Here is a 285,682-nt window from a genome sequence, read left to right on the forward strand (position 1 = left end):
TTTGAATTGAAGTCAGTTAAACATCATCATTTTGAAATGATCTAAATAGAGCAATTAAAGCACAAGGTTCTAATTTGAACTTGAGAATCACTGATAAAGTTTGAAAATTATCTTTCCAAAATTTTTCTAGACTAGGGCAAGTCTAGACCATGTGAACCAAAGAAGCCTCAGCAATTTTACATTTGTGACATGGAGGATTTATATCGGAATAAAAACGAGATAATTTAACTTTAGAAATGTGTACTCTATGGACCATTTTAAATTGCAACCAACAGTGTCATGCACAAAAGGAGATCGTATTAGTCAGATTACAAATAGAGTCCCACCCCTCATCCAAGAAAGAAAGATTCAAATCCTGTTCGCAATCATTCTTGACCTTAACTAACAAGGCTATTCTTAAATCAAGCAAATTATTATAATTAAGAGATATTAAACTTTTATGAGAAAGTGGTAAATCAAAAAGTGTTTGCCTCAGAGATTTGCAGAAAGTCAGGGATCTGAGATTGAACAAAATGTCTAACTTGTAAATATAAAAAAAAGTGTTTGGTAAGTTAAATTTTAACAATTGTTCAAAGGAAGCAAAATTGTTTTGAATAAAAAGGTCTTTAAAACATTTAATACCCAATCTGTGCCAATCATTAAAGACAATATCTTGCAAAGAAGGTTGTAAAAGATTAGATGTAATAGGGCTGGCAAGAGAAAAACTCTAAAATCCAAAAAACCTTCCAAATTGTGTCCATATTCTCAAACTATGTCTAATCATCAGTTAGATTATATAAAGAGAATTAAAAAAGACCCTATAATTTCCAATATAGAAGTATTTTTAGTAAAATTCAGTTCCATTTCAACCCATGAAGGGCGGTCAAATAGATTATTGAAATGTAACAAAAGAAGCAAATTATGTATATTGACCGTTCAATAATAAAATCTAAAATTAGGAAACACCAATCCACCATTCCTTTTAACTTTTGAAGATGATCTTTATTTAAACAGGGGCACTTTCCTTGGCATATGTAGGAAGATATAAGCAAATCGAGTGAGTCATAAAAGGATTTGAGAATGAAAATTGGTATAGATGGAAAAGGTACAAAAATGTAGGTAAAATGTTCATTTTAATAGAATTGATGTGACCAGTCGTGGAAATAGATAAAGGTGACCATCTCAATAGCAGTCATTTGACCTGATTAAATAAAGTAGAAAAACTTTCCTTGAAGAGATGTTTATTACTCCTAGTAATTATAATTCTGAGATAAGTAAATTGGTCCTTCACTATCTTAAAAGGAAAATTAGAATATCTTAATTAGGCAGTTAATTCCTAAACTGTTGTAGTGTTATAAGAGTTTTACAGCATGGAAACAGGCCCTTCAGGCCAACTTGACCATGCTGACCAAATTGTCTACTCAAGCTAATCCCAAATGCCTAAATTCAGTTCTATGTAGTTTCTTCCTCCCCCCTCTCTTTGTTCTCTCCAAACCTTCAGCAGCCATCTACCTGTCTAAATATCTCAAACATAATAACCGAACCCACCTCTACCCCTTCCTTTGACAATTTGTTGCATAAACGCACCACCCTCTGGTTGAAGAGGGTGCTTCGCTGGTCACTTTTCAATCTTTCCGCTCTAATCTTAAATCTATGCCCCCTTGCTTCAGACTCCTCGTTGCTTGGAAAAAAAAAACTATAACTGTTTAACATCTCTGTATAAACCTCTATAATGGCTCCTTTTTTGTATCTTGTGCTACAGGGAGAAAAATCTCAGCCTATCCAGTCTTATATGTCATACTGTGGGATGGGATGGTTCACATCACAAATTTTTTGCAAGAAACAGATTTCATACTAAATGTTAAACTTGGGCAGCAGAATCCAAGCATTCAAATCCTAAATACAAACCTCCCTCTCCTCCATGCCAGTGTCATCTCATAACCCAGCAGAAGCAGTTGCAACATTTTGAATTTAGCCCCTTCACCCAATTTTACTCTCCAGTGAAATCAATCCAGTCCCAGGCACAGAAACCACGTTCCACCCAGCTAAGACTTTTTCTCTCTCCCAATAGGTCTCGGCCCTTCTAACATACCTGGTGAGGCTTTTATATAGTGCACTCAACTCAACACACAATCTATAGTTACTATTTGAGCCATGTACAATTTAATAACCAATGCAAAACTACCTCAAACTCCATCAAATCTTCTACCTGTTCCCGAACAGAGGAAAAGCTGTTGGTTGCAAAAGAAAATGGAGAGTTTTAGTTAACGTACCTGATATGTTGTCACACTGAACACACAAAGTAAGGTTATTCTTCTCCCACCCAACCCCATCTCCTTAAATACAGCAGATAAAAGGTTGAGACGTTTCAGCTAATGTGGAGAGGTGGGGGAAGGAAAAGAGAGAGAGATGGGGTTAGGGGATGGCAAGGAGAGGGGGAGAGGAGGTGTAGAGGGATGGAGGAGGGATGATGAAAGGGGTAGAAGAATGAGGAGAGGGTGGAAGGAAGGATGAGAGAGGGCCACAATTGGCCATGATTCATCTGAATCTTGGAAGAGGTTGAAGACTTCCTGTTCCTATCTTCCCAACAATACAAACTCTTGTCACAATTTGGACAATGTACAACTTTAAAAATAAAGCACAATACCCCCATCAAATCTTTTATCTCATAGAAGCAAAACATCTCAAAATCCAGGACTTCTCATAATAAAGTTTTAGTTGCTTGTCTTTTGAGATACTTACTGGTAAAATTTTTTGAACAGATCTTCAGCATCACTTCTCTTCTTCAAGTGCAAACTTTAGAGGAAGAAAAGTTTCTTTGTTAGCTCTAACAAAAAAAAATGTATTGAGCTAGATGACTTAATTCGAATGCTCAGTTACTTCACCTCAATTATGTTTTGTAAGTTATGCAGGGTGATAGCAAAGGTGCAACCATGGACCAACATGACAAACTACTCAAACATATCAGGTGTAGTTCAATGGGTCTCACACTCACCTCTCAAGACAGAAGATTATGGGCTGAAATCCTAATCTAGAGCCATTTTTATCTCCTATGACACTCAGTTGAAACAGGTCAGAGCCTTTTGCCCTGAAGCAGGTTACCTGGGCATTATGTGAATCCTGTTTGTGGAAGTTTGCCATACAAAACCTGACCTGGATTTCCTTCAATAATAACTTGAAACATCCCAAATGAGAAAGGCAACGATGTTATTTACCATATTCAGAGTTCAACTGGTTAAAAGGGAACTGTTACTTACTTGTTGAAAAAGTTTGCATACAATTGAATCAGTCCAGCTAAACGGCCTATCTTCTGGGAGATAAAACTTTTGAACAGTTCTGGAAAACAAATCCAAGACATTCATAGCTTCAGGGCACATTCCAGTAATTAGTAAGAAAGATTTGGAAAGGTGAAATGAAGTAAATTGGAATAAAAATCAGGAACATTATATAATGCAAGACATCTTTAACCTACTTTCCAGTTCCAAGATTTCAAAATGTAAAACTGGTTGGAACAGTGAACACTATTGTTCATGATATGGGAGAACTGTCACCCCGGAGCATTCATTAATTGTGCCCTGCCCACAATTTGCTTCCAAGCTTCAGGTTTTCCTAGATATTTGTAAATCAGAACACACTAGTCCCAGGACATGGAGCAACTGAAGCAGTCGGGAGAGTCAGAGAAGGAGGGGGGGAGGGAAGAGGGAAGAGGGGAGCGGGGAAGGAAGGGGAGAGCGGGGAGGGGGGAAGGGGGAAAGGGAAGGGGGATGAAGGAGGGGAAGGGGAGCGGGGAGGGTGGGAGAGGGAAAAGGGGAGCGGGGAGGGAAAGGGGGAGGGGAGCGGGGAGGGAAAGGGGGAGGGGAGCGGGGAGGGAAAGGGGAGGGGAGCGGGGAGGGAAAGGGGGAGGGGAGCGGGGAGGGAAAGGGGGAGGGGAGCGGGGAGGGAAAGGGGGAGGGGAGCGGGGAGGGAAAGGGGGAGGGGAGCGGGGAGGGAAAGGGGGAGGGGAGCGGGGAGGGAAAGGGAGCGGGGAGGGAAAGGGGGAGCGGGGAGGGTGGGAGGCAGATGGACGAGGATGGGAGACAGGGAAGCGCAGCGAGCACATGGGCAGGATGAAGTGCACGTCAGGGAGGGACACGGCTGGGTTGGGAGCTGGGACGGATTACCGTCCCCCTCGATACGTTGATGCACCGCCGACCCCCTCCCTCCTTCCCGGGAGCCGAACCTCCGCTACTCTCCGCCCTCGCCGACGCCAGGATCTCCTGGCCGCCTTGCGACAGCTCCTCGAGAGCCCGCAGCAGCTCTTGTCCCGCTGCCGGGACCGCCTCTTCCATCGCAGCCGCCCGTCTGCACTTCCACGCCGACAGGTTGAGAGTAGGAGGGTTCCAGGGGCTGGGACGGGGACGGCCCGAAACTTGCTCCGCCTGTGCAGCTGGGGCAGAGGGAATAGGAAGGAGTAATGGAACCCTCCCCGCTTCCCTGCAATTTATTTCCCCAATCGTTATTATTCATTTCAAGATCTGGGCTTCAGTCGAGGCGTTGATGCCCATTTTCACTGACCGAAACCAGAACTGCTCACGTGTTGGCACCGAACATGATGCCCGCGTTAAAGTGAAACTACTGCTTGCACATGCTCATCCCTGCTTATTAATTCTTAAACCCTTCTCATATTATTGCTTTTGTGAGAAACAGAAGTACCTTCATAGAATTTGCTCGAGACAAAAATTGAGAACAAAGAACTTTTATTATACTATTACAACAATGCAAAGTTGGGTGCTTCCCCTTACCCTGGGGATACACACAGATACTGAGGCTGACCCAACTTTTATACATTTCATTTCAATACAGAGATACCTTCCCCCCAACATTCTTCTGCCTCCTGGATTGGTTTAGCATTAGGTAATTCTGCCCACGTGGATTCTAACTTCTTATCAGTTTATGTGTCTTCCTGCAAACTTGTTAGCCAGAGAAGTATCATGTCTTTGTTCTTCACTCATTAATCAATCCCTAAGACTTGCTAAAGCTATCTACTTGTTATCCTGTTTTGAAGATCCTTAGTTTATTTCACTTTTACAACCCTTCCTCTCATTCCAGCATCCCTTCACCCTGATTTAACCCATAATACTTAATCTCTAATGAGCACTTGCTTGACTCCTCACATTCCAGTATCCCTTCACCTTAAGTTAACCCATAATACTTTATTCTTAATTGGCACTTGCTTCCAGTATCTCTGGACTCCTAACATTCCAGTATCCCTTACACTTTCACCACCAATTCTGGTAAAAGTATCTACCTCTCCGTATGAACCAACTACTCCCCGCCTCCCAAACTCTTAAACGCGTGTCCTCTAGCATGGTGACACCCAGGGCGATAACCTCCTCCTGTACCAGACCATATAGAATCTTTAGTAATGCTTTTTGTACTAAAGTTCATCGTAAATTGTCATTCCCGAATATCTCTGAATGTTATGTAGTAAAGATAAACAACTGGCACAATTAAAATTACACCTTTAAATGACAGTATCATCTGCACAGTCTAAACTTTCACAGTTTCATGTGGGTAAAGTGAAAATTCGGTAAGAAAACAATAGAATTTGAAATAAAAACATTTAAGAACTGCATCAAAATTATGTTGATTTTAACATTAAAATTTATTACATTCTCAAAAATGTTATTGATCTAGGTTCACAAATACTAATGACCAAAACACCAGAAAAATTGACAAAAAGCAACGCGTGGTTGTAGCCGGCGCAGACGAGACCACATGATTCGAAGCTCATTGTCATTGGGGAATAACACGACAACTCTGACCAGTAGAAGGTTCAAAAAGTTAATTAGCATTGGGTTTTCGCCTCGAACATGTCAACTGGGTTTATGGAAAATGCTCTTGATGGGGGACTTCTCGTGATGCTGTCGAGTTAGGACGTGGAACTTCACCTTCCTGGGAAAACTGTCAAAACAAAAGCTAGGTTAAGAAATGTTTTAAGTGATTAAAAGCTGTTTAAAAAATATTTAAACATCTATACACTGTCAGATATGTCTCCAAAAAAACCCTGGAGCCTGTCGCAACAAGACGACAAAAGAAAACAGGCCGACTATTGGAGAGAAGCACGGAGCCAGCGATCCTCTTGAGGGCTCCTCTCGGGTCACAGACATCGGGCAGAGAAGGGGACGAAGATCCAGAAGAGGAGGAGGTGGTAAAGAGAGAAAAAAAGTATCAACTCTAACTGTAGCAACTATGAAGGCCAAGGTCATATCGCATGGTCCCAAAGAACTCTGGCGGCCGGTGCCCCTGCGGAGACTACCGCAGGCTCAGTGATACAACAGTAATAGACAGATCCCGCACATACAGGACTTTTCCACAGGACTCCAAGGTGCACAGATTTTTTCCAAAGTCTATCCAAAGGGCTACCACCAGATCCCAGAACAACGTCTGGAAGACGGCCATAATCGCTACGTTTGACCTCTGAGTTCCTGAAAATGCCATTCGGGCTGAAAAAAGGCCCAAACGTCGAAGCAAGAGACCCGGAAGGGATTTTTGTGTACCTAGACGACATCCTCATTGTCAGCCCAGACGTCTGGAACCACAAAGAACATGTAAAACACCTGTTTGCCTGGCAGCAGACTTTCGGGCTAACCATCAACCCATTCAAGTGCCAGTTCGTTTGTTCACCATCAACATCCTTGGGCACTGTATCTCCAGCAAAGGAGCAACACCTTTGCCTGATGAGGTCGAGGCCATTCGGAACTTTCCCTGGCCCAAAACCCTCAAACGTCTACAGGAATTCCTTGGGATGGAGAATTTCTATCATCACTTCCTCCCAGGAGAAGCAGCCACCAGACGGCCGTTCTTCAACCTCCTTAAGGCAGGTAACAAGGAGTCCAGCTGGTCTGTGGATTCACTCCAGGCATTCGAGGAGACCAAAACAGCACTCTCCAAAGCTACTTCCTGGCACACCTGGATCCAGACTTACCCTTGTCCTTAACGACAGATGTCTCAGACTGGGCAGTGGGCCTAGTGCTGCAACAGTGGGTGGATCACCAGTGGCGGCCACTAGCTTTCTTCTGCAAACAGCTCTGACCACCCAAGCTGAAGTACAGTGCTTTTGATTGCGAACTGTTGGCAATGTACCTGGTCATAAGCTATTTCCAGTACATCCTCAAAGGCCAAGTGTCCACAATCTACACAGACCACAAGCCACTTGTGCAGGTGTTGGGCAAAGTATCAGACCCCCTGGTCAGTGAGGCAACAATGACACCTTTCGTACATCTCTGAATATACAACAGACATCCGCCACATAGTGGGAAAGTCCAACATGGTAGCTGATGCCCTGTCCAGGGCAATGATCTCTGTGGTGATGGGTGGCATTGACACAGCTCAGCTCCCCAGGGACCAGACTGCCAACACACAGGCATTCTGCACCGCTATCACCAGCCTACAAATTGAGGAGTTCACGCCAGACACAGGAGGCCCAACTCTCCTGGTGCGATATGTCTACAGGCCAATCTTGCCCATGACCTGGAGATACTGGGTATTCATTCAAGTGCATGGACTCTCTCATCCTTCTATCCAGTCAACAATCCACCTTATTTTGGACAGGTTCGTATGGCATGGGCTTTGGTGCGAAGTTTCACTTTGGGCAAAAACCTGTGTACATTGCCAGAGAGCCAAAGTCCATCGGGACACTAAAGGTTCAACCATGTGCACTTGGACATTGTAGGGCCCATTCTCATCAGCCAGGGAATGATGTTCCTTTTTACCATAGTTGACCGCTTTACACACAGGCCAGAGGCAGCACCTATGCCCACCTGCGACGCGGAGACTTGTGTCACAGTGGATCACCCATTTTGATGTCCCTTCCCACACAACTTCGGACTGGGGAGCCCAGTTTACCTCTTCCCTCTGGGCGACCATGGCCAAATTCTGCAGCAGCCAGTTACACCACACAACCGCCTACCACCCCCAATCCAAAGGGCTGGTAGAGCGTTTTCACCGCCATCTAAAAGCAGCCCTCAAATCATGGCTGCCTGGGCCCAACTGGATGGATGAGATACCATGGATCCTGCTGGGCATTCACACAGCACCTAAAGAGGGCCTCCCCACCTCATCAATAGAAATGGTCTATGGTGCAGCACTCTCCCTCCCAGGCGACGTCCATTCTGGCTCCACGGAACCACCACTGAACACCCTGGACGTCCAACAGCAGCTAAGGAACCACACCGCCTACCCACATCCACATCTTACCACCACCCATGGGATGCCAACCAGCCACATTCCACAAGAGCTCAAAGCTGCAAACTTTGTCTTTGTAAGATGAGGAAAACCAGGTACCACCCCCCCCCTCCCCCACAATGCTCCTACAAAAGGCCTTTCAATGTAGTGAGAGGGGATTGTATATACTCTAGATATTGGAGGCAGACACAACCACCTCAAGAAAGGCCACTTGGACTGTTCAGAGCCTTTCCCTGCCCCTACACTATGGCTCCTCAGGCACCTTCCCAAAGACAATCTCCAAAACCTCATGCAAGAGACTCCAATTTGGGGGTGATGGTGTAGCGGGCCAGGTTAACCCCGCACACGGTGGGCCGAATCACCGTAGTGAACAGCCAGTGTGGCAAGTCGGGCTTTCCCCCCACCACACAGAAGTTCCAGGCTGCAGGAGCACATTGCCAGGGGAATGGCCAGACCTCTCAGCAGCATTATGACGTCACTCCTATGAGCCTGTCGCCTCCCCCTAAAAAGGAACGCGCGTGGTTTGAATAAATGGCAATTACTGGTTTACTTGCTTGGTGTGGACGGTATTTATTTCAGCAGCTCTGCCTTTGGCAGTGCTACAGGTTCAAGGCTGGTTATGAGTAGTATAAAATTAGTTTATTTGCAGACGATGGAAGAATACGGTAAGATTTCAGGTTACAAAGTAAATTGGGACAAAAGCGAAGTCATGCCACTTACAGAAGGAGATTATTCTTTTTGTTGAAGTAATACCCAATTTAAATAACCAAAGGAGGTGATTAAATATTTATGGATTCAGATAGATAATTTAAATAATTTATACAAATTGAATTATTTACCATTGCTTAAAAAGGTTGAGGAAGATTTGAAAAAATGGATGACTTTAGTAGATAGTTGCAACTTCCTAACTTTAAGAATCATCAAGTGAGGTTTCTTACTTCCTTATTTGAGGGATCAGGAAAACTGGCATTGCCCAAAATAGAGATGGATAAAATAGAGGAGAGAAATTATCAGAGGAATTTGTATACAAATGGAATTCAAAGTTAATAACTGGTGTGAAGGAGGCATCTTTGCTTAAATTTTTGATTACCATTTGGAACAAGATAAATAATGAAACAGGAACAAAAGGAAGTATATCCCCTAAAACACCTTTGATTCAAAACAATCATACCTTTTGCTAAAGGCAACCAGTTTTTTTAAATTTTGTATCATAATGGCATTAAAAATGTAGAAGATTGTTATGAACAAGGTCAATTAATGTTGCTTCAACAGTTAAGAAATAAATATGGAATTACTCGGAATATATTTTTTTGCTATCTTCAATTGAGAGGATAGTTGAAGGAAAAATGAGGTCCAACAATGTAGTACTTACCGGTTTGTAGTTAGTTGGAGTTTTTAATCAGGAGAGCTTATACTAAGAAATGTATTTCTGCAATGTACCCATGCTTCATTTTTTATGTTTAAATTCTTTTCCCACTTTTGTTTAGGTTTATGGCTTATTTCATCATTTTCCTTATCTTGCAGCTTAATGTACACGTTCATTATAAATCTTTTAATTATCATTGTGTCTGTAATCACATATTCAAAGCTACTTCCTTCTGGTAATCTCAATCTGTTTCCAAAGTTATCCTTTAAATAAGCTTTCAGTTGATGATATGCAAAATTGTACCATGAGTTATTCTATATTTGTACTTCAACTGTTCAAATGTTAATAAATTATTTCACAAAAAACAATTTTCTATTCTTTTGATTCCTTTTCTCTCTCATTCCCTAATGAAAAGGTTATTGTAAAAGGGATTAGTGGATTTTGCGTCAGTAATAATTTTGGTATTTGGTAATTCGATTTTTCTCCTTTCTAAGTGGATCTTCTTTCATATATTAAGTAAATGATGCAATACTGGTGAGCTTTTATATTGCACCAACTTTTCATCCCACTTATAAAGTATATGTTCCGGTACCTTCTCCCCTATTTTTATCTAGTTCTATCTTAGTCCAGTCTGGTTTTTCCTTTGTCTGGTAAAAATCTGATAAATACATTAATTGTGCAGCTCTATACTAATTTCTAAAGTTTAGTATCTGCAAACCACCTTGGTTATACCTCTCTGTTAATTTATCTAATGCTACTGTTGGTTTCCTCCCTTTCCACAAGAATTTCCTTATTATTCTCTTTGGTTCATTAAAGAATTTCTCTGTTAAGGGAATTGGGTCTGAGTTACAGGGAAAGGTTGTGCAGACTGGGGCTTTTTTCTCTGGAGCGTAGAAGATTGAGGGGGAACTTGATAGAGGTGTTTAAGATTTTAAAAGGGACAGACTGAGTAAATGTGGATAGGTTTTTTCAATTAAGAAAGGGGGAGATTCAAACTAGAGGACATGGTTTAAGATTGAAGGGGGAAAATTATAAGGGGAACATGAGGGGAAATTTCTTTACGCAGAGGGTGGTGGGGATGTGGAATGAGCTTCTGGCAGACGTGGTCAAGGTGGGATCATTGGTTACATTGAAGGAAAGACTGGATCGTTACATGGATAGGAAGGGACTAGAGGGGTATGGACCGGGTGCTGGTCAGTGGGACTAGGAGGTTGGGGATTTGCTACGGCAAGGACTAGTAGGGCCAAACTGGCCTGTTCTGTGCTGTAAGTGGTTATATGGTTATGGTAATATTTGAAATAAGTATTGTATCCTTGGGAACACATTCATTTTAATGCAGTTTACCCCCCCCCCCCCACCCCTATCAACATTAGCATGAATTCTTTCCAATGTTCTAAGTCTTCCTGCAATTTCTTTATTAGTGGCTGATACTTTAGTTTGTACAAGTGTCTTAAGTTATTATCTAACCTGATACCTAGGTATCAGATTGCTTGTGCTTGCCATTTAAATGGTGATTCTTTTTTAAATTTTGTTTAATCTGCATTACTCATGGGCATCACTTCACTTTTCTTTGTGTTGATTTTGTACCCCGATATTTCTTCATATTCCTTCAATTTCTTTTTTTTTTGTTTTTTTTTTAAATTTTTTATTTTTCACACCATAAACCACATTGACCATGATACATACATTTTCCTTTTCAAATATATACAGTGTCATTTTCTCCCCCCCTCCCTCCTCCCATCCCACCCTCCCTACCTCCCCCCCCATCCATTTAAAGTACAAAATCTAAGATACATTAAACCAGTCAAACAATGATGTCATTCAATAAAAATAAACAAGAAATTCCACTGAGTCAATTCTTTTCATTTCCTTCTCCTTTCGTTAATTTAGGTAGTGAATGTCCCCGGTAGGTTTTCTCTATTGTGTTTCATGTAAGGCTCCCATATTTGTTCAAATATTTCCATATTATTTCTTAAACTATATGTTATTTTTTCTAATGGAATACATTTATTCATTTCTATATACCATTGTTGTATTTTCAAATTATCTTCCAATTTCCAGGTTGACATAATAAATTTTTTTGCTACAGCTAGAGCTATCTTAACAAATCTTTTTTGTGCACCATCCAAATCAATTCCAAATTCTTTGTTTTTTATGTTACTTAGGAGGAAGATCTCTGGATTTTTTGGTATATTGTTTTCTGTAATTTTATTTAATATTTGGTTTAGATCTTCCCAAAATTTTTCTACTTTCTCACATGTCCAGATTGCATGAATTGTTGTTCCCATTTCTTTTTTACATCGAAAACATCTATCAGATACTGTTGGGTCCCATTTATTTAACTTTTGAGGTGTAATGTATAGTCTATGTATCCAGTTATATTGTATCATACGTAACCTCGTATTTATTATATTTCTCATCGTTCCAGAACATAATTTCTCCCATGTTTCCTTTTTTATCTTTATATTTAAATCTTGTTCCCATTTTTGTTTAGTTTTACCATTTGTTTCCTCATTCTCCTTTTCTTGCAGTTTAATATTCATATTTGTTATAAATCTTTTGATTATCATTGTATCTGTAATCACATATTCAAAGTTACTTCCCTCTGGTAACCTCAGACTGCTTCCTAATTTGTCCTTCAAGTAGGATCTCAATTGGTAATATGCCAGCACTGTATCTTGAGTTATATTGTATTAATCTTTCATTTGTTCAAAGGATAATAATCTATTTCCTGAAAAACAATTTTCTATTCTTTTGATCCCTTTTTTCTCCCATTCTCTAAAGGAAAGGTTATCTATTGTAAAAGGGAGTAACTTATTTTGCATCAATATTAGTTTTGGTAATTGGTAATTTGTTTTATTCCTTTCTACATGAATCTTCTTCCAAATATTGAGGAGATGATGTAATACTGGAGAACTCCTATGTTGTACCAATTTTTCGTCCCATTTATATATGTGTTCAGGTATCTTTTCCCCTATTTTATCTAATTCTAATCTAGTCCAATCTGGCTTTTCCCTTGTTTGATAAAAATCTGATAGGTATCTTAATTGTGCGGCTCTATAATAATTTTTAAAGTTTGGCAGTTGTAAGCCTCCTTGTTTATACCATTCTGTTAATTTATCTAGTGCTATCCTCGGTTTCCCCCCTTTCCATAAAAATTTCCTTATTATTTTCTTTAACTCCTTGAAGAATTTCTCTGTCAAGTGTATTGGCAATGCCTGAAATAGGTATAATATCCTTGGGAAAATGTTCATTTTAATACAGTTTATCCTTCCTATTAGTGTTAATGGTAAATCTTTCCAATGCTCTAAATCGACCTGTAATTTTTTCTTTAGTGGATAATAATTGAGTTTATATAGATGGCCGAGATTTTTATTTATTTGTATACTGTTAGGTCTGCTTTGTTCAAGAATGAGTGAGTCAGACACCAGACTGAGTCGAAATCAAGGTTCTTTATTACCGGATTGTAACACTTACAACTAACAGTGTTAGTTGGAGAAGGCGCATTCTCCTGATATCAGCAAGTGGTGTTTTTTTATACCTCAGGACACATACTTAGTAAATTATCATACCATTACACTGTCCAATGAATAAGCTGTTGCTACCCTTCACTGTTAGTCTGCTGCTCATCAGCTTGTTAGTGCCAAGCTTATCTTGAGTGTACAAGGTCACATCTGCATTCTGTTACTCCTTAGCACTGGGTGACTCCTTCTCCGGTCCCATCTCATGATGTTTTTACTTTACAATACCTAGGTATCTTATTGCTTGCATTTGCCATCTGAATGGTGATTCCTCTTAAATTTTGAGAAATCCGCATTATTCATTGGCATTGCTTCACTTTTATTTACGTTAATCTTGTAACCCGACACTTCTCCATATTCCTTCAATTTCTTATATAATTCTTTTATTGATAGTTCTGGTTCTGTTAAGTATACTATAACATCATCTGCAAATAAACTGATTTTATATTCCTTGTCTTTTATTTTTATCCCTTTTATATTATTTTCTGTTCTTATCAATTCTGCTAGTGGTTCTATAGCTAAAGCGAACAATAAAGGTGATAGTGGGCATCCCTGCCGTGTTGACCTGCTTAAGTTAAATTGCTTTGATATATATCCATTTACTGTCACATTTGCCAATGGCCCCTTATATAATGCTTTAATCTAATTAATATACTTCTCTGGTAAACTGAATTTTTGCAATACTTTGAATAAATAATTCCATTCTACTCTGTCAAAGGCCTTCTCTGCATCTAAAGCAACTGCTACTGTTGGTGCTTTACTCCCTTCTACTGCATGAATTAAGTTAATAAATTTACAAATATTGTCTGTTGTGCATCTTTTTTTAATAAATCCAGTTTGGTCTAGATTTACCATTTTAGGTACATAGGCGGCTAATCTGTTTGCTAATAGTTTAGCTATTATCTTATAATCTGTGTTAAGTAATAATATTGGTCTATATGATGCTGGTGCGAGTGGATCTTTCCCTTGCTTTAGTATTACTGTAATTATTGCTGTTTTACATGAATCTGGTAAGCTTTGTGTTTTATCAATCTGGTTGATTACTTCCAGGAGGGGAGGAATTAATAAATCTTTAAATGTTTTATAGAATTCTATTGGGAATCCATCCTCTCCTGGTGTTTTATTATTTGGTATTTTTTTTTATTATCTCTTGTATTTCTACTATTTCAAATGATTCTATTAATTTATTTTGTTCCTCTATTTGTAATTTTGGTAGTTCAATTTTGCTTAAAAATTAATCTATTTTCCCTTCTTTCCCTTCGTTTTCAGTTTGGTATAATTGTTCATAGAATTCTCTAAAGTTTTCCTTGATCTCCGTTGGATTATATGTGATTTGTTTGTCTTTTTTTCCTTGATGCCAATACCATTTTCTTAGCTTGTTCTGTCTTAAGCTGCCATGCTAGAATTTTGTGCGTTTTTTCCCCTAATTCATAATATTTCTGTTTTGTCTTCATTATGTTCTTCTCCACCTTATAAGTTTGTAGTGTTTCATATTTTATTGTTTTATCTGCCAATTCTCTTCTTTTAGTTGTATCTTCCTTCATTGCTAATTCTTTTTCTATATTTACTATTTCCCTTTCCAACTGCTCTGTTTCCTGATTATAGTCCTTCTTCATCTTGGTTACATAAATTATTATTTGCCCTCTAATGAACGCTTTCATTGCATCCCATAGTATAAACTTATCTTTCACTGATTCCGTATTTATTTCAAAGTACATTTTAATTTGCCTTTCAATTAATTCTCTAAAATCCTGCCTTTTAAGTAGCATGGAGTTTAATCTCCATCTATACATTCTTGGAGGGATGTCCTCTAACTCTATTGTCAATATCAAGGGTGAATGGTCCGATAATATTCTAGCTTTATATTCTTTTTTTCTTACTCTATCTTGCATACGAGCTGATAACAAAAATAGGTCTATTCTTGAGTATGTTTTATGTCTACCCGAGTAATATGAATATTCCTTTTCATTTGGGTGTTGCTTCCTCTATATATCCAAAAGTTGCATTTCTTCCATCAATTTAATTATAAATTTGGTTACTTTGTTCTTTCTGTTATTTTTTTTCCCAGTTTTGTCCATATTTGAATCCAAATTCAGGTTGAAATCCCCTCCTATTAATATGTTCCCTTGCGTATCTGCTATCTTCAAAAAAATATCTTGCATAAACTTTTGATCTTCTTCGTTAGGTGAATATACATTGAGTAGATTCCAAAACTCCGAATATATCTGACACTTTATCATTACATATCTCCCTGCTGGATCTATTATTTCCTCTTCTATTTTAATTGGCACATTTTTATTAATTAATATAGCTACTCCTCTTGCTTTTGAATTATACGACGCTGCTGTTACATGTCCTACCCAATCTCTCTTTAATTTCTTGTGCTCCAATTCAGTTAAATGTGTTTCTTGCACAAATGCTATATCAATTTTTTCTTTTTTCAGTAAATTTAGCAATTTCTTCCTTTTAATTTGGTTATGCATTCCATTAATATTTAAAGTCATATAGTTCAGCGTAGCCATTTCATATTTTGTTTATCTTCCCTTTCCGTTTCTCCATCATCACCTTTCCTATTTATCCATTTCTGCTTTCTTGTTTTGAACACTTTATAAGACAACATTTCTAAAACATCAAACATTTTCCTTATTCTCCTATTTAAAACTTATTTAACCCCATTCTCCCCTCCCCCTCCTGAGTTGCCCTTTATCCCTTGTCGGGCAACCACATCTCCCCTCTCCATTTGGATTTGCGAATTCACTTGCAAACGTCAAATGATTTTGTAGTGACCGTAACTCCTCCCCAGCCAGCACCCCCAGAAAAGATTTCAATTTTCATATGCAACAAAGGTCACTCTTTTAATTCCCTCCTTATTCCCTCTATTCCCTTTCCCTCCCTTATTAATTCTTATCTATACTTTATATATTTTCGTCTAAATACAGATACATTCATGTATACACACTATATATATATATACACACATATACCTCTTTACACACATACATATAGTTCGTGGTCATTTTTACTCTCATTACATGTCTTCATCTCTCTGCTTGTTTTGTAGTTGTTCTGCAAATTTCCTTGCTTCCTCTGGATCCGAGAATAGTCTGTTTTGTTACCCTGGAATAACTATTTTAAGTACCACTGGGTACTTTAACATAAATTTATATCCTTTTTTCCATAAGATCGTTTTTGCTGTATTGAACTCCTTCCTCATCTTCACGAGTTCAAAACTTATGTCTGGATAGAAAAAAAAATTTTGACCTTTGTATTCCAGTTGCTTTTTGTCTTCTCTTACTTTCTTTATTGCTTTCTCCAATATATTTTCTCTTGTTGTATATCTTAAGAATTTTACTAAAATGGATCTTGGTTTTTGCTGCGGTTGTGGTTTCTGGGCTAATGTTCTATGTGCCCTCTCTATTTCCATTTCTTCCTGTCATTCTGGTCTTCCTAGGACCCTGGGGATCCAATCTTTTATAAATTCTCTCATATTCTTGCCTTCTTCATCTTCCTTAAGGCCCACTATCTTTATATTATTTCTTCTATTATAGTTTTCTATTATATCTTTCTTCTGAGCTAACAGCTCATGTGCCTCTTTAACTTTTTTATTAGATTCTTCCAATTTCTCTTTTAAGTCCTCTACTTCCATTTCTACAATTATTTCTTGTTCTTCCACATTTTCCACTCTTTTTCCTATCTCTGACATGGTCATTTCCATTTTGTTCATTTTTTCTTCTGCATTCTTAATTCTTCTGTTTGTCTCATTAAATTCTTGTAATTGCCATTCTTTCACTGATTCCATATATTCTTTAAAAAAAGATACATCCACTGTCTTGCCTTTCTCCTCTTCTTCCACTTCTTTCTGTTCTTCTTCTTCTTCTTCCTCTGGGTTGACCATCTGTTGTTTCCTTGTTTTCTTTTTACCCTCTTCTTTCTTGTTGTCGTTATTGTCGGTGTTCTGCACCTGCTGCTGTGCTGCAGGTGTCTCTCTCAGCTGTGGAGATCGACTCCGCAGCTGTTCCTCCCTCCCGTCAGTGTGTTTTTTTTACTCAGCTCTGCGAGCCATTTTTGTAGTCCCGAGCCTGAGACTTCCACTGACCTGCGGGAGCGGGCTTCTCTCTCCGCGGCGGGCCTCTTCGGACAGGTAAGGCCTTCACCTTCTTCCTCCGACATTCTTTCTTCCTCTTTTCTTCCCGTTGTTTTCGACTTTTCTCTCTTCGCTGCCATTTTCTTCTCACCTTTATTTTTACTTTATTATAAATTTTAATCTTGTACCTTTGTGCTTTGTGTGTTTTTTTTAAAACTTTTCGGGAGAGGGCTGGAATTCCCTGACCGGCCACTACTCCATCACATAACTCCTCCCCCTTCAATTTCTTATGTAATTCTTTTATTGCTGTCTCTGGTTCTATTAGGTATACTATGATGTCATCTGCCAATAAGCTGATTTTATACTCCTCCTTTATTTTTATCCCTTTTATTTTATTTTCTATTCTTATCAGTTCTGCCAAAGGTTCTATTGCTAATGGACATCCCTGTTTAGTTGACCTACTTAAATTGGTTTGATACATATCCATTTACTGCTACCTTCGCCAACGGTCCATTATACAATGCTATAATCCAATTTACCTATCTCAGCTGCACCAATTAATCGGATGCAAGGATCGACAACAAAATAGACAACAGACTCGCCAAGGCAAATAGCGCCTTTGGAAGACTACACAAAAGAGTCTGGAAAAACAACCAACTGAAAAACCTCACAAAGATTAGCGTATACAGAGCCATTGTCATACCTACACTCCTGTTTGGCTCCGAATCATGGGTCCTTTACCAGCATCACCTACGGCCCCTAGAACGCTTCCACCAGTGTTGTCTCCGCTCCATCCTCAACATTCATTGGAGCGACTTCATCCCTAACATCGAAGTACTCGAGGAGGAGTCACGTGATGGAGTAGTGGCCGGACGGTGAACTCCAGCCCTCTCCAGAAAAGTCGGGAAAAACAAAGGAAAACACAAAGGCACAGAAATAAAAGTTACAGAAAAGTGAGTATAAAGGTGGAAAGAAGATGGCGACAAAAAAAGAAAAATCGAAAGCAACGGTAAGTAGAGAGGAAGAGAAGACAAAGGAGGAAAAAGGTGAAGGCCTTACCTGTCCGAAGAGGCCCGCTGCGGAGAGAGAAACCCGCTCCCTCAGGTCGGTAAATAATGGACTACAAAAATGGCTCGCAGAGCCGAGTAAAAGTGCGCAACCGCGCATGAAAAAAAACACACCGACGGGAGGGGGGACCAGCTGGGGAGTCGATCTCCACAGCCGGCAACGACAGCTGCAGAACACCTGCAGCAAGAAGAGACCACAGAAGACAATGGAAACAAGAAAGAAGAGGAGGAAAGAGCATCAAAGAAACAACAGATGGCCAACCCAGAGGAAGAAGAAGAGGAAGAGTACAGGGAAATAGAAGAAGAAAAGAAAGGCAAGGTAAAGGATATACTTGCTCTTATTAAAGGATACATGGAGTCATTTAAAGAATGGCAAACACAGGAATTTAAGGATTTAAGAAAAAGAATAAACAACACAGAAGAGAAAATAAATAAAATGGAGATGACCTTAACAGAAATGGGAAAGAAAATGGACAAGATGGAAGAGCGGGCAGTAGCAGCAGAAATGGAGGTAGAAGACTTAAAAAAGAAATTGGAGAAATCTAATAAAAAAACTAAAGAGACACAAGAACTACTAGCTCAAAAAATAGATACAATGGAAAACCATAACAGAAGAAATAACATAAAGATAGTGGGCCTTAAGGAAGATGAAGAAGGCAAGAATATGAGGGAGTTTATAAAAGAGTGGATCCCTAAGACCCTAGGATGTCCAGAACTACAGCAAGAAATGGAAATAGAAAGGGCACATAGAGTATTGGCCTCTAAACCACAACCACAACAAAAACCAAGATCTATTGTAGTAAAATTCCTAAGATATACTACAAGAGAAAAGGTACTGGAGAAGACAATGGAAAAAGTAAGAGAGGGCAACAAACCACTGGAGTATAAAGGGCAAAAAATCTTCATTTATCCAGATATAAGTTTTGAACTCCTAAAGAAGAGAAAAGAGTTCAATACAGCAAAGGCGATTTTATGGAAGAAAGGGTATAAATTTATACTAAAGCATCCAGCGGTATTGAAAATATTTATTCCAGGACAACAAAACAGACTATTCTGGGATCCAGAAGAAGCACGAAAATTTGCAGAACAATTACAAAAATAGACTGAGGGAGGAAGACGGGTAATGAGAGTTAAAATGATCACGATTGATATGTATGTGGGTAAAGACAAAAATAGACTGAGGGATGAAGACGGGTAATGAGAGTAAAAATGATCACGATTGATATGTATGCGGGTAAAGAGGTATAAGAGTGAATAGAGACAATGTGCATACGTGAATGTATCTGTACTTAGAGGAAAATATAGATAGTATAGACAAGAATTAATAAGGGAAGGTAATGGAATAGAGAGAATAAGGAGGGAATTAAAAGAGTGACCTTTGTGACATATGAAAAGTGAAATCTTTTCTGGGGGGGCGGGGTGGGGGTAAATAGCGGTCACTGCAAAATCAGTTGACGCTTGCGAGTGGATTCGCAAATCCAAATGGAGAGGGGAGATGTGGTTGTCCGACAAGGGATAAAGGACAACTCAGGAGGGGAAGGGGAGATTGGGGATAAATAAGATAGAAATAGGAGAATAAGGAAAATGTTGGATGTTGTAGGAATGTTGTCTTATAAAGAGTTGAAAATAAGAAAACAGAAATGGAAAAGGAGGAAAGGTAATGATGGAAAAATGGAAAGAGAAGATAAACAAAATATAAAAGGGCTACGCTGAACTATATGTCTTTAAATATTAATGGAATACATAACCAAATTAAAAGGAAGAAACTACTAAATTTAAATGAATAAATGTATTCCATTAGAAAAAATAACATATAGGTTAAAAAATAATATTGAAATATTCGAACAAGTATAGGAGCCTTACATTAAATACAATAGCGAAAACCTACCGGGGACAAACATTACCTAAGTTGATGGAAGGAGAAGGAAAGAAAAGAATGGACTCAGTAGAATTTCTGGTGTAATTTTGTTGAATGACAACATTGTCTGACTGGCTTAATGCAACCTAGATTGTATACCTAAAATGGATGAGAGGGGGGTGGGGGGGTGGTTTGGGAGGAAAGGGGTGGGGGAGAAAAAGTCACTGTATATGTGTGAAAAAGAAATAGTGTATATCATGGCTAATGTGATTTATGGTGTGAAAAATAAAAAAATTAATAAAAAAAAATAAAAATAAAAAAAAAAGTACTCGAGATGGCAGAGGCCGACAGCATCGAATCCACGCTGCTGAAGATCCAACTGCGCTGGGTAGGTCACGTCTCCAGAATGGAGGACCATCGCCTTCCCAAGATCGTGTTATATGGCGAGCTCTCCACTGGCCACCGTGACAGAGGTGCACCAAAGAAAAGGTACAAGGACTGCCTAAAGAAATCTCTTGGTGCCTGCCACATTGACCACCGCCAGTGGGCTGATATCGCCTCAAACCGTGCATCTTGGCGCCTCACAGTTCGGCGGGCAGCAACCTCCTTTGAAGAAGACCACAGAGCCCACCTCACTGACAAAAAACAAAGGAGGAAAAACCCAACACCCAACCCCAACCAACCAATTTTCCCCTGTAACCACTGCAACCGTGTCTGCCTGTCCCGCATCGGACTTGTCAGCCACAAACGAGCCTGCAGCCGACTTGGACATTTACCCCTCCATAAATCTTCATCTACGAAGCTAAGCCAAAGAAAAGAAGAAATCCAATTAATATATTTTTCTGGTAGATTGAACTTCTGTAATACTTAAAATAAGTAGTTCCACTCTACTCCGTCAAAGGCTTTTTCTGCATCTAAAGCAACAGCCACAGTTGGTTTCTTATTTCCTTGAAATGCATGAATTAGATTAGTAAGTTTACAGATATTATCTGCAGTTCGTCTTTTCTGAATAAATCCAGTTTCATCTTGCTTTACTATTTTTGGTACACAATCGGCCAATCTGTTTGCTAATAATTTTGCTATTATCTTATAATCTGAGTTAAATAGAGATATTGGTCAATATGATGCTTATGTTAATGGATCCTTTTCCGTCTTTGGTATTACTGTAATTATTGCTGACTTACATGAATCTGACAAGTTTTGTGTTTCTTCTACCTGGTTCATTACTTCCAGGAGAGGAGGAATTAATAACTCTTTAAATGTTTTATAGAATTCTATTGGAAATCCAACCTCTCCTGGTATTTTATTGTCTGGCAGCTTTTTTAATATATCCTGTACTTCCTCTATTTCAAATGGTTTTATTAGTTTGTTTTGTTCCTCTTCTTGCAATTTCGGCAGTTCAATTTTAACTAAAAACTCCTCTATTTTATCATCTTTCCCCTCATTCAGTTTGGTATAATTGTTCATAAGATTCTTTAAAGTTTTTATTAATCTTTGCTGAGTTATATGTAATTTGTTTGTCCTGTTTCCTTGATGCCAATACAGTTCTTTTAGCTTGTTCTGTTTTAAGTTGCCAGGGTAATATTTTGTGTTTTTTCTCCCAGTTCGTAATACTTTTGCTTTGTTTCCATTATGTTCTTCTCCACCTTGTACGTTTGTAATGTTTTGTATTTTATTTTTTTGTCCGCCAGTTCTCTCTTTCATTATATCATCCCTTTTTATTAGTTCCTTTTCTGTACTTACTATTTCCCTTTCCAACTGCTCTATTTCCTGATTGTAGTCCTTTTTCATCTTAGTTACACCTCACTGACAAAAGGCAAAGGAGGAAAAACCCAACACCCAACCCCAACCAACCAATTTTCCCTTGCAACCGCTGCAATCGTGTCTGCCTGTCCCGCATCGGACTGGTCAGCCACAAACGAGCCTGCAGCTGACGTGGACATTTTTACCCCCTCCATAAATCTTCGTCCGCGAAGCCAAGCCAAAGAAAGAAGACATAATTTATTATCTGTCCTCCAATGAAGGCTTTCATTGCGTCCCATAATTTAAATTTGTCTTTCACTGATCCTGTGTTTATTTCAAAATATGTTTTAATTTGGCATTCAATAAATTCTCTAAATTCCTGCCTTTTAAGTAGCATGGAGTTTAACCACCATCTAAATGTTCTTGGTGGGATGTCCTCCAGTTCTCTTGCTAATAATAGGGGTGAATGATCGGAGAGTAGTCTAGCTTTATACTCAGTTTTCCTAACTCTCCCTTGAATATGGGCCGACAACAAAAACATATTAATCCTCGAGTATGCTTTATGCGTACTCAAATAATATGAATATTCCTTCTCTCTTGGGTGTTGCCTTCTCCATATATCCATAAGTTTCATTTCTTGCATTGATTTAACCATAAATCTGGCTACTTTATTCTTTTTGCTTGTCTTTTGTCCAGTTTTATCCAACATTGGTTCCAAATTAAAGTTAAAATCCCCTCCTATCAATATATTTCCTTGTTAAAATCCCCTCCTAGCAATACATTTCCTTCTTCAAAACAAATCCTGCATAAACTTTTGATCCTCCTCGTTAGGTGCATATATATTCAGCAAATTCCAAAATTCTGAGTATATCTGACACTTTATCATTTCATACCTCCCTGCTGGATCTATTATTTCCTCCTCTATTTTGATTGGCACATTTTTGTTAACTAATATGGCTACAAATCTAGCTTTTGAATTATATGATTCTGTCGGTACGTGTCCTACCCAGTCTCTCTTTAATTTGTTGTGTTCCACTTCAGTTAAATATGTTTCCTGCACAAATGCTATATCTATTTTTTTCTTTCTTCAGTAAATTTAGTAGCCTCTTCCTTTTAATTTGGTTATGTATTCCATTAATGTTTATAGTCATGTAATTCAACGTGGCCATCTTATATCTTGCTTACACCTCTTTTCCACTTCCTCGCCACCTCCCCCTTCATCTTAGTTTTCCTTTTTTAAACTCAATGTATGACAACACATTTAAAACATAAAATACTCCAACAATTCCCACACCCAATAATACCTTTACCCCAAATGCTCCCCCCCTCTCTGAGTTTCCCCTTATTCCTTGCCGGGCAACCACAATTCCCCTTTCCATTTGGATTGTGATCTTGCTCGCAAACGCCAAGTGATTTTGCAGAGATTGTTATTCCCTCTTCCCCCAGAAAACTTTAAAAAAAAAAATTTTACACACATATAACAAAGCTCTTTATCCCCCTTCCTTCCTTCCACCCTTTCTCTTCTATTTTCCCTCTTTAGTTCTTTACATAAATTGTTTTTACATCTTTATATATACTTTATCTCAGTTCTTCATTCTTGTTACATCTCTTCATCTCCTTCTGACCTGCAAATGTTCTGCGAATTCTTGCGTTTTCTCTGGATCCGAGAACAGTCTGTTTTTCTCCCCGGGTATAAGTATTTTAAGCATGGCTGGATATCTTAATATGAATTTGTAACCTTTTTTCCATAAAGTTGATTTCACTGTATTAAATTCTTTCCTCCTTTTTAAGAGTTCAAAACTTCTGTCTGGGTAAAAAAAATTTTTTGACCCTTGTATTCCAATAGTTTATTATCTTCTCTTATTTTATTTTTTGCCTGTTCCAGTATATTTTCTCTTGTCGTGTATCTCAAAAATTTTACTAAGAGGGATCTTGATTTTTGATGTGTCTGTGGTTTCAGAGCTAATCCTCTGAGTGCCCTTTCAATTTCCATTTCTTCCTGCATTTCTGTCATTCCCAGGACCTTTGGGATCCATCCTTTTATAAATTCCTTCTTGTCTATGCCTTCTTCACCCTCCTTCAGGCCCACTATTTTTATGTTGTTTAGCCTACTATAATTTTCCAACATATCAATTTTCTGAGATAACAACTCTTGTGTCTCTTTAATTTTTTGTCACTTTCTTCCAATTTTTCTCTTGAAATTTACTTCCATTTCTACAGCCATTTCCCATTCTTCCACATTCTCTACTCTTTTCCCTATTTCTGTCAATGACCAGTTCTAAACTTTACATTTTATCTTCTGCTCTTTTCATTTTTCTTTTAATTGCTCTAAATTCTAATGATAACCATTCTCTTAATGATCTCATTTGCTCTTCAAAAAAGACTATCTATATTCTGTCCATCTGTTTTACCTTTTATTTCTTTGTGAAGATCTTGGTCTTCTTCTTCCTCTTTGGTATCTGTACCTGTTTGTGTCTTCTTCTTCTCTTCTTTGTGTCGGTGTATCTTGTTTTTCCTGATGAGTTGCTTATATCTTTTTGTCGGGCTTTCTCTCGCTGGGCCTCTTGCTGTTGGTCATCCCCTCCTGGGCTGCCAGTCTGTCGGGCCTCCTGCCATTGATCCTCTTGTCGGTCACCCCGCCGTCTTTCTCCCTTGTCTGTTTCCTCGCTCCCTCCCCTGCTGCCATCCTCATACTCCAGCTGAGTGCCCTGGTGTCGGGCGTCCCTCGGCTGGTCGCGCTATGGCTGCCCGCTCTTCTGATGAGCCCCCTCCTGTCGGTGTTCTTTTTTTTCCTTTCATTGCGCGTTGCACATTTTTGTTTGGCTCCGAGAGCCATTTTTGAAGTCCACCGGTCGAGAGGTCGTGACTTCGCAGGGCAGGCACCAACCTTGGGGACTGGACACTCCTCGCCACCACAGCTCCCTGATCCTTCGTGCAGGTAAGGCCACCTTCTTTCTTCTCCGGTGACTTATTTTCTTTACGGTTGTTTTTACTTTTCCTTCTTGGGTGCCATCTTTTTTCTTTTCCCTGTAACTTTATCTTCTATTTCTTGTATTTTATATTTGTTGAGCTTTGTCTTTTCCTGACTTTTTTTCTGGAGAAGCTGGTTTTACCCAACCGGCCACTACTCCATCACATGACTCCTCAAGTCCCTTTGTACTTCTGAGGTTTGAATTTTCTCCCCATCCAAATTGTACCAAAATGCACAACTGTACATTTCTCAACATTATATCTCATATGCCATTTCTTTGCCCATTCTCCTAAGATGTCCAAGTCTCTCTGAAAGCTTTTGATCGTTTCTACACTTTGTACTCCACCATCTATCTTCATGTCATCTGCAAACTTTGCCACAAAACAATTTAATCCACAATCTAATATACATTGTAAAAAGGAGCAGCCCCAACACCAATCCTTGTGGAACACCACTAGTAACAGGCAACCAATCAGAACAGAATCCCTTTATTCCCACCCTTTGCTTTCTGCCTATCAATCAATGCTCCACCCAATCTATTATTTTTCCTGTAATTCCATGTGCTCTCATCTTATTAAGCATCTTATCAAAGGCCTTTTGAAAATCCAAATACACAACATCCACAACCACTCTCTTGTCCACCCTACTTGAGATTTCCTCAAAAAATTGCATTAGCTTGGTCAAGCAGGATCTTCCCTTCATGAACCCATGCTAGCCTGGACCTATGATGTCATGCACATCGAAATATTCAAAAATCTCGTCCTTGACGATCAATTCCAATATCTTTCCAACTACCAAAGTCTGACTAATAGGCCTACAATTTCCTTTTTTCTGCCTCCCTCCTTTCTTAAACAGTGGAACTACATTTGCAACCTTCCAATCTTCGGGATCCATGCCTGAATCTACTGATTTCCAGAAAATCAATTGCAATGTCTCTACAATCTCCAGAGCCACCTCCTTTAGAACTCATGGGTGCACCTGATCTGGTCCAGGAGACTTATCTACTTTTAGACCATTTAGCTTACTAAGTACTTACTCTCTTGTAATCCTGACTGTTCTTAATTCTACTCCTGGAGACCTTGAATATCAGGTATATTGCTAATGTCCTCCGGAGTGAAGACTGACGCAAAATATCCATTTAGTTCTGCCATCTCCTCGTCACCCATTATAATTTCTCCAGCTTCATTTTCAATCAGCCCTAAATCTACCCTTCTCTCTCTTTTAATATATTTGAAGAAAATATTAGTATCTTTTTGTATGTTGTTTGCAAATTTCCTTTCATAATTCATCTTTTTTTTCCTAATTACTTTCTTTGTCTCTTTCTGTAAGTTTTTAAAAATTTCCCAGTCCTCTGTTTTTCCAGTAATTTTTGCTCCCCTGTCTGCCCTCCATTTTGCTTTTGTTTTAGCTTTAACCTCTCTTGTTAGCCACATCTGTGTCATTTTACCATTCATAATTTTCCTTGGAATATATTTATATCCAGTACTTTCTTTATTTCTTGTAGAAATATCAACCAATTCTGTTTTGTCCGCCATCAAGCTTACTTTTCCAGTCAACTTGGGCTAATCCCTCTCATACCGCTGTAATTCCCTTTGTTGCACTGAAATATTGACACACCTGATATCATTTTTTCCCTTTCAAATTGGAAGCTGCACTATTTTCTAAGGGCTCCACAACTTTTAAATCCCTAATTTCCTCAGGCTTATTACATATCACCCAATCCAATACCGCTGATCCTCTGGCAGGTTGATTGACTAGCTGTTCCAAAATGCCATCCTTTAGGCATTCTATAAACTCTCTCTCCTGAGATCCTGTACCTTCCTGACATTCCCAATGTTAAAATCTCCCATAATTATCTTGACATTCTCCTTCTGACACGCTTTTTCTATTTCCAGCTGCATCTCGTAGACCACTTCCTGGTTATTGTTTGGGGGCCTGTATATTACAGCTAGTAAGGTATTTTTAGCCTTGCTATTTTCTTATTTAACCCATAAAGATTACACAAATTCTGTCCCTATGTCCCTTCTTTCAAGTGATTTAATAGCATTACCATCAGGGCTATACCACCCCCTCTACCTACCTGTCTATATTTCCTATACAAGGCATAACCTGTACATTCAATTTCCAATCACATCCCTTAATCAGTGATGGTCACAATGTCAGACCTTTGCATTTGCATCTGCACCATCAGGTCATCTACCTTATCTAGTCAAATTTATCAAAATAGCTTTAGCGTTGGCAAGGAAGTGTATTGCAGTGACTTGGTAACCAGATACTAATTTGGGTATAGGAAGATGGCATTTGGAAATTCAAAGTTGTATTCCTTTGGAGAAAATTGCATACAATTTGTGAAATATTCAAATTTCATGCAAATTTGGAGCCCGTATATGCAAAGTTTAGGGATAAATATGTAAAAATGTACTTCCAGCCTTTTAAGAGATATAGTAATCTTCTTCCTTACAGTCATTTAATATAAATAGTGTAAAATTCCAGTGTGTGAGCTAATCCCCCTGCAACTGCAGGAAATGCTAAATTTGTGCTCATGCCACCTCCCTCACCACCATTCAGAGCCCTCAACAGATCTTCCAAGTGAAGAAACCTCACTTTAGCAGTGCATGAGGCACTGTTCCTTCTAAGTCAGGGGTGTCAAACTCAAATTCACGGAGGGCCAAAATTAAAAACTTGGACTAAGTCGAGGGCCGAACTAAATATTTATTGAAAATTTTCAACAACATTTGCATGTTTTCTCTTCTTTCAACATATGTAATGTTAAACTTTAGGATATAACTTTAGGAGGATAATGTTATAGGTCAGGAGTAGGTAGCTCAAGCTCTATCTGAGGGAAACATATTTGGTCCCTGTGGAGATGTAGTCAGCATTCACAGGCTGTGTCCATTTTGGCCTGCATCAGGACTCAGCATTTCCTGCTCACTCCTCAGGCTCTAAGCCTCTATTCACCCTCGACCCACCATCCCTCTACCTGACCAGTCCTTTACCCAACCTCTACTCACCCCTCACTCCACTCGCTCTGCCTCTACCCACTCCATCCAATACACGCCCCTCGACTGCCTCTCCCCTCAACCTGTTCCTCCCTCTAATCACCCCTCCCCTTCTCGCCCTGCCCCTCCCCTTTTACCTCTTCCCTATCCACCCCTCCTTCTACTCATCCCTCCCTCTAACTGCCCCTCACATCCCCTGCCCATTACTCCTCACCTACACCCTCTGCCCACCCCTGCTTACCCACCCACTCAGGCCCAGCGCGCTGCCGATCAGCCTTTGCGGACAGCCACCATCTCTCTCTTCACGTGCAGGGCCGAACCAGCCGTCCCTGGGGTCCGCGTGGGTGCAAGCACCGAAGGCCGTGGTGACCGGGAGAAGTGCACTCGCGCTGTGGAAGGGCCATTCAGTGCCAGTCGCGCGGGGCTCGCGCTGCCCGGGGGCCGTGCTCAGCCTGCTATGCCCATCGCGCCAACAGGAAATCACAGGCGCTCGCCCATCCGCCGCACCGCTCGACAGGTGGGAGAAGTGACTGGTTGTGCGGGGAGCCTTCCAACTGGCTTGCTGGCTGATGACATCGACAGACTTCTCGTGTTACAATTTCTCGTGTTACAATGGGGAAGGATGTGCAATGAAGGTGGAGGATGGTGGGGGTGACATTACCAAAAAACAGCATCAACTCTCGCTGCAGGGCGGGCCACCTCTAATACATTTTTGAAATGATCTTGCGGGCCAAATATAATTATATCGCGGGCCAAATTTGACATGTGTGTTCTAAGTGAAGCAATACTTGTGAATCTGAAGGGGTATTCTACTACATCTCATCCTCCCGTTGTGATCTTCTCTTATATTGCAGAGACTAGATACAGACTGGGTCGTTGCTTCATTCAGCACCTTTTCTCTCTGATTTTGTAACAGGATCTTCCAGTGGTACACCATTCTAATTCCCATACTGACATGTCTGTCCATGGTCACATGCACTGCCAAACTGAGACCATCTGCAAACTGGAGGAACAATGCCTCATATTCCATCCGAGTACCCTCCAGCCAGATTGCATTAACATTGACTTAACTGGTTTCTATTATGACTTGTCTCTCTCCTTCGCCATCTCTTTTCTTCCAGCTCTGTATTCACAGAATTCCCCCTCCCCTGACCCATTCTCAGCTTACTTCTCCTGCCCTGAATCGTTGCTTATAGATCTTTGCCTCCTATGGATGCTGCAGGACCTGCTGAATTTCTCCAGCAATTTTGTGTATTATCTACAAGCATGGGGCAGTTTAGAGGACAGCCAGAGTAGGAGAATGGAATGGGTGACAGCACTGACATCTAAACCTAAGCTAACAAAGGTATGAATGAGATTTTCAGTAGATGACTTAGATTTTGAAATTAAAGGCCATTAACTCATTACAAAGGGAGATTACATTATTAAAAAGAGAACTGCATGATTAGACTACACGATTTCTTTCAAGAATAATTCGTGCAAACATGGAATGGTTGAATACCAGGATTCTAAGAAGCAGAACCACAGAGCATTCAGCCAATACCGTGCTAACCATCCAGCATCCATTAACTCCCGCAGATTCTACCATTAGATAGCTGGGGCAATTTACAGAGGCTAATTAATCTACCCATCTGAATTGCCTGTGATGTGGGAGAAACCCACAGAATCACAGGGAGAGCATCCAAATTCCACACAAGCAGCAGCCAATACGAGCTGGTGCCATTGAACTGCTCCACGTTCCGTAACCTACAATTCTAAGATCCACGGTGCATCAAACGCCAATTTTAAAAAAATGTGGATTTCCTCTATTGTAGATGCCCAATGTTATTATGACTGAAAAATTTAAAATCTTTGGATTTAATTTGAAATTTCATATCTCAAAATACGACCTATAACGTGAATAGTACTAGTACAACATAAAACTTTGCAGAGATTTAATTTGCAATGTATTTTCACCAATTCTTTTGACCATTAACCTCCTGACCTTGCAGTTTTTGAAGCACCTGAATGCAGCAGTAATTTTACCTCTCATCCCCAAAAGCAAAATAAAAAGGCCATGTCAGTTCATAAGTGAAAATAAAAACATGTTGACATATGTGATAGTCAGATTTAGTTCACATTAACAGTATAAAATCAATATAATTGGAATCTCAAGCTGACAGAAAGATCTCCAATTGGCTCAAAGAAATTTAAGATGGACTACTAGGATGAAACCAACATCAAATTCTGTGTCTATTTCATTGCTAACTTTAACTAAAACTGAGGAACAAATATTAAGACAGTGGAACAATTGTTTTGTTCAATTAATAGGGATGAAGTGTATTTCAGAGATAAAAGTGAGTGCCTGCATGATCCAGAGAATTGCTCCTTGGAGGCTGAAGACAAAATGGAGCAGAACCCTTTTTTGTACATATGTTAGGATACAAGCAAATCCAGGTAGTGTCATAAATGCATTTTACTAGTGAAATATAACCAGATGAAAACAGTAGTATCTACAAGACAGGTTTTGCAGAAACTGACAACTGTTGGTTGAAATAATATCCTTGGCATAAAGGAAACAACTTATGATTTCACCCCCCCCCCCCCTCCCCACAACAGATGTTTATGCAAGGTCAGGGTTAAATAAGAAATATACAGAAAGCAACTTTGCAAGAGATGCCAGTAATTGCTTAGATGATTTACACAAACGAATTGGTGCTCTCTGGATTGACTCGAATGATTCGGGAGCCATTCCGAAGATCCTGGAGCTGCTTGGCCGGCATCCCAACCCCTTCCTCAAATCTTCTCTCCACCACTGGAAGAACTGTCTCGTACAGGAAGGAAACATTGTCACGAATGAAGACTTTCTTCTCGGGGTCTTGCTCGCAGCGCAAGCTATAGTCAACGTGCTGCACAGCCACCAGGATGATCTCTTGCAGGCTCTCCAAAAGAACCATGTGCAGCTCTGGAAAATAAAGCTTCAGTCCCTCCTCCAGGAAGGCCATCAGCTGCTTGGTGAAGGCCACGATGGTGTAGCTGAGGTTGACCCAGCAGTCGTCACCAGTGTACTGGTCGAAATTGGTGATGCCACTGTTCTTCATTTCATCCTTTAGTTTTGCCAAGGCTTCGGGAGTCATCAAGTTCATTCTCCTCCACATCTCCTCCGAGTTGCGGTGCTTGGTGGCCTCCATGATGATGCCCTTGTAGCTGTGGAGGGCGGCCTTGATGTCCTTGATCAGCAGTGCTTGCAGGGTGAAGGTGAGGTCCAGGCCGATCTCGCTTAGCTTACTGCAGTGCTCCTTAGCCACCTCCACGCACTGGGCTGTGGTGGACAGGCTCTCCTTGCTGTCGAACACCTGCTTGCTGAAGGCGTCCACGAAGAGGCGGGTGGCCGAGCGGGACCACACCACGAAGGCCGAGTAGCAGCCGCTGTCGCCGGCGAAGTCCATCTCGAACTCCCGGGCCGTGTCCAGCAAGCCGGTGAAGAAGATGTTGCAGAGCTTGTGGATGTAGAGCAGCGTGGCCCCCTCGATGCGCAGCTGGCGGATGGCCGTGCGCACGGCCGCCGCCCGGTTCTTCAGGAACAGCTCGCACGCCTTGGTGGACTGGCCCAGGCGGATGAGCTGCGACACGGCGCGCCGGGTGGCCCGCGGGCCGCCGCGCAGCGAGCGCCCGGGCGACAGCTCGTACACCAGCACGTCGGTCAGCCGGCGCACTCGCTGCTCCACCCGGCTCCTCAGCTGCCGGGCGGCCGGCTGCCCGCCGCCAGCGCCCAGGTGCGCCCACAGCTTGTCCAGCAGATCCACGGCGCCCTCGAAGTCCCGCTGGGCGATGCAGACGTCCAGGTCCTCGGGCAGCTCCTGCACCCAATCCAGGCTCAGGTCCGGCGGCCGCGGCTCTTCGGCCCCTTCCTCCTCGAACGGGTTGACCGGCACGGGTCCCCTCCCCCGCTGCTGCTCCTCCTCCTCCACCTCCTCCTCGGCCCGCCGCAAGGCCTCGGTCTTCTCCAGCTCCCGGCGCTCGTTCAGCGCCTTGTCCTTCTTGGTGCGGTCCAGGATCTCCAGCCACTCCTTCTTCACCTTGGCGTTCTCGGCCTGGAAGACGCGGGTGTCGGGGAACATGAGCACCTTGAACATGTCGCGCAGCGGACCCGCGTCCTTGACGTTCACCACGGCGAAGCTGTCCAGCGGGTAGACGGCGTCGAGGCGGTAGCGGGGCGCGGCGCCGCGGCGGCCCGGCAGCCAGGCGGCCACCAGCAGGCAGTCGCTCATGAGGAAGGCGTGCACCCGCCGCAGCTGCGCCGCGCTCTCCGCGTCGCACTCCAGCAGGTCGCCGTTGTAGACCAGGTGGCGGCCGGGTGCCTGCAGCACCTCCTGGCCGCCCTCCACCTTCTGCAGCAGCGGCGTCAGCGTGCGCTGCTGCCGCTCCTCGGCCTCCCGCGGCAGCAGCGAGGCCTCGGCCTGCGGCGCGGCGGCCGACGAGGAGGGAGGGCCGGCCTGCGGGTGCTGCTCCTTGTCTGCTGCCAGCAGCAGCTGGGTCAGGCCGTCCATGATGCCCTTCTGCTCGGTGAGGATGTGGCTCAGCTGGTACATCTCGCCTTCCAGGTAGGAGATCTCCCGCGCCGTCTCGATGAACTGCCGGTAGTTCTTATATACGTTCTTCTTCAGGCTCTGCGCCGTCTCGTCCGCCAGGCTCTGGATGCGGAGCCGGTGCTCCTGCAGGTCGCGGTCGCCATCCGACTGCTGTGACAGCTGCTTTACGTAGAGCGCCGGCTCGAAACGCGGGCCTTCCAGCTGGCGCCGCAGCTTACCGCCGCCGTCCGCCATACTCGCTCGGAGCAGCAGCAGCAGCGTCGGCTCATTCCGACGAGCACTGATGCCCACCTCTTCTACGGCTCTGATTGGCGGCGGCTGCTTAAATCCCGCCCCTCCGACTGGTATTGACGGCCGCCTCTTTCGCGCCTTTGATTGGTGGCTGCTGCTTCAATCCCACCCCTCCTGCTTCCAATTGGACAGCAACAACCAAGCGCACGAGCATTGGTTTTCAACAGGACGTTGAATCACAGCGCTGGAGAAACTCAGCAGGTCTCTGCCAGGGGGTGGATGTTATGTTTGTTCCTTGAAGAACTATCTTGGGTGGTTTTAACGCTTAAACAACTTTATTTTCGAGCTGCTTGAACCAAGAACGCCCTTGACTTCTGTAGTAGTCTCTATTTTGTTCCTGCGCTCATTACCTACTGGGAAATGTAATTCATAATTGTACACGCATAAAAACACATCTTTCCCCTTTTAAAAAAAGACAAAACACAAGCACAATACTATGTCTACATAACAAGGGTGTCTACAATCCATGGCCAGTCTCTTTATACACTCAGCAGCTTTCAATCTCTGATGTGATTTAATAATCCTTTTTGGTCTGATATGTTTCCACCGATGTAATGCTTGCATTTGCTGCATTAGTATTTGTGACTTTTGGTGAACTCTGAACAACTTATAGGAACATAGGAAGTAGGAACAGGAGTAGGCCAAAAATGGCCCATCGAGCCTGCTCCGCCATTCAATATGATCATGTTCCTTTTCTTCATGTGCTGGCCCCTTTTGTGTACTGACAGGTGACGGGTCACGATCATGGGTTGGGGCTTGTGGCTGTAGATCCACGCGATCCCTACTCAGAGGTGTTCCGCCCTCTGTCTGGATCTGGTACATGTCCTTGCACGGACCATGTGCCAGATTGTGATCTCAGATTCGCGCTTGAGCTGGTCGGCTTTTCGCAGTCTTGTCATGATACTCTTTCTGTTTTATTTTCTCTTTTTCTAAATATTTTAATTTTTGATTTTCAAAGACATACAAATCCAAACAAACAACACAATCTCTTTCAACAATAGTATATATAATATTGAGTCTATTTTTCCCTACCCCTCTCCCCTTCCTCCTATACCCTAATACAACAAAGAAAAAGTTAAACCAATACAAAGACCCAAATATCAGTAAAGTCACAAATTCTTAGAAAACTTAATAAAAACCCAAAGAAACGAAAAATTAAAAAGTTAAGGAACAGAATACAGAATGTCATCTGCGCCACGACGCAATTCATTGATCTCAGTCATTTCACTAATGGCACAGATTGTTGCAGTTCCTTTATTCAGAAGGGGTAGAATTATATCTGTGTACCAATGTGTTGAAGATAAGATTGCCGCACCCTAATAAATGTGCCATATTTCCTCCTTAAATTGCACGATTTTTTTTCCAGGGGAAAACAACTCAGCATTTCCATATTCCATTGTGTAATATTTAGTTGGGAGCCAGACTTCCACGTGACTGTTATACACTTCCTGCCTACCGCCAAGACAACCTTCGCAAACTGAATTTGGTATCTGGACGGTCTAAAACCCATGAACATAATGTTTCCCAGAAGGTATAATCCTTGATCCAGTGGAAAATTTCAGAATGTCCCCCAGATGTTCTACTTTCTTTTCCACTTTAGCCTGTTTGACCTTGTGTGCTCCTTTAGGTGTAAACTAGGGTGGCCAGACATCTGTTTTTTGGCCAGACATCTGGTTTTTGGCCAGTCTGACTTTTGAGCCCTCTGTCCCCCATCTGCCGCCACCTTGAGCCAGATGTTAATTTGTCCTCCATTTGGTGGTGTAGGGGCAGAAAGGGCAAGAGAAGGGGCACTTACCTTGTTAAATGTGTTGTCCCGGGGTTTGTAGGCTGCACACAGCCATGTTTCTTCTTTTATGCATGCACAAGTGCCGGCTGGCACATGCACAGTGGATTGGAGTATCAGGGTGGGCCGGCGCATGCATGGTGGGTTAGTTTACTGGGGCAAGTTGTCGCTTGCGCGGTGGGCTCACAGACAGAGGAACGTTTAGCACAGGTGTGTAGTTCTGGCATGATTGGCAGCATTTCCATTAGTCTGTCGATGTCGAGTGGAGCAGTGGCAGGCTTTGAAGGAAGGTGAGTGAGGCACCATATTCATTTCTTTCAGTTCTTTATTTATACTCTGTTGCATGTGTTGTATGTGCTATGCAGAATGATACGTGATTGAATAGAACAAAGGGTTCCAGCAGATGATCATTAATTTATGTTGAAATAGCTAGGTTTTTCTGGATTTATATTGTGTTACCCACCCCCCCCCCCATCCTCACCCGCGGTTACCCTAATTCCCCCCCCCCCCTCATTAGACTTGTTCTGACATTGAGCCTGCATGTCCTCCTATTTGGAAATTTGGAAATGGCTACCCTAGCGTCAACAAATTTTCATTGTTTTCAGATTTGCACCTGTATTTTTACTTTCCTCAACCAATGTTTAACTTCAGTCAGTTTTAATGCCTTAGAAATAGCCAACAGTTCCTGTTTCATCTTGCTCTTTAGCTCTGCAGGTGATGGTTGTGACAAAAATGTATCAACATCCATTGCTGCTGTTTTTCTAGACACAAGCTTTAAATTAGCTTGGAAATAAAAAAAAACAATTGACTAATAACCCACAAAACTCATGTTCAATTGACTGGACGAGCCCTGTAAACGTAAAATGTTACGAGCCCAAAGGACCCCAAAACCCAGCAGCAATAGATATTCAACAGGACAAATAGTAATTTAAACAAAAGTTGTTTTTAATTATCTTTAAACATGAAAAGAACTTCAAACTTTAACTTATCACTATTAACTTAACTAACCCAACTTAACCCCTTTCTAATTCTAAGCAATGTGTGTGTAAATTTAAGAAAAGTTCTTTGGTTCACATTTCAATCTCACTTCTCATTTTTCCAAGTTCACTGGCTACAGGCAATTCTTATACTGTGCACAGAATTTAACATTTATGAATTTCACCAGACTTTGGTGCTTGAAAGGTAAATGGTTACCGCTCAGGAAGGTTCTTGTAGGTTTGCAGAGAGAGATGTGTAGTTCCAGGATTTCCACAACTGAGGTACCACCATTAATCACCTCAATGTCTTGCTGATGAAACTTTCCCCATCCGGGTTCTCCTGATGATAACCTCTTTCTTTCAGGTGATCACAGTGTTCCTTTCTGTTCCCCTTATTCCAAGAGAAACATCAGACAGATAGCACTTCCAGCCATCCACCACTCTTGAGCTTCTGTTTCAGTTCCAACAAGCTTCTCCTGGCTTGTTACAACTTTCTGTGACACCCACAGTCAAAGTTTCCCTTCTGTCTCCTTCTCTCTCTATCTGAGATTCAAACTGCCAGCAGCATGTCCTTCTCTCTCTCACTTGCAAAACCCCTGACCTTCTCCAGCAAACAATAGGAGTCAGCCTTCTGGTCCTTCTGTTGTTTTAGGTTGACAATAACCTCTCAATGACCTTTGCAGAGAGCTCAAAAGCCTTGCAAAAAGGTCCAAAACAGACAACCTAGCTCTGGTTGTTCTTCCAAGACAATAGTTTATTCATTTCATGATATCATTTCATTTAGCACCTACTTGTGAAATGTGCATAGCATTCTCCATAGTTTCTGTAAAGTCACTGACTACGAATTCTTCAGTATTTCAAATAAAATCTGTTTTAAAGTGTGTGTATGTAACCTACTCTAATTTTACCTGAACTCGGACACCACACAGTCCCGCCTGCCTGCCCATCCGGGCTCCCAATTCCCTGAACGACACAGGTATTTACCGTGGTCAAAAGTAGTATACGTGTAATAGTCGACCCCCTAAATTTTACCCTAAAAATTGGTCCACAAAATTCAACTATTATACAGTATGTGTACTTTTTGATCATTGAAACCAATGCAAATTAACAGTTAAAAATTACATTCATGAATAAATATTTAATATTTATATACTTTTTTGTAACAAAAGGTGCATCCAGGAGCAAAAACGCTGATACATGTTCCCTGGCTGTTCCTGGACCTGTGTCCAAGTTCGGCCACGACTGCTGGAGCGCATTGCACTCACGGATTGGTGGAGCACTCTCCATTAGCAGCCTGCCATTGGCCGTGGCCTTCCTGTTCCGGGTTTCCATTGGCTCCTTCTTTTCAAATATCGGCACGTGATTGGTTCCTTACCCCAAATTTTTCCGGATTCCCATTGGCCCGATCTACCCCCTCCCCCGTGACCCAGCAGGCAGACGCCTGGCTTCAGGGATGGAGGTTGACTGGCTGTCCGAGCTCCAGGCCCCGGAGAAGCAGAGGCCCAGGCCCGCTCTACCGCTTTCAGTGGTGGACGAATCGTGGGAGTTGACGGACCCGAACCCGGACCTGCGCGGCCTCTTCCTACAGTTCAACGACGCGTACTTCGGGGGCCGGCTGGCCGGCGTGGAGGTGCGCTGGAGCCCGCGGATGACGCTGTAAGTGTGGGTCGAGCCCGTCGTCGGCGGACACCGGTCACCCCTCCCTCCCTTCTGCCCTCCCACCCTAATCCACCTCTTGTCTGTTGGATTGTCCTCTTGCCCCTTCCCTCTTCCCCTCTCCTGCTTTCTGCTTGGATCTTGACCCAAAATGTTGGTTGGATCCCGTGGGACCTCATGGATTCTGTGTGACCTGTTGAGGTTCTCCAGCACTTGCATTGGATCGAGGTTGCAGAATCAGCCCTGATCTTGTTGAGTGATGGTGAAACACAGACTGGAAGGTCTGCTCCAGTTTCCTATGTTCTGTTCTCTGGCAACCTTTCTGAACCTTGCCCTACTTGTTATAGGGTGTCAGGCCATGCATCAAAAGCATCCAAACATTGCCTTTTAAAAATAAATGCAACTTGGTGTTGTGGGGCCTTTTGGCTGCAAACGTGTCTGTTTTTGTATGTAATTTGAAAAGTGTGATCATTGGTGTATTCAGTTTTGATGATTGACTGAACAATTTAAGGTGCTGTGTTTAAAATGTTACCACATTGCCTGGTTTGTTGCAGGTGTGCAGGTGTATGTTACTACGAAGGGAGAGGGGGACTGTGCTCAATACGTATCAGTGAACCACTCTTGAAATTGCGACCAAGACGTGACTTGGTTGAGGTACAGTATGGGCCGTATAGAACTGGTGCCATGTTTAGTTCTTCAGAATCCCTGGCAAAGGCTGTTATGTGTTCTACTTTTTCACTTTTCAATACAATATTTGGAGCTTTCTTTCCAGCGTTGTCTGTATCACGGCTTGGGGTGCAGTCCAGTTACAGTAACAGAACTCTTTAACCCTTTGTGCTGTTAGACAATTGATTTTCTGTCCTCTTAAACTCAAGCTGGCGCTGTGTGTAACTTCCATTTCAAGTTAGATTCTTAGGGCTTGTGAAAGCCCTCACAGAAATTCAAAGTTGCCTCACATTTTCCAAAAATACAAAATGCATAATTCTGAAAACCTGTATGTTCTTGTGGCCCATGGGGGAATGCCAAAGTTTCATTATTCTCATGATTTGCTAGTGTAGTGCTTTCTGCAGGCATCTCCCCACTTTCTACTGCAACTAATTTTCACATTTACACCTTCGATAAACTATGAAATCAGACTCCTCAACACCAAACTCAATCACGAACTCATTTAAGGACTCTTGTGCACTTTATTGATTTATTTTGTTCTCTGTAGTGCACAGTCAGTTTGTTGACATTCATTATCTGTTTACAGTTCTTTGTTTACGTGTGCACAGTGTTTTTGCACTACCAATAAGTGGTAATTCATCCTTGACTGAAGGAAAAAGAAATCTCAGGGTTGTATGTGATGTCATGTGTGTACTCTGAACATAAATCTGAAACATTGGTTGCAGTTTAGAACATTAAAAGATTGGGCAGTGGGTCTCAAATCTGGATTCTTTTTCTTGCTTTATGAATGTTTCCATATTACAGTAAACCTTCCACATCCCTCTCATTCCCACGCTCTTTCACTTTCTCCTTCCTCACTTTTTCCAAAAAGCATTATTTGAAATATCTGTCTCATGAGAGCCCAGGTATAAACATGGTTCTTGTATTTCATTCAAACAGGTTTTGGTAATGTAGTAATGTTTTTTTTTCAGATCGCAGTGGTGAGGAGAATCTGTAGTGATAAATCCCTGTAGCCAGTACATAGAGTGACAAGTCTGCAAATTCTCCACCCTGTAGTTGTGTTTTTAATTATTACATAAAAGATGTATTGCTTTGTAACAGAGGGTGCAACTCCATGGCAATGGTTGTCCCTTTTCAAATTCCACCATTGTTCATGGTGTGACCAATGTTAGTAATGTGTTTATAGTTATTTTTGGCTGCTCTCTCTAATGCATAAACATTGTCAGCCACACTAAAAGGGATCTGTGCCAGATAACACTGGACAACCATTTTTTTCTAAAGGTTTGCTTCCTGAATAAAAAAAATTGGGGATTCTGATGGACAACTTCATGATAAACACGAAGGTAGTTTTGGATTTGCTATATCATGTAGGAAGTTTGAATTGAGCCTGTTTAATCGCACAACGACGCTGACACATGACATTAGTTCAACTGACCTAAAAATGTTTTGCTGCTGATTTTCATTTGTACTCGGCATCTGATGCCTCTCGTAGTGTCCAACAATAGTCAGCCAGAATTGATAGATTCCATTTGCCCTGATTTTCACTTTTCCATAGTCGCAATGTCTACGTGAAACCTTTCACTATGTTTGTCACTGATTGCACCAAGATCAACTGGGAAGAAGTCCCAAGTGCAAATGCAGAAAATGAATTTTCTGTGACATGTTTCATTTTGTGGTTTTGTAAGTTTGAAGCATGTTGTCAAACAGCTGGGTATAGTTTGGTGCTCTGTAGTTCCAAGGAAATTGTCAACAACATCTTTCGATGGCTTTCGAGTATGCCCAGGTCTAAGACATGGCTCCTTCACTGAGTGCATACCCAGGCATGCTTGGACTGACCAAAACTGCTCACTTTTTGGGCAATATACGAGGAGACAAAAAAATGACAGGAAATCACAAAAATCAATTATACCTAAAAACCAGTACATAATAGGACAATTTTAAGGTGATTTTTGTGATCAGCCACCCAAAATCCATAGAATACACCCAAAAATGTTCAGGAAGAAAAATATTCATTATCCAGTGTAATTTGAATCAAAACTGTACCTGGCCAGATTGAGTGTAAATTTGTATTTTAAATTTAGACATACCGCAAGGTTACAGGCCATTTAGGTTCATGAGTCCATGCTGCCAAACTTACACCCAATTAACCTACACCCCCGGTATGTTTTGAAGGGTGGGAGGAAACTGGAGTTCCCAGAGAAAACCTATAGTCGTGGGGAGAGCGTTTAAACTCCTTACAGCTTGGGATTCAAACTGCTTGCATTAACAGTTGCATTAAATGCACTGCCGTTCATGCTGCCCCAAAAGTTGAAATGTTGACTATGCAAAAATAAAAATCACGTAGCCTAAAACTGGCATGTTCTAAATATATTAAGCAGTAAGCCATAGTTGTACTGCACAGAAACAGGTCTGAAGTTACCCATCCATGCTATTCCCATTTGTCAGCTTTTGTAGCCTTTCAGACCGTAGCAACTCAAGTGTTTCACTAGATGCTGCCAGATATAAGGGACAGGCTGAATATTGATGATTGCATGTCTGGTCATTCTGCTTTAAACATTGGTCATGATTTATAATTCCACGAGAAAGCAAGAGGAATTAAATCCAGTCTCTCCAGATTGTCCATCGAGGTGTCATTAAACAATCCTGATCCTTTTGTGATGTAAATATTTATCCATGCTCTAATCTTGGGAGAGGCAGGAACACCTTGTTGATAATGAGTGGAAGAGGAGGATGTCAAAAATCCAAGTCAACAGCTTATTTAGCTAAGGAGTGCTGCTTTGATTATATAGTGCTCTGTTTATGGACCCCTTTAACATGGAATTTCACTGACTTTATTGTCCAACTTTTGAGTAATGACAGTTTGTGTGAAGTAGAATTTGTTTCTTCATAGCTACACAGATGCAAATCTGTAAGAAGAGTCAGATTTATGTGATTCGATTAAAAAAAATAGTTTGGTGGAAATGCATGGTGAACTGATCACAATAAAGGAACACATACTTTGTCTTTGCTTTCTGAATAGACACTGTTGCATGAAATGATCCACGCCTTGTTGTTTGTCACAAATAATGACCGAGATCATGAGTCTCACGGACCTGAATTCTGCAAGCACATGAGGAGGATCAACGGGATGTCTGGCGCCAAGATCACTGTAAGTACTGAGGCAATCTCCAGTTGCCAGCCAGCCTCTAAATTCTGTCCAAAACATATATCGATCTTCACTTCTTAACAGCTTGGGCAGTGATGAACAAAGAGCTTGGTTCACTGATTTAAGGCTGGGGATGGAAGAGGTGATTATGGTTGTGTATGGTTAGCCAGGATGGGGTAAAGAGCAGTTTGTTTTAGAGATTGAGTTCTGACCACTTGCGTCTGCAGCTTTAAGTATCTGGTGGTTAGGTTTGGAGAGTCACTGAAAGTGAACACGCATGCACAGCCAACAGGTAGAAAGGCAAATACATGTTGGTCTATATTGCAAGAGGATTTTAGCAGAGAATGAAAGAACATCTTACAATTTTGATGAAGCCACAGCTGGAGTTTTTTTGTAGTTTTGATTTTGCATACAAAACATTTCAGTGCCAAAGATTCACTAGACTTCCAGGGATGATGGGTTTGCCATATGGAGAGAGATTTGGTGGGTTAGTTATGTATTCTCTAGAGCAGCCATTCCCATCGGGGGCCACGGCCTATTTAAAGGGAGTGGGGGGCACGGACTGAAATCGGTAAATATCTTTGTTTTTACGTAGCTGTTAGGATAACAGCAAGATAAACATGTCTGCTTCACAGGGAACGGGGGCCAAAAACTTTAAGCAGAGTCCTAAGGGCCCATAGCCAAAAAAAAGTTGAGAATGGCTGCTCTGTAATGGATATGGGGTAGTTCAATACAGCCATTAATGATGGAGCAGACTTGAAGGGCTAAGTGATGAGCTCCTGTATCTCGTGTTGTTGAATGCAATCCAATGAAATGCTGGTGACTTCATGCACCAGCTGCAGTGCAGTGTAGCCTGGGGCAAATTAAAAATCAAATATTGGTCGTAGCTCTTGGCGAAAGCAGAGATTATCATAATTCCTTGAATGAGCTGTGATCAGCATCTATGGTTTCACATGAATTGGAGTTTGCTTCCTGAAATAATTTACTATCACATCAGAAGTATTCTCAAGGCCATTTCATAAACATAAATGCTGCATCACGTCCTGTAACGCATATCCTGTGTCCTTCCACATCACAACCCTCCAGTCACCCGAGTCCTTGGATGTACTCCAGTTCTAGTTTCTCAAGGAAGCTGAACGTTTGCTGCAGTGTTGAAGTCTCACCTTAAATGTCTTTACCCATCTTTTTATAATGACGGATTCATTTTGTATGAAATGGCATGGAACATTACTACGTCAAATGTGTATGTAGGTATAACAAGTTCAAATAGGTGATTTTTGAGAAAATAATGTCTTGAGCTGTAATGCTGATGTATCTAGGTATTGTTTAGTAGCCTTGGGAAACATGCATGTGCATGGATGCAGACTCCATTTTAATGAGAGCATTGAAGGGAACAGATTGTGGCCTTGGGATTTGTTTGTACAAGATTGAAATATCTACTTTAAACAGAAGATAACTGTGGATAAAGTTTTAGTGAAACTGTCCAGATCTCGTGTTCCCCACACTTTGATGAAAGGCTCCAGCCCAAAATGTTGGTGATGTATCTTCACCTTTGCTACATAAAGGCACTGTTTAACCTGCTGAGTTTCTCCAGCATTTGTGTGTCTTTCATTTAACCATTGGTGTCAACAGAATCCTGTGTTTTACCATATGATGTTACATGTATGTTTTGAAATGGCTGGCAGGAAAGAGTGAATTGTACATGTTGGAAGGTACTCTGTGGCAATCTTTCCAACTCCAGATTGGTTTCTTGTTTTGGCATTTGGAAGGTTTGTTACTAAACTGTCCCTTTTTCAGATTTATCATGATTTCCATGATGAGGTGGATGTATACCGGCAACACTGGTGGCGATGTGATGGGCCCTGCCAAAAGAGGCGGCCCTATTATGGGTATGTTAAACGGGCAATGAACAGGGCACCGTCGGCTCAAGACCCTTGGTGGGCTGAGCACCAGTTGACATGTGGTGGGACGTACACCAAAGTCAAAGAACCTGAGAATTACAAGGGAAAGAAAGGAAAGCCAGAAAAGTTCTCAAAACCCATGAAGAATAAAGGTACTGAGTGTTTCTGGGTGGGTGAGATCAATAATTTTTTTTGGATTATGGAAGTAATAAGTTGTATGATTACACTTTGCAGGTATTTATTTTTTTGTTGTTGAGTTTGAATGGAAGATTAAATGTCAGCTTTTCCAAAAACATGATTTGTCAGACCTGTAGACTTTGTGTTCTCTCACTGAAATTCTTGACGATTTTGATCTGAAGTGACCCTTTACCTTTACGGGCTGGTTATAGGCAATGAATTTAGTCTGTCATCTCATCTGCAGCAAATTAACAGACTCATGAACTTCTCTGCACCTGATTTGTGGAACAAGATTTATTTAATTCAGGCAGTGAAATCAAAGGATTTTGCCTGATAATCTCTAGACCAGTGGTTTTCAACCTTTTTTCCTTTCCACTTACATACCACCTTAAGTTATCGCTGTGCCATAGGTGCTCTGTGATTTGTAAGGGATTACTTGAAGTGGGATGTGAGTGGGAAGGTTGAGAATCACAGCTCTAGTCCCCGAAATATTTTGTTACTTGTTACTGAAATATTTTGCTTGAAAAAAATTGTCATTGGTCCATTTCCTTGGGAGTTATGAAACCGTGCACATAACGAGTCAATGAGGTGTGATTAAAATAGTGGTTTTCAAACTTGTTCTTTCCACCCACATCCCACCTGAAGTAATCCCCTACTAATCTCAGCACCGATGACATAGGGATTGCTTAAGGTGATGAGTAAAAAGAAAAAGTTGAGAACCACTGGACTAGACTGCTTTGTAAGTTGCCAAAGGTAACATCACTGTTAAGGCACATTTTAAACTGGAACACCATTTCCCACTTGATGAGTTAGCTTGTTTTCTCAGTGACCAGGCCATGAGAGTGAGCATTAAAGATCCAAATGTATTGACGTAGCATTGGGTTTGATCTCGTGTCCAATAAGCACTTTAATTTGGGAATAGTCCACTGCAATTCAAAGAGGTCCATCAAATGCAGGGGGTTAGTCATGGGCAATTAATACTATCCCCAAGAAATAGTGGCTATCTTGCTTATTGTCCTAAAGCACATTATGAAGTGTAATGTATACATGCTCAGTGATGTGAATTATCTTCAGTAATGCCTTTGGTTTATTTATTGAAGAATACCAGCACTCCTCAGGTTAAAATCACTCTATTTACGAACAACTCATTCTTACGGCCCAACAAGCTGGCCGGAAGTAGAAAGCTGTCAATTTCTGGTTCGATCCTGGTTGAGTCAGCATCGCAAGAGAGTATGCTGAACAATTCTCTTTTTGACCCGCAGTTTTAAATTTGCAATGTTAAAGTTTAATTGTTGTTGCTATTTAAAGCACTTCATAATACTTTGCAAGACTCTAGTTTAAAATATTTGAAATACAGACACTGAGCTGTGGAATAGAGAGAATTAAGTGGCAGCGTTGGAAATCATTGCTGTCCCTGCTGCGATTGGGTTCCCTGCATTGTCCAAACCACTGAACAACGCATTAAGACGTTGGGCTCACAGCAGGAGTGGGGACATTGGGCTCTACAATTCTTTTGACCCCAAAAGTTCAATCAATTCACCCCCCCCCCCCCGCCCCCAGCATTTTTCAACCCCTTGTAGAGTCCCATCGATCACTTTGGAGACCCCTAACCTACATCATCCAATTATGTACTGTATTAGTATGTTTAAGATGTTGTAGTGTATTTGGAAGTGTTTTTTAAGTACATAGAAAGGTAAAATATATACTATATATACTACATACTAAGATAAGTATTTGACTGACTGACGCTAAATAAGGACCATAAGTTCTTGTTCCAACTTGAATACAAATTTGAGTTAAAGACAGACCTAGGTAATGGAATTTGTTTTAACCTGGGGATTGTCTGTACTCTGCTTTAAACATAATTAGTAAATTCCTTGTCCTGCTCTCTTCTATAGATAAATCTGTGGGCATTGATATACGCACTTTCATTCCATTCAGTGGAAAAGGTAATGTCCTCGGAGGCAGTAGCCCAGCTCTTCCACATGCATCCTTGGAGAGGATTCCTGAGCGATTCTTCACCCCAAACTTGCATCATTTTCCCAGGGATTCAGAACTTGCTTTGAGATCCCGGACTACTGAATCTAAAGGGCAAGAAACTGGTCCACAAGCCTCAAGTATATCTAACTCTCAGTCAGATTCTGGATCGCCCTCTGTCCCCTCACAGTGGTCACTAACACCTCCTGGAGACCATCCAAGCTTGAAGCCTTCTAAAAGGTCTGTCTCCAATGGCAGTGCTTTTGTCAGCATTGATGGATCACCTGTTAGAATCAGTAGCACAGGGCTAATGAACTCTGTGATGAATGTGCCAAAACGTTGTATGAAACGGGTTATTTCTCAATTGGATGAATTGCCTCTCCAAAAGGAAGGGAAGAAGATGCGGCCTGAGGCGTCCTATCCCAGAGGGACCATTTTGCATGCGTTTAGCAAATCAACAGTAGACAGACGGGGGGATCGATCTACTGGAGCAAGCACTTCCAGAGAGGTGGACTCTGAGAATGCGCACAGCCAGAAAAATGTGGTCACCTTGCCTCTGCAGGCAGCTGCTCCAGCTGTTGGTGTGCCTGTCAACTGCCCTGTCTGTCATTCTGCTGTCTTGGCTTCTGAAATTAACCAACACTTAGATTTGTGCCTTCAATGGGACGGGCTGATTATGAAAATATAAGTAATTTTGCTTCAGAATTGTCAAGATCAGGATGAATCTCCAGGAGAGTGCATGGAGTTAATTTGGGGTTTATTGTCCTCAAATATTCTGTAGTTTAACTCGATCCCTGCTGTTTTTGTGAGACATGCATAAAGAAAAAAATTTGGAACTTCTCAAAAGATAGTTATGTTTTCAATTTCTATCTCTGAATTTAATTGTATATATTGTTAACAGATGCTTAACTTTTAACAATTAAAATACTGAATTTTCAGAACAATTTTTTTGCAAACTTGCTTTTGAATCTCAAGAATCATTCAAATAATCTATTTTTATAATAAAGTTGACAGTGATCTTTTTCCATTCTGCTATATTGTGTTCTGTGGTTTAGAGGATTAAATAGGATTAGTAGATGAATGGTACATTTCCTCAAACCAGCCACAAATTTGCTTTATTTCACACTTAGCAGTGATCTATTCTCTGCTGCCAAGGCCTTTGGTTCCAGAATTCCCTTCTCTGCCTTGGCCTTTTCTTTCACGTGCTCATTAAAATCTATTTCTGATCCAGCGTCTGATTTTTGACTTGGCATCAGCTGTTGTTTGCTCATGTTCCTATAAAGTGCCTTGCTACGTTCTGTGCTGTTCAACTGCTCAATGCGTTTGAGCCAGATGTTTGGATTTTATTCATTTTTTGGGAATTGGGAGGTTAATGCCAAAGCTCACATGTTTCTGGTGAAGGTACTCCCCCTGTATTGTTGGGAAGGGAATTTCAGGATATAGACCCAGCGATGCATCTCCAAGATGCCTTACAACCGGGAGGGGAATGTCAAAGCTTGCTGCCCTCAGGGTGGTTGAGATCCCTGGGAGAAGCCAATAGTCATCTGGATGAGTAACTGGGGTACAGACACTGCATTCTGCAGCCACTGTGTACTAGTGTTGCAAGGAATGTGTATGTTGTATGTCAATCAATCAACCAGGCTGTTTTGTCACACCACTGCCAACCTTTTTACTCATTCCATTTGACCACACAAGCCCATAGCCAGGCAGTTGACTAGGCAAGACGGGTTATATGTCTCTTCAACTCTGATTGTATCAGTGCATTCTAAATATCAGCCAATGTTTACAAAAACCTTGTGCTGGTTACATTCATAACCATCAATGGATTGCCACATTTGAACTGTAACTTGGTGCTGTCCCAGGTAAAGCCACATTTGGTGATGTATACAGAAGTGCTCCTGCCAGAGTACATTGTTGGCCTTTGCTTCACTCTCCAGTTGTTGTTCATCGTGGAACCGTACTTCATCAGCTAAGATCCACAGAATGTCAGTAAGCCAATCTGGCTATTGAGCCGTGTTTCTATAATAGTTAATGCAGAACTACTGTACATGTTGGCATATAAAGATGGTTTTTGAATCTTAAAAATGTCTTGTATGCCAAATATAGTGAAGTCTTGTTTCCCTGCGAGGTTCATTCACCCAGTCCAACTGTCATCAGCTCTGCAGGCTTTAAACTTATTTTAAAATAAGCTAATAAAATTTCAACCTTTACTGGGTAATTTGCTTTTAAAATATTGTGATAGCATCACTCCATTGGTTAAAATAAGTGCCAGACTTGGAGTAGCCTTGTACAGGGAATATAGCTCTCAACCTACATTTTAAGTAGAAATTTTGGGGTTCATCTGACATGCTGACATATAGTATATTATAGTTGTGGCTTTGGGTTAATTTTCATAATTGATTGATCGATCTTCAGTACATTTTTCTGCATAACTATTCTCGTTACCAGTGATCTGATTTTTAAAATAAATTAAATGACTGCTTACACAGCTCTCTGGGATAGAGATTGAAAGATTAACCACCCTCAGAAGTTTCTCCCACACTATAAACTTCCTTGGTCGTAGACTCTTCAATCAAACCCTCAGAATTTTCAGTTTTAATTAATTTTCTTTAATGTCAAGGCTCAGTCTACATCTCTCTCCGTCCAGTAAACCTACCATCCCAGCATTCGCTCAGCAGAATCTTCATTACGTCAAGTGTGTCCTTTTCATGGCAAAGGGCCAAATACTCAGGGCCTTGGTGTGATCACAGCTGATATAATTACAATAAATCTTCTGAACTTAAATCCTCATAACAAATACCAACATTTTTTCATTCCTAATTGCACACACGTGCAGGGAACAAAAGTGGTGGTAAAACTCAGCAGATCAAGCAGGCATCCAGAGGAAAAAAAGGCAACTGATGCTTTGGACTTGGGGCCCAAAACAAATTTTTTTTGTTGTTTACCGGTAGCCATGTATTTGCTTTCAGTAGCTTTTCCAAGGACTCCCTAGATCCACTTGAGCATCAATGTTTTCCATGACGGGAGTAGCTGGAATATACTGTGTGTGAGGTGGTACGTGTCCTTCCTGATTTCTGAGAGCCTTCTTTTAAACAGCATTCCTGTTAAATCCCATTGATTTTTTTTGGGGGGGGCAGGGAAAAGGAAAGGAAAACCCCATTTAAAAGTAAAAATTTGACACAGGAGCACACCAAAGAGATTTAGAACAAATAGCAGGAACTAGTTTTTTTTAAAGTGTAGTTTAATTTAATACAGGAATTGATAGTTAAAACATAGACAATGTCAATGTGTTTTATAATTAAGCCTTTCCTGCTTTTTGTTTGAACTCTTCTGAACTCTTGTGACTGAATATTCTGGAACATATGAAACGCACCTTCCAAAGACATTGGACCCATTTCAATCTGCCTAAAGTGGGAACAGTTTCACTGACGGTACCATGGCCTTGTCCCTCCATTCTGTCCTAACCCACCTGAAGAACGACGCCTCATATGCCAGGCTGCTGTTCATTGACCAGCTTGGCGTTAAAGACTATCATGCCCCAGAGGCTGATGTAGAAGCTGTCCTTGCTGGGACTTAACACCCCTCTCTGCAACTGGATTCTGGCCTTCCTAATGGAAGTGAAATATCAAGCACCAACACACTCAGTACTGGCACACCTCAGAGCTGTGTGCTCAGTCTGCTCCTGTTCATACAACTGCAACACCAGATCCAACTCCAATGAGTCAAGTGTGCAGATGACACAACAGGGGTAGGTCTCATCAGCAACAATGAATCAAAATACTGAGAAGAGGCAGAAAATCTTGTGGAATGGTGTGAGAATAACAACCCATGTCTCAATGTGGGCAAGACAGAGGAAATTATTGTGGACTTCAGTTAATAGCTCGGTAGTGGAGAGAGTGAAGAACATCAAGTTTCTCCGAGTCCACTTAAGGAGTGACCTATCCTGGACACAAAACATCTCACTTGTCGTGAAGGCTGCACTTCCTTAGAAGACCAGGCAAATCTACCAGCCTTTCTACAGGAAATGAGCATCTTGCCCAGCTGTATCACAACATGGTTTGGTTGGTGTAGAGCATCAGATCAGAGGTCAATCCACAGGACCATAAAAGCAGAAGAGGATCACTGGGGTTTTCCTTTCCTTTTCCCTGCCCCCCCCCAAAAAAAATCAATGGGATTTAACAGGAATGCTGTTTAAAAGAAGGCTCTCAGAAATCAGGAAGGACACACAGCATATTCCAGCTACTCCCGTCATGGAAAAAAATACAGAAGTATCGGAGCCAGGCTGAGGACTAACGTCTTCCCACAGGCAGTAAGACTGCTGAATGACTGGTAAAATAACTCTCCATTACTCTACTATTTATTATTGATTTTAATAAGTTCTGCATCTGTCTCGTCTTTCTGAATTGGAACAACTGGATGACAAATAAATGAACATAAAAAGAGTGGATGCCAGAAAATTTCTAGTTCCGATCAACCCTAACATCCAGTCCCTGTTTTTCAAATGAAGACTAAAAATAGTGTTTGGGCCAAATAGCTTGTATTGATGATTTTAAAATTTTAGACACACAGCATGTCTGTGGTTACAGACCCTTTTGGCCCATGCCACCCAATTACATCACAAACCCCCCCCCCCCCGATATGTTTCGAATGGTGGGAAAAAACTAGAGCCATGAATATGAAACAATGTGATGGATATTTAGGTCAGGCAGCATCTATGGGGAAATAGAGCAAATGATGCTGTTTTTCCCTCATTATAGCCTTTGGCTGACCTGAGTACAGGACTTTCAGTGTCCCATTTTTGTTTTAAACATGGATTCAAGATGATTAACAAATGAGATGTAACTTTTTAAATACAAATGAATGTTTTGGGATTTGTAATATGCTATCTGGAAAAAATGGTGGAAATTGATTTATTTAAAACGGCAGGAACATTGGCTAAATATTGCAGAAAAAGAGGCAAGGCTATGAAAAAAGTGCTAGATAAAGGGACTGACTGGAGTGCTTTTCGTAACAGCTGGCAATGACTCAGAACTGAATGACCTTCTGGATTATTCTGTGAATCTATCCAAACAATCTTGTTTTGATTAACTAACTTTATCAAATTATTCCTTTATCTCAATTGTTCAAACAAGACTCTTCTGTACCAAACATGCTCAAAATTCTCAAAAGAATTAGTCTTTTTGCTTACAGTTTTCAGATTTGCAGACAATTTGTGAGATGTATTTTGGAAGGACAAAACAAGGTTGGACAAGCATAGTAAATGGTTGGGCACTGAGGAGTGTGGAGGAACAAAGAGATCTGGGAATTCAGATACAAAATTCCCTAACAGTAGTGTCTCAGGTTGTGAAGAAAGTTTTTCATAAATCAAAAAAATTGAGTACAGGAGTTGGGATGATAAGGTGAGGTTGTGTAAGGCATTGGCGAGGCCAAAATTAGGCTATTGTGTGCAGTTCTGGTCACCTAACTGTAGGAAGGATATCAGAAAAATTAAGAGTGCATAGAAGATTTACTTAGATGTTGCTGGGTCTTCAGGAGTTGCGTTACAGAGGAAGATTAAACAGGTTAAGATTTTATTCCTTGGAGCATAAAGTGTATGTAGTCCCTTTGTTTAAAAAGAGAATCCTGGGAATGATAAGTCTATCATTAAGTCAGTGGGTGTGCAAACTAAGGGAGAGGATTCTTAAGGAGAGGACCTATGAGGATTTGGAGAAGAACACTCTGCTCAGGATAGTCAGCAGGGCTTTACAAAGGGAAGGTCGCGCCTCACTAATCTAATTGCTTTTTGAGGAGGTAACAAAAGAAATTGATGAAGGTGGTATATGTGGTCTACATGGATTTTAGCAAGGCATTTAACAAGGTCCCCCACGAGAGACTCATCCAGAAAGTCATGAGGCACAGGATCAGTGAAATCCTGCTGTGTGGATAAAAAATTGGCTTGTAGGAAGAAAATAGGGTAGTAGTAGTAGTGGACGGAAAGTATTTTGCCTGGAGATCAGTGATGAGTGGAGGAGTCACGTGATGGAGTAGTGGCCGGATGGTGAACTCCAGCCCTCTCCAGAAAAGTCGGGAAAAACAAGGGAAAACACAAAGGCACAGAAATAAAAGTTAAAGAAACGTGAGTATAAAGGTGGAAAGAAGATGGCGACAAAAAAAGAAAAATTAAAATCAACGGTAAGAAGAGAGGAAGAGAAGACAACGGAGGAAGAAGGAAAAGGCCTTACCTGTCCGAAGAGGCCCGCTGTGGAGAGAGAAGCCCGCTTCCTCAGGTCGGTAGAAATAGAACTACAAAAATGGAGGAATCTAATAAAAAAGCGATAGAGACACAAGAACTGTGAGCTCAAAAAATAGATATAATGGAAAATTATAACAGAAGAAATAACATAAAGATAGTGGGCCTTAAGGAAGATGAAGAAGGCAAGAATATGAGGGAGTTTATAAAAGAGTGGATCCCTAAGACCCTAGGATGTCCAGAACTACAGCAAGAAATGGAAATAGAAAGGGCACATAGAGCATTGGCCTCTAAACCACAACCACAACAAAAACCAAGATCTATTTTAGTAAAATTCCTAAGATATACTACAAGAGAAAAGGTACTGGAGAAGACAATGGAAAAAGTAAGAGAGGGCAACAAACCACTGGAGTATAAAGGGCAAAAAATTTTCATTTATCCAGATATAAGTTTTGAATTCCTAAAGAAGAGAAAGGAGTTCAATACAGCAAAGGCGATTTTATGGAAGAAAGTGTATAAATTTATACTAAAGCATCCAGCGGTATTGAAAATATTTATTCCAGGACAACAAAACAGACTATTCTCGGATCCAGAAGAAGCACGAAAATTTGCAGAACAATTACAAAAATAGACTGAGGGATGAAGACGGGTAATGAGAGTAAAAATGATCACGATTGATATGTATGTGGGTAAAGAGGTATAAGAGTGAATAGATACAATGTGCATACGTGAATGTATCTGTACTTAGAGGAAAATATAGATAGTATAGACAAGAATTAATAAGGGAAGGTAATGGAATAGAGAGAATAAGGAGGGAATTAAAAGAGTGACCTTTGTTACATATGAAAAGCGAAATCTTTTCGGGGGGGCTGGGTGGGGGGGAATAGCGGTCACTGCAAAATCAGTTGACGCTTGCGAGTGGATTCGCAAATCCAAATGGAGAGGGGAGATGTGGTTGTCCGACAAGGGATAAAGGACAACTCAGGAGGTGAAGGGGAGATTGGGGATAAATAAGATAGAAATAGGAGAATAAGGAAAATGTTAGATGTTGTAGGAATGTTGTCTTATAAAGAATTGAAAATAAGAAAACAGAAATGGAAAAGGAGGAAAGGTAATGATGGAAAAACGGAAAGAGAAGATAAACAAAGTATAAAATGGCTACACTGAACTATATGACTTTAAATATTAATGGAATACATAACCAAATTAAAAGGAAGAAACTACTAAATTTACTGAAAAAGGAAAAAATTGATATAGCATTTATCCAAGAAACACACTTAACTGAATTGGAGCACAAGAAATTAAAGAGAGATTGGGTAGGACATGTAACAGCAGCATCGTATAATTCAAAAGCAAGAGGAGTGGCTATATTAATTAGTAAAAATGTGCCATTTAAAATAGAAGAGGAAATAATAGATCCAGCAGGGAGATATGTTATGATAAAATGTCAGCTCCTAAGTAACATAAAAAACAAAGAATTTGGAATTGATTTGGAGGATGCACAAAAAAATTTGTTAAGATAGCCCTAGCCGTAGCAAAAAAATGTATTATGTCAACCTGGAAATTGGAAGATAATTTGAAAATACAACAATGGTATATAGAAATGAATAAATGTATTCCATTAGAAAAAATAACATATAGTTTAAGAAATAATATTGAAATATTCGAACAAATATGGGAGCCTTACATTAAATACAATAGCGAAAACCTACCGGGGACAAACATTACCTAAGTTGATGGAAGGAGAAGGAAAGAAAAGAATGGACTCAGTAGAATTTCTGGTGTAATTTTGTTGAATGACAACATTGTCTGACGGGTTTAATGCAACCTATATTGTATACCTAAAATGGATGAGAGGGGGGGGGTGGTGGGGTGGCTTGGGAGGAGGCGGGGGGGGGGGGAGAAAAAGTCACTGTATATGTGTGAAAAAGAAAAAGTGTATATCATGGCTAATGTGATTTATGCTGTGAAAAAAAAAATTTAAAAAAAAAAGTGATCAGTGATGAGTGGAGTGCCGCAAGGATCTGTTCCGGGACCCCTGCTCTTTGTGATTTTTATAAATGACCTGGATGAAGAGGGGGATGGATGGGTCAGTAAGTTTGTGGATGACACGAACGTTGGAGGTGTTGTGGATGGAGCTGAAGGTTGTCAAAAGTTACAAAAGGATATGTACAGCCTGCAGAGTTGGGCAGAAAAGTAGCAGATGGAGTTCAATCTGGATAGTGTGAGGTGATGCATTTTGGAAGGACTAACCAGAAGGCTGAGTACTTAAGAGTGTGATTGAACAGAGGGACCTTTGGGTCCAAATCCATACATCCCTCAAGGTTGCCGCACAGGTTGATAGGATAGTTAAGAAGGCCTATGGGGTGCTGGGCTTCAAAAATAGGATTGAATTCAGGAGTAGAGGTCATGTTACAACTCTACAGATCTCTGAGACCACCTGGAGTATTGTGTTTGGTTCTGGTCACCTCATTATAGGAAAAATGTGGAAGCTATGGAGATTTACTAGGATGCCTGGATTGGAAAAAAAGTCTTATAAGGTTAGTAGAGCTGGGACTTTTCTCTTTGGAGCATAGAAGGATGAGAGGAGACTTAATAGAGGTCTATAAGATTGAGAGGCATAGATAAGGTGGACAGCTAGCACCTGTTTCCCAAACACCAGAGGACATATGTACAAAGTTATGGGAAGGAAGTTTAGGGGAGACATCAGGGTAAGTTTTTTTAAACTGAAAGTTGGGGAGCCTGGAATACCTTGCCAGTGGAGGATGAAACATTGGGGACATTTAAGAGACTCTTAGACACACGGTTGAAAGAAAAATAGAGGGTTATGGGATAGGGAGGGTTTAGTACTTTTTTAAGTAAGGAATATATAGGTTGGCACAACATCGAGGGCCGAAGGGCCTGTACTATGCTGTATTGTTCTATTAATGAGGTGAGATTTGATAAGAGGTTTACAAAATTATGGGGTATTGAAAGAGTAAATGTGAGTGGGCTCTTTCCACTTAGATTAGATGAGATAAATACAAGAGGACATGGCTTTAGGGTGAAAGGGAGAAGGTTTAGGGGGAACATTAGGAGTGGGAGTGTGGAACGAGCTGGCATCTGATGTAAATGGGCTCACTCTTAAGTTTTAAGAATAAATAGGATAAATATATGGATGGGAGAGGTCTGGATGCATGTCAATGGGACTAGCAGTATAAATGTTTTGGCATAGACTAGAAGGGCCAAATGGCCTGTTTTCTGTGAGGTAGTGTTCTATTTTAAAAAAAATATACTATAACATTATGGCACTGGCATTTGCCAAAATAATTTTAACGTTAATTAAAAAGGTACAGAGAAATGTGTTTAAACATTTATTTCATAACCAACAAGGTGCCACAGTTTGGGAAAGAGTTTGGACAACGGGTTGCCATGGGTAAAGTTGGCAGTCTTTGCATTTAATCCACATTAACTGATCTGAAAGGGCTCAATTTATTTTTAATTTTAGAGATATAGCAATGGTAAAAGACCCACAGGCCTGTGCTGCCAAAATATACCAATCAACCCCAAACCCTGTTTTTAAAAAAAAGGTGGGAAAAAAACACATGCAAGTCATGGGGAGAAGGTAGAAGCTTAGACAGTGCTGGATTCAAACCCTGGCTGCTGGCACTAATAGCTTTGTGCTAACATTGATCCATTACTCATATTTCTAAGTTCTCAGTCGTCTAAACCGTGCTTCAAATCTAAAGGAATTTGTATCTAAAGATGCTCAACCCAAAAAAATGTTCTTGTACCCTTATTTTTGTCAATAGCAATGAGCACATTTCTTTCCCGATTCATCTGTGGCAGGAAATAGAATGGTCTACTTGTGCAATTTCCCAACATTAATTTGAGGTATACCTGTGGTAAATATGATCTTGGACTCATCAATACTTACCAGTAAAAGGTTTATTCTTGCCACATGAATTTAAATTAACTTGCAATTAGAATGCAAAATAATCTCACACAGACCACACGGCCTCAGTAAAGAAAAACTAAGTACAATATAAATTAAATCAGTCTTTTAATTGGATTCGCACTATTATTAAGAGACATTGCAAATATCCAGCCAGGTTTTAAAAAGTCATCTGAATGCTGACTGCTAAACTAATGTACCCGAGTGACCATCACCCTTATTTATTGAACCATGTGCCACTTCATCTCCATCTTTGTCTACAATGACACATGCCCCTATTTTAGGAGTGACCCAAATGTCAGATTAACCACAATGCCCAATTCAGGAATGACACAAATCTCAAATCTCTGCTGCAGGGGTGACCAAATATGGACCCATTCCAGGAGTGATCAAATTGGCAGAACGAGCGTATAATTTACATTTCTGCGGTGACCTTGTAGGACATTTCTGGAGTGATTCAACGGACAGTGTGATTATTTCAGGTGTGTGGCTGACTGTTAACATCCAGGGCCTGGTTTTTGGAGTGATCAATTATCAGACTAATTATATGATTTCTCATTTTGGAGTGTCCTCATGGTTCCATTTCTGGAGTAATTTCCTGAATCCAAATAGAGCAATGAAACATGCCATAATCATCATGTTGAAGATAATTCATAAGCACTGAGCTGTTTCCCCTTGAGTACAATATGGGGGAAACCAGCTACAAAATCTAGGCACGTGCAGTTATTTCTTTTCCTGATATTCCGACGATCACGGGAAGCACACAGCATAAACATGTGAACTGTTTTGGTCAGTTCATTAACTTCTAGGTTCAGTGAGAAGAGCTCCTGCTATTTTTGCTGCTTCTCCTACCACTGCAATTCCCATTAACTGCTGTGCCCTGGATGAGATTAAGCATTTTTAGAGTAGATGTTTCTGTACTCACAAAAAGCTGGTTTTGGGAATTTATTCAAACATCCACTTGAGCGGGCCTTTTAAGAAGACTATAACTGTCATGAAGCTCCATTATCTGTTGTTAAACATTCTACTAGCCTTGCCACTTAAAGCTCTACATGAACTGAAAACGAGTCTTAATCCACATTGGCTATTTTTAGGAAGTGGTGACGACAATAATATTCTTATTTCAGATAAGAATTCAAAGACACCCACTGAATCCCCAGATTAAACAAGTGTTCACAGGAATGTAAGACAAACAGCATTACTCTATTTAAAAACTGAACCGTAAACTTCCCCATTTAGACCCAGATGCACTTTTAACTGAATGTTATTGCCAAGAAGACATTTTTGCTCTATGGATATATTAATATGAAATGAACTCTGCACTTACACAAAACATTTTAAAACAAACACCCCACAGGTGAAAGCGATCTGAAGCATGAACTGACTGGTAGAGGGATTCCCCACTCCTGTTCTGTGCAGATTGGTTTCTGGTACCTTGGAATCTGGAGGAAGCAGTCTGCTCACTACATTCATTTCTGGAAAAATTATTTTCCAGATGGGTTTGGATCCCACTTTCAATGAAAATGACAAGTTTCATCTAATCTGGGAGCCACCATGCAGTGATGTGCTACACTCAGAGTCTGGCCACAGCAGCATTTTTCACTGGCATCCTGGGCACTGCAAAAGAACCGACAATTAACTGGTAAAGCAGACACCAAAGATGACTATTCAGCCCATCATAACCATGCTAGCCAACATTTCTACTTGAAAATATACTCCAAAATATTCATAGATCAGGAGGGGACAAATTTCCTTCAGGACCTCTTCCTGCTATTAGCTAATGGTAGATAGCTTGTGCAGAGATCAAGTGAAAGGTCAGGAAATTAATCCCAACATTTTGCTTATTAAAACTGTTAGCATGGGTTATACCATGTCGCTATGAACTTTGCAAGACAAGGGATTCTGCCAACTTGAAATTTCGCTCCTTACAATCTATATAAAAAAAGCAGATATTTGTAATGTTATGTTTCAAAATAAAACTTATCAGATCCCCTAATCTAGTCTTGCTTAAAAGTCAAAACAATCTACACGGTCATTTGCTAATATTCATGTTTAACACATTTCTATTACATACAGAGGCTTGGTGCACACAATACATAACTACAGAGTTGTAATTCACAGTATAGATTGTGCAAACTGGACTCTTAATTGGCTGCATGGGAGAAGACAGAGTGGTAATGGATGATGGCTTCTCAGACTGGAGGCCTGTGATTAGTGGTGTGCCTCAGGGATCTGCGTTGGGATCTTTGTTGTGTATATCAATGATCTGGACGATAATCCGGTAAATTGGATCGGTGTTTGCTGATGACACAAAGATAGGTGGTGTTCTGGACAGCAAGAAAGATTTTCAAAGCTTGCAGAGGGATCTGGACCAACTGAGAGAATGGGCCAAAAAATGGCAGATGGAGTTTAATGTCAGCAAGTGTGAGGTGATGATCAAGTGAAAGGTTAGGAAATTATGAGGGGAAAAGACAGAGTGAATGAGAGTAGGCTTTTTCCACTTAGTTTAGGGGAGATAAATGCAAGAGATCATTGTTGTAAGCTGAAAGGGGAAAGGTTTAGGGGAACGTTGGGGGAAAGTTCTTCATTGAAAGAGTGGTGGGAGTGTGGAATGGGTTGCCATATGATGTGGTGAATGTGGGCTCGATCTTGAGTTTTAAGAATAAATTGGATAAATACATGGATGGGACAGATCTGGAGGGGAATGGGAGCAGGTCAATGGGACTAGCAAAATAATGGTTGACACAGACTAGAAGGGCAGAATGGCCTGTTTTCTGTGCTGTAGCATTCTATGGAGTCCACGCTCTATATGGTGGAAACAAATCTATGTGGCAGGCAATAAGTTGCAAGTGTTAACATAATTATGACACAGATGGATGTTAATGTTAATGACTTACCCATCATGTCTACTACTCTACCAAGAGTCTGTTTATTCACCTTACAGATGATCCCATCAGCTCTGAAAAGCAAAAGTCAATACCATGATCAAATCCTCAAAGCAGATACAAATGCAACAATGCTACTTTTGAAAGGAACTGTTCAGATAGGTTTTATTGATACATACATCTTCAGTTTCTCCACGGCACCAAGCCGGACTAAGGATGCCAGTGCATTTTTTTGCATATCCACTGAAAGGACTTCATTATATTTTATGGCACCTGCACTCAGAAGAGAAAATGAGTCAGACTCTGAAGGGGAAAAATAAATAAAAGTGCTGCAGTGACATGATGCTGAACAAGACTATTCTGTAATAGATCACGGGTTCACACCCACTTCTGATCAATAATGGAACTCCAATGCCTATGCTCTACATTAGTCAGGGTGAGAGGAGGACGCTTGATGGTTAGTGCACTTCAAGGCACCTCTGTTAGCCAATTATGTCAGTTACAGTAGCCATGCTCATGTGAATAATGCCTTTTATCACCAATACATTTAGGACTGGGAACAAGATGTAAGCACTCCAGTGATGCCACACTCAACATCATAAAGTCCAGTTCCAAACAAGCACTAGAAAATCAGGACTTCAATTACTGCTATCTTCGTCCATGGAAAATCACAGCTTCCAAAACTTAACATACCAGGGACACATCAACCACAAATCAGTGGAAATAGATACATATTTTACCAGGTGAAGTACCTCTTAGAATGAGTTCCGCTGCATAGTTTCGGAATACATCAATAAACCTCTTCTCAGTAAAGTCATCGGTAAGTTCCTGCTGTAACAGGTATTTGCAAATAACCTACAAATTCAAAATTTATATTACTGAGAGATCTCCATATACTTATTTGAAATCAGAACTTATACTTAATTATGTACCTTTGTAGAGAAAACCACAAGGTTAAGATTTTTGCAGAAGAAGAAAAAAAAATCTAAAATTAGTACATAGGAACATAGGAAGTAGGAACAGGAGTAGGCCAAAAATGGCCCATCGAGCCTGCTCCGCCATTCAATAAGATCATGGCTGATCTAATTTATGACCTAACTCCACCTACCTGCCTTCTCCCCGTATCCCCTAATTCCTCTATCATGTAAAAATTTATCTAACCGAATTTTAAATATGTTTAATGAAGCAGCCTCAACCACTTCCCTGGTCAGAGAATTCCAAACATTCACTCCTCTCTTGAGCTACGAAGCTAAACATAATAAACTTTCAATTTTGGAATTTTTTCTGTATCTTAAGGTTTTCAAAATGTACCATTTAGAGCACAATAGATTAATTAAGACATTAAAAACATTCATTTAGAAATGGTTTTTAAATGGTTGGAAGGAAAATAGACAAGATATGTGGTAGGGAAAATAACGTGTGTTTGAAACAACACAAGATAAAACATTATCAACACAGAACTTCAGGCAAATCATTTCAGACTTGCCAGCATCAATTACACCCCCAAATTAATTTATAGTAGTATGGTGGAGTTGGGTCCCTAGGGGGCCAAAGTGATCCACAGACTAGAAGTGATTTTCCCCCACAAACCCCCCCCCCCCCCCCGGTCCAATGTAAGGTGTTTGGGGAACCCAAAACAGGCTACCCAAGTGTTGAATGAAGCCCATACTCATGCTTCTGTGGAAGCCTCTGATAGTCGCACCACCTATGGCCATCTGATCATCCGGGTGACCATTGTGAGAAGGTAATGCGTGCCTCTGAATATGGGTAGAGGCCCCACAACATCAACGTGCACGTGGCTGAAGTGACAATGTGCTGGCTCGAATGTCTGTAGTGGAGCTTTGATGTGAGTCTGGATTTTGGATGACTGGCATTGAGTATAAGTCTTGGCCCACAGGGTGACCTCTTTGTGGAGGCCGTGCCAGATATACCTGTTCACCACCAGTTTGACTGTAGTCCTGATGGCAGGGTAAGCCAAGTTGTGGACCCAGTTGAAAACCTGCGTTTTCCATGCAGCCAGAATGATAGAGCGAGGTTTACCTGTCAAGGTATTGCAGAATAGCATGCAATTGTCGGGGTCGATCTGGATGCCCTCTAGTTGTAAGCCAGTGAGCGCTGTCCGGTACGCTGAAATGTCAGGGTCTGCTTGCTGCGTGTCAGCCAGAGCCGCGTAGTCGATGCCAGGGGTAGGGTCGTGCACCGCCAAGATAGCCGGACAGGATAGGGCGTCGACCACCATGTTGGATTTTCTAGTTATGTGTTTGATGTCCATTGTAAATTCTGAAATGTAGGACAGGTGCCATTGTTGCCTGGCTGACCACGGATCTGACACCTGGAATCTCTTGTCCCTTCACTGTTGATGGCATGGGGAAAGAGTGAATAGCTTCCACCTTAGTGGGTAACAGTCTGGCTCCATATTGGTCGATACGATGGCCCAGGAAATCAATAGTCTCTTGGCCAAACTGGCATTTGGCCAGGTTAATGGTTAAGCCAAAATCGCTCAGCCTGGAGAATAATTGTTTTAATTGGGCGTCGTGCTTGGTGGGGCGTGGCTGGCGATTAAAACGTCGTCGAGGTAAATGAAGGCAAAATGCAGATCCCGGCCCACTGCATCCATCAGCCTCTGGAAAGTCTGAGCTGTGTTTTTTAACCCAAAGGGGATGGGGAGAAATTAAAACAATCAAAAGGGGGTTATGATGGCAGTTTCTGGGATGTCTTTGGGGTGTACCGGGATCTAGTGATAGCCCCTGATGAGGTCCACCTTTGAGAATATTCGTACTCCTTGCAGGTTAGCGGTAAAGTCCTGGACATGGATCATGGGATATCTGTCTGGTATGGTGATCTTGTTGAGGCAGCGGTAGTCTCCGCATGGCTTCCAACCATCTGCTGCCTTGGGGATCGTGTGGAGGGGGAGTCACAAGGACTATCAGAGCACCGCACAATGCTGAGTTCCTCCATCTTTTTGAACTCATCCCTGGTTAGGTTGAGTTTATTGGGGAGAAGACACAGCGCACTGGCGTGGAGGGGAGGGCCCTCTGTAACGATTTGGCTCCTCACCCCATGTTTGGGTTCTGCCAAATGGAAGTGAGGCGTGGCGATGGTGGGAATTCTGCTAGGACCCAAGTAAATTCACTGTCAGCAGTATTCACTGAGTGCATGTGTGGCCTGGTGAGTTCAATGCTGTTGAGCGAATGACTGAAATGTCCGGGCGTGCACCAGTCAGCAAACCTTGATATCCACGAGGAGTGAGTTGGCCCGCAGAAAATATGCACCCAGTAATGGTTGTTGCACGGCTGCCACCGTAAACCTCCAAGTGAATTGTCTGTCCCCGAAGTGTAGGGGAATGGTGTGGGTGTAAATGTTTGGATGTTGGAGCCATTTGTCGCTCTGAGCTCCCGGCTCATTTTGCCATAGCGGGCCTCCAGGCTGGTCAGGGGAATGATGCTGTATTGTGTCCCCCAAGAAACATCAGCCCCACAGGGAGTCTTGAATGTGTAGCAAGCTATGCAGTTGGCTGATCATCGCAGCCATTAATGATGGCCAGCCTGGCGATTCCCTGGAACATGCAAGGGGAGTGGCATCGACAGACCTCGGAACCCCATTGGTAGTACTGTTCACGAGTGGGGCGTGGCGTTCAGGTGGTTGGCCGGGCGCTGTTGACGCGGTGCTGTCACTTGCTTGAGCGAAGCACAAGCGTCCCTCTTCACCGCCCATAGCAGGCCTACTCAGGAAACCAATTTCCTGGGGTCATCGAAGTCGTCCTCCGTGACGAGCAGCCGGATGTCCTCGGGCAGCCTTCCCAGAAGATCTGCTGGAACAGTGGGTAGGAGGTGTGGCCATTGTTGAGAGCGAGCATGTCGCTCATGTCGATATGCAGGTTAACAGCTCTTTGATGGCCACATACCTTCCCTGTTCCAGGAGCTGCTGGAAGAAGTTGATGATGCAGACTGCGGTGTCCTGGATCAAGGGTGCTGACCACATAGTAATAGTGCATGTCATCAGCGGAGATCTGTTGAATGGCAAACTGGACCTCAGCTTGCTGGAACCACACCCATGGCTGTGATGTCCAGAAGCCGGGAAGCTTCAATGCATTGATTGCAGGTTGCCCTTCCATCTTCAGGTCCAAACCGCCGTTTGGACCAGTCAATGTCACCAATTTAGTGAGGTCGCCATGGCTAAGCTAGGTTATAGCTCTCAGTTATAGCCCTAAGGCTATAGCTTGAATCTGCAGGAGAAGAAAGACGCACACACCAGTAGAGTGTATTTTTTAAATAATTTTTTATTTAATACTTCACCATGAACCGTTAGTAACAATATATACAAATATTCAGCATTAAAATAACAGTGACATTTTCATTTTTGCCCCTCTCCCCACTCCCTATAACTTAAAGCAAGAAATGAAAGACAGAAAGAAGAAAAAATAAACAATAGAAGAACACAAATGAGAAGAAAAGATAGAAATTGTGTCATCCAAAATTACATATTTATTTTCATAATTGTAACGTTGCGTCAAGAGATGGAGGTGTGAAATTGGCGATTTCTAATAATTTGTTCAAATAAAGCATATTTGTCTTTTAGATTGTAGGTAATTTTTTTCTAATGGAAACACTTGTTCGTTTCTATGAACCATTGTTTTTTTAAGGTTGCTTCTGTTTATCATTGCGTACTTTTTGGCTGTTGCAACTGCAATCATAATAAATTGTTTTTGAGCCCGGTCTAATTTTAGACCTAATTCTTTGTCTTTTATGTTGTGTAACAGGAAGATTTTTTGGTCATTTGGTATCCTATTTTTTTGTAATTCTATTTAATATCAAGTTTAAATCCTCCCAAAACATTTTCACTTTTGTACATGTCCAAATTGTGTGTATTGTTGTTCCAATTTCTTGTTAAAACAGAAGCATCTGTCCGATATTGTTGGATTCCATTCTTTTAACTTTTGAGGTGTAACACATAGTCTATGGAACCAATTGTATTGTATCATATTAAACCGAGTATTTATTGTATTAATCATGGATGCTGTACATAATTTCTTCCATTCTTTATTCATATATTTAAATCTTTTTCCCATCCTGTTTGGGTTTATATATTTTCCTGGTATTGCAATTTGCTGTACATGTTTGTGATCATTTTTTTTACTGTCACAGTGTCTGTAATTAAGTTTTCATAGCAGCTACTCTCAGGTCATCTTCGACAAGTTTCCAACTGATAGTATGAAAATATTGTACCATGCGATATTCCGTATTTATTTTTTAACTGTTCAAATGTCAATAAATTATTTCCCAAAAATCAATCTTTTATTCTTTTAATTTCTTTTCTTGCCCATTTCTTAAAAAATAAATTGTGTATCGTAAAAGGAATTAATGGGTTTTGCGTTGGTAACATTTTTGGTGTTTGATCATTTATCATCTTTCACTCCAGATGTATTCTCTTCCATGTTTTTAGTATATGATGTAGTATTGGTAGATTATTATGTTGGACCAGTTTCTTATCCCATTTATAGAGTAAATGTTCTGGGATCTTTTCTCCTAATCTATATAATTCTATCTTGAACCAATCTGGTTTTTCTCCTGTCTGATAAAAATTTGATAAATATCTTAACTGTGCTGCCCTGTAATAGTTTTTTAAATTTGGTAGCTGCAATCCTCCTTGCTTATACATACATGTTAATTTTTCAAAAGTCACTCTTGATTTTTTACCCTTCCATAAACACTTTATTAATTTGTTTAATTTCATAAAAAATGCCCCTGTCAAGGAATCGATAGCATTTGTAACAAATATTGTAGCCGTGGAAATACATTCATCTTGGTGCAGTTTTACTCTCCCTATTAAATCTTTCCATTTCTCTAAGTCTTCCTGTATTTTATTTTATTAATAGTTGGTAATTTAATTCATATAAATGATTTAAATTTTTATCTAGCCAGATACCTAGGTAGCATATGGCCTGTGATTGCCATTTAAAAGGGGATTCCTTTTGACATTTTGTATAATCAACTTTGTTCATTGGCATCACTTCACTTTTATCAATATTAACCTTGTATCCTGATATCGCCCCATATTCATTCAATTTTGTATATAACCTTTTTATTGATTTATCTGGGTCCATTAAATATATTATAATATCATCCACAAATAAGCTCATTTTAAATTCTTCCTCTTTTACTTTTATTCCCTTTAACGTAGGTTCCCTTCTTATCAGTCTGCCAATAATTCTATAGCCAAACCAAACAGGGATGGTGATAATGGGCACCCTTGCCTTGTTGACCTACTCAATTTAATCTGGTCTGAAACATATCCATTTGTTACCACTTTTGCCAAAGGGCCATTATACAGTGCTCTAATCCAATTAATAAATTTTTTCTGTAATTTGAATTTCTGTAGTACTTTAAACATGTAATTCCATTAAAAGCTTTCTCTGCATCAAGAGCTACAGCTACAGTTGGTGTTTTATTTATTTGTGCCATATTGGTTAAATTAATAAATTTACAGACATTATCTGCCACTCTTCTATTTTTAACAAATCCTGTCTGATCTAGCATCACTAATTTCAGTACACAGTCTGTCAATCTATTCGCTAGTAATTTTGCTTTTAATTTATAATCTGTATTTAGTAGAGATATTGGTCTATATGAAGTCGGTGACAGCGGGCCTATTGCCGTTTTACATGAGTCAGGCAAATGCTTGGTCTCTTCCACCTGTTTCATTACCTCCAAGAGGGACAGAATTAATAGATTATTGAATACCTTATAAAACTCTGTAGGGAATCTATCTTCGTCTGGTGCTTTATTATTTGATAATGTCATTAGTGAATCCTGTATTTCTGTAATTGTCAGGGATTTTAGTAATTTATTTTCATCTTCCAATTGCAATTGGGGTAATTTAATGTTTGATAAAAATTCATCTATTTTGTCATTCTTCTCTGGATTTTTGGTTTGATACAATTGCTTCTAAATTTTTTAAAAATTTCCATTAATATGTAATGGGTTTATGAGATCTGTTTATCCTCCTTCCTTGTTGCTATGATAGTTCTTGTTGCTTGTTCTGTTTTTAGTTGCCAAGCCAATATTTTGTGGGTTTTTTCTCCTAATTCATAATATCTTTGCTTTGTTTTCATAATGTTTTTATCCACTTTGTATATTTGCAGTGTTTAATATTTTTTTTCTGCCAATTCTCTCTTTTTCTCTATATCTTTCCTTCTCATTAAATATTTTTCTATAGTTACTATCTCTTTTTCCAACTGTTCTATTTCCCGACCATATTTTTTAAAAATCTTGGTTGTGTCACTAATTATTTGTTCCCTAATAAAGGCCTTCATTGGATCCAATAATATAAATTTGTCTGTTACTGAATTTGTATTTGTCTCTAAATATATTTTGATTTGTTGTTCTATGTATTCCTGAAAGTCTTGCCTCTAACATTATGGGGTTTAGCCTCCATCTGTATGTTTTCAGCGGAATATCCTCTAAAGCAATTGTCAATAACAAGGGTGAGTGGTCTGATAAAGGTCTTGGCTTATATTCTGTCTTTCGAACTCTCCCATGAACCTGTGCTGACAACAAGAACATTTCAATCCTAGAACAGGTTTTATGTCTGTTTAAATAATATGACTAATCTCTTTCTTTTGGATGCGGTTTTCTCCATATATCAATTATCTTCATATCATGCATTGTGTTCAATGTAAATTTAGCAGCTTTATTTTTTATAGTTGTTTTCCCAGTCTTACTATTGATTAAAATTAAAGTCTCCCCTGAGTAAAATGTGTCCCTGTGTGTATGCTATCTTTAAAAAAAATGTCCTGCATAAATTCCTGGTCATCTTCGTTAGGTGCAAAATGTTCCAAAATTCTGAATAAATCTGGCAATCATCATTACGTATCCACCCGTTGGGTCTGTTATTACTTTCTTTATCTTAATTGGCAGATTCTTATTAACTAATATAGCAACTCCCCTGGCTTTTGAATTGTACGATGATGCCACCACGTGACCTACCCAGTTTCTCTTCAGTTTGCGGTGTTCTAATTCAGTTAAATGTGTTTCTTGTATAAATGTTATGTCTATTTTCTCCTTTTTAAGTAATGTTAATAACTTTTTTCTCTTAATTTGATTGTGAATTCCATTAATATTAATAATCATATAGTTCAATGTACTCATCTTACCCATCCATTTTCACCTCTATCCCACCTCTTCAATCCCTCCATCTCCCTTCTTCTAAAATCACTCTTTAGATTGTTCTTTATACACGACAATACAACTAGTAGGAAAATAACAAAAACCATAAGAAAACCAAAGAATAATATTAAACAAAACAATATTAAATCCCCCTTTACTGAGTTGTCCTTGCCACCTCGCAAGACAACCAAAACTCCCTTTTCTACGTGGGTTGCGATATATACTGCAAATGTCAACAAATTTCGCAGTGGGCAGATCTTTCCCCCCCCCCCACCCCTTTCCCAGAGAAATCACTATATATTATTCTTAAAAATATAACAAAGCCTTTATTTTTAAACCTCTTTTTTTCCTTAAACGTATGTACTCAAAGTATTAATATTCCAACTATTTAAATACATTATCTAAACAGTCCTTTTAGTATTTTCTTTATTCCTCTTCTTGTTCTTGTTTGGTAATTGGTCTGCAAAATGACGAGCTTCTTCTGGATCTGAAAACCGTCTATTTTGCCCACCAGGAATGAATATCTTTAACACTGCTGGATGCTGTATACCAAAGTTATAATCATTTTTCCATAGTCCAGCTTTTGATAAATTAAACTCCTTTCGCTTCTTTAAAAGTTCGAAGCTAGTATCTGGATAAAAAATATTTTTTCCCCATTGTACTCCAATGGTTGCTTGTTTTCTTTCATTCTTTTCATTGCCAGTTCCAATATTTTCTCTCATGTATCGTAGTAGTTTTATTAGTTTGGATCACGGTTTCTTCTGTGGCTGTGGCTTTGGCGCCAATGGCCTGTGGGCTCTTTCAATTTCTATTTCTTCTTGGAGTTCTTCTACTCCCAAGATCTGTGGGATCCATCTTTTTATAAATCCTTTTATATCCATCCCTTCTTCACCTTCTTTCAGGCCCACTACTTTTATATTATTACGTTTGCTGAAAGTCTCTAAAATGTCCATTTTTTGGGCCAATAAATCACGACTTCTTAATTTCTTTAACGCTATCATCCAATTTTTCTCTTAACTCATTCACTTCCATTTCCAAGCCTATCACTCTGTCTTCCACTTCACTTCATTTTCTCATGTCTGCCATAGCATTCTCCATTCTTTGTATTTTTACATCTGTCTCTTGCATTTTTTTTTAAAAATAGTTCTGGACTCAGCCATTATTGTTTCTATTAGAATCTTTATTTGACTATCAAAATATTCCTTATCTACCATCAGCTTCTGTCTTTTACCTTGTATTTATTCTTGTATGTCTTTACCTTTCACTTGATCTTCTTTCTCTTGCTCCATTTCTTGGCTCCATGTTGATCCTGCTTCTATCGGTGCCTTTTCCACAGCCTCTCCCATTACCAAGTCAGCGTCTTGCTGTCGGTGTCTGTCTTTATTGGTGTCCTCTTTAAAATGTGTACCGCGCTTGCGCACTGGCATTTCCTTTTCAGGCTCCGCAAGCCAACGGTCCAATCATCATCCAGCTGCCTGCTCATCAGCTTTGCTGCTCAGGCCATCCTCTTGGGGAGAGCTCCCTGCTCCTAGACACCAGTAAGACCTTCCTCTTTATTCTTCAGCAATTTCTTTATCTCTTCTTTCCTTGCCATTGTAGTCTTTTCCTTCTTTGGAGCCATCCTCAGGTTCTTATACTTTTTATCCTGTTTTTGTTTTTCTTCTCTGCCTTGTTTTTCTACCTTGCTTTCCAACTTTCTCTGTGGAGGGCTGGTTTTCCCTAACCAGCCACTACTCCATCACGTGAGCCCCACCAGCTCTGCCTTTTATAGTCAGCTCGGCCACATCACCACCGGGGCGTGACTTGAGCAGGCCAATTACTGATTGGTTACCTCGGATGCCCGGGCCCTGAATTGGCCCCCTGCAATCCACCGGTGGTGATGGCCCAGTTTCACCGCAGCAGCCTATTGAAACGAGTGTATCAGCCTGCATGATTCTTTGCTGGTCACCTTGTTCGACAGCCATTTCCTGTGTTGGCTGAGGCACAGGCTGCTACAGTGTGCACAAAGTTCAAATAATTGCTGAAGCCTGTCTATTTTTAGTACTGTATATTCAAGCTAAGGAGAAATCATTCCAAAAGATAGACATATGAAATGTTAGATTTTTCTCAGAGTTTCACTGACATAAAATAGAAAACAATGATGTTAGGTAACTAAATTAAAACATCCTGTGCATATTTCCTTATTGATATTTGTAATGAACCAATCAATAGAGACAATAAGTTTGTAAAAGCATGGAAAATTCTGCACTTGCATCGAACATGAATAAAATACACAACCAATGCCTAAAGCTCAAATCAGGTGTTAAATTCAAGTGTAATCTATCCAACACAATGCGGATAAAGCTTTAGAGCATTTTCATTGTGATCTCAGGTTAATATATAGAGATAGATATAGATATATATTTTCTTGAATTCAGAAGAATGAGAAGGGATCTTATGGACACATACAAAATTAAAGAATAGGTAAGATAAAGGCAGGAAAATTAATTCCACTTGTAAGCAAGATTAGAACCAGGGGACATAGCCTCAAGATTCAGAAGAGTAGATTTAAGACAGAGATGAGGGGGAACCATTCTTTCCAGAGAGTAATGAATCTGTGAATTCTCTGCCCAAGAAAGCAGTTGAGGCTGCCTCATTATAGTTGAGACACAGTTAGATAAGATTTTTGCATAGAAGGAGGGTTACAGGGAAAAAGCATCTAGGTGGACCCAAATCCACAGCTGATCAGCCTTCACCTTACTGAATGGTGCAGCAGGTTCAATGGGCCAGATGGCCTCTTCCTGCTCCTATTTCCAATCTTCCAATGTAATCGTTTGTCAAAAGTCACATGGAGATATAGAAATTCATCAGTATTACTACTAAAATGGATACAAAACTGGTTAGACTTAAGGAATGTTATATTTTATTGTGAAACAATCCAACTTGTTTTAAAAAAAAAAGTGGGATGGTGCTAATCTATAAATCAGGAATGTTTTCCAAGTTGCTGTCATCCTGATCATGTGTAAACAAGTTTTAATATGCACAATGTGATTCAATGCTTTAGATATGTATACATAATAAATATTGAGCAGGGAAAAAGATCTTGGATCTATCTAACCACGGTAGAAATAAATGTTGTTCATTTATACCAAATACTTCAATGGGCTTTCTTGGGTCACTCACTCCTTCTAATGAATAAATTCTGCCTATCTTTCTTCCTTAGTTCTAAATGCTTCATTTATAATAGAACACCATAAATGAGATAAAAGATATATCTGAAGAGCAGGTTACTTACAAATATTGCACCATTGACAAATATGAATACATTGACTTGGATAGATGCTACGCAATTGATATGTGAACTGTACAAAAACGAAGGTATTTGCTGCATCAAGCCAAAAATGCTCAGTAAAAGTTAACCATTTTAGACTGAGAAAACAATAGCTTGTTTGAACCACATACCTGATAACCTTCCAGAAAAGGTGCAAACATCACTGATAAAAAGGAAATGGTGGCATTCCCCTTGTCCGAGATGTAGAGGTCCACTTGTGATCCCTGAATGGCACCACTCTTCATCAGCAAGTACAACCCTTCATCAAAATCCTGCAGTCAGAGGAGAGAGAGAGAGAAAAGCAAGAGAGTTTACACCTGAAAAAGTAGCTTATGCTGAACTAAGCTGCAATTCATGATCTAGATCACAATCAAAGAGGTGTGGCGGTCATCACAGGCACAAGTCATGATTAATTGAGTGACCAACAAATTTTGTACTTCAGTTACTCCTTCAGGATCACAATGTAACATAATTTAAAAAAAAATCTTTACATGTAGCATTATTGGAACCAGGATGTTGCAAAATTGTTTAGTCCCCCTACAGTTTTCTGGCTTCTTTAGAATGGTATTGTTATTACAAACAATATAAATATACTAACCTGGCAGCTCTGTGGCAGCCATGGTAATGCCGGCACTATCACTGGTGTAGATTCACAGCATTTTATTTAACATCTCGAAACCATAGAAATCCATGCCCAAGATAGCTGCCCCCGTGCATGGCAGCGGAACACGGGAGTTGCGGACTCTGGGGAATTAGCAGATTGGAGCAGGGCACCAGAGCTGGAGAACACCCCCCTCCCCCACCAACCCCTTGTGAAGAAGCCTGGGAGATAACCCTACAGGGAAGAGGACTATGAGAGCAGACAAGCCAAGGGCTCAGCAACCAGATGACACATATAGGCTGAAGGCAACTGAAATACTCAAACCAGACTGCATGCCAATGGAGATTAGCTTGTGAGAACCAGGTATATGGACCAGGATTTGAAAGGGTGCTCAAGGGAAGAAGCACTCCCGTAAAGGCCTTGGGTGCACAAAGATTCCTGAATGTAACAGAGGTTCAAATCTGGGAGCTTACAGGAGACTATGAGGCTGCAGAAACACTGGATGTGAATCCATGAAGGGACTGTCTTTACTTTCTCTTATTGCTGGGGGCACCAGGCAATGCTAGTGGCACCTTATTGTGAGCCTTTACGGCTGACAGGAGTTGACAGATTTTGTGTATTAATACATGACAATAAAGGAATCTTGAATATTAACTGTTCGATGCTAATAGTTATTAGAAGATTTTAATTTAATAATAGATTTTAATTCACTGGCTTCTTGATAACAACATAACTGAATTACTTCCTACCACAGATTATGAAAGAAGAAATGGCCTATTCTAGCCTTTCCCCTTGTGTTTTATGCATAATCAAGAAATTAAATCGTCAATTCTTGGTCAAAATTTACTCTGTGTTGTATTTTTACCTTACCTTTACAAGATTCCCTGGCAAGAAAACAAACTCATCAGAGAGCACTTCACGCAGGTAGCTAAAGTAGCCAAATATATCCTCTGAAAGAAATTAGAAAAGAGAATTTGGAGCACCTTCATTTCTGATGGGAGAATCCAAAGCTAGCTGTGTTTTATATCCTTACTAGTATGCAGAGATAGAAAAACATGGTGGTGCTGCCAGAGGTGCTATAACGGCTGCACTGCTGTTGATGGGAAGTGGAGGCACAGAGCTCCACTGCAGGGTCCAAACAACGATGGCTCCATACAAGCTTTAAACAGCACCTTAAAGGAGCCGATGGAATTGTATTTCAATTCCTGCAATTATGGAGTGATTGCCCAAGACAGCGGCATCTATATTGGCAGTCGCCTCGAGGGGTTGCAGACTCCAGGGGAGTAGTGGACAGCGCAGGGCATCAGAAATGGGATGAAACAGCCCCCGTTGAGAAGGAGAATCATAGGAGATAACTCTACAACCCTGGTGGTGGACCAGCGAGGGGCTCAGCAACTGAAGGACTCACACAGTCTGCAGTCAAAGGTTCCATACTGCCTGCGGGTTGCTGGAGTCGGGCTTATGGGAACGAGCTTTCGGAACTGGGATTCCAGAGGGTGCCATGGGTAAGTAGGGATCCAGAAGGACCTCAGACACTGAAGGCTTCCTGATTGTATGGGGGGGGGGGGGGGAGGGAGAAGAGAGAGGGGGTGTTAGACCTGGAGCTTGAGTTGCCAGGTTTCTACAGGTATATTAAGAGCAAAAGGATAGTAAGGAATAAAACCGGTCCCCTTGAAAATCAGAGTGATCGGCTTTGTATCGAGCCAAAGAAATGAGGAAGATTTTAAATGTTTCTTTTTCCATCAGTATTCACTCAGAAAACAGGCACAGAGTTGTGGGAAGTTAGGAAAACAAGCAGTGAGGTCATGAAATCTATATAGATTAAAGAGGAGGAAGTGCTTCCTGTCTTAAAGCAAATAAAGGTGCATAAATCCCCAGGGCCTGATGAGATATTCCCTTGGACCTTGAGGGAGGCTAGTGTAAAAATTTCAGGGGCCCTGGCAGATATATTTAAAATGTCCTTAGCCATTGGTGTGATGCTAGAGGATTGGAGGGCAGCTCACATTTGCAGATGACACTAAGATTGGAGGTGTTGTGGACAGTGAAGGTGGTTTTCAAAGCTTGCAGAGGGATCTGGACCAGCTGGAAAAATGCCAGATGGAATTTAATGCAGACAAGTGTGAGGTGTTGCATTTTGGAAGGACAAACCAAGAAAGGACATACACGGTGAATGGTAGGGCACGGAGGTGTGCAGTAGTACAGAGGGACTTGGGAATACAAATACATAATTCCCTGAAAGTGGATAGGGTTGCAAAGAGAGCTTTTGGCATATTGGCCTTCATAAATCAAAGTACTGAGTATAGGAGTTGGGATGTTACGTTAAAGATGTATAAAACATTGGTGAGGCCAAATTTGGAGTAATGTGTGAAGTTTTGGTCACCTAACTACAGAAAAGATATCAATAAGATAGAAAGAATGCAAATAAAATTTACTAGAATGTTGCCCGGACTTCAGGAACTGAGTTACGAAGGTTAGTCCCTGGAATGTATAAATATGAGGTATTTAAAATGATGAGGGGAGAGACAGAATAAATATAGATAGTGAGATACAAACCAGAGGATGTGGGTTAGGGGTGAAAGGAGAAATGTTTAGGGAGAACATGGGGGGGGTGGGGGGACTTCTTCACACAGAGAGTGGTGGGAGCGTGGAGCAAACTGCCAGCTGAAGTGGTGAATGTGGGCTCAATTTTAACATACAAAAAGAATTTGAACAAGTACATGGATGGGAGAGGAATGGACTGGGTGCAGGTCAGTGGGGCTAGCCAGAAAAAAATGGTTCAGTACAGACCAGAAGGCTGAAGGAGTCTGTTTCTGTGCTGTAGTGTTCTATGGATTGATCAGGGGACTGTTCCTGCAGACGTTGCAAGTTCTGTTTTATGACAATATAAAAATCTAGAAAATCCAGAAAACATTTCTTTGCAGGTTTTATAAAACAAAGGTGAACTGCACCACATCACCTTATATCATCACGTTATTCATGTCTCATCCAGGTACATTTCATACAGCATATATCTTAGGAGTCATCATCAGACATTTTTCCATACCCTGATGAAAAACTCAAGCCCAAAACATTGGTTATATATCTTTATTTAAGTCTAATTTAAAAAAATTTAGACATACATCACAGTAAAGCCATTTCAGTCCACGAGTCTGTGCCACCAAATTTATATCCCATTAATCTCACCCCTGGTACGTTTCAAACGGACATCTTTGCTGCATGAAGTATACTGTTTGACTTGCTTAGTTTTTCCAGCATTGTGTTTTAACTTCAACCGCTGTGAAGAGGTACCAGAATATGTCCTACATTTCTAGGATAATGCCAACAGCAACACTTTAAATAGATCAGGAAAAGAAATTCAGCAAAGCTGGTTTGTTAAAATAAATTTAATCTCTCATTGGAAAAGTAGTGCTTTTAACTGCCTTTTAATGCTTTACAGGGAGCAACTTCAGGGATGCTGGAGTTTTCACAGATCTGAAGCCCCGGAAACAAATGTCTAAAAAGTGGTCAAATCTGTAAATAATTACTTGTTTTCATATATTAATATTTGTCACTTCAACCTTTAATTTGTTGTACTTATTAAAATGATGGACCATATGAAGGTTTTTTTGTTGAAATTAAGTTAGGTAATGATCACATTCTCTCTCGGATCTTTGTACCCACCTGAATACTGTGGCCTAACCCATCTCTTAAACTTGTAGAGTTCAATATTATTATTTCTCTGGCAACTGCCTATAACAGGAACTCCACTTATTTTTGCTTTACAAATGATCCACACAACCAGCAGAGAGAACTTTCATTGAATTTGCCTGTTATAGATTTAAATCCAAATTTCAAAGATGAAAGAAAAACTGTGTGTCTACTTGCTTTACATAAAGGACAATGGAAATTTAAAAAGTTACATATTTACCTCTCCTGCGACTTTGTGCATTTTGAAATGCAATTGCTACCAAGGCAGGGCGCACAAAGATATGCAGTATTTGATTTCTGTAGGAGGCACACATTAACGTTGTGACAGTGTGCTTGAAAATGTTTTCCATTGTGAATTTAGCTTGCGTGTCTTCTTGGCAAAGCACAATGTGGTCTTTGATTGTTTTCACTATATTGTGATATAGGGCAAGACTGGAACAAATCACTTTGTCAGGCGTTACATTATCTGCAAAAGGTTGAAGGTCATCAGTGCATTCACTTCATTGTATACACAAGGAATAGAATCAAAAAATATCTGAGAGAAACTGGACATAATCATGTGATTAAAGCATTCTAAATTGCTTTGTTGGTTTATCTTCAGCAATAACAATAAATTTTAAAAAATTATTTAAAAACATTTTTTACATTTAAATTTAATTTTTTTTTCATTTTAACAGCCCATTTCAACCCACAAGTCCATGCCACCCAATTTACACCCAGTTAACCTACATCCCCAGTACATTTTGAAGGGTGGGAGGAAACCGGAGCCCCCAGGGAGAACCCACGCAGACAAGGGGAGAACATACAAACTCCTTACAGACAGCATGGGATTCAAACCATGTTCCCAATCACTGGAGCAGCAAAGGCGTGGCGCTAACCGCTACTCCAACTGTGTCGCCTAATTTTAGTTTTGGATCAAAACGTTGTTCAAAGTATAAAGTCATCTCATCTGTCAGAGGTAGATAGTTTTGAACACAAGAATAAAGAGGATTTTTTTTGTTTTTGAATATTTTATTTTCAGAATTTTCAATCAACAGGCAGTCAAAATGAAGAATCAAAAAGAAAAAGTTCCATATCAATAATATTCAAAATAATTCAAATATTGATCCACACGTCGATATTAAAGAATGTGAAAAAAGAATCAACATGTGGTAAGAAGAAAAAAATTCCAATAATACAAAAATGCAAATTCAATGTCCATGTTAATCCAAAGGGAGAAAAAGATAATAAAGAACAAAATCACCCTCCAACCCACCCCCACCCAAGAAACAAGAAGAAAGAAAAGAAAAAGAAGAGAAAGAATAAGAAAAAATTAAAAAAATAGCTTCATCTAGGATAACCCCCACTCCCATCAAGGGACAAATAACCTGACTTATCTAGGGTCCTCGGCGCTGTGAGCACCAGGGAGAAGAGACAGGAAGGGGGGGATTGTCAAAGATTTTCCCCACTGTATGAATTCCATATTCTTGAAAATCCATCATACCTGTTTCTGAGGTTATAGGTGATCTTCTCCAGGGGAACACAATTATGTATTTCTATCTTCCAGCAGAAACTTGGTGGGAATCAGATTTCCAAGCAACTGCTATACATTTCCTGCCCACTGCTAAAGCGAGCTTAACAAATTTTAATTGATACCTTTGACAGCCTCATTTTAGGTCTTGCATCTTCTAAATTCCCCAATAAAAATAATTCAGGTACCTGAAGTACTGAATTCCGGTAATTTCTTTCCAGGAGATTACCCAAATCTTCTCAGGAAGGCCTCACTTTAGGACATGACCAGGTTGAATGCAAGAAAGTATCTATTTCTTGAGCACTTCGAAAACATTGGTCTGATATTTCTGATTTGAATTTATGTAACTTTTGTGGAGTGAGGTATAGCTGATGCATAAGTTATATTACACCAGCCAATACCTTACATTGATCGTGTTAATCATTCTGTCCTGACATAAGTCAGACCAGCAAAGCGGATCAATTTCTATATCCCAAATCTGATTCCCACCTTTGTCTTGATTTATCAAGCCCTTGTTTAGGGGTTCCCGCCTGAAGTAAGGAACACATTTTTGAAATAAATTTTTTTGTGCTTCCCTTACGAACCAGAGTCTCTATTTTGCTACCCTGTGGTAAGGTTAGTGATGGACCTAATTTGTCCCTTAAATAAGATCTTAACTGAAGATAGCAGAAAAAAGATGCATTTAAAACTCCATATTTATTCCTAATTTCCTCAAATGTCATAAATTGTCCCTGCTCATAACAATCCTCAATTCACTTGACTCTCTTTGGGACCAAGTGTCCAGGATTTTATTATCAATTGTTAATGGAATGAACATATTCTGAGCCAGGGGTGTTTTAGGTGAACGAACCCCCCCCACACCCGGTCTCCAATTTGACAATTAATTTTATTCCATATTGTAATTATATACTTTAATGGCGGGGCTTCTTTAGGGCCAGATAATAAGTTAGAATTCCATTTATATACAAGATTTTCTGCTATCCTCCTACCGACCTTATGCAAGTCCAATTTTACCCATAAAGACTTGCCTCCTCCGTCAAAGAGGGAGGTGACAAACTTCAGTTGGGTTGCCCAACGATATATTTTTTTAAATCCAGGAGCGTTAATCCTCCCAATTCATAATTCCAAGATAATTTATCAATAGAGACTCCTCATGCATTTATTAAGGTTTTGAAAGTATCTCTGAGGTGTAGCAACAGGCAAACGTTGAAAAATAATTGTACTCTAGGCAGCACATTCATTTTAATACAGTTGACCCTTCCAACCAAAGTTATTGGAAGGGTCACCCATTTATTAAGATCATTCTCAATTTTCCACCATGGAAATTCTGCATTTGTTATCTACCTTAATACCTAAATATTTAATTCCATTGAGCGGCCTCTTAAATTGAGAATTTCTCTTAATTTGTTCATAATTCTCACCCGTAAGTGGCATAACTTCACTCTTGTCCCAATTGATTTTATAACCCAATATAGTCCCAAAGCTTCCAAGTTAAAATATAATTTTTGTAATGAATTAACTGGTTCTGTCAGATACATTAGAACACAAACTGATTTTACTTTCTTCCTGATTGATCCTGAAACCCTTTACGTCTGGATCTAGACGGATGGATTCTGCTAATGGTTCAATAGCCAGAAGGAAAAGAGCTGGAGATAATGGACAACTTTGTCTACTAGATCTGGACAGTGAGAATGCTGATGAAATATGACCATTAGTTATTACTTTAGCTTTAGGCTCAGAATATAGAGCTCTAACCCAATAAATAAATGTTTGTCCTAGTCCAAATTTTTTCCAGCACTTTGAATAGAAAGTCTCACTTCAAAGGCTTTCTCTGCATCTAGAGCAATGGCAACACTTAAGTCATCTCTTTTTTGCGCCAGATATATAATACTGAGCAATTACCTCCCCTGCACAAAGCCAGTTTGATCAGCGTGCATTAATTTAGGCAAATAAGTTGCCAAGGCTTTGGCAATAATCTTATAGTCTGTATTCAAAAGTGACATGTGTCTATAAAATGACAGTTTCAATGGATCGTTATCTTTTTTGGGAATCACCGTAATAACTGCTGTCGAAAAAGACTCTGGGAGAGTGTGGTCACCACTGCCTGATCTAATATATCCCTAAACAGAAGTATTAATAAATTTTTAATTTCTTTATAAAATTCTGGTGGAAATCCATTCTCTCCCAGGGATTTATTAATTTGCAAGGAGGCCAACGCTTCCCCTATCTCAATTTGAGTAAAGGAAATGTTTAGAACATTGCTTAAAAACTTCATTTATATCCTCCAGTTTGTAAGAGATCCTGTCCGAGTCTAGCTTGAATGCAATTATTGTTCTGAAGGCTTGTTAGGTTTTCAACTGCCAGGAGAGGACCTTATCTTTCTCCTAGCTCATAGTATTTGTGTTTAGATCTGGTTATCATTTTTTCCATTTTATGTGTATATATTGTATTATACAATATTTTTTAATTAATTAACAATCTGTGTTTAACCTCAGAGCTCACTCATTGAAGGTCCTTTTCCAAAACTATATCTCCTTTTCTAATCTTTTACCTCCCTTGTATACTCTTTTTTAATCCTAGAGGCATAGCTAATTATTTGACCTCTCGATTATACTTTTAATGTGTCCCATAGAAGTTTATCCACAGTGGAATTACAGTTGGTCTCACAGAACAGAGTTATTTGGGTCCAAATAAAATTACAAAAATCTGGCCTTTTTAAACAGCAATGTATTAAGGCACCATCTAGACAGTCTCCTTCTTATCTGGCATAGCAATAGTCAATACCAAAGGTGAGTGGTCTGATAAGAGTCTCACCTTGTATTTAGTTTCCATGATCCTACCTTGTAAATGGGCTGAAACAAAAAAAATCTATCCTCAAGTCTTACATAGAAGGAATAATCCCTCTCTCTAGGGTGAAGCCTTCTCCAGATATCAATCATGTTCAGCTCCTCCATTAACCCCAAGGTAGTTTTAGCTGCATTTGTCCTGGTATATTTCCTTCCTGATCTATCCAAAACCGGATCCAGGCAGAAATGAAAGTCTCCGCCCATCAACATGTTTCAATGACCGTCAGCCAATTTTCAAAAATTACAGAATCTATAATGAATCTATAACATTGCACTTGTCCGAGTCTAATATCAAGGAGCACTAGTATATTTGAAATTGCTGGGTGGAAAGCAAAAAAAACCTCTCAGTGGCTGTAATTACACGCAATGCAAAGGAAAATGGATATGGTTAATGCAGGCAAATCATCTCTGGAGTAGCAGATCAAGATAAAGATGTTCTGAACAACAGCCTGCATCGTCATTTATATAGGGATATATTCTAGAGCAGTTAAAAGGGAGGTCAGGAAAGATGTTAACAGGAGGGATAGCAAAGTAGCCTTCTACTCTCGGCTCTTGATCACCATCAGCTGCATTACTGGAAAGGACACGTGTTATCAAAATTGATAAATTTTATAAAAGAAAACCTATTTACCTGGCCAGTCGATGAAAGCACCAAATGTTTCTGCAATTGTTTTCAGCCACAGTGTCTGCCTGGTAAGATCTGACAGAGTTAGGCTCGGCAGGTTTTGGATGATCACTGTGGCCATCAGTACCCAGGGACTAATGACCATATTTTTCTGCTGCAACGCTACAATTTTATGGCCTAAAGCATCAAGAAACCTGTACACCTCTCCAGAGGGTCTTCGTGGAATATGCCTGTTTGAAAGTTCAAAAGAATCATATGTTAAAATGATCTTTGTGTGCCATCTAATTCAGCAGGAGTTGGCAGAGGATTAACTAACAAAACAGAGGTATAATAGTCAATTTCGTCTCAAAAATAGTGTCAGGCTCAGTGCTTTTCACTTTGAAGATTATAAGCCTCCAATTAACATGCATAACATATTAAATTGGATCTTATTTCTACATGAAAGGAGCAGGTTCCACTTATTGAACCTTGGCGATTGATGAGTGCGGGAAGCTATGCTTTGTTTCAGGTGAGTATAAATAGAAGCGGAGTGAGAACCTCGTTGATTGGTTGGAGTCACTGATACAGACTGAGCAGCACATAGAACGAAAACCTCAAGCAGAGTTGCCATTGTTAAAGTGGCCAATATGCAAGAGGCTACAGTGAGCAGGGGTCGAGGTGCTGCGAAGCAGGGGTCGGGGAGCTGCGAAGCAGGGATCGGGGAGGTGCGAAGCAGGGGCCGGGGAGCTGCGAAGCAGGGGCCGGGGAGCTGCGAAGCAGGGGCCGGGGAGCTGCGAAGCAGGGGCCGGGGAGCTGCGAAGCAGGGGCCGGGGAGCTGCGAAGCAGGGGCCGGGGAGCTGCGAAGCAGGGGCCGGGGAGCTGCGAAGCAGGGGCCGGGGAGCTGCGGAGCAGGGGCCGGGGAGCTGCGGAGCAGGGGCCGGGGAGCTGCGAAGCAGGGGCCGGGGAGCTGCGGAGCAGGGGCCGGGGAGCTGCGGAGCAGGGGCCGGGGAGGAGCGGAGCAGGGGCCGGGGAGGTGCGGAGCAGGGGCCGGGGAGGTGCGGAGCAGGGGTCGGGGAGGTGCGGAGCAGGGGTCGGGGAGGTGCGGAGCAGGGGTCGGGGAGGTGCGGAGCAGGGGTCGGGGAGGTGCGGAGCAGGGGTCGGGGAGGTGCGGAGCAGGGGTCGGGGAGGTGCGGAGCAGGGGTCGGGGAGGTGCGGAGCAGGGGTCGGGGAGGTGCGGAGCAGGGGTCGGGGAGGTGCGGAGCAGGGGTCGGGGAGGTGCGGAGCAGGGGTCGGGGAGGTGCGATGCAGGGGTCGGGGAGGTGCGATGCAAGGGTCGGGGAGGTGCGATGCAGGGGCCGGGGAGCTGCGAAGCAGCCCTGTTGGAACAAAAGGACTCAGCAAGAAGGGACAGGATTTTCTAATTTTATTTCCCCTCTATTTCATAGTCAGTGGATTGACAGCCAGGACAGGGACATGCTCCTCTTACAGAATATGGAGAGTCAGGGAAGGAAACAGTATTCCTGATTACTACTTCTGTGAGAAGTGCAACCCATTTTAGCTCATACAAACCACGTTAGAGAATTGAAACTCGAGTTGGATGAACTCCACATCATTCAGGAGAGGAGTTGCGTGACTAGTGGTGGACCTGAACGATCAGTGTTGGATCCATTGCAGTTTGTCATCCATATAAATGGTCCAGATGATAATATGGAAAGTAGGATAAGCAAGTTTGCTGATGACACAAAGAGTGGAGGTATAGTGGACAGCAAGGAAGGCTTTTAAAGCTTGTAGAGAGATCTGGACCAGCTGGAAAAATGGGCTGCAAATTGGAAGATGAGATTTAATGCAGATAAGTGTGAGGTGTTGCATTTTTGAAGGACAAACCAAGAAAGGATATACACGATAAATGGTAGGGTACTGAGGAGTGCGGTAGAACAGAGGGACTTGGGAACACAGATACATAATTCCCTGAAAGTGGTGTCACAAGTAGATAGGGTTATAAAGAGAGCTTTTGGCACATTGGCTTCATAAATCAAAGTAGGAGTTATGAGTTGTAGGAGTTGAGATGTTATTGTAACATTTTACAAGACATTGGTATGACCACATTTGGAGTATTGCATGCAGTTTTACAGGAAAGATAGCAATAAAATTGAAAAAGAGCAGAGATTTACTAGGATGTTGCTTGGACTTCAGGAACTAAGTTACAGGGAAAGATTAAACAGGTTAGGACTTTATTTCCTGGATTGTAGAAAAATGAGGGGGGATTTGATAGAGGTTTACAAAATTATGATGGGCATAAGAGTAAATGGAACTTGGTTTTTTCCTCTGATGTTAGGTAAGATACGAACTAACGGTTAAAGGTTAAAGGTGAAAGGAGAGAAGTTTAGAGAAACATTAAGGGAAAATTTCTTCACTCAAAGAGTAGTGGGAGCGTGGAATGAGCTGCCAGCTGAAGTGGTGAATGCAGGCTCAATCTTAAAATTTAAGATAAATATGGACAGGTACCTGGATGGGAGGGGTATGGATAGGATGCAGTTCAGTGGAACTAGTTTGGTGCTAGTTTGAATAATAGTTTGGTATAGACTACAAGGGCCAAAGAGCCTGTTTCTGTGCTGTAATGTTCAATGGCTCTATTGTATAACACCAAAGGCACAAATACAGCTTAAACCAGGACTGGGGTAGGAAATCTCAATGATCGAGTTACAAGGATGCAGAAGTGGATTGCTTTAATATATTATCCCAGGGAATTATCTATTATTTTCATCGTGATAATTACTAATTCTATCTGTTTGCTTTTTTGATGAGAATGGACTACCTCCATTTATAACATCTTCAAGCATTTTCTCCATTCTAGTCATTGGGCCAATTGTTCCACAATTCTAGCCTGACAAGATAGCTATGAGTTGTTATTTTATTTTATTAAAGAGAACTTTAATGTATTCTTTTATTAATAAGCTATTTTACATGTTGATAACTGACCTGGGTAACAAATTATAATGAGATCTCCTCAAAATTCCTGTTGCTAGGGATCGCACTGATACAGGTTGTCCAAAGTAAACATGTATGCTTCCAAAGTTTTCACTAAGAATTTTCCTGGCCTTCAGTAAACCCTTTTAAAAGAAAAAAAATTGGTCACCCATTTTCATTTATATTTTCAGAAAACAGCTAAAACATAGAAATTACAAGAAATTTGAACACACCGAAGTTGATTCCTTTGGCTTTGGAACGCCTAAAAGTTCACGTGCATAGAGGGACTCCTCCAGGATTCGCTCATAGCTTATACTTATGGGAATTAAGTACATGTCAAAAACTTCCCCCACCAGATAGGGGTCGATTGCTATGTTTAACAGTCCTATAAGAGAGAACATTTTAAGAAAGCAAAGTGAAAAAAAAAGAGAAACATTATACAAATATTATAAAATATTACTTACAGCATGAAATATTCACAATTATATTGAAAGTGCAATTCTACAATACTACCATACTATAAAATATAATCAACTTACTTGACGGCAACTTGATACTGTAACTATCAGCCTTAAACCAGTGGCATTGACGTCTGCCTGGCTCTGAATTGCATGGAACTCCAAGCATCAGCAGCACGATGCTGGTAAGATTTTTAAGGTTGAAAAGCACTTAAGCTGGAGATTGTCTGTTTCCCACAGATCAAATATTGCTTCCTAAAAATCAAAATTACCTTCAGATTGATATCCCTATTGCAAAGAGGAAATTATATTGCATTGATTTGAAATGTAGTTGTCCCATTCTCATGCTGGAAATCACGAACTGTTTTGCCATTATTTTTGTGATCAACTTAATAATTTCCCAAATATTAGATGTATTTAAAATGTTTAAGTGAATTTTTGCATAGGTGTTAACCATGGCTCTGTGGTAGCATTCTCAAATCCTGTCCATTCTAAAGGTACAAATATTTGTTCTGCATAACAACATTTATGAGGGATTAAACTGTCAACATTTTCACATGAAGGCCATAAATCCTCTAGCACTTTGCAGAAGAGGAGTAAGGAATCAGGCTCCCTGTTAGGGCCTGAGGCTTCTGGAAGCTGGCCAACATTTTATTACTGCCATTTCTGTTTACATTTATATTACATAGAAAATCAAGATTAATGTCCATCTTTGACAGTTCCATAAGTGCAGTATTTCCAAATGTTTGTTTTCATTCATTTGCATGCCACAGAGTCACCCAAGCAATACAAAAAAAATTGCCTTTTGATCATGTCTGAATTATTTTTTTTTAAATTTGCTAATAGATTGAGAAATGCAAAAATGCTTCCACAAGCAGAGTCAAATAGCAGTCAATGAAAATCAAAAGATGGTGGACACTGGACATCTGAAATAAAAGAAAAATACTTGAAATACTCAGCAGTTCAGGCAGCATCTGTGGAAAGAGAAACAGAGTATTTCAGGTCAGAGACCCTTGGTCATAAACAGGAGAGAGGGGAAAGTTTTAAGTTGCAGGGTGAATGAAAAGGGGATAGATTGTATGCCAGAATGAGACCAGGCTAGCTCTGCACTTCTAATGAGGCCCAACGCCCACTGCTGAACATTTCCCACATCTCTGCATTTCACATTTCCTTCATTTGTGATTCCCCCATTAATCTATCAGCCAAATAGCTTCATCGATAATTTATCACCAGAGTAAACCCTGTCCTCACTTTATCAGAGTTGTTAACTTTTCCTGCATTCTTAGCAAACTTAAACTAGTTTTCTCTCCCAATTCTCCAAGTAACATCCAATAGTCACAAAAGAACAGTTTAGGACTAGTGACTGAAAATTTAATTGAAGTAAAGGAGGAAGGAAAGATAGTGATTTGGAAGAGTTTATGTTGGGAATTCAAGACCTTCATAGCCCAATAACTAAAGCTATTAACATTGAGAATGTTATGTCTAAAGCACAGTGCTTGGAGAGTTGAGGGGTGGGAGGAGGTTAGAGATAGGGATTGGAGAAACTGTTGGGACTTGACAAGAAGATTGAGAACTTTTAAAACAAGGCACTGCTCAACAAGGAGCCAACATCCAGAGATGATGGATGAATAAGATGCTCTAAGTTAGATTTAGATGTCCTTAAAAGATGAAGATGGAAGACATGCAAGCCAAGAATGCAGTAAAAACAATCAAACCTACAGTTAAAGAAGACATATAATGATTTTAGCAGGTTTTTTAAAAAACTTTATTTATAAATTTAAAACTACAAAGAATTCACATACTTAATACAAATCAAATACAAAGACACATGCCATTATATATTTTAAAATAAAATAAAGAAATTCCCCCCCCATATACCACTCTCCTCCCCTCTATCCCCTTATAAAAGGAAAAAGAAAAAAAAAAGGACAAGAGACCATCAAAAGGAGTGCCTTTATGGTTTATTTTATGGGATGCGATGAAGGCTTATTTAAGGGGAGAAATTATACCTCTAAAATTAAGAGGGACTACATGAAAGAATTGTACCAATTGAAAAAAAGAGATAACATGTTTTGATTATTATAAATAAGAAACTTCAGTATACAAACATATAGAATGAGAACTAAGCAGAGATACTATGAGTTGGGTGAAAGAGCTCATAGGTTCTTGCTTGGCAACTGAAAACAGAACAAGTTTCAAGAACTATTAATGCAATTAAAACTGAGTCAAATATAAATTAATAGATCAGAAAATTTCTTTGGAAGGGTAAGATATTGAGAATCTCTAGATAAATTGACTTGGAAATTTGAGTTAGGAGTTTTGCAACTACTGAATTTTAAAAATGACTATAAAGCAGCTCAGTGGAGATTTTTAAACTTCCTTCTTTGATGAAGAAGAAAAGCCAGTATGGATTAAAATAGAAACAGACAAAATAGGGGAAGAAACCTGCAGATTTTATATATAAATGGGAAGCAAAGTTATTATCTAGGGAGAAGTAAGAACCTTTGTTGAAGCATTTGATTAATATTTGGAATAAAGTAAATGATGAAATTGGGACAAGGAGCGCTGTCCAATCTAAAATGACTCTGATGCAAAATTGACATTCCATTTTCAATGGATAACCAATTTCTTAATATTTGGCTTTGGAAAGGAATTAGATAGGCAGAAGATTGCTATGTAGGAAGAAACTTAATGACAATCGACCAATTAAAACTAAATATGGGATACAAAATAATACCCTTTTTGTAATGATCAATTGTGGGCTTATTTAAGAGATAAACTGGGTCCAACAATGTTATGACCAAAATGTCGTGATGTAGAAATATTAATACGTAGTAGATATATTAAATTTATTTCAGCTTTGTATACTTTATTGCAGAAGGGAAATTTTAAACAGGGGATTCATAAGTCTAGACAATGTTGGGAGACAGATTTGAATGTTAATATTGATGAAACAATATGGTCAGTGTTGTGCTTGGGATAATCTGACTAATACTAAAAATGTTAGATATAGATTATATCTATATAGATTATATAGTTCAATATAATCTCCTACATCAACTATATCTTACTCCACAAAAGCTAAATAGATTGAAGTCAGGAGGTAGGTACATTTTCACATTTTACTTGGTCTTGGTCTAAAGAGACCTTTTTGGTCAAATTTGGTGGTTTATCTCGAACGGGTTAAGGGACTTAAATTTCCACAGACTCCAATGTTATTCTTATTGGGTAATATTTAAGGGACAAGACTGAAATTGAAATTATCTACATATCAAAAACAATTTTTAAAGATTGCTTTAGCAGTGGCAAGAAAATGAAGATCAGTGACATGGAAATCAGATATTCATTTGGGTTTGGAACGTCGGAATGCAGAAATCATTGTTGTGTCCCTTTGGAGAAGGTCTCTCATTATTTGAGAACTAAGTATGAAGCATTTTTGAAAATTTGGAGCCCGCATTTAAGAAGTGAGGGAATTAAATTATTGACCTTTTCCTTAATCCTCAAACTTCGTTAACCTCTTTAAAAGTATTAAAAGTTAAAAACGATTAATTCCGTGTGGTGAGGGGGAACTTCCAGAAACCAGGTTTCTATTCTAGTTTCTTATTTTTCTTTACTTTTATGTTTTCTTAGATATTTCATTTATTTCTCTCTTTCTTTATCCTTTTTTGGGGTTAGTTTAGTTGGGGGAGGGGGGTTGGGGTTTATATCATAATGTAATAGACGAAAACCAACAAGGTCGGGTCAGATACAGCAATGAGCTCTCTGAACCCTTCTCCATTAACAATGGCGTGAAGCAAGGCTGTGTTCTCGCACCAACCCTCTTTTCAATCTTCTTCAGCATGATGCTGAACCAAGCCATGAAAGACCCCAACAATGAAGACGCTGTTTACATCCGGTACCGCACGGATGGCAGTCTCTTCAATCTGAGGCGCCTGCAAGCTCACACCAAGACACAAGAGAAACTTGTCCGTGAACTACTCTTTGCAGATGATGCCGCTTTAGTTGCCCATTCAGAGCCAGCTCTTCAGCGCTTGACGTCCTGCTTTGCGGAAACTGCCAAAATGTTTGGCCTGGAAGTCAGCCTGAAGAAAACTGAGGTCCTCCATCAGCCAGCTCCCCACCATGACTACCAGCCCCCCCACATCTCCATCGGGCACACAAAACTCAAAACGGTCAACCAGTTTACCTATCTCGGCTGCACCATTTCATCAGATGCAAGGATCGACAATGAGATAGACAACAGACTCGCCAAGGCAAATAGCGCCTTTGGAAGACTACACAAAAGAGTCTGGAAAAACAACCAACTGAAAAACCTCACAAAGATAAGCGTATACAGAGCCGTTGTCATACCCACACTCCTGTTCGGCTCCGAATCATGGGTCCTCTACCGGCACCACCTACGGCTCCTAGAACGCTTCCACCAGCGTTGTCTCCGCTCCATCCTCAACATCCATTGGAGCGCTCACACCCCTAACGTCGAGGTACTCGAGATGGCAGAGGTCGACAGCATCGAGTCCACGCTGCTGAAGATCCAGCTGCGCTGGATGGGTCACGTCTCCAGAATGGAGGACCATCGCCTTCCCAAGATCGTATTATATGGCGAGCTCTCCACTGGCCACCGTGACAGAGGTGCACCAAAGAAAAGGTACAAGGACTGCCTAAAGAAATCTCTTGGTGCCTGCCACATTGACCACCGCCAGTGGGCTGATAACGCCTCAAACCGTGCATCTTGGCGCCTCACAGTTTGGCGGGCAGCAGCCTCCTTTGAAGAAGACCGCAGAGCCCACCTCACTGACAAAAGGCAAAGGAGGAAAAACCCAACACCCAACCCCAACCAACCAATTTTCCCTTGCAACCGCTGCAATCGTGTCTGCCTGTCCCGCATCGGACTGGTCAGCCACAAACGAGCCTGCAGCTGACGTGGACTTTTTTACCCCCTCCATAAATCTTCGTCCGCGAAGCCAAGCCAAAGAATAGACGAGATTAGTAATTGATTGTCATATTTTGAACTTTGATATTATTACACGCATGGAAAACTTTTAAAATAAAATTTTAAAAAAATTATTTAGCAGGAGGGCTCATATCAGAAGGATTAGTTTTATATCAGAAATGGAAATCAATGCCCTTTCATTACTAACAAGTTTTTGAGAGAATATAATTTGCAGAAAAAGTCATCATTTATTGATAATTCTGTCAATGGTTATTAAATAGAGTAGATATTTTTGTATTTTGAATAAAGTGAGATCTATAAAGATCTTTGTATAGCTTGGGTCAATTTTATATGATTTCTAAATATTAGTGTCAACCTTTCAATTTATAGTCGGTGCATAATTAGATCTAATATGGAGTAGGTCGCATGCTACTCCACTTAGTGGACTGTTGATGATTGTACATATTCAACTCCATCTAAAGACTGGTTTTGCATCTACAAAAAGTTGAGTGATTTTTATTCTGTATTATTTCTAAAAGCAGCAAATCTAGGGAATATCAAACCGATAGAACATGGGGGGGAGGGGGGGTGGAGGAAAGAGGGAGGAGTGGCATTGATCATCAGGGAAAATAACACAGCTGTGCTCAGGCAGGACAGTCCAGAGGGCTCGCTTACTGAGGCTATATGGGTTGAGCTGAGGAACAGGAAAGGTATGACCACACTCATGGGGTGGTATTTATAGACCGCTCAATAGTCAGTGAGAATTGGAGGAGTAAATCTGTAGACAGATAGCAAACAGCTGCAGGAAATTTAAGGTTCTGATAATAGGAGATTTTAAATTTGTACATATTGACTGGGATTCCCATACTGTAAAAGAGCTGGATGGCTTGGAGTTTGTCAAATATGTTCAGGAAAGTTTTCTAAATCAATCTATAGAGGTACCAACTAGAGAGAGTGCGCAATACTGGACCTCTTATTAGGAAATGAGACAGGACAGATGACAGAAATATGTGTAGGGGAACATTTTGGGCCAAGTGATCATAATGCCATTAGTTTCAAGTTAATTATGGAGAAGGATAGGACTAGGCCACAGGTTAAGATTCTAAATTGGGGAAAGGCCAATTTTGAGGAAATGAAAAATGATCTAGAATGTTTGGATTGGGATAAATTGTTTTCGGGCAAGATGTACAAGTGGAGGACCTTCAGAGGTGAAATATTGAGAATACAGAGTTTGCATGTTCCTGTCAAGATCAAAGGCAAGGTTAGAAGGCATAGGGAACCTTGGTTTTTGAGGGATATTGGGGAACTGGTTTGGAAGAAGAGAGAGATGTATAACAGGTATAGGCAACATGAAGCAAATGAGGTATTTGAGGAGTATAAAAAATGCATTAAAAACCTCAAGAAAGAAACCAGGAAGGCTGAAAGACATGAGGAAGACAATGCGAAGGAAAATCCTAAGGGTTTCTACAGGTATATTAAGAGCAAAAAAATAGTAAGGGACAAAATTGGTCCCCTTGAGGATCAGAGAGGTTGGCTTTGTATAGAGCCAATAGAGATGGGAGAGGTCCTGAATGTTTTTTTCCATCAGTAATCGCTCAGAAAAACAGTAATGGGAAGTAAGGAAAACAAGCAGTGAGGTCATGGAACCTAAAGATTAAAGAGGAAGAAGTGCTTGCTGTCTTTAAGCAAGTAAAGGTGAATAAATCTCCAGGGCGTGAAAAGATATTATTTCGGACCTTGAGGGAGGCTAGTGTAGAAATTGCAGGGGCTCTGGCAGAAATATTTAAAATGTCCTTAGCCACCGGTGTGGTGCCATTGTTGTTCCATTGTTTAAAAAAGGCTTCAAAAGTAAAATATAGGTCGATGAGCCTGACATTAGTAGTAGGTAAGTTTTTGGAGGGTGCTCCAAGAAATTGGATATTGTAAGGTAAAACATCATGAGATGGGAATGTGTAGGGAGTTACCCTGTTCAGGGCAGTAACAAGAAGGGGAGGTGTCCTTGTACTCCTGTTAGGTAAAACATCATGAGATGGGAATGTACAGGGCTGTAACAAGATGTAAATGCATCCTTGTACTTACAAGATAAGAGAGACATTGATGGATTGAGAGGCAGGAAGCTAGCAGGGAAAGGATAGCAACAGTTTTAGTCATTGGACAAGTAATGATATGATGATGTTCTAAGCATGTATCCAAGGGTATAAAAAATCACCATTTTGCTGATAACGGCAGAATGCATTCTCCGACTAACTTTGTTAGTCGCAAGTGTTACAATCCGGTAATAAAGAACAAAGAACCCTGATTTCGACTCAGCCTGGTGTTTGTCTCACTCATTCATGAACAAAGCAGACCTAACAATATACAATTAGAAAGCCAACATGGCTTTGTGTGCAATAGGTTGTGATTAACCAATCAAAGTTTTTCAAGGAGGTTACTGGGAAAGTTGATGAAGGAAAGACTGTGGATGTTGTCTACATGGACTATAGTAAGGACTTTGACAAGGTCTTGCATGGGAGGTTAGTCAGGAAGGTTCAGAGGCTATCTATTCATGGTGAGGTAGTGAAATGGATTTGATAATGGCTGGATGGGTGGTGGATGATTACTTCTCAGACTGGAGGCCTTTGACTAGTGGTGTGCCTCAGGGATCAATGCTGGGATCATTGCCGTTTGTCATCAAAATCAATGATCTGACCGATAACATGGTAAATTGGAACAGCAAGTTTGCAGATGACACTAAGATTGGAGGTGTTGTGGACAGTGAAGAATATTTTCAAAGCTTGAAAAATGCTTGACCAGCTGAAAAAATAAGCTGCAAAATGGCAGATGCACTTTAATGCAGACAAATGGGAGGTGTTGCATTTTGGAAGGACAAACCAAGGACGTACATGGTAAACGGTAAAAAGAGTGCAGTAGAACAGAGGGATCTTGGAATATAGACACATAATTCCCTGAAAGTGGCATTACAGGTGGATAGAGTTGCAAAGGGAGCCTTTGGCATACTGGCCTTCATAAATCAAAGTACTGAGTACAGGAATTGGGATGTTATGTATAAGACATTGGTGATGCCAATTCTGAAATATTGTGTGCAGTTCTAGCGCCTAACTACAGGAAGGATATCAATAAGATAGAAAGAGTGCAGAGAAGATTTACTGGAATGTTGCCCAGATATCAGGAACTGAGTTACAGGGAAAGGTTAAACAGGTTAGGACTTTATTCCCTATAGCATAGAAGAATGAGGGGAGATTTGATTTAATAGAGGCATTTGAAATTATGAGAGGGATAGACAGAGTAAATGTAAGTAGCCTTTTTCCACTGATACAAACCAGAGGATATGAGTTAAGTGAAAGGGGAAAAGTTTAGGGGGAAATTCTTCACACAGAGAATGGTGGGGGTATGGAACGAGCTTCAAGCTGAGGTGGTGAATTCAGGCTCAATTTTAACATTTAAGAGGAATTTGGACAGGTACATGGATGGGAGAGGTATGGAGGGCTATGGACTGAGTGAAGGTCAGTGGCCCTAGGAAAAAAAAAGATTCAGCACAGACTAGAAGGGTCGAAGAGGCCTGTTTCTGTGCTGTAATGTTCTGTGGTTCTAAACAAACCACAGGATGCAGTGCCATTGTGATCAAGTTTGGCTTTGTGCTCAATACAAACCCATTGTTAAAAAAACATCAACACTGTCTTCAGTTGGAAATTGATCAAATAAATCCTTACTCATCTATATGAATGAATTAGAGTTGATATAAAATATGAAATGCTGAACAGGGTTCATTCATAGGGTACGTGTTTCGAGGATATTTCCCCTTGTGGAAGAATTTTTTTTAAAGTGGCATGATTTTAGAATAAAGAATTGTCCATTTACAATGGAAACTAAAAGGACCACCTTTTCTCAGAGAAGATTAAATGATCAGAAATATCAATAATCACTAAAACAAACCTCTGTACTCACCTAATTTTGGCATCAGAGACTTTCCAGTACGACTTCTAGTCCCCTCTACAAAAAATTCAACAGGAGCATCACCATTCTGAAAAATGAGTTTTAAGTTAATGGGCAAGCTTTAACAAAATGAAAATGTGCATCAATTAATGTCAAACAAATAATTTTTATGCAGAAAAATATTATCATAATTTTCCCCTTGAAACCAAAGGGCAAAGGTTTAGAATGTAGAGTTGTACAGATCAGTACAGGCCCTTTGACCCACAGTATTGTGCCAACCTACATACACTGAATCCACCATTAATTTAACCCTTTTCTCCCTCACAATCCATAGCCTTCCATTTTCTTTACATCTATGTGCTTTTCTAAGAGCCTTTTAAATGTTCCCATTGTATCAGCCTTCACCACTACTCCCAACAAAACATTCCAGGCACCCACTACTCTGTGCAAAAGAACCCACCTCTGACATCTCTCCCAAACTTTCTTCCACTCACCTTAAAATGGATGTCCTCTGGTATTGGCCACTGCTGCCCTGGGGTGAAAGGTGGTTCTGTCCACTCTATCTAATCTCTCAAAAAACTTGTATGCCTCCATTGTTGCCTCTCATCCTCTATCATTCTGAAGAGAAAAGCCCTAGCTCGTGCAACCTTTCTCCATAAAGGTGATGGAGTTGTGGTCACTATCGTAAAAAATCTCGCTCACCGAGAGATCTGTCACCTGACCAGGTTCGTTGTCCAGTACTAGATCCAGGATGACCTCTCCTCTTATCAGCTTGTCCACATATTGTGTCAGGAATGCTTGGACACACCTAACAAATCCTGCTCCATGTAACCCTTCTGCAGTAAGGAAATGCCAATCAATACTGAAGTTGGTCACCTATGGCAACAAACCTGCTATTTTTGTACCCTTCCAAAACCAGCCTACATATCTGTGCTTCAGTAGCCTAGAGATGAATGGAAGATCGGAAGTGGGGGGGTGGAATTGCTTTAGAATACTCCCAATGGAGAGAATATAGAATGCTCCCTTCCTGTTTCTGATTCCAACCACACTGACAGTAGACTATCCCTCCAGGATTTCCTCCCTTGTTGCAGCTATGATATTGAAACATCTAAAACCCAGAATATCAAGCACCCAATCTGCCCCTGTGACAGCCAGGTATCTGTAATGGCCACAGCACTGCAATTTCGTGTACTGATTCATGCTCCACATCCATCTCCCTTATTCTTCATATTTCTCACATTAAAATAAACACATTTCAATCCTTTTAAGTGACTGCATTAATGCCCTCTCCACTGCCCATTCTCAATGCAAATTGCATCCACCTTTCTACCACATGCCTCATCATCTGACTTAACACTCTGGCTCCGGTCTTCTTGCCAATCTAGTTTAAACCCTCCCAAACGCTTTCTATCAGTTTTGAGGTGGTATTCAAGAATGTAAATTGAACTCAAACTATTTGTCCGACAGCAAGGCCTACAAAGCAGTTTATTAAATATTTAATCAGAACCATGCATTTCTCTGAACAGTGGACTACATCTTACCCAATATATAGCAAGAGTGAATTTTGAACTCAATCAAGATGGCTGCATGTAAATGCATCTGGCTTTTGTAAATTAATTTCACAGCTGTGAAATCACCTTGCAAAAATTTAGAAACTACACACTTCTGTCTTCACAATTAATGGCTTCTTTCAAGTCCTTCCCAATGAACACTTCATCTTCATATACATACATATATGATGTCTCATTTCTCTTGGTGCCAGATTCATTTTTCCACTATCTTTCCCTCATCTCTCACAGTGTCATTGATTTACATCACCCTTACTACCTGCTGATCAGTCCACTTCTCCCCTCTCAGTTATGATGACATCAATTTGTTTTTATTTTATAGCTGTCACTAAAGCCTACAACTTCTCTACCAATAGCATCCTCAAGGATAAAATGCAGGATTAAAGCTTTCTGCACTTCCTGAACTAACTTGTCCACTTCTCCCCTCTCAGTTATAATGACATCAATTTGTTTCTATTTTATAGCTGTCACTAAAGCCTACAACTTCTCTATCAATAGCATCCTCAAGGATAAAATGCAGGATTAAAGCTTTCTGCACTTCCTGAACTAACTTGAAATACTCATTGTTTTTGATACAATTACTCCAACTCCCCTGAACACTTCTATTCCACAATACTACTCTCTCCTGGGTCTCAGTGTAACATGGTAAATATTATGTGATCTCCAATGATTCTTCCTGCTGTGGCCTCTGCCTTGGGTATATATTAAAATCTATGCATTACCCTACAAATTATTTGCAAGACAGGTCTTGGTAGAATAACCGTGAAGCAAGGTATCAGGACCCTAGGTTTACTGAACTCCTCTCGAGTGACTGCCACGACAGCTGAGATTTAATTGAATTGTTTAATGTCAGAAACTTGGTGTACTGCTGGAACTCATAGTTTGTCCGCTAATCTTAGCACCCCCCGATCCACACCAACTCCTACAATTATTTACCTTTGCAATGAAACTCAAGCCTATACCTCAGCCACCTTCTCCCTCGTTTTTTTTCCTCCCAAGGCTAATTTCCATCCTACATTAAGCACAAAATGCTCCAACCGGTTTTCTCACTGCACTTGTACTTTTGACCAATGCCAGCAGCTGGGCAAGGGGAAAATTTCGAACTGAACTTTCCCGCAGGCCATTAACAACGACCACCTCCTTATGAGGAATCACTATTCTGCCATCATTACTTTACTTTCCCTTCTCCCTTTCTATTCTAATCTTGTTGCAGAAACAGATCCCTTTTCTCTCCCATTTTCTGAAGGAAAGGTTATCTATTGTAAAAGGGATTCGTTGATTTTGGGTCAATATTAATTTTGGTAGTTGGTAATTTGTTTTATTCCTTTCTACGTGAATCTTCTTCCAAATGCTAAGCAGATGGTGCAATACCGGTGAATTCCTACGATGCCCCAATTTTTAATCTCATTCATATAGTATATGTTCAGGTATCTTCTCCCCTATTTTATCTAGTTCTAATCTGGTCCAATCTGGTTTTTTTCTTTGTTTGATAAAAATCTGATAGGTATCATAATTGTGCGGCTCTATTATAATTCTTAAAATTTGGTAGTTGTAAGCCTCCTTGTTTATACCATTCTGTTAATTTATCTAGTGCTATCCTCGATTTCCCCCCTTTCCATAAGAATTTCCTTATTATTTTCTTTAGCTCCTTGAAGAATTTCTCTGTTAGGTGAATTGGTAGTGACTGAAATAGGTATTGTATCCTTGGGAAGATGTTCATTTTAATACAGTTTATCCTTCCTATCAGTGTTAGTGGTAAGTCTTTCCAATGCTCTAATAAGTCGTCTTGTAATTTTTTCATTAATGGATGATAATTTAGTTTATATAGATGACTGAGATTTTTATTTAGTTGTACACCTAGGTATCGCATTGCTTGCATTTGCCATCTAAATGGTGATTCTTTCTTAAACTTTGTGAAATCCGCATTATTCATTGGCATTGCTTCACTTTTATTTGCGTTGATCTTGTACTCCGATACTTCTCCATATTCCTTCAATTTCCTATGTAATTCCTTTATTGATATTTCTGGTTCTGTTAAGTATATTATAACGTCATCTGCAAACAGACTGATTTTATATTCCTTCTCTTTTATTTTTATCCCTCTTATTTTATTTTCTGTTCTTATCAGTTCTGCTAGTGGTTCTATAGCTAACGTGAACAGTGAGGGAGATAGTGGACATCCTTGCCTTGTTGATCTGTTTAAGTTAAATTGTTTTGATATATATCCATTTACTGTCACTTTCGCCAATGGTCCCTTATATAATGCTTTAATCCAATTAATATATTTCTCTGGAAGTCTGAATTTTTGTAGTACTTTGAATAAATAATTCCATTCTACTCTGTCAAAGGCCTTCTCTGTGTCTAAAGCAACCACCACTGTTGGAGTTTTATTTCCTTCTACTGCATAAATTAAGTTAATAAATTTACAGATATTGTCCGTTGTTCGTCTTTTTTTAATAAATCCAGTTTGGTCTAGATTTACTATTTTTGGTACATAGTCGGCCAATCTGTTTGCTAATAGTTTAGCTATTATCTTATAATCTGTGTTAAGTAGAGATATTGGTCTATATGACGCTGGTGCTAGTGGATCTTTCCCTGTCTTTGGTATTACTGTAATTATTGCTGTTTTGCATGAATCTGGTATGTTTTGTGTTTTATCAATCTGGTTGATTACTTCCAGGAGGGGAGGAATTAATAAGTCTTTAAATGTTTTATAGAATTCTATTGGGAATCCATCCTCTCCTGGTGTTTTATTGTTCGGTAGTTTTTTTCATATCTCCTGTAATTCTTCTATTTCAAATAGTTTTATTAATTTATTTTGCTCCTCTGTTTGTAATTTCGGTAGTTCAATTTTAGTTAGAAATTCATCTATTTTGTCTTCTTTCCCTTCATTTTCAGTTTGATATAGTTGTTCGTGGTATTCCCTGAAGTTTTCATTGATCTCCGTTGGATTATATGTAATTTGTTTGTCCTTTTTCCTTAATGCCAATACCATTCTTTTAGTTTGTTCTGTCTTAAGCTGCCATGCTAGAATTTTGTGCGTTTTTTCTCCTAGCTCATAATATTTCTGTTTTGTCTTCATTATGTTCTTCTCCACCTTATGTTTGTAGTGTTTCATATTTTATTTTTTTGTCTGCCAATTCTCTTCTTTTAGTTGTATCTTCCTTTATTGCTAATTCTTTTTCTGTATTTGTTATTTCCCTTTCCAACTGTTGTTTCCCGACTGTAGTCCTTCTTCATCTTAGTTACATAACTTATTATTTGCCCTCTCATGAACGCTTTCATTGCGTCCCATAGTATAAACTTATCTTTCACTGATTCCGTATTTATTTCAAAGTACATTTTAATTTTTCGTTCAATTAATTCTCTAAAATCCTGTCTTTTAAGTAGTATGGAGTTTAATCTCCATCTATACATTCTTGGTGGGATGTCCTCTAGCTCTATTGCCAATAACAGGGGTGAATGATCCGATAATAGTCTAGCTTTATATTCCGTTTTCCTAACTCTCCCTTGAATGTGGGCTATCCTTGAATAGGTCTATCCTTGAGTATGTTTTGTGTCTACCCAAATAATATGAATATTCCTTTTCCTTTGGGTGTTGTTTCCTCCATATATCCAAAAGTTGCATTTCCTGCATCGATTTAACTATAAATTTGGTTACTTTGTTTCTTTCTGTTAGTTTTTTTTCCAATTTTATCCATGTTTGAGTCCAAATTAAGGTTAAAAAGATTGAAAAGGGATCCTGTGCAAAGACATAGTCTTGCTGGACCCTTCCTCACTGGTACAGGGTCCTGATGGATAGTGACTTGCATGTCACTAAACGGCAGATGAAAAATAGTTTTCAACACAAGGAAAGGCAAATGAGAGAATATTCTCCATATTCTCTCTTGGCTATTCTAGCATAAACCCAGCACAATTAAAAATAGCTGAATTCTCCTTCTGTGAAGGAGCCTTCTTGTGCTGTAATTATTTTTTCAAATGCTAATTTGTTCACTGAAACATACGACAGCAATATTACCTTTAATGAGGATCCTGAATATTGATATTTCAATTAGGAATGGATCAAAGTGCAAAATCTCTACATTTATAAAAGATTAATTCTTCCTTGTGCATCAATAACAAACACAACACTGACCCGGAGAATTGTTCTCACATATTCCGAGAATACAGCCCAGTAAAGTTTATCTCCTCCAAATGAACGTCGAATAAAAAAAGCGCCCGACATCCGCAGCATCTCGCCAACTATTTTCATTCCCATAAAATCTGATAAGGAAGAATAATTATTGAAGTAAATATTATTAGAAAAAGTAGATCAGTTTGTTAAGTTCAGCCCTATTCCACTGTTTATATACCAAGTAACTTAATTATGCACAGCATCTATATTTAACTGCAGATAGCCATTTCCCAGGTTAAGTGGAGATTCTGGATCAGAATGGAAGCAACAAAGTATACCCAATAGCTGTGGCAGGGACTTAATAACATAACCTACTAAAAAACCAAATTCAGTGCAATAGAAGACAGCAAAGCTTCACTCACATATGAACTCCATGCCTTCTACCCTGATTTGACCACCAGAACAAGGAAAAAACCACTATGCACTTACGTCCCCTAATTATCATCTACTGTCAGTAACCGAAGATGACGTGCAGGCTTACTTCAGGAGAGTGAATCCAAGGAAAGCATCCAGTCTGGATGGAATACCCGGTCAAGTACTGAAAACCTGTGCTGACCAACTTGCTAATATATTCATGGATATCTTTCACTTCTCACTCTGATAGGGCATGGTACCCACCCATTTCAAACAGGCCTCAATCATATCAGTAACCAAAAAGAGTGTGGTAAACTGCCTAAATGACTACTGATCAGTGGCACTCACATCCACAGTGATGAAGTGTTTTGAGAGGCTGGTGTTGAAGCACATCAGCTCCTGTCTGAGCAGCAAAATGGATACTTTACAATTTGCCTACCTCAGCAGTAGGTCTGCGGCAGATGCCATCTCACTGGCTCTACACAAAACCATTGAACACCTGGATAGCAAAGATGCATACATCAGGATGCTCTTGATTGATGACAGTTCAGTATTCAACATCATCATCCCTTCAAAACTCATCACAAACTTCAAGACCTGGGCTTTAATACCCAATGTAATTGGATCCTGGTTTTCCTCACCTCCAGACCCCAATCAGTGCAGATAGGCAAGAACATCTCTTCCACAATCTCTATCAACACCAGAGCACCGCAGGGCTGTGTACTTATTGGGGGAAATCAGACGTGGAGAGGGTGAGCAAATTTAAATTCCTGGGAGTCACCATCTTGGAGGATCTTTCCTGGACCCAACACACTGTCATCATGAAGAAAGTACGACAGTGTCTCTACTTCCTCAGGAGTTTGCTGAGGTTCGGTATGACATCTGAAACCTCGGCAAACTTCTACAGATATAGAGTAGAAACTGTGCTGACCAGCTGCCTGGTATTGGGAAACCAATATCTCTAAGCTGAAAACCTTGCAAAAGGTAGCAGACACAGCCCAAAACATCACAGGCAAAATTCTCCCACCGCTGAGAACATCTACATAGAATGCTGCTGTCAGAGAGCAACAGCAATCATCAAGGATCCACACCATGCAGGACAACATGCTTGGTTCTCACTGCTGCCATCAGAAAAAAGGTATAGGTGCCACAAGTCTCATACCACCAGGTTCAGGAACAGTTACTACCCCTGCACTATCAGACTCCTAAACAATAAACTCAATCATTCAAGCCCTCGTTACATTTTTTTTTACATTTCTCTTTTTCTTGAGCTGTTTATAGTTACCAATAAGTAGAAATTCTGCAGGAAAAAGAATCTCAGGGTTGTATGTGATGTCATGCATGTCCTCTGACAATAAAGGTGAACTTTGAAAAGTGATACTTGCCCATTCCAGCAGCAATGACTGGCAAGGAGAGGTCATAGGTGTACATTATGTATGACAACATGAGAAAGTCTATGTAGCTACGATGGCTTGGCAGCAGGACAACTGGATATTCTTGAATAGCCTGATGGAGCTGAAAAGAAAACACCAACTATCTCATATCCTTATTTAATACGTGAGCCAATTTTAAAGATAAAATTGTTCATTAATATGTGAAATGTGGTGTGTTGAGCATTATTTAACATGGTAAAGGAAAGCTGATGAAACTTTAAAAATGCAATTGTTTGATATTTGAAAGGGACTATTATTGTAGTAAACAGTTGCAGGGAAGCTGAACACTACTTTAAACATAGATTGGGCACATTCACCATATCTCAGAAATTGTGACAAGATCACAATGTTGGGGAGAGACTATAAAGTTAATTACCAACAATTATATTGTGTTTTCAATGAGAAATATGTCACAGCTAATAAAAAGAAATTTTAAAAAGTACAACATCTCATTCTTCTTTACTCAAAGAGTAACGTTTTCATGTTTTATCCTTGTAATCAACCTTCACTGCATTGCCTCTAATTCAAGAATACATTTTCTTAAATATGGAGGCCAAAACTGTAATGTAATTCACAGTGTAATCTCACTAGTGCACTGAAAAAATGCATCAAAACTTCTTTATTTTAATGCTATCTTCTTTCTTTGGCTTGGCTTCGCGGACGAAGATTTATGGAGGGGGTAAAAAAGTCCACGTCAGCTGCAGGCTCGTTTGTGGCTGACCAGTCCGATGCGGGACAGGCAGACACGATTGCAGCGGTTGCAAGGGAAAATTGGTTGGTTGGGGTTGGGTGTTGGGTTTTTCCTCCTTTGCCTTTTGTCAGTGAGGTGGGCTCTGTGGTCTTCTTCAAAGGAGGCTGCTGCCCGCCAAACTGTGAGGCGCCAAGATGCACGGTTTGAGGCGTTATCAGCCCACTGGCGGTGGTCAATGTGGCAGGCACCAAGAGATTTCTTTAGGCAGTCCTTGTACCTTTTCTTTGGTGCACCTCTGTCACGGTGGCCAGTGGAGAGCTCGCCATATAATACGATCTTGGGAAGGCGATGGTCCTCCATTCTGGAGACGTGACCCATCCAGCGCAGCTGGATCTTCAGCAGCGTGGACTCGATGCTGTCGACCTCTGCCATCTCGAGTACCTCGACGTTAGGGGTGTGAGCGCTCCAATGGATGTTGAGGATGGAGCGGAGACAACGCTGGTGGAAGCGTTCTAGGAGCCGTAGGTGGTGCCGGTAGAGGACCCATGATTCGGAGCCGAACAGGAGTGTGGGTATGACAACGGCTCTGTATACGCTTATCTTTGTGAGGTTTTTCAGTTGGTTGTTTTTCCAGACTTTTTTGTGTAGTCTTCCAAAGGCGCTATTTGCCTTGGCGAGTCTGTTGTCTATCTCATTGTCGATCCTTGCATCTGATGAAATGGTGCAGCCGAGATAGGTAAACTGGTTGACCGTTTTGAGTTTTGTGTGCCTGATGGAGATGTGGGGGGGCTGGTAGTCATGGTGGGGAGCTGGCTGATGGAGGACCTCAGTTTTCTTCAGGCTGACTTCCAGGCCAAACATTTTGGCAGTTTCCTATACCCCTTGCAATACAAGACTTCTATTCACCTTAATTACTTGCTGAAAATTCATGCCATCCCTTAGTGTTTCATGCATTCCGACCCACCAAATCCCTTTGTATCACAACATATCGTAGGCTCAATCTATTTAAAATCAGTGGTTTTCAAACTGCCCCCCTAAACTCACATTCCACTTTAAGCAATCCCTAATGCCATAAGTGCTCTGTGATTAGTAAGGGATTGCTTAAAAGTGGTATGTGAGTGGAAAGAAAGTTTGAAAACAACTATTTTAATCGTACCTAATTGACTCTTCATGTGCACAGTTTCATAACTCCAGAGGAAATGGGCCTAAGACAATTTTTCCGAATCAAAATATCTCAGTAACAATTGGGTCCAGAGCAGTAGTTCTCAACCTTCCCTTCCCCCTCACATACTCTACCACCTTAAGCAATCCCTTACCAATCACAGAGTGCACTTATTGCATAGGGATTGCTTAAGGTGGAATGTGAATTTTGGGGGGGGGGGGGGGGGTGGCACAGATAGAAAACCACTGATATAAATAATAATTGGCTTTTCATCTTCCTTGCAACTTGCTTACCCATTTATTTTTGTATCATCAGCACTTGGTCCTTCAAGCAATTCAATATAGATTGCAAATTGTTCATGCCCCTAATCCCTGAGGCACCTGACTAGTTACTGAAAGTGACCAATTTATTCTTTTTGGTTTCTGTTAGATAGCAAATTCCTAATCATACCAATATGTTATTCCAACATATCTGCTCACATCTTGTATAGTAATTTTTTATATAGTACCTCATTGCATATTTTCAGGAAATCCAAATACAAATCTGCAAAATTCACTTACTACTCTGTTATTTCCTCAAAGAACTTGAGCAAATTTGACATGCACAATTTATCTTTCACAAAATATTGCTGACTCCACTTGATTAACTAAACATCCTACTACTGGCTCTTTAAGAATGAATTCCAGCATTTGGTCCATTAATAGATTTTAGGCTAATCGACCTAGAGCTTCATGCTTTCATATTCCCTCTTGAGGAAAAGGAAATCTTATATTTGCATATCTTTTAGTCCTTTGGGATCTCCCCAAAATTCAGGATATTTTGGTAGATTACATATTTCCATTATCTTTGCAGCCACTTTCTTCAAGACCCTAGATCATAGGCCTCCAGGTTCTAAGGTTGACTTTAGCTTCATTACTTTGACCAATATTTTCTCCACTGCAATAAAGTTTGTTTTAAGCTCCTTTTTCCAATCCTGTGATTGTATAACATTTTCATCACCTTCTAACATGAAGACCAATCCAAAATAATTATTTAGAATCTCTCCCATTTATCTATTTTCTATTTGTGATTCCCTAGTATCATCCTCTCTGGGACCAATACTTCCCCTAGTTACTCTCAATCTTTCTCTACACCTTCCCATCTCTTTATATTGTTTTCAAGTTTACTCCCATGGCACACTGGTACAGCAGTTAATACTGCTGCCTCACAGCTCCAGAGACCAATTCTGACCTTGGGTACTAGATGGAGTTTGCACATTCACCCTGTCACCAGATAGATTTCCCTGGAGTTCTCCACGTTCCTCCCATAAGCCAAAGGTACATTGGATGGAAGGTAACATGCTGTGGGTCTTCATCTCTTTTGTATACTGCATTAGACCTCAAATTCTACACGTTTTCTTCTTTACCTCACTTTGGATGATAGATTCATTAACCTGATAGATTCATTAACCAGAATATTACCCATAGTGTGGGAGAGAGTGGAGTTGATGGAGATGCAAGAGAGAGAATGGGATTAGTGCAGATGGGGACCTAAGTGTGGGCTAGAAGTCCTGTTTCCATGCTGGCTGACTACATTATTCTTCTTTTTAATTTTTCTGAAAAAAATAATCCTGATCGTTTGGCCTACCATTAATCCTTGTAATTTGATAACATCTGTAACGTTCTTAGTCAGTCAGGGAAAGTGCATCCTTTTCTCACTGGAATGTACCTTTACAGAGATGTCTGAAAATTGTCTTCAAATGTCTGCCGCTGATCTGTCATTTTATCCTTTGATCTATTTTTCTCATCCATTTAAATCAACACGCAAATGTCTTTATTATTGTTATCTTTATTTTATTTTGAGACAATAGTTTCAGACCAATTTCTTCCCAAAACCGAATTTGAAATTCTATGATCATTCTTTGTGCTTTTACTATCTAGCACCTTATCACAAGCAAAATTGTAATTATTCACAACCAGCATGAGGATGTGCTTCACAAAGGTAAAGATGGTTCTTTTTGATAAAAGTTGAAAACTTATTTCCTCAGAGCAACTTCATTTGTCTTAATTCTATGCAGTGTTAAATATCAAAATAATTTTTCAGTACAAATATTTGCAAAACAAATACTGAACATCAAATATTACAAAAGATTAAACTAACCTTTTGAATTCCCTCTTCATTCACATGTACTCTCTGAAATAGAGCTTTAAAGATTTTGCTCAGAGTGAATGCAAAGAATCGTACAATACTCAAGCGAAGGCTGTGGCCCATCTTCTCCAAAATGTCGGCTGCTTCATCACTAATGATATCTGGAGATTCACCAGTTTCCTTTGCTAGCTAAAGGTAAAAATATAAAATTTCAACAACATTAAGTTTTACACAGGCAATTTTGACAACCCCAAATATTTCCTTGATTGGACAACAAATCTTTTACCACAATGTTAAAAGGGTTGGCCTTCAAAGTACATACTTGAAGGAGATGATTTCAAGTGCTCTGTTTCCCCTTGGGTTATATTGAGGACAAGTAAAATGTATAGATATTCTTCAGGAAAGATTAATTATATTCAATAGTCACTTTACAGTTTTTACCAACACATTCATTACCCAGCCCTTTTTGAAAGCCATTCCTTTTCGTGCGTTCACTGAAATAATAGCTACTTTACGACTTAACTTCATAGGTCCACCTTTTCGTTATATCCATTAATATCTCTGGTCAGTAAAAATATTCAAATCCCTCATTTAAATTTAGCATTGCCTTAACTGCTATGTGTAGCAAGGTATTTTTAAATTTTACCATGGTTAACATGTGTAAGTATTTCCCAGTTTCAGAGCTGATAAAACTTCATTTTTAGACAATATCCCCTTGTTTCACACTTCACATTTAGTTGAAACGGTTTTTACTATCGAACCTGGCAACTTCTCTTAATTCCTTGAGAAGATCAATCAAATCATAACCATCCAAGTTCTAAGAGCATTGCATGTATCCATGTAACCTCTTCTTAATTTTACCCTCAGAGTTGAGGTGTCATTGAGGCAATTTTTAGCGACATGGCTCCTGAGGTTATTAATTTTTTTTCCCAAAGGTATGCTGCCCAGAACTGCTTGCAACAAACAGGTCTTTGTAGAGCTGTAGCACCAACCTTGGTCTTCACTTATACTTGTGCTTTCAATGCATGTATTAGATTTTTGTCCATTATTTTAGTGATCACTTCCAAAACTTTAGTTCAAATTCAAATTCATTGTCAGAGTACATACATGACATCACATACAGATTCACAAAACCCATTCTTTATGTCTCACCCTAGCCAATGAAAATATTCAAAGTTTTTACCCTTAAATAACCAATTATATTCTAGGCAGCACAGTTAGTGTTGTGGATATTGTGACACTATTACAGCGCCACAACCAGGGTTCGAATCCTGCACTGACTGCAAGTAGTTTGTACGTTCTCCCTGTGTCTTCATGGGTTTCCTCCATGTGCTCCGATTTCCTCCCACCATCCAAAAAAGTATGGGTTGTACGTTAATTTTGGTGTAATTGGGCTGCATAGGTTTAAATGGCCAGAATCGACTTCGACTGTACTGTAAATAAAACTTAAAATTTAAAAAATGATTTTTGTTAATGGACTTTAAACCAGAGTATATATATAATTGTACGATTTCTTTTTAACCTTCATTAAAGCACTGCAGCTAATTTCACAATAATCCATGTCTAAGCAACTGAGATGACTTTCACAATTTTAATCAATCTAAATTCTAACACATGCTCGTACCTGTTTGATGACGTATTGCACTGAATCAGATTTCAACACAACACTCCTGAGAGCACTGGGTGTACGGGGCACAAGTTCCTTGTAAACCACTGGAGTGTAACATCTCATGGCATATCTCAGATCACTACTCTGCCTGCGTTCTTCCATCAAATCTTCAAATCTCTCTCTTTTATTCAGTGTTGTATCCTTTTGCTGTGATTCAAAAAATGTAAATTTAAACTAAAGTAAAATACATTTACAAATCCACTTACTAGTTTGTTCCAAGAGATCATAAATATTCCACACTGGCTGAACAGCACTATGCTAAAAATTGATCTCTAGCACCAAGGTGCACACTATTCGGGGCTGATGCTCAACTGGACATTAAACTCAAACAAATTGCACAAGATTTCAACTGAAATATTGGCTGTGACATCAGATTATTATCTGACTGATGTAGATCCTAATCTTTCCTGTCAGCAATTTCTAAGGTTCTTTACAGGGCTTAAATCTTGCTCATAAAGAAAAACAAATTGTGCAGAGTATGGCAACCCTGACATATAGTATGTTGCCCAAACATCTTTTCAAAGAATCTGGCAGAGACTGATTGAGTCAAGTACCAGCCTCTATGTACAATTACAGACATTACAACCATCTTGCATTAATATCATACTATTAATTCAGAAAAACCATCTCAAGGTATTAGACATACATATTATCCATTAAACAGACATATGATGATGCAGGTAAAAAAAGGAATTTTCAGGAGTATCTAGTACAGGAAAGTAATAAAGAATTGGGGAGGTTCTGGGAGTTAATTACAGATGGCACCTAGACAGCTGAAAGTAGATACCAATATTCAAGAAGACCACAGCTACCCTGCATGATTCCAATATTAATACCACAGACAATGGAAAAGATAGAGCCATGGAGGGCTCTGAAAATTAGGGTGAGCTGTTGTTTCACCATGAGCTTATATAGTTCAGCAAGCACATTGATGATGGATGAGGAGAGTCAGAATTAGTTAGTCCATGGGCAATAGTTTTACATGATCTCAACTTTATGTGGAGCAAAGCAAAGTACAATATTTAGAAATGTATTTGAGGCCAGAGGTAACGATAGCACAGTAAAACATCTCAACAACAGATAACAGAAGCAGGGACAGAGCTGGGCGATGTTACAAAATTGCAAATGAATTGTTTAGACGATGGTCAAAGAGTTGCTCCCTGAATTGCACTGTGTATTTTGACCCTTTTCGAGGCACAATGGACACAATCCTTACTGTGGGTCACCATTAGAAAAACTGCAGTAAGCAACATCAACTGGTATACCTCCTCTCCTTTAATCTAAAAGTCTTTGACTCTGTCAATTTAGAGGGACTGTAGGTTATCATGTTCAACTGTGATTGTTCAAAGGAATTAATCTTCATCCAACTCAAGTAGTTTAAGAATATAAAAACAAAACCTACCCTACAATTCAATTCAATCATGGCTGATCTGCTCTGGGCCTCGCATCCTCTTCTGTGCAATCCCCTGATCATCTCAATTCCTTTATCGACTCACTCTGTAATATTTCTAATGATCTAGCCTTCACAGCACTCCAGGGTGGAGAATATCAGAGACTCATCACCAGTTTTAAATGACCACTCCCAAATCTTCTATGTCCCTTGTTTCACTAGTGCAAGGGAGGCCAAACTTTTTTTGGTTGTGGGCCACATACAGAAAAATATAAGTATCGGGCCAAACAATATTAAGCCTGACAGGTTACAATCAGTTCTTTTCTTCTTTGGCTTGGCTTCGCGGACGAAGATTTATGGAGGGGGTAAAAAGTCCACGTCAGCTGCAGGCTCGTTTATGGCTGACAAGTCCGATGCGGGACAGGCAGACACGATTGCAGCGGTTGCAAGGGAAAATTGGTTGGTTGGGGTTGGGTGTTGGGTTTTACCTCCTTTGCCTTTTGTCAGTGAGGTGGGCTCTGCGGTCTTCTTCAAAGGAGGTTGCTGCCCGCCAAACTGTGAGGCGCCAAGATGCACGGTTTGAGGCGTTATCAGCCCACTGGCGGTGGTCAATGTGGCAGGCACCAAGAGATTTCTTTAGGCAGTCCTTGTACCTTTTCTTTGGTGTACCTCTGTCACGGTGGCCAGTGGGAGAGCTCGCCATATAACACGATCTTGGGAAGGCGATGGTCCTCCATTCTGGAGACGTGACCCATCCAGCGCAGCTGGATCTTCAGCAGCGTGGACTCGATGCTGTCGACCTCTGCCATCTCGAGTACTTCGACGTTAGGGGTGTAAGCGCTCCAATGGATGTTGAGGATGGAGCGGAGACAACACTGGTGGAAGCGTTCTAGGAGCCGTAGGTGGTGCCGGTAGAGGACCCATGATTCGGAGCCGAACAGGAGTGTGGGTATGACAACGGCTCTGTATACGCTTATCTTTGTGAGGTTTTTCAGTTGGTTGTTTTTCCAGACTCTTTTGTGTAGTCTTCCAAAGGCGCTATTTTCAATCTTCTTCAGCATAATGCTGAACCAAGCCATGAAAGACCCCAACAATGAAGACGCTGTTTACATCCGGTACCGCACGGATGGCAGTCTCTTCAATCTGAGGCGCCTGCAAGCTCACATCAAGACACAAGAGAAACTTGTCCGTGAACTACTCTTTGCAGATGATGCCGCTTTAGTTGCCCATTCAGAGCCAGCTCTTCAGCGCTTGACGTCCTGCTTTGCGGAAACTGCCAAAATGTTTGGCCTGGAAGTCAGCCTGAAGAAAACTGAGGTCCTCCATCAGCCAGCTCCCCACCATGACTACCAGCCCCCCCACATCTCCATCGGGCACACAAAACTCAAAACGGTCAACCAGTTTACCTATCTCGGCTGCACCATTTCATCAGATGCAAGGATCGACAATGAGATAGACAACAGACTCGCCAAGGCAAATTACAATCAGTTACACTGCAAGAAAAATGGTGTTTTTAGCCAGAAAACTCCATGTCATCAAAAATTTATTTTCTGCCAAAATTATTATAATGTAATGTGCGCTACAGCAGAGTTTGAAAGCAAGACACTGACACGAGGTAAGTACAGTTGATACTACTTTACCGACTGTTCACCCTGCCTTATATAGGCCCTCCCAGGCCTGGTGGTTACACCGCTTCCAGCAGAAATGACATCACCGGCTTGCAGGACGCAGATAGGCCGGCGTTCCTGCCGATGCTCACTGGTTCCCGCCATGCAGCTAGCAGCTCGTGAAGAAAGTTGATTTAGTTAGTTAGCATGGCCCTTGCAGGATTGATGTGTTTAGATGCCACCATGCACGTCGGGACGCCATGGGCCGCCACACAATCCCCTCCACCCCAGAACCGGTGTTCAGGGCGCTGTCCTTAGTTTTGGGTGGCCTGCCTCTGTGCCATGGGGTTGTTGGGTTGATCAGCTGGATGGTGTCCAAATATGCTGGCTTGAGGCAGTCAATGGTAAAATCTTTCCTCCTTGCCGCCGATGTCCAGCACACACGTAGCCCCCTTATGACTGACCACCTGGAATGGCCCCTCATACAGCCATGGTAGCAGCCCCCAGTATGCCCCTCACCGCACAAAAACGTATATGCAGTTTCTCAGGTCCCCGGGAATGAATGTCTTGGGCTGGCCGTGCGGTGAAAGCTGTGTCGGGGCCAGTGTGCCCAATCGCTCTCTCAGCTTTTCGAGGGTTGCCGCTGGTATTTCATCTGTTTCCCTGGTGGTGGCCAGGAATTCCCCGGGGATGACCGGGGTGCTCCATACACTATTTCAGCTGCTGAGGTATTGAAGTTCTCCTTAGGTGTGGTGCAGATTCCCAAGAGGATCCACAGCAATTTGTTGACCCAGTCCATACCTTTGAGTCGATCCAACAGCGCTGCTTTGAGGTGCCTGTGGAACCTCTCCACCAACCAGTTTGCTTGGAGATGGTATGCCGTGGTGTGGTGTAGTGGGGTTGGGTTCCTAGGAGGCTGGCTAAGGCTACACAGAGCCCTAAGGCGAATTATGGACCCGTCTGATGTCAGGTGCTCCAGGACTCTGAATCGGGCCACACAAGTGTTTATTAGGGCTCTGGCGCAGGCCTCCGTTGAGTTTTTCCGCTAGCAGGACTGCTACCGACCACCTTGTGAAACAGTCCACCATCGTCAATGGGTATTGTGCCCTCCATTACACAGGCAGGGGTCCCACAATGTCTATGTTCACATGGCTGAATCGCCATTGTGCCAGTTCGAATGTTTGGGGGTGGAGCCTTAATGCGTATCTGTACCTTTGACGTCTGGCAGTGCATGCAAGTTCTGACACATTGGCTGACCTGCTTGCAGAGGCCGTGCCAGACGAACCTACTGGCTACCATCTTGACGGTGGTCCTTATGGACAGGTGCGCCAGGTTGTGCATTGCATCGAACAATGGTCCTCTCCATGCTGCTGGGATGATGGGGGTGCAGCTTATCGGGCGAAAAGTCGGAATGGAGGGTCTGGTTACTGGGGCTGATGAGGACGTCCTCCAGTTTGAGACTTGTCGCTGCCGAACTCAAACAAGCCGAAAGGTGTGAAGATGGCAGTTTTAGCAATATCTTCTGGTTGGACCGGGATTTGATGATAGCCCTTATGAGGTTGACCTTGGAGAATATCTGTGCCCCCTGTAAGTTCATAGTGAAGTCTTGTACGTGGAGCACTGGATATCTGTCTGGCGTGGTGGCCTCAAGGCGGAAATAATCCCCACATGGTCTCCATCCTCCTGCCACCTTTGGTACCATATACAGGAGGGATGCCCAGGGACTGTCTGACCACCACACCAGCTCTTCCATCTTCCTGAACTCATCCTTAGCAAGGTTGAGTTTCTCGGGGGGGGGGGTGGGAAGGGCAGCGTGCCCTGGTATGTAGGGGGGAGATCGTTAGTGAGGATGTGGTGCTATATCCCAGGTTTTGGTTCTGTTGAGGTAAATTGTGTACCACAATGGAGGGGAATTCCACCAGGCTAAATGCTAACTTATTATCATCAGCAGTGACAGAATGTAGGTGAGGGCAGGTAGCTTGGCCTCCTCCAGGGGGAAGGTCTGGAAAGTCCTGGCATGCACTAACCACCATCATTTTAGGTCTACCAACAATGAGCCCTGAGAAAATCTGCCCCCAGTAATGGTTGCTGCACTGGTGCCAGGGTGAACGTCCATGTGATCTGGCTGATCCCAAAGCGAAGTGGGATGATGCAGGTGCCAAAGGTTTAGATGTTGGAATCGTTTGTGACCCTGAGGGCTATGCCTGGTTTTCCATTGTGAGTGTCACAAGCTGAGGATGGCAGAATGCTGCTTTTTGCCCTCGTGTCAACTCGTAACCATCTCCCTGATAGGGAGTCTCACATATGGAGAAGGTTGTTTCTTTGGCCAGCCACCGCAGCCACTAGCGACGGTCAGCCGTGGTGTTTCCCTGAAATGCGCAGGGAGGGCAACATTGACGGTTTCTGAACCTCATCATTGGTGATAGAAACAGTGCTGCTCACCACGTAGTAGTAACGCATGTCGTCAGCGGTGATCTGTTGGAGGTGGAACTGGGTCTCGGCCTGTTCGAACCACATGTGCGGCTGCGATGCCCAGAACATTGGCAGCTTCAATGAAACCGCGTGAAGAGACACCTGGTACATCATCTTCAGGTCAACTGGCAGGGTCACCAACGCAGCATGTGCGCTACCACGAAGTATGGAAAGAATGGCACACACCCAAGAAGTCGAAGATTAGTTTATTGCACTGGAAATCTGGCTTATATTCTCTCTCTGCTGCGGATGACAGGAGTGGCGTCACATTAATGCAAACCTCGGATTGGTCGGAGTTCCCGCTGTTGCTCATTGTTTCCCGCTGTGCCAGTTGTCACCAGGAATGAAGGTTGTTGGCCACGCAGGGTCCACTCGGTTGCTGCGTTCAGTGGCCATCTTGTGTACTAGGTCAGTTAGTGGGCTGTTACACCATGTTTAATCAACTGAGGTAAATGTTTTTTTTAAAACTGATCTAAACATTTTTTTTTAAACCGAGGTAAACATTTTCATTGATGAGTAACATTTCAACAATTGGTCTAGTAGTTGTTCAAAACGGCACCGACTGAGTATTGAAAATAAGAATAATGTACATACAGTGCAATTTATTGTTAGAAACTATGTTCTAACGGGCCATATTCCATTTCATTTTTAAAATTCACCCTGGGCTACTTAAAAATGGACAACAGACCACAGTTGGCCCAGAGGCCCTTGTTTTGTCCACCCCTGAACTAGTGGGAGAATCTTGAATATCCTGACATCTGTCTGTTGTGCTTCCCAAGGATCTTGTATGTTTCTCATTCCACTCCATTTCAAGCATGTCTGCTCTCACCACTCCCCCAATTCATAGACAGAACAGCTATGGAACTCCCTTGGTCATCTTTCACCCCCTTGCTTCTACAACCAACAAATTATCCTTTGCCATTTCTGTCAGCTCCAATGTGATTGCATCATCAGTCACACTCCCTCCCCCTTTTTGCTTGTTGTGTAGCCATTCTCTTGTTAACTCCTTGGGCCCCTCATCCCTTCCCACCTCCCCCTCTTCTTCCAGCACTTTCTCCTGCAAAATGTAGAAAATGGTGCCATACCCACCAATTTATCTCCTCCATCACTATCCAGATCTAAACAAGTCCTTACAGGTGAGGAAGAGGTTCGCCCATACCTCTTCTCATCTGGTCTGCTGCAGTCGCTGCAGTCAGTGCTCACAAAGTGGCTTGCTCTATATTGAAGCACAAGAGTAAGTGATTGATTTGTAGAACTTCTGCATGCTGTGTGCAACAGCCATTTTGATCTTCTTGTTGCATGCCAATTTAGCTCTCCTTCCTATTCCCCCACTGTCATTGACCTTCTTCATAGGTATGGAGTGGCCAAATGCAAATTGGGTAGCTTAAACCAATCACAGCATACGAGTATTGAATTTCACGTGACCCTCATCCCTGGTGTTCTCCTCCCACACACTCACCCATCCACCAAGCTTTTTTGTCTTCAATTTCTGTTTGCATATGCCATTTAACTTTGAAAAGCTTTTTTAAACCTTACAGCCAACTCTAGTTTTCCCAGTAGTCTCTTTTGAACTTCCAAAAAGCCTTTTGCAACTGATAATTTTATCTGCCTTTTTCCTGAAAAAAAACTATGGTCTGTGTTCTGTTTCCCACTAGTTTGCAGGTGTCATTTTTTTTAAAAAACAGAGCCAAAATTCAAAACCCACATTTCGAAAGCTGTGTTAGAAATTGAACAGTCATGTACCAGTAACAGTCAGGAGAAAACTGGTTTTATCCAGGTAAGGATTCCTTCACATTTACGGTATCACCCCAGCAGGTCAAAATCCCCAGATTTACAACTCATCCACAGCTTTCAAAGGATTGTAAATTCAATAAAATTATGAGCCTTATAACTTTACAGGAGAACGCTCAGCCCATTTAGTTCATGCCAGTTCTTTCTTACAGCCAATCCCATTCTCCCATTTTTTTTCTCCACTTAGCAGCAAATGTTTATCCAATTACCTTTTGAAAGCTACTGGTGAATCACAGACTGTGTGTTCTTGATTACAACTAATCAGACAAAAGTTTTATGTTATACTGTAGTTGAATCTTTTTCTAATCTCTTTAGAGACAGTGTTCTTTGTTCTAATTAGGCAGATGAAGGACAAACTTCCTTTTAATTCCTCACAAAATTCCATTTAAGATATTTTACACCTTCTTCGAATCTACTCACAAAGTAGAAACTTTGAGATCCTATGCACCTGGTGCATTCCACTAAATACTAGCTAGTTAGTGGAATCATTCTCTCAAATATCAACTATTTTATTTTATTTCCAGATTTCCTTTCAAATCTTTACAATTATTGTATTTGAAATTGAAAATACATCACATATATTCCATCTCACAAGCTGAAGGTATCCCAAAACCATTTGCTGGACAAAAACATTTTTGAATCAGTCATCCTCATAATGTAGAAAACTTTTTTTTTTGCCCAGAGCAAACTAATACAAACAACAGTGTGAAAATTAGCAGAGAACACATTACATCGAAATTGGCTGAGGAACAAAGTGAATGCTATTTAAAGGTTATCTTGAGTAGAAAACCTCCAGTGAACCATTCCTAAATGATCTCTTTAATCTTATATTTGTGTACAGGGACATCGCAGAGTGTTCAAGTTCGGAGGAGAGGGTGTGGACACTGACCCTGCACTATCCAGATTGTAGCGCAAGGGGAAACTTCAAATTTGATCCATTAGCCTCTTTTAAACTGCAACACCTAGGTAGCCCTTCTGGGACCCAGGTTCCATTACTGAGGCACCTTTTAAATTGCAGAGGGATCTATCCATTGGGATCCCAGCCCCGCAATGACACATCACATACTTACTGGAAGTACCTCCGGATGTTTGGATGCTGGCTGCCCAGTGACGCACACGTGCTGAGGTCACCAGAATAAGCGGGTTGGCCATTTTCATTTTCAAATTGCCAGGTGGACATGACCAAGGTAAGTTTAACTGTTCCCCAACTACTTCCAAGGTAGGTGAGGGACCCGGTTGGATTCCAATGGGGTTGACCGGGTCAGATCTTTTCTAACTACTGCATAACTGGGGCACTAACCCAGTTAACTCCATTTTACATGGCAGTTTGAAATGGCCTATTGATTAATAGACTTTATTATTGATCCCTGTACCATTAAATTTACAAAAGTTAGATTTCTCGCCACTAACATTAGATTGGGTGGCTCACAATCCAGAAAACTTCATTAGTTGTTATAACATGAAAACACTTAGCAATTTCCAAATCTATGTCTTTTCGTTTCTTGGGATAAATGTTTTGGGGGGGGGGGTGGTGTTTGGTCTGAGGGGGACTTGTTACTCTCCCTCTTCGTAATTGTGGGCCAAATGTCGCACCTTAGAGGGTACCCATCTGCAACTACCGGCCTCACAGATCAAGAGCCCCCCCTGACAGGAGTTGAGGCGGGGCCCAGGATGCGTTTCATCAAGTCCGGCTTAAGGCAGAGACCGCGCCCGACACTCACGGAGGCCTCCGTGAACAGCACCCGGCTCACTCACCGAGTACAAGGACTCCATAGTCGGGCCCGCCATGCTGCTTCGGGCCATGTGGGACATCTACGGCTCCAAATACCTGCATCTGTCATCTGTCCCACAAACGAAGCCAGTGTCCCGCCAGGCCCATCTCCGCCCGCCAGCCACTCAACCAGCCAATCACCTTCGTCGACATAAACCCCGTCCAGCTGCCGCGTGTGTTCACCCCACCTTCCCCCGCCCGGCGTGGTGACGACAGAGGCTCCGCGCCTTCCCGACTTCTGACGCAGAGACGTTGACGCCGCTTGCGCGTGGGGTACCTGGACTCGAGCGGCGATGGACGAGTGTGATGGCGGCGAGGATGAGTGGCGGCTTCTCGACTCCATTTTCGGCCAGCTGTACCACTACGGTGAGCGAGAGGAGCTGTGGGCGCATAATTCGATCGGCTCAGAGGTGTTGGGGATGTGGCAGGTCGAGCGCGTTGCCAGGGGAGATAGGGGACGGAGGGCAGGAAGGGTTCCCGAGGGGCCTCGGGCGTGGGAGGCCTCCTCTGAGCATGCCTAGATTGAAAAGGGGCTGGGTGTGCGCGGCCGTGGAGGCGAATCCACAGACGCTCCGTGCCTCTGAAGGGACTCAACTTTCCGTAGTAGAGAGCACCAAGTTCCTGGGAGTTCACTTAACTAGTGACCTATGGTGGACACACACCACCTCCTCACTTGTCGGGAAGGTGCCAACAGTGACTGCACTTCTTGAGAAGACAAGGCTACGGCCACCAGCATGTCAATCTTCTATAGGGGCGCTGTCGAGAGTGTCCTGGCAGGCTGCATTGCAGTGTGGTACGGTTACTGCAGAGAAATGGATTGGAGTTAGATCTGCAGGACCTTAAGAGTGGCAGAGAGGATCATTGGAGTCTCTACACAACACCCCCACCATCGACATGATCTACTGGGATGTTGTCTAAAGAGGACACACAAAATCATTGAGGACCCCTTCTACCCTCCATCAGCTGCTCCTGTCAGGGAAGAAATACAGGAGTATCAGAGCCAGAACCATCAGACTGAGGAACAGCTTCTTCTCAGGATGTGATTATGGAATGAGGAGGGTGGAAGGGTCTGGGTGGCATTTAGCCTCCTTATGGCAGTGAGGATAGTGTTATTTACAGAGGAAACTTGGGACTATTTTATGCTGGAGCATGAATGCTGCAAGACTGTAAGAGCTGCATCACACTTGAGTGGTGAGCATGTTCAGTGTGACGGTGTACCAATACATGTCCAGTGACCTGATATGAGTAAAGATTTGTGCTTCTAAACTTACAAGCTTTTCTTAGTGTTTATTAAGATCTCTGATGGTACAACTGAGGACATAACATGGTGGCAACGGTGGGAAATCCACACCATATAGAAAAAAACATCCCTATAAACCAAAATAAACACAAAGAAAAGGAAACAAAGAAAAAGCACCATTACCTAATTACCAGGGCTGGAGAAGAAAATGGCCGCAACAGCAGCATTACTGTTAGTAATGGACTGTGAAGATGACAACATCGTAGAGGCTTTTAAAAAGTTCAAGCACAAGTGCAACCTGGCATTCAAAATTTTCCTCAAGGGAATCACACCCAGCGGAAAAGGTTAGTTACATCCTCCTTTGGACGAGGGAGCGAGAACTAGACCTGTTTAATAGCTGGGAGCTGGCTGAAGAGGAAGAAAATAACCCAGAAAGAATATTTGAAAAAAATTCCTATCATCTGGAACTGAATCCAACCATAGAATAAAGCGATGAGTTCCAGGGATTAAAACAAGAGCCTGATGAGTCAGTAGATAATTTCCTCACAAGGCTGAAGAACATTGCAACAAAATGCAAGTTCAAAGAAATGAGGAGAGAATAGTCGACCAACTAATCTGGGGAAGGGCAGAAAGCTCTCATAGGAAAAGACAGCTTGACACTAGCAGATGCCGTAGACACAGCTAGGGCCTTTGAGGCCACTAGGTGGCAAATGCAATCCCTCTCTCTGCAGCACAGAGATCGAAGGGTTGATGCTATAAAGCACACGCAGAGAAAGTCGCAAACATCCGAGAACTGCAGGAGGTGCAGCAGAATACACCCCTTCGATGATTGCAAGAAATGCCCCAAGTATGGTTCGAAGTGCAGGATCTGTGAGAAGGTCAGTTACTGGGAAAAGATGTGTAGGTCTGACACACAAAGAAAGAGAAACCAAGAATATAGAAGGAAAGTACACCACGTCGAGGGAAGTGACAGCAGTAACTCTGATTCACTGACGCTCGGCATCGAATCGATACTCCTTCATGAGATGTCCAAGAAAGGGAAGGGAGGAAAAAAAATGAATTGCACACCATAATTCAAGTGAAAAGAAAGATCAGAAACAAACCAACAATATTCAATTTGAAAATAAAGTTGGATACAGGATCACAAAGCAACGTCCTCCCGTTTGGACTGTACCGCCAGATGTTCCCTGAGCACATAAAGAATGGGTACCCGGGGAAGGCACATTAGAAGCCATAAATGTCACGCTCACAGCCTATGGTGGCCCCGTGAATAAACAACTAGGAAAAGTCCAAATAAAAGGCAAACATAAAGGAAAGAGCATCATATGCATATTCTTTGTGGTTGATGCCGACGGACCAGGAATCCTAGGTCTGAATAGTTGTCAGAAATTACAGCTAATCTCTATAAACAATGAGATCAGGGAGAAAAAAATGTCCAAGAGGATCAATAGCGACACCCTGCTTGAGCAATGCCCTCCAATCACAAATAAGGCTGAGCACATGGACATGTACCCTGAATGCTTTGATGACACAGTTGGGTGCTTTGGGAACTTTGATTACCACATTACTATAGACCCAAAATACAAACCAATAATCCATGCTCCATGGAAGATGCAAATAGAGCTGAAACAAAGGCTAAAGCAGGAGCTGGAAGAAATGGAAGAAAAACAATTAATAGCAAAAGTAGTAGAGCCAACTGGTTAAATTCTATAGTAGTAAAAGAAAAACTGAATGGCCACCTAAGAATATGTCTGGACCCTAAAGACTTAAACCAAGCAATCAAAAGAGGACACTATCCAATACCAATGCTGGAAGACATCACTTTTGAACTAGCGGGATCTAAAATCTTCAGTAAGCTAGATGCCAAGAATGGGTATTGGAATGTGGAGCTGGATGAAGAATCGACTCTGCTAACAACATTGAACACTCCATTCAGCTGGTACAAGTTCCTGCACCTACCTTTTGGCATAAAGGTGAGCAAAGACATCTTCCAGCAAAAGATAGATGAGACCTACAGGGGATGCAAAGCCGCTGTCTGCATCGCAGATGACACCCAGATCTTTGGCAGAGATGGGTAAACCCACAATCTCCACCTACATGAGGCCATGGAGAGAACAAGAGGGGCCGGCATCAAACTCAATGTAGACAAATGCATCATTAAGATGGAGGAGTGTCAGTTTTTTGGAACGGTGAACACACCTGAATAGGTCAGGCCAATCCCAGAGATGATAACAGCCATTGCTGAAATGGACCACCCAAAGGACATAAAGGAAATAAGAAACTTCCTCGGCCTGGTCCAATATATGAGTTCCTTCATTCCACACATGTCAGACCACACAGCCAACATCAGAGAGTTGCTGAAAGAGGATGTGGAGTTTCAGTGGTCATCATTGCATCAGCAAGATTTCGACAAGCTAATGGAAGTGGTCTGCAGAGAAGTAGAACTGAGCTACTATGACAGAAAAAAAAACTGTCACATTACAAGTAGATATTTCCACCAGAGGCCTCGGGGCAGCATTGATACAGGAAGGAGAACCGATAGCCTTTGTCTCAAAAGCCCTGAGAACAGCAGAGACCCAATATGCCAATATTGAAAGGGAGCTGTTGGCAGTCGTATATGATGTGAAAAATTCCTCAATGGGAGACAGTTTGTGGTAGAGAGTGATCATTGCCCGCTGGAACACATCCAGAAAAAGAACCTAAGCAAGGCAACAGCCATACTACAGAGGCTATTCCTCCAGCTCCAATGTTATGACTTTACCTTGAAGTATAGGCCAGGGAAGGAAATGGTGCTTGCAATGCTTTGTCACGTCTTTCCCCAAATGAAAAATACTAAATGAAAGACATGGAAATCAAGACACATCACTTCATCAGGGAAACCAATAACAAATTAAACCAGATTAAATAAGAAACCACAGAGGATGAAGAGCTGCAGTTGCTCTCACAACAGGTGATACAGGGATGGCCAGAGAGGATAAAACAGGTACAGCCTACAATACGTCAGAATTGGTCTATCAGGGATGACATATCCCTGGAGAATGGTGTACTGCTGGCAGGGTCTCGGCTGGTAATACCAGAGACAATGTAAAAAGAAATTCTCCAGAAAATACACCAAGGCCACATGGGAATGGAGAAATGCAAACTTAGAGCAAAGTTAGCAGTTTACTGGATAGGCATGTATAAGGACATTGAAAACATGGTGGCTACATGTCCGGCATGCCAGAAATACACAACAAAAGGAAGAGATGATACCTGCGGAAATACCCACCAGGTCATGGCATACAGTGGGAGCTGACCTGTTCACAGAAAACCAAGAATGGTATCTGATTGTGTCCTGCTACTACTCCAAATTCCCTTTCATCAGGAAAGCGAAGGACCTGAAAGCATCAACCATCACTGCTGCAGCATGTTTGCTCTTCACAGAACAGGGGATACCCAAACAAGTGATATGTGACAATGGGACCCAATCCACATCGCGAGAATTCAGAGAAATGGCTGCAGAATATGTGTTCACCGTCACTACATCATCACCACATTACCCCAAGAGCCATGGATTAATCGAGAGGCACGTATAGACAATTAAACGTACTCTCACAAAATGTCAAAAGACAAAGGAAGATCCCTATCTCGCCCTTTTGTCACTTGTGAGCAACACCCTTGAGGGCCGACATGAAATCCTCGGCAGAGTTTCTGAATGGCAGAAAGTACAAGACAACCCTGCCAAGCAAAATCCATCCACCAGACGACCAAGAGGAAACAAGAAGAAAGTTGACTGACATACAAGAGGAAAGTCGTCAACATTATAATGAACATGCACAAACACTATCTGAACTCTTCAGAGGGCAGCATGTTCAAGAGCTAGTGATTATATAAAAAAAACAAAAAAAAAAACTGGAGTCCAGCAAAGATTGTTAGAGAAGCTGAGACACCAAGGTCATACATACATCATTGAGACAGAAACTGGCAGGCAGCTGAGATGAAACAGGATCCACATTTGCCCAACACCAGATCTGACATGGAAAGTGCCAGAAGGACCAGCAGCTTCTAAAATTCCAACAACTTGTGAGGGAATGTGAGGAGAAACCCCAAACAACAACACCGTAACGACTGAACAGCAAGCAACAGGAGAACCGAGGAGGCAAACAACTGTACTAACACCACCAAACCAGACGCAACAAGGTCTACGAGGTGGAGAAGCAACATCCTACCACCAGTACAATTCCGCTGAAATAAATATAGGACTGCAATTGTGTAATTGGAATAATTAATTCTTAAGGGCAAGTGCAGGTAAAGAAGCAGTAACAATTTATTTTTAAGAAATTTTAAACCTTAATAAATATTATAATCTTTAATAAAAAATTTTAAGAAGGAGGGATGTTATATACAGAGGAAATTTGGGACTATTTTATGCTGGAGCATGATCACTGCAAGACTGTAAGAGCCACATGACACTTGAGTGGTGAGCATGTTCAATGTGATGGTGTACCAATACATGACCAGTAACCTGATGTGTAAAGATTTGTGCTTACAAGCTTTTCTTAGTGTTTATTAAGACCTCCGATGGTGCAACCGAGAACATAACAGATAGCTGTTGCAGGAAGGAACATTCAAGTAACTTGTAACCAGGATTTCATGATCACTGTGGACAGGGTGAAGATGCTTGGTGAACTGTTCACCTTGTCTGTGTTTGGCCTTGCTGATGTCAAAGGGGCCACATTGAGAGTTCTGAATGTAGTTGATTAAAGGTGGGGGGAGGAAGTGGTCATCGGTATGTGTCACATGGTTGCTTGTACAGTCTTCTCGATGGGATGTTAGTTTTATGCACGTCTGACAGTACACACTCCATCAATAGTCATGGAGAGATACAGCATGGAAAAAGGCCCTTGGGTGGGAGGAGTCACGTGATGGAGTAGTGGCCGGTAGGGGAATTCCAGCCCTCTCTAGAAAAGTAAAAAAAAGATAGAGAAAAAACAGTCACTAACACAAAAACCATTACAAAGTGCAAGTGTGGAGAAAATGGCAGCAAAGAAAGAAAAACCAAAAACAACGGGAAGAAGGAAGGACGTCGGAAGAGGAAGGTGAAGGCCTTACCAGTATGAGGAAGACAGCCGTGGAGAGAGAAGCCCACTCCCTGAGGTCAGTGGAAACCCCGAACTCAGGTCTACAAAGATGGCTCACGGAGCCAAACAAAAGAACGCAACTGCGCATGCGCGAATCCTCGCGCATGCGCGAAGCACAAGACAAAAATAACACTGACGGGAGGGGGGACCAGCTGAAGAGTAAAATCTCCACAGCTGAAACAGACAAGTATAACACGACAGTAAGACTCTCAACAGGAAAACAGAAAATAACGGGAACAAGAAGGAAGAGAATAAAAATAGAAAATCAAAGAAACAACAGATGACCAACCCAGAGGAATAAGACCATCACCAAGACACTTTTAATAAAAATAAGAAGAACAAAAATACCCAACAAAATAAAATAAACAACCCAACAAGAAAATCAGAAGAGACAGAGGTAAAAGACACAGATCTTGGACTCAGAAGAAGAGGAGGAAGAACGCAGAGAAATGGAAGATGAAGGGAAGGGCAAGTACATGGATATATTTTTTTTAAAGAATATATGGAAACAGTAAAAGAATGGCAGACACAAGAATTCAGTGAAATAAAAAGAAGAATAAAAAGTACAGAAGAAAAAGTGAATAGATTAGAGATGATCATGACAGAAATAGGAAAAAGAGTAGACAATGTGGAAGAACGAGAAACAGCCATAGAAATGGAGGTAGATGACTTAAATAAATTAGAAGAATCTGATAAAAAAGTTAAAGAAACACAGGAGCTGTTAGCTCAGAAGATAGATATAATGGAAAATTATAATAGCAGAAACAATATAAAGATAGTGGGCCTTAAGGAAGATGAAGAAGGCAAAAATATGAAAGAATTTATAAAAGAATGGATCCCCAGGGTCCTAGGAAGGCCAGAATTACAGGAAGAAATGGAAATAGAAAGGGCACACAGAACATTAGCCCGTAAACCACAACAAAAACCAAGATACATTCTAGTAAAATTCCTAAGATATACTACAAGAGAAAATATATTGGAGAAGGCAATGAACCACTGGAATACAAGGGTCAAAATTTTTTTTTCTATCCAGATATAAGTTTTGAACTCCTGAAGAAGAGGAAGGAGTTTAATGCAGCAAAAACGACCCTATGGAAAAAAGGTTCTAAATTTTTGTTGAAATACCCAGCGGTACTTAAAATAGTTATTCCGGGACAGCAAAGCAAACTATTCTCGGATCCGGAAAAAGTATGAAAATTTGCAGAACAACTACAAAACAGACAGAGATATGAAGCGATGTAACAAGAACAAAAATGACAACAAACTCTCTCTATAAATATATATATATATATATATATATATTTATAGTGTGAAAAATAAAAAAAAATTAAAAAAAAAAGAAAAAGGCCCTTGGGATCCCTGACCATCATCCACCAATTTACACTAATCCTATTATAATGAATGTGGTGGAAATGCCCAGCAGATCAAGTTATATTAGTGGGGAAATAAAGTTGATGTTTCATTTGCATTTCTATTCATCCCATTTTCCCTACTCAACTCCATAGATTTTATCATGTACTGGCACCATTTTACAGTGGCCTTTTACCCTACTCTCCTGCATGTAAGAGAAAATGGGAGCACCTAAAGATAACCAACTGGTCACAGGGAGACTTGCACACAGATAACTCCTGTGGATGGGATTGCTCTGGGTTTCTATAGTATATGCTCTACTGTACTGCTGTGTCATAGTGGAGTAAAACAGGAATGAACAACCTGCAGAGCTGAGAGAGGGGATATCAGTGATTTGTTACCTATCTATTGGCTCATTGTGATGGAGAGAGTGCAGTGAAAGCACATCAGATTGATTCTTGGGCTAAGGGATTTGTCCTGTTAGAAGAGATTAGACTGGACCCATGCTTTCTAGAGTTTAGTTAATGAGAGGTAATCTCATTAGACATGAAATTCTCACAGGGTTTGATAGGGTAAATGTGGACTCTATTCCCCCACTTTAAGATGTTTGGAACTAAGAGCACAATTTCAAAATACTGTTAGCCAATCAAAGCAGAGATGAGAAAAAAGTTGTTGTCCCAAAGGTATGACTTTGGAATTTTTGAGCAAATCTGTAAAGATTTTTTAGCTATTAAGGAAATTAAAGGAAATGGGTCAGAGCAGAACTGGAAAGGTTAGTGAATGTTAAAGTTTGTGAAAGGAGCTGAATGGCTTACTCTTGTTTGTCTTATGATATAGCTTGTCCATCTTGAACACAACCTCAGGAAACCTAAAATGCATTGTGACCGATGTTTAAAGTTTGGAGAGACGAGGGACTACAAGCTGGAATTTGTAGCTAAAAACAAGTTGCTGGTGGAACTCAATGATTCAGACAGAATCTGTGGAGGGTTTCGGGTTGAGACTGATTAAAGTTTGTTGTTCATCACTATGCAGCTATTTTCCTCTGTTTCCTTTATTGATTTATTTTTCTTTGACTATTACAGAGGAACCTGTGGTGGGTGGTAAAAATGAAGCGAAACCTGAAGTAGAAGAAAGAACAAGCAAACTAAAGGAAAAGGAAGAAAAATGGGTTTGCTCAGAGACTCAGCCTGTGCCTTGCACCATCACAGTGCCTACATCAAATGACTTTCAGAAAAAGAAAACCGTAATTACTTCTGGTGACACTCCAAAGTGTCTTATCAGACTGCGCACAGAGCTTCTCAGTCCAGAAGATGACCAGATAGTGTCAACAAAGGCAGAGGGAAGGAAAGAGCCAAATGATCAGATAACAACTGTCAGCCAAAAGAAACCAGTGGAAATTGTAAGCTTTACAGCTGATCGCAAGAAAAGAAAGCTCCCACCAGCAACAGGCATGCTTAGTGAAGTAGGTTTCATTTTGCATCTGTTTTCACCAAGGATGATATAGGTTATGATCAGATAAGGGGTAGGGGTCAAGCAGTATCTAGGGACTTGGTGAAATTACCGAAGGTAACAGAGAATCTGATGGATATTAAGATCCAGAAAGCAGGTGGTTGTGAGCAAATCGTTAGAATAATAAGTCCCCTGGGCCTGATGGGCTGCATCCCAGGATGCTTAGAAAGGTTGCTCTGGAAATTGTGGAAGCACTGGTTGACATTTTCCATAGTTCTTTAGATTCGGGGTAAGTGCCTGCAGACGGGAGAATGGCTGATGTAGTACCACTTTTTAAGGGGGGGGGGAGAGAGAGAATATGGGAAATTGTAGACCAGTCAGCCTGACATTCGGTGGTGGAGAAGATATTGGAATCCATCATTAAAGGAAAAATAGCAGAAGATTTAGGCAGGAATAATAATATCGGTGCTAGTCAGCATGGGTTCCTTAAAGGAAAATTTTGCTTGACGAATCTCCTGGAATTTTTTGAGGATTTTTGTGTTCAAGACTCTGACCAGTGAAGGCAAGCATACCATTCACCTTTCCTGCCCTATCTACTTTCATGGCCTTTCATGAGCCTTGGACTGAGGCCCCAATGTGGTAACATTTTTTTAAAAAGTGACAAAAATCTGAAGTCCATGTTCTTCCGGTAGGAGAAGATTCTTGAATAACATTTATTTATCCCACAGCCTTGTTGGCAACTGGTTCTATCAGGATTACTGGTATATTGAAAGTGGTTGATTTTGCGTTTCTGAAATCTATAGATATCTTCTATATACTCCCTATACTCCTTTATGTACTCCACAGACCTATTTTTCTCCTAGCTTCTTGTTTTCCTCCATATTTCTAGTAGATTACTTCTGGCAGAAGAAATTGTATCTTGATTTCAAAACCGTAGTACATGTTGAGTATCCCTTACCTGAAACGATCCAGAATCCAAAACTTTTTTTGTCCGTGGACCCATAATAGAGTTCAGAAATCCCGATTTGGAGAAAGGGACATCGCAGACGTAAGTCGTGTATTATTGAGTATAGATGCATATGTAAATATTTGTATTCGAACCATAGAAAACAGCAGCACAGAAAACAGGCTATTCGGCCCTTCTAGTCTGTGCTGAAACATCATTCATCTAGTCCATAATCCTCCAGAGCACTCCTATCTATCCAGTTTAACCTTAAAACTTAAGAGTGAGCCTGCATTTGCCACGTTAGATGGCAACTTGTTCCAAACTCCCACCACTCTCTGAAGTTCTCCCTAAACCTTTCATCCTAAAGCCAATCTAAGTGGAAAGAGCATTTTCTCTCTATATTCCTCTCATAACTTTGTAAACATCTATCAAATCTCCCCTCATTCTTCTTCGTTTTGAGGAATAATGTCCCAATCTTTCCCTGTAACTCAACGCCGAGAGCTGCGCCACCGAAGCCTCACACAATGCCGAGCCGCCGAAGCCTCACGCAATGCCGAGCCGCCGAAGCCTCACGCAATGCCGAGCCGCCGAGGGCCTCACGCAATGCCGAGCCGCCGAGGGCCTCACGCAATGCCGAGCCGCCGAGGGCCTCACGCAATGCCGAGCCGCCGAGGGCCTCACGCAATGCCGAGCCGCCGAGGGCCTCACGCAATGCCGAGCCGCCGAGGGCCTCACGCAATGCCGAGCCGCCGAGGGCCTCACGCAATGCCGAGCCGCCGAGGGCCTCACGCAATGCCGAGCCGCCGAGGGCCTCACGCAATGCCGAGCCGCCGAGGGCCTCACGCAATGCCGAGCCGCCGAGGGCCTCACGCAATGCCGAGCCGCCGAGGGCCTCACGCAATGCCGAGCCGCCGAGGGCCTCACGCAATGCCGAGCCGCCGAGGGCCTCACGCAATGCCGAGCCGCCGAGGGCCTCACGCAATGCCGAGCCGCCGAGGGCCTCACGCAATGCCGAGCCGCCGAGGGCCTCACGCAATGCCGAGCCGCCGAGGGCCTCACGCAATGCCGAGCCGCCGAGGGCCTCACGCAATGCCGAGCCGCCGAGGGCCTCACGCAATGCCGAGCCGCCGAGGGCCTCACGCAATGCCGAGCCGCCGAGGGCCTCACGCAATGCCGAGCCGCCGAGGGCCTCACGCAATGCCGAGCCGCCGAGGGCCTCACGCAATGCCGAGCCGCCGAGGGCCTCACGCAATGCCGAGCCGCCGAGGGCCTCACGCAATGCCGAGCCGCCGAGGGCCTCACGCAATGCCGAGCCGCCGAGGGCCTCACGCAATGCCGAGCCGCCGAGGGCCTCACGCAATGCCGAGCCGCCGAGGGCCTCACGCAATGCCGAGCCGCCGAGGGCCTCACGCAATGCCGAGCCGCCGAGGGCCTCACGCAATGCCGAGCCGCCGAGGGCCTCACGCAATGCCGAGCCGCCGAGGGCCTCACGCAATGCCGAGCCGCCGAGGGCCTCACGCAATGCCGAGCCGCCGAGGGCCTCACGCAATGCCGAGCCGCCGAGGGCCTCACGCAATGCCGAGCCGCCGAGGGCCTCACGCAATGCCGAGCCGCCGAGGGCCTCACGCAATGCCGAGCCGCCGAGGGCCTCACGCAATGCCGAGCCGCCGAGGGCCTCACGCAATGCCGAGCCGCCGAGGGCCTCACGCAATGCCGAGCCGCCGAGGGCCTCACGCAATGCCGAGCCGCCGAGGGCCTCACGCAATGCCGAGCCGCCGAGGGCCTCACGCAATGCCGAGCCGCCGAGGGCCTCACGCAATGCCGAGCCGCCGAGGGCCTCACGCAATGCCGAGCCGCCGAGGGCCTCACGCAATGCCGAGCCGCCGAGGGCCTCACGCAATGCCGAGCCGCCGAGGGCCTCACGCAATGCCGAGCCGCCGAGGGCCTCACGCAATGCCGAGCCGCCGAGGGCCTCACGCAATGCCGAGCCGCCGAGGGCCTCACGCAATGCCGAGCCGCCGAGGGCCTCACGCAATGCCGAGCCGCCGAGGGCCTCACGCAATGCCGAGCCGCCGAGGGCCTCACGCAATGCCGAGCCGCCGAGGGCCTCACGCAATGCCGAGCCGCCGAGGGCCTCACGCAATGCCGAGCCGCCGAGGGCCTCACGCAATGCCGAGCCGCCGAGGGCCTCACGCAATGCCGAGCCGCCGAGGGCCTCACGCAATGCCGAGCCGCCGAGGGCCTCACGCAATGCCGAGCCGCCGAGGGCCTCACGCAATGCCGAGCCGCCGAGGGCCTCACGCAATGCCGAGCCGCCGAGGGCCTCACGCAATGCCGAGCCGCCGAGGGCCTCACGCAATGCCGAGCCGCCGAGGGCCTCACGCAATGCCGAGCCGCCGAGGGCCTCACGCAATGCCGAGCCGCCGAGGGCCTCACGCAATGCCGAGCCGCCGAGGGCCTCACGCAATGCCGAGCCGCCGAGGGCCTCACGCAATGCCGAGCCGCCGAGGGCCTCACGCAATGCCGAGCCGCCGAGGGCCTCACGCAATGCCGAGCCGCCGAGGGCCTCACGCAATGCCGAGCCGCCGAGGGCCTCACCACCAATTGTAATGTGAATATATGTATCTTTAAGTTTGAGTGAATTAGTGCATTTTTAAAAATGATATTTCAAAATCCGAAACACTTCTGGTCCTGTGCAGATTGGATAAGATGTACTTGGCCTGTAATGAAAAGTTCCTTACAAATGGGTTTAAAAGTTGATGCTATCACTTAAAAAATTTTTACGTTCTTACTACTCTTCCAATTTCTTATGTTCAGGTGACAGAATCTGCTGAGCAGGACAACGATAAACAAAGTGAGTTTAACTTGGAGAGGGTAAGTCTTGTATTCATTTTGTTTTGGGATAAATACTCAATCAGTTTTCTGTGCAAAGCAGAGAAAAGCCTCCAATTTCTACAGGGTCTCATGAAGGTCAGAGAGATTGGATATGTTTGAAAGGGTGACATTTTGTAGCAGGGAGGAGGGGAGTGTAATTGTGTCGCACTATAGGTCAATATGTGTTGTATTATGGGAGAAAATGCACATCTTCCAGATGGATGGTTATTAAAGCCTGAGCCAAAACTTCCATTTTATTTTGGGTCCCGCAAACTGCTTGCTGGGCCCAACCAAGAAGGGTTGCCATAGTTGTAACCATTACTGAAATCTGGCTTGAGGAAGGACAGGATTGGATGATGCAGGTACCTTGGTATAGCTGTTTTTTATTTTTAAAAAAAAAAGGAAGGGGGGAGTGGCATTTTTACTTAAGGATAGTATCACAACTGCACAGAAGGACAGAAGGAGGACACTGAGACCACTGAGTCAGTATAGGTGGAAATCAGAAATAGGAATGCAGCAATCACTGTGCTGGGAGTAGTCTATAGGCCCCCAAATAGTTTCCCAGACATTGAGAAATAGATAAATAGATTTTAGAATGGTGTAGGAAATACAGGATTGTAGTCGTGGGTGATTTTAACTTCCCTAATATTGACTGGGATCTCCTGACTGCAAAGGGGGGAGATGGGGCTGAATTTGTTAGGTGTGTTCAAGGATTCTTGACACAATATGTAGGCAAGCTGACGAAAGGAGAGGCCATACCGGATCTGGAGCTGGGTAATTTAACCGGGTCAAGTGGAAGACCTCTTGGTGGGGGTGTACTTTGGTGAAAGTGATCACAGTTCCCTTAGCTTTAGTATAGCTATGGAAAAAGATGAACTCAGGCTAAATAGGAGAGCGATTAACTAGGGAAGAGCTAATTATGAAAGGATTAGGCAGGAACTAAGGAATATTAATTGAAAAATGTTCAGGGGGGGAGCACAGAAGTAATGTGGAGAAAGTTAAGGGACCATTTGAGCTGGGTCTATGACAGGTTTGTCCATCTAGGACAAGGAAAAAATGGTAGGAAAAGGGAACCGTGAATGACGAAACAGGTAAGGCGACTTGTAGAGAGGAAGAAGCAACCCTATGATACATATAGGGCTCATGAGAAATATATAAAAGCCAGGAAGGAGCTTTAAAAGGAAATTAAGAGAGCTCGAAGGGGGCATGAAAAGGTCTTGGCAGGTAGGATTAAGGATAACCCCAAGGCATTCTATATGTTAAAAAGAAAATGATGAAAGTGAAGATAGGGCCACTAATAGATTAAAAAAGGCAACATGCCTAGAAGCAGAGGAGGTAGGGGAGGTCCTGAATGAAGACTTTGTGTCAGTATTTACAAAAGAAAAGGACCTTGATCAGGATGAAGTTGAAACAGAGCAGGTCTATGTGCTGGACAATATGGTGATTATGGAAGAGGAACTTGTCAAGATTGATAAGTTCCTGGGGCCAAATGAGATGTACCCTAGGTTACTGTGGGAGGTAAGAGAAGAAATTTCAGGAGCATGTGCTGTGGTCTTTGAGTCCTCTTTGACTACGGGGAAGTTGCTAGAGGATTGGGGAATGGCAAAGGTAGTCCCCTTGTTTAAAAAAGGTAATAGGGAGAACCCTGGGAATTATTAGACCGATGAGCTTCATGCCAGTGGTGTGTAAACTATTGGAAAGGATTCTTAAGGATGTGATCTACCAGGATTTGGAGAGGTATAATTTACTCCAGTATAGTCAGCATGGCTTTGTAAAGGGAAAGTCGTGCCTCACAAGCCTAATTGAGTTCTTTGAGGAAGTGACAAAAGAAATTTCTGAGGCTTGGGTGGTAGATGTGGTCCATGTGGATTTCATTAAAGTGCTTGATAAGGTCCCCCACGAGAGGCTCATCCGGAAGGTTAAGAGGCATGGGATCAGTGAAACCTTGGCTGTCTGGATAAAAAAAATTGGCTTGCAGGAAGAAGACAGAGAGTAGTGGTGGAAGGGAGGTACTTTGGATGGAGGATAGTGACTAGTGGAGAGCCACAGGGATCAGTTCTCAGTCCCTTGTTCTTCGTAAGTTTCCAAATGACATGAAGATTGGAGGAATTGTAGATAGAGCTGGAGGTTGCAAGAGGGCCTGGACAGGATGCAGTGTTGGGCAGAAAAATGGCAAATGGAGTTCAATCCGGATAAGTGTGAGATGATGCATTTTGGCAGGACAAATTGAAAAGCCGGTTAATTAAGAGCGTGGATGAATAGGAGAATCTTGGGGCTCATGTCCATGCGTCCCTCGAGGTAGTTGCTCAGGTTGATAGGATAGTTAAAATAAGCCTATGGGATTCTGGGCTTCATTAATAGGGGGATTGTGTAGAGAAGTCATGTTGCAGGTTTACAAGTCTCTGGTGAGACCACATTTAGAGTATTGTGTCCAGTTTTGATCACCTCATTATAGGAAGGATGTGGAAAGGGTGCAGAGGAGATTTACCAGGATCTTGCCTGGATTGGAGGGCATGTCTTATGAGGCAAGGTTGGCAAAGCTGGCGTTTTTCTCTTTGGAGTGTAGAAGGATGAGAGGGGACTACAAAATTATGAGAGGCATAGATAGGTTGGACAGCTAATAGCTGTTTCCTAGAGGGGAAATAACAACCACTAGAGGACAAGTGAATAAGATTAAGGGAGGGAAGTATAGAGGAGACATTAGGCTAAGTTTTTTTTTACATAGAGTTGTTGAGGCCTGGAATGCCTTACCAGGAGTGGTGGTAGAGGCTGAAATACACTGAAACTTCGTTAGAACGCAATTCGTTAATCTGCGGAATCACTTATAGTGCGGGTGTTTGTGGACAACAAAAGCCACTTTCAGGTGGAATTGCCTGGAGAATGTGGCTCTGGAACTGGCTGTTGTCTACAAGGGACTTTCAGGTGGCAGAGCTGAAGGCAGTGTTCTGCACCTGAAAGATCTGCAGCGGGGAGAGATGCCGTGGAGTAAACGCCGGCTCCTGAGTCAGGGCAGGGGCAGCTGTCTGACAGTCACCCTCCCCACTGCCTGACAGACCCCAGCGCGGGACGTCAGGGCTGGGGCGGCCAGCACTCCAGCCCCTTAGTCCCCCGCCGGGGGGCTGTCAGGCAGCGGGGAGGGGGGCTGTCAGGCGCAGGGAGTAGGGCCACCAGCTGTCATCAGCCCGCCCTCTGCTAGGCACCTGAAAGCCCTTGCTGCTTTCAGGTGCCAAGGGGGAGTGCTTGGAAGCGGAGAATATACCTCCCCGAGGTTGGTTGAGTAAGTACACTTCGGGGATGGGTTTTACGCTTTCAGGTGGCCTCCAACAGCTACATTTGGGTATTTTAGGCGGCTTTACATTCGGGTATGCTGGCCATCTGAAAGTGGCTAAACTTTGCAAATTTCTATAAAATAAGTTGATTAAAATTCAGAATCCCAATATTTAAAAGAATGCACTTGCTTTCTTTCATTGAAATTGTTAGTTATAGATAGCGGATCCTTTGAAAACTGGTAATATTTGGGTTTGATTATCCATGGGCACTCTGACATATATGCCTCTGTTCCGCGACTCGGCTGTAACGCGGTATGAAATATTGGACCCCAACTTCCGCGTTCTAATGAGGTCTTACTGTATTAGGGGCCTTTAAAAGACCATTGGGTAGGCACATGGATGAAAGGAAAGTATAGAATTTTAGGGTAAGGAGGGTTAGCACTTGCATATGGTTCAGCACAACATGGATGGCCGAAGGGTCTGTACAATGCTGTTATCTTTTAATGTTTTAATGTTTAAAGGCCATGTGAGAAACGTTTTTGCACTGAATCATTCCCTCTTGCTGCATCTATAAAACATACATGTCTAGTATTTCAAGGTTGAAGGCATGGAAATCTGTAGTTTGGTGGATGTAATGGAGAATCGCTTTTTTTTCCCAACATTTTATTTACCTTTTGCATCAATACAGAACATTAATTCAATGAAATAATAGCTTGCAACAAACAATACAAAATGATGCAATTTTTTTTCTAAAAAAGAGCACCTAAATTTATATATTACTAGCATTTACTGTATTTATTAACTATTTTTCACAATTATTAACTGAGAGGAGTGGGTAAATTGGAGCATGTGGGTGGACTTTTGTTCACAAAATCCATATATGCCTCCCAAATTTTATAAAAACTCTCAACTTGATTTCTTAGACTGTAAGTAATTTTTTCTAAAGGTATACAATTGTGCATTTCAATATGCCATTTCTATTTTTTCATGATTCTGTTTTCCACGTTATTGCTACACATTTCTTTGCTGTTGCTATACTCAAATTTTTTTTGATATTTATCCAATTTCAATTTCGTATCTGCTTCATATATATTTCCAAGTAAAAATATTCTCGAGTTTTTTTTTGTATCTTTATCTTCATAATTTGTCTTAATAATACACTCAAATCCTTCCAGAATTCTGCAGTGGAGAATTGATGACCAGACATGCTCTGCAGAAGCTTGCATTGCACTGGTAGATTGTTACCCCATGAAACAGTGTAACTAGAAATGGTGTGTCTCGACATGACAGCTGTTATTAATGCCAAGTACACGTTGGTGCAATATAATTTCTTGTATCAACTGTACCTCAACAAAACAAATTACATAAATCATAAATCTCTGAAATGTGCTTTAGGTGTGGTGTGGAGATTGGAACTTTTATCCATTCAATCTGGCTGTGCATGAGATCCTTGGGGGACATTCTGGAAAAAAAATTACAAAAGTGGATTTTCCACAGGATCCAGAATTGTACCTTCTGGGTAGCATTATGGATGTATTTTAAACTGTCCGAGTACCAAATTCAGTTTATGAAGGTTGCCTTGGCTATAGTCAGGTAATGTATAGTTGTCATGTGGAAGTCTGACTCCCAACTAAATATTACACAATAGAATACGGAAATGCAGGGTTGTATTCCTGGAGAAAATCATGTACGATTTAAGGAGGAAATATCACTTAGTCGTTAAGAATGTGGCAACCTTATCTGAAACTCATAGGTACACATATAATTTCACCCCTTCGGAATAAAGGAAATGAAGTAATGCATCCCAGAAGGGAAATGATTGTGATCAAAGAAGTGGAATGTGGTCCTCTTGTTTTTTGTCCCTTACCCCCTTTTTATTTAAGTGCCTGGGGTTTTGTTTCACTTTTATTCTTTAGTTTTTCACAAGGGGTTATTGACCTTCACTGGGATTTGTTTTTGTACTTGTATGGATTTACATAACATTATTCTTGGTTATATTGGGGCATGGGGTGGGGGGGGCGGGGAAAACAGACACTGTATGTTATACATAACTGTTGAAAGAAAGTCTATTGTCTGAATTCATCTGAGTTTTTGAAAATCAAAAATAAAATACTTTTTAAAAAAAAAGAAAGGGCAGGTCTCATTCTTGATGCCTTTTGCTTTACAGGCCCGCATGGAAGTGCATAAATTTGGTATCACAGGATACAAAAAAGAAGAACAAAGAATTATGGAACAACAGAGAGCTATTGCGCTTGGTGCTAAGGTAGGCAGGTCGTATTGGATTGCTCTTTGTGTATGCATAATTGTTTGATCTACTGTAGCTTGTATTGCCTCCTTTCTACTTGAGATTGTGCAATATATTGATCTGTGTTTCTATTATATCTTTTCTAAGCTTCTGAGTGTAATATGGTTGAGTTGTCCAAACCATTACTCTGACTGTCAAGTCAAGTTTAGGAAACTCAATACCATTTCCATTTTGTTGGTTAGAAATCCTGGGGGACTTCTAGTTGACTGTGACATGAAGTAGCTGCTTCAGTCACTTGCTCCTATGTAATCCATATTCTTTTTCTCCCCTCCTTTTCTTTCACACTTTCAGAGTATGTCGATTTCATATTTATATTTTTTATCCTATGTTAAAATGGATACAAAGAGCACTAAGGTTGGAAAAAAACAAAAAGAAACAAGAAACACTGGCTTGCCCACCCTTCTGAAAACTTTTCTGAAGCACTTTTCTAGATTAAAAAGAGAATAGGACAGTAGGGAGGCAGGGAATTACAACAGGGAGAGAAATAAATAGTGAAGAGTTACTCAATAACAACAGAAAGAAAAAGCAGGTGAGCAAGCAGGAGAAAGGGCTGTACAAAAAGAATACGGAACAAACAAATTTGCTATCGGGTTTAAGGGAACGATATTTAAATGCATGTAGCAGTAGAAACAAAGTGGATGGCCTGGTTGCTCAGATTCAACTGAAAAGTATCACATTGTAGCCATTACTGAAACATAGCTCAATGAGGCATCTGATTGGGAGCTCAATATCCAAGGTTACACAGTCTATAGGAAAGATAGGCAAGTGGGTAGAGGAAGAGGAGTGGCTCTGAGGATAAAAAATGACATTAAATCAATAGAAAGTAAGAGACATAGGGTCAAAAGGGATAGAATCGTTATGGGTTGAATTAAGAAGTGTCAAGGGTAAAAAGACCATATTATCAGTTATATACAGGCTCCCAAAACAGTAGCCGGGAAGTGGATAATGAGTTACAGCAGGAAAAACAGATGGCATGCCACAAGGATAATATCAAAAGAATTATGGGGGATTTTAACATGGCAGGGGATTGGGAAAGAGAGAAGTCAGGAGAGAGAGTTTGTAGAAAACCTAAGAGATAGCTTATTTGAACAACTTGTTGAGAAGCCCACCTAGGGGGTCTGCAGTTCTGGATTGGGTCATATGCAAGAAACCTGAGGTCGTTGGGGAGTTAAAGGTCATAGAACCTCTAGGAAGCAGTGATCATAACATGGTTGAATTTAATTTAAAATTTGAAAAGGAAAAAAAAAATTTATCAGATGTATCAATTTTTCTGTGGAATAAAGGAAATTACAGTGGTATAAGAAAGGAACTGGCTCAAGTAAACTGGGAAAGCAAACTTACTGGAGGATCAGAGCAGGACTGGAAGATATTTTTGCAAGTAATAAAAGGCACGCAGGATAGATATATTCCAAGGAAAAATAATTTGTCCAAGGAAAGATGGTACCATTGTGGCTAACAAAAGTGGTGAAGGCTAAGATAAAAGCAAAGGAAAGGGCATACAAGGAAGTTAAAATCAATGGGAAATCAGAGATCTGGGATTTGTTTCGACTATTACAGAAAGAGACAAAGAAAGTCATTCGGAATGAAAATGAAAAGGTTATGGATATTAGCTAACAATATTAAAAACGATACTAAGAGCTTTTTCAAATATAAGAAAAGAGAGACACATGTTGACATAGGACTGATAGAAAATGATGCTGGGGAAATTGTAATGGGTTATAAAGAGATGGCAGAGGAACTTAATCAATATTTTGCATCTGTCTTCACTGTGGAAGACATTAGTAATATCCTGGACAGTCAGGCTTCAGGGAGTAGAGTTAAATTCAGTTAGGGTTACTAGAGAAATTGTGCTAGGCAAACTAAACAGATTAAAGATTGATAAATCTCTCAGGCCAGATGAGGTGCATCCACAGGATTTGAAAGGTGACTTTGGAGATTGTACATCCATTGGCAATGATCTTCCAGAAATCGATACTCTGGAGAGATTCCAGAAGATTGGAAGGTCACAAATGTGGTTCTGCTATTTAAGAAAGGTGGGAGACAGAAAAAATGAAACTATAGGCCAATTAGTCTGACGTCGTGGTTGGGAAGATATTAGAGTCGATCCTCAAGGTGATGAAATACCTAGAGATGGATGACAAGATAGGTCCAAGTCAGCATGGTTTTTTAAAGGGTAGATCCTGCCTGACCAACCTATTAGAGTTTTTTTTGAAGAAATCTCAAGTAGGATAGACAAAGGAGAGGGTGTGGATGTTATCTATTTAGATTTTCAAAAGGCTTTCGATAAGGTGCTGCTTAATAAGATGAGGGCCCATAGAATTACAGGGAAGTTATTAAAATGGATAGATAAGTGGCTAATAGACAGGAAGCAAAGGGTTGAAATTAAGGGTTCTCGTTTGGATGGCTGCCTGTAACTAATGGTGTTCTGCAGGGTCGGTATTGGGGCCGCTGCTGTTTACAATTTATATAAATGATTTGGATTGTGGTATAAATGGTTTTGTGGCCAAATTTGCAGATGACAGCGAGATAGGTGGTGGAGTAGGAAGTGTAGTAAAAACTGTAAAGTTGTAGAAGGATATAGACAGATTAGGAGACTGAGCAAAATTATGGCAGATGAGATTTAACATAGAGAAATGTGCGGTTGTACATTTTGGCAGTGGAAACAAACAGGCAGAATACTATTTGGATGGGGTGAAAATTCAGACCTCGGATGTGCAAAGGGACCTGGGTATCCTTGTGCAAGGAAACCTAAAAGTAAATGACTAGGTGAAATTGGTAGTGAAGAAAGCGAATGCTATGTTGGCATTCATTTCAAGAGGAATAGTGTACAAGAGTAAAGAGGTGTTGATGAGGCTCTATGGGGCACTGGTGAGACCTCATTTGGAGTACTGTGTGCCATTTTGGGCCCCCTGTCTTAGAAAGAATGTGATGTTGGAGAGGGTGCAGAGGAGATTTACTAGGAAGATTCCCAGAATGCAAGGGCTAATGTACGAGGAGCATTTGGCAGCTCTTGGGTTGTATTCATTGGAGTATAGGAGAATAGGAGGAGATCTCAGAGGCATTTCGTATATTTAAAGGTTTAGATAGGTGAATGTGGGTAAGATGTTTCCCTTGGTGGGTGAATCAAGGACAAGGGGTCATAGACTGAAAATTAGAGGTTATCCATATAAAACAGAGATTAGGAAGAACTTCTTTAGCCAGAGGGTCGTGGATCTGTGGAACTTGCTGCCGCATACAGTAGTGGAAGCCAGATCACTGGGAGTATTTAAACAAGAAATAGACAAGTATCTCATCAAGGGATATGGGGAAAAGGCTGGAAATTGGAACTAGTGTAGAGTAGCTTAGTGTAAATTTATGGAACAGACTCGATGGGCCTAGTGGCCTGTTTCTGTTCCTTGGTCTTGTGATCTTGTGAATTGAAGGCTCACAAAACTGGAAGATAAGCTTGAGCAAGTTTGCCATTCTGTTGAAAAACAAGGTGAGCCTCTACTGTAGAACCTACTTTGAATGATTTAAGTGATCAGGTTCGGCATTTGGAAGACTCTACATCAGCATTAACTAACAGTAATGAGAAGTTGATGGCAAAAGTCATGGAAAGTCGAAGTAGATGTCAAAATCTCAGTATCTTGGGCAGAAATCGCTGAGACTAGGCAACAACAAATTTTGTTCAAATCTGCTTGTAATGGTATTTGGAAAAGAGATATTTTCATCTCCACCGGAGATTGATAGAGTGCACCGCCCACTGCTGCCATAACCCAAATCTGGGCAAAAGCCACATTCGGTGATCATACACTACACCAATATCAAACAAAAGAACTTTCGATCCTTGAACCTCATCGGCAGAGAAAACTTTTGTATTGTGGCCAGTAACTTAAAATCTTTGAAGATTACTGCTCAGAAGTCATGAGTCAGCGGGCCGTCTACAGAGAAATTATGTCTGAGTTATATAATCTTGGGTTTAAGCCTCGTTATATCCAGTGCTGTTTCATATCACTCCAGTGGGCACAAGAAGAATTCAAATTCAGTAGATGAGGCTCAGGAATAGGTTTATATTGGTTTAGCACAGTGTCTGAGAATATTGACACCCTCTGATTCTATTCATGTAATAAAAAAGTTCTCTATATATAATTTACATTCTGAATTGCTAGTATTAAATAATTCACAAGTTTGTTATTTTATAGACTGATCAAAATTTTTTAAGAAGTTTTCAAATTGTTTTTTTCTGATGTGCCTAAACATGACTTCCCTATTGGTTTGAAATATTGGGGAATGTTTATAAACATTTTTAGGAGCCAGGACATCTAATCTAACAGGAAGATGTAGAAATTCTGGAGAAATTAATTAGCTCACTTTTGGTCTATTCGGCAGCCTTTGGGGGTTGGGACTAGGGAGGAGGGAGGTGGCTTAAAGGGTGTTTACTTTTGTTTTACATTGTTACGGTGTTATTGTTTAACTTCTGGATCTCTAATTTCTGTTCTAAGAGTGCCATCTGGTGGATGAATATTGTGCATTTTATACAGACTTAAACTTCATTTGTCTATTGAAATTTTTGAAATCAATTTTATTGTTATTAATCTATTAGTGAATTAACATGGCAAACTTTTAATTGTCTCAGTTGGAATGTAAAAGACTTGAACCATCCAGTTAAGTGAGAAAAGTGTCTTCACATTTAAAACAACTTAAAGCAACAGTTATATTCTTGCAGGAGATGCATATTTGTAGCAGTAATGTTTTGCGCCTGATACTGTGGTGGAAGGGGCAGCATTGTCATTCTTGCTTTCAAGCTAAAGCCAGTGGTGGGGGGGTCTCAATCCTTATTAATCAAAACATTCCCTTTACTGAATACAATGTTTCAGATATTAACAGTCATTTCAGGGAAATTACATGACAAAATGGTGGTTTTTGCTAATGTTTATTCTCCCAAAGTAGATGATGTGCTTTTTTTTGGAAAATTTATTTTCTTCTTTGCTGGATTTAACTTTATATTTGCTTGTTTTAAATGGGGATTCTAACTGATGGTTAGATCATGTTTTAGATTATTCATCCTAACCCTGCCATATTAAGTAAATCTGCCTCATGAATTCATTCTTTCTATCAGATTGTAGTATTTTGGATGTCTGGCATTTCTTTCAGCCTACTAATAGAGGGTATAATTATCAAATGTTCATCATACTTATTCACTTATTGATTACTTTCTCATTGATGATCAATTAATCCTTCTAACGCATTCTTGTGGTTATCACAGTATTGCATTATTTGATCATGCCCCTTTCACATTATCAATAACTTCATAATTTTTATTAAGTAAAAAGACACTGATGTTTCAATTCAGTTTTACTTTCAGACAATGACTTTGTTAAATTTGTGTAAGAACAGATGTTTTTTTTCTTTGATACTAATGTTTCACTGGTGGTTTCCAGTTTTGTTGTATGGGATCCCTTGAAAGCTTTTCTTGGGAAAAATCTCTTTTACTGTTAATAAAAAAAGATGACCAATAAAGATCTGTTAACTAACCAAATCAAATAAATAGATAAACAGTATGCTCAAACTAAAAAATCGGAATTATATTTAAAAAATGGACTTAAAACTACATTTGATCTTCTCAGGTTTTGAAGAATAAGAGTCAGTTTTACATTCATGGTGATAAATCTTGTAAGTTCTTGGCTAACCAATTGAGAGGATTTTGAGCTAAACGACATATTGCAAAGATTCATAAAAATAATGGTAACCTACTATCATATCATTTGGAGATAAATTACACATTTAGGAAATTTTACTCTTAACTTTATTCTTCTGAGTGTATAAATGACAGTAGTTTGAAGAGTTTTTTTAGAATGGTTAAATATTGCCATGATTCCTTTGGATAGTCAAACTAGTCTAGATAAACCTATCTCACAGAAGGAAATAATGGCCGTTACTTCTTCATTACAGTCTGGAAGTCCCTGGGATCCAGTGGGTTTCCAGTAGAATTTTTTAAAATAATTCTTTAAGTTGTTATCACCTTGCATAGGATTGGTGTTAGTGGATTCATTTTAACCAAGGTAAACTTCCGAAATCATTCATCTAAGCTTGTATATCTAATAGCGAAGAAGGGTAAAGATATAGCCAAATGTTCCTCCTATAGACCAATTTCTCTTCAATGTTGATGTTAAAATTTTAGTGAAGGTTTTGGCCAGTAGGATGGAAAATATTTTACCATTAATTATTTCTGAAGACCAGACAGGGTTTATTAAAAACTTGCATTCCTATTTTAACATGTGTCATTTATTGAATATTTATTTGCCTTCTGACAATGGATAAAGAAAAAGCATTTGATTGAATAGAATGGTTATATCTTTATGATTTTAGAAAATTCTAACTTTGGTACTGATTTTATTAAATGGATTAAATTACTGTACTCATGTTCAACTGCCTCAATTCTCACTAATTCACAACAATTGACCTTTCAATCTGCAATGTGGCATCCGTCAAGGGGGCCCCTGTAAATCCATTTCTTTTTGATTTTTCCCATTGAACGTATAGCAATTGGACTCCAAGAGTGTAAGGATGTCTCAGGCAAGATCAAAAATAATCTCCTATTTTCTTTTCGAACCTGGTTTCCTCCCTACCCCCATGATATCATTACTATCATAATTTAGTCAATTTTCAGGTTATGAATTAAATCTGTAAAAATTGAACTTTTTCCTTTAAATTCTCCTATGTTAATGCTTTTATTAGTTTTCCTTTTAAGATTGTTTAAAAACCAATTTATGTATCTTGGTATTACAATTACAAAAAAAATTATAAACATGTTTTTAAGGAAAACTATCTTGCTTTGCTAAAGCAAGTGAAGCAGTCCTTATCTCAATGGTCACCTTTGTCTATATCTTTAGTTCGCCATATTACTTCTATTAAAATGAATATTTTGCCTAAATTTTTGTATCTTTTTCGATCTGTACTAATTTTCGTTCCTAAATTGTTTTTTGATTTGGTTATATTGTCTTATAAATGGAAGGGAGGTCACCCTCATCTAAACAAGTTTTCTTACAGAAACCCAAGAGGGGTGGTAGTATGGCTCTCCCTAACTTTAGGTTTTATTACTGACCAGTCAATATACGATGTCTTACGTTTTGGTCATATTTTCATAATTATACTGACTGTCCATTATAGGTGCCTATGGAGTTGAATTCCCCTAAAAAAATTATCTAATTTAGCACATCTTAGCTTTTCATTTCCATTCTTTCAATTAAGTTGATAGATAACCCATTGTTAAGTATTCTATGAGAATTTGGACACAGTTTAGAAAACATTTTACATTTCATAATATTTCTCTCAAGTCCTTTTCTGTCTAATCGCCTTTTTCAACCTTCTTTGCATGATATTGTTTTTCTGCAATGGCACAGAGCGGGTATTCAATGTTTTAAAGACCTTTTCATTGATCCTGCATTGCATCATTTAATCAGCTTTCTGTTAAGTTTAATATCTAACTCTCATCTTTTCAGATATTTGCAAATTTGGCATTTTTTTTTTACATTTGCAAATTTATGATTTTCCTAAAGTTTCTGAAACAAATTTTGTTCAGTTTTTTTTAGTTTTCAACCCTTCATAAAGGTTTAACATCTATCATTTATGAGAAGTTTATGCATTTAAAACAGGCTTCATCAAAATTAAAAATGCTTGGGAACGGGACCTAAATTTGACTATCAGATGAAGATTGAATGTTATTTTAAAGCTGCTTAATAGCTCTTCGCTTTGTCCTTGTCATTGTTTATTGCAATTCTAAGTGGTATATAGAGCACACGTCTCACTGAATTGTCTCACTTTTATCCTGATACAAGTTCAAGTTGTGATAGGTGTGAGAGAGGAGAAGCTTCTTTAATTCATATGTTCTGGACTTGTTCTAGTCTTGAAAAGTACTGGAGAGAGATTTTCCACACCCTATCTTTAATTTTGAATGTAAAATTAGTGCTGAATTAGTTGCTCTCTTTGGTACAACAGGAAAGGATGGAGTTCCTTTATCTTCAGTTAAGAGTCCTTTGCTACTCTTAACGAGACTTGCGATTTTGCTTAAATGGAAGGATGCTGCCTCGCCCACACATGGTCAGTGGCTAGGGAACATCATGTCCTTTCTGAATATGGAAAAGATTCGGTATTCAGTTAATATTTCAGGTATAAAATTTAAGGTATGGGGGGGGGGGAGGTCATTCATGACTTACTACCCACTTTATAATTTTTCAATATCATTTGACTGTTTGACCTCTATCTTTTCTTTAATTTTTTTTCTCCCTTTGCTTTTATTTCAATATGAAGTATCTATCATATGACTGTGGTAAGGGAAAGGGCTGTGATTTTTTTTTCATTTTTGTTTGAATGTAATGTACTGTATGGACTATGATAATGGGTGTGTTTTTCAATTTATATACTAGTCTTGATGTACTGATTGTTTAATAGCCATGTATAACACTTCATAATGGATTTTCATTGTATTTTTTAATTTACATTGTTTAAAAAGAATAAAAATAATTTGAAAAGAAATCCTTTGAATTGGAGGTTTGGAACGAGCTTTGGGTTAATTGAGATGTTACTCCCAAACTCAACCTCAGAATCCACTTGGAATTTGGGTGTATGGTAACATTGCTTTGAACTCTACATGTCGATACCCAAATCACAACTGTAGGTTCTGTTGTCTCAGTGACCCGCCGAGAGCAGGTAATCTCCACTGGTCCTCTTTTGTTATTGGGTGTAGCTCACCTTTGAATCAAAAGATGGTGTTTTGATGGAATTCCTCTGGAGACCTTGTGCATTTAAAAAGGGCTGATGCTGCCCGGATGATACCGTGAAATGTTGCACTGTTGGAAACACTCACTTCTTGGCTAGATCGTACATGGCAATGTTTAAAGAGAGTAATGTCCTTCCACTTGGTTGCCTTCCTTTGTTTTGGCTAATGTTCTTATGCATAATGCATTCATGCACAGTGCCCTCCATAATGTTTGAGACAGACCTTTTTTTTTCTCCTTTACTTGCCCCTGTGCTCCACAGTTTCAAAATTATAATCAAACAATTCAGGTAATTAAAGTGCACATTACAGATTTTATTTAGGGTTATTTGTGTACATTTTGGTTTGACCATGTAAAAATTATAGCACTTTTTATACGTAGTTCCCCCATTTCAGGGCACCATAATGTTTAGGACATTTGGTGGGATGTTATGGCCTGGGCATGTATGGCTCCTACAGGTATTAATGATGTAACTGCTGATGGCAGAAGCAACATAAATTCTGGTCTGCTCAAGTTCAAGCAAATGCCTCCAAACTCTTTGGACAGAGCTTCATCTTACAGCAAGACATTGATGCCAAGTAGACTGCAACAAAGGAGTTTTTCAAAGCTGAAAACTGGAAAATTCTTGAATGGCCAAGTCACTCTTCCAATCTAACTGCAATTGAGCATGCCTTCCATATGCAGAAGAGAAAACTTTTGGGGACAAGCCCCAGAAACAAGTAGGAGCTGAAGATGGCTGCAGTGGAGGCCTGGCAGAGCATCACCAGAGAAGATACTCAGCACCTGGTGAAGTCTATAAATCACAGACTTCAAGCAGTCGTTGCGTTCAAGGGAAATGCAACAAAGTACTAAACATGACACCTTTAATATACATACCATTGCTGTGTTCCAAATGAGGGGACTATGTATTTAAAAGTTCTGTAATTTCTACATGGTCAAACAAAAATTTATACAAATAACCTTGAATAAAATCTGGAATGTGCATTAAATCACATGTGAATTGTTTGATTACAAATTTAAAACTGGAGCGCAGGGACAAATAAAGCGAAAAAATGTTTGTCCCAAATGGTATGGAGGGCACTGTAGAATTTTCATATCTTGCTCACACAGAAAATGGACATATTGTAACTGTCATAATCCTTGAATTTTATTTTTATTTCAGCCGGCAAAACGTGAATATGTAAATTACAAAATTTACCAGGAAATAATGAAGCAAAAGGTTACAGCGAAACAAATAAAAAAGGTTTGTGCTTTTTTTTTGTTGGTCATATTTCTAGAAGATTTCTAGAAGATTGATATGACCCAAATCATGGGTCCTCTACCGGCATCACCTACGGCTCCTAGAACGCTTCCACCAGCGTTGTCTCCGCTCCATCCTCAACATTCATTGGAGCGCTTTCATCCCTAACGTCGAAGTACTCGAGATGGCAGAGGTCAACAGCATCGAGTCCACGCTGCTGAAGATCCAGCTGCGCTGGGTGGGTCACGTCTCCAGAATGGAGGACCATCGCCTTCCCAAGATCGTGTTATATGGCGAGCTCTCCACTGGCCACCGTGACAGAGGTGCACCAAAGAAAAGGTACAAGGACTGCCTAAAGAAATCTCTTGGTGCCTGCCACATTGACCACCGCCAGTGGGCTGATATCGCCTCAAACCGTGCATCTTGGCGCCTCACAGTTTGGCGGGCAGCAACCTCCTTTGAAGAAGACCGCAGAGCCCACCTCACTGACAAAAGGCAAAGGAGGAAAAACCCAACACCCAACCCCAACCAACCAATTTTCCGCTGCAACCATGTCTGCCTGTCCCGCATCGGACTTGTCAGCCACAAACGAGCCTGCAGCTGACGTGGACATTTACCCCCTCCTTAAATCTTCGTCCGCGAAGCCAAGCCAAAGAAAAAGAAAGATATGATCCTGAACTTAAGACTTTAAACACAATTTGCTGAAGGAACTCAGCGGGTCAGAGGGGAAAAAAAGGATGGTCAATATTTTTGAGCTGAAACTCTTCAGGACTGAGGAGAGTTGGTACAGAAGGAAGAGTAGAGAGGATAGGGTGTGAGGAGTGAGACAGGGGCCCTACATGGGATTGGCAAAACAGGCAAGGTGAAGCATAATGGACAGATGCCAGTCAAAGGGGAAGAGAGAGAGGCATGAAAAACAGATGGAGGAAGATGAGCCAGACAGGGTGGAGAAGGGGATTAGAAGACAAAGATTGCCAGTGCTGGAATCTAATAAGAAGGTGGAATTGGCTGTATAGACCAGATAGAACCAAAGGGAGGGGATAAGAAAGCAGATGAATCTAGTGGGGGTGATTAGAGACAAAAAGGTGGGAGAAGGGGAAGATCAGAAGAAGAAAGGGGACGTTACCTGAAACTAGAACATTCTGAGTGTGTACCATTATATTGTAGACTGTCCAGGTGTAATATGAGGTGTTCTTCCTCTAGTTGTGTTGGGCCTCTCTGACAGTGAAGAAGGCCCAGGACAGACAGATCAGTGGGAGAATGGGAAGGGTGCACAGGGCGGAGGTTGTTGGGTGTATTTAAGGCAGAAATTGACAGGAACTTGATTAGTCAGGGCAGCAGGGGGTTGCGGGGAGAAAGCCGGCCACTGGGGGTTGCGGGGAGAAAGCCGGCCACTGGGGGTTGCGGGGAGAAAGCCGGCCACTGGGGGTTGCGGGGAGAAAGCCGGCCACTGGGGGTTGCGGGGAGAAAGCCGGCCACTGGGGGTTGCGGGGAGAAAGCCGGCCACTGGGGGTTGCGGGGAGAAAGCCGGCCACTGGGCTGAGTGATTAGAATGGCAGAGCAGACTCGATGGGCCAATGGGCCTACTTCTGCTCCTATATCTTGTGGCATGGACAGAGCTCTGCAAAACAGTCTCCAAGTCAGTGTTTGGTCTGTGCTTAATAGATTCCAGCATTGTCAACTTATGTCTTCGAATTTTCTACTTGCATGTGTGTGACACATCTTCCTCCACCTAACCTTGCTTATCTTGCCTCCCTTTTCATGGCATCTGTCAGTCTTCTGCCCACAATGTCTCATCTCCACTTGGAGCTCCTGTCTCACCCCTCCCACACTGTCCTCCCTTCAGAGCCTTCAGTTTTCGGTATTGATGAAAAGATTTGCTGTAAAATTTATCCCTTCGACTAATGCTTTTTGGCCCTCTGGGTTCCTCTAGCACGTTGTTTAGCTTCAGATTTCAGCATCTGCATTCTCTTCTGTGTTTTTAATAGGATGTTGCTACTTTCCATTGAATAATATCTCTCAGAACTGTAACCTGCTTATTGCCTAAGAGACATCCGAAAATGTAATCTTTGAATCATGTTGTCAATATTTCCTCTTTTTTTTAAATTTCAGAACTCAAAGTTGGCATTGCAGAAGGAAAGGAGAGAGGAAAGGTGAGGAGGACGTGATATCGATTGAGTGTGGGAGGAGATCTGTTTTTCATTAGTCATATTCACCCTCTCAAATATTTCATCCAAGATGCCCCACCTTTGTTTCTTTTGACCATCGGGAACTCCTCCCTTGTGCCATCTCCATATGCATTGTTTGTCAGTTTGTCGTGTTGCGCACCTTTGCTCTATCTGCACCACTGACCGGGACCTCTCATTGGCCAACCATTTCAGTTCTGTGTCCCACTCCCATACTCCTATGTCTGTCCATGGCCTCATGTCCTAAATCTTCAAGACCACCCGTAAATTGGAGGAACACCACCTGATTTTTTCCGTTTGGGCACTCCAACTGGATGGCATGAACATTGAGTTCTCTGGTTTCTGCTAACCTTCCCTAGCTCTCTACTCCCTTCCCTCTCTATTCACCCAACCATCTCTCTTTCCCCTTGCTTGCTGCTGTGCCCTCCCTCCTTTCTCCGCCTATTACTTCCTGCCTTTGTGACCATGCCTCCCCTCTTACCTTTTTATTTGGATGCCAGGTAACATTTTTTCATACCTTGATGAAGGCCTCAGGCCTGAAACATCAGTTATGTATCTATCTTTGCTATATAAAGTACACTGTTTGACCTGCTGAGTTTCTCCAGCTTTTTGTTTTTACTTCAACCATGGTGTCTGCAGACTTTCTTGTTTTATTTTTCCCTTTTTTATCTATCTTGTACATTGAGACAGCCAGGTTTTCCATAATTGAGCACCTGCAAATTCCTCTGCATTGCATGACTGCTCTTGTGTTTAATGGTGAATGAAAATTCTCTCCAGCTAAAAGATTTTTTTTTTTTTATTTTTTTTTTCACACCATAAATCACATTAGCCATGATATACACTATTTCTTTTTCACACATATACAGTGACTTTTTCTCCCCCCCCCCTTTCCTCCCAAACCACCCCCCCACCCCCCCCTCTCATCCATTTTAGGTGTACAATCTAGGTTGCATTAAGCCAGTCAGACAATGTTGTCATTCAACAAAATTACACCAGAAATTCTACTGAGTCCATTCTTTTCTTTCCTTCTCCTTCCATCAACTTAGGTAATGTTTGTCCCCGGTAGGTTTTCGCTATTGTATTTAATGTAAGGCTCCTATACTTGTTCGAATATTTCAATATTATTTCTTAACCAATATGTTATTTTTTCTAATGGAATACATTTATTCATTTAAATTTGGTAGTTTCTTCCTTTTAATTTGGTTATGTATTCCATTAATATTTAAAGACATATAGTTCAGCGTAGCCCTTTTATATTTTGTTTATCTTCTCTTTCCGTTTTTCCATCATTACCTTTCCTCCTTTTCCATTTCTGTTTTCTTATTTTCAACTCTTTATAAGACAACATTCCTACAACATCTAACATTTTCCTTATTCTCCTATTTCTATCTTATTTATCCCCAATCTCCCCTTCACCTCCTGAGTTGTCCTTTATCCCTTGTCGGACAACCACATCTCCCCTCTCCATTTGGATTTGCGAATCCACTCGCAAGCGTCAACTGATTTTGCAGTGACCGCTATTTCCCCCCACCCTGCCTCCCCCAGAAAAGATTTCACTTTTCATATGTCACAAAGGTCACTCTTTTAATTCCCTCCTTATTCTCTCTATTCCATTACCTTCCCTTATTAATTCTTGTCTATACTATCTATATTTTCCTCTAAGTACAGATACATTCATGTATGCTCATTGTCTCTATTCACTCTTATACCTCTTTACCCGCATACATATCAATCGTGATCATTTTTACTCTCATTACCCGTCTTCATCCCTCAGTCTATTTTTGTCTTTACCCACATACATATCAATCGTGATCATTTTAACTCTCATTACCCGTCTTCCTCCCTCAGTCTATTTTTGTAATTGTTCTGCAAATTTTCGTGCTTCTTCTGGATCCGAGAATAGTCTGTTTTGTTGTCCTGGAATAAATATTTTCAATACCGCTGGATGCTTTAGTATAAATTTATACCCTTTCTTCCATAAAATCGCCTTTGCTGTATTGAACTCTTTTCTCTTCTTTAGGAGTTCAAAACTTATATCTGGATAAATGAAGATTTTTTGCCCTTTATACTCCAGTGGTTTGTTGCCCTCTCTTACTTTTTCCATTGTCTTCTCCAGTACCTTTTCTCTTGTAGTATATCTTAGGAATTTTACTACAATAGATCTTGGTTTTTGTTGTGGTTGTGGTTTAGAGGCCAATACTCTATGTGCCCTTTCTATTTCCATTTCATGCTGTAGTTCTGGACATCCTAGGGTCTTAGGGATCCACTCTTTTATAAACTCCCTCATATTCTTGCCTTCTTCATCTTCCTTAAGGCCCACTATCTTTATGTTATTTCTTCTGTTATGGTTTTCCATTGTATCTATTTTTTGAGCTAGTAGTTCTTGTGTCTCTTTAGTTTTTTTATTAGATTTCTCCAATTTCTTTTTTAAGTCTTCTACCTCCATTTCTGCTGCTACTGCCCGCTCTTCCATCTTGTCCATTTTTTTTCCCATTTCTGTTAAGGTCATCTCCATTTTATTTATTTTCTCTTCTGTGTTGTTTATTCTTTTTCTTAAATCCTTAAATTCCTGTGTTTGCCATTCTTTAAATGACTCCATGTATCCTTTAATAAGAGCAAGTATATCCTTTACCTTGCCTATCTTTTCTTCTTCTATTTCACCATACTCTTCCTCTTCTTCTTCCTCTGGGTTGACCATCTGTTGTTTCTTTGTTGCCCTTTCCTCCTCTTCTTTCTTGTTTCTATTGTCTTCTGTGGTCTCTTCTTGCTGCAGGTGTTCTGCAGCTGTCATTGCCGGCTGTGGAGATCGACTCCCCAGCTGGTCCCCCCTCCCGTCGGTGTGTTTTTTTTCATTCGCATCGCGCATGCGCGATACTTCGCGCATGCGCGGTTGCGCACTTTTACTCGGCTCAGCGAGCCATTTTTGTAGTCCATTATTTACCGACCTGAGGGAGCGGGTTTCTCTCTCCGCAGCGGGCCTCTTCGGACAGGTAAGGCCTTCACCTTTTTCCTCCTTTGTCTTCTCTTCCTCTCTTCTTGCCGTTGCTTTCGATTTTTCTTTTTTTGTCGCCATCTTCTTTCCACCTTTATACTCACTTTTCTGTAACTTTTATTTCTGTGCCTTTGTGTTTTCTCTTGTTTTTCCCGACTTTTCTGGAGAGGGCTGGAGTTCACCGTCCGGCCTCTACTCCATCACGTGACTCCCCCCAGCTAAAAGATTTTGATGTTAAAAGATGTTGATCATTCAAGGTTTTGAGAAATATTACTGCCACCACAATTCCCTTTTAGAGAACAAATTAGACAGTTTGTAGACTTGGTAGCCATTTGACCTGTGAGCTGAGTTTTCCACTGTTATTATCATTAGCCCCTTTTACACTTGCATCCCACTAAATTGGTCGTTCAGTGTCCTGGGATAGGAATGGGGGTTTGGGTTTCACACTTGTACTGGGACACTAAATGCTTTCACACTTGCAAGGAATCATCCCTGGGGTTAGGACCATACTACCATCAACCGATGACATCATGATGCATTGAATGATGGTGGGCCTGCCCTAAATCCTGATCAGTGTATTATGATCTTGTATTTGAACAAAATTTAATCATGCCTAATTATAACATAATTGAGCTTTATGTTCAGCACAGTATGAGCCCTTCAGCCCCTGTTGTACCGACCTATATAAACCTTTATAAAGGACCGTGGGAAAGTGCTAGCAATAAATAGCAATAGCGGACAATTTTTAAACAGCATGGGAAAATTGGTAGCCCTATAAGCATACAATTTATAAAGACCATGGGGAAAAAGCTACCAACATTCCCATGCTGAATAAATTGTGTGCTATAGTGCAACCAACTTTCCTACGGTGTTTAAAAATTGTCCGCTATTGCTATTTATTTCCTCTCTCTCCCACTGCGACTTTCCCATGGCAAAGTTTATACCTTCATTTTAATCTTTTCTTTCTTCGTGTTCCTGTACTCGTGTAAAAATTTGGGTCATTTCAATCCCAGAATGCAATGACCCGTTCTACACTTGCCTGATTGCAAAGTTGGCAGATGCCTGGGATTGTACTAGTGGTCAAGGCCATCAATCCCCGTGTGAGCTGACATTGGCGTTGAGCTGATTATGTTTACACACTAGACACTAAAGGCCGATTGGCCGGCCGTTAATTCCTGAGATCACTTGCAATTGTGAAAGGGGCTATTGTTATCAGGTTCCAACTTGATTTTGATGGAATGATTCTTGACTTTTAGAAGTCTCAACTAAACTCAGAATTCAGATTGGCTGTCCAGTGGTTAACAGAAGGAGTGCCTTGGATAGCATTTCTTTTTTGAAGACTTTAAATTGAGATCCAGTCTACCCTCACTAGACCAAAAATATATCATGGAACCAATATTAGTTTTTCTCTTTTTTTTTTATTGTGGGTTAGTGTGGATGACTTCTGGCCTTTTATTACATCAAATGTCATCATTGTGTCTGCTCCCGAGACCAATCCTGCGACCCACTACCCCCTGCTTTCTGCTGAATCTGATCCAGGTGTCTGCTGGGTCTTTGGGTTTCAGAACCCCTCCTTCTAACTCTCCCTCTGAGTTAACTACTTGGATCAAACATTAGCTCTTCAACTTTGTATTTGATGTCTGTTTTAATTTGGAGATTAGCACAGTAACAAGCCCTTCTGGCCCATGTCGCCCAAATACAACCGATTAATTTTGAAATTCCCGTACCTTTTTGAAGGGTGGGATGAAACCCAAGCGCCCAGAAGAAGCCCACACAGACACTGGGAGAACGTACAAACTCCTTACAGACAACACCGGATTTGAACCCAGGTCACTGGCTCTGTAATAGCATTGCACTAACCGCGATACTATGTTTAATAACTGCACCTTAGATGCTTTTTAAAGTTATTTTGTATGTTCAATTTGTGGTTGAAAGCAGAGTTCATGGGTCAATTAAAATTGTCCATTAATTAACAAAGAACTTTTTCATTAATTTTTAACAATTAGACAAGCTAGTAATAAGTGTCATATAATAAATATAGGCTTAAACTGATTACATGTATTGGATTTGGTACCCACAGAAGGAACAAGAAACTTGACAGTGTCCTGAGTGGACAATTGGGAAGATTTAAAAATGGAGTGCTCGTCCTTGGTGAAAAAGACATCAAGAAACTCAAGATCAATTCAAAGTCTAAATGTGTATAATTTTGTACAGTATCAAAGCATTCAAACATTCTTAGTGATCAATGTTAATGCAGATATTTGATTCCATTATGATGTTTGATTTAAAAGAATTTCTGACTAATTTATTAAATATCAAGTGTTGCTTTTAAGATTTGCTTTCTTTTATTTCAGTTGTTTCCCTGGTAAATATTGTCCACCCAGGCTGTAAATTTTTTTGAGGGAAAAAAAACTTCAAAAGTTTTGGAAAAGTTTTCTGTGCAAATGAATGACACTCGAGTGGGATGGGCAAGTTATTACTGTCTCAGCCTATAAACCTCACATCCTTTAAATTGAAAGATAAATTGTAAATGTTATCCACAATGTCCATTCAGCAGATGGCTAACAGCAGCCACAGCCAAACTTGTGCTATGTTGGTGACATTTTGTGTTCTGGGATAAGATGGGTTGTTCCTTCAGAGCATTTCAAGCAAGGTGTTCAAGTTTGAATTTTATAGCCAATACAGCAGTTCCTATAAAAGACCTAACCTAGTGCACAAAGCAAGGTTGTATATACCCTCTCATTTTGGACTAATCATTGAATCCAATATAATCAGTAATGAGGGATTGGCTGATGATATGATCTTATTTTGAGTTTATTCTTGTTAATGGTGATTGCTCAGCTAGGGATCCCTTGAAAGGAATTAACCTGCTTTGTCATAATTTTCAGCTATGGCTATGTAACCCCGAACCAAGGAATGCAGTCCAAGCTCCAACCAATTGCTTGAGCATTAAAGCAAGGCTGATGTTCCCATCCTTTCAAGAGAAAATTCAGAATTATTGGAGGTGGCAGTTTTCAGATACATCTTAAACAAACAGTGAAGGTAAAAGGCAGGCAAAATAATGCAATTTGTTGGAGGTGGAAGAAGAATCTTAGGTTTTGTACATGAGGAGGAATTGTCTTGCTCCTACCTTGGCAAAGGGCTCATGCCTGTAACATTGATTATGTATCTTTATCTTTGTTATATAAGGTATGCTGTTTGACCTGCTGGGTTTCTCCAGCATTGTGTTTTACTTCAATCATGGTTTCTGCAGACTTTCGTGTTTAGCAGGTGAAGGTTTGGCTCAGTGAGTTGGGCTTTATTTTATTTTTAGACATTTCAGCCTACAAGTCTATGCCACCCAATTTATACCCAATTAACCTACACCCCAGTGCATTTTGAATGGTGGAAACTGAAGCCCCCAGGGGAAAACCCACGCAGAACATACAAACTTCACAGACAGCATGGGATTCAAACCCTGGTCCTGATCACTGGTGCTATAAAAGCGTTGCACTGACCACTATGTCAATGTGCCCCCCTGCTGGCCGGCCCAGGCTTGCCCAAAATAGGGCAGGTGATTAACAGAGCCAGTGAGGATGTGTGTGATTTTTTTTTTTGAAAAGCCCAATTGCAAGCCGAGTGCACCATGCTTTTAAAAGGCAAATGAGGAAATTGCTCAATTCAAAACAACTCAAGAAAACAGCAAACTAGTGTACTGAACTGGAGCATAGAGTTAACTAAATCACAAGATCGAGGAAGAGGAATTTTAGCACAGATTCCAGCATGTAAAGTCAACAACACAAACATTCTCTACTGCTCCGGTGCACTTATCCAGGCATTGAAGCACTGTCAAGCCTACAACTTGGACCAGTGTTCAAAATTTGGAAGGAAGGTTTAATCTTTTCTGGAAGTCTTGAACACAAAAAAACTGCAAGAGGTTAAAAAATGATGTTGGAAAGAATTCACAGGATGATTCAGGGAATGAAAAGGTTATCCTATGAGGAGCATTTGACGGCTCTTGTACTATACTTGTTGGAATTTAGGAGAATGAGATGGAATCTTATTGAAACATTTTGAATGTTGAAAGGCATGGACAGAGTAATTGTAGATGGTTGTTTCCCATGGTGGGAGAGGTCACAAATTCAGGATTGAAGGGCATCTGCTTAGAACAGAGACGTAAATATTTTTCGTTAACCAGAGGGTGGTAGATCTGTGGAATTTGTTGCCACAGGCAGTTGTGGAGGCCGGGTCATGGGATGCATTGAAGGCAAAGATTGACGGGCTGCAGAGTCCATTTCTGCTCCTATGTCGTATGGTCTAAGATTTTGTGGGAAACTGAATTAATAACTTTTGGAAAAGGCCTTTCTGATCTGGTACTTTAAAATATCCTTTCCCTTACACTGCCATCAAAGTTGGTGTATGATCTCATAAGAAATTAATAATGATGAAACTCAGAAGCTGCTATAAGTTGTAATAACCAGATTTATTTAATTAACCATCGACACCAGACATTTCTGGCACATCACAACTTATGAACATACACCAAATTACATCAAATGTTCACAATATTTATGCAATACCTGGTGTGAGAGCATTGAGTAGACAGAGTAACATAATCTTGAGTATAAAACACAAAAGTACCAAACTATCCAGTGTACATATAAAAGTTTTGTATCCATGAAATAACCACCAGTTACAACAAAAAGAATCAGCGGACCAGCCGCTTAAGTTCCTGATGACTGACTTAATGTTTGAGGTTTTTTTAAATAATACAATGGAACCTTAAGAACATAGAGCTTATTCATTTCTAGATTCAGAGTGACTCAGACCATCCTCAAGTCTATGCTGGTAAAGTACAAACAATACAGTACTAAATTGTACTTTAAATATATAAAAAACACATTGTGCTCTCAGTTTTAGTAACACACAAGGGGAGGGAAGTTCAGGAACATTCTAGCTATCTTAGACATTATTCAGGCCTCTGCTCCCAGTGAGAGCAAAGAATTCTGCAATCCCAACAATACAATGAGATTTGATTTAAAACTACAAAGACACTTATTTTTCAAAAGTGAATGACCATTTGATAAATGAAAGAAAAGCCGCACTTTCTAGAAATGTTGAAGATTTAACTTGCAAACCAATGGAGAATGTAATGGAAGTAGCAGATTGACAGTAACGTTGAGAGAAAGGTGAATTCCATTGTGGTACGTGTGACCTTGCGTTTTTGCAGTACAGGAAAAAAATATAGCTAACCTACAAAAGTAAATGTTATTCTGAGAAGTCAATGTGCACATGATTAGCAACACCAGGAAGAAAAAAAAATCAAACAATTCAGATACAAGCCAACATCCAGCTCTAGTAATTGGGACCAAGCAGATTTTGACAAATTGCAGTCAAAAAGGGCCATTTCCTATCAGATTCTACTCAAGTTACTTACATGGTGAAGCTGAGTTCTCTTCCAAGGCTTGAACCCACCTTTCACGTGACATAAATTCTGAATTTTAACAAAAGTAAATTGAGAGAATCTTCTGTGGGGATTTTCAGAATTCTAATCATTCTTTTTAAATACAAAGTGAGTAGTGTAGTTTTAGTGTTTGTTGGTGGAACATTCTCTCGAACTCGTGATCAAGGGAATCGGGTTTCTTACATTTTTATCTTACTTCAAACATGGTGTGACAAATCAGCCCACGAAAAGATGATGCAGTAGCTGGCAAACTTAAAATGTTATTTAAAAATTTTGAAGTGGCATTTTTAACAGATATAACTTTTTGTCATTTATATCGTGAAACTGCTGAATAAATATTAAATTTGTTCTCTATAAAACTTAATGCTTTACCCTAATGCAAGGTTCACGATACAATGAATCAAAATGTTATTGTAATGCAGTGATGTAAATTCTTAATTAAACAGTATTTATACTTACAAAACCTTTACTACAATGGTCAATGAGCCAAACACCCTTTTTACACTGAAAAGCTGTGTTATTGCCATTTACACAACCTGTCTCTAGAAGCAGGTTTGCTTGCTCGCACAGAAGAAATGCCAAGTCAGTGAGGCTATTTACACAGCAAGCCAGCTTCCCAAAGCAAGAGGTGGGACGTGAAGCTCAGGAGTGTCAGTGTCTAATATGATGTAAAACATAAGCAGTGACATTGCTCAGTACACAATAATGGCATATTTTGTTTTAATGAAACGTTCAAGTTACTTTGAAGCATAATAGGAGCATAGAATTTTCTACAATCTGAACATTTTGGGGTTTTCAAACTTCTATTGAACTATAAATATTCATGTTGGATGTTACTGAAAAGAGGACCAGTGATAGCCAGCTGTACGCTCACATATGAATAAACTGCCTTTGGTGAGATACTACAGCTCCCTTGTACAGTTCAATGTGTTTTTGTTAATATTGTTTTTTTGTTCTTAAGACTTTTATTCAAAAGCCATTTACACTGAAAAGAAATGTACACAGCTGAAAGCACACTGGCCTTGAATAATGAAGCATTTCACTAAAATTAATCACTGGATGGTGAGGATGGGGACGCTAAAGGGACAGTCCTTGGCATCAGTAGCTTGGATGCATGGGCGGCCAGAGCGTCAGGTGCTCGAGTCACCATCCATCCAGTCGATACTCTGTCGGACCCCGACCACCTGCTCTGGGCTCTCTCCAACCTCAGCTTCCTGCCTGGGCTTCATCGCCACATCAACTTGATCAAAGTGAGGGTAGGGAGCCTGGGGATGAAGGCAGGGTGGTGGGCAGTAGGGCGGGGAAAGAAGAGGGAGCCGAGGGAAGGGAATGGAAGTGGGAAGCGGGGGTGGGATGGAAGTGAAGCGGGGCAGGAAGATGGGTTGGATGGAAAGTGGGTTGGGAGCTGGGGATTAGTGCATCGAGTTTTTGCATTTTCTATGCCCTGGGTCTATGGATTTACGTCGCAGCAGGACGTCATCTTCCCTTTCCATTTCAACTCAACTTGCTCTTTTAGACTGGCCCTGCTTTGCCTCTAACACTACCTACCTTGGCGGATAAAAAAGCTGGGTCAGTTCGGGACCCCCCCTCCCCCAAATCTGCCTTTGATGCGTTCCCACAGGTAGGTGAAGCGCTTGAAAGTTGGATAATACCCAACTTGAATCCTCTGTGTAAAAGGGGCCATTGACACTGCCTTACTTTGACTTTTCATTCACTATTTGTATTGATTTTTGTAAGGTGGTTTGTAAGAATGTTTGCCGTGATGCTGCCGCAAAACAACAGATTTGTGACTTGTTCATGGCAATAAATCCTGATTCTGCATTATAAGATTATTAAGTCATTATTTTCCAGATAGATTTGAAGCTTGCTCTGAAATGGGTGAACGACACAGTAACGACAGCAGCAACAAAAAAGAAAACAATATTCCAGATCCATTTACTCTTGGCTCATTACATACCAGATAAAATCATTTCCATTACAATCTTTATAATTTATTTTTAACAACTCTCTTGAGCAAACACTTATGTAGATTTCTCTACAGGAGTATGTGCTGGTCACCATCATAACAGGTGGCAGTGGCTTAGCTGGCAAACAACATCCAATCTATCTTAATACTGTCTGACCTGCAGCATTATCTGCCTTATTTAATACTGATTACAAATACATTAAATGATCTACTCAGAATAGTTTATAACAATGCATTCAAAAGAGACTTTGTATAAAACAGCTTGTGACATTAAAAACTTGACCATGTTACCTGTTAGAGAACAAGACCCAAACTTACCTACCTGTTTAGAAATGAAACTGCTTTGCTTTAAGGATTTGCGTTTAGGACAAAGTTTATAGAACTCTCACTGTGAAACAGGAGGTTCAAAACCCTCATGAGCACAGTGTCATTTAATTAGTTCTATCTAAGCAGGAAGGGTTTCTACTGAGGCATAATATCAATTACCAGTCCACCTCAACCCTTATTCCACATCAACTCTTATACAACCAATACCTTGCTGCAGCCAGATTCAAACATTTTCTCTCCCTGAAAAGAGAGAATGGAGTTGAGGGAGGTGGGGGGGGGGGGGGGTGGTGGCAGGGAGAAATTGTTACTGGGATGCTTATCTGATGGATCTTACATCAAGCAATCTCTGTGGACTTCTAGAATTAATGCATTCCTTGGTGCAGATGAAGTGGTACAAACTATGTAAAGTGCAAAATCATGGACTACATCAGTTCCTTGAAGTGATCAACCATTTTGGTGACTGATAATGGTAAAGACAGAGTATCAGTGCATTAACAGTCATCATACCAGTGCCAAATGCAATCATATTATCTTGCACATTCCTCTTAAAAGCTGTGTCTATCTCTGGTTGAAAAGCTGTATCTATCTCTGGTTGAATATTGTCAATTTTAACTACCCCCTGCATTTCTCCTAATGCCTCCCTTTGTTCTGACTAGTTAACTATCAGAAATATATTTGCATTGTTTATCATAAACTTCAATTTTAAATTCCTCTCTTAGATCTGGGCTTAACTTCTTGTTCTAATGAAAAAGAATCAACTTTTTTCTCACTCCTACCCAACATCTCTCATCCCTGCTATAATCTTAATAAATCTCTACCTGTCGCTTTGGCACGTTCATTAATGTAAAGGACTTGGGCAAATTAACAGAATCCACATGAAATTTGTTCAATTCTTGCTTTTATACTTCATGATCCCATTTATGCAATTTTTTTTAAATTTAGGTCAACGTTTAGCCTTTGTGCTACATTGATAACAAATAACATGGTAATTGAAAGTAAAAAACTAGAACTGCAGATCCTGGAACCCTGAAGTATGAACAGAAAATGTTGAAGATATTCAGCAGAGAAAGGAGCCTTGATGAAGAGAGAGAGAGAAATGTTTCGGGTTGAAGACCTATCAGAACTGGAAAACTCAGAAAACAAGCAAGTTTTCAGCTTTTAAATGGGGAACAGAAGAATGTTTGGGAGAAGATGGAGACCAAGGTTACACAAGCGCCATAGGTGCCTTCAAAGTAGGGGGGTGATGAAAATTGTTAATCATTGTTAAGTTGATTGGAGAAGAACAAATGGAGGGAGATGAATGAGGTTGTAAACTGGAAAAATAAGTACACCAGAAGCTGAAAACCTGAAAGGGGCAGCACGGTTGGTGTAGAGTTAGTGTGACGCCTTTACAGCACCAGCGATCATGACTGCACCAGGGTTTGAATCCTGTGCTGTCTGTAAGGAGTTTGAACGTTCTCCCCATGTCTACATGGGTTTCCCCGGGGGCTCCAGTTTCCTCCCACCATTTGAAATATACTCGGCTGTAGGTTAATTGGGGGTAAATTAAGCAGCATGGACTCATGGGTCAAAATAGCCTGTTACCATGCTGTTTGTCTAAAATTAAAAAAAGAAAACTCTGCAGAACTGGTCAGTTCTGAGCTGCCCTTATGTTGAACGGTCACCCAGTTTGCCCTTGGTTCCTTCAGTGAAGGTAATATTGTAACCCTCATGTATCAAACTGAATTAGAATTTGATAATTGCAGGTACCCAGTCTTTCCTGCTTGTGTTAGAGCTGGCCATTATTGATGCATGGCCATCTACCTGCAACATTGACCCAGCTCTTCTCCCTCCATTGATACAATGTTCTGAGCATTCCCAGTGTCCTTGTTTCACATTTCCTGCAACTGCAATGCTTTGCAGCTCACAGATTTACCAGTCCTTGCTGCTCCCATTCACCTCCCTCCATTTATACTCATTCAATCTGATCAGTTAGGACCAGCAAACCTTCATCCTCTTGCCGATGACACCAACAACATTTTGTGGATAATCTTTGTCCCACTCTATTACAAATAGTCGCTTTGTTAATCCCACCCTTCAACCTCCCTGCAACTTGTATTCTCCCTTTTATAGTTCAGATGAAAGCTCAGCAACTCAAAACTCAGTTTCTTTGTCCCCAGATGCTGCCCAACCTGTTAAAGCTTCTAAACTTTTCTCCTTATTGCAGATGATTTGATCATTCAATTCCTGTACAAAAGTTACTTACTCACTTTCCTTCCAACAGTAACTACACAAGTTACTCTACTCACTTCAATGCAGAGCTCTAACCGTACACATGAAAAGCAATTGCATTTCCTTTTCACTTTGTCCTTGGTTTTCTGAGAAGTGAAATGCCTGTGCACATCACTTAATTGTATAGATATTGTACCTCTCTTACAGAGCAGAAATGGAGAAAAAGTCAAATGCCTGAAAAGCACAATATTATGAAATCAACCCTCACGTAATGGTACAGCACCATTCAATCTGAACATTTTGAGCATTAGATTGAGAACGCTCTTCAATTCAATGTAGACTGTACAAGGTACGTTTAAATACAATTCAATATCCACCTACTGCTGGAGGCAGATAAAATGCTGATTATTTGGGTAATCAGAAGTGATCTGACTAGCTGATGGGACAGGACTGCTAAAGCTCGTACTGTTCCTCTTTGAGATCAATGTTTCTCTTAAACAAGGATGACTTCCATTTATATCAGATTTTTGCACAATTCAAAGCACTTTGTAAATGACAAATTATTTGTCTGGTAAATTGCAGTGAAATTACACAGCAAGATTCCATACATAACAATGAACAGAATCATCAGTGATTTTGTAAAAGCTGCATGGGTTTAAATGGAGATTGTTGAACCAGCTAGCTCACAGCCTATGACCAGTGGCAGCCACGAGGGGTTGCAGACTCCAGGGAAGCAGAGGACTGGTGCAGAAAACGTGGAGACCACCCCCTCCCCACCTGTTTGAGAGGGAGAAGCAGACGAGACAATCCCTGGGACAGAGACTATGGCAGCGGACCAGCGAGGGGCTTCTGAGCCTGAAGAACACACAGACTGTGGGCTGCGGGTGACTGTGGTCAACGGACTTGCACCAGGCTGCGGGCTGCTGGAGACTGGGTCAAGACTGTCTGAAGGGGTACTAGGTATCGGAACCAGATTGAAAGAGGGTATAGAGGTCACTGAGGGCTTGCTGATCATGTCAGAGGTTTGGATTTGGTGCCTGGGTTGCCAATAGTTTGGACTGAAGACTGCGTGGCTGCAGAAGCACTGGAGGCGAATCTGTGGACTCTCAGGACTCTGGGGCGGGGGGGGGGGGGGGGGGGGGGAGAACTCCTCTCCTTTGCTTCTCTTTCTTTGACTGTAAGAGGTGCTTCAGGCAATTTCTGCTAATGGCCAATCTTTGACTGCTTTAAGGTAGACTGAAGGAAATATCGTGCAATATTTAAATTTTCTGCTTTCTTGCATAACAATAAAAGGATCTTGAATCTCCCCACACTGGATTTAACATCCAATATATGGTATCTCAGACAATGAGTGGATTTACCACCTATTGTTTTAGAAATGAAAGGAATGCACTAATATACTGACTCATCTACTCTTCATTAACATAAACAGAACAATTTTTATGCAGGGAATAAGCTTTGAACACAATATTACTTCAATAATATGATCTACAAAGTGCAGTCTTTTGGCAGTGAGAAAATTTAAGTGCAATGAAAATTCTTTTGCTCATCTCCAGAAAACTAGCTCTAAAGAAGTCAATATATTCATGTCTACACAATTCTGCAGATTAATTTCACTAGAACTAATACGGTTATCCAAAAACATGTAATTTTAATTAACCATGGAGGTGAAACATCTTCAATTATGAGCCCACAGAAAACACAAATTTAAGTTTAGGTCAGTCTCCTGGCTGCAGTGCAGAGACTTCACTTTGTCCAGGCTGCACTTGACAAAGTAAACAAAGTGCAAATGTACTGGGGGGGAGTGGGGAGGGAGGAAAGCTTTTTGTTAGGAAGCTAGCCACAATTTTGAACATTCCCAGGTTTCTTCCAACCTCCATCTTAAACTTTTGTGTTGAGGATCATTTGGCAGAGTTTCTGCTGCTGACCTCCTCCTGAAATCCAGCAGAAGATCTCCTGCTGAGATCCTACCTCTTGAACCTCACTTTATGCAGACCTGTGGTAAAAATAAGGGTTGGCAGTACCAGTTCAGTGATTGACTGGTAACTCCGATATCATTATTTCAACTTCATCAGGTTTTAAAGAGTTGAGGGGTTTTAAAATTTTATATTTGAAGTAAGTTTAAAACTTTTCTAAATTTTGCACATCACTGAATTAAGTAGCATCACCAAAGTGCATAATCAGGTAAATAGTAACTATAACATTAGCAAATTCTGTTCAACTGTCCATGCAAAGCAACATTCATCTGTAATATTCTAAACATTTCTGGTGTCTGCCACCAACACCACTTTACCTTTAAAAACCATACAAAATGACAAGCATTAGCAAACAGACATTTGCAATAACAATCACAGAACACCTCTATTATATTTATACAAACTTTTAATATATCTGTACTGTTTCCTTCCACATAGTTTCCTCAAAACTATCTTCTCATACTGTAAATTCTTTAGAGTTAATAGAGGAAACCAAATGAAAACACATGGCATGATTCTGAAATGCTTCAGCATGTATTTCTAATTATACTTCCGTCCTTTAGACCTGTCAAAGAGCGGTCGGGGGTGGGTGGGGGGGGGGGGCATCTGGAAATTCAGTTCACCAGTTGGCCACTAGATGGCACTCAGGAGCAGAAGTAGCAGATTTAGTCTTTCACATGTCCTTCCCCCTCCAGAGGATTTCAACTCATTTTGGCCTTTCGCCAAAGGAACAGAATGACAGATATCTCTCATCCACTAAGGATATAAAGAGTTAGCAACATCACAGGTGAATGCTGATGGCACCTCAACGATCAGAAAAATGAATTACTGTCACGTGGGGATGAGCTTAAGCTATTTTAGTAGCCCGTTTCACATTTGTCTCGATGAATGCTGAAATTGCAATTTCACAGTTTACAAAAGTGCAGGCTTTTTAATCAGAGATGGCAATTCTGTCAACTCAGATTTAATCTTTTTTTGTTTAAATATTTGATTCCTATTAAAGAAAATATTATCTAACATTGATAGTTAGGAAAATCAGTGGAGCATCATAAGCTGCCTGATGAAATTGGATTTTAATTGATAAAAATAACTCCCCATAATTTACATTAATAAATCTACCACATCCCCTAAATACAAAATCATCTCCATCCATGTCTGATGTTAAGGACTGATGCTTTAACAGGCCTCTCAACAATGGCATCAAGCCCTCCTCAAGGGTTAGATTTTAGGAGCAAGTATTACAGTCCCACAATGTACTTGGAGACATCACCCCTTCCAGGTCAACGGGTGCCTCATCTCCTAGACAACATTCTGTGGGACTTTTTTTCCCCATAATCCACTGTCCTATTCTAACACGACAAAATGGTTTCCTGGTATGACTGACTGGAGAATGAAGAAAGCAGCAGAAGGCAAGCTGGTCCTCACCTGCTGTGAAAACATTACCAGACCAGTATTTACTTGCTATCCAGAAATGCTAGGTTGTTCATGGCAATATCCCCAGTATTGACCAATCAGGAAAGGACAGAAGCATTGAGCATCTAACAGATGTACAGGCTGCTCAAGCAAGGTAATTAATTGGTTTCTTCATCAACACCCATCTGTGCGCCAAGGCATTGTGGTTTTATAGAATGCCAGGGTTTGCTGAAGTCAGGGGTTCTCTTCCTTTTGTTTTTATCTAAGTTAAATGCTAGTGTCATGTCCATCTACCATTTTTATACACTCTTTAATTGATTGATATTTGTCAATTGTTAAAAAAGGCCACATGGATGCTAAAGATTCTACCTTGGTATATATGAAGGAGCCCATTCAGATTATGTTTCTTGCTAACTGAAAGAAAGCTATTGCCTTTTGACAGAAGAAAAATAATCAAAATGTATTAAAATTGCTTTGACGCTCCTCATTGGAAATGAAATTTTATCATCTCATAATCTGAGATACAAAGTAACAGACTTCTGGCGCGTCTGTTTACTATGGAAGATCTCAATAGTCTATGTTTCCTCACTGAACATGTTGGTATCTGTGTAACAAAAATGTTACCAGTTAAAATTGGTCTGAATACACTATATCTGCCAGTAGTTCTCAAATTCCAATTTATACCAGTGGGGTGCCACTGAGGTTTAATGAGAACTCCAGGAGTTAGGCTTTTTCAAGGTGTTCTTGTCTTAATCTGCATTTGGTATTGGGTACGTTGAAACATTTTATACCTGAATGGACAATCATTTTGCTGGTTGCTGAAGTGTCAGTACTTGGTCTTGCTTTTGGGGCTGTAGGATGATGAGGATTTCACATGTTTGATATGATTTGGAATTTCCAGTCCTGTATGAAGAGTTACCTGTTGGCAGGAAAACACAAGTCAAAATCTCACAGCAGCATAAGCAAGTTACAATGTTCTTTAGTTTAAGCCGGGCATCAGCAGTTATAGGGAGAAGGCCAGGCAGTGGGGCTGAGTGGGAAAATGGTTTAATTCATGATAAATGGAGGAACAGACTTGATGGGCAGAATAGCCTAATTCTATCCTATGTCTTAGGATTTAAGAAGAGCAGTATTCTGTTATGAGTTGATTTGAAAACTACTGTGAAGTGTCAGATTGTGAGATCACACTGCCTAATCAGTTCAAGAATCAAAGTGAGGGAAATGCAGGTCAGAGCTGATCACTGATTTTTAAAGAATATATGAGAGTGAAAAGTAGGAAATGGGGACAGTGGGACAAGGCAATAAGGAGTAATACTTGATGAGCAAAAAAGATCAAGAACTTTAGCAAAATTGACAGTTTGAACAAGAGAGACTACTATAGGGGGTGTTCAACAGGCAAAACCGTTTTCTTGAAAAGCCTGTGCATGCCACAATTAAAGGAAGCTGTCGTCCTGTCCCTGGAGATTTTAGGATCCCCATTGCTGACAGTGAAAAATAGTGGAGCAGAGGCTTTAGCTGTAAAGCAAGAAGCAATATTTAAAAACACTGAGTGGAGAACATCTCAAACTCTGTCTCCCTAATGCAAAGCCGATATATGCTTAAGCATCCTTGCATTTTTGTGTTGTCCCATTGGAAAAGTGTTTGGATTTTCAAACTGACTGGAGAGCTGTGTGTTCCTGAAATGTTCCCTGTTAGAATGGTCCACTTATAATGGTGTCTAGTTTAATAAGATTAGAATAAATCAAAAGGTTCCCAGTCAAATATTTTTCTTTTGTTTTAAAACACAAGAATGTGTCTTGAGTGTCCTCTATTAATCACACATTTTGTTTTCTTTATCTTGTGACTGAAATAGTTCACACTCAGTGGGCAACTTTCCACCAGAAATCCCAGACAAAATCCAACATTTCCTGGTGATTTGTTGATTGGGCAGGCTTTCAAGATGAGTACTGCTTATTCAAAAATCTGAAATCCAAAATATTTTGAGTGCTGACATAACACCACAAGTGGAAAATTCCACACCTGACCTCACTTGCCTATGTAGGGACTCTGACACTCTGTTGGCACCAGTTTGTAACCAACCTTCGTCACAGCCAGATCTACATGTGTATTACTCAGTATGTTTTTTGCTTAATCTCTGCTCTGTGGTACAAAGATATTGTTGAAAGTGACTGATGGTGAAATAACCGATATGGTTCTGAATCAAGGTAAGTACAAAACATTATTTCCACGTGAAATCTGAAATTCATCTCCACCTAAAATGCCATGTTTGAGTGTAACATAACCAGCAACATTACTGCATTAAATAAAATCCTGTGTACTGTAACCCTTTGATCAAAACACAGCATCATCGGTGGAGACTGAAATTCTGCTGTTGTTTAAACAGCTGATATAAGTATCCCTGCTGATACCTACTGCACTGCTTTGTTACCTAAATATATTATTCCAAAATCCGAAAAAAATCCCAAATCTGAAACACTTCTGTTCCCTTGCATTTTGGATAAGGGGTACGCGATCTGTACTAAAATGAGTTGGAGTGAGTCAGAAATTATGCAAAGCTTCTCCGAGTATCTAATTAGACCCCCCGTGGAGATTGGCTAAAATCCTCAATCTCTAGTTCTATGGAATCATAATCAAGTGCAATTGGGTTATGTGCAGATGGAAGGAACCCCCCCCACAAGATTCACTCTCACTGAATGATCCCCCATTAGGATTTTATCTGCAAATCCAAGGAACAGCAGCAAGGTTTTAGACACACACATTGAATGCATTTTTCCCTGTTGCAAAATCCTTCTTTAGGATGTTAAAAAGGTTCAACATTACATGTTAGAATCATTAAGTATGATTACCTTATAGATTTTACATGTAGATTTTTGTTTCCAAGATGTGTATCAAAAAACTTGCATGTAACATTATTACATTGTTAGTAAACCACTGCCATTTGAAAGGAGTCAATCACTAAAACATCTCAAATGAGATCACGAAGAGAAAATGTTGCCTATCAATTTCCTGTCGTGTTCAAGGGACATAATTTTCAGAACAGTTTGCCTTGTATCCCACCATGGAGCAAAACAAGTTTGATGGGAACTGCTTGAAAGTATTCTGATGGCTTGAGATGTTCCTTGTCATAACATAATCAGCACGTTGTAATACTGATGGCAGCCGCCTGCCTTCATAGAAGCCTGATATATGACTACAACCATTGAGACTGGGCAAGGATATATGCCAAGAGTGATTAAAGAACATGTCTGATACTGACCAGGAAGCAATATGCAGGTTAATTCATTCCTCTGAGCAGGTTGCATTCTTGCTGCAGAAGCACTCTATATTTACAACCCTACAGTTGCTTAGAATCCCAGGGTTTTCCTTTATTAAAAACCTCAGTTTAAGGGATTCCTCAAGGTGCTTTCACAGTGCCTGTACACTGTACTTCTCCACCCCACCAACAATCCGGCCACAACTCCACAGACCCCTGCGGAATTGTGTCTGCTGCCGGATGTGCCACAAAATTAAAAAAAGAGCTCTGGGGTCAGTTCAGCAAGCTGTAAGCAGAAGAAATGTATAATTCACAGTGGTTCTACATCACTTTTACCTGGACATTCCTATTAATGCTAACAGCAGGAACAAAGATGCCTTCCAAATTTTCAAAAGCTACTGGGCCTTGCTGCACATTGTTGATGTAAAATGAGAGGTTGCGCTTGTTTAGATCCAGCAGAACACCTATTGTTGTCCCTTTGCAAATCCCACCTTCCGTCCTGGAATAATAAAAAAAAACAAAAATCCTAGTTAAGCTCCAATCAAAACAACCATTTAGATTCATTTATACAAATAATTGTTTAAAATTTCTATTGGAAATAATTTATAAAACTGCCAACTTAACAATAAAAGACAAATTCTGTATATGAACTTCAAATGGTGGTGTTTTGAATAACATTACTGCTGCAGTTGAGTATTTTGTTTATCTTATGTAAAACGGACATTTAGCAGGAACGACCTGGTTGATAACATTTTAGGAAAAGTTGGCAAATGTAAAATGAACAATTTACCTGTTCGTGTGGGAGTTACTATGCATAAACCAACTGCGATTGTTGTCAACGTACATGGCCCATGCCTTATCATCTTTGCCCAACATTATGTCCTTTAGTAAGTTAATCCTTGCCACTCCAAAAGCAGGGTCAGGGTGGTTATCATAACGATCCACCGATAATTCCCAGTAGTGGATTCCTTTGGAGAGTGCGACGGATCCCAGCACAACCCGATCATCGTAGCTGTTGCACGTAATGGTCAGGTTATCGTTGGACAGAAGAATGTCGGGATGAGCAGAATTGGGATCAAAGGTGAACCAAGCCACTGCAAATGGAATAAGAGTACAGTCATTTCAAATTATGAAATGTAGGTCTTGGCTTTTCTCTTTTAATGACTTAACCCTCATCATCTTCTTAAATATCTCCCACTGCTATGACACAGATTTATATTAAAGGAGCTAAATCATTTCAGGACACAAGATTGGTTTCAACCTAGTTTATAGCTTTTACTCCAGCTCTATTTTTTCTTATCTAAACTGAATCTAACTGAAATTGCAACTTCCAAGATTTATTGGGTGCATTTACCTTTGAACATAGAACATTACAGCACAGTACAGGCCCTTCAGCCCATGATGTTATGCCGACCTATAAATATACAAAAAAAAACTAAACCCTCCCTATCCCGTAACCCTCTGTTTTTCTTCCGTCCTGTCTAAGAGTCTCTTAAATGGCCCTAATTTTTCAACCTCCACCACCATCCCCGGCAAGGAATTCCATGCACCCACAACTCTGTAAAAAAAAACTTACCCCTGATGTCCCCCGCTAAACCTTCCTCCCTTCGCTTTGTACAACATCCTCTGGTGTTTGCTACCCTTGCCCTGGGAAACAGGTGTTGGCTGTCCACCCGATCTATGCCCCTCATAATCTTGTAGATCTCTATTAAGTCACCTTTCATTCTTCTTTGCTCGAAAGAGAAAAGTCATGGCTCTGGTGACCTTGCCTCAGAATTACCCTAACCCTCCATTTTTCTCACATCCATGTGCTTATCTAAGAGTCTTCTGAATGTCCCTATACTACCCGCCTCCACCACCACCCCCAGCAATGGATTCAAGGCACCCATTATTCTTGGAGTTTAAAAAAAATATCTCTGATGTCTCCCCTAAGCTTTCCTCCCCTCACCTTAAACAGATCTATTCCATTATTTGTTAATGTCGCCCCAGGAAAAAAAAAGTACTAGCTGTTCACCCTATCTAAGCCCCTCAATCTTTTAGGCCTCTAGTAAGTCACCTCTCCTCCTATGTTACTGCAAACTGAAAAGCTCTAGCTCTGCTAACCCTGCCTCATAAGACTGATTTTTCTTTTTAAAATATTTTTATTAATTTGATAGAGAGAAATATTACATGTAGTATATATTGTTTAGATATTAATTAATTATATGGCTTTTCTATAACGTAATACACAATATGAGTCACATATCAAATGATATCTTGTATAATACTCAAAAAAAGTGAAAAATCCTTGAGAATTTCTCCTCATATTCTAATACATTGTGATGATCTAAATAGACCAATCTCTTCTAGTTGCAGAAAAAAACAACAAAAGAAAAGAAAGGAAGACGTCCCCCACACCTCTGTACTAATCCAACCCCTCCCACTAAATACGGTCATCAGCAAATACTTTGTAAAGAATCGAGTTTCAGATCGTGGACATTGGACAGAGAGCCCTCAAAGCACCCATGCCTAAGTCATCAAATTATGATTATCATCCATGAATGGGGCCCATATCTTGTCAAATTCAACTTTATCTCTTTAACATTAGATCTAATGTTCTCCAAACTCAAGCAAGACATAACATCCTGTAGCCATTGCATATGAATTGGTGCGATGCTGTCTTTCCATCTTATCAAAACTGCTCATCTGGCCATCAAGATTAAACTTATTTTCCAATCCAGGCACATCCTTGTAAATCTTCTCTGCACCTTCTCCATAGTTTCTACGTCCTCCCTGTAATAAGGTGACCAGAACTGAACGCAATATTCTAAGTGTGATCTCACCAGAGATTTATAGAGCTGCAACATCACCTCATGACTCCTGAATTCAATCCACCAACTAATTAAGTTCAGCATGTCAAAGGCCATCTTAACTATCCTATCAACCTGCACGACAACCTTGAGAGATCTATGGATTTAGACCCCAAGGTCTCTCTGTTCTTCCACACTGTTAAGTATCCTTCCATTAACCATGTAGTCTGCCCTCAAGTTTGACCTTCCAAAATGCATCACCTCACACAACTCCATCTGCCACTTTTTCGCCCAATTCTGTATCCTGTGTGTATCCTGTTGCAACCTACGACATCCTTCAATACTATCCACAACATCTCCAACCGTCGTATTATCTGCAAATTCACTGACCCATCCTTATACATCTTCAATCATAAAAATGACAAAGAGAAAGGATCCCAGAACAGATCCCTGCAGAACTCCATTGGTCACTGACCTCCAGGTAGAATACTTTCCATCCACTACTACTCTCTGCTTCCTACAGGCAAGCCAATTCTGAATCCACACAGCTATGGTTCCATAGATCCTATACCTCATGGCTTTCTGAGCAAGTCTCCAATGGGGACCTTGTCTAATGCCTTACTAAAATCCATATACATACCATCTACCATGCTACCTTAATCAAAAAACTCAATTAGGCTCACGAGGTACAACCTTCCCCTCACAAAACCATGCTGACTATCCTTGAGAAGACTGTATTTCTCTAAATGCACAATAGTTTGTCCAGCACTGATGTGACTAACTGGTCTACCATTCACAGGATTCTCCCTATGACCTTTTTTAAACAAGGGGACAATGTTTGCCATTCTCCAATCCTCCGGCATCTCTACTGTAGCTGAGGAGGACACAAAAATCATTGTCAGACCCCCAGCATTCTCTTTCATCCATTCCTATAGCAACTTGGGATGTATTTCATCCTGTCCTGGGGACTTATCAATTCTAATGTTTTTGAGAAGATCCAGCACTTCCTCTTTTTTAACCTCAACATGGTCCAGTACACAAGCCTGTACTATTCTGACCTCATCTTAACCAAGGTCCCTTTCTCTGGTGAACACTGAAACAAAGTATTCATTTACAACCTCCTCTGCCATCAGGCACATGTTGCCTCCATTATCCTTAAAGTGCCCCACCTTCACTCTAGTCATTCTTCTGTTCTTTATGTATATATAGACTGCCTTAGAATTTTCCTTAATCCTTCTTGCCAAGGGCTTATAATGTCCCCTGCCTTTCTTAAGTTTCCTCCTGGCTCCCATATACCTCTCATGAGTCCGTCTTGTTTATTGCTTCCCAAATGGAATGTATGCTTCATTCTTCCTCTTAACAAGCTGCCTTGCCTGTTTTGTCAGCTATAGTTTTTCTACTATTTCTTCCGTCTCAGTGGTACAAACCTATCCAGAACCCCATGCAAGTGGTCCCTAATTGTTTTACCTTGCTTTCTTAATATTTTGCATATGGATTGTTATGTTAAACTCAATAAAAATATTTTGAAAAGAAAAGCAAGTGGTCCCTAAACGTCCTCCATAGTACTTCTGTGCTTTCTTCCAAGAACATCTGTTCCCATTTTACTCTCCCTAGTTCTTGCCTCATCCCTTTGTAATCAGCCCTTCCCCAATTAAACTACCACTTTGTCTGCTTTCATCCTTGAACATAGCTATGCTAAAGCTCAGAGAGTTGTGGTCACTCTCACTGAAATCCTCCCCCACCAAGAGGTCTGTCACCTGACCAGGTTCATTACCCAGTACTAGATCCAGTGCAGCCTCTCCTCTCGTCAGATGGTCCACATAGTATGTCAGGAATCCTTCCTGGACACAACTGTCAAGTTCAGCTACATCTTTCCCTCTTGCAGTCAGGAGGTGCCAATCAATATTAGGAAGTTGAAGATCCCATAACAACAAGCCTGTAATTTTTGCACCATTCCCAAATCTGCTTGCTTATCTGTTTCACAGTGTCCTGAGAGATATTTGGGGGCTTGCAGACTATTCCCTTCCTATTTCTGACTTTCACCCACACCGTCTCAGTTAACACACCCTCCACAGAGTCCTCCCTTTCTTTAGCAGTGATACTATCCCTGACGTATTGCTACTCATTTTCCTCTTTAACCTCCCCTCCCATTTCTTAAAAACATCTAAACCCCAATATCTGCATCAGCCAATCCTGTCCTTGCATCAACCAAATCTCTGTTACAGCCACAACATCGTAGCTCCATGTACTGATCCATGTTCAAGTTCATCTCCTTTATTCCTAATACTCCTTACATTGAAATGGACACATTCCCAACCCTGTAAGTCACTACATTTTTGCTTGCCGGTCCTTCCTCACAAGCCAACAACAAATAGCATTACTTTCCACCATCTGCCCTATTCTCTGCACTCACATTCTGGTTCCCTTCCCCCCGCCAAACTAATTTAAATTCTTCCCAACAGCTCTCGCAAACCTTTTCTGCCAGGATATTGGTCCCTCTCCAGTTCAGGTGCAGCCTGTACTTCTTGTACTGGTCAGACCTTCCCCTGAAAAGATCCCAATGATCCACAAATCTGAACCCCTGCCCCTTGCACCAACATTTCAGACAAGCATTTTTCTGCCACAACTTCCTCTTCCTGCCCTTACTGGTGCTTGACACAGGCAGCAATCCCGAGATTACCACATCTGAGATCCTGCTTTCTGGCTTCCCTCCAATTCCCTCTTCAGGACCACATCCCTACTCCTATCTGTCTCATTTGGAATTAACGTGGACATGACATCTGGCTGTTCACCCTCCCATTTGAAAATGGTGTGAACTCGATTGGAGATGCGGCCTGACCCTGGCATCTGGGAGGCCACATGCCATCCAGGAGTCTTGATCTTGTTCACAGAACCTCACATCTATACCCCAAACCTTTGAATCCACAATCACTATAGGTCTCCTCTTCTCCCCGCTTCTCTTCTTAGCCAAAGGATCAGACTCTGTGCTAGAGACATGACTGCTATGACTTGCCTCCAGTAGATCACCCCCCCCCCTCCCCTCCACCAACAGTATAGAAAAAGGTATACTTACAGTTCAGGGGAACAGCCACAGGGCTGGTCTGCACTAAGTACCTATTCCACTTCCCTCTCTTAACAGTCACCCAGTTACCTGCCTCTTGCTTTTTGGGTGTGACTGTCTCCCTTAGGCTGTGGTCTATCACTCTCTCTGCCTCCTGAATGATCTGCAGTTCCTCCAGCTCCTGTTCCTAACTGTCTGTAAGGAGCTGTAGCTGGATGCACCTCTTGCAGGTGTAGTTATCAGGGAAAATTGTGTTCTCCCACATCCTGAAATTGAAGCATTCCACTGCCCTAGTTGCCATCTCCACTACCTACTCTTTGTTTCCATGCAAAGATCTTACCTGCACATCCTCAGCCTCTGTTCATTAAGGCCTCTCGAGCCAAAACCTCTAAATCCCCAATCCGACACTTGGCCTCTCTCACACTGGCCACACCACACTGGGTGCTCCACTGGATCTTCCCTTCTTTTTATTGGCTACAACTAATTGGTCTTGGAGAGATTTAAATGAACACCTATCTCTGCTTTTAAACCACTTTAAATCACTTCTCATCTCGTTCACAGCCCTGTTCTCACATACCTGCCAATATTTAAATGAGCACCTAGCTCTCTGCTGTTTTTAAACCACTTTGAAACTGCTCTTCTTCTCACAGTCCTTACTATGTTCCTTTGGTTCTTTATTGGTTGACTACACTCTGATCATTTACTTTTTTTCCTGACTAAACCTGAAGACTGTGCATCAGAATGAAGCATGTACAAGTGTGGAATGTGTACATGAATGTTGCAAAAGATTATGTACATTTGCCACTGTATTGAGCAAAGCCATAGAAATTTATTTATTAAAAAATGGGCACTTTACAGGATGATACCAATTAAGTCAATACCAATGATCCATAGGGAATACCATGGGAGATAGAAAAAAAATGTAACTATAATGTAACCAAGCAGAGAGATATTGGGCAAAACTGTCCCCCTTCAATGTTTTTGGTTCCACTTGAGATTCATTTTTGAGAATTTCAATTTAATAGCAAATGTAGGTCTTGTTTGGATACATTTTCACCTTTTGCTTTGTTAAATTTTCTTGAATAATACTGATGTCTACTTCAAATGTACGAATTGAATAATTATCGTGAGAATCAATAGCAAAAATCAAGGTTTGGCTAACTTCAAAACCAGTAGTAGAATACTAGTGAAGATTAAAATAATTCTGAGATAATATCATTTCTGAGTGTAACTGTGAATGCAATTCTATAAGCAGAAAAAAGTATTAACTTTGTATTATTAAGTTGGAATTGTTCACTCCTCACCCTCAGATGTCTGTAACACAACTGTTTTACTGTAAGGTCCAACACCAGCTGAATTAAAGGCTTTTACTCTTGCATTGTATGCACTGTTGAATTGAAGCCCATCCACTGTACACACAGTTTCTTTGCCAACGTACACCTCCTGAAAGTCCAAGTGTACTAGAAGTTATAATTTGAACGCACGGTCACACATACAAAGCTTGTTTGTTGCATTATTCACCAAGTAGTACAAAACATCAACTGTCAGCATATGCCAGTAAATCACTTTGTAATATTGGAATCCAAAAGCTTAAAAAGTATTCAAGTAACAATCCTGCTTACAGTTGTAAAATGAGCCACAACCCATTTCTGTTCAGAACTTGATTGTTGTAAATTAAAATTACAAATTTCTGCTCTTTTTCTAATGTATTCAAATACAAGTAAATGTAATAAATGATTATATTTATTTCAATCAGAAACAAATAATTTTAATTAATTCCACAATTCCATCTGGATTTCTGTTTTGCAGTGACTCAAATTGTTCTCATGATAGGTGTAGTTTAGAAATCGGTTTGGACGTTTAGTTGTTCCCAATTTCAAGCCACAATCCTGATACCCACTTGAAATTTGATCCCCAGGTTTCATTTTAATAGTAAAACACAAAAATCTGTAGACATCAGTTCTGTATTTTACTTTTGCTATATAAAGGACACTGCTTGACCTGCTGAGTTTCTCCAGCTTTGTGCATTTTAATAGTGATGAACTGCCTGCATCAGAAACAGGGATTGAATTCTGGATTGTTGTGTACTGGCAGCAACATAGGCATATCTAGGGTACGGCAGGTGGGGCACAGAACTGAGGCACCACTTTCGGTGGGGGGGGGGGGGGGGTCACTGTCCTCACCTTGCCCACTCAATATCGGAGTTCCTAGTCCAATAATGAATCTCCATTCCAGGGATTCAGTGCTGCACTGCCAGGACTCACTTGAGTGTCCCTGAGCACCGCTCCAGGCCAGCATCTCATCAGGCTGCTTCAAGGCCGATTCAGCACCTCGCTCGATGCGGGATGATGGGATAAATGGCAGTCTTCCTTACCCATAATCCCCACACAGCTGGAACTGATCTGTGTTTCCCTAGTGCTGGCAGGTCAGTTCCAGCTGAAAGGAGGATATGGATAAAGAAGATAAAGGCAACAATTTTGCCCATTCATATCACATAGAGCAGAGCTGCGGCGAGTGGTAGTGATGCCAATGCATAGGCACTGGATGGCAGAGACGGGCACGTTCTCTGCAGCGGCCGGTTCCCCGCCACTGGAGGCATCGGTGAAGGCCCAGACGTGGCGGCAAAGAAGAAGTGAAGTCCAGGCGGCACAAGGTTTGGCTACACATTGGCTGAGAAAATCATGAAGGAAGTGGCCATGACCAAGCTAAGGAGCCATGAAGAAGATCCTCACGGCCAGCGGCTACAACCTGAAGTGTCACAACTCACGGATCAACCGTGCCGTGCACAGCTTGGTAAGCCGAGGCTTGCTGGTGCAGACATCCGGCTGCTGCACTTCAGGCTCGGTCAGGTTCAGCAGCCGCCCGGATGAGCCGGCCACCCACCAGATGGTGTGCTGGAGGCCAGGCAGCCAGCAGGGCTGTCACAACCCACCACAGCCACGTGCAGACAGCCCCAACGACATCCCTGCAGCCTGCACATTGTCGCTCAGTTTGCTTTCTCCTCTGACCAGCTATGAGGATTGTTGCAGAGGGAGCTGCTGAGAGATGGAAGCCGGCCAGCTTTGAAAACATTTTTGGGGCGCGATGGGGGTGGCTGCTGTCTATGCAGGTCAGTGGACGAGGAAGGGGGGGGTCAAGGTGACAGGTTGTTGATCAGATTGTTTGGTGGGGGGGGGAATAAATGGGCCCACCAAAGAGAATCAGTTCCAGGCAAGCAGAGTAGTTGTGAAGGCCGGCCTCTTGCCCTGTGTCCCGCTCCCCAACAAACTTCTGACAGACTTCCATCGCCGAAATGTAGGGTCCCAGTGATCAGGAAGAGGGAAGGGATAAAAATACATTGGCGTCTCGCAACCTGTATCCGCAACCTTTGTGTGTGGTGGTGGTGGTGAGGGGCACTTAAAATGGAAACTATGATGGGTAGCAGTGGCACAGTTGGTGTGGTGGTGGTTTTATGAGCAGCTTTTTTTTTAAAAAACCTTGGGGGGAGGAGTCATCGATGTCAGCGATGTCACTTTACCTAGATATGCCACTGGGCAGCACACATCCTCTGCAGAAGAAACCTTGTGATGGGGAGGGAAGAATACCCTGTCACACTGGAGGGGGCAGCTCAAGTCACTGCTCTTAGGGACAGAATAAACCAAAAGAAGTTTCCTTTCCATATGACCCCAAGTGCTGGTCAGGAAAAAGGCTCATTAGTTGGAAAGTCTTAAAACAGGAAAAACTTAATGTTTAAATATTTAAATTGATTCAGTGGTGTTTCAGATGGCCATCTAGAAGCAACAAAGATCAATAGAAGGGCATTCTTCTGTCATAGATCAACAATAAAACCTCTCACTATAAGGCTTTCTCTTATTGTGTTTACAGCACAGAAATAAAATAATACCAGTTTATTTCCCAGTACTAAAATTCAGTCCAGATCAATGAAGTATTCTCCAGAAGTCATGTGACTATTTTTTCTCTACATCAGAGAGTTCTCATTACAAAATGAAAATAGACAAATAAATACTTACATGTTAAATTAAACACAACCTCATCTTTGGAAAACTCAAATCAAAATGGACATCAATTGGATTTACTGTGAGTCAGAGTTGAAGAGCACAGAAACAGACCCTTTTGTCCAACTTGTCCATGGCAGCACAGTTGGCGAAGTGGTTAGCCCAATGCTATTACAGCCCCACCGATCAGGACCAGGATTTGAATCTGGTGCTGTCCGTAAGGAGTTTGTACATTCTTCCTGTGTCTGCATGGGTTTTCTCCGGGGGTTCTGGTTTCCTCCCACGATTTGAAATATACTGGGCGTGTAGGTTAATTGGGCAGCTAAGTTGTCCAACAGAGGTGTCGAGAAGAAGCATGCGAGACAACCCTACAGGATGATGACTGTGTCAACGGACCAGCCGGCGGTTCACCAGCTAAAGGATCCAGACAGGCTGCGGGCTGGAGAATGGCTCCTGGGAGCCAGGTATTGGAACCAAGATTCGATAGGATGCTGAGGGCAAGGTGGACTCCCAAAGGGCTTCCTGATTTTATTGGCAGTTTGCACCTGGAGCTCAGGTTGCCAACGGATAGAACAGGGCCTGTGCTGCCTCAGAGGCTGCAGGAACGCTGGAGGAGAATCCACGGACAGTTCAGTGAAACCGGATTTTAGCTTTCTCTCAAGACATACACATGGAGGACGACCATTTACGAGGAAAATTACCCAATACACTGGAGCCACAGAATTAGGCTTCAACAGGAAACCAGTTCTTTCAGGAGCAAATGGGGGAAATTGAGAAAGCAATGAACATATATTTTGCAGTTTATTATCAGTCATCTTAATAAAAGGATTACTTCGCTAACTCAAAAAATGTAACAAATTCAAAATGTAATGCAGAAATTATTTTAATCTACAAGTATATCTTGACAACATGAAGAGTGAATTTCTTACTTGAAACTGTCCACCATTTCCATCATCAAGTTCGAGGATGTAACCTTCAATTTGAGTCTGGTTGAGTGGAGGTGCCTTCCATGCAAGTGTGGCGTTATTGTTGTGGGTACAACATTTCTCCAGTTGTAGAATTGGCACAGGCGGCACTGCAGAAGGAACTAAATACATCTCAGTCTAACTCTGTCTTTGCACAAAAGGACTAACCTTCCTAGAATAAAACACAAAAGTCTGCAAACGCAGTGATTGAAGTAAAAACACAATGCTGGAGAAACTCAGCAGGTCAAGAAGTGTACTTATGTAGCAAAGATAAAGATACATAACCATAATTTTGGCTTGGCCTTTCATCAAGGAATACCTTTACTATTTAAAACAAGCCATTTAGGCAAAATATGATTTGAAATGATATTTAGTGTTCAAAAGAAGTTGTGTTTGGCTTAACTCATCAATTAAGCAAGTCAATGTTCTTTTGAACAATAATATCCTACTGTCTTACACAATCACTCGGCTACTTTTATTTCCAAAATATAAATAATTGTGGTAAGAATAATCCCAGCCCAGGATATCACTGCAGGAATTCTGCAAGGTAATGACCAAGTCCCATCCATCTTCAGTTGCTTTAATTGACTTCCTTCTGTGGGAACGTTTGCTGATAATTGTTGAATGTTCAGTTTAATCCCTAACTCCTCTGCCTATGCCCTCGTGCAGCAAAACCAAGTCCACATTCTGACAAGTACCAAATAGTATTTGCACCAGAGATCCAGGTGATGACCACTTCAACAAGACGGAGTCTGACTGCCAACCCTTGACATTCAATGGTATTTCAAATTCAACACTACTTGGGGTGGGGGGTGGGGGTCGGGTCACCATGAATAAGAATTTCAACTGGACCAGCCACAAAAATACCATGGCTATAACATCAGGCCAGAATCCAAGTATCCTGCAATGAGTGACTCACCTCCTGAGTAACACCCTGAGGCCTTGCCAGCATCTTTAAGACACAAGTTAGGAGTGTGATGGAATACTCTCCACTTGAAGGGTTGGACACAACTCTCAACAAGCTCAAAATTTAAAAACAAAGCAGCCCACACAATTGGCACCCCATCATCCACGCCAAACATTCTTCCATTCTAACATTAGTTCAGTGACTGCAGAATGTTCCACATACAAAATACAGTGTTGTCAAAGTTTCTCCAACAGTACATTGAAAACCCCAAGATTTTTACCACCATAAAGGATAAGTGCAGCAGATGTCTGGGAACACTTCTGCCTACAGGCTCCTCCAAATTCCAAATCATCCTAACTCTGAAATAAGTAATCATTTCTTCATCATTGATGGGTCTAAATCCTGGCACTCCAGACTGCAGCAGTTCAAAGTGGGTTCACCTCAAAGGCAATTAGGGATGGGCAATAAAATTGTGGCTTTGCCAATGGTGACCAGATATCAAAAATTAACAAACTATTATGTGCTCCCAGTTCATTTTCATTTGTGTGGGATTGTCACTTTAAGAGAACAGATTTAACAAAACCCTGCAGGTTTTGGAGTGACTGTGAACTGACAGCAGGTTGGAGATAGCTTGTTTCTAAATTGGATAAATCCAGGTGCAGAGGCCATATTCAAGACTGAGTACATAGTTTTGCTCGGGGCCATTTTAAGGAGAGCACAGGAGCATGGAGCTCTTGGAAGAAATACTGTGCTGGATTGGCTTCATGTGGTTATAGGCAACCTGTCTGATTTCCTCCTGTTATAGGGGAATGTGTGGGGCCATTTTGAGGAGTTAGTACTTGGAGATGCATCCTTTGAAGGGATACTGTGCTAACTGTGGTCTCATGTGTGGTTATGGACAAACTGACTGCTTTCTCCAGATGATAAACAATACTATTCTGTGACCGAAAGGTGAAGGTCACTGTGTTCGGCTGACCCACAGAAAGGGTTCTGAAAGCAAAAGAAATACTGTGTTTGGATGGTGACCAGTGGAAGGGTCACTTGAGTTCAGCTGACCCACAAAAAGGGTTTTGGAAACTATGTGAGCATCATTTGCTTTGTATCCCCTACGCCAAAGAGGGGAATTTTGGTTGTCACTTGCCTAAAAAGGACATTTCACTGGAACACCTTGACAAAGGGTTCGTGAGTTTATAATAATCTGTCACCCCCTCTCTCTCACCCACTTCATGAACTGCTAATTTCGTCTAAAGCCTGTGTGTCGCATCCATCTAAGGCCTGTGTCTCGCATCAATTTCAAGCCTACGTGTCAACACTGAATTTCCATAACTGAACTTTGAACTGCCTTTGGAGAATTGGCCCTTGTCTGTAGTGGCTTGGGGTATTCCCCACACACACACACACGCCCACACGCCCACCCACCCACCCACACACCAGTATATTCGCACGTAGTTGGACATTAAGTTAGATAAGTTTAGATAAGTGTAAATAAGTTAGATAAGGTTATATCATTGTTAATTAATTATTAAAAATATTATTTTAAATCCAACACCGTCTGGGCTAATTTCCATTGTTACTATCTGGTATGTAACAAAATAAAATAACGTGAATGAATTAAAGCATAAATAAAGGGCAGTACAGTTGGCATAGCAGTTAGTGCAACGCCTTTACAACACTAGCGATCGGGAGCTAGGTTCGAATCCCGCGCTGTTTGTAAGGAGTTTGAACATTCTCCTCGTGTCTGTGTGGGTTTTCCCCAGGGGCTCCGGTTTCCTTCCACTGTGTGAAAGGTACCAGAAGTGTACATTAATTGGGTGTAAATCGGGTGGCACAGACATGTGGGTCAAAATGGCCTGTAACCATGCTGTATGCCTAAATTTTTAAAAAAATCTAATTTAAATTTTTAAAAATTAATTGGATAATGATCATGAGTTTATTGTCATATAGATTGTACAATGTACAGTAAAATTCCTACTTTCTACAGCTGAGCAGGTACTTTGTAAAAAAAAATACAGAAACACTAATGTATATTTGCCTATTTGAAATTAAAAAAGACAATAAAATATAATACAATAAATAAAAATAATCTGAAAAATATTGGTTTCTGCTAAAAAAAACAATGATAATTCAATAAAAATGAACTCATCATTCTGCAATGACTGTACAGTTCAGTGCCTTTCAACACAGTAGATTGAACAATATTTGAAAGACATGGGGGACAGTTGGTGGGGAAGGTCAAGGACAGTTCATTTTCTTTCAGATCTGAGAGACGTTCAAGGAATCCAGTGTCATGATTTACCATTCATTATGTGAGAAAGGAGATTTTAATAAAATGCAAGAAAAAATAACGGGATACATGACCTATTCATTTCTTAACTGCAGTTCTCAAAAGATTAATGCACAGATATTTTTTTCCTCTTCTTATAGTAATGTGGATTCTAAACAGGTACACAAAACACCTCCAAAAATACATCACACTCTCCATATGCTGAATTAAAGTGTTAGGATTGATCATATGCTCAGGTCCTTGAGAAATTTAATTTAGTCAAACAGCACAGTAACAGGCCATTTTGGCCCATGAGATCGATCTCCCCTATTGACCTACACCCCCAGAACATTTCAAACAGTGGGAGGAAACTGGAGCCCCTGGGGAAAACCCATGCAGACACAGGGAGAATGTACCAACTCCTTACAGACAGCGTGGGACTTTAACCCTGGCCCTGATTGCTGGGGCTGTAAAGGTGTTGTGCTAACCGCCATGCCAACAATTTTATTTAACAACCTCTTACAAATTAACTCAGGATAGCACTCAAATGATTAAACACATGCTTTTTTTGCTCATTGGGTTATATTTATGTTCAAAATTAGGTAGTTGGCAATCAGAAATGTTGTGGACTCTGAGGACCAGCTTTGGTTGCAAATCAGATCACGGAGTTTGTTCTCCAGAATAGATTTGTTTCAGATCTATTGAGGATAAAGCTTAGCCAAAGAATCCCAAAAGAGACCATGTTTTCTTTCCTCCAAGATATTCTGTCAAGTGTTGAATGTTTATCTTAAATGGAGAAACTTCAATATTCAATTTATCATGATAATAAGACAATTAAGTTCTGAAACTTCTTAGGAACTAAATGTTCTCTGATTGCATTTATTTCCCCATCAGTAAATATTCCTTTAGTCAGAAGAAAAACACCAGACATTATATCATTCCACAAGAAGGGTCTGAGTTCAGATCCTAGCACACAGAGAATTCTAAAATGTTCACAGTTAGAGCTTCCAGCAGTTCTGGGAACAAAGGATAATATATGTATGGTTGATCTCAGTGTTCAGAAAGACATTTATGGCTCAGAATTGTAGTCCTTCTGCCCCATTAATTCCTTGAACTTATAAAAGTATTTAGCCAGCGCGGGAAGCAAAGTGGTTAGCGCAATGGTGTTGCAGCACCAGAGATCGGGACCAGAATTTGAAACCTGCACTGTCTAAAAGGTGTTTGTATGTTCTCACCGTGCCTGTGTGGGTTTTCCCCAGGGGCTCTGGTTTCCACCCACTGTTCAAAAATGTACCGGGGGTTGAGGTCAATTGGGTGTAATTGGATGGCACGGGTTCATGAGCCAAAAGATTCTGTTACTATGCTGTATGTCTAAATTTTAATTTAAATTAAAAGAAAAATCTCCTTTCTCTTTAATAGCCCAATGATTAGTCACTAAAACTTCCAGAATCCTCAAGGGAAGAGAATTCCAGGGATTTGCCACCCTCTATGCAAAGAATTTTAAACACCGCCTCCTAATCTTGTAACGATTTCCTCCAAATGAGATTCTATCTCAAGTGGAAACACATCAACATCTACCCTGATATTTCATCCAAGAATCAAGTTTCTACAAGATCTTTCTTTTTTCTTCTAAAGTCCAAAAATTTAACTGCCCATGATACAATGATTTAATAATTCCAAAAATTAATTTGGCAACTTTTTTTAGATTGCTTCCAATGCCATATATCCTTCCTTAAATATGGGAATGGAGATGGTGTGTAATAGAACCATAGAACAGTACAGCACAGAAACAGGCCCCTTCGGCCTTCTAGTCTGTGCAAAGTCATTTTTCTAACTAGTCCCACTAACCTAAATCCAGTCCATAGCCCTCCACACCCCTCCCATCCATGTACCTGTCCAAATTCTTCTTAAATGTTAAAATTGAGCCCACTTTCAGCACCTCAGCTGGCATATCCTTCCACACTCCAACCACTCTCTGTATGAAGAAGTCCCCATCATGTTCACTCTAAACATTTCCCTTTTCACCCTAAACCCATGTCCTCTGGTTTGTATCTCACCTACCCTCAGTGGAAAAAGCCTGTCTACATTTACTCTGTCTATCCCCCTCATAATTTTAAATACCTCTATCAAATCTCCTCTCATTCTTTTACACTCCAGGGAATAAAATCCTAACCTGTTTAATCTCTCCCTGTAACTCAGTTCCTGAAGTCCGGGCAACATCCTAATAAATCTTCTCTGCATTCTTTCTATCTTATTGATATCTTTCCTGTAGTTAGGTGATCAAAACTGCATACAGCACTCCAAATTTGGCCTCACCAATCTGTCATACAACTTTATCATAAAATCCCAACTCCTGTACTGAATACTTTGATTTATGAAGGCCAATATCCAAAAACTCTCTGTACAACCCTATCCACCTGTGATGCCACTTTCAGGGAATTATGTATCTGTACTCCCAGGACCCTCTGTCATTCCGCACTCTTCAAAGCCCTACCATGTATCGTGTATATCCTTTTTAAGTTTGTCCTTCTAAAATGCAAGACCTCACACTTGTCTGCATTAAATTCCATCTCCAATTTTTCAGCCCATTTTACCAGCTGGTCCAGATTCCTCTGCAAGCTTTGAACATCTTCTTCGCTGTCTACAACACCTCCAATCTTAGTGTCATCTTCAAACTTGCTGATCAATTTCACCATATTGTCATCCAGATCATTGATGTAGATGACAAACAACAATGTTTCCAGTACCAATCCCAGAGGCACATCACTAGTCGCAGCCTCCAGTCTGAGAAGGAATCATCTACCACCACTCTCTGGCTTCTCCAGTCCAGCAATTGTCCAATCCAGTTCACTACCTCACCATGGATACCTAGCATTTGAACCTTCCTGACTAACCTCCCAAGTGAGACCTCGTCAAAGGCCTTATTAAAGTCCATGTAGACAACATCCACAGCCTTTCCTTCATTAACTTTCCTGGTAACCTCCTCAAAAAAACTCTCTAAGATTGGTTAAATATGACCGACCATGCACAAAGCCATGTTGATTATCCCTAATCAGCCCATGGCTATCCAAATAATTGTACATCCAATCTCTTAGAGCATCTTCAAATAATTTACCTACTACTGACATCAGGTTCACCGGCCTATAATTTCCAGGGTTACATTTGGAACCTTATTTAAACAACTGAATAATGTGACCTACCCTCTAATCCTCTGGCACCACACCCAAAGCTAAGAATATTTAAAGTGTTTCTGCCAGAGCCTCTGCAATTTCTACTCTAGCCTCCCTCAGGGACCAAGGGAATACCTTGACAGGCCCTGGGGATTTATCCACCTTGATTTGCTTTAAGACAACAAGCACCTCTTCCTCTTTAATCTGTATTGGTTCTTTGACATCACTGCTTTCTTTCCTATACTCCCACGACTCTATGCCCTTTTCCTGAGTGAGTACGGATGAAAAAAAAACATTTAAGACCTCCCATCTCATTTGGCTCCATACAAGGCCAACCACTCTGATCTTCAAGGGGACCAATTTTGATGTTTACTATACTTCTGCTCTTAAAGTACCTGAAGAAACCCTTAGGATTTTCCTTCACATTGTCTGCCAAAGCAACCTCATATCTTATTTTAGCCTCCTGATTTATTTCTTGAGGTTTTTCTTGCATTTTTTAATACTCCTCAAGTACCTCATTTGCTGTGTTGTCTATACCGGCTGTATAGACAATGTAGCAAACTACACCTCTCTCTTCCTCTGAACCAGATCACCAATATACATCAAAAACCAAGGAACTTTGCTTACCTTGCCTTTGATCCTGACAGGAACATATCAAACTCTCAAAATTTCATCTTCAAAGGTCTTCCACTTACCTAGCACATCCTTGCCTAAAAATAACTTCTCCCAAACCATGCATTCTAGATCCTTTCTCATTGCTCCAATTTAGAATCTCGACCCAAGGCCCAGACCTATCCTTCTCCATAATTAACTTGAAACTAATGGCATTACTCAGACCATACTCCAAGTATAGTCTCACCAGCACCCCATACAATTGAAACAATTTTTCCCTTTTTCTAAATTCCAATCTACTTGCAAGAAAGGCCAATGTGCTATGGGCCTACCTGCCTGCTAACATTTTTAACAAGAACACCCACATCCCTCTGTGCTTTGCTCACCAGTATCTTTCTCTGTTTATAGTATGCCTTTAGATTCCTCTTACCAAGGCAAAATTCACCCAATCCCTCATTAAACTCCATTCACCAAGCTTTCACCTACTCACTAAAACCATCCATTTTCAGTTGCTGAGTCCTATCATCTTCATCACAATATGCCCTTCCACCTTAACTTACATTTTTCCCCTCCTCCATGTCATCAATATAAATCATAAATGATTAGAAGCCAAGAACTGATCCTGTGGCATTCCATGGCTTGCAACTTGAAAAAAACTCTCTGTCTTCCTTGATAGTAAACCTTCAGTCCATGTAGCAAACTTCCCCTAATACCATGCGGGGAAGCTGTTGTAAACTGATACACAAACTATGGTATGATACAAAATTTTCAGCAATTACTTTTGAATAAGAAAAGTCAAAATGTACCTTTTTGCTAAAGTTAATCTAGTATACTACTGCATCATTGCTTATACTTTGTTACTTACTTTTCATCTGAATAAAGTCCAACTGGTGAATTGACTGCAATAATGGGCTATTGTCGAGCGTCAGATCAAATTCTGGATTTATTTTGGGTTCTAAAGCTCCTTTAACCCATTGCTCTTGAGACACTTGAACTCGTTTTATTAATGCATCAGAAATCTAGAAGCAAACATTTTGTTTATTGCATTTCAACTTTAATAGTCAACCTTTTTGATTAAAAGTTGTTTCAGAAAAATGCTCATAGTTCAGGATGGTATAATTTAGATTTCAACAGAAGAACAATTCAATTCTAAGCATTAAATCTCCAATTCACTTTGGTTAACTGTAACCATGCGCAACTCTGTGAAATCTCTTACACCTCTTCTTTCTTTTTCAATTATATCAACCATAAATTTCTTCTCCTCTTGTAAAACCAAAAGAAAAAAGAGAAAAAAAATTTAATTTTTATTGCAAAATACCCTCTAACTAATCTAAAAAATATATTAAAAGAAAGAGGGACTGGGCCATCCATTCTGAGAGTAAAGTAGGAAACAAAGGGTTTCCTGGTTAAAACCAAATTTACCATAAGGAACTAGGGGAGAATCCAGTATAGAATTATTATTCTTACACTATATGGAAATTTGAATAAACTGTCGGCAGACTTCTTCAAATTTAAAAGGTTTTCTCCAAACTGAAACATGAGATGACAACAGAGAACCATTGAAGTAGAGTAGGTGGGTTTAGATTCTTCCATTTAAGTAATGTGGCTTTTCTAGCCAATAACGTTGAAAAGACAATTATTCGGTGTGCAGAGTCAGGCATATGACCAGTCTCCACTTATATGATTCCAAAAATAGCTGTTAATATTATCCTAGAATTTTTATTAGGGTTTGAAAGACACCTTTCCAGAAATTATCTAGCTTTGAACATGACCAGAACATACAATTTAAGTGGCTAACTTTGCACCTATCACAGGTAGGGTTTACATTGGGAAAAAATACAGGCCAACTTATCTTTAGACATATGTGCCCGATGTACCACCTGAATTGAATCAAGGAATGATGAGTATTGTTATGAGTTCAGTGAACCCCATATACCTACAGCAAAAGAAATACTCCAAAGCAATGGTCCCTTAAACAAAATTAGTTTAATTCTGAGTATAGAACAAGATCAACCCTCAATTTATCAACACTAAATTATTTACACAATCCCTCCACTGCACCCCTCCCCCCAACCTAATCTAAGCATAATGTGTTTTCAAGAAAGTCCTTTTTACTGGTCAATCTTTCACTATCCACATTTCCAAGGCTACAGTTTTGAGTAATCTTCAATCCTGTGCACAGAATCAAACAATCATTACATTCAAACTTCAGTGCTTTACTTAGAATGACCAGGCAGGAAAGTTGTGGAGGGAATGTACAATGTATAATTGGATACTTGAGACTGATATCCGATGCTTTTATAAGCATATATTTAATTAACCCATTGCGTCACAACACAAATTGATGAAGTCTTTACTAGTTGAAAAATAGGATTCCATTTATCATCCAAAAGCAATTCTTGGAATTAATCATCGGATATCAGTCTCAAGTATCCAATTATACATTGTAGCTATTAACCCTTTTTGAAGTGGATACATTTGAAAAAGGGTGTCTATCATATTAGCTGGGTATGCAGAAAGATAGTTTGGAAGTAAAGTACGCAGAAAGTCCCCAATTTGCAAATACCTAAAAGCTGTGCATTGCTCAAATCATATTTGTCTGCTAATTGATTGAAAGACATTAAGCGGCCTCCTGCAAATAGGTCTGAAAAGGTTATTACTCCTTTAGTTTTCCATTTTGAAAATGTCTGATCAATCAATTATGCTTTAAAAAAAATTAAGATGGCTTTTTCTAGATAAAACAAAATTATTAAACTCAAAAAATTTACGAAACTGGAACATCGTATGCTTAAGAACTGGGTTAAGATCTTGTCTATTTTGGATAACACTAAGGTTAGAAGAGCTCCCAGCAATGAGGCAAACGAGTATTCCCCCTAACTGAATTCCTCTCCAAATCTACTCATAAAGGACATTCATGTACGTCTGAATAATAAAAGCAAAAGGTAATATTGTAGCGTCCGTGTAGCGGGTGACACTCACAAGGCTAAATTTAAACCTGCCAGTCCCGTGGATCCCACGTTGTCCCGTAGAGCCCGGGTCATGCAGTATATAAAAGAAGCCTGTAAACTCTGAATAAATCAGTCTTCAGTTGACTAGTCTGGCATGTGTTTATTTGTATTACTTCAGTAGCTCTACCGTAGTAGCCACTACAATATATTGGATATTAATAGCCCAATAATAAAACCTAAAATTAGGGAGAGCCATTCCTCCGTATTTCTTTTGTTTCTGCAATGAAGGTTTGCTATTACACCTCTCTAAAAAAAAAATACTGTTAAGTCAATTTTCTCCTGTCTTTCCATTTGAAAAGTCCTTCACCCTGATAGAAGTACAGTAAATCTCAAAAAAAATGCTGGAAATTCACAGCAGATAAAGCAACGCATGTGGAGAGAATAACTGGGTAATTACCTTGTTCTTATGGAAGATCATTGATTCAAACATTACTGTATTTTTTTTATATATGCGTAATTTACAAACCAGGTACCTCACGGAACTGCCAATTTATAATGGTCATGGGAATATAATAGAGGCATTGAATGAACGCGCACAATTTATAGCATGAGTCAAAAGTCAAACTGGCAATTTATAGTGGGCATGGGAATATAATAGCAACATTGAAAGAATGCGCACAATTTACAGAGACCATGGGAAAGATGCTCCTGCTATTTATAGTGAGCATGTGAAGTTATAGTGAGGGTGGAAATATACCAAGTAATTGTTTCTCTCTCCATAGATAGCCTCTGAACTTTTTGATTTTATTTCAGATTCCCAACATTTTGCTCATTTGTTGTTAGGGTACATTACCATTATGATGGTTACTTTTAGTGTATGCTTCATACCTGGAGGAATCCACTGGAGTCGTTATCTTTTAACACTTCCAAGCAGTATTCTATGAGACCAGTTGTCTGACGAAGTTTCAGTGTACAGTGACTTATCTGGTCCCGAACAACCTGCAAAGCAGGGAGATCATCTATTTTAACACATTATTGCATGAAAATGAAATGAGAAATCTACACATAATAACTTTTCTTTTAATGATATATAAATGTATTTATTTTTAAAACCAAACTGATATTCAAATACTTAATCTTTAAAACATTGCTTGATATAAAGTATGAACATTTTAGCCGACAACTATATAACTAAGTTAACAATTTGATGTTTAAGACATTTATTCCATCTCCACCAACACCCATTTCTCTTCTTTGTACTGTAGCACCCTCTCTACTTACACCAATCATTCCCTTTTGCCTTTTATCTCCACATTACCACAGACCTTTCCTTCTCTCCCCTTTGCTTTGCATTTTATAACATACTTTATCTCTAAACATTCCCAGTTCTAATGTAAGTTCATCAACCTGAAAGTTAACACTACTTTCCCCTCCACAGATGCTGCCTGTCCTACTGAATATTTCCAGTATGCCATTTAATCCAAATAACATGGACTAAAAAGAAAAAGGACCATAGGATATTGAAATTTTTTTTGTTAAATTTACAGTTAAAGGCCTATGGAAGAAGAATCATTTGCAACTTATAAACTATAACTGGATAAATACTTGAAGTAAAATAATTTGAAAGACAAATGGGAAAAAGCATGAAGTGACTCTAATTTGAAAACTCCAAGAGCCAGCTCAGGTGAGGTTGTTTGAATGCCCTACATATGTGCTGAGTGTGTCTTATGTTACTTGTTGTAATGCCATGACATCACAGATGCTGCTCAGATACTGGGAAACCACCACGTAAAAATTAGGAATCTAAGTGTCTCCCACTATGTTCTTCTCATAAGTTCACCAGATAAAAATAATGAAATTTCTAAATAGTACCATGAAAGAAACTTTACTACCTGGATGACAATATTTCAAGAAGGTGTATTGGGAAGGGTTATGGCTGGCATGCACAGCACTGCCCCCTACTTGTTGGAGGACACACCAGCTGCCAATCAAGGTTTGGTTCCGCCCCACCCATTAGTGTACATCTTGCTGTTGGTCTCATGTAAATTACCTGGACTACACTCTCCAGGCTGACTGTACTTGGCCTTGGGCCATTGGAATTAGATTAACCCTTCTGCTACTGAGCTATTAACCCCAAGTAAATGATGTGGGTTTGTCCCTCCAGCACTATAAAGGTGCCATATGCTCTTGTTCTCCCTCTTTTGCCAGCTTGGGACCACCCTGCTTAACTCCAGGCCAAGAAATCTGGAAGGGTGCTGGAGAAACTGTTGGCAAGATGTGCACTGTTAAAAGGGTTGAGAGTGTTTAATTAGTGTCTCTTGTAACATAGAGCTGTGCCTGCATTGAGTCAAGGGGTGGTGGGACATCATAGTGATTTTTCCCTGATCGTTGTATGTACCAGTTCAGAGAGAGAGAGTGTGTGTGTGTGTGTGTGTGTGTGTGTGTGTGTGTGTGTGTGTGTGTGTGTGTGTGTGTGTGTGTGTGTGTGTGTGTGTGTGTGTGTGTGTGTGTGCATTGCATCAGTTACTATTTCCCACACTTGCCTTCTATAAATACTTCCCCATCAAAAATGTATTCAGAATCCTTGCCTTTGAGACCTACCAAACTGGTTTCCTCACTCACAACAGAAAGTAACTCATCAGTTTACTTCAATGAGCAATAAGGTATGGAGAATTAACACTGGCCTTGCATTGGTGACAACAACTCGTTAACAGAAAGAAAAATATATAAAATTATCTTTTTATATGAACTCACCTTTAATTTAAATTCACGCTCCTTGGTAACTCTAGTAAGTAACTTTGCCTTTTGACGATTTAGTGCATCAACAAGTGCATCACATTGTGCCACAAGGCAAGCTTCAAATTCCACACCATTCTCCTGTAAAAGAGCAATCCAAGCTACCGTGAGGATGAGAAATAACATCAATAAATAACAAATAAATACAGTCTCTTTGGAATTTGTTGCCACATACAGTTGTGGAAGCCGAGTCATTTGGGTGTTTTTAAGGCAGAGATTGATAGGTTCTTGAAAAACCAGAGCATCAAAGGTTATGGGGCTGGGCTGAGTGGGAAAATGGATCAGCTCATGAAAAAATGGCAGGGCAGACTCAATGAGCTTTATTAGTGTTCATTGTATTGTTATTTTTGCAATTATAGACATAAACTTTACATTTTTGGAATTTTCTTAAATCTATTATTTACATTATCTATGCAAGAAATCACATTTAAACAAAGACAATCAAATCTTCCAGAACATCAGTCAATATCCTATGCTGCAATTCAAGGACTATTATAGCCCAAGATAAGATGTATCCTAGGCTTTTAAATAAAAGAACTAAAAGAAAATATCCTCCATTCAGTCTCCAACCTTCTTTGACCTCTGAAGTTGATCAGGTCCAGCAAACTGCTGATGCAATATTGTTGTTTAAAATTGGAGGAAAACTGTCCAAATCACTGCAGACTGATCAGCTCAATTGTTGGAAAAAAATCATAACATCATGGCATATCATCATCTGGAAAATTAATTGGTTAGTGAAATGCCGTTAAAGTGCCAGCAATCAGAACCAGAGTTCGAATCCTATGCTGTCTGTAAGGAGTTTGTACGTTCTCCACTTGTCTGCGTGGGTTTTCCTGTGGGCTCTGTTCAAAACATACTGGGCCTGTAAATTGGGTGTAATTGGGCAGCATGGGCTTGAGGACTGTAAGGACCTGTAACTGTGCTTATGTCTAAATTTAATTTTAAATGTTAAATTTAATCAAGGATAGTCAGGATAGCTTCAATGTGGGAAAGTTGCATCTGACCAAAGTAATTTTACAAATAGATTACAAGCAGGGTTGCTGTGAGAGGTGTATCTGACATAGTACAGGGATTTTAGCAAAACATTTGATGCAGAATGTACTGTGAACAAGGTAAAATATTGGCTCAGTGGAAGTAAATTTAGAATGTTGGATGAGAATTTTAGTGAATGGAGGACTGTTGCAGCAAAGACTGAAGAGCTCAGTGAGGATCCCTTGCTTCCCATGAATACATAGATTTAAATGTAGAGGCCATAATTAAGAACTTGTCAATTATATAAAAATTGGGAGTCTAGATGATTGTGAACAAGACAGTGCAGGAAAATATCAATGGGCCAGTTAAGTGATAAATATAATGTCATCTGGGGAAATATAAGGTAATGAATTTGGAATGAGCAAGCAAGGTAATAAAATACATGAAAAATGAAAAAAAATGGCACTGAAGCAAGGCAACATTTTGCAAGCTGCTCCCAGAATATCTTCTCTTCACACATACTACAACTACAAAGGGGTCTTGCTTTCTTAGCAATGAATGAATTTAGTTAATTAGTAAAACGGTTATAGAAGATTTGTTTCACTCCATGCGGAAAAGATGATGTGGAACTCAATGCCTGAAAAGGGTGGGGGGAGGGGTAGAGGCAGAAATCCTTACAAAAAGTACCCAGTGAGTGTTACAACAGAAGATATACCATTACAGTAAATAACATAATTATATATCTGGAAATATAAAGCTCTAGGATAATACATCTGATACAGAAAGTAAACAAAATTACAAGTGATAATATTTTTAAAATTTGACTAAGAAATCAAACATCAGATATAATGCAGTGAGATAGTAAAAGAATATTCAATACAAGCTTATACAGTATAGAGCCAGGATCATAAATTAGACACCACTGGCAACAGAGTGGAATATACCAATGGAACTTCAAGCCAGTAGAGTGGGACATTCATCTCAATCACTCAAATTCTTAATTTGAAACAATATCTTGCTTTAAAAAAATTGATTCAGTTTCAAACTATGGAAAAGGTGTAAACTGTTCTAACCATTTTTTTTACAACAAAATTGTGTAATTTCACTAAGCAACCATTCATCCAATGCCATAAATCTCAAAACAATCTTACCTGAATGAGTTGCACCATGTTTTTCAAATGAACCAAAAACTCTTTAGCCTCCTTTGCTTTGTCAGAAACTCCATTTAATGATTGAGATAGCTGGGCCTATAGTTAAGAAAAATAAAGACAGGCATTAAACTCCAGTAATGCCCCTGGAATTGGAAAATGGCACATAAGTGAATTTTCTGGTAGCTTGACTCTTACTCTTACAAGCTCTAACTCCTGCATTAAAAATAAACCGTTTAAAAGACTATACTGTACTTACACTGAATAAACTTCACTTACAAGAATATATAAACCTTAAAGCATTTTACTTTATTTTCAGCCATTCTTTGAAAATATTTAACCATCGCTGCACCTACAAGTTGGTCCCCCTAGATAAAGCCGCCCGAAAGATGAACAACAGCATAAAAGATTATTAACACCTGCCTCCTCCCCCCCACCCCCAACACAAAGCTCACAGATAAAGCCTCTGACCAGGGTGACTCTTACTAAGCAGGGATAAAGGAGACACTTAGTTTAAGCAGAGATAAGGAGTTACCCCCAACGGCAAGTGGGATCATCCAGCTCTTCATCTTAGGTGACATTATTTTATTCAAACAGTTGCTATGAGCAAAGCATGACTAAGGCACTGTGCTGGCTGAAAATTTGCTCCCATCTGCACCAAAGGTCACTACATCGAAGGGATTGGACACAGGCTGCGAGATCATTTTATTGAGAATCTTTCTGCTCCTGCAATAATGGGACCCCCCCCCATTCCCCCCTCCCCAAATGAGCAACATATTTTATTCCACACCCCATTCCCACACCAATGTGTCTGTCCTTGGTCTCATGCACTGCCTGACCCGCAAATAGGAGGTAATATTCCATCTGGGCACTCTTCAAGCAGGTGACATTAACATCAACTTATCCAGTTTGCGTTAAGCACCTTGCCCGTCTCTCTCTCTCTCTCTCTCTACTCCCCCCCCCCCATCTGTGGCTCCTTTTCTCCAGTCCCCCACCCACTTCCCTCTCCATTCAGAGAGCTGCCACCCCTTCCCCTACCACTTCTCAGATTTTTTCTCTTCTGCTCCCCCACCCATAACCACCAATGACCTCTTGCCTGTTGATCTGTGCTCCTCCTCTGCCCCTTCTTCTCACCTTTCCTCTCCTTACCTTTTTAATCAGACACCTGCCTGCTTTTTTGCTCATACCTTGACAAAGGGCTCAGGGCCAAAATGTAGGTTACCCTTTGTTCCTCTTGATGTTACATGGCCTGCTAGATATCTCCAGCACTTTTGGACATTGCATAAAAATCACAGTTATCTGCAGTCCTTCCTTTTTATCTCTGTTGAACTAATATGTTCTTTACCCATTCACAGTAATGAGAATTCATTTTTAATCTTAACAAATTGTAGATTTAAACATCAGGTTAATTTGGATGTAAAAGTTATCCCTCTCAATCAGAAGTGAGGAGTTAGAATACACCAACATCACTCTCACCCATCCTTCTCCAAATCAGTTGGTACATACTTGCCATGCAACTTGTACGTCTCTGTAAAAAGGAAGAGTCAACAGGGTTGCTGGATGTTTGGTGGTTGGAGTAGAAATCAAACAAGGAATCATCATCAGCTGGACCAATGGATCCCATTGTACTCTTCGAGGAACAGACTATATTCCTTTTGGATATTATTCCTCTCTGTACAAACTATCAAAAATGAATGATCACTCATCCTATTTTTAATGGAATCTTGACAATAGAGGGCATGGTATTGATATTTGAAGACAATACCAAATTGGGGCTTTGGTTAAATCTTGGAATGAAAGGTAACTTGAATCTTGATTGATTAATTAGATGTAGCAATTGAGCTAAAGAGCAACAGATGAAATTTCAATAATAATTCCAATTTGATACATTTCTCTAACAAAAATGAACATGGTTCATGTACATGACTTTGATACAGTGCCAGCGAATTGGGTTCAAATCCCGCGCTGTCTGCAAGGAGTTTGAATGTTCTCCTCGTGTCTGCGTGGATTTTCCCTGGGTGTGCCGGTTTCCTCCCGCCATTCAAAACGTACCAGGGGCACAGGTTAATGGGGTGTAATTGGGTAGCATAGACTCATGGGCTGAAAGGGCCTGTTACTGTGCTTCATTCTAAATTAAAAATTTTAAATAATCCTCCACACGGATGAGGGTTAGTGCTATGGAAGTGCAGAGTCATCCGGCTTACTGATTCAAAGAATATTGGAAGAAAACACTCATAATTGATTAAGCTTTTGAAAAAAAACGATTTAAAATGTTTATTTATGGAATGCAAGAAAAAGATAATTATTGACTTAAATAAACCCTCAATGAGATCTCACATGACTATCAGGGTGCATATTAGAGGAAAAATATTAGTGTTCAGGAAAGGTCTGTCACCAATTCACCAGAATGTTATTTGATAGAGAGAAATAAAAATATAAGGAAAAAAATTGAAAACTCAAATTACAGGATAATGTAAATATTTTTCACATTGACAAATCAAACTGATTTGTCAAATCAAATCAAACTAGTTCTGTGGGAAAAAAAGAAGGGGCTAGATTAAATGCAAGATATTTTAGAACCAGGAAAAACAGCTTCACAGACCATGAAATTGACTTCACGGATTACTGGCTGAGGAGCAAACTAGGTCACCATTCAAGATTAAAATGGATAGCAGATGAAGGAAAAGTGATTGAGCAGATAAAGGATCAAGCAACAGGATTGTGATTAGAACTATTTGTCCACATGGAAGGTTAGCAGAGACACAAAAGCTCCGATTTCTACATTGTAAACTTTTTTATATTTCAATGCATGCACTGTCCAAATTGTCTGTTGCATTATCTAGACAACAATGACTATTTTAAAAGGAATTCTGCAGCTGTCAAGTGCGTTTTTCTATCCTAAGAGAACTACACAAAGGACCTGTACAAATTCTCAATCATCTGAATGTTATGATTTGTCAGATACAAAGATCTCCTGATTTAGGATACTAATCAAGAATAAGAAAATTAATCTTTTCCACTGAGGCCTCTTAATGACAAATGAAAGGCCCAGACTTTGATTTGTGGTGATTCCAAGTTCTGTAGAGTCCTGTTACTTTGTATTAAATCCAAAACTCTCCACAAATTATTGTCTGTGACCTACATCATCTTAAAACCCACCTGGCCATATGTAACCTTAAGCTCTTAACTATCCTCTAAAATGGCCCAGTACTCAATCACATATTGAGGATAAATTTGTAGACTTGTCAAGTAACTCCGATATTCCCAATATTTGTATATTCAGGCACACTTCATTATGATCTCAGAATTAATCATATCTGCTAACAAGGCAGGTCCAGAGTAGTACAGTGGTACATGATCAAGAGTGAGTGACTCTTGAAAAATGAAGTTGGATGGTCCCAGAATAAAGTGGCATCCACCAAGACAGATATGAGGAGGAGTTCCTTTTTTCAGAGGATTGGAACTCCTTGCCAGAGAGCAATGTGAAGGCAAAATACGTTGGTGACCTTAAGAGTGAGAAATGAACAGATTCAAGGGTAATGGGTAACATGTAGGAAGTTGGACAAGCAATGTCAGATCAGCAACAATCCTATGCAATGGTAGAATGTGGTCAAGGCTGAATGATGATCTACTCTTGATTCTACTTCCAAAAGATAGCAGATCAGGCAACTGATAAATTTACTTAACCACAGTACTCACTAATCTATCTGTTGAAGGTGAGTCTATTTACCATATAGGTAAGAGATCAATCCTTGTTCAAGGAAGAGTAGGAATGAAATGCCAGGAACAGGAAACTATCTGAAAATGAAGTACCAACCTGAAAAGAAAGAGATATAGGTGCCAGAAGACTTGCATCACCAAGTTCAGGAACAGCTGCTACCCCTCCACCATCAGACTCCTCAACAACAAACTCAATCAGGGATTCATTTAAGGAGACTCGTACTTGTTCACTTTTTAAAAATTATCTCTGTACTGCACAGTGTGTTTACATTTGTTATTTATTTTCATGTATACGTTGTGTACAGTGTTTTTACACTATCTGGTAATTCTGCCTCGCCCTCAGGAAAAAGAATCTCGAATTGTATGTGATGTCATGTATGTACTCTGATAATAAATCTGAAATCTGAATGTTGAATCTAGAAAAAAAAGCTTCAACAAAGAATTGAATGCATTCTAAAGAGGAAAGCAGCATGCCATAAAGCAAAGTGATCCTAAAATAGAAGCAAAGCTCTGCATGCTCTCTTGAACAGTGATGGACATTCAGACAGGAGGAGGTGACTCCAAAACCATTCCCATTCTCAGAACTGGAGGGGCCCAATGGGTGAGTGCTGAAGAAATGACTGAAACACTCACAAGCTCGTTGTTCAGCTTCAAGTGTTGAACAAATGACCCAGCTCAGCTTCCTCCTGAGATCTCCTGCAGAAAACCCTATCTCCAGCCAATTTGTTTCGCTCCACATGCTATTAAGAACCAGCTGAGAGCATTGCATACAGCACAGAAAATGGGTGAATTGTCTCTAGTCAAGCTGCTCCAACAATTTACAACTCAACATTCAGGTACATTTCATAGATCCTGTTTAAAAATAAAATCAGGACAAATGCAGGCCAATGACAGGCAGTCAGGCTAATGACTACCCAGTCTATTCTCAATCTGAAAAGTCATGACAGCTATCATTTATAGTGCTAATAAGCAGCATATCACCACCAATAATATTTAATGGTGACCAGCACCATCAGAACAGAATATCAACAGTAAGGTAAGATAGGACATCAACCTAGCATCTGAATGAATTTGGCATCAAGCAACCCTGGTAAAACTAATGTTAATGAGGATCACAGGAAAACATTTCTAACTGGAACCATACAATGTGGTTATAGGACATGTCCTGCCCCAGGACATGTTCAACGTCTCCATTAAGCTTTTCTTTCCATCATGGAAATGATATTCAAAATGCAACATAACAATGTTGTTGTACTGACAGAATGCTCACCTGAATGAGAAGGTCCAAATTCACTTAACATATTGAAAATTTGCATTTCTGAGCTCAGCAGTTGCAGTAACTGATAAACACAAAAACTGCAGATGCTGGAATCTTGAACAAACAATGAGCTACTGGAGTGACTCAGATCAGGCAATTCCTCACTGATCCACCTTTGATAGATGAGGATGAATCCTTCTCAAAATCAGAATGGTTAGAGATCTCAGCACCAGTTCTGAAGAACTGATATCTCATATCTTTACGTTTTGAAACCTACTGACCCTACCTTTATCTTGAAAGAGGTGAAACTTTATTTGTAATGCAGATTGGCTTTGACAGCAAATGCTTTGAGTAAGCCAAAGAGAATCTCTTCACCAGTTAATGTTTCTGTGATGAGATCTCAAGTGAGTCCCTGTCTTAGGGGAAGAAGGCAACAGACAGAAATGACCAGACTGTGTTCCAAATCTAAGGTTAAACCGAATTGACCAGTTAAAGCTTCATTGTGTTTGATCAAGAATCATGAACAAGTCAGCAGTGATTTGAACCTGGGAGGCATTCTTTTGAATTAATTCACTATGTTCCCAAAATATCACAGACAACGCAGTGCCAATTTTGATAAACCCAGCCCAAATACAAACCATGGTCTTAGGCACTCTGATATCAAACAATTCGTGGCCCACAGTTAAGATCAACTAAGCTGAGCAGCTTTGTTCAAACTTTTGCAACTGAGAGATAATGACTTCATAACTGATTACCAACCTAGAAAGAAATTAGATTTATTGAATTGCTCCATTATTCATGTTCTAACCATCTGTTAAATGTAAAGTTTTTTTTAAATCTAACCTTTGTTCTCCCCTGTGGAATGTCTCAGCCAGCTTCCCTAACACCACTAACCCCTCCCGGTGTGGAAGGGTCCTCTCACAGCACATCCCTCTCTCAACAGCTCGTACCTTATGCTGCTTCCACATGGCTCCGAGTGCCTTCACTTCGTGCTTGCTGTGCTTGCCTTCCTCCAGGCACTGATAGCACACGGGAATCTTACAGTTGGCGCAGTACATGCTGTGGTTCTCCAATTCGTGCTCGGTGCAAGTGGAGATCTTGCGAGGCGCTGGCTTGCCGGCCACGCGTGCCTGTGCGGGCGGCAGGAGCCGGTGCTTGGCCAGGGGCCCGCGGGCCGGGTGGCAGCGGCGCTGGCACGGCTCGCAGTAGAAGATGTCGCACTGCTCGCACACGACGGCCGCCTCCTGAGGGCTGCGCTCGCACAGCTGGCAGCGGGCTGCCACGGCGCGGCTCTGCTGGTAGCGGCCGACGATGGCCTCGAGCAGGCGGTTCCTGGCGAAGCCGCGGAGGCCACGCTCCTCCAGCATCGCGCTGCGGTGGCACTGCGGGCACGTCAGGCTGGAGTGGCGGAGCGGCGGCGGCGGCGCCGGCGGGAAGACCCTCACTCCGTTCGGCGACTTCTGGTTGGGGACGAACGGCGCGAAGCCGGTGTACGAGCCGTAACCGCTGTCCGCCTCGCTGTACACGCTCATCTTGTCTGCGTCCAGGTAGTCGTAGTCGGAGGCAGAGGCCGACGGCCGCCCCTGAGGCGACGGCGGCTCGGCCTCTGGGGTCTGTACCAGGATGGTGCGCGCACACGGCAGGCACACATTATGCGAGCAGGGCAAGATGATGGGGTCGCGGTAGAATGAGCCGCAGACTGGGCACTTGAGCTCGTCTTCCATGTCAGCCATGCGGCGGTGCGGAACAGTGCAGCTTCCAGCCACTGGACAGCACCAGGAGAGGGGGACAGCGCCACCGCGCACGGCGCATGTGCGCTCTCCAGCACGCATGCCACCGCCGCACACGCCGCATGGGCGCTGTTCAGCAGCGTGAGGGAAGAGGGCAAGAACCCTCGCACTGCATGTCGGGCTTTGTAGTCCCCTAGCTGGACGAGGGCGATCTCGGCAACTATCTCAATAAGCCACCCACCAACTCCCACAAGTCCACCGCTTCCCACCCTGTCTCCTGCACCTGCACCCACGATGAGGAATTCCATGTCAGATCATCCTTTTTTTGACTATTTTACTTCAACGTTATGGGCAGGTTTGACCACCGGCGCAAGTCCTCCTCATCCTTCCAAGCAGAGGAGATAATTCAGTTTATATAAATTCTGTAGGTTATTGTCAACCCTTATCCCCTTTTGTGGCCACTTAAATTTACTTTCCCACTGATATTCTTTATAGTCCCCTTTTGTTAATGGCATTATTTCACTCTTATCATAAATGATTTTGCATCCCAACATTTTCCCATATCTTCCAAAGTGGTTTGCAACTTGGCCAATGACCCTGCTGGTTCGTCAAGTATATCATCACATCATCAGCAAATAAATTAATTTTGTGTTCTTCCTAGCCCACTCTAAGTCCCTTAACACCTGGATCCTACCGGGTGGCTTCCACCAGTAGTTCAATAGTCAATATGACTAGAGCTGGGGACAGCAGACAACCTTGTCTTCTGGACCTGGTTAGTGGGAAGACTGGAGATGTTTGCACATTGGTAACTATTTTGGCCCTAGGCTTATGATACAATGCCTTGATCTAATTTATGAATGGCTGCCCTAACCCAAACTTTTCCAGCACTTTTATGAAGAAATTCCACTCCAACCTGTAAAAGCCTTGCGTGCATCCAGAGCCATGGCTACGCTCAAGTCTGGACCAAATATATTAAGTAATCTACTTATGTTGTCTGCCATTGCCTTTTCCGTACAAACCCTGGCTGATCTGGATTTGTTAACTTTGGCTATTATCTTATAGTCCATATTCAGAAGCAAAATAGGCCCATAAGATTATGGTTTCAATGGATCACTGTCCTTTTTGGGAATCACTGCAATTATTGCTATTGAAAAAGACTTCAGGAGAGTATGGGTCTCAGCCACCTGGTCCACCACCTCCATGAGTAGACGCATCAAGAGATCCTTAAACTCTCTGTAAAATTCAGGGGGGAACCCATCCTGTCCCAGAGATTTATTAGCTTGTAGTGAGCTCAGTGTTTTTTTCTATTTCTCCCACAGAAAAGTGAGTATGTAATCCTTCCTGTTCCTCTGAGTCCAACTTTAACAATTCCAATTTAGGCGAGAATTCATCCATTTTTTAGAGCCATGCATTGATTCAGATTTATACTCTTCCATATAAAATTGTATGAAATCCTGCCTGCCCAATTTTGAATCACATTAGTTTTTCTCGAGGTTTCCTCTGCCTTCAATTACTAAGACAAGACTTTATGGGCTCTCTCCCCCAGCTCGCAATATTGCTTTTTCTATTTTATATGTTTGCATCGTGTTGTACCTGAGCTTTTTGTTTGTAAATTTTCTATGCTTTTCCTCTGAGCCTGACTTTTGGTACTCCTTTTCCAATTGAATTATCTCTTGTTTCAATTCATTAACTTCCCTCATGTATTCTTTCTTAATACCTTTGGTGTATCCAATTATCTGACCTCTCAAGTAAGCTTTTTTAGCATATCCCATATCACAGATTTGTTGACAGTAGAGGTACAGTTTGTCTCGCAGAACATTTCTATCTGAGCTCTGATATGACTACGGAACTCCAATTTTCCCAACAGCCACAAATTAAGGTGCCACCTATATGTTGTAGTTTGTTTCTCCAGCATGATAATAGTTAGAGTCAAGGGTGAATGATCTGATAACAGCCTCACCATGTACTTGATTTCAATAATCCTACCCTCTAACTGGGCCAAACCAAAAACAAATCAATCCTCATGTAGGAGTCATGTTGTTTTGAGTAGAAGTAGTAGTCCTTCTCTCTCGGATGCCATCGCCTCCAGGCGTCCACCAAATTTAGCTTCTTCATGAAGGTCAGGGTTGTTTTTGCTGCCCTGGTCCTTGTTACATTATTCACTGACTTGTCCAAGCAAAAGTTGAAATCCCCTCCAATCAAGATGTTTTCCTGCCCTTCTGCCAAATTTTAAGAAATATTTTGTACAAATTTTTCATTGTCAAAATTAGGGGTGTATATATTCATGAGTGTCCAGGATTCCAAGTATAATTGACAGTGTACCATTATGAATCTTCCCTCTTGGTCTATGACTGTGTCTTCCACTGTCACTTGAACATTTTTCCTATTAGATAGTTACTCCCCTAGCTTTGGAATTAAAGGAGAACGCTATCATGTATCCCACCCAACCCCTTTTTAATTTTTGATGTTCCTGACCAGGGGTGTAATGCTGCATGAGATTACAGAAGCATTGTCCAGCACCTCATGGTGCAGCTCCTGACACTTCCTTGTCACTGTTTTTAGTGAGCTTCTGCACCTAAAAAATTAGCACTGCATCACTGTTCCTAACTTGTGAGATGGGTCTTTTGTTAAGAAGCCACATCTATTTGCATTTTTTAACATGTGCCAAGACTCACTTCCTCTTCACTGTACCATTTAAACCATTGACATTGAAACTTAAAAATTTGATTGTTTCATCCATCATCCCAGAGCTTCTCCCTTAGGTTCTCTCCCCCAACCTTTCATCCAAGACATTTGTCATTCACCCAGACCATATTATGTGACTCTTTGACCCAATCAACCATATTAAAAATAAACTCTGGAAAAACTAAGACACGAGATAAAAAGAAAAAATAGACAACCCCTACCCACCCTCCCTGCACAGTCAACTATCCCCTCCCTGGCACCAACCTGCAAAGCTTTGGGGCCAATACCTCAACATTCTGGAACATGTTCATTGTACCCATCTACCCATCTTGCAGCCCCCCTGACCACCCCAGAGCTCCCAACAAACTTATGTTTAACTTTAGCATTAATAACAAGCAACGTACAACAATAATTTATGTCATATCTACAATATTTACAACCATTAACTTTCTCCCTGGTGGCTTTTTTCAAGGTTCATCCTGGGCAGCAATTGAGGAATTTATATACCTCTTTCCTTCTTTGGCCTCTGTAAAAAAACTTTTTCCCCACTCCCCCTGGACAACATCACTTTAAGGGTCGCCTGATGGAGCAATGTAAAATTAATTCCCTTTTGTTTCAGAAGCTTCTTGACTGGGTCGAATCTGTTGTGCCTTTTTAGTAGCACTGTACTGATGACCGAGTGAAAAAGGACTTTTTCCCCATCAAACTCTGCCAGGTCTCCTCTCTTCGTCATGCCAAGAGCCACTGTGTGATGAATCCACTCCCTATCCTCGTACTTCAGAAGTCTGATCAGGACAGAGCGAGGTGTCTAACCCAGACACAGCCATGGGAGGAGGGATTGCTAGGCCCTTTCTATTTGGAGGTTCCCCCGCAATCCTTGCCCCAATACCCCAGGGATCCATGCCCTGAAGAACACCACTGGGTCCTTCCCCTCCTTCATCCCTACGATCTTTAATTATTTCTCTGGCTAAAATTTTCCTGTATGTCCAATATTTCCCACATCCTATCTATATCTTTTACCCAGGCATCCCTGTCATTTTCTATTCTCCCTACCCTCTCCTCCACCTCCTCGAATCTCTCCACTTCAGCCATCCTCCCAGACAAATCCTTGATAGTCTTCCTAATATCTCCCATCCTCACTGACAATTCTTTTTATTCTATTTTCTGAGGCCTCTACCACAGCTTCCATCAAGTCTCTTATGGAGAGCTCCGAGCCCTTCCTCTCCCCTCGATCTGTACTCTTTCTCCTCCTTGCCTGATATCAGGCCACTGCACCAGTCAACTCCTCCTTGCCATCTGTGTCATTCCCCGACACCTCTGATATGGGGTCTGACTTGCACATACTGCCGGCATGTCCCTCCCTCAGCCCTCAGGGCTCAACCTGCGCCACAGGCAGTGTCGTACCCGCAGCTCTGTTTGTGCCACTCCCCAATGCCTCTGACGTGGGCTGGGATCGCCTGGCATGCCGTTCGTGCTGCTCGCGGGTCAGCGTCACTCCCACGGCACTACCCATGCTCTTCTGCCAGCTCATCTGCACTGGGTCAGGACTGCCTGCACTTCCCTCCAGTCCTCCAACACCCTCAGCGTTCACATACTAACGACGCGCCACTCTGCCGCTCACAGGACTCACCTCCTGCTGCGGGCAGAGTCCCACCTGCGGGACTACCTGTGTTTTTTCCTGGACTTGTCAATGACCGGTTCCCATCAGCAACACCATCTCGGCTGTCTCTCACTAGCCCTGGTGAGTTGTCTGCCCTTGAACAGGCCCCGCCATCTTTTCCACCACAAGGATCCCACTCCTACTTGTTGCAGGACATCGGGGTTAACAATTCCTTTAGAGTAGGTTTTTTTCTTTCCTCTCCATTTCTTTCTAACCTATTACCATTTCTGTTACTTTTTATGTTTGTTTTTGTTACTTTCTTAGTTTTCCTGGCTGTATTTATCTGCTTTTACTTTTGCTTTCCCTGGAGCTCTGATTCCTGCATCTACTCTCTCCTCTGCATCACATGATCCCCCTCCGAATGTCCTCCTTGTTCAAAGTGGCTTTCCCTCCACTACCATTAACTCACTCGCATATCCTCCATCACCCGCAAATCTGCCCTGGTCACCTCCGCCCCTGCACGCAACAAGAACAGAATTCTTCTTGTCCTCACCTACTTTAGTGACAACTATCCACTAAAGCCACTTGGAGGCTGTGAGGCTCTTTATTCATGACGTGTTTCAATTATTTCCAATACAAGTCCAGATGTACTTAAACCCTTTATTTTAAACGCATAAAACTTGTAGCCATCTTCTTTAACATTCCATGAAATGTCTATAAATAACGTTCTATGATAACGATCCACAATAACGAACATCTGCTTAAACGCTCAATTGTAATGCACTGTGAAAATGTCAACAAAAAATATGTGAGCTTCACTTGCCCATGCTCATATAGCCACCGGCATGTTCAGGGCACTCGAACCATACTGAATTCACGCCCTTAATTATCGCCCATGCACCAGCCAGCACTCAGTACATCAAACCCACCACACATGTTCCAACCAGTCCCAGAATGCCAAACACATAGCCGGCACTCGTGCATGCACACAAGAAGATGCTGCGCCCAGCCAACAAATCCTGAGATGCCGCCAAACAAGTAAGTAGACACGAAATGCACATTTTAGCTCTTACACCTACCACCCCAGCAGTCTCCGCGTCCAACACATTCTCCTATAAATCTAAATTTCAGTTGAATTATCCAATAGTGGTTTCATTGGATGCCGAAAAGGCTTTTGATAGAGTGGAATGGAAGTTTCTGTTCAAAGTACTTGAGAAATTTAGTTTTGGTTCTTCATTTATTGGATTGATAAAGGCTTTATATAATAGCCCGAAGGCTAGAATTGCTGTTAATGGCCAAATTTCAGAATCTTTTAGTTTGACAAGATCTACTAGTCAAGGATGTCCGTTGTCCCCTGCTTTATTTGCTATAGTTATTGAACCTTTAGCACAATTAATACGTCAAAATGAAAATGTTAAAGGTATGAGAGTTCTGAATGAGAAATACAAGATTAATTTATTTGCTGATGATGTTTTATTATATTTGGTGGATCCGGATACTTCTTTACCTGCAATTCAAGAATGTTTAGAAATTTATGGCCAATTATCTGGTTATAAAGTAAATTGGGCTAAAAGTGAAATTTTGCCAATTTGTAAAGATGATTATTCAGTGTATAAAAATATTACAAATTTGAAATCAACACATTCTCCTCTGCCATTTCCACCATCTACTATATGGTCCCACCACTAGACACATATTCCCTTCCCTTTTCATCTCCGCCTTCTGCAGGGACTGATTTCTCCATAACTCCCTTGTCCACTCTTCCCTCCCCACCAATCGTCCTCTGATCTATCCTTTTTCTGCCTTTGCTGATTTTTCCTCGAAGAAGGGCTCAGGCCTGAAATGTCATCAATATATCTTTGTCTTCTATAGATGCTGGAAAGAAAAACCAGCTGAGTTCCTTCAGCATTTTGGTGTGTTTACTACAATCACAGCACCTGCAGCATCTATTGTGTTTATCTCAACTATCTCTTCCACACAGGGTCAATTCTTTCCAGTCTTCGTTTATTATCACAAACTTACATATACAGCACAATTGATGTGTATATTTATAAATACAATTCGAAGTGTATATGCTGTGTACAGTTTTTTTTTGCACTATCAATAAGAGGTAATTCTGCCTCGTCTGCAGAAAAAAGAATCTTGAAGTTGTATGTGATGTCATGTATACACTCTTGACAATAAATCCAAAATCTGAATCCTACTTCACTTCATTCGAATCTGGAGTCCAGCTGCAAGCTTTAATTGAGCAAGACATTCAGTTCCCAATTTGGGTCAGGTTTTAAAACTAAGTTTGTCACAAAACTGAAATAGCATGAAACCTAGAATCAGTCAAACCCTGGTTTAATAGCATTCCTCCCGTAATTGCCAAGGGTTGCAATTATTACAGGGACAAACTTCATAAATCTGCACATTTAGGATACTTTTACTGTTATCGTCGGTTACATGCAGTGCTACTGAAATTGGATATTGTGTCATTGAATCTGCTGTTCCCAATCACTGATTGAAGACGCAATACATTGACCTCAGATTGTTGTGCAGTCATGCAATTTGATACAATAATTAATGGTGTAACTTAAAAATCTTAACCCTCTTGAGTTCGTCCTCATTAATTTTCGTGCAACTTGGGTAGGATATAATATATCAATTTTCATCAATACTGAATATAAATAAAAATAATAATTGAGGTAATGCCATCAGAAAAATTATTAACCACTGATATAATCCACTCTATCCCAAAATATTTATCATGCAGTGGTCTCGATAATCTGCTTCACAGGAACACAATTCCTGGCATTGAGCATCATTGGGAATACTAATGTGATTCAGATTTTTTTTGTCAGCGTTCGATAGAGAGTTTTACTGCAAGAGGCTGCAGACAAAGGGTCTTAAAACAGCTAACTCAAAAAAAATCAGTTGTTGAGAAGAACCATGGGTAATTCAGGCAGAATTATACCCTGTCAGCAAAAGAACCTTCCCTGCCTTACATCTGGTTTTAATTCATACTTGAACATCCAGGCTTGTCGAGGATTAATGAAGATGTTTGTTAGCTGACCTTACAGAATTGCTCACTGTGAAGATTCTTTATTTAGCTTTGTATGCTTGTGATTTACAGCTAGATAATCTTCACAGAAAGAGTTGGGTGACAAAAACCTTATGTGGCCTTTCCCATTCCCGGCGCTTACAACCTTGTATAGTTTATGAGAAAATCTGTCTTTCTCGAGGAGATGTGTTGCCAAATAAAGTGATCCCTACACAATTCATCGCTTCATATGGCCAGCCAGCTTGTCAACTCACTTTACACCTATGACTGTATGGCTTGGTACAACAATATTTGTATACCTTTAGCATTTCCTGGAGTCAACAATCAGCTCCTTAGTTTGGTGACATTGAGTGCAAGGTTGTTGTTGGTGCACCATTCAGCCAAGTTTTCAATCTCCATTCTGTATGTTGACTCATCCCCTTCCTTTATACAACCCACTACCTTGTTGTCGTTGATAAATTTGTAGATGGTGCTATTGTTGTACCAAGCCATACAGTTGTAGGTGTAAAGTGAGTTGAGCAGGAGGCTAAGAACACAGCCCTGTGGTGCTCTGGTACTGATGGAGATTGTGGAGGAGTTCTTTCTAAACTTCACTGATTGTGGTCTGGAGGCGAGAAAATCCATGGTCCAATTACACAGTAGGGTGTTAACTCCCAGGACTTGGAGTTTGCTGATCGGTTTTGAGGGGACGATGGTGTTAAATGCCGAACTGTACATCCTAATGTATGTATCTTTGCTGTCCAGGTGTTCCAGGGCTTTGTGCAAGGGCAGTGAGATAGCAACAGCCATACACAAGAGGTGTATGATAGGCAAACTGGTATGTTTCACCAGTAAAACACAGGATTCTGTTGACACTGTGGTTAAGTGAAAAAACACACAAATGCTGGCAAAACTCAGCAGGTCAAACAGTGCTTGTATGTAGCAAAGGTGAAGATACATCACCAACATTTCAGGCTTGAGCCCTTCATCAAGGTATGTATCACTGCTCAGACAGGAGCTGATCTGCTTCATCACCAGCCTTTCAAAACATTTAATCACTCTTGATGTAAGTGCTACTAGTCGATAGTCATTAAGGCAGGTTACTACAGTCTTCTTGGGCCCTGTTTGAAACAGGTGGGTACGAGGCCCTGCTGGGTGAGATATTGAAGATATCCATGAATACTTTGGTAAGTTGGTCAACACAGATTTTTAATACTCGGCCAGGTACTCCATCCGGGCTGGATGCTTTCCTCTGATTGACTCTCCTGAAGTCAGGACGCACATCATCCTCAGATCCTCACAAGTAAAACTAAGGGGAGGCCTTATAGAGAAATTTAAAACATAGTTTTGAAAGATAGATGCATGGGGGGAGCTCCCATTATGCTACCCATGGTCGATTCAAGATACACCTGAAACTTGAACACTTACCCCTAATCATAAAATACACCAGAACTCCAAAAAGACCTGTCTGTACTACTGAAATTGCCACTATTTCCCCCCCATCCCAAGTTCAATTTTGTTTCTTAGCATCTAACTGAAGATATGCAACCAGCCGATGCAGGATTTCTCTGGACCATGACACACATACATAATTCACAGCACATAATAATTACATATGAACATAAAATGTAATATAAAATAAATATGTATACATGTTTCAGAATAATTTACTTCTTTTCATTAATTAGAGAACGAAGCTCACAGTAAACTGTTGATCTTGCACTACTGTAACAGTTAATATTTATTAGTTTTTTTATTATCCTCCTTCTGTACAGTCACTTAATGTATAATGTAGGAGTTTTTTTAAAGTACTGAGTTAACACTACCATGAATTCTGAATCTATTTAAAAAAATCTAGAATGTAGAAATTTAGAGCCCAGTTTAACTAAATATTTCAGCTCAGGTTACCAACAATCTATGAAGTTTTTAATAGTGGGAACATACCAGAGACCTGCTTCCATAAATAATGGGATTATCTCATGCACTATCCCACCAAGAATACTCACGTTTGTCTGTGGCCTCCTGTACAATTCCTACCAAGATCACCTGTAATTTGGAGGAGTAACATTTAATTTTCCATCTGGGCACTCTCCAGCCAGATGACATTAACATCAACTTTTCCAGTTTCCGCTAACCTGCTCTCCTTTCCACTCCCTTCCCTTCCCCCGTCTTCTTTCCCTCAGCTCTCCACCCCCTTCCCTCCCCATTCACAGAGCAATGTCCTGTTTGCTGGTGTGCCCTCCCTCCTTAAACCTCCTGCCTTTGGATCCATGCTTCTCCCCCGTCTCTCCACCCAACCTTTTTATTCGGACGCCTGTCGACATTTTTCCATACCTTGATGAAGGAGGCCTCAAGCCCGAAACGTTGGTTATGTGATTTTTTTAAATCTTAAATTATGTGCGCAGAATGAACAAACTGGCCGATTCATTCATCATATAGAGTGTTACTAAGGCACATTTATCATTTTCAGACATCCTGTGGGATTCACACTACAGTCTTAATTCCTGCGACAGCAGAGCGTTTCCCAAATGATTGACAAACATTTGGCCAATCGCGGTTGGGGGGGGGGGTGGTGAAGAAGGCGACATCCAATGAGAGGAGGGTAAAGGCGGGATTGCTTCGAGTGTTCGGTGCGTGAGCCGACTGGGTGGTGTTTCAACGGCCGTTTGTCGAAGGAGGGTGGAGTGGTGCGCGTGCGCAGAATGTGAGAGCCGCCCAGTCCCATGAGAGAGACCGTAAAGAAGGCGATGGACTTTCGCCCACTCCCTCCGAACCGCCTGGAGCTGCCCGGGGAAGTAGCCGGTATGGCCGGGAGGCGGGTGAACGGCGGGTCGGTGCCGAACACGACGTGCCTGCAGGGCTTGCCGCCTCTACCCAAGAGTCTGAGCGGCCTGCTGAACTCGAGCGGCGGCTCGTGGCGCGAGGTGGAGCGCGTGTACGCCAAGCGCTGCATGATTCAGGAGGAGCTGAGCCGGGCCCGCAGTGCGGGCAGCCGGCGCGCCCAGCAGCCCAGCAAGCCGGCCAACCTGGACGCGGCCTTGGCCCTGCTCCGCAAAGAGATGGTGAGTGCGAGGTGCACCAGGCTGCAACGTTCCCCGCGTGAGGCAGGGAGGGATACACGATAATGCACCCTGCCCTGGGGACTGTCGGGGTTCGTTGTAAAACACCCTACTCCTGCCTGGGTTTCACGGTGTCTGTGATGCACACTAAGCACTCATCCTGGGATGCACGGTTATCTGATCTGATATCCATGTTCTGGAGGAACGTGGGACTAGAATCATTGTAATATACCGAGACTCGACACTTCGGGGTAAAATGGCACCAGCATCATGCACTCTCTGGGGGGGGGGGGGGGGTGGGGGGAAGGTTGGGTTGGTGCATAGTTTGACGCTACTATGGTGGGGACTCGATATACACTGTAGTTAAATAAATTTTCTGTATATTTGTGATATTATACCTAGTACAATGAGAAGGCTTCTTCTGCAAGCAAACAGTTTTGCTGTAATGTTCATACAGCTGTATAAAGCGAAAGAGCACAAGATGTAAAGCATAGAGTTTCAATGAGGAATAAAAATCAAATGGTGTCAAGCAAGGGCAGCATGACAGTATTGATGTGGGGCTCACTAAGGATTAAACTTCATGGCTACACTGTTGGTGCATGCTTTCACATTCTTCAGTCTCCCTGATGGAAGGAGAGTGTGTCCATGGTGTGATGGGGCTGTCTTAAGCGGCAGGAAATGTAGCTGGAGTCCTTGGCGGTTAGGGAAGTTTGCGTGATATTCTGAGTTGCATTTGGCAACTTCATCTTCTGATTTTGAGTAGATTAACTTCTATAGCACGCCTGTACAAATTCTTGTGAGGTAATGGGAAAGTGCCAAACTTCCTTTTTCTTCCAAGGAAGTAGAGACACTAGTGTGCCTTGTTGACTGTCATGTCAATTTTTTGGGTCAGGTCATTGGAAATGTTTAGTCCTACGTATGTATAGCTATCTACTCTTCACTGCCATTGATGTGGTCAGGGGTGTGCACTCTGTCCCCTCTCCTGCGGTCAGCGATTATCTTTGATATTGAGAGAGGTTATCTTGGTACCATGCCAGTAGACTTTCAGTCTCCTTCCTTATTGTATATTGTCAATTTTTATGGTACCTGGCCTACTGCTGCAGTGTTGTTGAATTTAAAGGTTGGAGTGGAATGGCATTGGCTGAATAATTACAAGTATGGAGGGATTATAGTAGGGGACTGAGTACACATGGAGAAGTTGTTACCTATCTTTACTGATTGTAGTCTTGATAAAAGGTTAAATGAATAGGAGTAGCAGCTAGTTAATTCCAAAAGCAACCATTTTTCCTTTGAAAATAAACAAACTGTTTATGTGCGATCAATGTGTAGGCTGTTGGAAGACCTTGAGATCCATTGTGGGAACTGATGAGACAATCTTCAATTGATGCTTGTAAAATATTTTATAAAAACAAAGGTCTGTTGCTATTTTAAGGCCATTAAATCTAGACATTTGATGTGGAACATTCTGGTTTTTTTATCATAGTAACTACATGGGAAAGTGATTGATAAATACTCTTGTTAGTTGACCCTCATTGAAATGAGCTTCTGACTTGTGGAGAAAATGGTTTGTGGACAGTGCTCAGGAACAGCTAGTGTAATCCAGAGACTGCCTGTATACAAATACCTAAAAGCATGCAAAAAGAAAAATAAATGGCCACAAATCAGTTCCATTGACTATGTTGCAGGTGTTTTAACAGGACCAAAATCTCAGCACAATGGTTGTTTCTTGAAAGAGACCTAAAACAAGATCACTTAAAGCAGGAAAAAAAAATTTGTAATTCTTTTATCATTCCAACAAGATGTTCTATTCCTCCCGTAATTGCCAAGGGTTGCAATTATTACAGGGACAAACTTCATAAATCTGCACATTTAGGATACTTTTACTGTTATCGTCGGTTACATGCAGTGCTACTGAAATTGGATATTGTGTCATTGAATCTGCTGTTCCCAATCTGGTCACCTCATTACAGGATGTTGAACTTTTGAATAGGATGCAGAGGAGATTTACCAGACGGTTGCTTGGATTGGAGTATGAGTCTTATGAGGCAAGGTTAACAGAGCTAGGCCTTTTCTCATTTGAACAAAGAAAGATGAGAGGGGACTTGATAGAAGTCTACAAGTTTATAAGAGGCATAAATAGATTGGACAGCCAGTACACTTTTCCCAGAGTGACAGTGGGTCTGTTAGAGCTGCTATAATGGCAGCATTGCAGTTGGTGTGGACCCACGGAGACCAGGGAGACAGAGGGTCTAAGGGGTCCAACTGCCCAGTCTGACTGCTGTCAGCTCCATATAAGCTTTAAATGACCTGTTTTATTTAAAATCCCATGACTGAACCCAAGATGACGATGCCTATGAACAGCAGGCAGCCACAAGGGGTTGCAGGCTCAGGGGAAGCAGAGGACTGGCACAGGGCACTAATAGATGGGAAGATCACCTGTTTGAGAAGAGGCAGAGGAGATGAACCATGGGTCGATGACCACGGCGGCAGACTAGTGAAGGGCTCTGTGGCTGAAGGAACCACACAGGTGACAGGCTATTTGCAACTCAAGGCAAGGAACTTGTGCAGGCTGTAGGCTGCTGGAGACTGCATTCAAGGGTCTCTTGCACCAGGCTGTGGACTGCTGGAGACTGGCTCGAAATTGGCTGAAGAGGTACCAGATCTGAAGGTGCCAAGGGCAGAAAGGTTCCTAATCATATCGGAGGTTCGGATCTGGAGCTCACATTGCTAATGGTTTGGGCTGGGCTCTGTGGCCACGGAGGCTGCTGGAGTGCTGGAAGCGAATCCATGGTCACGTGGTGACTCTGGGGCAGGGGTGCACTCTCTTGCTTTTCTTTCTGTCTGAGATGTGCTTCAGGCAATTTAGAGCCATAGAACAATTACAGCACAGAAACGGGCTACTTCGGCTCCTCTGGTCTGTGCCAAACCACTTTTTCTTGCCTAGTCCCACTGACCTGCATTCAATCCATAGCCCTCCACACCTCTCTTTCCAAGTTTCCCTTAAGTTTCCGCATCTACCACTTCATCTGGAAGCTCGTTCCATGCTCTGAGTGAAGTTCCTCCTAAACTTTTCCCCTTTCACCCTTAACCCATGTTCTCTTGTTCAAATCTTACCCACCCTCAATGGATAAAACCTATCTGTTTACTCTTGTCTATCCTTCTCAATATTAAACACCTCTATTTAAATCATCCCTCATTCTTCGACTCTCCAGGGAATGAATTCCTAATCTGTTTAACCTTGTAGCTCAGTCGCTGAATCCGGGAAACATCCTAGTAAATCCCTGCACTCTATCTTATTGATATCCTTCCTGTAGTTAGGTGACCAAAACTGTACACAATACTCCACAATTGGCCTCACCAATGTCTGGTACAACTTGAACATAACATTCCCAACTCCTATACTTAGTACTTGGATTTATGAAGGCCAATATACCAAAAGCACTCTTTACAACCCTATTCACCTGTAATGCCACTTTCAGGGAATTATGTATCTGTATTCCCAGATCCCTCTGTTGTACCATTTACTGTGTATGTCCTTTCTTGGTTTGTCCTTCCAAAATGCAACACCTCACACTTGTCTGCATTAAATTCCATCTGCCATTTTTCAGCCTACTTTTCCAGCTGGTCCAGATCCCTCTTCAAGTTTTGAAAACCTCTGCTGTCCACAACACCTCCAATGTTAGTGTCATCTGCAAATTTATTAATCCAATTACCAGATCATTGATATACATGACAAACAACAATGTTCCCAGTACCAATCCCTGAGGGACACCACTAGTCTGAGAATCAATCATCTACCATTACTCTCTGCCTTCACTGTCCAGCCATTGTCAAATCCAGTTCACTATTTCACCATGAACCTTCCTGACTAATCTCCCATGTGAGCACTTGTTAAGTCCACAGCCTTTTCTTCCTCAACTTTCCTGGTAACCTCCTCGAAAAACTCTATAAATTAGTTAAACATGATCTACCACACATAAAGCCATGCTGACTATCCCGCTATCCAAATAATTATATATCTGATCTCTTGGAACACATTCCAATAATTTACCTACTACTGATATCAGGCTCACTGGCCTATAATTTCCTGGGTTAACTTTGGAGCCTTTTTGTAAACAATGGAACAATTGGAGCTGCACTCCAATACTCTGGCATCACACCCGTGGCGGACATTTTAAATATTTCTCTCAGAGCCCCTGCAATTTCTACACTAGCCTCCCTCAAAGTCCGAGAGAATATCTTTTCAGGCTGTGGCACCTCCAGGTCTGCGGGGTCTCTGCATTCGTCATCCATTTTGTGGGGCAGTCTGTGTCTCCATGCATGGGCTGCTACAATATGACACATTTTATTATAAGACAATAAATTGAATCTTTAAATACCAGAGGACATCTGTATAAGGGGAGGGAAGTTTAGAGTAGATGTTGAGTACATTTTTTTAAACACATGGGTGCCTGGCCATGGGCCAGAATGCGATTCCAGGGGTGGTAGTAGAGGCTGGTACAAAGAAACATTTAACAGATTTACGACTGGCACATGGATGCAGGAAAAAGAGGGTTATAGGTGTGAGATAGGGAAGGTTTAGATTGTTGAGTACATTTATATAGGTCGGAACAATGTTGAAGGCTGAATGTTCTGTACTGTGCTGTAATGTTCTATATTCTGTTTGGTGCCTTTCTCTACATGACCTCTTCTGCATCCTGAATGGGATACACTTCTTTTAAAAATAAATATATGGTGGATATAACTATTCTATGTTATATATTATAGCATAGAAATTTCAAACAATTCGTAATATCAATTTTGTGATGTTTTATAAGAAAAAATACCTTGTTATTCGTAGATTCGATTTATTATTTTGGCTATGTAACAAATATGTTATTGATTGTAGTGACACATTGATTGACCACTGGTGGGCATCTGCATTGGTGGAATTCTTTTCCATTTCCTCCGCATTTTGATCCCAAAAATGGATATTATCTAGCATCAGTGAGCCTTTTTCCACACATGATGATGCACAGAAGTGTATGGGTTGATAGTTTCTATTTCCATTTATACTCGACATGAATGTTTCCTTTACACAGAACCAATGTGGCTTGTAGTCCTAGTGGGACCTAATGTTTAAAGGAATATAGAACAGTATGCCCTGGCCTTCTGTTAAAGTGGAGAGAAAACTGCCTCTGTGCATCTTGCCCTGTCTCCATGGATTATATTGCTTTTTGCTCTCTTGTATACTCTTTCTCTGCATTCTATAATCTTCCTAAATGTTCAGTTCCTCTATTGGTTTTCTCTACCATCAATCCACTTTTCAAGATGAAGCCTTTATTGGTTTCATTCGTACTTAATCTCCCTCAAAAGCTTTTTTCTATTTGTGAAATCCCCCTTTTGTTAAAGCTGATGTTCTCAAGGGAAATTTTGATTGCAGGTAGGACTGTAAGTAGGAATATGTCATTAGCTCCTCAGGCTGGTTCCATCATTCAACAAGTTCAAGACTGACCTCAGGATATCAAATTTTCAAGCCTATTTCTTAAAATGAAGGCTTTGCTATTGAGCTGTGACATGATAAAACTATCATTGCTAATGAACATAGTTTGCTTTTCCATTTTTAATAGTATTCCAAGTTGTTTCTTTGCTATGCTTTAAAATTAAAACTGTTGATCTCTGGGGGAAAAAAGACCTTTGCTCCTTGCATTCTCAATAGAATGACATTTGAATATATTTAAATATACGCATACAGCACAGTAACAGGCCATTTCAGCCCACGAGTCCATGCCTCCAAATTTGCACTCCAATAACCTACACTCTCTGGTATGTTTTGAATGGTGGGAGGAAACTGGAGTCCCTGGAGAAACCCCACACAAGACACCGGTAGAACGTACAAACTCCTTACAGACAATGTGGAATTTGAATCCCTGTCGCCTATCTTTTCATACTACCTGATACCGTTGAAAATTTAATTCCCAATCATGCCCACCTTGCAACCATGTTTCTGTGATGCCACTAAATCATATGCCTAGATACTGATTTGTGCCTCAAGTTCACTAACCATGTTTCTAATACTATGGGCATTCAGATAAAGTGTCCTTATACTCATTGTCCTTTTAGAATTTAGAGATCTCTGCATCCTTTGCTTTTGGCTTTTCTGCCTTTTTTTCTCTTTCCTAACTCTATCTTTGGTCTTCCTTATTCTTTGTAGGTTCCCATCCCCCTGCCCCATTGTTTAAACCTTCCCACAACAGCCCTAGCAATCTCCCTAGTACATTGATCCTGGCCCTGCCCAGATAATAGGCCATCCATTTTGTACTGGTCCCACTGGCCCAAAAACCAGTTCCAATACCTCAAGAAACTGAAACCCTCAGTTCAAGCCACATATTAGAAACTGAAACCCTAAGTTCAAGCCACATATTCATTCTAACTATCCTGCTTTTTCTACTCTGGCTAGCTCGTGGCACTGGTAATAATCCTGAGATTATTACTTTTGAGGTTCTACTCAATTTATCTCGTAGCTTCCTTAATTTAGCTTGTAGGACTACATCCCACTTTTTTCCTATATTGTTGGTATCAATATGGACCACATTAACTGTCTCTTCACCCTCCCCTTGCTGAATGTCCTGTAGCTCCTCTGATACATCCCTAACCCATGCACCCAGGTGGCAACACATGATTCGGGGTGGCGTGGGGGTCCCTTTTGCAGCCACAGTTCATTTTATTACATGCTTGCACTTTCATTTGAGTAGGACTGTCTCTTTAAGAGAACAAATCAAGTTGCAACCCCTGCGAATTTTGGAGATTAACTATGGGCTGGGGACAGTGTGAAATCATATTTGTTACTTCTGAAGAGAGGAAGGCCCTGAAACATGGGTGCAAAGGTCATGTTACCAACATGCTAAAGTTTTACCTGGGGCCATTTTAAGGAGCCAGCGCTTGGAGAAGCATCTCTTTGAAGGGGTCTCGTGTGGTAATAGAGAAATTGTCTGATTTCTCTCTGTAAGGAGAACGATGGTCTAACCCTCTTTGAAGGGGGATTAGTGTGCCACACTGCTACCAAAAGAAGGTCATTATTTCAGCCACCCACGAATGTGTTCTGGAAGCTTTGTGAAAGCCACGCACTTCATTTCCCCTAGAAAAGGAAAAAGAGTTTTGACCTACCCACTCGTCTGAAAAGACATTTCTTTGGAAGCATCTCAAAGATTTTGCGAGTTTACAACAGTCGGTCACCCTGGTCTCTCCTACCTCATTCGTAAAGACTACTTTGCATCAATTTAAGAATTTTTATGTCAACAGTGGATTTCTGAGACTGGACTTTGAACCAACATTTCAGAATTGGGCCTGAACTGTCATGGTTTGGGATATTGACAGACGCACGCAGATGGACACCTTTGCACATGGTTGAGGGTTAAGTTTTGATAAGGTGCTATATTATTGGTGATTAATAAATTAAAATATTTTAAATATAGCATGATCTTGGCTGATTTCTGTAGCTGTTGTCTGAGTACGTAACAAAATGATACCTAAGAGGCTGAGTATATTAGAGTCTAGTGTCTTTAGTGGCTGACCTCCTATTTTTCAGTTTGCTCAATTGTTGATCAAAAAAAAATATGATTGGAGCATCTCTGACCTTAATCATCACAAGGTACATGCAGACACAGCTGATTTTGCTAATCTTTTTAAAAATTATCAACTTTTTAAAAAAGAAATTGGGTCGATGGTGCCATTCTTCGACCCCTGTTATCTGGCACCTGTACTGTGTACAATTCTAATGATGAAGAAAAGATTTGCAGTGGTCTTTTTAGAACTGGAAGGCTTGAATTACAAGGAAAGGCTGGGGCTTTTTTTGTTCCCTGGGGAGTAGGAGCACTAGTTCCTACTTGTATATACATTCATGAGGTGCAAAAAATGAGATGAATTGTCAGTCTTTTTCCCAAGGATGGGGAGTTTGAAGCTGGATGGCATAGATTTAAGGTCTCAAGAAAGATATAAAGGGGACCTGAGGGGCACCGTTATTTAAAAAAAAACACAATAGTGGGTGGTATGCAGAATAAGCTGCCAGAGGAAGTGGTAGAGGTGACTACAATTACAATCTTTAAAAGATATGATAAGTGCATGGATAGGATTGATTTGGACTTGAAGGAAAATAGGCAAAATACAGGCAAATCAAACTGGTTCAGGTAGTCATCTTGGCCAGCATGAAAATGTTGGGCTGAAGGATCTGCTTCTGTACTGTATAACTATGGGCCTTTGCATATTTAAAGTGGATAGAGACCTCAAGGAAGCTAATGGGGAAGTCTTGTGGCTTGGTCTTGTTCTGTCTGTGTTTATTCATACTTTATTCCCAGTTCTGGGAATACAGTGGAAAGGTCTGAAATTTTATTTCCGACCATTCCTCCTTCTATAACCCTTGTAGCTTTCCCTTTAGAGAAGGGGAATGGTTAGAAACTTCAAGTTGTTAGTTCACCATCCTGTTCTATATTTCCCAGTAAAACGTCTTTGCATGGATTTATTTGAATTCCATTTTTGGTATGTCAAGGTTGATCTTGCAGTTTAATTTAAGTGCAAGATGTTGCATTAATTGTTTAAAAGTTCTCTTTTTTTTTTCTGTAACCATTACAGGTTGGTCTGCGCCAGTTAGATATGTCGTTGCTGTGTCAGCTGTGGTCTCTTTATGAATCCATTCAGGAATATAAAGGAACATGCCAAGACTTAACAGCTGCAGCAAATTCTGATTGTTCATATGGATTGGAAAATGGATACTTTGATGAAGAGGAAGAATATTTCCAAGAAACTGTTGAAAATGGGAAAGATGACAACTTGGAGACAAACCTTGCCGTGCCTAAAACTCTCAATTCCCGAGACCAGTGGATGCAGGATTCTTTTCATATTACCATCTAGGATGTTCTGCAACTTTGACCTTCACACTGTTTCTGACATGATACTGTTGTAGATTTTGAAACCAGTTAGAGTGAGGGTCAGTGTTATTTGGGAAGAAGATGGAGTGGATGGTGGAAAGAGAAAGTTTAGTGACTGGATTTCATTTAGCTAAATCACTTGAGCTGTCATTTATAGCCACTGCACATTCATGTCATGATCAGTTGTGAAGATAGGTCCTTGTCTTTTATTTGAAAGAAACAAATTGCTTTGAGCCAAGTACTATTTATTTGATTTTTGGCTAATGCCAAAGCACAAATTTAAGTTTGTGGTTAGGACAATACTTGCTATTTTTATTCGCGAATGTTTGGGCTGTTATTTAGCTTGTCTTTGAGTAATCAAAGTGACAAAATGGCAGGCTTGATTTTCAAGCTGGACAAATGAGAGTTTTTAGCCATAAACCATATAAAACTCTAGTTACCATTATTAAGGGCTGAGAACTTTTTTTAAAAAAACTTAGAAAATAGTTTTCACAGGTCAATTAAACTATTCCATCTACTTGTGCTGTATTGGAATAAAAATATAAACTCTGCCATATGTAAATGCTTTGTGATGTTGATAAAGTTGTGTTGATGCAGATATGCATGCCCTTCCTATTTTAGTGATTTTGGACTAGGGGTAAACTGGAAAGTGATTAAGCTTGTAAATGTGTATTTGGAGTGTATTTGTCTAACCGTGAAGTACAAGTGTATTAAAATTAGATTTTTGTATCATGACCATTTAACTCTGGGCTATCTGCTCTGCATTAATCTGAAAAAATCAGTTTTACCTGACCTAATGATCCAAAACACTGCAAAATAGAAATAGTTGTGTGCAAGCTGGAAATTGGTCAACAGAATATAAAGCTTTTGTAAATGAGTCCCTGAGAATTTTGAAATAAGATCAAGATTGATTTTAAAAAATATTTGCTTAACTAATTGTGAATAATTAAAAAAAATTAATTATTCCTGAGGTGGTGGTGGTTGTAAAATGGAGTTGAATGTAGGATCATCTGAATTTATCAGCAATATTTTACTGTAGAATAAAATGCATCTGTGCAAAATAGGAGAAAATCAAATACCATCACTTAAATGTAGCACTGTACTTGAATTATTGCAGGAACTGACCTCTCAAGTCATTTTGATTTTTATAAACTTGTATTGTTAAGGTACTTTGGGTTTTTGAAATTTTAATCTAAAGGTTAAAACCCAGCAAGAGTATTCCAATTTCATTTAGGAAACTAGTGGCTTTTATACCAAATTGTTGTATGATAAACTAGCAACCAGGGCTACTTTAACATAGATTGAACTTTCTTAAATGTATAGAGCTCTATATTGGAAAATGCTGTTTCTTTAATTTCATAGGTTGCAAATCTGTTTTATAACTGTTCATTTTGTATCTTGAGATTTGGTATGTGAAATTTAATTCTCAATTTTAATATTTCTAATTTATAAAGTTTGGTGCAGAATTATAATTGAAAATGTTTTGTTTAGAATACTTTTTAAAATAAGGATTTTAAAAATCCAGTTCAAGAACTTTTGCACAGGACTTTTTCTGACTTTTCTTAAACTTGCATTTCAATTGCTTGATTTTGATAAATTCTCAGACTGGGCACCCATGCACAGTCATTTGAGAATATCTGATTTTTTTTTTATTTGAACATTGTAAGGGAATTTCATATCAGTTGATTATATTGACCATTAGAATGTTTTAAAAGTGATGGCACTTGTGCTCTGTTTTTGCTCTTGCTTGATGCCCAATTAACTTTTAGTTCTTGCTGCAGTTTTAAGACTTTAACTGACATATTTGGTATTTAAAAAGAAACTGCAAAATCAACAAGTCTTCCAGTTTATAATTCTGAATATGTCCATTAAAAGCAGGTCTTCTTTTATGCAGCTGGGGCATTGGTTATAAACGTGTTTTTTGTCCATTTTGTATATTTCAAATGTTAGCTCTTGGCATGTTTGGAGTGTTTTGGTTTTATGTAAAAGACTAATCTGCATGCAGTATAAAGGGCTCTAACTTGTATTAGTTTAAAAAATGAACTGAAGAAAGAACCTTGCAACATTACACCTGTTAGCAAAGAAATATAGGAATTCTGGATGCCTAGCCAGTTGTTGAATGCACACATTATAAGTGCATTTTAAAATGTTACTGTGATTTTTTAAAAACTCATTTTTTTCAGGATGCATTGACCAAATACAGAAACCATGTTGAAAAATGAATGTTTTGCCTAAAAGATAATAAACCTAAACTGCTAACAAATTATTTGCTTTTAGCTCAAGTATTTTGTGTGTATGTGCATTTCTTGCATATTTTGACATAGATGAGAGAATGGTAGTGGAAGTATATCGGAGATGCAGCTTAATTTGCCAATAAAGGGTGAGTCATCCAAGCCTGTATCCTTTCACAACATCATGTAGTCTGAGCATCTAGGCTCTCTGGGAGTGAGGCCAGCAGTGTCTTTCCAGTAATGCATTATAGTTGGATAGAGCAAATTAATCAGAATGTTCCTCACTTTCCTATAAAGGACCTGCAGTCTCTCTCCCAATTCTTCTGACCATGGCTGTAGATCTATAAGTTTCGATGGTCCAGAATAGAGCAATAAGGTCTGCAACGGGGTGAAGGTGCAGGCCAGAGCAGTCTCGCCCCTTATTCCTGCAGATTTTCAGCAAGCCCCTGCACCTGAACTGCAGTAGGCCAATGTTGTTGGGTCTAAAATTCCAACATTTAGACCCAGGGACGATGAAGCACTTGTGACTTTGCAAGTTGGAATGCAATGCAGCTTAGAGGAAATCTGTCAATAGTGATGCTGCCATATTCTGTTACTCCTGACCTTAGTGATACAGGTCATAGGTTTTAAGAGGTGCTCTCAGAATAGTCTGTGATGACATTGCATTTTGTAAATGTACAGTTTGTAAATTTCAAAGATTTGCAACCTTTTGAATAAGGAAATTTCTTCTCCTCTCAGTCCTGCATGGTGTAACATTTCATCTGTGACTGATTTGTGGTTATAGTCTCTTCTAGCCAAGTATCTTCCTTACCTTCATCTTGTCAAGTCCTATAAAATTTCAGTAAGATCACATCTTATTTTTAAACTCTAGAATACAGTGTAAGTCTGTTTAAAACCTCTATGCCAAACCTACAATCCCAAGAGTTAGTCTCGTGAAGCTTTACTGTATTCCCTTCGTATATTTTTTTTGTAAGGCCAGAAACCTAAGGTGTCTCACCAAGCCATTTTATGATTGCAGTATGATGTCACTCGTACTTAAATCTCAGAATAAAGGCCTACCTAATAGCTTGCTTCACCTCCATGTTGGCTGTTTTTTTTTTAATTGACAAAAGGACACTAACTACTTTTGAACATCAACATTTTCCACTGTCAGTATTTTTTTTAAACTCAGTTTTTGTACACTGTATTGAATGACCTTGCATTTCTCCAAAATATTTCATCTGCTGTCAATATCCCTGACTTCTCTCTAGTCAAGCCCATCAACTTTTGTCATCTGTAGACTTGGAACTAAGGCAATGTGTTGCCATAAACAAACCCTTGATATTGGTTGTCAATAACTAGGATTCAAGCACTGATTCCAGTCAGTTTGGTTTTTCAAAGGGAAACTGGAACAGAAATTGAGGGAAAATTAGTTATTATTTACAATGGCTTTATCCTACATGCACTTTCATGGAGTTGAGTAAAATGATATCCTTGTCAATAGGTCACTATGGTTCATGCAGGGAGTTGAACTGGTATCACATAGCTGGTCTCTTCACACTGCATAGGATACTTATAGTTGCACTTGCTAAATTCCCTTTTCCCTCTAATGGGGTCACCTAGCATTGCCCCTCCACCTTCTGTGCCTATGTGCATGGTGGTAGTTTAAAGAGTAAATATGCTTCTCTGTATCTTTTCAGGTTCTGTTTAAGTGCACCGTTAGTATCACTGCCTTGCCTCCAGCAGCCTAGATTTGATCCTGACTTTGAACTCTGGAATTTGCATGTTCTCCCTGTGGTGGACGAGATTCTACCAGTTGCTCTGGCTTTCTCTCGCATTCTGAAGATGTGTCGATTAATTGGTTACAGTGAAATACCCCTCTGTCAGTGAGTGGCAGAAGATCCAATTGGGGAGTAAATGAACATTTAATCTGCAGCATTTTCTCTCTCAAGGAAAATAAGGTGAAGGAAAATGAGACTGGGATTACTCTGCTGTGAGCTGGAATGGACCTGCTGGACTAATAGCCGCCTTTTGTCAGTAACCAAGAGCAAACTAATTGAGTGGATCTGAGATTGAGGGCTCATTTTCTGAATATTCCATTTCTTCCTGTTTTGTTTAAATCTTGCAGCCTTGGTGTGAACAGATATTGCGAGCTGGAATTGGAAATTGGATCAAGGTTGACAGCCCCAAGAATATCAAATAGTCAGCCAAATCCCAGGGATCCTCATTTCAGATGAGGCTCAGTCAAAAGCTTGTGGTTTTAGTGAAGATTGGAACTTTTAGCAACTACAAAGCTTAATTTTTAGCTAATTCAAATCTGTTTCCTTTGGGAACTGATGTTTTCCTGTTTGTTCAATGTGTTTCTGTATTGTGTTTTCCTATTTGATCATGTTTTTTAATGGCTTTCATTTGGGTGGAAGTGGAGAAGATGTTTCTTCTTGTGGGACAATCTCTAGAATTAATGGCCCTGTTTGGGGGAGGTAAGGGCTTGCACACTGATAGACTGATGGGGAAAAAACTTTTTCCCCAGAGAGTAGAAATTTTTTCTAGAGTGCTGGAGGCTCTTGCGTATTTTTAAGGCAGGGTTGGATTTGGGGAGAGAGAGAGTAAAGGATTATTGGGGGGTAGATGGGAATCCAGAGATGAGGCTACAGTTGGAACCACCATGACCTGATTAAATTTCAAAAGTTTGTTTATTATCATGTAAATGTAAAGTACAGTGGGAGAAACAGCATTCTTTGTTAGTTGGTGTAAAACCACATGAATAGACATAGCACACATATTTACAAGCAATTTATATGCAGTACACATATAAAAATGAGTATTGTTAAATAATAGTAAATCCTTGGAGGGATTGTATAAGCATTAAGAGTGGTTCATCAGTCATCCAACAGTCTCACTGCTTATGGGAAGAAACTGTTTCTCAGCCTGGTGTCTTTAGCTGAGCAGGTTCAAGGGACCTACTGCTTCTAATGTGAGTATAGGTGTTGGAATGGCCAGCAGCTAATGTCATGTATACGTCAAAGTTGCAAGTAATGGAACAGATGAGAAAACCACTTAGACAATGGGACAAGTTTAAAGGACAAGCAGAGTTTTAAGGGAATTCCTTGTCAAGTGAAGACAGCTGTCTGTGATGTGATTTAAATTCTTGGCATGATAAAGAGGCTTTATTTGAAGGAACTGCAAAATATTTTTGATTGGGCAGTAGGAAATTGCAAAAATAGGAGAAAAATGGTGGAAGAAGTAAAGGGGCATTCCCATGCACTTGCTGTCCTTGGTGGTAGACACGAGGCAGCGAGATGGTGTTGACTTTACGCACCTGTGTAACCACAGCTAGAACTTCAATGTATTTGTACCTGATGAGGAGTTTCATTGTCATACACAAGAAACCGTGGGAAAAATATCTCCAGTAGCTCTGACATTTCCTCTAACCACATTGGTAGAGGGAGTGAAAACGGTGGCGGGGGACCAATGAAATGGGTTGTTTTGTCCCTGATCGGTTTGAGATTCCGGAACATTGCGGGAGCTGTGCTCACTCTGGCATGGATCGTATCTCCTCATTTTCCCGACTAGTGCCTTGGAGGAGGGCTTGAAGGCGGTGGGGGAGGGAGGACAAGTCACAGACCACAGCCTTCCGATCTCTGACAATAATGATCACATGGCTGGTTCAGTTAATGTGAGCGTTGGAAAGGTGCACAGTCTGTGGTAATCTCAATGTCAAGGGCAGGCGATTAGACTGGAGATGGTCATTGTTTAGAAATTGTGCTGCAAATGTTGTGTTCCTGTTGTATTTTTTTTAAATTTTTGTAATTAGTGTAAATTGTACAGATTGCAGATTTTATCTGGGGTATGATTTAATCATGCCCTTGGAAGGCTCTGCAAATTGAACTCCAATTGCAATCGGTGTGGGGAGGCTACCACTAAACGCACAGTTGCATGAGGAATTAATTCTGTTATCCTATTGCATTCACCTCGTGCTGAGGGGATCTGTGCCAGTTGGAATCTGAAGGAAGAAGAGGTTACAGATGCTGGAATGTGGAGCAAAAGACAAGCTGCTAAAGGAACTCAGCTGGGGGTGTTGGTGGGGAGAGAGGAATTGTTGACATTTTGGTCAAAACCCTTCAAGAGTGATATAGAGAGGAGGGATGAGATAGACCAGTAGGAGATTGAACCAGGGAAAAGATGAGAAGGATTTGTCAAAGTTGGCATCTCTTATAGAGACCTTTCAGTGGAGTAGTAAACAGGACACTCAACAAGTTTGATCAATTATTTAATTTGTTAAATTCACTTATTTCATGATCTGTGCTTTAATTATTTCTACTTCTTGGAAAAATGTTTTTTTTTTGTTGTTGGATATTACCAATCTTGGGGAAACCCAGAGACTTTTGTCTTGTAATGAAAGTTTGAAACGTCACACAAAATTAGTGCCATTTTCTACAGGGATATTGAGCTTACCATTTCTCTCTCAAACTCTCCACTATCTTATTGGAAGAATGGAAATGCCCTCCTAGATTTTTGGGAGGAGTGAATGAAATCTTGGGTATAGTCCCCTTCCATCTGTATCTCTGTTCATTCTGAGACCAAACCTGATTATTCATCACCAAGGTTGTCTGTTTCTACCTCTGTAATGTTGCCCATCTAGAAGAGTTGCACCAATTCATCTGCAACTGAAATCCTTGTATCCTTTATTACGTCTATTTTTTTTAAAAATAGACATGCCTTTTCAGCCAACAAGTGCATGCCACCACCGAACAGTGGGAAGCAACCGGAGCCCCGGGGAAAACCCATGCAGACTCGGGGAGAACGTATAAACTCCTTGCAGCACAGGATTCGAACCCTAGTCCTGATAGCTGGTGCTGTAAAGGTGTTGAGCTAACCCCCTTGCCAACCAAGCTGCCCTCTGTTATCTGTAAACTAAACTACTTTCATGCTTTACATAAAGATGTGCTTGTATCTAACTCCACTGTCAGCCTTGTATCTCCTATCAAATCAACTTGCCCCTGACTCTTGTACGTACTGGCCAACATGGGCTCAAAGTCTAAGGCTATCTCATTTTGAAAATTCTTATCAATTTTAAATCCTCCACTAACTCCAGTCAACATCTGATTCTGGGCCTTGGACTTCCCCAATTTTAATCATGCCATTGTTGATTGCTCTGTCTTCATCAGTCAACAGCCTGATGTTTGAAAGACCCTTGCTAAATGGCTCCACTTCTCTACTTCCCTCCTTGTAATCTGCCTTTTTGGACCAAGTTTTGGATTACTTGTCAGACCCGATTACTTGTATGACATGATTACATCTTGCTTCTGAGAAGCACCTTAAAATGTTTTGTGTAGAATGCATTGTATAAATAAAAGCTTGGTGCTAATTGATCTTTCTTTTACACTACAATCCTGAACTCTAATTGTGTTCTTTACTCAGCTGTATGAATATTAGATATAACCTGTTAGTTTGTTTTCATAAGAATTGAATGGGGTAGAAGAGTTGTATGGCCACATCTGAACTCGTGCGTGAAAAAATTGACACATGGAATGTAAAAAGTTGCCCACTCTTGCCGCCTTGTATAATATTGTTTAAGAAGTATCAGGATTGGTGGGTTCACAGAGACAAGTCTGGACACAAGTGTTACAATCAAAGGCAACTTTATTGAACATATGGGAGCCAAACAGGGCAAGTTGTCAAATGATACTTAATTACTCTATTGCTACATAACTATATAGACATTCACGTTGGACGCCCATGCCAGTGGCTACCTTTCTTGTATATGGTATGAGAGAAAAACTATAATGGGTCAAGCAGGCAGAAGGGACTTCGATACTAGTGGCTGCTTATTCTACCACACTTTCCCTGCATGTGTACACACTTCACCCGGACTTTCAAACACACTCCCTATTCCCTGCACCAATGAGGGTGGGGCTCTCTGCAAACACTGATCTATTGTCGTACTATGGCTCAGCTTTAAGTATAGTGCACAACTTACCTGTGACTCCTTTAGTGTTGTCCACAGTGGTGATCTGACGTGGAGAGATATCTTGGACCAAGAGGCAGGGAGAGAGAAATGTGTGCAACGATATTTAAATGAGCTCACGGTAAGATGGACACTAATGGGTGTCCAGAGTCTAACCTTGATTGGCAGATGATGACTAGGTTTCAGTCAGGGAAACACTCTGCAATCCACAATGCTCCAGACAGGGAGGCTACATGTTCCTCCACAATCCACATACAACAAATGTTGTAGGTATTTTGTGACAGATGAACTTGAATGCAAAACCAAGCCCTTGATAATTCATGAACTAATTATACATGAACATATCAACCTATGAATTTGGAGCTCAGCTGATCTGATTATAATGCTTCATTAGGTCTTGTGCCTCGTAACCTTTCACCCCCTTACTTATCAAGAATCTATCTGACCTAGAACATAAAACTTACAGCACAGTACAGGCCTTTTGGCTCACAAAGTTGTGCTGAACCGTAGTGACCTCTGGACACCATCCAACCCACCAAGCAAAGTTGACTAATTTTGCCATCCTTGCTTCGCTGCTTGCTCCAGAAATTTTGCAAAATTGGGTATGCGTCTGAAGATTGGATGCCTCCAAGCAAATTTGCACTGGTAAAGGACAACAGGGAGATATCACAGCATGGTTTGGGATTTGGAATTTCCAGGAATGCAGAATGCGCAAACGTAGCCAAGTCTGTTTCAGGCTCTGACTTCCCATCAAAGACCTTGAAATGAGGCAATGCCTTGAAGGCATCAGACATCATAAAACATCCCCATCATCCTGGTCACAACCTCTTCTCACTGCTACCTTTGGGGAGAAGATACTAAAGTCTAAGGTCCAGCATCTCTTGGTTCAAGAATTTTTTTCCCCCCACTGGCTATCAGATTCTTCAACCTCCTCTTGCTGCATGGATGATTCTGACAATACAAGAATGGTCTGTGCACCGTGGTGCTACCACTTTCCCACGCTGTATAAATTGTGCGCAACAGCACTACTTTCCCACCTTGTTTAAAAATTGTCCGCTATTGCTATTTATTGCTAGCACTTTCCCACTGTCCCTTATAAAGGTTTATATAGGTCGGCACAACAACAACAACGGGCTGAAGGGCTCATACTGTGCTGTACATAAAGCTTGTTATAATTAGGCATGATTAATTTTGTTCAAATATAAGATCATAATACATTGATCAGGATTAAGGGCAGGCCCACCATCATTTAACGTGTCATGCTGTCACCAGTAGAAGGTAGAACAGTCTTAACCCCAGTACAAATACGTGCAATGTCCCACTTTAAAAGTAGTCCTGTGAACAGCAAAATCGCCATTCCAATCCTGGGACACTGAATGACCGATTTTAGTGGGACACAAAGTTTAAAAGGGGCTAATGTTTTGAGCCAAGATCCTTCATCAGGATTGTAAACCTCTAAGTAGTACCTGTTCAGTTGCAGAAAGTAAGAATTCTGGTGCAGAGATACCATGCTATATTTCAAAATAAAAATAATGTAACAGGCTCTTCTAGCTCGCATGTCCATGCTGCTCAACTATACCCAATCAACCCTGTACATCTTTGGAAAGTGGGAGAAAGCTGGAGGAAACCCATGCTGACGGGGGAAACGTACAAACTCCTGACAGATCCAGATTGGAACCTTGCTTGCTGGTTCCACAATAGCACTGTGCTAACTTCTCTGCTGATGGTGTTGCCTTGTGAGCATTGTACACAGTTTATTATCACACCACCACCTTACTCACCCAGGTCCTTGAGGCTATGAGGCAGCAGAACTGACTGCTGCAATTCTTCAAACATTTTAAATGAAGCGAAGCAGCCAACAATTCTTCATTGGTCCAAAAGTAATAGAGATCACTTAAATAGATAATCTTGGTTGACAAGGATGAATTTGGTGAGATTTTCCTTCACAAAACTATTGATATTTTAAGTGATCTCTATTACTTTGCTTGCTTCTGGCCCATGTACCTTTAAAGCTTTACGATTCATGAACCTGTCCAAGTATTTTTTAAATGTTCCCTCCTCTGGCACATCCTCTGGCAGCTCATTTCAGATAGGCACACACTGTGGTGTGGAAAAATCTCTTGCACAACAAGAAAAAAAAAATCCTAGCCTATCCCTATAATTCAAATCCTCCAGTTCTGGTAACTTTCCCATGATTTTTTGTATCCTTTCCAGATTAATCAACCAGAATTAAATTTAGATTTATTTTGTTTAAATTTAATCATACAGCACAGTAACAAGCCATTTCAGCCCGCAAGTCCGTGCTGCCCAATTAACCAACAACCCCGGTCTGCTTCGAACAGTGGGAGCAAACCGGAGTCCCTGGGGAGGGAAAGCCCGTGCAGACATGGAGAGAACGTACAAATGGGATTTGAACCCCAGTCCCAATTGTTGGCACTGTAAAGACATTGCTATGCCAACCATTCTCCATAAATTTCATGTAAAACTCCAACTGTGGCCTGACAATGTCTTTCATACATGTAATATAATTCCCAACCCCTGTAATCAATGCACTGACTGACGGATGCAAGTGTGCTGGATGCCACCTTCACCAGTGTCTACCTGCATCACGCATCTATCCATGCTGACCAAGCAAGTCCCATTTTCCTAGGTTCGGTCTATCTCCCTCTAAAACTTTCCTAGCTGTATCCCTGTCTAAATAATTGCCCTTGCCTCTACCACTGCCCTCTGTGTGAAGAGGCTAATAACCCTTGGGTCACTTTTATTAAATCTTTCTCACCTTAAAGCCACTAGATTCCACTACTCTGGTGCAAAAGAGTATGAATATTTATCTACACCCTCATTTTTATATAAAAAAATACACGTCATCTCTCAGCCTCCTAGTATAGACGACAGGGAGAAAACTCCCATCATGTCCTTATAATTCAAGTCCTCCATTCTCAGTAACATTTTGCAGCTCTTCTGCACCCTTTTTAGCGCAGTGACCTCTCTACGCCGGAAAGCCTGGACGCAGACTGGGAGATCGCTTTGTGGAGCACTGTCCGTTGCAATAGCATGGATCTCCCAGTGGCCACCCATTTCAATTTCTTCCCATCCCACAGACCATGTCTGTCCACGGTCTCTTGCACTGGCAGACTGAGAAAGACCACCAGCAAACAGGAGGAAAAGCACCTCATCCATCGTCTGGGCACCCTCCAGCCGGATGGCATTTAACATCGACTTCTCGGGCTTCCTCCCCCATTGTTTGAATTCTGAGACTTCCTAATAAATTCTGCTTTAAGGGCTCAGGACCTAAACGTCGGCAATCTATGTTTGATTTTCTGAATAGACCCACTGAGTTCCTCCAGCATTTAGGTATGGCATCAAAACTGCGCGCTAATACACCAAGAGCGTTTTCACCCGCATCTTCCACCCCGCCCCCCTAAACAAAATTTTATTTGGGTAATAAAAAATGTTACAAAGGAAAACAGTGCAGTCACTTTTCATTCTTATTGTCACATACTTGCCATTACATGGTCGTGTTAGCCAATCATTGTGCTCCATAGCCCCACTCAAGTGACCCCCCCCGGGGTTTAACCCCTGTCCCCAGCGTCTGCACAAGTTGCGATATGACCCCGCCCCGCGGGCTAAACAAGGTGTTGCAATTTCAATACGCGTCAGCCGGACTCCAGGGACATTCCGCCCACACTTCTCCTCCGCGACAGGCAGCCCTCGCCAGTAGGGCTTGTGGAAAAGGCCGGATCTCTCCGTGTTTTGATCCAGGCAGCTGACGGCCGCCGTCATCCTCCTCCTCCGTTCGCCCGCTTGGATCACGTGCTCCCTGGCCACAGAACGTCCTGCAGCCCGGGCGATATTTTGCGATCACCCTCCACCGCCGCAGCTCCGACTTGGATTCGGTCACCGCGCTATCTTTTCCAGGCAAGCACCGGCGGGGATGGGGATGGGGTTGGGAATGGGATGGGCCGAGCTTCAAGGCAATGCGGGCCTCTCCGCTCCGGGTCCTCTGCCTCGCTGACGTTCTGTCCCGCACCCGTGCTCCCGAGATTGACCCGGGCAGGCTCGCCGCCTCCGGAAATCGGCCAGGAGTGGCAGAAAGTGCCATTCTCCAGTGAACGGGAGGTGGGAATTGAAGGCTGATCTCCAGCTCGGTGTTGAGACCAGAAGAAACATCACGGGGACAGAAAAGATTTACCTTTTATTTCTCCTTTACTCTTTCATTTCCTCTGATTGAATGGGGAAGTCGGGCTTTGCATTTGGGCCGCCAGGGTGTTGGGCACCAAACCGAGGAGGGTGCAAGCGAGCAATCTCGGTCCCACCTCTGGCCCCCGCAAGCTGCCATGGTGTGGAATGCCCAGTCTCAACGAGACCCCCAACAGCAGCAGCAGGCGATGGGTCTGCCTCGCTGATGCCCAATTCAATCTCCTGTCCGTGCGTAATCCCTCGCCCTCCAATCGCTCTGCCTTTTAAATTCTACCATTACACCCGTTCGCCTGTTCCGGGCATCTACCCAGTCTTTGTGTAAAATCCTGTCCCACGCATCTTTATTTTTAAATGCATGTCCTGTAGGTAAACACGCCGAATGTCTATCGATGATGCCTTTCATAATTTTATAAACCTCAGCCTCTGCTCCAGAGAAAAGAATCCACGTTTGTCCAGCCCAATGGTTCTCACCCTTTTTTTCCGCTCACATCCCACTTTAAGCAATCCCGATGCCATAGTGCTCTGATTAGGTAAGGGATTGCTAAAGGTGGGATGTGGGTCGGAAGAAAAAGTTTGAAAACCACTGTTTTAATCGTCTCTCGACATGTGCACGGTTTCAGAACTCCAAAGGAAATGGGCCAATGGCAATTTTTCTCAAGCAAAATGTTTCAGTAACAATTGGGTCTAGAGCAGTGATTCTCAGCCTTCCCTTCTCACCCACATCCCACCTTAAGCAATCCCTTACTAATCACAGAGCACCGATGGTATAGGGATTACTTAAAGTGGGATGTGAGTGGAAAGAAAAAGGTTGAGAGCCACTGCTTGCCTCTCCACATTGCTCAGACCTTCTAATTCAGGCAGCATCCTGGTAAATCTCTTCTGTACCCTTTCCAAAAACTTCTGCATCCTTCCAGTGATTGGGCAACCAGAAGATTGATAGATGTTGCAGCAACATCGGTGGAAGTTGTACGCTGTAAGGAGTTGATACTGTACATTCTCTCCGTGCTTGCATGGGTTTTTCTCAGGGGCTCCAGTTTCCTCCCACCCTTCAAAACATTCTAGGGGTGTAAGTTAATTGAGTGTACCGGCTTGTGGGCCGAAATGGCCTGAGTCTAAATTTAAAATAGTATTTAAAGGATCCAAATGCCATCTTCTACATATGTAAAGGGCAAGGTAGAATTATGCCCCCCCCCCACCCCCCGACCCTTCAGACAGGAAAGCTAAAGCAGGATATGTATCAACTCCAGATAACTTCCAAGATAACATTCTATTTGCCCAGATGGGCAAGATGAAGCAGGCATAAAATGCTGCTCCATTTAACAATAGTTTTTGAAAGTGGAGTTGGATAACATGCAGGGTTACGGAATAAGAGTGGTTGGGCACAAAATAAATTGATCCCATTCATGTTGAATAATATCAGTTTTATTAATTGTTCACAAAAAAGAATAAATAAAGTCTATTAAAGATTGTTATCAAGGTAAATACTTAATGACATTTGACCAATTGAAAATTAAATATGGAATACAAAATAATACAATATTTGGATATTATCAACTAAAAGCTTATTTAAGAGAAAGATTATCTTATTTATTGTTAGAAGATAATGAAATGGAAACAATAATATTAAATCCAAATATAAATAAGTTTATATCTGTGATGTATTTATTACTTTTAAGGGGGGGTAAAGAAGAAAGATTTATATAAATCGAAACAAAAGTGGGAAAAGTATTTGGGTATGGACAAATACCATAGAAATTGGACACAAATATGGTACAGTAGTATGAAAAATACAATAAATGTCAGATATAGAATGGTACAATATAATTTTATACACCAGTTATATTTTACACCCCAAAAGCTTAATAGATTGAAGTCAGATATTCCTGATAAGTGTTTTCAATGCAAACAGGATATAGGCACTTTTTTTACACTTGACATGGACATGTCCCAAATTGAACTCTTTTTGGACTAATTTAATAGAGTTTCTTCAACAGGTAATAAGTGTTAGAGTCCCGAGAAATCCTGTGCTATTTCTTTTGGGGGATAAATCACGGAATAATCCAGATTTAAAGTTGGATTGGTTTTGAAAGGAATTTTTAAAGATTGAGCTGGCAGTTGCCAACAAATGTGTAACTCTTTTGTGGAAATTGGACATGGATTTAGTACTACTAGATAGATGACATAGATGAAATGCGAAGTTGTATACCTTTGGAAAAGATTACGTATAATTTAAAGAATAAATATGAAAATATTTTGAGAATTTGGTTTCCATATATGCAAAAGATTGGTGTTATAACTTTATAAATACTTATATTAAGTGAATTGATGGATTATAGTTCGTGCTTTGTCACTCCTCAGTCTCATCTTAGTTTTTTACTTTTATTATATTGTTTGATGTTTTACACATAGGGAGATTTTGACCAAGTAACTCTATACTATATGGTAGAGTTTTAATTCATTATATATTTTATATTTAGTGGTTATATTCACAGTTGTAGAGATTAACATAATTAGGTCATAATTTAGTTATAAGGTAATATCCAGTATTGTTTAAATAATTAATCTATTTTGTTTTACTTTTCTTTTTCTTGCCTTTCTTGGGGGTTTTTCTATGAGGGAGGGAGAACAAATGATAAAACAGCATGTATTGATTTTGATCTACAGTAATTTGGCTATGTATGCACTTTTCATATGTGCCATTAAAATAAAATATGAAAAAAAAGAGTGGTTGGGTTGAGCTGGATGGATAGACTTTGCGAAGAGCTGGCACAGGTTGAATGGACTAAATAGTCCCTGCTTCCATTTAATGATTCTAATTCTAAATGGGTATGATTATGTGATTCTAACAAGATTTGGGAATTTTAATCTGTTCAATAAGAACATAAGGATTAGGAGTAGAAGTAGGCCACCTGGCCTGACAAGACCATGGCTGATCTGGCCGTGGACTTGGCTTCACTTATACGTCCATTCCCCATAACCCTTAATTCCCCTACTCTGCAAAACATGTATCTAACTGTATGTTAAATATTTTTAATGAGGCAGCCTTTATTGCTTCTTTGGGTGGAGAATTTCACTAATTCAAAGTTCAGATGTATTGTCAGACTACATCACATCAACCCCAAGATGCTTTTTCCTGCAGGAAGCAGTTCTTCCTTATTTTTTAAAATTTTTTAATTTTTCACACTATAAACCATATTGATCAAGATACATACATTTTCCTTCTTGAATATATACAGTGTCGTTTTCTCCCCTCCCTCCCTCCCTACCTCCCCTCCCATTTATTTAAAGTTCAGAAAATAAGATACATTAAACCCGTCAAACAATGTTGTCACTCAATAAGAATATACAAGAAATTCCCAGTTCTTCCTTATCGATGTCTTCAATCTACTTTCCCAAATCTTGAGGCTTTTAAGAAAAAAAATAATTTGAGAGATACCGTACCACATGGCAATAGGCCTTTTCAGCATGAGCCCATGCCAGCTAAGTATACCCATGTGATGAATTAACCTACTAACTTCACACGCCTTTGGAATGTGGGAGGAAACTGGAGCCTTTGGAGGAAACCCACGCAGACACATATAAATTCCTTCCAGGCAGTGCCAGATTTGAAAGGTTACTGGTGCTAACTGCTACACTAAATTACATTTATTTTATTAGATGAGTTTCTTGCAGAGCTGCCTTGAAAATATTGATCAGTCATTGCCACTTAGTGGGTCACGGCATCTTAGGCCAGAAACCAGGTGGGCCTTAGACAAAAAATGTTTGAGGACCACTGATCCAGACTTCTCTTATCCATGAATCTCTCCAAATTGAGCAACAGCCATCACCACCGTGTTCTGTGTTTGCTGTGACTTTAATTGGCAGGATTTGATTTGTTCCTTTTGACCTCAGTTTTATGAGGGTTTCTGATACTACAGTGGGTAAAATGTCACCTCAGTGAAGAGAAGGCCATTGTGCATCACCTATGGAATTCAACTCTTTTGGTACATGCTTCGACTAAGGCATTGATAAGGTCTGGAGCTGAGTGGTGCTGGAGGGATCCAGAGTATGGGAGAGCAGGTCAGTGGTGGATAACATGGCTGATGACCCCCTTACTTTGTTGCAGATTGAGAGGTGACTCAGTGGGTGATCCTTGTTGGGACTGTCTTGCTTTTAATGGAGTGGAAGTATCTGGGCCGTAGACCATAGCATCAGAAATGGCCAAGTCAGGGTGAAGCAGTAAAATCATTTGCTGGATTAAGTTTATCGTTCAGTAGCAGAAGAAGCAAAGCACTGTTGCTGCTTTCGAAAAGCTTAACGGCGCCACAGGCAGGATTTTGTTGGGCGTTTCGTGTATCCCGTACGTGGCATAAAGTGAATTAGCTGCTGAAGATTGGCCTTTGCACAGTTTGGGAGAAGCCCTTGGTACTTCTGATTGAAGATGGTTGGAATCTTGAGGTTTTTTTTCCCCTCACTTCACTCTACTATAATTCAAGATGGGAACATTCATAAAGCTTCCTGGTTTGTTATTTAGTCACTCATTTTAAGCTTGGAAGAAGCTGCAGAAGGAGGTAGCACAGAACATCACACAAACTTCCCTTCCTTCCATAGACTTTATTTATGTACCCTGCTGTCTGGGAAAAGGCAGCCCACACACTGAAAGGACAATCATACCCATCATCCCTCCTCCCATTGGTGAGAAAATTGCACATGAACAGGTTTAAAGGCTTTCTTCACCATAGCCATTAGTCTCCTGAATGATCCCCGCCACCATGCTGCCCTTGCTTGGTACTAACTAGTCTTCTTTTCCATTGTAACTCTACACTCTGTCATGATGCCCTTGCCCTTTTACTTCACACAGTTGTATGAGTGTTAGAGGTGGCCTGTTGTGGAAGAACCCTTCTCACTGTACAAGGTATAATGTGACAAGTAAACTCAAGATTGCAGAACTTTGTTGTGATCCATAAATGGTGAAGGGGTTCCACTCTTCTGCTTGGTCTTTTGCACAAAGGCAGTGGACTGGTGACTTCTACCAAAATGTCTTGCATCAGCGGCAGGTGGATTGACAAAGTATTTTTCTTGTGTGGTGTCTCTTGCCTCTGCTCTTTAGCACCCAGACCACAAAGGCACTGATGGAGCTGGTCAGCTGGTGTTAAAATCCTGCCTGACGATTGGTTCACTGGCAGAGGTGATAATCAGAACCAGGTTTCCTTTGAAAGGAGTCGGTGGTGGGGATTGGGGGAGGGGAGAGGGAGATGGTCGCCGGGGGTGTTTAATAACAACCGTGTTCTCTGTCTGTACACATTCTTTCTTCAGCCTTGCCCTGTGCCTGTTGCCCGCAGAAAGCCTATTCATGATTTCGTCTGACAGTGAAGAAGAGCTGTACAGTGAGAGAACAGCTCTGATAGCGGCTAGCACCTCCACCATGCCCTCCTACCAGGACGTGAATGGAGTGCAGGGCCCCAGCGACAGGCGGACTAACCAGGTAGGAACTCCAGTGCTGCCGATAACCTTGACGCACGTTAAGCTATGAAAGTGGTGGCTTTCTTCAATAGAATTAATAGAGAATTACACGAGAAACATGGGACCGTGTGGAATTACATTGGAATCAGATCAGTCATCTTGAATTACACACAATGGCACACATTAAGTAGTATTCATGTAGCTGTGTGGCTGCAGCAAGTAATGCATCTGTGCATTGTTTACAGAGCAGAAGCAGGCCAAAAGTAACATGCTGTGGCTGCTGGTAAACACTCCGCACATCAGGCAGCACCGTGGAGGAAGAAACAAAGTTAATCTTTCAAATCGGTGGCCTTTCCTCTGATCTCTGGTCAGCAACCTGTTTCTCTCTCCTCAGATGCTGCCTGACCTGTTGGCGTTGTCCATTTCTATTTGTTTTACAGAAATAAGAACATGAGAAATAGGAGCAGGAATTAGGCCATCCGGCCCATCGAGCCTGCTCCACCATCTCCACTGACCTGCTTTTGCCCCATATCCCTTAATTCCCCTACTATGTAAAAATCTATCCAGCCTTGTCTTAAATATATTTGCTGAGGTAGGTTCCACAGCTTCAGTGCAGTGAATTCCACAGATTCACCATCCTCTGGGAAAAGCAGTTCCTTCTCATCTCTGTCCTAAATCTGCTACATTTGTGGTTCTCCCCACCCGTCCCTGCTTCTCCCCTCACGCTCGCGGTACACCCCCAAACACCAGTGTTCCAGCCGAGCCTCCTCGTGACTTACTGTTACAGTTCTGTGTGCATGGTGCTCTCTGGAAGGAGGTCCAAGCAACGTTAACCTATCCACGTCTTGTGTTTTTTGGCCCGTGCAGCACAGATGTACAGCCAGTCGGCCCACAAACCCAGCGGAGGGGAGCGAAGGTCCAGGGGCTGGGTCCGCCGGCAGAGACGCGGGAGGAGGTGAGGAGGAAGAGGAGGAGGAGCTGATCCTAAAGTATGGAGCGAAGCACGTCATCATGCTGTTTGTGCCTGTCACACTGTGTATGGCGGTGGTGGTGGTGACCATCAAGTCGGTCAGCTTCTACACAAGGAAGGACGGGCAGCTGTAAGTGTTTACGGAGCACCCACTTGCAATTTGGGAGTTTCAGGATCCCTAGGGTGAGCCTTGCTCACGTAACCTGCTGAGTGACCAATGCTCCATGCTTTGCATGAGCTTTCTCTCTCCCTGCTTTACACTGGCACTGTGCAATGGCCAAGGGTGTATGTTTCAATGTCTCTTCCTTTGACAGGGAAGCATTTGCTGGTTGGAATTTTGTGTTCCAACCTCTGGAGTGGGATTTGAACTCACAACTTTCTGACGCATGATTGTTACTTTTCAGTGTAATGCTATTGTTAGAAGCTGTTTCCCCACTTGCTGGTTTAAACCTTTCATAACATAGCAGCTGCCTTGACGTAGAGCCTTCTGCAATGTGTGAAATCTCTGGATCTGAATGTGTGTTCTTTATTCCATCACTGATGTGGACATCCCATGTTTCGGGCCTGCTGTCTGAAAGCATTCCACTCCTACATCTTTTTCCTCCTTTATGACGCTCCCTGAAACTTGAATTTAAATTTAGACATATAGCAAGATAACAGGCCATTTTGACCCACAAGTCCGTGCCACCCAATTTACACCCAATTAACCAACACCCCTGGAACATTTTGATACGTCGTAGGAAACCGGAGCCCCTGGGGAAAACCCACACAGACACGGGGAGAAGGTACAAACTCCTCACAGACAGCGTGGGATTCGAACCCCGGTCCTGATCGCTGGTGCTGTAATGGGGTTGCGCTAACTGCTACGCCAACCGTGCCACCCTAAGTTCCTGAAATTTGTTGGAAATCTGTCAAAATATCTCGATGTGCAGAATTATCCCCATGAAGTGCCTTGGGATGTTGATATCACATTGACAACTGCTAAAACTTCAATTTTGCTTTTACAATAGCCTGATAAACGCAGGATTTACTATTATTGGAAATACATTTAACTTGTATTCCCACAGAATCTACACCCCATTCACAGAAGATACTGATTCGGTTGGACAACGTATCCTGAACTCCATCCTTAACACTTTGATTATGATCAGTGTTATTGTAGTAATGACAATAATTCTTGTCTTTCTTTACAAATATCGATGTTACAAGGTAGGAATTTTTAACTTGAATTTATCATAAATTTCGACTTACAGCACACTAACAGGCCATTTCGGCCCACAAGCCCGTCTCGCCAAATTACACCCAATTAACCTACGCCCCTGGAACATTTTGTACGGTGGGAGGAAGCCGGAGCCCCTGGGGAAAACCCATGCAGACATGGGGAGAGCGTACAAACTCCTAACAGCGCGGGATTCTAACTCCGGTCCCAAACTCTGATGCTGTATCGACGTGGCACTAACCACTATGCCCACCATACTGCCCTTTATTTATAAATTACAATTTGGTGAAAACCGGCTTCAGGTCTTGAACTTCATGTCAAGAAACCAGCTACTCCAGAGAATGAAATGGAAAGAATGATCAAGCCATCTCTCACTCCTTGGCTGGAATCTCACGAACTGGACGTCATCGTTAGAATAGTTTGGGATAATTCCCACAAGCCCACATTTCCAAGGTGGAGAAACATTAACTAGGATAAATCTGTAATATGATGCTTTGTGTATATTATTACTTCCAGTGTTTGAACAATGTGAAATCATGGGCTAAATGAAGTGGCGCATGGTTGGCCTAATGGTTAGCGTAACGCCTTTACAGCGCCAGCTATCGGGACTAGGATTCAAATCCCACGCTGTTTGTAAGGAGTTTGTACTTTCTCCCTGTACCGGCGTGGATTTCCCCGGGGGGGGGGTTCCAATTTCCTCTCACCGTTCAAAACGTACTGGGGGCGGGGGGAAGAGTGGAGGTTAATTGGGTTTGAATTGGGTGGCACAGACCCGTGGACTGAAATGGCCTGTTACCATGCTGCGTGTTTTTAATTTTTTTAAAAGTGAGCTGTGTTCAGACAGTATGATATGATGAGCTGTCCTCTGCAACTTTTTTGGAATTGTTATTGGAATGCCATCAAACTGTGAAGCTGCAATAATTGCTTCTATTTCAAATGGAATTTGTTTTCTTTTTGGTATCAATTATTTGGTTCTCATCTGCGTTGAGCCCACAGACCTACAGGGGCTGATGCTTGCAGAGGGAGTCAACACTGTGATTGCTCAACATTGTGTCAGGGCTTTGGACCAAAGCTGGTTTGTCATTTGCCTTCGATTCTTTCGTACATATGGACACCTTTATCCTTCACTGGCAATTGCAGCAAGGGAGGTTTAATATATCATCACTGTCTGCGCAGGCTCCTGCACTTCGCTCTCTGGCTCCAAACAACGTTCTTTCTCAGCACGTCGCACTCCACTCTCCAGCACTCACCACGATGACAGGTGCCAAGCACTTTGACCATGAAGGAGCAAGAGACCGAGGGAATTAGCAATGGACCAACCCATGAAGGAAAAGGAAAGGTGGAGAAGGAGAAGGACTGATTACTTAGTCGTGACTTCCATTTTTCAGGAACTGTCCACATCTCCCTTAGACAGAAAAAAAATCCTATTGCATGGATTTAACGAGCAGCAGGTTCGCCAGGGTGTTTTTGTTGACCAGATTCCTGTGCAGCGCTCCACATTATGAAACAGATGATCCAATCACTTGGAGCTTGTTTTTTATAAATTGGCTGCCTCTTTTCTAGCCTTACAAAAAAAGCTCTTTGAGGCAACATAATGTCATGGGAAAGTCAACCTATTTGTTGTCAATGAAATTATGGGTATGAAAATCCATCAAATACCAGATTTCAGATTGATTGTCCGAGTACATACATGACACCACATACAGCCTTGAGATTCTTTTTCCTGTGGGCGTGGCAGAATTACCACTTATTGGTAATGCAAAAAAAACTGTTCATGGTGTACACATGTAAACAAATGTAAACAGCTGTGCAAAACGGAGAGGAGGAAAAGAAACAATAAAATGAGTCCCTGATTGAGTTTGTGGTTGAGGAGTCTGATGGTGGAGGGGTAGCAGCTGTTCCTGAACCTGGTGGTGTGAGTCTTGTGATAGCATTTGCAGTAGCAAAAAAGTGTATAATGACAACTTGGAAAATGGAAGAGAACCTAAAAGTACAAAGGCACACATAGAAATGAACAAGTTTATTCCTTTAGAAAAAATTCACATACAACCTAAAAGATAAATATACATTATTCGAACAAATTTGGGAACCATATATAAAATATGATAGAAAATGCCGACCTCAGACCTCCATCTCCTAAAATGATAAGAAGATAAGCGTGATAAGATTTAAACATGTAAAGGTGAATGATACAACTTTTTTTTTCTCTGTGATGTTTTCTTTTGTGTGTGTATTTATTGGTTTTTGAGGGTGGTGGGAAGGGAGGGGAGGGGGAAGGCGGGAGGAAAAAAAAGGAAATGTCACTATGTATACTCAATGAAGAACATTTTTATATATTGTTATTGGCATGGTTCATAGAGCAATAAACCAAATATTACAAAAAAAATACCTGGTGGTGAGAGTCTTGTGGCACCGACACCTCTTTCCTGGTGGCAGCAGTGAGAACAGAGCGTGTGCTGGGTGGTGAGGGTCTTTGATGATGGCTGCTGCTCTCCGATGGCAACGTTCTCAATGGTGGGGAGGGTTTTGCCTGTGATGTCCTGGGCTGCGTCCGCTATCTTTTGCAGGGCTTTATGCTCAAGGGTATTGGTATTGGGGTTCAGTAGCAGGTAAAACATTTCCCTGGACTGCTCTCTAACCAGAATGCTTGTGTTTTCCAGTTTATTCATGGGTGGTTGATCCTCTCCTCTCTCCTATTACTTTTTCTCTTCACCTACATATACTTGGGGTATGTATTTATCTTTTTTAGTTCTCTTTCAGAGAAGCATTTGCCACTGAATCTATTTTTTCTGTGATAACTGGTTGACCTGTTTCCTATCCAGTGAAGTGTTTAAGACCTACAATGTGGCCATGGACTACCCAACTCTGATCTTCATCATTTGGAACTTTGGAGCAGTTGGCATGGTTTGCATCCACTGGAAGGGTCCCCTCCAGCTGCAGCAAGCTTACCTCATCATGATCAGTGCACTAATGGCCCTGGTCTTCATTAAGTATCTTCCTGAATGGTCAGCCTGGGCCATTCTGGGTGCAATATCCATATATGGTATGTATTCCATTGACAACGTAGCCCTATAACATTCCTCCAATTAGCAATAGTTTCAGGCAGAGTTCTTAAGCAGAGAGGTGGAAAGTACACATAGTGAGATGCAATCTGCTTTAAACAGAAGCAGAGAGAGGGAAGTTATCAAAGCCTTAGTAACTTCATACATAGCACCATGCCAGGTTGGGTATGTCCAGTTTATTGTCATCAAGTATAACCTGACAAAAGTTTTCAACCAGACATAACACACATGTATATGTAGGACAAGTATTATATCTATTAAAATAAATTAAATATAGTTTTGTACAAATGAGAGTCTTGGATGGTCAGTGTGAGCAGTTCCTTTGGTTGTTCAGCATCCTCAAGGCCTGTGGGAAGAAGCGGCTCCTCAGCCTGGTGCCTTTGCAACATAATGTTTCAATGTGTCCCACTCCAGATCCCTATGCTCGTGGTCTAAGGTGCCACTCCCAGTGCAGTACTGAAGGTTTGCTAGACACCCACTGAGCTTCTGTTGCTCAGACCTTCTAATTCAGGCAGTTCCACAGCGAAGTACACGAGGCACGATTTAGTGGAACCAAACACAAAATGGTGGCAGCAGTCACCAGGGTCTCAGACACGCAGAAAAAAAGAATCTCAGTGTTGTATGATGTCCGACAATAAATCTGAAATCTGGTTCAGTCCGACCAGCATTTTCTGTTCCTGCATTTGCAGTTTTTTTCCCAATTTTTGTTGGCCAATATCCATCTTTTAAGGAGCATATAATCTGGTCACTGGTGGATGTTTGCGGCACAGAAGGTGGCTGCCATGTTTTCTACATTCCGTCATTGAGTACACTCATCGTGTGAAGCTATGAGGGGTTCTCTTTAAATTTATTGCTAATTTAATGTCTTGAAAAGTAAGTGTTAGCAAAACAGTAAATTCTACCGACAATGAACTAACAACAAGAGAATGCAACAGGACAATGGTAGATCTCTAATTGTTATCAGCAATGCACTTTGAGCCTTGTAGCTAGAAGGATTGACCACAAATACATTGAAGCTTGATTGTGGCTGTTTTGCTGCAGATCTTATTGCAGTGCTGTGTCCTAAAGGCCCCCTGAGGATGCTCGTTGAGACAGCCCAGGAGCGGAATGAACCAATATTCCCTGCCTTGATCTATTCGTGTGAGTCTATTTTTTATTTTCTTGTTCACACTCGACTGCTTTTTACACCCAACGGTTCATTTGATTGTAAGAAAAATTTCTCAAGCCTTGTGGAGGTTAGTAGTGGAGGTGAAACTGAGGGAAGCGAGATGCTGTGTATTCATTGCAATAGTGATGGAGACTATCCAGGGCTCATGGCATTGAAGGTGTTAAATGAATAATAATGCCCATAGAAGAGATGCATTGTTGCATGCTGCCAGTTCGTCAAATGACTCCCACCCCACCCCCCTCCCCAATGCTGATCCTTGTGGTTTATATAGCTTCAGATGGGGTCCATCAGGGTCAAATTGCTCAGCTAACATGCCTGTCAGTGCAAAGCTAGCTTTTACAATTCCCTCAAAGTTGGGGATTCAGGTAAATAATAAGATGATTGGAAGAGTAAAAGTTTGTGTTAAGAAGTTTGGTAACTGGTGTTGGGAACATAAGTCTTAAAATATTGTTGTCACAATGTGCCCTAAATCAACCAGCACAAAGTCAGGCCCTTTGGCCCACCGAGTCTGTGCTAGCCCTCAACCACCTGTTTACACTCAGCCCACTTTATTATCCCCATATTGTCATCGTCTTTCCTCAGATTCTACCACTTACTAGTGGGCAATTTACAGTGACCGATTACCTACTGACCTGCACGTTCAGGGACGTGGCAGCAAAGTGGAGCGTCTGGAGGAAATCAGTGCAGTCACGGGGAAAGTTCAGTCTCCATGCAAAGCACTGGAGGTCAAGGTTGAACCTGGAGTTACTGTAGCGGTGAGGTATTGGCTCCACTAGCTGTGCCACCATACCTCTGCCATTCATTCGGGAGTTGGGCATCTGCTGGACTCCCACTGCTTAGTGCTCAATCCATTTGGCTGCACTCTGAATCTGTGACTTAGTCCACCACGAAACGGGTCGCACCTGAGATAGCCAAGATGTTCTTCATGGGAAAACCAGATCAAGGGACAATCTGGTGGAGTTTGGGAGCATGTTAAATTTATATTTAACCCAAACACTCTGCTTCAACCAGTTTCCTTTTCTCTACAGCCACCATGGTCTGGCTGGTGATGATGGCGAAGAGAGATCAGGGGACCGAGGAGCGTTTGAACAATGAGTGCGATTCAGGTTGGTGCAAGGCTGGGAATTCACAGTAAGGAAGTGGGAAACTTGTTGAATTGGGATCCAAGACCCTTTTTCATAAAGGGACATGTTAATTACATTATTGTGATCATGGATTATGAAAGAACACCTTTCCTTATTCTCAGGGTGCTGTTGAACCATCTCCTTGACTGCTGTCTATACAGTTTTTTTGAAATTAATTTATAGTATCTCCATACATTCATTTCAAATTGACTTAGTATAATATTACATAATAGATACTAAATAATTTTCAAATTTTCACTCCCCCCCCCCCACACCTCCCCTAACCCCTTAGGAAACCACCTTGTGGTGGTTAATTCCCAAAAACCCAAATGGGTGTGGTATAAACCACAAGTGGCATATGACTTTCGGGAGCAGAAGTACCACTCCCTCCCCCCCCCCCACCACCCAGGCAGACAAAATACACGTATAAACCGAAAAATCATCATTTCTTATATCCATAAAACCCGGTCCATCAATTTAACCAATCTTATTCATAAACTCTTTTTTTTGAAAATCCAAACTTGATATTAAATTTTGCACCCTTTCCACCCTCCCAACACTGAGTTAAACATTGTTTACAATCAATAAAAGCTTTTTTTTAAATTTTTTTTTTCAAGTCTTCCTGAATTTCATCCACTGAATTAAAACACCTCTGAACATCCCAGTTCAACACCCAATCTTCCATTCTTATCAGTCTCAAGTTGAATTTGTAGCTTACTTTCAAAAAAAGTTTTTTCAAATCTTTTAAAATTTTCTTGAACATAATTCCTTCGGTCTTGATCTTCTAAAGCATCAATATTATTCATAAGTTCTTTCTTCTATGTTTCCCAATTTAATATCAAATTTTCCACTTTGTCAATCTTCTCAATGTTAAGTTGAAATTATTGTTTATTTTCAAGAAAAACTTATTCAAAATTTTTAACTCTTCTTGGACCTTGCTCCTTCGACTTTAATTTTATAAATCATCAATCTTGTTCATAGTTTCTTTCTATTGAGTTTCCAAATTTAATAAAGTTTCTGTTTTTTCCAATTTTCTCAATATTAAACTGATCTTGTTGTTTAGTTTAAAAAAAAAACCTTTTCAAAACTATTAAAATCTGTTTGCAATGTATGCATACTCACAGATAATAAATTCACTCTTCCAATATTCCATCCAAAAAAAATCACTGATAAACCTTATTGCAGGTCAAGGAGTTCCATATATATGTTTATCTTCAGAAAATATTTCAAATATTTCAAATCAACATTCGTCGCCATCTTTCAAAAAGGAGTCCAAAATCAACTTTAATAAGTTCTGTTCTTGAGAAAATTCCAGCACCAACTCCGGCTCTGTCTGGGCAAATAGGTCAAATTTCTTCCAAAGTCAAAGAATGTAATTTTGTTCTGTATTTATAGATAATAAGTTCATCCTTCTGATATTCCATCCAAAAAAAATCACTAATAAACTTTAATGTTATCTGGATTTTTAAAACTCACGGGCAACCAATGCCAATTACTGCAATTTATCTTCATAAAACATTTCAAATCAATATTCATCACCATCTTTCAGAGGGGTGTCCAAGGCCAGCTTATCCGACAGTCCAATTAATGAACTCCGTTCTTAAGAAGATTCCAGCCTTGACTCCGTGGTTCTGTCTGGGCAAGTAGGCCGAGTTTCTTCCAAAGTCGGAGAGTGTAGTTTTGTTCTGTATTTGAACTCTATTTTCCTTAATCTTTGTTGCCATTTTAAACTAAAAACAATTGATAAACAAAACAAAGACTTTTAACAGAAAAGAAATATTCTTAAAACGGGTATTTATATAACTGCCTGGGGGAGACCGGGAAGGCATGTCCGCTCCCTACGCCATCTTGCCACGCCCCCCCTGTCTATACAGTTAACCAAATTACCAAGGTAACAGAGCAGGAGAACCCCCATTCAATCCCTTGAGCCTGTTCCACCATTTAATTAGAACCATAACTCAACCCTTCTGCCTTGGTTCCACAGCTCAACCTGTCAATCACCGATTTTTCTCCTGCAAATTGAGGGGGAGAGGGTCTCTGTTTCTCACTCTGTGTGAGTGAATCTCAACATTATTGGGACTCTCAAATTTTATGGTCATGCACCTTATTTTGATTTATTTTCACCTGAGAAATCTGGTTATCTAATATATCAATATCAGGTTATCTATGCTATAACTGCAGCTCAGAGCATTACACTAACTTGCCATACCTCCATTTACATCTCCTACTTCCTGGGAAAAGGAGTCAACACACCCTGGACACACTCTCTTCTCCCCACCTCCCCCTCCCCCCAAATACCTCCATCGGGGAGAAGGCTCAAGAGTGTGAAATTCTCCACCAATGGATTTAAAGACATTTTCTTCCCCGCAGCCATCAGGCTCCTGAATGAGCCCCACAACGTAGCTGTCATTCTGCACTTATTGGGTACTAGTTAAACTTTTTCTTTCTTTATAACACAAAACCCTGTAATTGTACTCTTGAACTACTTTAAACTGCTGTATGAATATGAGAATTAACCTGTTAGACGGCTCTCGGAAGAATATTTCTCACCAAACAAGGGTATAATGTGACAAATAAACTTAGAATGTAAATACTTTTATGAACTCAAAGAGCGCAATTAATATCTTATACTCAAACCTTTCGTTTGAGGTACATAATTATTCTTTTTAGTCTCATCTTTCTGGTGAATCCAATCTATGCTCTATTCCTTCCAAGGTCGGATTAATCCTTGAAAAATAAAAAAAAAAGATGGTAAACTGAAATTTTTAAAAAATTGTTGGATGTACTCAGCGGATTTGGTCATAGTGAGTTAATGTTTCAAATGGTTCCAGCTTTTTCTGTTTTAATTTGAGCTGATGCAAGGTCCAGAACGGAACAGTCCTCCAGGTGGGTCTCACGAGTGCTGCTTCACATAATCTCCAAGCCATTTTATATTCACGTCTGTTTAAGATTAAAATGATTCCCCCCCCCCCCCCCCCGCTTCAATCGGGTGAAGCGTGATGTTCTCAACCAGCACGTGGAAGTTTCTTGGTGGGACCTCATTCAGCCAATCATCCCAACAGCTGACTGGGCCTCGACTTGTAGTGAGAGTCCCCTCAATTAAAACTGGTAACCTCAGAAACACAATCATGTAGAGTTTGAAAACAAACACTGAAATAATAAACCCCTATGGGAATCCTGAGCCAGAAGAGTGGGAAGATGTGGACCGATTGGCTTGTTCCAAGAGCTGATGCAGAAACACAAGCCGGGTTATATGAAGTGCTCTGCCTTGGGAAACACAAGAACTATGGATGGTGGAGGGTCTCATCAGGTCAGTCACTGTTTCATACGGCACAGAAAACAGGCCATTCGGCCCTTCTAGTCTGTGCCAAAAACATATTGCTAGTCCTACTGACCTGCACCCAGTTCATAACCCTCCAGACCGCTCTCTCTCTCATCCATGTATCTATCCAGTTTATTTTTAAAACTTAAGTGTGAGCCTGCATTTACCACGGCAGCTCATTCCACACTCCCATAACTCTCTGAATGAAGTAGTTCCCCTTAAACCTCTCCCCTTTCACCCTAAAGCCACGTTCTCTCGTATTTATCTCTCCTAATCTAAGAGCCGACTTGCATTTACTCTGTCTATACCGCTCATAATTTTGAAAACCTTTATCAAATCTCCCTTCGTTCTTCTACCGTCCAAGGAATAAAGTCCTAACCTGTTTAATCTTTCCCTGTAACTCAACTCCTGGTGACCCAGCAACATCTGAGTAAATCTTCTTCTCTGCATTCTTTCAATCTTACTGATATCCTTCCTGTAGTTTGGTGACCAAAACTGCCACAATTCTCCAAATTTGGCCTCACCAATCTCTTTTCAGATTGGGACAAAGGGTTAAAAACACTGACTGTCTCTTTGGCAGCCTTACCAAGATGATGCTTGTCATGTTTAGAAAGTATCTTGCATGGAGTGTAAAAGGTTGACCACCCCTGCCTTATTGTATAATGTTGCGTTTGGGAAGTATCAGGATTGGTGGGTTCACAGAGAGATGATAGTCACAAATGTTACAATGAAAGGTAACTTTATTGAACACACAGGAGCCAAACAGGGAAGATGTCAAATGATACTTAATTACTCTACTACTAAACAACTATATAGACATTCACATTGGACCCAGGTTGGTCTCGGATACCAGTGGCCGCCTATTTTCTACATGGTGAGAGACAAAAACTATAATGGTGCATGCAGGCATGTCAGGCACAAGGGACTCCAATGCCGGTTGCTGTTTACCCTACCACACACCCCCACACGTGCATACACTTCACAGACTGGTACTTTCAAACACACTCCTGATTCCCTGAACCAACAGGGGTGCCACAGCTCTCTGCAATCACTGATCTACTGCAGTACCTCGGCTCAACTAAGTGTGGTGCACACCTTACCCATACCTCCTCCAGCGACATCCACAGTAGTGACCTGGTGTGGAGCATTGTCCGGGACTTGGACGAAGAGGCAGAGAAAGAAATGTAGTGTGCATCGATCTTTGAACTGTTCTGAGCTGGACGTCTGCCCAATTATGACATGGAATCATTTAAATGAACCAAAGGCAAGGAGTGCACTAATGGGTAGCCAGAGTCCAACCCTGATTGGCTGGTGATGCGGCTTCCAAAAAAGTTTCAGGCAGGGAGGTCATGTGACCATCTGCCATTCCCAGTGTTCCAGACAGACAGGGAGGCCATGTGTTCCTCCACAATCCAAATGTGGCAATGCTTTATTTTTTTTTAAATGGTCCCTATTAATGTAGATTGTAAAGAGAAGTCTGTGGAATGTATTGTGTAGCTATATATGGGAGGGATTCACACCATAGATTCTTCCATAGGAACAGTGCCTTAGTCAGCCCTTGTGACCCTGAGAATTGCAAAGATGATGCAGCCAGCATGAAAAATACAAGCAAACTCACAGAAGTACTTTTGACTGCTTGTATTCTCAATCTTTTTACAATAAATAGTGGGGAAAGGGTATTTTGATACTGATGAATCAGTTAACGAGAGCTCTGTTTTCCGATTCGATGTGGGAAGGGAGGAAGTGTGAGGATGGACGTGGTAAGTGACAAGTAAGAATAGCATCCAAGCAGTGTTGGCCATTAGCTGTGTCTGATCCTTCATTATGTAAACGGGGATTCTTCTCCCCAGAAATGTTTTGGACAATTTTGATGCTGATGTTTTCATGCTGTTCTGCCTAGTGAATGTTCCTGATGCAGAGGTTGAGGTGAACCACCATGATATCGCCCAGAGCCAAGTGGTGCGTCATTCAGCTTCTGGTACAGAGGAGATGGAGGAGGAAAGTATGTGGCCCGGTTCTGCTCATTTAATCACCCACCCCACTTCCCCCTCCCGTGCTGTTAGCTCTGCAGGCCCCATGAAATCTGTTTATTTGACCAAGCTCTTGGTTTACCCCTCCTGGCATCAAGGTACCATGCCTTGATCTCCATTGGGTATGATAGCACTCTTCCTGTTGAGTCAGAGGATTATCTTTCAGAAGGGACATTACACTGGAGTTGGATGCCGCAGATTCCCCAGTTCTGCCAACTTCGCCTACTTTCCCACCAGCATTATTGGCTCAACTCCCAACTGTTCTGCCTCGAATAGTTTGGTATGAATTAGGTCTAAATGCTCCAAAGAATTGGCAGAGTCAGGAATATTAACCCTCCCAACACTTTGTATATTCTTGCAAGCTATGAGCTGCATTTTTAGATGCAACTGCATCATGTTTTAAAAACAGTAGTGTACCAATTCAGTTTCAGATTACATCGTATTCGTGTATAAGCTATAGCTGCTTTCAGGTGCTCGGACGCAGATAATGTGCCAGCAGATGCGGCTGGGGGAGTGCAGCTGGGACATTTAGGTGGCCACGGAGAAGACGCCTTTCTGTCACCTGAATGTGCCAGCTGAAGGAGAGCCGCGTCCCAGGGAACGCCAGCTCCTGTGGACTGTGGCCGTAGTCCCACTGCTGCTTTCAGGTGCAACGGGGGATTCTCGGAGCTGGAGATTATACCTACAGGAGGAGGGTTAGGTAAGTGCTCCTCCTGGCTGGGTTCTCCACTTACAGGTGGCCTCCCGACAGCCGCATTGGGGTAGAATATGCAGCATTACATCAGGGTATTGTGGCCACCTGAAAGTGTCTTATGTAATATCCTACCTAAAATGCCCCTCTTCAATCTACTCAGATTTCCTGTGTTTGTTTAAGAAGCTTATAAATGCATCTGTTCTAATGACAACCCCCCCCCCCCCCACCCCACCAAGTTACTCAGAGTGGTGAGGGTCACATTCTCACTGATCTCTGGTAAGTAACTCAGTGAATTCCACTGTGCAACTATTATGCTGGCATCCTCTTGTCTTTCATCTTCCCCTTGCATGGAAAAAGCCCCAGCCTGGTCAACCTTTTGTTATCTTCTCTGGGTTCTGTTACCATTGTTGTGACTCTTTCCACAGAGGGTGTGAAGCTTGGCTTAGGAGATTTCATCTTCTACAGTGTCCTTGTTGGCAAGGCTGCAGCAGGCGCCAGTGGAGACTGGAACACAACCTTGGCCTGCTTCATTGCTATTCTCATTGTAAGTTGAGAGAAGGAGCCCTTTGCCCCTTCATCTAGCAATGGCATTCCTTCACGCAATGAAGGTAGATTGTACGGATACAAATAAAGAAGTCTTACTTGCTGTAGTATCCCAGCTGCATAAAATGTACAAGGAAAGAAAATAAAAAGAGGAGGAACAAATAATAAGTATTCACAATTGGTTATGGGGCAAAAGATGTACTGCAGAGAGCTGTTTGGTGGTCTAAGTGGCATTATGGTTAGGGTAGAACAGAAGTTTGGTGGTCTAAGTGGCATTATGGTTAGGGTAGGACAGCTGTTTGGTAGTCTAAGTGGCGTTATGTTAGGGTAGGACAGCTGTTTGGTGGTCTAAGTGGCATTATGGTTAGGGTAGGACAGCTGTTTGGTGGTCTAAGTAGCATTATGGTTAGGGTAGCACAGCTGTTTGGTGGTTGAATTTGTGTTATGGTTAGGGTAGCACAGCTGTTTGGTGGTTGAATTTGTGCTATGGTTAGGGTAGCACAGCTGTTTGGTGGTTGAATTTGTGCTATGGTTAGGGTAGCACAGCTGTTTGGTGGTATAAGTGGTGTTATGGTTAGGGTAGGACAGCTGTTTGGTAGTCTAAGTGGCATTATGGTTAGGATAGGACAGCTGTTTGGTGGTCTAAGTGGTGTTACGGTTAGGGTAGGACAGCTGTTTGGTTGTGGCATTATGGTTAGGGTAGCACAGCTGTTTGGTGGTCTAAGTGGTGTTATGGTTAGGGTAGCACAGTTGTTTGGTGGTTGAATTTGTGCTATGGTTAGGGTAGCACAGCTGTTTGGTGGTTGAATTTGTGCTATGGTTAGGGTAGCACAGCTGTTTGGTGGTTGAATTTGTGCTATGGTTAGGGTAGCACAGCTGTTTGGTGGTTGAATTTGTGCTATGGTTAGGGTAGCACAGCTGTTTGGTGGTTGAATTTGTGCTATGGTTAGGGTAGCACAGCTGTTTGGTGGTTGAATTTGTGCTATGGTTAGGGTAGCACAGCTGTTTGGTGGTATAAGTGGTGTTATGGTTAGGGTAGGACAGCTGTTTGGTAGTCTAAGTGGCATTATGGTTAGGATAGGACAGCTGTTTGGTGGTCTAAGTGGTGTTACGGTTAGGGTAGGACAGCTGTTTGGTTGTGGCATTATGGTTAGGGTAGCACAGCTGTTTGGTGGTCTAAGTGGTGTTATGGTTAGGGTAGCACAGTTGTTTGGTGGTTGAATTTGTGCTATGGTTAGGGTAGCACAGCTGTTTGGTGGTCCAAGTGGTGTTATGGTTAGGGTAGAACAGCTGGTGGTCTAAGTGGCATTATGGTTAGGATAGGACAGCTGTTTGGTGGTCTAAGTGGCATTATAATTAGGGTAGCACAGCTGTTTGGTGGTCTAAGGGGCATTATGGTTAGGGTAGGACAGCTGTTTGTTGATCTAAGTGGCTTTATGGTTAGGGTAGGACAGCTGTTTGGTGGTCTAAGTGGTGTTATGGTTAGGTTAGGAGAGCTGTTTGGTGATCTAAGTGACTTTATGGTTAGGGTAGGACAGCTGTTTGGTGGTCTAAGTGGTGTTATGGTTAGGTTAGGAGAGCTGTTTGGTGGTCTAAGGGGCATTATGGTTAGGGTAGGACAGCTGTTTGTTGATCTAAGTGGCTTTATGGTTAGGGTAGGACAGCTGTTTGGTGGTCTAAGTGGTGTTATGGTTAGGTTAGGAGAGCTGTTTGGTGATCTAAGTGGCGCTATGTTTAGGGTAGCACAGCTGTTGATCTAAGTGGCTTTATGGTTAGGGTAGGACAGCTGTTTGGTGGTCTAAGTGGTGTTATGGTTAGGTTAGGAGAGCTGTTTGGTGATCTAAGTGGCACTATGTTTAGGGTAGCACAGCTGTTTGGTGGTCTAAGTGGCTTTATAGTTAGGGTAGGATAGCTGTTTGGTGGTCGAATTTGTGCTATGGTTAGGGTAGGACAGGTTCAAAAGCTTGATAGCTTTTGGGGAAAGAACGGTTCTTGAATCTGGAGGCTTCAGGCTTCTCGACCCAATGACGTACTGAAGCCTAATCTCATGGAGGCAGTTGGTGGCACAAATTCGTGGATAAATTCTTCAGTGGCGATGAAGATTTGTGCTTTCAAGACATTATTTATTTTAAAAATAATTTCCAAAGATGTGTGGTGGTCAGTTAATTGGCTGCTGTTAATTGATCCCAGTGAGTAGATAAGCAGTAGAATCTGGGGGATGGGTGGGAATGGTTGATGGGAACATGAAAATAGAAATGGGATCAATGACATATTAGTTTCAATGGGTGCTTGATGCTTTTTCCGTGCCCTGTGACTCCATTAATCTCTGGGTAATACAGGGTCAGATTGTATTCCCATTGAAAATGTACCTCAGGAGGGAATGGTTTGAGAGGGAGGTGCAGGTGTGTGATTGTGGGACAGGCTTTGTGGTCAAAGCCCAGATAGCAATCCTTCCAATAATATTTTCAGGCAACCCCAGATACCACCCTTTCACTCTAGCTCCAAATTTTGGGTACATTTTAACTGTAGCACGCTTACACTCTCTTTGTTTTCAACAGGGATTGTGCCTCACTCTTTTGCTGCTGGCTGTGTTTAAGAAGGCCTTGCCTGCTCTTCCCATCTCCATCACCTTTGGCCTGGTGTTTTACTTCTGCACTGACAACCTGGTGCGTCCTTTCATGGACACTCTTGCTTTCCACCAGTTTTATATTTAGGAAGCAAATGACGGTCAATTTAAAATCTCGTCTCGGGTTGGTTGCAAAGTTGGAAAATACTTGCACTGATGTTACACTAGAAATTTAGAAAAACATAATCGTTTATATATTTGTGATAATTTAAATGATGAAAGTGGCACAATCATTTTTATTCTGTCAAGAAAGTTAAGATCCATTTGTGTGGCGTCTTCATAGAAAGATTATAAAAGCAAGCCTGTAAGTAAATGTATTTAGTCATCTTGTTGTGACATCAAGGATTAAAAGGCTGTATCGTACAAAAAGCAATTCTTTTATATCAATGAGAACCTTTTGAGGCAACAAGGTTCAATGTTAATTATTCCAACATTCTCATTTACTTGAGAATGATTGCAGCTTCACATGATCTGTTTGTAAGTTGGGAAACTGGTACCCAATGAAAATGTAGTAGCAGCATCTATTCTACATCGGCCTAGGATGTGAATAATTCTCTACAAGTTCATCTCTTTTCTAATTACTTTGAAGAAATATTTTAAGGTCACTAATTGTGATAACTGGCAGGTTAATATGCAAAGAACAGGAAGCACTTTTTGTACAAGGAAGCGATTTTTATGCAATCTTACCCAAATATTTCCTCAGGTTTTTGTAGCATTTTAGTGAGTAAAATAGAATTACATGCTTTTTGATTAGTACCTGTACAGCCAATTTTGGGGAATGCTGTGTAAAATGCTTGACAAACTATTATAAAACTGCAGTCACTCTTTAAAACAAATTTAAAGTGTAACTGTGATGAAGAGGAGAGTTCCCAACATTCTTACCTGAAGAATGATATGAATATCAAAGCATCTGAATAATGGCTAGATATTGGCAAAATCACCTCTGCTGCCTTTGAGATGGCAAAGGACAAATAATCAACTTTATTGGCAAAACAGCAGTTGTGTATTACACAAAGCTGTGAAAGGGTGTGGACAGTGGTTCAATGGTAACAGGAAAAAAAGAATATTGGGAGAAGTGGTTGGAGAACAAACAGCTGGATAGCTGCCTGCAGTATATCAGAATTTATTGTCATGAACAAGTGTCATAAAATAAGTTTTTTTCCAAGATTTATTTAGAGAAACCTGATTAACTTGATTACTCAGTAAAACTTAACTTGTCCACCTCATTTTTGCATAGTTCTGGTAAGTCTCAAGCTGTTGCTAGCAAACAATTGGTGCAGCAGGGAAATACTAAGATGTGTCTGATACCAGATAATACCCCCTAGTGGTCATCCTCCATTATTGTTAATGACCGACTGCACTAACTCAAAAGAGGATCAATCTGACCAACATCGAAACTTCAGGGACAGTTACATCCAGTCCTATAAATCAACCCGAGGGCTTCTAGTCTGTGTTCCCTAATGGAAATACTTGAATAAGGAGGAGCTCCTTTGGCATTCTCAGACAACTTCAAACAATTGAGCTATTCCAAAACACCCAGGGTATGGGGGTGGGGGTGTATCTGGTGGCACAGACCAGTTAAGATTTTGTGATGTTTCTAGTGACAAACAACTGAATGGGATGTTAGCTTCGCATTTGAAAATGATCATAATCTGTGATTTTTAGTGACAAATAAAATTATTACAATAACTACCAAGTCCTGGCTTTTGTTTTATTACTCAACAGACTTGCGCTTCTGACCGCATTTTAAGGATCATGAATCGGGATGAATTGAATCATCCACAGTAAAACATGTACAGAACCCAGGGACACAGCTGTAATCTGGAGCAAAAAAAAATCTCCCGGAGGAACTCAACAGGTCAAAATATCAGTGGGAGAAAAGGAAGGGGGACAATGAGATTCTAGCTGGATACTAGTCGAGTATCACCAAGATCTGAAGCTGGCCAGAAATAAGTAGACTATTAATAACAACTTCCGAACAAACATCAGAGCTAGCCAGGATTCAGTGGGGCTGCATGCTCATTTGATCCAATTCTTCCACATTTAGTATTTGTTTTGACCTGGCTGTGTCATGGTTGCATTATCCTAGCAATTCAATACTTTTATGTATAGTATGACATTCTCTCAATTTTATGAATTTATAGATACAAACACAGGTGGCAAGGCATTTAAGCAGAAAGGCTGCACTCTTCAGATTAAGATGCAGGGTAATAATTAAACTAGGAAACCTGTTTATTAGTATTACAATAACCAAGTTGTCTTTATCTAGAGACAATAACTTGCTTCTACGTCATGTACCTGAAAAATCATTATTATGGTTAACATTTTAGATCAAAGGAGGAACAACAATTATACAGGCGATGATAATATCCAGCTCGTATGGCAAAGGGAGTATAGCATATTTAGCCAAGAGGCATCTCCTATATTAGTCAAATTACCATTTTTTAAAAATTTAAACATATAGCACGGTAACATGCTGTTTCAGCCCTTGAGCCAGTGCTATCACAACCCCAGAACATTTGCGAGGAAACCAGAGCACCTTGAGGAAACCTATGTAGACACAGGAAAAACATACAAACTCCTTATAGATATCCTTAATCTTCTAATCCTTTATTCCTGGCACACACTCCAAGCTTTATTTGGAATTATTAAAAATTGCTGCCTAGTTTTCTAAAGAAATAAGCAAAATGAAGTGTACATGTAAAAACAATTTATTTAGAATCACAAAGTTTACATAAATTACAGTAAATGAGAAATTCTGCACAGTTACAATACATAGACAATGGGCCATTCCATGTACATTCTGGTCATCCACACAGGCACACTTCACAAATTTGTTTGTACAAATATGATATTGAAAGTTAGAATTGCTTCAACCCTCAACACGACAGGACTGAAGTCCAAATCTGCAGTTCTGTGCAAGCTAATTTCTCTCTTCAAACTGTGTCTTGTTCTTCAGAAGGTAGGCAGCCAAAAATTCAATTGGATTGGGAGGCCTGGAAAGCACAACATTTACAGAATCAAGTTTTATGTAAACCAGGGTTTGCAAACTTTCCATTCATTACCAAAGTACTTGTGCATTTCATTAAAGATTTAATTTAAGGGAGAAGAGTGACATCAAACTTAAACCACCATTGGTGATAGCAAATGCAGAGGAACAACTAAAGTCAGGAGTGATGCCCAAATCAGTCAAGCTCAATTTGAAGTTCATGTTACAGTTCTCTCCAGTTACGAGAATTTCCACTCTACACAGAACAATTCAGCACAGGGACAGGCCCTTCAGCCCATGTCTACACTGAACATATGCCAAATTAAACCATCCCTTTTGCCTGCACACAATCCAAATCCCTCCATCCTTGCATATTCATGTCTGCATCTGGGAGCTCCTTAAATGCAATTGTGTTTGGATGCAAGACTACCACTGGGAGCCTAATCTAGACACCTACCACTCTGCAAAGAAAACATGCCCCACACGTCATTAAACTTCCCTCACCTTAAATGAGTGTACTCTAGAACACTTGATGGGCCAAATGGCCTTCTGTTCCTTTTCCTGGTGTTCTTGTGATTTGATGGTTTTACCCTTGGAGAAAGATTAGATCATCCAAGATAACAAGATATAAGAGCAGATGAAGGCCATTTGGTGCATCAAGTTCTCTCTGCCATTCCATCATGAGTGGATTCATTCTCCCACTCAGCTCCACTCCCTTGCCTTCTCTCCAGAACCCTGACTAATTCAGATGTCCATTAATCCCTGCCTTAATTATACCCAATGACAGCCTCCACAGCCCCCCGTGGTAGCAAATTCCAGAGGTCCACCACTCTCTGGCTGAAGCAATACCTCCACATCCATTTTAAATGGGTGCCCTTCAATCCTGAAGTTGTGCCCCTTGTCCTAGACTCCCTTTCCACAGGAAACAACTTTCCACATCTACTCTGTCCAGGCCTTTCAGCATTTAAAATCCTTCCAGGAGGTCCACCCTCGTTCTTCTGAACTCCAAGGAGTACAGTCCAAGAGCCAAACATTCATGTGCTAATACCATTCCACAAATCATTCTGTAGATCTTCTCTGAACTTTCTCCAATGCCAGCACATCCTTACCCCATACCCCAGATGAGGCCTTAGCAGTGCCTTATAAAGCTTCAATAACACATCCCTGTCCTATTCCTCTAGATACAAATGCCGTCCTCTTCCCCAACTAAAACAAGATGGACTTTTAAAGTATCCTGCACGAGGATTCCCAAGTCCCTTTGCTCCTCCAAATTTTGAATTTTCTCCCCATCCAAATAATAGTCTGCCCTTTATTCTTTCTACCAGTTTATGACCGTTCACTTTCCAACATTGCATTTCATTTGGGCACTTCTCTGCCTACCCTCCTCATCTATCTTTCAACAGCCTTTCAATTTCCTCTTCACTGTCGAACACCAGGGTTGCCAACCTTTTTTTAAATTTAGACACAAAACATGGTAACAGGCCATTTTTGCCCACGAGTATGTACCAGGAGTGGAGGTTAATTGGGCAGTACAGACTCATGGGCTGAAATGGCCTATAACTGTGCTGCATGTCTAAATTAAAAAGGTGAGCCACCCCTAGTCTAAACCTCCATCCATCTTTGGATCGTCTGTAAACTTAGTCACTAAGCCATTTATTCCACAATCTACATCATTTCTGCACAACACAAAAAGTGGAGGTCTCAACATTGACCCTTGTGGTAACCTGTAGCCAACCTTATTCCCACTCTGTTTCCTGCTTAGTCCTCTGCTGTTCACTCTGCTGACCCACGATTGTGCAGCCAAACACAGCTCAAACCACATCAAGTTCGCTGACGTCACGACAGTGGTGGACCCGATCAGTAAGAATGAGGAGGCAGTGTACAGAGACGAAGTGCAGACACTAACGGACTGTGCAGAGCAAACAACCTGTATCTGAAGGTTAAAAAACAAGAGATGGTTGCCGACTTCAGGAGAGCTCAGGGAGATCACACTCCCCTGACCACTTAAGAGTATCAAGTTTCTCAGAGTGCAACTGGCAGAGAATCTCTCCTGGTCCTTTAACACCAGCTCCATAGACAAGAAAGCCCAGCAGCGCCTCTACTTCCTGCAAAGGCTGAGGAAAGTTCATCTCCCACCCTCCATCTTCATGACATACTATAGAGGATTGATTGAGAGCATCCTATGCAACTGTATCACTGCCTGGTTTGAAAGCTGTACTACTCGGTCCCAAGACCCTGCAGAGGATAGTAAAGTCAGCAGAAAAGACCATTGGGGAACCTCATCCAAGCATGGAGGACATCTACTACACCTGATGCAGACAGAAAGCAATAAACATAGTGAAAGACTCCACACATCCCCCATGTAAACTGTTCTCCCTTCTGCCATCTGGCAGGAGGTACCGAAGCTCTTGGGCCCGTACGTCCAGAGTGGGAAACATTCTCCTCCTCCCCCCCCCAAAAAAAACCAACAGGCTCCTGATTTCCCAGTACAGATGTGCAAAGTGCACATCTCAGTGTATACACCTTAATATTTTAAAGTGTTGAATGCTTTCCTAACATATCTATTTAAGGATGCTCCGTGGTCCTGGAGAAACACTACCTCATCGTACCGTGCATGCATGGGGTGATGAGCCAACGCACATAAAGAGACTGAAAACTTAGCTGAAAATTGTGTTAAAATTGGCCCGCGCTGTAATAAAACAAACAGCAGAACCATTAAGCATACAACAATTTATTTAATGGGAGTGAGGAACGATAAGGAGTTTAGTAACTTGTTCTTTACACTGAGCCTCACACAAAGCATCAGTGTTCACCATACTTTTATACACCTTTGGGCAGGGATCTGGGTGAGATCCTTACTAGTTTCACACATCTGTCAATTGTGTTTACAATAACATGCTATCCTGTGGTGTCTAGAAACATCTGGGAAATGTCAGAGGCCCATTACTCATGGTATTATTGACATTCTTGTGGAGTTAGCTACTATCTCACTACAGCACAGGGAAGGTCATGTTTAGAAGGCAATTATATTCCCACCATCTTACAGACAGCTACTCTATTTTCTCACCTAATCTATTAGCCCTCTGTGAAGCACATTTGTTAAACTTATTCTTTCACAGTTACATCAACAACAAGTCATTGTCATAAAACCAAGGAGCTAATTGTTGACTTCTGGAAGGGGGAAAAAAGCTGTATGATCCAATGATCTTGGGGGAAATCAGAGGTGGAAAGGGTGAGCAAATTTAAATACTTGGGAATCATTACCTCAGAGGATCTTTCCTAGACCAAACACACTAATGGCATCATAAAGAAAGCATATCGAGATCTCCATTTCCTCAGGTTTGGTATGACATTTGCAACCCTGGCAAATTTCTACATATGTGTGGTGGAAAGTGTTCTGATTGGCTCCATCATGATCTGGTATGGGGATACCAATACCCCTGAGCGGAAAGCTCTGCAAAAGGCAGTGGACACAGCTCAGGACATCGCAGGAAAAACCTTCCCCACCATCAAGAACATCTACAGGGAACGCTACTGTCGGAGAGGAGCAGCCATCATCAAGGATCCACAGAACCCACAAGACTCGCACCACCAGGTTCAGGAACAGCTGCTACCCCTCCACCACCAGACTCCTTAATAACAAACTCAATCAGGAACTCATTTAAGGAGTCTTACTTGTGCACTTTATTGATTTTTTCCCCCCTCAGTATTGCAGTTTGTTTGCATTTCTTTATTTGTTTCCATGTGTTTGTATCTTCTTGAGCACAATTTTTTGCACTACCAATAATTAGTAATTTAGCCTTGCTTGCAGGAGAAAGAATTCATCTATGCATTCTTACAAGTCCCAGCTTTCATATGCTCAAGATACAAAATAGTTAAAATTGATCAGTAGTCTCCTCTCCTCCCCAAAATATGGATCTACTCTTAACAGTTGATAAATGAGCCCTTTTAATAGATATCCTTACCACCTTAAATGCTGATTTTCCCCTGAGACTCAAATCTTATCCTACAGCTACATGGTGGGACCCTTAAGGAGACTTCATGACTAAGCCAGTAAAACGAGTCGTCATCTCAAACATTCGTTGAAGAGCAATGTGCTACTGAAAACATCAGGAATACTTACCTTTAGATAATTTTAAACTGTGTTCTGCTCAAGCAACTAACCAGTTTTTTTTTAAAATAACTTCATTTTTTTTAATATATAAATAATCATGGGAAAATCTTCATTACTACAATACATTACTTTTTCATACAAAACAAAGAAAAACCCCTCCTCCCCCCCTTCCTACAAAATATAAATCCACACACCCCATTAAAGTCAAATTTATACTATCCATAAAAGATTTGTGGGAAAGTCACATCTGTTTATATTGTTGCAGCATCTGTTATTTATAATTGGGCCCCTATATGGTCCAAATCTGGCTGCCATATCTTGACAAATGTGTCAGTATTTTAAAAAAAGATTGTATGTGATTTTCTCCAATAGGTATACAACTATTCATCTCTGCAGTCCATTGTACTTCCAAGTAATTGCAATACACTTCTTAGCCACTGCTGAAGGTACTTTGGCAAAAGAAATTTGGAATTTAGTTAACTTGTTACTTATTTCAATAAAATTACCCAAAAGATAAAGCTCAGGGTCATCTGTGAAGGACCCTTCTGTTATCCTGTTCATCATTTCCCAATATCCTGCCAAAAAGGGTTAATCTTCACACACAACCACATAACGTGGGATTTTACTATGGAGAGCATTTTACTATGGAGAGCATAGTATATTTTTGTTAAAATGTGGGTGTATTCCTCAGCCAGATTGTTCACTCCATTTCACTAATTTCAGATGGGACCATCGTTGGCCCCCATCTTTCTCTCAAGAATGATCTTAGCTGGAGAAAACAGAAGAAAGTTGCATTAGTTACTCCATATTTCTGTTTTAATTGATCAAAATCCCTTCTGCATAGAAGTCTTCAATGCATCTTATTGCCTTGTCATACCAGAAATTTAGTATTCTGTTACCTAGATTCATAGGCAACACATAATGGTGCTCTTAAAGGTATCCCTGCTTTCTCCCCCCCCCCCCATATCAATTGATTTCTTGCCATACTCTAATCACATGTATTAATATAGGATTATACATCTTTTTAGTTATTGACAACACTCCACTTAAACACAAAATTCTTCACTGCCCCTTCTTTCATTGACTATGATCCCATTCGAATCCAAGGGGGGGGTGCCTCCCTCAAAGAAAGATGAAAGAAATCTGGCTTGTGCTGACAAACAACACTCTAAAATCCGGCATGTTAAATCCTCCCATTTTATAATCCCATGATAATTTTTCCAGCAAAGTTCTCGGCATCTTATTAATCCATAGGAATTGCCTAGTACAATTATTTAAATAATGGAAACTTTTCAGTAAAGAAATAGGCAGTGATTGATAAAGATATTGTAATCTTGGCATAATTTTCATTTTGATACAATTAACCCTTCCAATCAAGGGAATCGGCAAATCTTTCTATTTCTACAAATCCTTCTCTATCTTCTCCAACAGGGAAGTATAATTTAATTTGTAAATTTTGTAGGTTATTATCAATCATGATTCTTAAGTATTTAATTCCACCTACTTTCCATTTAAATTGACTTCCTTTTTGATATCTTTCATAATCAAAATTCGTCAATGGCATAATCTTACTTTTATGCACATTAATTTTATAATCTGAAACTCTTCCACATTTTTCTCATGTTGTTTGCAATTTCTCCAGAGACTCAGCTGGATCAGATAAATATAATAGCACATCATCAACAAATAGAGCATGGTGTGCTGCCTCGCTGGTGCAAGGGTACGTGATATCACAAATCGGGTCCAAAATATTCTGAGAGGAGGTAATGAAAAGGGATTACAGTGAGCTGGGATGAAAGCTGAAAGACAGCAACGCTAGGGTGGTGATCTCGGGATTACTACCTGTTCCAAATGCAAGTGAAAAGAATGTAAGGATAAGGAAAATGAACGTGTGGTTGAGGTGCTGGCGTACAAGGCAAGGATTTGGCTTCTTGGATCATTGGGACCTCTTTTGGGGAAGGCATGATCTTTACAAGAGGGACGGGTTGCACCTAAATCCAAAAGGTGTTAACATTTTGCCAAGTATGTTTGGTACAGCAGTGGAGCAAGGTTTAAATTAATTTGGCAGGGGTATGGGAACCAGAATGATAGGGAAAAGGGTAGGGAAGATAAAGTAATGGCCAGGAAAAGTAAAATAGGAAAAGTAATGTTGGGAGGAGAAAGTAAAAAAATCAGATGGTGCAGTGAGTTTTCGGGTCAATGATAGTCTTAAGAAAATTACAAAGAAAAATAGTGGGCAGAAAAATCAAAAGAAAAGGTTACAGAAGTCACTAGATATTAAAATGACAAAGAGCATAAGGGCACTTTATCTGAATGCCCACAGTATTAGAAATAAGGTTAGTGAACTTGAAGCGCAAATCGGTACCCATGCCTATGATTTGGTAGCCATCACGGAAACATGGCTACAAGGTGACCCTAAATGGGAATTAAACTTTCAAGGGTATCAGGTGGTGCAAAGAGATAGACAGGATGGTAAGGGAGGTGGAGTTGCACTCTTAATCAAAGATGAGCTCCAGACAGTAGTGAGGAATGATATAAGATCTAGAGAGTAATGTTTTTTTTAAATTTTTTTATTTTTCACACTATAAACCATATTGATCAAGATACATACATTTTCCTTCTTAAATATATAGAGTGTCATTTTCTCCCCCCTTCCCTCCTCTCCTCCCCTCCCTCCCTCCCTCACCTCCTCTCCCATTTATTTAAAGTTCAGAATATAAGATACATTAAACCCGTCAAACAATGTTGTCACTCAATAAAAATAAACAAGAAATTCCACTGAGTCAGTTCTTTTCATTATCTTCTCCTTCTGTCATTTTAGGTGGTAGATGTCCACGGTAGGTTTTCTCTATTGTGTTTCATGTATGGCTCCCATATTTGTTCAAATATTGTAATGTTATTTCTTAAATTATATGTTATTTTTTCTAATGGAATACATTTATTCATTTCTATGTACCATTGTTGTATTCTCAAGTTATCTTCTAATTTCCAGGTTGACATAATACATTTTTTTGCTACAGCTAGGGCTATCATAACAAATCTTTTTTGTGCTCCATCCAAATTCTTTATTTCTTATATTACTTAGGAGGAAGATCTCTGGGTTTTTTGGTATATTGCTTTTTGTGATTTTATTTAATATCTGGTTTAGATCTTCCCAAAATTTTTTCACTTTCTCACATGTCCAAATTGCATGAATTGTTGTTCCCATTTCCTTTTTACATCGAAAACATCTGTCTGATACTGTTGGGTCCCATTTATTTAACTTTTGAGGTGTAATGTTTGGCCTGTGTATCCAATTATATTGTATCATACGTAACTTCGTGTTTATTGTATTTCTCATAGTTCCGGAGCATAACTTCTCCCATGTTTCATTCTTTATCTTTACGTTTAGATCTTGTTCCCATTTTTGTTTAGTTTTACCATTTGTTTCCTCGTTCTCCTTTTCTTGTAGTTTAATATACATGTTTGTTACAAATTTTTTAAATTATCATTTTGTCTGTAATCACATATTCAAAATTACTTCCTTCTGGTAACCTCAGACTGTTTCCCAATTTGTCCTTCAAGTAGGATTTCAGTTGGTAGTATGCCAACATTGTATCGTGAGTTATATTATATTTATCCTTCATTTGTTCAAAGGATAATAATTTATTTCCCGAAAAACAATTTTCTATTCTTTTCATCCCTTTTTTCTCCCATTCTCTAAAGGAAAGGTTATCTATTGTAAAAGGGATTAGCAGATTTTGCGTCAGTATTAGTTTTGGTAGTTGGTAATTTGTTTTATTCCTTTCTACATGAATCTTCTTCCAAATGTTGAGCAGATGATGCTATACTGGAGAATTCCTATGTTGTACCAATTTTTCATCCCATTTATATATGTTCAGGTATCTTCTCCCCTATTTTATCTAGTTCTAATCTAGTCCAATCTGGCTTTTCCCTTGTTTGATAAAAATCTGATAGGTATCTTAATTGTGCGGCTCTATAATAATTTTTAAAGTTTGGTAGTCGTAAGCCTCCTTGTTTATACCATTCTGTTAATTTATCTAGTGCTATCCTCGGTTTCCCCCCTTTCCATAAAAATTTCCTTATTATTTTCTTTAACTCCTTGAAGAATTTCTCTGTTAAGCATATTGGTAATGTCTGAAATAGGTATTGTATTCTTGGGAAAATGTTCATTTTAATACAGTTTATCCTTCCTATCAGCGTTAGTGGTAAGTCTTTCCAATGCTCTAAGTCGTCTTGTAATTTTTTCATTAGTGGATAATAATTGAGTTTATATAGATGGCCAAGGTTTTTATTTATTTGTAAACCTAGGTATCGCATTGCTTGCGTTTGCCATCTGAATGGTGATTCTTTCTTAAATTTTGAGAAATTCGCATTATTCATTGGCATTGCTTCACTTTTATTTGCGTTAATCTTGTACCCCGACACTTCTCCATATTCCTTTAATTTCCTATGTAATTCTTTTATTGATATTTCTGGTTCTGCTAAGTATATTATAACGTCATCTGCAAATAGACTGATTTTATATTCCTTGTCTTTTATTTTTATCCCTTTTATTTTATTTTCTGTTCTTATCAGTTCTGCTAGTGGTTCTATGGCTAACGCGAACAATAAGGGAGTAGTGGGCAACCCTGCCTTGTTGATCTGCTTAAGTTAAATTGTTTTGATATATATCCATTTACTGTCACTTTCGCCAATGGCCCCTTATATAATGCTTTAATCCAATTAATATATTTCTCTGGTAAGCTGAATTTTTGTAGTACTTTGAATAAATAATTCCATTCTACTCTGTCAAAGGCCTTCTCTACGTCTAAAGCAACCGCTACTGTTGGAGTTTTATTTCCTTCTACTGCATGAATTAAGTTAATAAATTTACAGATATTGTCTATTGTTCGTCTTTTTTTAATAAATCCAGTTTGGTCTAGATTTACTATTTTTGGTACATAGTCGGCTAATCTGTTTGCTAATAGTTTAGCTATTATCTTATAATCTGTGTTAAGTAAAGATATTGGTCTATATGATGCTGGTGCGAGTGGATCTTTCCCTGTCTTTGGTATTACTATAATTATTGCTGTTTTGCATGGATCTGGTAAGCTTTGTGTTTTATCAATCTGGTTGATTACTTCCAGAAGGGGAGGAATTAATAAATCTTTAAATGTTTTATAGAATTCTATTGGGAATCCATCCTCTCCTGGTGTTTTATTGTTCGGTAGTTTTTTTATTATCTCCTGTATTTCTTCTATTTCAAATGGTTTTGTTAATTTATTTTGTTCCTCTGTTTGTAATTTCGGTAGTTCAATTTTAGTTAAAAATTCATCTATTTTATCTTCTTTCCCTTCGTTTTCAGTTTGATATAATTGTTCATAGAATTTTCTGAAGTTTTCATTAATCTCCGTTGGATTGTATGTGATTTGCTTGTCTTTTTTCCTTAATGCCAATACCATTCTCTTAGTTTGTTCTGTCTTAAGCTGCCACGCTAGAATTTTGTGCGTTTTTTCTCCTAGTTCATATTTCTGTTTTGTCTTCATTATATTTTTCTCCACCTTATATGTTTGTAGTGTTTCATATTTTTTTTTATCTGCCAATTCTCTTCTTTTAGTTGTGTCATTGCTAATTCTTTTCCTATATTTGCTATTTCCCTTTCCAACTGTTCTGTTTCCTGATTGTAGTCCTTCTTCATCTTAGTTACATAACTTATTATTTGCCCTCTGATGAACACTTTCATTGCGTCCCATAGTATGAACTTATCTTTCACTGATTCTGTATTTATTTCAAAGTACATTTTAATTTGTCTTTCAATGAATTCTCTAAAACCCTGCCTTTTAAGTAACATGGGTTTAATCTCCATCTATACATTCTTGGAGGGATGTCCTCTAACTCTATTGTCAATAACAGGGGTGAGTGGTCCGATAATAGTCTAGCTTTATATTCCGTTTTTCTAACTCTCTCTTGCATGTGAGCTGATAACAGGAATAGGTCTATTTTTGAGTATGTTATATGTCTGCCCGAATAATATGAATATTCCTTTTCTTTTGGGTGTTGTTTCCTCCATATATCCAAAAGTTGCATTTCTTGCATCGATTTAATTATAAATTTGGTTACTTTGTTCTTTCTGTTAATTTTTTTTCCAGTTTTATCCATGTTTGAATACAAATTAAGATTGAAATCCCCTCCTATTAGTATATTCCCTTGCGTGTCTGCTATCTTCAAAAAGATATCTTGCATAAATTTTTGATCTTCTTCATTAGGTGAATATACATTGAGTAAATTCCAAAACTCCGAACATATCTGACATTTTATCATTACGTATCTCCCTGCTGGATCTATTATTTCCTCTTCTATTTTGATTGGTACATTTTTACTGATTAATATAGCTACTCCTCTAGCTTTTGAATTATATGATGCTGCTGTTACATGTCCTAACCAATCTCTCTTTAATTTCTTGTGTTCCACTTCATTTAAGTGTGTTTCTTGTACGAATGCTATATCAATTTTTTCTTTTTTCAGTAAATTTAACAGTGTCTTCTTTTTGATTTGGTTATGTATTCCATTAATATTTAAAGTCATATAATTCAACATAGCCATTTCATACTTTATCTTTCCTTTCCGTTTCCTCATCACCTTTCCTTCTTATCCATTTCTGCTTTCTTTTTTTGAACACATTATATGACAACATTTCTAAAACATAAAATATTTCCATTATTCTCCTATCTAAAATTCCTTTAACCCCACTATCCCCTCCCCTTCCTGAGTTGCCCTTTGTCCCTTGTTGGGCAACCACATCTCCCCTCTTCATTTGGATTTGCGAATTCACTCGCAAGCGTCAACTGATTTCGCAGTGGCCGTAATTCTTCCCCACCTAGCCCCTCCAGAAAAGATTTTAATCTTGATATATAACAAAGGTCACTCTCTGAATTCCCCCCCATACTTCTTTTCTTCCCTTAATTTCCCTTCTTAGTTCTTACCTATACTCATTTTTTAAAAAAAAATATATATATATATACACACACACACACACATATATATATATATATATATACACACAGACCTACATACACACATATAGTTTATGGTCATTTTTGTTCTCGTTACATGTCTTCATCTCTCTGTCTGTTTTGTAGTTGTTCTGCAAATTTTCGTGCTTCCTCCGGATCCAAGAATAGTCTGTTTTGCTGCCCTGGAATAACTATTTTAAGTACCGCTGGGTACTTTAGCATAAATTTATATCCTTTTTTCCATAGGATCATTTTTGCTGTATTAAACTCCTTCCTCTTCTTCAGGAGTTCAAAACTTGTATCTGGATAGAAAAAAAAATTTTGACCTTTGTATTCCAGTGGTTTTTTGTCTTCTCTTATTTTCCTCATTGCTTTCTCCAATATATTTTCTCTTGTTGTATATCTTAGGAATTTTACTAGAATGGATCTTGGTTTTTGTTGTGGTTGTGGTTTAGGGGCTAATGTTTAGGGGCTAATGTTCTGTGTGCCCTTTCTATTTCCATTTCTTCCTGTAATTCTGGTCTTCCTAGGACCCTGGGGATCCATTCTTTTATAAATTCTCTCATATTCTTGCCTTCTTCATCTTCCTTAAGGCCCACTATCTTTATATGGTTTCTTCTATTATAATTTTCCATTATATCTATCTTCTGAGCTAACAGCTCTTGTGTCTCTTTAACTTTTTTATCAGATTCTTCTAATTTCTTTTTTAAGTCATCTCCTTCCATTTCTATGGCTGTTTCTCGTTCTTCCACCTTGTCCACTCTTTTTCCTATATCTGACATGATCATCTCTAATCTATTCACTTTTTCTTCTGTACTTTTTCTTCTTTTTATGTCACTGAATTCTTGTGATTGCCATTCTTTTACTGATTCCATATATTCTTTAAAAAAATATATCCACGTACTTGCCCTTCCCTTCTTCTTCCATTTCTCTGTGTTCTCCCTCCTCTTCTTCTGAGTCCACTCCAGGATCTGTGTCCTTTACCTCTGTCTCTTCTGGTTTTCTTGTTGGGTTGTTTGTTTTATTTTGTTGTGTATTTTTGGTCTTCTTATTTTTACTAGAAGTGTCTTGATGCTGGTCTTCTTCCTCTGGGTTGGTCATCTGTTGTTTCTTTGATTTCTTTTTACTCTCTCCTTTCTTGTTCTCGTTATTTTCTATGTTTTCCTCTTGCTGCTTTGTTGTGGTTGTCAATTTCAGCTGTGGAGATCGACTCCTCAGCTGGTCCTCCCTCCCGTCAGTGTTATTTTTGTCTTGCGCATGCGCGACTCCTCGCGCACTTTTATTTGGCTCCGTGAGCCATTTTTGTAGTCCCGAGTTCGGGGCTTCGACTGACCTTAGGGAGCGGGCTTCTCTCTCCACGGCGGGTCTCCTCTTACAGTTAAGGCCTTCACCTTCTTCTTCCGACGTCTTTTCTTCTCTTCTTCCCGTTGCTTTTGGCTTTTCTTTCTTCGCTGCCATTTTCTCCACACCTTTACTTTCACTTTATTTTGGTTTTTGTGTTTGTTTGTGCCTTTGTTTTTTCACTGTCTTTTCACTGTCTTTTTTTTACTTTTCCGGAGAGGGCTGGAGTTCCCCGACCGGCCACTACTCCATCACGTGACTCCTCCCAAGAGAGTAATGTTGAGTCCATTTGGGTAGAGATAAAGAATAACAAAGGGAAAACATTTTTGGTGGGTGTTATCTATCGCCCACCAAATAACAATAGTTTAGTGGCACAGGAAATAAATAGAGAGATAAGTGAGGCATGTAATAATGATACGGCAGTAGTCATTGCGGACTTTAACTTCCACATAGATTGGGAAAATCAAATTGTTCGTGGGAGTCTGGAAGAGGACTTCATAGAATGCATCTGCGATAGCTTTCTTGAGCAGCATGTTAAGGAACCCACAAGAGAAAATGCTCTCCTGGATCTAGTGTTGTGCAATGAGATAGGTAGAGTAAATGATGTAATAGTCAGAGACCATATGGGAAATCGCGATCATAGTATGATTGAATTTCTCATTCAGATGGAAGGGGAAATAGTTAGATCTAAAACTAATATATTATGTTTAAACAGGGGTGACTACCATAGGATGAGGGAGGAATTGGGCAGAGTGGACTGGGAGCACAGGCTAATTGATGAAACAGTTAAGGAACAGTGGAAGATTTTCAAAGAAATATTTTGTAATGCTCAACAAAAATATATTCCGGTCAGGAAAAAGGGCAGCAAGGGAGGGAAAAATCAACCATGGTTAACAAAGGAAATAAAGGAGAGTATAAAATTGAACGCACAGGTGTACAAAGCTGCAAAGAGCAGTGGGAAACTGGAAGATCGGGAAAACTTTAAGAGACAACAAGGGGTTACAAAGTGGGTAATAAGAAATGGGAAAAAGGATTATGAAAGTAAATTGGCACAAAATATAAAAACAGAAAGCAAAAAATTTTATAAATATATAAAACAGAAGAAGGTGGCCAGAGTTAACATAGGACCCTTGGAGGATGAAAAAGGAAAACTGGTAGCAAAAAATGAGGAAATGGCCGAGGCATTGAACAAACATTTTGTGTCAGTCTTCACAGTGGAAGACACATCCAGCATGCCCAAGTGCGGAGTTAAGGATGCGAATGTTGGGGAGGGCCTTGATAAAATAGTTGTTACAAAGGAAGTAATGATGGAGAAACTAATGGGACTGAAGCCAGACAAATCACCTGGTCCTGATGATATGCATCCAAGGGTTCTGAAGGAAATGGCAGAAGTTATAGTTGATGCATTGGTGGTCATATACCAAAATTCCTTGGATTCTGGGCAGGTCCCGGCAGACTGGAAGACAGCAAATGTCACGCCACTTTTTAAGAAAGGATGTAGGCAGAATACTGGAAATTATCGGCCAATTAGCTTGATGTCTGTAGTTGGAAAAATGCTTGAAGCCGTCATTAAAGATGAAATAGTGAAACTTTTGGAACGCAAGGGTTCAATCAGGCAGACGCAGCATGATTTTAGAAAGGGAAGATCTTGTTTGACAAACTTGTTAGGATTCTTTGAGGATACAATGGGTGCGGTGGATAGAGGGGAACAGGTTGATGTTGTACATTTGGATTTCCAGAAAGCGTTTGATAAGGTGCTGCACAAGAGACATATCAGTAAGTTACAGGAAAGTGGAGTCCGGGGAAGTATATTGGCCTGGATTGAAAATCGGTTGTCTGACAGGAGGCAGAGAGTCGGGATAAATGGGAGTTTTTCAGGTTGGCAGAGAGTGGTAAGTGGGGTGCCGCAGGGGTAGGAAGGTTTTTTGAGCTGGCCGGGGAAACTAAAACGAGAGGACACAGTCTCAAGATTCGGGGGAGTAGATTAAGGACAGAGATGAGGAAAAATAGTTTTTCTCAGAGAGTAGTGAATGTTTGGAATTCTCTAACCAGAGAAGTGGTTGAGGCTGCCTCATTAAACATATTTAAAATTCGGTTAGATAAATTTTTACATGATAGAGGAATTAGGGGATATGGGGAGAAGGCAGGTTGGTGGAGTTAGGTCATAAATTAGATCAGCCATGATCGTATTGAATAGCGGAGCAGGCTCGATGGGCCATTTTTGGCCTACTCCTGTTCCTACTTCCCATGTTCCTATGTAATAGGCTGATTTTAGGTTCTTCTTGTCCAACTTTGAAGCCTTTTATATCCAGATTTCTCCTTATAATCTCCATCAGCAGTTCAATTGCAAGACCCTTTTCTTTTTCACCGTCCCATTTAGCCCATTTACATTCAGACTAATAAAGTTTAACGTTCTATCCATACCAGTTTTTAAAACAAATATTGTTCAGCAATAAAATCTTTTTGATTATTCAAATAACAGTGATCTTTTCCCTTTTAAAAAAGTGTCCCTGCTTTGATGGCAACGTGAACAAGAAATCCTGGAAGCCCGCGAAAAAAACCTGTGGAATCTTCTGAGAAAGAAGAACCCCTCCCTTCAGTGCCATTTTGCAAAACTGTTTCTCTCCCAGCACCATTATCCCCCTTAGACCAAAGTCTCTATCCTGCTGCTATTTTTATTTTTTAAAAAAGTTCTTGCTTTTTCTTGATCACTGTGCGAATTTCCATAACATTTAACAATAAATACAAGTTTTAAAAAAATACACTTTTTACTTTGTCCCATTGTAAACATTCTTCTGAATCTTCTTGTATATCTTTAATTTTTTCATAATCTTCGTAGAAATTTTCCACTTCTTCCTTAGCCTTGATAAAACATCGATTGCCATCCATTGCTTCAACCCTCAGAGTCACAGGATATATCAGAGTATTTTATGTTCTTTGACTGCAATAGCTTTTTTTTAATATCATCAAACTCCTTCCTTTGTTTAATCAAAGTTGGGCTAAAGTCTTGAAAGAATAACCCTTCCTGCCGTCGATCTCAAGAAGGCCATTGTGTTGCTTAGAGTAATCAAATACTGCTCCAAAACTGCTTCACACTGCCGGTCACTCAAAAGTCTTACCAGAACTGGCTGTCATAGTTGCTTGTCAGATCTTCTGGGTATGAGGGTCTGATGAGCCCTTTCTATTTGTAGCTTTCTGTTGAATTTATTTTCTCCCAAACCTCGTGGGATCCAAGTTTCAAAGCAGCTCACCAGGTCTCTCCCTTCACTCCCTTCCTTCCAACCAATAATCCAAACATTATTGCATCTGCTAAAATTCTCCATGTGGTTGATCTTATCCAGCATGGCTTCTTTATCCAAGCCCCACTTCTTAGCATCTTCTTCCAAAACTTGCAGCTTTTCTTGCGTTTTAACCAAGTCACCTTCCACTTGGCCCGTTAATTGCATTAAATCCTCAATTCAGCCACCTTCTCTGATATATCCATCATTGCAGGTTCAACACCTATGAAACGATTGCATAAACTCTCCATTTTATCCAGGATTATATTCAGGTTTCATACCAACTCCCCCACCCCCATCACAGCAATGCCAGGCTCAGCTGGTCCCAAGACTGCTCCTGAGCCACTCCCTTTTGGGTTTTCACTCGACTTTCCTGGCTGAGCCCGTGTCTCTTCCGATTTTGTTTTTTGCTGGCTTGGCTTTTTCATGTTCATTTTGTTCATCCATAATAGAAAAACTGTTAATTTTAAATCATCTTTTTAATACTCCACAGAGAGCTCATCCAAGACATGTCTGTCTTGCTTCTTTGCATAGCCACGCCCCCAAGCAACTAACCAGTTGAGTTTCAATGCAAAGTGTGTAATATTGACCCCAAAACCAACAAAATGAATATGCATTGAATTTCATTCTGGTACAAAAAACATACTGCACCCTGCAGAGCAACAATGCTACAGCCTACTTCAAAATGAGTCACCTAAAACCAATACAGGTATCACACACAAGATGGAGAATTTCTCCCTTCTCCACCTTCTAGTTATCAACCGTAAAGGAGCAATAACAAAGGTACAAACAGCAATTGTCCAGTTTCCACACTGGAACAAACTGCTAGCAGTTTAGCATGTTGGATCCAGATTGGAGATCTTTCAATTAATTTTATCCAAAACCCAAATGATAGAGCAAAAAGTTGCATTGTGTCACCTTCAATGCATTGCAATCATGCAAAAAGCATAAAAAAGTAATTGAATAAATTGGTGGGGGGGGGGGGGTGTGGAAGAGGAGAAAACTCAAATTAACAAGGTAATTGATAATTAACTATAATTTGAGAGTTTGCTTAATGGCCTCAATATAATCAGAGAACCAATTCATTGGAGGGCCACTGTTTTGTACCCCATTTTAATATTAGGCATTTATCATGTCCCAAGGTCAAGACAATTGTACACAATTATTTTTTTCCCCCACAAACAAATGTTGGAATCCCAAACCTCGATAAAAGTATTGATTACTGTGATTACCAGTGCTTTCTGACATTGGAGTCCAACAGTGGATCCACATTGCAGTTAACCAGCTATTATACTGGAAAATTAAATAAGGGCAGCATGGTTGGTATAGTGGTTAGTGCAATGCTTTTACAGTGCCAGCAATCAGGAATGGACTAGGGTTTGAATTCCATAGTGTCTGTAAGGAGTTTGTACATTCTCCCCATGTCTGGATGGGTTTTCCTTGGGGGGGGGCTTCAGGTTCCTCCCACTGTTCAAAAATGTACTGGTGGTGTAGGTTAATGGGGTGTAAATTAGGTAGCATGGGCTTGTGGGCCAAAATGGCTCAATTTTAAAAATGTAATGGTGCAGTTTCAGCAGCTCTATTGGTAAGGAATGAGAGATGCAGGATTTATATAAAACAGAATTTAAAAGTAGTTTTTGATATTTTTAATGCCTTTCAATGTCTACTTAACCACAAATCATAGCAATTCTGCAACGTCCGGCATCTTCAGTGGGGAAGAAGGCCCTATTCTCAGAGCTTTGCCAACCAACAGCCATTTTCAGGTGCTGTTTGCCACCGTTAAGTGCAAATAGGGAAACTGTGTGGGCAATTGGCCAAGGCAGGATAGAGGGGCAGGGCACAAGGTCACAAAAAATGAGGGGAGTATACATAATAGATTACAAACAAGCAACAACCCTATTCACAGGAAGTGTTAAACTCCAACTAAGAAAATATAAAGCCACTGCCCTGTAACCCAGCTCAAGAGCTGCAACTACATCTTTATGAGTCAGTTAAAACTGCCATTTTAACAGTTTTCACTTCTCTTTAATAACAGTGAATACAAAATAGGTTTCTAGTTATCCAAGAACGCAAGGAAGATTCTCAAGAAACAAGCAGCACTGATCCAAAAAGCAGAATTACTCACATTTCCACAAACCATCTTACCTTTCTTTTGCCAGAACAGATAAGCCTTGTAAAAGAATAGGCACCACGGTTTGATCCAGATAGGCTCGAGTTGGAAGGGACTGCAGATCCACTTTTTGCTTGGATGTTTTCTCTGCATTCAGTTTTTCATTCTCAACTATTCTCTGTTCCAGTGAGAAAAAGTGTATAATTTCAATTTTAGGCAGAGCATCTTCAAATTAGTACACCTCGTAATCCAAATAGATTTTTACCACCAATTAGCTTGTGCTTTAATAACCATGGTAAAAACGAAGCTTATTTCAAACAAAAAGATATGCACTTTTAACATCTCCCCAAGATTGAGGGCAGTCAAGCCTCCTATATGTCTGTAAATTCCATTTTGATCTGGTTTCATTTACGAGTATTTTTTAAATCCCGATTTTTAATGACATATTAATGGAAACCAAAAAAATGAGGTAGTAATAAGCTACTGGAGAAATTCAAACTAACTCTGTGGAAGTGTTATTCCTCAAAAGCTTACTTTGCCACATCCATTGGAAAAAAAAGCATTGCTCCCCCATTGAAGTGAGAATGTTTGATCAAACAAAAATAGCAAGCAAGATTTGGTCAGTGTATTTTTATACTTAATCATCAGGAAAGGCCAATTCATATCCTTTGAAAATTTTTGAAATAAATAGGAGAGATACCAGAAAAAGGCATTGTTCTCAACCATTGTCAATTTGATACTATCTGGAACAAAAGGATAAGAAAAACTTGAATTGGGGAAGGACTGCATGGAATGATAAAACAGATAACTCTGCCACACACATTTATATTTTAATTTAACATTAAAAATCTCCCAAATTGCTTTAGAGATACTAACAAATGTTGACGTCACTCAGATACACGCAAGATGGCCAAAACCTCAATTGAAGAGGTAGTTTTAGGAAGATGCGCAAAGAGGTCAAGAGAGAAGTCTCAATCCTCGAAACTGAGAGCAGCTAATAACTGAAACAATTATGTTTGGAAATGATCAGAAGCCAGGTCTAAAGGAGTGGAGGCTAAGTCAGTGGGCAAATTATAGTGGAGGTTGAAAGGTTCGTGATTATTAAGGGCATCAAAAGTTATGGGCAGAAAATGGGGTTGAAAGGAAGAATACATCAGCCATGATGCAAAAGGTGGAACAGATATGATGCACTGAATGGTCAGATTCTATCTCTTATGAAATCCAGACATCTTGGGAGTAAAAGGACAAAAGGAATTTAAAACAAAATTTAAAGCTGCTATTAAATCTCTAATCTTGTAAAGGTCTCATCAAACAGTGGTGATGGATGAATGGGATGCTGCAAATTACCATAAAGGGGTAGAGTTTCACATTTCAATACACAAAAATGCTGGAGAAATTCAGAAGGTCATGCAGTGTTCCTAATGTGGTAAAGGCATTTTAGCCAGAGCCCTTCGTCAAGGTATGAACAAAAAGCAGCAGACACCTGAATAAAAATGAGAGGAAGCTGGAGTAGCACAGGCCCACAGGCAAGAGGTCAACAGTGAATATGGACAGGAGGGCAGAAGAGAAAAGCTGGGAAGTGATATGTGAGGGGATAGCTCTGAATGGGGAGGGGCACTGGAGGAGAGGGGAGGGTATTGGGTAGGGTACTGGGCATGGAAGAGTTTTTTTTTAATGCACGTGATTAAGGAATGGAAAATTTGCACATCAGCTTCTTCCAATAGTCAGATCTGGGCAACTGTGAACTTTTGTTTTCGCTGAACCGAGTCATTATTAGGGAGGTGACACATGTGGACTGAAACTCAACTCCAGGTAAAATACAAACAAGGTTGCAAACTTCTGAGGAGCAGGATAAATTCTGAATGGTAACTAGATAATGGCTTTAATCTTCCTACTATACAATTGGAAATAAATTTCTGCACATCTAGAACTGGATGTTAATCATGTAAACTCAGAGTAGATGGTCATGTTCCCCATAAATCACATTGGAATTTTGATATTATTGGGGACTGATATGGGTGGGCAGGGTAAAATTTGAATGAAAAAGGCTGGAATGTGAACTACGAGGATAGTAATGAACTGCAAGTTAACAGTCTGGCAACTGATAGGTGAAGTTTATTACTAATGAAAATTATATCTTTATGTAAACAATAAGGCAGTATCGACTAAACAGCCTATTCAGAACCAGGGTCCTGGATACTTAGGTGCACAAATGCTGGAAAATGGTTGATCAAGTAAAGCAAATGGGATTCACTTACAAAGAATTTACAAAAGCAAGGATGATACATCAACATACTGATATGTTGAGCCTGTAACTAACATCCAGTTCTTAGCATACAACTAAGATGTGAAAGCTGCAGAAAGGGACACAGAAATAACTTCTGACAATACTGAATGAATGTCGAATTCCAGCTAAAAGAGTAGAAAAGCTGAGGTGGCAGCTTTTAGAAAATGGGTGGATGAAAGATTCACTGGAGGTACGCAAAAATAAAAACACAACTGGTTTCGGAATCAAAGAGACATTTAAAACTTTAGCCAAAAGGGTTGTGAAGAAAATCTTTTTTTTTAAATTATCTTGAGTTCATCACCTGCAGGGATGATGGAAATCATCAGGGTTTTCAGAAGGAAAGCATATTTAAAAAATAATTATTTTTAAAAATTTAAAAATTTTTAAAAAATAAATTTAAAAAAAAGCAAACCACTGGGGAAACTGCTAAGATTGATCTATAGGAATTCATATCAACTTGGACCAAAAGGCTTTGTGTGCCAAGACAGAGAATTTAACAAATGTGATCTGTGTTTAGTCAGTATATTAACACAATGGTATTTCTTGCTATTAGGCAAGAGCAAAACATTTCAGACTATGTTCCTTATGAGAACAGAAGGTTATGGTTTCAAATCAACTAATATGTTATTCGGTTAAATAGTTTTTCATTCCTCTCGGATGCTGAAAAACCTGGTGAATATTCTGAATATTTAAATACCCTGGTCAAGTTTACTTAGATGCTTTTAAACAAAGTTACACGGGCAGCAGTCAGGTATACAAAAACAAATGCTAGTTATAAACCAAAGATATCACCATTTTGGGCAATTTTAATAATTATTCGGACAGTTATCATATGTCAATTTACTACAAAAAAACCCAAAAAAGTTAAAATGTCACATGACAGTTGCAAGGATAATCCAACAATTTCTTAAAATGCATAAAAATTTAAATGCACACAGGCTTGCCTACTGAACCCGTTCTTGACGCAAATGCCACATCTTGGATCTATACCTGCACGTTTTCTGTGAGACCATAGTCTGCATGAGGATTTTCCGACATCTGGAAAAACAAACACTTAATCTGAGAAACCTCCACTTTGTCTAGTCCAAGTAGAAGCCAAGAAACGTATGCTCTCGTTTTTCAAATACTTTAAGAATAGCATTACCTGTATCTGTCCTTCCAAGTTGGTTTCTGTGAGTGTATCGCCATGTTCTAAGAAACAAGAGACACTGGCGTGAAAACCTTCTTCCATATACAATCAGATGCTACAGAAATGAGAATAAAGGAACAATACAAATATTTTGAAACTTCAATACATTTAATATCGAATGATTTTAAACTGATTCACATGCCAAATGGCACAATGTGAAGGTCAGATGAAAAGATGAGAATTGAGATGGGAGATAACTTGGAACGTAGAAGGCTGAGAGGGGATTTGATAGAGGTGTTTAAGATAATGAGAGGGATAGATAGAGTTGATGTGAAAAGGCTTTTCCCATTGAGAGTAGGAGAGATGGATACAAGAGGTCATGGGTTGAGAGTTGACGGGCAAAGATTTAGGAGTAACATGAGGGGGAACTTCTTTACTCAGAGAGTGGTTACTGTGTGGCTTCCGGGAAAGGTGGTGGAAGCAGGGTCAATTTTGTCATTTAAGAAAGAGTTGGACAAGTACATGGATGGAGGGATATGGGCAGAGTGCTGGTAAATGGGATTAGAGGAGGGTACTTGGATATGGGCAGAGTGCTGGTAAGTGGGATTAGAGGAGGGTACTTGGATCAGCGCGGACTAGAAGGGCCAAATTGGCCTGTTTCCGTGCTGTAATTGTTATATGGTTATAACTGTATTTGTAGGATAGCTGCATCAAGTCACCTTTACTTATCATAACGACTAATAGTACAGTAAAAACAAGATAGCATTTCTCCAGGACCATGTTGCAAATTTATATAACTAGGAATTAACTAACAAGTCATAATACAATAGAAAACAAGATATACTAGTACACGTGTTCTAGGAATTGAGGAGCCTTTACACAATTTATAAGGATGGGCCCGAATGCCATGGTACCTCCTTTCAGATGGCAAAAGGGTGTGTGAAGTCCTTCACAATGTTATTTGCCTTCCACATGCTTTGTTTGTAGATGTCCATCATTATAGGAAGAGAGACCCCAATGATCTTCTCTGCAGGGTCTTACAGTCTGAGGTGGTACATCTTCCAAACCAGGTGGTGATGCAATTGCACAAGATGCTCTCAATACATCCTCTGCAGAATGTAGCAAGGATGGAGAGTAAGAGATGAACTTTCCTCAGCCTTTGCAGGAAGTAAAGGCGCTACTGGACTTTCTTGGCTTTGGAGTTTAGTCCCACATTTTCTCTGATGTGGGGCCAAGGTCACAAAAGAAAGACCAAGTTAAGCAAAAAAGATTTTTATTCACTTGCTAATTTGTGATAAGGAAAAGGCAGAAGCTAAATTGATATAAAAAGTTATGGTTTAAAAAAGCTGGGCAGGGACAAAGTTCAAACAATGTACAATGAAGTGAACACTCAAAGCAAAAGGAATACCAAATGAGAGTTTAAAAAAAAGATTTTTTTTTAAAAGCACCTGGAATGTTGAGGGCTAAGGAATTCAAGTACAGCATTTGAAAGAAATTGATAGGACAAAAAGCAACTTCATCCTTCAGAGAAGGATTTTAGATACTGCAAATTGCAGCTTGATCTTAAGAGCCCATTTGAGATAAATTAGACAGCACTAGTTCATGCTAAAGATAAAAGTGTAGAAGTCTCCCATGAAAGACAACAAATACTACAATTAGTCATCTTAAAATAAATGATTGCGTCAGTCAAGTCTACAGAATGATAGGGCTGGTAGCTGGAGATAAGATGCAAATCCATCAATATCTCAATAGCAGGACAAACTCAAGAGGATGAATGGCCCATTCTTTTTATATTTCCATTATTTAAAACCAGCAGACTGGAAAATAATCCAATATTCCTTTGATGGTAAAGGAGATGCAACTATACTCAAGATATTTTGTTAAAAGCTTCTCTACGACCGAGATTTTAAACAAATACCATCTTTAATTTACATCAGGTGCCTTTAAGTATCATTTTATGGCTCAGTGGCACAATTTACAACTGTTAAAAGTCAGATGTGATAGAATGCAAGGGATGATTGACAGGAAAAATACCACAGCTGTGCTAAGGTAGAAAGACGTCTACAAAGGCTATTTGGGTGGAGTTAATGAGCAGGAAAGGTATGACCACATTAATAGGGCTGCATTATAGACTACCCCAGGAGTGGCCAACCTTTTAATTTCAATATACAGCATGGAAATAGGCCATTTCAGCCCACGAGTCTGTGCCGCCCAATTAACCTACACCCCCGGTACTAACTCATGGGCTGAAATGGCCTGTTACCGTGCTGTATGTCTAAATTAAAAATGAAAAGGTTGGCCACCCATATAACCATTTACGGAGCGGAAACAGGCCATGTTGGCCTTTCGAGTCCGCACCGGCTCACTGATTTTGTGCGCCCTCTTCAGGCAATGGTCCCGGTCTTGCTGTGTAGTCAGTCTTCGCTCTTTTTTCACTGGTTAGCACGTGGGTTTTGGGCTTCTCCCTCTCCTTGCATTAGGGTCAGCTTTAATTTAGCTAGTTCTAGCTTATGCTTCCATTCATTCTCTCTCTCCTCCATTTCTGCCTGCCTTACTGCCCTGGAATAATCAGTGAGAAATGGAAGACCAAATCTGCAGAGGAATGACAGACAGCTGAAAGAAACAAAGTTGTGATAGTAGGAGGTTTCAACTTCCACTTATTGACTAGGATACTCATGCTTCAAAAAGGATGGATAGCTTAGAGCAGGGGTGGCCAAACTTGCTTAACATAAGAGCCACATACCATAAACTTCAGTTGTTTGAGAGCCATAGCAATCATGCGATTGTGAGCCACACCCACTAACACTATTGCTGGCAGCTTTCAGGTGCCTAGAGGCAGGCAGGCTGTTGACAGTCAGCTGGCAACCTACTGACAGCCACCCTCCCTGCTGGCGGCACCCAACCTCCCCACGAGCCGTACATTACATGTCAAAGAGCCGCAGTTTGGCCACCCCTGGCTTAAAGAGTTTGTCAAATGCGTTGTGGAAAGTTTTCTAAATCGATATATAGAGGTACCAACTACAGAAGGCAATACTGGATCTCCTATTAGGGAAGGGACAGAACAGGTGACAGAAGTGTGCGTAGGGGAACACTGAGTCCAGTACTCACAATGCTATTGGTTTCAAGATAATTATGGACAAGGATAAAGATGCTCCTCAGGTTGTGATTCTATATTGGAGAGAGAACAATTTTGAGGAAATGAGAAATTATCTAGAAAGCATGGATTGGGATAGGTTAATGTATGGCAGGGATATGTTCAGTAAGTGGAAAGCCTTCAAAGGCAGAATTTTGAGAGTACAGTGTGTGCGTTTTGGTCAGGATTAAAGGCAAAGTTAATAGGCATAAGAATGAGGGATATGGGGATCTGGTTAAGAAGAGAGATACTGTATGCATGACAGGTATAGGCAACAAGGAGCAAATGAGGTACTCAAGGATTAATAATAAATGCAAGAAAAAACAAGAAAATCAGGAGGGCTAAAAGACAAGATTGCTCTAGTAGACAAGGCAAAGGAAAACTTCATCTGCTAAACCCATTCCCGCTCACTTAACCCATCTCTCTCTCTGCAGACTGTCTTCCATGCATTTTGCTTTTCCATTCAATTTGGTGGCATCCAACATAGATGGGTTATACACAATTTCTCATCCCCACCACCACTGGATAAGGTATTGTTAACATCTTACAGCCCTGTAACGGAAGATTTAAACAGTGTTTCTTACTTTTGCAGCCTTTGCTTCTGCAAGGCTGAGAACCTGCTTGTTTTTTTAGAATCAGCAGACATAATCTAATTTACAGTATGGGGCCCAGGGATGCATATGAATCAGTAGACATTATCCAACTTCCACCACGAGGCCCAGAGATGCAGTTGTCTTTTGTTGGTAGCAGACTGTCAGGAGACCTTGAAGATAATTAAATTATTTGTTCAAAAAGATAAGATCTGAAGTAAACAACTTTTGGGTAATATAAGCCATGGTCGCACTGCTGAAGTTTGAGACTCTCCAAGAGGTGGTAACATCTCTCAGCAAGAAGAAGAACTTCAAGATTCCAACCAACGTCACGGTCCGGGGAGGTGAAGAAGCTGCTACCGGCGCCCAGACAACCTACTACAAGTGTGCAGTCGTCGCCTTGCTTTGGCAGTTGGGACCAGTCCAGGCATTGATAAGTATAATTGGGAAGGGCTTGCATATTGTAGTGTGAATTCAGCTTTAGATTCAGTAATAAAGACTTGTATAAACTGAACTGCTCTCAGTGTGTGTGTGTCTATTTTCTTTCGGTAGCTCAAACACTGTGACCAATCTAAAACGAACAAAATGAGAAGTACAAGTTTACCCAAGACAATCTTACAGGCCTAGACCAATCCCTGTGAAACACCACTCATCACCAGACAGGGAAACAGCCATTTATACCAACTCCCTCCCTTCTATTTATGCCAATACAGTACACCATGCATCTTTATCTTACACACAACTCTTTCTTGCAGGACCTTATCAAACCCAGGTATACAATATCCACTGATCTTATTATGCAGTCAAAAATTTCATTATGTTAAACACAACCTCCTTTTCCAAATCCATGCTGCATCTATATGATGGGACAATTTCTATCCCAATGTCTCAGAACTTCTTCCTTAATGAAAACTTCAAACATTTTCCAATGACAGACATTAAAGTAACTGTCCTATCATTGCCTGCCTTTTGTTTGTCCTTTTTTTAAAAAAAACCCACTGGCTTGACATTTGCTAACTTCCTATCCATCAGGACCAGATCAGAATTTTGGTAAATTATCACAAACATTTTTCACCACTTATACTAATTTCTTTCAGTACTCTGGGATACGTTCTATCAGAACAGAGGATTGTAGGGATCATTTATTAGATTCAATGCAATATTCTCTACATTGGTGAGATTGGGAGAATGTTTTGTTGGCACTTTCACCACTTTCTGCAATAGCAAGGATCTCCCAGTGCCCAACCATTTTAATTACACACACTGTGCCAACAACCAACATGCTTGCCCTGGCCTCCAATAGCCACACCAAAGTGGAGGGAAAAACACCTTGTATTCCATCTGGCCACTCTCCAACCAGACAGCATTAACATCATCTTCTCCAACTTCCATTAAATCCCCTTTATCATCGCTCTTTCCCTATCTGTCCCCTTACCTTTTTCTCTCCTAAGTGGAATTTTAAAAAAAGTTAAGTCTTGATAACAGCAAACAGTAACATACTGGTCCGTTCACGAACATCCTTCAGGAAGGAAATTCCTGATACTTAATTAGCAGCCACATCAAATCATTCTACAATAAACACCAACATTACCAATGATTTCTACATCCCACCTAAATGCTGGAGGAACTCAGCCAGCCTTCAGCACCCATTAGAGACAAAGATATATTGCTGACAGTTTAGGGGCAGAAAGCACTCGTTCAAGGGTTGAGTACCTCAATCTGACGAATGAAGGTGTCCCCAGTTTTCAAAGGGCTTTAGATTTCCTCTTCCTTCCTGACATCTGCTCTGAAAGACCTATCTCCATTAATAAGCCCTTGTTCTGGACTTCCCACAAGAAGAAATTGATTTGCTATGTCCATCCCACGAGCCTTCATTCATCTTCCATGCCTCCTGTAAAACGAATCTAAGCAATTTTTAATTTAATCCATTTCATCCAGACCTCACCTTGGTAATTCTGCACCGCACCACCTCCAATGATCTAAGGGGCTCTAGTTGGGATCCAGCCGGTTGAGCAGCTCAATTTTAATCCCTTTATATTCTTCACTCACGGAGTGGCGCGGGAGTCACCGGCCAGAGAAGGTGGGTGGGAAGGAACCTGGCAACTCTGGAGCCACGGAGGGATGAGGGCAATCGCCGGGCTCCGCGGCCGCCCAACCGTGGCGCCAACGCAGCCTCGAGGCCTCGGCGCTCACGATTCCCCTCCGACGCGGCCGGGCCGGACCGGACCTTGATCACACCGCGGACCAGGGAGCTTCCCCCTTCCGACCACGGGTACCGAGAGGCCGCCCGATGGAAGAATCGGCCATCTCTTTCTCGCTGCCCGCTGCCCGCCCCCCGCCACTCACCTTCCGCCATGTTTGTTGTCGGTTTCTACGCGCTGCCCTCATGAGACGAGCCTGGCGATTGGTCACCCATTTAGCGGGATCTCTGATTGGTGCGTTTTGAGAGGAAGCCTTCAATTGGTTGATGGGCGAGACTTCATTGCGAGGAATCTGTTGAATCCCCAGTCATTACTTCAACTTTATTAAAGAACGAAAATATAATTCGGAATATTGTCCTGTCTATAATGTGGAGGAACGCGTGGAGGCTGGGGTGTGAATGACGTCAAACCACCAAGCGCATGCTCAGTAGAAGTGAAGGGATTGCTACTTCGCTGACATGTTACATATTGGTGAGCATGCATTTCAGGTTTATTGTCAAAGGACACCCATAGCATCACATACAGCCCTGAGATTCCTTTCTTCTGTGGGCCAGGCAGAATCACCACTTATTGGTAATGCAAAAAAAAACTGTACACAGCATATACATGTTCTTTCTTTGGCTTGGCTTCGCGGACGAAGATTTATGGAGGGGTAAACAACTGTAAATAGATAACTAATGTTAACAAACTCTGCAATGCAGAGAGAATAAAGAAAAAAAATAAAATGAACAAGAGTCCTAAATGATTGATTTTGTGGTTTAGGTGTCTGATGGTGGAGGGGTGGCATCTGTTCCTGAACCTGGTGGTGCGAGTTGTGGCACCTGCACCTCTTTTCCTGATGGCAGCAGCGAAAACAGAGCATGTTGTGGATGTTTGATGATTGTTGGCTGCTCTCCGACGGCAACCTGAAGGTATTCTGGTAGAATTTGAATATTGAAAAAAACTGGACTCTGATAATTGAATCTGCCGATATCTTTAAAACGAGGCCTGCGCTCCAAAGGCAACTCAGACCATCATCCGAACACGCATGGAGACTTTAAGCAACCTCATCCCACTCTGGTCATACTCTCTTGATCCTCCTCCCGTCGGGAAGAAGGTTCATGAGTGTGAGGCCATGCAACATCAGATACAGGGACAATTTCTTTCCTGTCATTATCAGACTCGTAAAATAAAGTTAAAATAATAAAGCTTGTTGACAGGTATGAAAAGTAATTTCAGAAGCATATACAATTTTGGCCTTTTTCTTGAGAAGAATATAAAGTTGAGCTGCTCAACTGGTTAGATCCCAACTCGAGCACTGCATGCAATCCTGATAATTGTCCCTTAGATCATTGGAGGTGGTGCGGTGCAGAATCACCAAGATGAGATGGATTAAATTAAAAATTACTTAGATTCATTTTACAGGAGGCATAGAAGATGAATGAAGGCTTGTGGGATGGACATAGCAAAGCAATTTCCTCTTGTGGGAAGTCCAGAACAAGGGCTCATAATCTTATTAATGGAGTTAAGTCTTTCAGAGTCAGGAAGGAAGAGGAAATCCAGAACCCTTTGAAAACTGAAATTGTTAGACTTTGTGTGAGAAGTATTGCGTCAAATCATACAATTCAGCCAAAATCTAATTGAATGGCAGAAAATATTTGAGAGGATGAATTATTTAGTTCTGTTTTTTTAGTAAACGATATGTGTTTGCAATATTTACATATGTAACCACTTTTGATGAAAATGTGCATGAATTGATAACTGATCTCCAGATCCAAGCATTCCATGCAGATCCAATGATCAAACTAAACACTTTTACCACCTAATAAGCCCATTTTCTCTGTTAATTCATTAGCACAAAGGTAACATCTCTCAATTGCCCCTTCTCTATGACAGAGTCCCTGACTAACAATTATTTACTTTCAATGTGAGTAGATGAGGAAGGTGTACTTTCAAAATGCATGGCACTGGATAAAATGGTAATGCTAACAGTGGTGTCACTAACAGAGGCTGTTTGCATTGAATTGCTGTTGATCCTCTCGAACTGAGCGAACTGAGCCCATCCTGGAATGGCAGGAAGCCGGTGTGAATGAATCTGATTTGCTTGTTATGTAAAATGTGAGACACCAACTTTGACCATTGTCAGAATTAATTTACCATATCAATCCTAAATGGCATCTTAAAATGGTGCTTTTTTTTTACAATGCCCAGAGAATATATAAAACTGACATTTTCACTGTATCTTGTTACATGACAAGACAATAAACTAAACTTAAACATTCATTTCTTTCACAATTGCCACCCACGCACTGCACTATAGCAGTCGACTGAGATTTAGAAACATTTCTTTTCTCTAGTTTCCAGAAGAATAGGGGTAATTGGTACAAAGAAACACCATCATGTGCAGAATTTCTCTCCTAGGCAAACCCATAGCCATTAGATCAAATATTCTTCCTAATTGGGCTACAAAAATACCTTACACTTCAGAAATTATGGTGATTCAAGAAGGAGAATGAATTTAAAAAACAGGTGAAACAGAAATTACAACTGGAATCAATGACTGAAAAGTCGGCCAACTTGATAATTGCATTTTTCTTTTGTTTATAGTTTGTCGCCCTCAAGAGACTAAAGAAACATTAAAAACCTGCAGATGCTGGAATCTTGAGTAAAAAATGAGCAGTTAGTGGAACTCAGTGAGTTAGGTAGCAACAATAGAGAGAAATGTTCAGGATTCTCGCTCTTCACCAGCACATTCATCCCATAAATGGGCAATTCCTAGTCCTGAAATAAAATAAAATTGCTGAACTAATTTAGCAGGAACCGTGTGTGTTTCTCCAGCAAATTTTGTCTATTTACTACAATCACCTAAATGGCCACCGACCAGTGACATCTCACGTTCACAGTGATGAAGAGTTTTGAGAAACTGATGTTGAAGCTGAGCAGTGACATGGATCTGTTCCAATTTGCCTACTGCAGCAATGGATCTACAACAGATGCCATTTCACTGGGTCTTCACAAAGCCCTGGACCACATGGATGCTCTTTATCAACTATTTATCTTTATTGACTACAGTTCAGTTCAATTCAGCATTTAACACCATAATTTCCTCAAAATTGATCGGCAAACTCCAACACCTGACTGTGTAACTGGATTCTGGATTTCCTCACCTCAACCCCATAATCAGTGAGGATTGATAAGAACATCTCCTCCACAATCTCCATCAGTAACGGAGCATCACAGGGCAGTGTTCTTAGCCCCCGGCTCTACACAATTTACACCTGTGGCTGTGTGACTTGGAATGATAATCACACATATTTTATAAATTTGTTGACAAATCCACAATAGTGGGTTTATAAAAGGGGCTGATGAGTCAGCATACAGGAAAGAGATTGAAAACTTGCCTGAATTGTGTACAGTACTAACAACCTTGCACTCAATGTCACCAAAACCAAGGAGCTGATTGTTGACTTCAGGAAGGGAAAACCAGAGGTGCACAATCCAGTGATCATTGGGGAAATCAGAGGGTGAGCAAATGTAAATTTCTGGGAGTCACTATCTTGGAGGATCTTTCCTGGAGTCATCACACGAATGTCATCGTGAAGAAAGCACGTCAGCACCTCTACTTCCTCAGGAGTTTGTGGAGGTTTGGTATGACATCGAAAATCTTGGCAAACATCAACAGATGTGTGGTGGAAAGTGTGCTAACAATGATGAGGCCAACCCCCTTTTGTAGCCATTTATTTAGAATCCCATTATTATAGGTGGCATCAGGTTATTACATAATGGTGATCTTAAGGAAATTCCAGTTTTCCTTCCAATATTATCATTAATATCCTGCCAAATTTTTACCATCTAAATCAATATCCGGTTTGAAGTCTTTTAATAAAATAAAATCTATTCATTGTTTCATCCATTCCTTGTAATCCCATTTTGGTGGGGTTGTATTGAAGAAAGATGCCAAAAACTTAATGTGCAGCTAAGTAATATTTTTTTAAAACTGGGAATCGCGGTTCCCCCTAGTTTATGATCCCATGTCAATTTTTCTAATACTATTTTCGGTACTTTATTATTCCATAGGAATTGTCTTATTAATTATTTATTGTCTTAAAAATACTTTTTTGGTAAATGTATTGGTATTGACTGGAACAAATATTGAATTTTTGGCATTATTTTCATTTTGATACAATTAACTCTCCCTATTAACATTAGGGGCAGATCCTTCCATTTTTGTAGATCTTGTTCTACTTTTGTCAGCAGAAGAGAGTAGTTCAACTTGTACAAATTATTCAAATTGTTATCAAGCATAATTCCCAGATATTTGATCCCTTCATTTTCCCATTTGAGTATACGGCTTGCTTTATATTGTTCATAATCATGATATGTTAAAGGTGAAATTTCACTTTTATCCATATTCATTGTATACCCTGATACTCTTTCATACTTTGTTAAAGTTTCCTGCAATTTTTCCAGCAATCTCCCAGGTTCAGATATGTACATTAATATATCATTGGCAAATAAACTTATTTTGTGTTGACCTTGACCGACCTTGAAGCCTTTAATTTCAGGATCACTTCTGATTATTTCTGTTGGTGGTTCTATCGGCATAACAGATAGAGCCAGGGAGGGAGGGCAACCTTGTCTACTTGATCGGCTTAACAGAATGTTCCTGATATTTGGCTGTTAGATATTATTTTTGTTTGTGGTTTTTGATATAATGCCCTAATCCAGTTAACAAATCCCTGTCCTATACCCAACTTTTCCAATGTTTTAAATAGAAATGGCCACTCAAGTCTATTGAACGCTTTTTCTGCATCTAATGATACTACTATATTAGGATCCTGCCTTGATTGGGCTAAATGTATTATGTTAAACAATCTTGCCAGATTATTTGATGCTTGTCTGCTTTTAACATATCCCACTTGATCTGTATGCATTAACTTGGGTAAATATTATGCTAACCTATTTGCCAGTGCTTTTGCTATTATTTTATAATCTGTGTTTAATAGAGATATTGGTCATTAGGAAGAAGTGACACAGTAATTATTGGTATTGAGAAAAAGTCCGGTAATGTCTGTGTTTCTACTGCTCACTCTATTATGTCCATGAATAATGGCATTAACAAATCCTTACATTCTTTGTAAAACTTAAGTGGAAATCTATCTTCACCCAAGACTTTATTTGTTTGAAGAGTTCCTCATGCTTTCTCAATTTCCTCCCTAGTGAAATTTAAATCCATTTCTTGTCTATCATTATCATTCAGTTTCGGGAGTTCCACACAATCTAGAAATTCTTCTATTTCAGTCTCATCTCCCGGCGAGTCAGATTTGTATAAATTTTTACAATATTGTCTGAATGTTTCATTTATTTATTTCTGGTTATAGGTGATGGTATTGTTTTTCTACTGTATAGCATTTATAGTTCTTGCTGATTTTGCAGCCTTCAATTGCTTTGCCAATATTTGATGTGCCCTTTCTCTTAATTCATAATATTTCTGTTTTATGTTTACTATTGTCTTTTCTGCTCTGTATGCTTGTGAAGTGTTATATTGAATTTTCATATTTTCTATTGTTCTATATTTGTCTTGTTCCCCTGTTCTTTGATATTCTTTTTCTAATTCTATTTCTTTCTACAATTTATTCACTTTGGCATTAAACTATCTTTTAATCTTTTTTGTGAATGAAATGATTTGACCTTGTAGGTATGCCTTTAAAGTATCCCATATCAAAAAGCTATTGTCAATTTATCCTAAATTTGTTTCACAAAAAGTTTCAATCTATTGTCTTGTAAATAGTTTAAAATCTTCCCTTTTTAAC

At 40.8% G+C, this 285,682-nt stretch overlaps 9 protein-coding genes and 1 long non-coding RNA gene across 33 annotated transcripts in view; 5 read left to right on the forward strand and 5 right to left on the reverse strand.

Moving 5' to 3' along the window:
- Positions 1-4,512, reverse strand: part of selenol (selenoprotein L) — a 12,741-nt gene extending 8,229 nt beyond the window's left edge. Inside the window, exons 1-4 of one of the 2 annotated variants that reach the window (XM_069885080.1) lie at positions 4,199-4,507; positions 3,237-3,315; positions 2,722-2,775; positions 2,165-2,210 (exon numbers count right to left, since the gene is read on the reverse strand). In XM_069885080.1, coding sequence (XP_069741181.1) covers positions 2,165-2,210; positions 2,722-2,775; positions 3,237-3,315; positions 4,199-4,307 — 288 coding nt within the window. In that variant the 5' untranslated portion in view covers positions 4,308-4,507. Of the gene's footprint in view, positions 1-2,164; positions 2,211-2,721; positions 2,776-3,236; positions 3,316-4,198 lie in introns of both variants that reach the window. The other variant, XM_069885081.1, reaches the window with a different exon arrangement.
- Positions 4,513-29,734: 25,222 nt separating this feature from the next.
- Positions 29,735-32,687, reverse strand: exoc8 (exocyst complex component 8). Its single transcript, XM_069885089.1, has one exon. The coding sequence runs from the start codon at positions 32,617-32,619 to the stop codon at positions 30,493-30,495; it is 2,127 nt and encodes a 708-aa protein (XP_069741190.1). The 5' UTR covers positions 32,620-32,687; the 3' UTR covers positions 29,735-30,492.
- A 3,942-nt stretch (positions 32,688-36,629) lies between these two features.
- sprtn (SprT-like N-terminal domain) lies at positions 36,630-45,917 on the forward strand. Of its 2 annotated transcripts, none has more exons than XM_069885091.1 (5): positions 36,630-37,092; positions 37,647-37,746; positions 40,778-40,906; positions 42,701-42,956; positions 44,923-45,146. In XM_069885091.1, the coding sequence occupies exons 1-5, from the start codon at positions 36,890-36,892 to the stop codon at positions 45,045-45,047; spliced, it is 813 nt and encodes a 270-aa protein (XP_069741192.1). In that variant the 5' UTR covers positions 36,630-36,889; the 3' UTR covers positions 45,048-45,146. The 2 variants fall into 2 exon arrangements, with proteins under 2 accessions (XP_069741192.1, XP_069741191.1); XM_069885090.1 differs by having other exon boundaries at positions 36,639-37,092; positions 44,880-45,917.
- A 9,295-nt stretch (positions 45,918-55,212) lies between these two features.
- gnpat (glyceronephosphate O-acyltransferase) lies at positions 55,213-113,584 on the reverse strand. Of its 6 annotated transcripts, XM_069885082.1 has the most exons (17): positions 113,211-113,584; positions 110,754-110,880; positions 104,151-104,342; positions 102,539-102,715; positions 98,499-98,628; positions 96,721-96,848; positions 91,030-91,105; positions 81,930-82,081; positions 81,709-81,839; positions 78,757-78,980; positions 73,990-74,235; positions 70,953-71,032; positions 69,613-69,753; positions 58,759-58,861; positions 58,186-58,279; positions 58,019-58,080; positions 55,213-56,738 (listed from the first exon to the last, which is right to left on the reverse strand). In XM_069885082.1, the coding sequence occupies exons 1-17, from the start codon at positions 113,567-113,569 to the stop codon at positions 56,695-56,697; spliced, it is 2,466 nt and encodes an 821-aa protein (XP_069741183.1). In that variant the 5' UTR covers positions 113,570-113,584; the 3' UTR covers positions 55,213-56,694. The 6 variants fall into 6 exon arrangements, with proteins under 6 accessions (XP_069741183.1, XP_069741187.1, XP_069741188.1 ...); XM_069885086.1 differs by lacking the exon at positions 110,754-110,880 and having other exon boundaries at positions 113,211-113,359; XM_069885087.1 differs by lacking the exon at positions 113,211-113,584 and having other exon boundaries at positions 110,824-110,843.
- Positions 113,470-149,285, forward strand: fsaf1 (40S small subunit processome assembly factor 1). 2 transcript variants are annotated; one of them, XM_069885093.1, is made up of 7 exons: positions 113,470-113,592; positions 122,019-122,335; positions 126,149-126,205; positions 131,642-131,737; positions 141,698-141,778; positions 143,888-143,928; positions 149,034-149,285. In XM_069885093.1, exons 1-7 carry the CDS (start codon positions 113,520-113,522, stop codon positions 149,155-149,157), a joined length of 789 nt encoding a protein of 262 aa, XP_069741194.1. In that variant the 5' UTR covers positions 113,470-113,519; the 3' UTR covers positions 149,158-149,285. The 2 variants fall into 2 exon arrangements, with proteins under 2 accessions (XP_069741194.1, XP_069741193.1); XM_069885092.1 differs by having other exon boundaries at positions 113,471-113,592; positions 122,019-122,398.
- An 8,770-nt stretch (positions 149,286-158,055) lies between these two features.
- Positions 158,056-195,879, reverse strand: LOC138736133 (E3 ubiquitin-protein ligase TRIM9). 10 transcript variants are annotated; one of them, XM_069885097.1, is made up of 11 exons: positions 195,097-195,879; positions 189,172-189,267; positions 187,007-187,129; positions 185,141-185,251; positions 182,170-182,323; positions 181,260-181,265; positions 174,317-174,462; positions 170,697-170,835; positions 164,333-164,636; positions 163,879-164,041; positions 158,056-161,208 (listed from the first exon to the last, which is right to left on the reverse strand). In XM_069885097.1, exons 1-11 carry the CDS (start codon positions 195,877-195,879, stop codon positions 161,116-161,118), a joined length of 2,118 nt encoding a protein of 705 aa, XP_069741198.1. In that variant the 3' UTR covers positions 158,056-161,115. The 10 variants fall into 10 exon arrangements, with proteins under 10 accessions (XP_069741198.1, XP_069741197.1, XP_069741201.1 ...); XM_069885096.1 differs by lacking the exon at positions 181,260-181,265 and having other exon boundaries at positions 174,317-174,474; positions 187,007-187,126; XM_069885100.1 differs by lacking the exon at positions 181,260-181,265 and having other exon boundaries at positions 164,387-164,636.
- A 9,943-nt stretch (positions 195,880-205,822) lies between these two features.
- Positions 205,823-217,411, forward strand: fam89a (family with sequence similarity 89 member A). Its single transcript, XM_069885105.1, has 2 exons — positions 205,823-206,245; positions 214,850-217,411. Exons 1-2 carry the CDS (start codon positions 205,907-205,909, stop codon positions 215,126-215,128), a joined length of 618 nt encoding a protein of 205 aa, XP_069741206.1. The 5' UTR covers positions 205,823-205,906; the 3' UTR covers positions 215,129-217,411.
- A 9,503-nt stretch (positions 217,412-226,914) lies between these two features.
- Positions 226,915-251,419, forward strand: psen2 (presenilin 2). Of its 2 annotated transcripts, none has more exons than XM_069885107.1 (11): positions 226,915-227,241; positions 232,845-232,987; positions 233,833-234,065; positions 235,003-235,144; positions 237,815-237,882; positions 237,977-238,197; positions 239,258-239,356; positions 240,413-240,490; positions 245,731-245,832; positions 246,980-247,098; positions 249,656-251,419. In XM_069885107.1, the coding sequence occupies exons 2-11, from the start codon at positions 232,856-232,858 to the stop codon at positions 249,809-249,811; spliced, it is 1,350 nt and encodes a 449-aa protein (XP_069741208.1). In that variant the 5' UTR covers positions 226,915-227,241; positions 232,845-232,855; the 3' UTR covers positions 249,812-251,419. The 2 variants fall into 2 exon arrangements, with proteins under 2 accessions (XP_069741208.1, XP_069741207.1); XM_069885106.1 differs by having other exon boundaries at positions 226,916-227,241; positions 232,819-232,987.
- Positions 251,420-252,418: 999 nt separating this feature from the next.
- Positions 252,419-280,098, reverse strand: dpy30 (dpy-30 histone methyltransferase complex regulatory subunit). Of its 6 annotated transcripts, none has more exons than XM_069885111.1 (5): positions 280,036-280,098; positions 273,982-274,028; positions 273,828-273,875; positions 270,586-270,728; positions 252,419-252,719 (listed from the first exon to the last, which is right to left on the reverse strand). In XM_069885111.1, exons 1-5 carry the CDS (start codon positions 280,043-280,045, stop codon positions 252,647-252,649), a joined length of 321 nt encoding a protein of 106 aa, XP_069741212.1. In that variant the 5' UTR covers positions 280,046-280,098; the 3' UTR covers positions 252,419-252,646. The 6 variants fall into 6 exon arrangements, with proteins under 6 accessions (XP_069741212.1, XP_069741211.1, XP_069741215.1 ...); XM_069885110.1 differs by having other exon boundaries at positions 273,982-274,081; positions 280,036-280,085; XM_069885114.1 differs by lacking the exon at positions 280,036-280,098 and adding an exon at positions 279,635-280,007.
- On the forward strand, positions 280,035-284,374 carry LOC138736137 (uncharacterized). The gene is made up of 3 exons (XR_011340107.1): positions 280,035-280,361; positions 280,653-280,801; positions 282,477-284,374. It is a non-coding gene; the product is annotated as an uncharacterized lncRNA (long non-coding RNA).
- The last annotated feature ends 1,308 nt before the right edge of the window (positions 284,375-285,682 follow it).

Source organism: Narcine bancroftii, chromosome 6, assembly GCF_036971445.1.
Source record: "Narcine bancroftii isolate sNarBan1 chromosome 6, sNarBan1.hap1, whole genome shotgun sequence".
Classification (NCBI taxonomy): domain Eukaryota; kingdom Metazoa; phylum Chordata; class Chondrichthyes; order Torpediniformes; family Narcinidae; genus Narcine; species Narcine bancroftii.

Bases quoted from the DNA above. Each gene is read 5' to 3' on its own strand.
- exoc8 (XM_069885089.1), bottom strand. From the start codon at position 32,619: ATGGCGGACGGCGGCGGTAAGCTGCGGCGCCAGCTGGAAGGCCCGCGT.
- sprtn (XM_069885090.1), top strand. From the start codon at position 36,890: ATGGAGGTTGACTGGCTGTCCGAGCTCCAGGCCCCGGAGAAGCAGAGG. The intron at 37,093-37,646 runs GTAAGTGTGGGT...GGTTTGTTGCAG, and splicing joins TGGAGCCCGCGGATGACGCT to GTGTGCAGGTGTATGTTACT. The intron at 37,747-40,777 runs GTACAGTATGGG...CTTTCTGAATAG, and splicing joins CAAGACGTGACTTGGTTGAG to ACACTGTTGCATGAAATGAT.
- fsaf1 (XM_069885092.1), top strand. From the start codon at position 113,520: ATGGACGAGTGTGATGGCGGCGAGGATGAGTGGCGGCTTCTCGACTCC. The intron at 126,206-131,641 runs GTAAGTCTTGTA...TTTGCTTTACAG, and splicing joins GTGAGTTTAACTTGGAGAGG to GCCCGCATGGAAGTGCATAA. The intron at 143,929-149,033 runs GTGAGGAGGACG...TGGTACCCACAG, and splicing joins AAGGAAAGGAGAGAGGAAAG to AAGGAACAAGAAACTTGACA.
- gnpat (XM_069885082.1), bottom strand. From the start codon at position 113,569: ATGGAGTCGAGAAGCCGCCACTCATCCTCGCCGCCATCACACTCGTCC. The intron at 98,629-102,538 runs GTTAGTTTAATC...TTTTCTTTTCAG, and splicing joins ATGAAGAGGGAATTCAAAAG to CTCCATCAGGCTATTCAAGA. The intron at 96,849-98,498 runs GCAAGTATCACT...CTTCCTTATCAG, and splicing joins AGTCATTGCTGCTGGAATGG to ATTTTATGGGAATGAAAATA.
- LOC138736133 (XM_069885094.1), bottom strand. From the start codon at position 195,879: ATGGCTGACATGGAAGACGAGCTCAAGTGCCCAGTCTGCGGCTCATTC. The intron at 170,836-174,316 runs GTAAGAAATTCA...TTGGACTTTCAG, and splicing joins GAAATGGTGGACAGTTTCAA to GAGGTGTACGTTGGCAAAGA. The intron at 164,637-170,696 runs GTGAGGAGTGAA...TTCCATTTGCAG, and splicing joins TGTGTTACAGACATCTGAGG to TGGCTTGGTTCACCTTTGAT.
- fam89a (XM_069885105.1), top strand. From the start codon at position 205,907: ATGAGAGAGACCGTAAAGAAGGCGATGGACTTTCGCCCACTCCCTCCG. The intron at 206,246-214,849 runs GTGAGTGCGAGG...TAACCATTACAG, and splicing joins CCCTGCTCCGCAAAGAGATG to GTTGGTCTGCGCCAGTTAGA.
- psen2 (XM_069885107.1), top strand. From the start codon at position 232,856: ATGATTTCGTCTGACAGTGAAGAAGAGCTGTACAGTGAGAGAACAGCT. The intron at 232,988-233,832 runs GTAGGAACTCCA...TGGCCCGTGCAG, and splicing joins GCGACAGGCGGACTAACCAG to CACAGATGTACAGCCAGTCG. The intron at 239,357-240,412 runs GTGAGTCTATTT...TTTTCTCTACAG, and splicing joins CCCTGCCTTGATCTATTCGT to CCACCATGGTCTGGCTGGTG.
- dpy30 (XM_069885110.1), bottom strand. From the start codon at position 274,068: ATGGAAGAAGGTTTTCACGCCAGTGTCTCTTGTTTCTTAGAACATGGC. The intron at 270,729-273,827 runs GTATAGATCCAA...TCACTGGAACAG, and splicing joins GTCTCACAGAAAACGTGCAG to AGAATAGTTGAGAATGAAAA. The intron at 252,720-270,585 runs GTAAGATGGTTT...TGTGCTTTCCAG, and splicing joins TCTGTTCTGGCAAAAGAAAG to GCCTCCCAATCCAATTGAAT.